We start from the raw sequence: 288,358 nt of genomic DNA on the forward strand, positions 1-288,358 counted from the left end.
ATTGCACTCTTGTCAGGAGATCCTGGGGTAAAATCCTAGCCTGGGCATGAATTAATTCCCTCTGGAGGTTAATCGGTCTCTCTAAATCACCATGAACCTCGTCCAGTGGCCACTGAAAACAGGCACCAGGCCACCTGTAACCGATGCTCTATACACAGTTAAGTGACCAATCATTTTAGACAGTTACGTGTGGGTCAATCATAATAAAAATAAAAAAAAACATGTAATGATTGAAGGGAATATTTTGAAATCACTGTAATAATTTAAAATGCATATATTTTTAGACGCTCCTTTCAGTGGCAAATGAATGCAAGGTAAAACCTTGAAGTTGTTTGGAAGTTTATTTGTCAGGACACGTATATTTGACTAATACCCTGCATATGAAGACTGAAAAACCAACAAAGCTTTCAGAAAGCATGAAGCCATCTGTTTGTACAATTGAAATACAGCGGAGGAAACAACGATAAGTCTTTGCGAAATAAAGTGCAAAAACTAGAATATGGGCTTTCAGAACAGTTTCTTTTTAAAATTCCAACCATGCAAAATTCAATATCAATCAAACAAGCCCGTCTTTGAGTAGACCTATGTATATATTTGAAATAGTGGTATTGAAATAAAACATCAGATTGATCATCTTTGAGTTTTCACATTTGACGAAAAAAATTTTAACACTTAAAAATAGAGTTTCTGTTTTTCGTAAAACGTTTTTCATTCCTGTCTAGTCAATATCAACTTGTATTTGATCATCATTGTATTTAATATTATATACACTGTTATACTTTAAGGGTTGCCAGGCATAAATGTAGCATTCATGTGCAGCCATGGTGACTTCAAAGACATTTCAGAGGAAGACCTGTAGAACCTATGAAACCAAGAAGTGATGATCCTTCCATGTAACGAAATGCTGGCCTACTTAATATAATATTTTTAGCTTTAACGGTAAATGTTCTGTTACATGTGACTGAAACTAGCAAAGATCAGAGCACAAGTACATACCTTAAATCAGCAGTAAATAAGGATGGATATAAGTGCTTTGTGCGCACCAGGCAACAGAGAAAACAGTGCTGAACAGTTGAGCTACGTGTAGCAGATCTGTGTAATATGACCAATAATGGTTTAAATCAGTTTAATCCAACTTTCAACTAAAGAGACTGAGCCTCTTCTTCATGTAGAGAAAGGCGAGATACGTAGCTCCCCCAAGGACCCCGACCAGCAGAGTCGTGCCGACTATAACAGGAGCATTCTTTCTGGCGACTCGGAACGCCACAGGAAGGACAGCAGAGATCAAGATGTTGTTGACGTGGCCCAGCACCCTCCGGAAGGCCGGCCGCTCCACAACACGCTCGTAGTACGTTTCCACGTTGACCCGGCTGCCGTTGCCCCAGTAGCGTCGGGAGAGACCGAGGAACTTCAAGCGGTGCAAGGTGACCGCCAGCGAGACGTCGGCAATGCTGAAGAAATCTCCGCACAGCCACGCCGGTTTGCCTTCCTCTGGGAAGACGGGAGATGAAAGACGCGTTTAAAGAGAAATAAATTTTTAAAAAAACAGCGGTTGTTTTCTGACATACCAGGTGTTTCCTCCGCTCTCCTCTGCAATTCTGTCTCCACCTGGTCCATCACACTTTCCAGTTCATCCAGGAGCTTCTTGAGATACTTCATGTTGTCATGGTCAAACAACTTGGACTACAGGGATTAGAGCAAACTTAGAATGCAGAAAAAAACTAGCTGAGCAACTACTTTTTAGACTCCTGTCCTTCCAACCCAGACAAGGAAGTAGACCAGAGGATACTTACTTATACTTATCTATCAACCCTGAACAGGAGTATCTAGTTTATATACTTTGGATCAACATTATTAGATTATTTTTCTTCTTTTGTTCTTTCCTTCAGTTTGTTATTTTGTTTGTATTTCTTTTTTAACTCATGTAAAGCACTTTGAATTGCCTTGTTGCTGAAAATATGCTATTTAAGTAAAATTACCTTACCTTATTTTACCTTACCTTAGAGACACATTTGATTAGAGATGATTATGGAAACCATGTACCTTTATTCTACATTGCACATCAACACACTGAAAGAAATTAAGGCTGGAAATGATCAGTCTGACTGGCAAACTCTCCAGTAACGCCCTCATATTGAGATTTTTTTAGTTTGTATTATTATTATTATTATTATTATTATTATTATTATTGTTATTGTTATTATTATTAAGGCCAACTAAAGAAGAAATAGTTTCCAAACATTAATGTAAGCTGGTAAGCTGAGAATGATTTTTTTTAGACTTATTCACATCTGGCACATCAAAATCAATTACTAAATGTTCAGAATCTACACTCAATTGAAACTTGAGTGTAGATCAGAATAAACCTCTCCAGCTAATCATAGAAGCACAATTTTGTTTTTGTTACGTCCCAGTTCAGACACAGTCGAAAAGAAGTAGAATAGGAAAAGTGATTAGTCAAGAGGTCTGGTTCTAAATTCCATTTTTTGCACATTTGGCAGTTTGCTAATATTGTTACCCCAACTTACTTTCAAACGCCTCTGTTTTGCTATGTAAGCATCTTTAAGCTCCGGGTTCTGCTCAGCCAGTTTCGCCAGCTCCGTCTGCGTGTTTCCAATCTGTGCTGCCAACAACAAACAGGCACGGGCATCATGAGGCGCACTTTAGATTTCAGTGTGAAATCAGTCATTTTTATGGAAAGATTATGCTGATGGAAGGTTCTGGTGTATACTCACAATGAGTCTTTAATGGTGCCTTTGAAATGTTCCTTTTTAGAGGTAATTAAAAAATACTAGCAAATATTGACCAATCTGACTGCAGTAAAAAATTAGCATGTCAAAGGAGGAGGCAAAGTAAAGCTTTCTGATTAAAGAACACTGTGCTGACTTGTCAGTGATAGCAGTGGAAGCAACATGTTTCAGGTTTGTTTTGCTGCCATTGGCACAGAAGCATTGCACAAGGTTGAACATGTTATTTTGGTGAATGGAATAACCAATGGCATCTATAGGGTCTGCTCTGCAATATCAGGTTGCCTTACTTCGTATCGATGCAGCAGCATATGCAGGGATGTGGGAGTCAGCAGTGATCTCAGGATGAAGGATACAGCCGTGCGTGTATGCGTCCATGGGCAGCGAGTCTAGCAGCTCCCTGTAGTGCTGCACTCTGAGATAGTACCTGCTGCTCTCCTCAGGAACCAGCCTGGGAGTTCCCTCTGAAGACACACAGGCCAAGGAAACAGTAAAAATATGGACATCAAAACAAACTTTAAGAAAAGCTGACATGTTAACAAAACAGATATTCAGTCATGAACAAAAAAAAACAAACTCTTGTGATTGTTAAATTACTGACGGGAAACTAATAAGTACATCATACGAATACAAAGCTGTCCATTGTGGTCCAAATAATCCATATTTATTCAGCTTTACTAATCTGAACTTAAACATCTGATGTGTTCTTATACAGGCTTTTAGAAGAAAAAGCAAAAAAGGCAGTTTAAAAATGCAGTGATGAAATGCTGACCATTGATGATATTTTGAAAAGATTCAATGATTGAATATTTTCAAGTTTCAACTTAAGTAAACTCATACTTGCCTGATTTGTTTTCATTTCATTTGCAGTGCAGAATCTTAAGAGCACGTGGACGAATACAAACCAAGACAAACGTTAAAAGCAAATAAAAATAAACACACATGCAGTTTTGAACAAAACTGAACAGAAAAGAGAAAAGAAGACAAATGAACTAAAAGAAGGCAAATATTCTAACATCAGATGCCTTGCTGCTCTCTTTTTCAAACTTATCAGAAATCCATTCTGAAACTACTAAGTTAGTAAACCTAGCCATAATTTAACCATATGAATGAGGCCTAATGTTAAAAAGTTTAAGTGGTATGACTTTTTATTTTTTTTTTTTTTTTTTGCAAAGTACTGTAGTCTTACCATAGCTAAAGTTATCCTCCAGATAATCCATGATCTGTGTTGGATCACAGATGACTTTATCGTTGTGGACCAGAACCGGCACCTCACCCGCGGGGTTCAGACGCATAAACCACGGTTCATTGTGTTCACTGAGACGAAGGCTCACATCATACTCCTCACAGCGCAAACCTTTCTCTGCTATGGCCAGACGCACCTAAATGACAAATGTAACGGTCAGTAGAGATCTTCTCTTTCCACACCCCTGAAATAATTTAATCAAATACGCAACGGTTTAAATGAATAAATGTCGCGAAAATGTAACTTTGTCCTTTTAGTAATATGTCAAAAAATTATTTAGAGCCACATTGTTCGAGTTTCATTGTTGAAACTGTCAATAAATCTGTATCAGGGAGCTGTCCACTGACATTTGGTGCTGAAACTTGATGACACCGACTCACCTTCTGAGAATTGAAGGACTGGGTCCAGTGATACAGCGTCAGTTTTGAGTCATTGTTACACAACACTGTGCCGCCCTGTCGTTGCGTCTCCTCTTGTGAGCTGGCCTGTATAAGAGCTGCTTTCTCATCTTGGGTTTCAGAGCCGTTTTCCGACGCCATTTTATCTGTTAGCATTACGAGGGGACAGGAGGATGGGAAGGCGCCACGTCAAGGTTCACATTGTTGTTGCACCCCCTGCTGGCCAGGCGTGGAACTTGGAATAAAAAAATAAAATAAAAAAAACACTTTGCTTTACTTTAATTTTATTCCAGTAAGTAAGTAAGCATCAGGTCAAGTCATTGAGCTCCAGGGTACTCTTTAACCCTTTTTCTATTTATTAGTGAACAGTATGCAATTTTACATTGCAAAACTCACATTTCAGCCATATCACGAATTTTAACAGTATCTGATTCATTATTGTTCTTCGATCTTGTCCACCAGTGATTATGTGTAGACAGCCAATGAACAGCCAAAAAAGTCTCCACACAAAGCTTGCTTTTCTTAACTGATCTTTTATAAACAGTTTTTCTTTTTTCTTTTTTTTTTTCCTGTAACTGACATACAACAAAAGGGAGAAATGCATCACAAACTAATACACACATCTTAATGCTACCTTCAAAACGTTTCTGTAATGGAAATATAACAGAAAGAAAAATAAACACTTACAAAGTCTAAAGTTTTTCGAGGCACAAAGTATTCAAAATACATTTAATGTTCATGAGACGTTTACTTTCTTCTGCCTAAATTCTTGTTGGCTAGGTTACCGGAGAAAAATACATCAGAGATAGTTTGCTCCCCACAGCGCTCACTCGGTCATGTTTCTGCGTAAACAACATGACAAAGATCTTTTGCAACAAGTGTCACACTCCAATCAAATTGAATCCACAACATGTATTTTATGGAGGATTTATGTCACAAACTGTGCAGAAGAACACGATGTGTTTATTATTTTAAAACAATAAAAATTTGAACAGTGCGAACTGTATTTTGTATTTCTTCCCAAATATATATTTAAAAAAATAGTTTTTAATAATTTATATGCAATAACAATCATTGTACAGCAGAGGGTGCCCTATTCTTGTTCTTCTATATGACAACCATCTCTTGGGCTTTATCAAGCCTACAAAATACTAAATAATTAAGTTGATGGATCCAGCTAATGAAAGTTGTGAGTATGATTTCCTTTGATTTTACTTTTGAGTCCCGTTGAGATTTTAATGGACTGAAAAATACCACTAAGCCTTTTTTTTTTTAAACAAAAAAACAAAACAAAAAACCAATGCGCTCTGCTTAGTGCTGTCATCATAATTATACACTCCTACTGTTTATTTTAGTCCAAAAAATAAAGCTATAATCTAACCATTGATAATTGCGGTAAACGTGTTTGTTGGGCGTACAGCTACTGTCGACATTTACACCTGTGGCCTGCAAGGCGCGTCTTTCAAATGTGACACAAATATAGAGGTGCCTTATTTTGGTAGGGCTGAGGCGTCAAGGCTCTTCAGCGAGGGGTGGTAGCGCGACAGGCAGAGATGAGAGTGGGAGGTCCTCTGTGGCGTGACGTCGCGATTGGCCCGGTGCCTTTTTCTTCAGCAGGGTCTCCATGCCTCTCTCTCTCCCTCTGTGATCAGTGGGTGAGAGGGGGGAGACGAGCAACACACAGCGGAGAATCCGGGTGTGCGCCTCCGGTAAATGACGCCCACCATTCATACCTTTACTCTTACCATTACGCATGCCATTTGTATTACATATCGGTGTCTGGGTTTCCTCATCCTCTCTGATTTCTCGCTCCTCTCTAGTCATCATCATTATCATCATCCTGCTTGCCATCGTCCTTTCCATCACAGCGCCAGTTCTGGAACAGCCCACTTCGGTCCTGGAGACGCCCGAGTCTGCAGCAGCAGCAGGAGCAGCAGCAGCAGCAGCAGCAGCAGCAGCAGCAGCAGCGCGATCTGCGTTTTTTTCCCCCCCAGCCTTTTATCTGAATGACGGGCGGAAGGTTTGATTTCGACGACGGTGGCACTTACTGCGGGGGGTGGGAGGATGGCAAAGCCCATGGGCACGGCATCTGCACCGGACCCAAGGGCCAGGGCGAATACGCCGGGTCCTGGTCGCACGGCTTCGAGATCGTAGGGGTGTACACCTGGCCAAGCGGGAATACCTACAAGGGCTACTGGTCCCAGGGGAAGCGGCACGGGCTCGGCGTGGAGAATAAAGGCAGGTGGATCTATCGAGGAGAGTGGAGTCACGGCTTTAAGGGTCGCTACGGGGTCCGGCAAAGCCACAACACACCTGCCAGATACGAGGGGACCTGGAGCAACGGGCTGCAGGATGGATATGGGGTCGAAACGTACGGCGATGGCGGTAAGAGCCCACAAGCGTCCTTGTGGCTTTAACACATCATGTGTTATGCAGCTTGTGTGTAGGTTGCTCAAACCAAGGGAAGCTGTACTAGACTACATGTTTGTGTAAATCTTCACCGGATGTGAGCTGAGATTGCGCTCCTATGCCTCCAAAACTGTTTTTAAACTCATGTCTTTTGCGGCCTCCTTTAAAAAATAAAATAAAATAAAAAAAATTAGAAGTGCATCTCATTTGGCGGTTGCTCCTCGCAGGCAGTGGGAGGAGTGAGACTCCTCTTCAGTGGCACCATGCCTGATGGAGAGGGAGATTGGACATCAAAGCAAATCAGCCCACTTAAAGCATAGTCTGAATATAAATGGTCTCCCTGTTATGCTCTTATTGAATATTCTATGTGGAACCATATCCCCAGCCAGGATGTACTTGTGGGGCTCCATATTGACTTTGCTTAGGCTGAACAGGTATAATTTTCAGGGGCTCAGAATGGGTTTCTCCTGTATGAGACAGCTTTTTGAGCCTTTTGTAGATCTCTAAAATATATTTAGAAAATCAGCTGATTTAGCCAATGTATGTATGTAATCTCCTTGGGTGCCACTTTTTACCTGTACAGTTGACCTATATGAAACCTGTTTAAGAAATCAACTGTAGGTCATAAATTATCCACAGTTAATTCTTCTTGAGCCCCATTCATAAGCCAATTTCCTTCCAGTATAGGCCCCATATGGGGATGTTGGTTGGGTATTTGGGAGCATCCTTATCTTATGGGGTCTGTTTGGGCCTGTTTCCAGCCAAATCCACAGATTTGAGAGTTGAGGAAGCCCCCCCCCCCCCCCCCCCAAAAAAAAAAAAAAAAAAACTAACCAACTGCTTAAGATCTCCCAAACTAACAATATGCCCCCTAGAGGTCATAAATCCAGATTATATATTTATTCATTTATTACATGAAACAAGTGCTTTGGAGAAGGATGGTTTAAAGCCCATAAAAAATGAAACCCATGCATATTTAGTTATTTGTAAAATTAAACACACCATGTTTTGAACTCTGTTGAGTGGGTTTTAAACTTCACCTCTCTACGTAAAGCAACCGAGTTGCACTGCACACGTGAAGGCAAGCTAAAACTAGCATACACCGAGGTTATAAAGAGTAGAAAATATGTTAGTTTTCTCAATAAGATGCCAAAGTACCATAGGAATATATGTTGCTTTTTTATGTAAATGAAACTAATCATTAGTATGAGTAATACCATGAATATGAGTAATACCATCTTCTTAGTATTGTTACTTATCATTCTGTTCTCGCTGTGAGACATCCAAGAGACTGGAGGATTTGTTATCTACTCTTAAGTGAGGCCTCATGGTGCAGAATAAATGCCTTACATATGATTGTTGCAGTTTGCTGGGCTCGGTAAATCAGCTGATCCTAGAGGATCTACTCAACATCTGGCTGTCTGACCCTGTTACATCCTGATAACTTGATCTGCAGGGTTACCAAATTGGACTGCAGTTCGGAGCCAGCCTGTTAATCACACTGTTTATCCATCTAAATTCCCGCTCAGGCCAGTGTAGCTTTTCTCTCCCCCTCCTTTTTTTTTGTTAATATGTGACCATAGCAGCTTATTTCATTGTGTTTCAAAATGAGATTGGAGGAACGCATTAATTAGGATCGGGATTGTAATGTGATGCTTTGAAGAAGCTACAGAAGACCTGCACATGCTCAGCAGCACTGAATAGGATTAATAAAGTATTCCTCCTATTATGTGACTCATAGCAATTCCCTGTCGTCACAGGCAAACAGAAGTGAATTTGCGTATCGTCAGTGAGGAGAGTTAGTCGCTGCCTGAAAACATAATCCTACTCAAGTGATTCTTGTTTATACCAAGTGATTCACAGAATCAGATGGTCTTCAATTAAGCCTTTGATTCAGTTTGCTGTGTTTACCATCACTGATCTAAAAAAGAGAAAGCATTTCATTAGCTATATATGTATATTTTACCCCAAAGCATGGATCCTTTAAATTGCTGTATGAGTAAGTGTATTCATTTCTGCACCTTTGTGAAGTCCATTAATTTCTGCCAGAATCCCATACATACTTGCCTTCTGACCGTACTCCAAGTCTTATCCTGAACTGACGGGTAGCATAAAGAGATTCTTGGAAGTAGAGGAGCAGATTTTGTTTGTCCAATTACCACTATTAAATTTCCCGCCTCAGTATGCTAACACATAATGTAAATAAATTACATTAGTTTTCTCAAACAGTTCCCAATCTTGACCACCAAAAATTCGATTTGTGAAAAATGCCAACGTATAAGTCTTATTTCCAACCATTTTCACATAGTAGACATGACAAAAGTGAAATATCTTTAGAGCTTGTAAGCGGAAAGGGATTTTATTGAAGAATGAATGGTGAAACGTTAGGGAACCACAGCAACTCACTGGTTTATGTCTACATGTTTCCCAGGAACCTATCAAGGCCAATGGATGGGTGGGATGCGTCACGGTTATGGCGTCCGTCAGAGTGTTCCCTATGGCATGGCCACCGTTATCCATTCCCCGCTTCGTACGTCCATGGCCTCCCTGCGCTCTGAGCAGAGCAACGGTGCAGTCCTCCACGACCTCTCCTCCCCTGTGGACACGCCGACTGGCACTCGTGGTGGTTTCGTCCTCAACTTCCACTCAGACAGCGAGGTCGTCACCGGCAAGAAGAAGGGCCTGTTCCGCCGGGGTTCCCTTTTCGGCAGCCTTAGGCAGTTGCGCAAGTCTGACTCTCGGACCTCTATCTCCAGCAAACGTAGCTCCGCAAGGAGCGATGCCACCATGAGCCGAATCAGTTCCAGCGACGCCAACTCCACCATATCAATCGGTGATGGCGAGCTGCCAGACGAGGACCTACCTCTGGAGGACCACGTGGACGCGACCACAACTGAGACCTACATGGGGGAGTGGAAGAATGACAAGCGTAACGGATTTGGTGTTTCAGAGAGATCCAACGGGATGAAATATGAAGGAGAGTGGCTTAACAACAAGCGCCATGGCTATGGGTGCACTGTTTTCCCAGACAGCACCAAAGAAGAAGGGAAGTACAAAAATAATGTGCTGGTGCGTGGAATAAGAAAGCAGTTGATTCCTCTTAAGAATCCCAAAACCAAAGAGAAGGTAGATCGTGCTGTGGAGGGGGCACAGCGGGCTGCAGCCATTGCGAGGAGTAAGGTGGAAATAGCCGCTTCCAGGTACTTGTGATGCTTATGTGTATGTGTGTTTTCATTCATCCTCCTGTACATGCATGTGTGTGTGCACTGTTTAAATAGACAACAAAGGCAGGAGAACATCCTGAAGAGGGTTTTCATAAATTGAAGGCTCTGAGTTGTCTAGTGACCTGTTGTCCAAACCTTTATACATCATCAGCAGTCAAGGATTTTGTGTTGCCAGGGCAATAGTCCCTGGAAAAAAGGTTCTGTTTCTATTCTCTGCACAAGTTTTTCATTCCTAGGGGAAGGGGTCGGGCGTCTTTGTTTGCATTGTGTGCGTGTTTCGTGTGTCGGAGAGTTCACGTGTGTGAGCTGTATGACCCATAGCTGTGCCCACGCCAAGTATTGCTCTGATGTGGCATCTGCTCTTTAACAGGTGAATGTGATGTGACCTTTTCATCCAGAGTCCCCCCTACCACCGACCTCCACCACCACGCTGGGGCTCACAGCATTGCTTTGACATCCTCTGCTTTCATTGCATCAGGGAATTGTATGAGTGATGACTTAGGGAGCGAGTACAAGCTGGGAAAAGGGTTTGATGCAATCAGGCATGGCTGATTTTGCTCCTGCTCTCCCAAGGGGGGCACATAAATTTGCATGCATAAACATGTCAACGACAATTTATGAAATCCAGAAGCTCAGACGCGTGAGTGCACTTTAAACACACGGTTAAATCACAGCACAATAACTGATCATTTGTTGTTCATCCTCACGACGACCGTAGCAACATGTGTGAAGCTTACAAGACTTAGATTTTGGCTTGGACTGCTTAAAGTGTTTCAACATTTTATCTGTGAACATTCTGTATCTCCCTTTAAAACTTAAAAAACGGAATTGAGTTTTTCCCTTACAGGTAAAGTTCTTACATATAAACATATTGTCTATGTCTGCAAAGGTTTGTGCCACGTGGCTTAAGTACAGTAGGCTGCTTCATGAAAGAGCTGAACAATTTTGGATATGTTTAATGTCCTGTCATCATCTTCACATATGCAATATAAATGTGAGGCTTTTATTGTTTTATTATTTTGTTTTCAAGGTGAAAACGTCCTTTAGCAAACGAAAGCCATCACTAAGGTCCTAGCATGATTGGCTCTTCTTAGCAGATTTGGTTTATTTACATTGGTTGGTTTCCTGGATACCAAGGGCCAAGTACTTGTTTACTTGGTCATTATATTCTAACTCTGTACAGATAAGAAAAAATCTGTTGTAATTCTTTTTCTTTTTTTTTTACAAGGTGTTTATGATATTATATTATTTCTATTGTAAGAAGAATATTCTTATTTGAGTTTAAAGATGTAAAATAACACAAGGCTGACTTGACATGTTTACTGTAAAATATCTTCATTCCTATTTTGTCAACAACAGAACCTGCATTAGGGTGAGACTTCATGCATGTCAGTGAAGGCCACTGGGCTTGAAATAATCAAACTGGGAATGGAGATAAATGGCGGATGCTTTTAAAGCAAGAGACATCTGATCTCCTCTTTGGTTGTTTACACAGGGAATCGCCAGGAAAAGGATTCAGTTTGCACAAAGTGTTTATATCAGACAGCAAGGTTCCCTCTGCTGAACTTGAGTGATCAAATTACAGTCTGCATCGTGCGCCGAAGTCTTCAAACTCTCTGCCTCCTTTCAAGATATTTTTTAACAGCACATTTATGCTCTGAGCTCCACAGAGCGGCGAGTTGTCAGCACGTTACGTAAGTCCGGTTGTACAGTACAGTGCACTGTGAAAGATGCACTCGTATTGATCTGGTCCTGGTCACGTGACTCTCTGTCTTTGATTGTGCAGCGTTCCCAGAGGACGCAGGGGGAAGCAGGGCGAGCTGAGGGAGATGAGCGCATGCCGGAGAGTAAACGTACGAGTCCTAATAGAGCACGACCGGGGGAGCTGCGTGTTTGCTGAGCTGATGGTTTCTGAAGAGGAGGGCTGAGGTGATGGAGGAACAGGAGGGGGTGCAAAAGGGGCATGGAGAGTAACACTCCCCTGTAGAGAGGAGCTATCTGGGATGGAGCTGATGACCTCATGCTTGTGATGAGCTAATCAATAGAGAGCCAGCGTGATGCAGTGGAGTGAAGTTTTCTGTCTCTCATTCACAGTTACTGTGCCCACCTATCTTTGTAAAATGGACACTTTCACCAAGTCCGCCGCGTGTGTGTGGGCGTGTGTTTGTGTGGCGTGGTTAAATGAGGCCTGGGAACCGAGATAAGTGACCAGGCGGCTGAAAGGCTCACAGAGTCATGAAGCTTCTCCCATGAATCGTTTTTTTGTTACAGTTCAGCAGTTTAGGTATCTTGGTAACTCAGCAGTTTTGCTGTATGTACACACAGAGTGTGCAAGGTACTGTGAAGGCCTTTGTTATCTCAGCTTCCTATATAAACCTCCTCTGAATGTGTGCAAAGAACAGATGTTTAAATGACTATTAAGGTGCATATCAATCAATCAGAATGACGTCAACATCTTAATAATATTTTTTTACACAAAAAGAAATCTATCTAGCTATTGTCAGTAGCTTACAATTAATGAAAACTTCAAATAATCTTTTTTTTAGAAAAACACTTTTTAAGTTTTATGGTCATTTCATGACCAATGCACAAAGAGAGAACACAATTGACGCAACAGTTTCCCTTAAGAAAGAGAAGCTGGTTCCTAAAGAAGCGAGGTGCTGTTTTCAACTTGTGTAGTAATGGCAAGTTGAGTAGAAAATAAAAATGGGGGAGGGAAAATGTGCAGAATCAAATGTCTTGAGAGAAGAAACAATTCACAAAACAAATTAGATGAGCTACAGATGGCTGCTATTTAAGCAACCTGACCTCAACCAAGCCATAGGATAAAAGTCTCCACGTCACATCGCTGCAGTGATTCATGCTAAATAAGCCCCAACAAGGTGTTTAGTTCAGTACATAAAACACTTTTCAGTGGGTTGAAATTTCTGTTTTGTAAATTCTCTTTTTTTGTCTTGCGTTCTTATTGCCTAAAATACCGGATTCCACATTTTCTTTATCTGTAAGCCAGGATATTTAAAATCAACAAAAAAGTCCCTTTAACAGTAATTTGTCCAATATCAAGAGGTGTTGTATTTATTTCTTGAGATTAGAGTTGCAGAATACATCAAATAGAAATGGTCATCTCAGATTCCATGTGTCACAATTGTAAGGGGCTTCTTGAATGCAGATTTAAAGAATTTAATTGAATGTTTTGTCATTCGTACAAATGAAGCGTGCCAACGATTTACTCGGCTTGTTGGATGAATGTTCCCCGTTGGTGGCTGTGATGGATTCACATTTTAAGCGGCTAAGTTGCTAAAGCTCTCAAAGAGTTCAGATTTTAAAGAAAATAAATGAAAAAGCCAGGCATATGTGAGTTAGACATATTGTCATTTCATTTTTATGGAGAAACGTTACTGTTGCATGTTTTCCTATTATAGTACAGCCGGAATTGGGATGTACCTAAAGGTTGCATTGAGCAGAAAGACAATGCATCTATGTAACGCTAGACCATCAAATGTCTGACTGTAAGTTAGAACATGACATGAAATCCAGCTGGACATAGTTGTGAGCCATTTGATGCCACTTTTGTCTCTTCCTGCAAAGATTTGCAGAATCGTTGTTGTTTCCTGTTTGTTTTGTTTTTGGTGTGGAGATTTAGCAGACCACTTACATCCAGGTTTCTGACAGTAAAACGTGAAAAACCAAACCGACTGACCCTGAAGTCAACGTGATGAGGTAGTAACCTGTTCAGGGTGTAACCTGGAAATATGACTTTTTTATAATCCAGGTCAAGCGTTATTCTTTTCAGTTCACTCTGTGATTGCCATTAGGTACTATAACCTATTTTGTTGGAGTGAAAGCCTAACTAGGCATTCAGGGTCAAATCTAGTGAGTGAAATCAAACTAGTCCTGTACTGATCCTTATTTGGACTTTGCAAAATAAACCCAAATTGGGTTGTTTTCTTTTTACTGAGAGATTTAAAGTCCTTTGGGAGATGTTTTAGAATTTGTAGCCCCTGACTAATCACACAAGAAGACAAGAAGGGTTTTTTTTTTTGCTGTCAGATTTCACAATCACATCATTCACTAATCAAAGATTTGAATTAGTTTTGTGGTTTGGAAAAGAATTGTAACAAAATGTTATCAAACTATTAATAAAATGGCCCATTGTAAATCTATGTGAATAGTTTTTTAAATGAAAGGAATTATTTTTAAAATGTCTTATTTTTATTTTTAACATACGTGCCTTACTGTTAAGGATCTTGATGAATAGGTAAACCATGTAAAATTGCTCATGTTGGACCAGTATGCATTTTGGGCTAGCTAGCAATTCTGTTAGTGCCACATTTGAACTTCCTATGCACAATGCATAGATATTTTTTTCTTGTAGCACTTGAAGAACATTCTTATTTATCACATTTTATTTTTCCACCAACTGCCCAAAACCTTCTATGTAAATTTTTAAAAAAAAATTAAAAGGGGTTTTGGTGCTTCTTTAGTAGTTAATTTGTCCAAATAACATCAACTAGCATCAAATAGATAGCAATTAGCAAGAAGAAATATCTTGATTGTTTGTTTGTTTTTTTCATATGATGTTGATGCAACACCCCAAGAATTTAAGTTGAGGGAAAATGTTGGGTCAAAATTCTCAGCGACCAAAGAAATTCTGTAAAACAGCACGTTAATCTCCTTTCCAATACTTCCCTTTAAATAAGAAAGTAGTGGAGTGTTTTAGGTATACATGCACCTCTATCTATATACCTTCACTTATTCAGAGCCCAGCTATTTCCGCTCATGAACCCCTCACATACATATACACTGAGATGCACACAGCCTGCTAAACAAACACATACAGAGTACATGCACTGTGTGTGCCTCTGCTAGTGTATCAGCACTGAGCGCTGCCTAAATAAGGCAAGGCATCAGTTGGCTTATCAGCACCAGCCAGAAATATATACCCATCCCAACACTGATATAGCCCCCCGCCATGTCTGTCACACTACCATCTCTCCTGAAAGTGTGTGCACGTGTGTCAGTGTGTGCGCGAATGTCTAAAAATGTGAGAAAGTGATTCAAAGGGAACGGGCAAAGCTTTCTGAGTGTATAGATGTGAAAATATGTGCAGAATGCGTTTGTGGTGTTTGTGTCCCGGGTGTTTGTTCATCACCTGCTGTGCGAGGTGACCTCAGCCACACACCGCCCGCTCCTTTTTTGGGGAAAGTTATTCAACGACACGTGAGTAGAATAATTCCAGCCCTACGTACAACATCAACTTTCCCACAACAGCAGGGGCTCCTTCTGAAGCAGCTGTAAAGTCGAATATTTGTGAATTAGCTAATGTTCTGTTTGTCACCATGTCTTTTTGATCACACTTAATGTCATGTTTGCAATGAAAGACATTTACAGTAGCAAAAAATATACATAGAGAGCCTACAGGTATGAAGAACCGTCCTGTTATGACAGAGTCTTTTAACATCAGAATCAAACACGCAGATGTACACATATAAAATAACTATCCAAATAGGGTTCGTATATTAATATTTATTACCAGGGTCAGTGCCAGCTACTACATATGACAGAGCTATAAATAAACCTGCTGATGCAACAACACATTTCATCATAATTTAGTTGAGCGGGTTTTAAATGACCCACTGTGTAATCAAATTACACTGTGAAATTTAGTCTTCTGTACCTAACTGCATTACTATTATATGAAGTCATAACTAACAGTCATATGCCAGTGGAAGCAAATCATTTAAGAGCTATGTCATTATTAGTTAGGAGCTTTTACATATACATTTAAAGCGGTCTCCATGTTTATTGGTGCCTCCGTTAAATCCGTTTCAAAAGATGCATTTCCTCATCACTGTCGTTCTATAATCTAAGTTTAATGGGAAGAAAAATATAACATCTACTCTACACAAAGCAGAGCATAATTGAAAAGTGGAAGGAAAGTGATGCACTTTTAGCTCTTTTTTTTTTACCAAGGAAAATCTGAAAAGTGTTCAGTCCCACTTATTCCAATAACCGTTCAAAGAATCCAATCGTCTTCAGATGTCACTTAATCAATTAATATGGAATTCATATGTGTAATGCAATCTCAGTATAAATTCAGATGTTCTGAGAATGCTTTAGAGCAGGGGTCTCCAATCCTAGTCTTTGAGATCTACTGTCCTAAAAGCAGTCTGGCTCTAACACACCAAACTGACTCATTAACAAAGGCCTCCTTGTCAAATCCGAAGGTATGCTGAGGAGGTAACACAAGTATTTCATTCAGGTGTGTTGGGATAAATAATTGGGGGGGAAAAATGAGAGGGATTTAAGAATAGAGGAAAGGAAGAACAAAGAGAGAAAATGCAAGAAAATATATTCGGAATCTGTTTCTACACCTGCGGAATAAGTAAAAAAGAAAAAGAAAAAGAACAGAATCAAGAAATCACAACAAGTACATTTGCCAAAAACATGTATTCAATGGCAACCACAGCCCAAGATGGAGCGTATCTCTCAGTATGTGAATCCATACCTGACTGAACTAGGTGCAATGCTACTTGACACTCTATTGGCTGGCGATTACAAATTTGCCAATCCAGGAGCAGCATTTATTTCCTTGTCTCTGATTGGCTGCACCTCCAACAGTGGGAATAAGGAGATGCTTCTGCTGTTGTACACATTCAGATGTACTTGATGGTTGAACTCTTCAGTAGATAAGCATTAGGGGATCACAGTATTCACAGATTTTAGCTATGTTCCCTGTACCCCACTTATAACTAGGGTCCACTACATGAATTGAGCTCAATTTGACTTTTTTTTGAGAGACATAGTACTTATTCAAGTACTATAGACAAATAAAGACATTTTTCAGAGTGAGAGGATAAAGCTATTTTCTTTTTTTTTTCACTTCCTACTCAGATATATTTCTTCTCCCTGGTGGGAGACGGTAAGAAGGCGAGAAAGAAAGATATATTTTGGCAGAAATCAGCTCCTAGCCTGCAGCAATTTGAGTTTGTATCAGTTCCAGAACACTGCGTAGACTGATGATAGCAAGCAGAAGTAGAAGCAAGTGTACAGTATGTGGAGACCAAGACTAAGAAAATTTTTGGGGTGATTTATAGCCACAGTGTTTGAGCTCTTTGTCCTCAAGTGACTATTTGGGAAATGGTTGAAATGACCCGAGAGAGGACGGAAGGGGAGCGCTGTGCTGTGTCACAACCCAATCCTATCGCCGACAGGACCGGCGATAGGATTGGGTTTCACCCACATTCCAGTGCTGTGTATCTATGGCTTGTAATCTTTCTGGGAATGGCACATATTTCTTCAGCTTCTCCAGAAAGGCTGGGATGAGTCAGCCAAGCGGGAGGACAAGCAGAAAGGGAGAGGACAGGGGTCATGTGGTGTCTCTGCCTGTCATCTTTTTCATCTTTTTGGTGAACCTGCCATTGTTAAAAATGTATATATATATATATATATATATATATATATATATATATATATATATATATATATATATATATATATATATATATACATACATACATACATATATACATATATATATCTATATCTATATATATATATATATATATATATATATATTTATTTATTTATTTCTGGGGTTTTTTAACCTACCTCATAAATTTCTCACCAGTTTTGCTGTCCTTCGTTCAGTTCATGCTCAGTTGCAACTCAGGGGAGTGGATTTCGTGTTGTGTCGGACGCTTTCATATGCAGAAAGAAACAACGCTTCTGTTCATCATGTATATTTGCCGCCACATGTGTGGAAGGGGCCGTGTCATCCTCAGGAGAGTTTCAAGGTAAAATACTGCACAACAGTAGCCTGTTGCGGTGTGGTTGAACATTTCATACAGCCATCGATGCACTACTTTGGAAAATGTTCAATGAGATATGACAGAGAGGGAAATCCAGGGAAATCAAGTGGCTGAATTTCAACGAAACAGTAATTGCATCAGCTAAAGGTACTGCAGCAGCCCAGTGTCTGAAAGAGCATGTAGACTGTAGCAATGCCTATAAATAGAAACATGCCAACGAGACAAAGCGTACGCTTAACCGCGCAATCGAAAGCACTTCCTATTAAGTTTTGATTCTCATTTAAATGATTTCCGTGTTTTGTTGACTGCTTGGAATTTGCCATAGTGTTTTAGAAAGTGTGTGTCCGTGCGTGTTAGCCTATCCCTGTCAACACCAATTAAGGAAATGCGTTTGTGCAAGTAATTTAGAAACTGCTGGTTCCACTGTCTTTTGTGTGTCTAGAACTTTTTTTTTTTTCTTTTTCTTTTTTTCATTTTTAACATTACGGTCTATTTTATGAAGATTTTATGTGACAGACCAACACAAAGTTGTGCTTAACTGTGAAGTAGAAGGTAAATGAAATATTAGCGGCATGGGCGACGGCGGCAGGCATTTGACCTGCAACTGGAGGGCAAGACACTTCACCCTCCTTTCCTGCTGGTGATGGTCAGAGAGCTCAGTGGCGCCAGAGTATGGCAGCCTCTCGTCTGTCAGTTCTGCCCCAGGTCAGCTATGGCTACAGCCAGCATTAGGATGTGAATGAATAATAGTGTGAAGCACTTTGGAGTAAATACAAGTAAAGGCTATGTAGCATGAGTTTCCTTTATTTTTTAAGTCTGTACGGTGTGCAGTTTCATTTATTGCCTTCATTATGATACCCCTAAATAAAACCCAGTGAGTCTAGCTACCTTCAGAAGTCACCTGATTGATATTATCTGTGTGTAATTTAAATTCTGTATAAATCCAGCTCCTATGTGAAGTCCTCTGAGGATTGTGAGTCTTTTTTTGTTTGTTGTTGTTTTTTGTTTTTTTTTCCAAAAAGAAAAATCATTAAAACCGACGAACACGGCAAACAAGTCAAAGACAAAGTTGTGGAGAAGTTTAAAGCTGGCTTAGTTTATGAAACAGTATCCCGAGCTTTGGATATGCTGGGAACACACTGTTCAAACTATCATCCGAAAATGGAAAGAGTTTGCGACTGCAAAGCTGCCGTAAGCATTGCCAACTAAACCACTCTGAAGAAACTGCAGCGTTTACCAGCTCGGGTTGGAGAATCTGTCCCTCAACTATCAGAGTTGAACAGAAGTCAGAAAAGGAAAAATACAAATTATTCATTGAAAAAGGAAAGAAAAACATTCAGAGGTTGTTAAACACTAGAAAGCCAGAGGTACAATCAAATTGTTTAAATCAAAGGGTAGTCATGCTAAAACAGCCTAGTCAAGGTTTAGACAGAAGCTGGTTTAGTGTGCGTGGCAAGACGTGAACATTGTTAGTAGAGACATATCCTAATCAACCTCACAGTTAAATATATGCACAAGACCCATTACAGCTTATCTGTAAAAATATTGAAAACCATGTGTGCTTTTTCCTTCCACTTTATAATAATGCACTACTCTATGTGGTTCTGTCACATGAGATCCCAATAGCATACATTAATGTTTGTGGTTGTAAAGTGACAAAATGTGAAAATGGTCTAGTGCTAAGAGCACCTTTACAGCCGTGTCAATCAATAAAATGTGCATCCCTCAAAGTAGTTTGGCTTACACGACCCCTTATATATGAAGAAGGGTAATTTCACATAAACCCGAATAAGAAAAGTACAAATTTAGTCTTGGATTTAGTCAGCTGGGCCTGTCAACTTGTGGTAAGTGGAGGAACGTTTATCTTTCAGCTAGTCTAGCATTTGCTAACCTGGTCAAGCCAAAGTGTTAGAAGAAATGTCAAGCATGAGCAACTGTGATAAAGACAGAGGTACTTATTATATGAATATAATTATAAACATATTATTATATTTGTACACAGAAAAGTCAGTAGAGCCGTGTGTCTTTCGTCTCTGGATACTGATGCTCCTCTTTTAAATCTCTTCAGCTACTCTGATTGGCTAGCTAGGCTGTTTTCACTCCAGATGTTCACGGATTGGATTATGGAATTATCACGTCTGTTGCTGAATGCGACTTTTGCTTTTCGACTCAGAATCATTTGTCCATGAAGTATATTCAGAAACTGCTGTAATCAAATGTGGAAGTGGTCTAAAAACATGCCTGCTATCGGCACTGGAGACACCATGACCAACTTCTCTATGTTTGTCGTTCATAAATTCATATAATACTTGACTTTTCTTGTGCTTATCACATATTATTTTCTAGGTCTCATCTTGTTAAATAAATAACCATTAAAAAAAAAATAGACGGTGTGAAGACACGTCTTAGTGTTTTTGCTGTGAGCAGATGTAACTTAATGCTAATGCTGCTTTTGGCTTTGCGCTGAAAAGGAAATTGGTGGTTGTGTGTGCATGTATGCATGTGTGTGTGTGTGTGTGTGCGTGCGTGCGTGTGTGTGTGTGTAAGCTCATTTGTGTGAGACAGCGGGGCGAATGGTGGCAGGAGATTGGAGAAGACCATAATTAAAACTATTGCTTGAGCTCAAATCGTTGCCAGGACAATATGACCTTTGCTCACACAGGTTGAGCTTCAGATGCTGAGTCTTGTAGTTGAATAAGATATGCTGTAGAATAATTGCATATGCTTGTTTGAGTCTCTCTCTCTTTTTTACGCTCAAGTGAGACAGTTTCACTGTATCATATTGTGTTTAATGTGTCAACTTCATCAGTGCATCTTTATCCTCCCTCACCAAAAAAGTGGTGAGCCTATGCTGATATAAAATTAATTAATAGAGGCTCAGCTGAAAAGTTGGCTCAAGTGTTAACAGATGGTTACCATGGTTACTGTTTTAAGGACATCACAATGTCTGAAACATCTGTTGGATTTCCTTATGAAGTAGCCAAGTTAAGAGACCCTATCGGTTTATAACTGGGTTGAAATATACTTTAAGAATTTGACACTGTCTCAGTTTCTTGTTGGAAAATGGCAGGATAAAAAAAAACTGATAGTAAACACTGTGATGCAACTCTAAAAGAGGTCTCTGTGCGTTTCTTTGCTCCCAGTTTCCAAGTAGGCACACAATGCAATAAATGTTCCTCAAAGTTGATGTAAATTTTGATTGCATTAAAGTCGTTTGCATGACAGGCAGTTTGTTTTCTAAGGTGCAGGTCCAATGGTTTTGCATGAGTGCGTGGGTGTGTGTGTTTACATTTCTGTTCAGTCATGAAACTCTATGTCCTGATTTGCATAACAAAGCCCCCCCTTTTTTTCCCTCGTTTGTATGTGATGCAGACGCAGTTTCAGTCTTTTTTTGCCTCAGGACTGACAAAAAAAGAGAAAAGAAATTAAACAGTTTGGATACATATAATGGTCTGAGATGGTCAGACGCTGTTTAAAATGGTAAATTGGTGTGTCATACTATTCCTTTGGTTTATCTTTTGTAAATATGATGCGAGAGAAGAGTTCTTCCTCGCTCATGGGCTGTAAACCGTCAATTACCTGTGTAAGATAGGAGGGACAGAACGGACGTCCTTCACAATTTTTCTATTTTGAACTGAGCTTTATCTTTCTACTAACAGGGAAGGGTGGCCCATCTCTCTCAAAGCAGAGTTTTCCAACTTCAGCCCCTGCTTAAGTCCTTGCTCAAAAACACCAGAATCAAATGACTAAATTACTGTAGAGAAAAATTTAATACATGAGGGACACCATCCCTTGAGGACTCCCATTTTAAAGTAAAGCCCAAAAAGCTCAAACTATAAAACAGATAACTTTACCTATTTTTTTTCACATTGTTCATATCTGTTCTAATCTCTGGAGGTTTTATATCAGCCTGTAGATTATGTGCAGCTAAAGTCAGTGTCTAAAATTCAAATAAGAAAAAAAACAAAACTATTTGGAGTCTGAAAAGAAAGCGTCTGGTTATGTTTAGGGTGAAATTATGATCATGTTAAGAACCAGCCCATTCACCTGTAGATTGAGGGTTTGGACACATATTTAAATGTAGTGGAGTACTTAGAAAAGTACATCCATCCAGTTTTTAACACATTTTCAGTTCTGTTCAGCTTCACCTGGGGTCAACTTTGAAAAAAACAAAGACATGTTTTCCGGCAGCATGCCATTTTACCTGTGCTCTTTGTATTTGGTGATGCTGTTTACAAATATCAGCAATTATGATGTGACTTTTGCCAGCTAAATTTGTGTCATTTGAGGTGAAAAGGACTGTCAAACACATCCCTGTAAAAACAAGCAGTGGACACAAATACCAAGTCACTGAAGTACAATAAAAGCTTATCTATGGGTCCGCCAGCTCAAACATAAGTCTGAAGACCCCTGCTGTATCGGTGTGCTGCTGCTGTTAATGGTTTAGCCATTGAGGCTCCCTCCCTCTGCGTGTTTTAGCTGTGTCAGCTGTGGCTATGTTTCACTAGCAGTGCTGACACGAGGGACACAGAGCTGAAGTCTGAATCCCAACCACTGCCCTTTCCCAAAAACCACAGGGGTCATTTTCATGACAGATTCTGTGTCACTCTTTAAACACACACACTCAAGGTTCAACTCATATTATAAAAACCTAACAATGCATAACGAAACAGAATGTATATATATATATATATATATATATATATATATATATATATATATATATATATATATTTTTTTTTTTTTTTTTTTTTTTTTTTTTTTTTTTTTTTGGGATGGAGGCCAACAGAGGTCTTGGTAGAGAGCTCAGTGAGAGAGAGGTCTTGGGAGTAGGGAACACCAGCGGGAGATTAGGTCTGTTTGTAATCCATGGAAATAACAAAGTTTAGGGATTTTTCCAATTTAATCAAAACTGATTCTGCTCATTCTTCTTCCCTGAAATGGGGTTTGTGTAGTCAGATTTCCAATCTGCTTCTACTTGCCCCTGCATAACGAATGGCATGATGCAAAATCAGTGGAAAAATAAAAATATCCTACGTTTTAGACTTATGTCATACTTAAAGTAATGCTACTCACGCCAAATGGATTCAGCTTTACCTGTATTATTTTATATTAAGAAAAGCATTTGCTGAAGTTTTGCTAAGCAAAATGAAAGAGGATCCTAAGACTTGTACAAATGTAAGATGTGAAAAAAAAAATCACTACTCAGATGTACTATTATAGTATGATAAGGATGATGACTCCTTTAGATATAAAGTATAGATAAACCCTTAAGTTTGAAAACATTTAATATTTTTTGACAGACCCACACAAAAAGTAATGCAGAATTGTGAACTGAAAGAAATATGAAGTATGGTTTCAAAAGGGGTTTTTTTATTATTGTTTTGATGCATTCCTTTACTTCTCCTATTAGACGTCTCCTATTAGCAAACTGAACAGAGACCATCAGCATTTAATTTTTTCTCAGAGTAAAACCTAGCTGTTCTGTGGGAGCCTTAGAGGTTTGCATGTGCAGAGAGAGTCCAATCGGCAGTGGAAACATAAACTAGTGTACACTGGTCCGAGTTGTCCTGCACAGCTAGAATAAGGCGGTAAGAGAACATTCATTAACAAAAAGACTCGTGAAGACCAAGAAATACATCAGAGTTAAAGTGGTGAAGTTTAAAGCATTGTTAGGTTAGAAAGTAACATCCCAAGTTTTAAACATTTCACTGAACGCTATTATCTGAAAATGAAAATAGTAACTGCAAACCTATTCAGAGATGGCCATTCACCAAAGCTGACAGGTTAGGCAAAGAAGGCATTGACCAGAGAAGCAGCCGAGTGGCCCAGGGTAATTCCGGAGGAGCTGCAAAGATCCACACTTATGAGTGGGAAAACGTACTGACATTTGAGGTTGTGTTATTACAAATATGGTCTGCAAGGAGGATTGGCAAAAACAGCATGTGACACAAAGCAAATGTGTGGAATAAAGTGTTTGGATTACATTGAAATACAGGACAAAGCTGCAAACCACTGCAAGGGACATGAGTGGAATAAGGTTCACTTCTTTTCAGCTGGATGTCAAGCCTAACCATAGATGATCAAATAATTCTGTGGTTGTGTTGTAATAACCCAGGAATAACTAGACAGGGAATCACTAGACACGCTAAGAAAGGACTGAACCAAAGTCAAACGGAAACATAGCTGATCCAATCAAAGAGAAAGATTTAATTAAAACAGAAAGTAACAAAACTCAAAACCAACTGAAAGAACCCACGATCCTGACAGAGACTGTGTTACTTTCCTTTACTTTCAGTGTCTGTGCTGCATGCTCCTAACTTAACATACTGTTTAACTATATAATAAAGACCGACAGATTAATTGAAGAAGAATGTATGGCTACAATGATCCTCACACTTTCTTTAAGGCCTTGCGCTAACTGCTAACAGGTAAAAGCTAAAGTCTTTCTTAATTCTTAAGATTAAAACAGCAGAGAAGTTCTTTTCACTGAACATTACATCTGTTTAATTTGTTTGGGGGTTTCTTGTTGTCTGTTTTATTTCATCCTTCGGTGTCATAACCCCATGATGTTTCTGTTCATTTAAATGTATGTAACTTTTATTAGCTAACATTGCAGTACCTGGTTCTGTTACATAATACTCCTCTCTAGGTCTGCCTAGCTTACAAAGAAATTAGGGTTTGAGTAAAGGATAGAAAAAGGTAGCCAAACTAAGCAAGTCATAAGACAGAAAATAGTTTAAGTAAGTTTAAGTACTGGGCATGAATACCAGGCCAACATTTCTGTTGCACGGCCCGGCAGCTTTCTCTCCTGCATAAATTTAGCTTATCTCTTAATAACAGCCACTCTGTCTTCTGTTTAAAACCTAATTTGCTGTAGCCTCCACCCTCCAACCTTTACTGCCCCTGGTAATGTGAGCCGATAGTGTAGCCCAGAATTAATTCCTCAATAATTTCGGAGCCGGTTTTCAGCTAACTGCTAATGGTGTTAGACATGCTTGAGTAATCCTGAATTAGCAACATCCAGCAATTCAAATAGTGTGCCTGTGTCAGGACAGCTAAGTGCTAATTTGTGCTGATTGTCTGTCCTGATACCACTGAGGGCCTGGGAATTTTTTTTGTCTTTTTTAATAAAATATAGATCCAGTTTTCAGTTTCTAATAAAGACTAATTTGCTTCTGTGACTGCATTTGTCTGGTAAGACCACAAGCATAATGTGACAAATGAAATAAAATAGGTGCTAAAAAAGAAAGAAATGTTCTTTTATTTGCCTACGTACTGAAAAGATTGGTGCATGTCTTTTGTTTTATTGCGACTGTTTACTGTACCAGTGGCGTATTTAATGGAAAATGTATGTGAGGAAGGGGTGGAACAAGGTTTAGAACTGTGTCAGCATATGTGAAGGAGATTTCTCAAATAGGCCATAGCCTGGGGCTTGATGGACTGAATCCTCTCTCCAAGGAATCTACAGTATGCACACAGATAAAAAACTAAACCCAAACATAAAATACCTGCTTACTGCACTCGGATGGAAGAATGACAACCCTTAAAGTGGGGAGGACAGTGGGGACTGGTGGGGACTAGGGTTTGAAATTGAACCCTTCAGTAAAATTAGAGAGGCTCCGGTGCATACCTCAGCTGTTCTGGATGTCCGAGAGGGTTCAGAGCAGTGATCTGTCTTGGTCTCCTTCCCTTTCTAATTTTGTCATTCTCTTTTATTTCTTTTCTGCTTTTTCTGAGTTCAACCCAACAACCTCCATTTTTTTTTTTTTTTTTTCAGAACATGTTTCGTCTTGACATAGAAACCAATGTTTTGATTCCACATAGAAAAAGTAATTTGTCCTACTCACCCTACATTCATGTCACTATCTCAACACTGTCCAGATTGTATGTATGTGTGACATTTTGCAGGTTCAGATACCTTGATTTGCTTGGACTCAACCCCAGACCTGAGTGCTTGCAGAGTCCAAAGCTAAACGGGAACAGGTGTTGCTTTATATTCAAAGCCACAGGGCCTTGTGAGGCTGCTGGCCTGTTTGACAAGTTATACAGCTTAATACTTTTTTTTCAGAGGTCATAAGTGAGCTTGCACTTTGCTGTAGGTCAGATATATTCTTTGAATTGCTGATCACCGTAATGTTTTTTCGTAATTTGATCTCCAGTAGATTATGTTTGCTTTAGCTCTGCCTTAAACTGGTAAAATGGCGCAAATATTGGCGTTTCCATGATAGATCCAATTTCATAAAGTATAACATGTCATTTCTCAGATTGACACATTAATAACACACCTGTGGTTCTTTGAAAATAAAAAAAAAGTGCACAAAATCCATTAGAGGCATATGTATGACATCTGTGCTCTCAACATCCTCTTGTTGATAAGGAAATGTCTGCATTGTAATTATAACCAGTTTCTTGGTTTGCACTAATTGCTGGAATGGTGACTAGATCAGGACAATGTTTAGTTTGTTTACCTTGACCCTTCAATACCAAGCATCTGAAATTATATGTGACTAAAATGCAGCCTGTGGCTGTGACTTAACTAAGCGAGGAGTGCCTCATGCTAAGGGAGCAATACCTTGGGCTAGCTTTGGCTTTGTGTCTTTGCATGCAAATCCCTTATTAACATAGATCATAGATATGGGCCTAAGAGAATAGGACGTGGAATATGTTTGTTTTCCATGGGACTACGTGTGCTTTTTTAATTTTACCCTATAAATGAGTTTTATAGGATACTGTCACACAAGGAGCTGTTTGGACCCACTTTCCGTTGACTAGGGTTTATTACCTGGGATTTTCTGCTTTGTTTTGGAAGCATGGAAGCTAAATCGAACTCTGGTACAGACGAAGCAAGCGGAGTCTGGCTCACCTGAAAGTGTGTGATTTGCTTGCAGTGGGAAACGCAATTGGACTATCCAGTGAACCAAAGACAGGGAGTGAACCTGCCACATTCATCTTATGAACAAAGCAACATGCCAGATGGCTCACTGCTTTGTCTGCTGCTCATACTGGGCAGCTTCTAGAGAAAATAGCAATTAGAATAGAACATAAAAGAACAACAACAAAAAAACATAGAATAGAACTTTAAAGTAAAAACAGAAACCACAACGCTGCATAATTTTTGCAATTTTGGTTTGCAGGGATGTGGTGAACATTTCTGTGCTATGAGTGTATTTACATAAAACAAAATATGTTAACCTTTACAGTATTTCACCATAAACATCATAAGAGCAAATGGTCAAACTTTCAAGAAGGAATAGTCACTATGACACACCGTCATTATCAGCTATGCAAAGCTACTACCAATTTGCTTCACTGCTTCCATGTCTTTCAGGAGGGAGTGTGAGGAAAAAAAACTGCCTTCAAAATAAAAGCCTACACATTTCAAAAAGTTAAGTCCTAAAAATATTGATGTACAAATTAACGGAACAAATTGCAATAACTGTTGCTCACAGGAACTTGGACAAATTACTATCCTAACAGTATCCAAAATGTATTGCTTTTTTTTAATGTCTCAACCATCTCATTTATAGTGCATGCCAAGAACAAAACCAACCATTCCTTTCATTTCTTCCTTGCACACGCTTGTATTTTCTCACCTTTCGTTTCACCCCCTCTTGTCCCAGTGCTCTATCACACCTCCACTCCCATCATTTTCTGCCTGTCACCTCCCACCAGCAGACATCCTGTCTGGGAACAGTGTGCATCACTTCTTCGGTCTGTCCATGACTTCACTGTGCTCAGATTCTTTGGGCTGTGTCACGGACATTGCTGCATACAGTCATGCCTTTATGCAGCGATGAAAATAGCAGTTGTATTATATAGGTCCCTCTGAATGTCTGCAGCCCGTATCAATATCGTGATCTATGTTTTTGCTGTTAGTCTACAAGATTACGAAGCTGTCCAGTGTCTCAGCAAATAGCCAAACTAATACAATTTTTGCAACTACAGTAACTTGGACGCATGTCCGACTCTGCAGCTGTGTTAAAAATTTATTAAGCTCAAGTTCTTGTCTGCAGCAGCTCCGTGGTTTCCAGACATAACCACACAGCCTCAGTGCGTCTTTTGTCTTCGGGTGATGTCCCGACTTATTTCGGTTCCTCATGCATTTTAATATTTTCACTGTCCAGCTTGTCCTAAACAAGACAGTCCAAAGTCTTTTTGAATTAGAAAAGTCTGTCTAACGGAGAGATGCTGAGGGAGAGGAGCGGCCCGCATGCAGACGGATGAGGGCAGACGTCAGTAGCTAGCTGAAGGATTGAAAAAACAACAACAAAAAACGGGGAGCATTGATTGAAAGAAAGAAGGAGGGAGAGGAAGATGGATGAGCGGGGTTAATCAGGCCAGCTGGCACAGCTGTCGATACTTATAGTGATGCTAGAACTTTGCAGCTGCATCCTGTACTTCCTTGTTGTACATTCTTGGAGTATTATAGCACTCCAGTTTTAAATAAGTGCATAGTGCACATTGAACTCTTGCTGTTCATGTTGTTGTTACTTTTTTTTTTTAATAAACCCACAGGTACATATCTTTACCGAATACATAGTTAATCTAATAAGGTCCTGTATTTATATATTATTGTTGTTGTTATTTGCTTTAAAATCATCTGCTTATTTTTTTTAGATGTTTTGTTGTTTTAAATGGTGCCTAGTTCACTTCTGCACTACTGTCTTGACCAAGAATCCCTTGAAAAACAAAATTATTCCAATGAATATTTGTTTCATTGTACCACTTTAGTACAGTACGTCTCAGCACTGCTTATTGAACCTGAAAATATTCAGCTTTAAATCAAGGTTTTCTGTTGATCTAAGTGTGTGCATACAGAACCATGGCTCTGATATAGATAGTTTCTGGTCTCTTTAACCTTCAGCAAATTCACACCAATATTTTATAACCTTACATTGTGATTTCGGTCTAAGCTCAGTTTTCTACACCACCTGTTTGTTGGGGTTACTTCTTTAGTTCGGTGTGTTGTTGTATTACGTAGATTGATAATCAAGGAGTTTATTTCCATTCATGGTTGTTTTGATCCTTGTTTGGCCTATCAACTCTCATAGAAAATGAGAATAATGTCTCATATGAGACATTTTAACCTCTTCGCAAACCCAAAATATTATTAAGTCAAAGATTGCAATTTTACCATACTTAAACTTGAGTCTTAAGTTGCAAAACTAGTAACCTTAGAAGAACTTAGGAGAAATGGGCTAAAGAGTCAGACCCAAATTTTGGGACATGGATCTTCTTAACAATCTTGCTATCATGTAATCAGAAATGGGAGCGAGCAGGTAAACCATACTTCTGACATCTATGTGCAAATTCTCTTTGCTAGGAACATTTGCAGAGTGTAAGTTATTAATGATTCTTAACTATCTGTTAATGTTTAAGGTGTTTTATAAAAATCACCACATGGATTTCTCTCACAGCTCTGTGTTAATGACGTCGATTCTTTTCACAACTTAATAAATGTATCACTTATTCCCTTGGAGTTAAGCAGGTGTAATTAGATGCAAACGTTCTCAGCTTCCAGCTTTCCAAAAACAAAAGCATTTTGTCCTGGACTAATTAAAAAGTTGGACATTCTCACTGTTTCATGGACTGCATCGTGCCTGAGCCTCCGTTTGATGCCTCACATCATACATTGGCACAGAATAACTGTTAGACTTGACAACAAACATTTCAAATGTAGATTTAGAATATAGTTTTGATGCTGTTTGACTCATTTTGCAGTTCTACATTAACAAATGTTAATGTAGAACTTTGCACAAATGTAGAACAATTTGCACAATTGTTCTTTAAAGAACACATCTTATCAGTTTTTAAACTTATTCACCGGCTTTCATAGAAAGGTCACCAGGATATAAAATTAAATTTTCTGAAGAAGATGCATGCCAATGGGTCAAATTTGGCTTTAGGATTGCCAAATTTGATTGCATGTAGATGTTAATCTCAGAGTCCCTCAACGACTTGAATCTTGATTTAGACCTGGACTTGGAAAAAAATGACTTCTGGACATCTTGAATGACCTGCTGGCATTCACAAAACCACAGTTCCTTGCAGTCGATCAGGCAGGTGGTAGAAAATTGCTTTATTGATTGTCGAAGGTATTAGGAAATATCCTTAAGGTAGGTGGAACTGACACACTGTCAGTCCAGAATGTATCATAGGGGAAAAGTCCTCTTTACAACATGAAAGGTCAGCTAAAAAAACACCCCAAAATCCAGAGGTGCAAAAATAGAAACCAGCAACAAATATAAACTATGGTTTAATATGTAATTTTATGTTTTATGAGACATTCTCAACATATTTAGTTGCTTTTCTGCTTCTTACGTTATTCTATAGTTGTACAATACACTACGAATCTAATCATGCACTCTGTGTGCCTACCTGTGTGTGTTTGTCTGCCCTCTTTGAGACCATTTCTGATAGCCCAGTGCAGTGCTCCAGAGGGCATTAAGCTCTTGCTAGGCTTTGGCTTTGCTCCATTTGGAAAATCAGGATTTGGATTTCAGATGGCAACACAAGTGAAAGTGTTATGTTATCCAAGAGGGATGGGTTGAGTTGTACAGCTTAGTGTGAAGTGAATAGAAAGGGGAAAAAAAAATAGGAGAAAGAAATGATAACAGCAGAAAGCAATTTAATCTGAAAATTGTAGCATGTTTAGTAACTGTCTAAAAGCATTTTTGCTCTAATAGAAAGGGTTCATAAATGTGTTTGACTAGCCATTTCTACTTGAAACTTCAATCAATATTCTGTGCTTGTAATATAGTTCCTGTTTTCTAATGTTGTTGCTCCTTGTGTTGTCTGCAGGACAGCCCACGCCAGGACAAAAAGCGAGGCAGCAGAACAAGCCTCCATCTCTGCCGTGCATGAGTCGGAAATTGCCAGGGCGGTTGCCAGGGAGCTCTCCCCCAACTTTTACCAGCCAGGTAACATTTTAAAACATTCCATACACAGCATGCAGTATGTATCATCTCAGCGCAAACTTTTGCTTCATTCATGCAGGTGTTCTTGCCGTAACTGAGTGTTGGCAGCATGTTCGCGGTGCAGTCAACTCCGCAATGCAAACAGACAACTTAAGAAATGATCCTGTCTTACTTTAACAGGGAGAAATTCGACCACATTGGGATTGGGTCGTCTAGGCATGGATGTGTCTGGTTAAAATCATACAACAGCAGAATTCATAGTTTCATTTGTTATGGCTAGTCGTCCAGATCCTGAGGCAGCAAAGCTTATCCAGACCATCACATGACCACCATCAGTCATCAGTGTGTTTAATGGGCCATTCACTCTTGGGAAGATTCACTCATTTCCATGCTTTCTTCAATCATGGATAATATCTCTCACTGTGGTTCTCTGGAGTCTCAAACCTTAGCGGTGCCTTTGTTAGCCTAACCAGACGTACGTCACTGACCTTGTTTCTCACCTGTTCTTGTACTTCTTTAAATCAAAGCATGATGTGTCGCTTTTGGCCTACTACGTGTTGTCACAAGGTCTATTTATGGGACTTCTTGATTCTGCGGTTCAAGAAAGGATCTGTAGGGGAGAAGGAGGGTCGCTTTTTCACATACGATGAAGTTGGTTTGGAAGACTTTTTCTCTCTCAAGAAAATGACAATTAGAACGCAGGTTTTTCTATTTAATTGTGTTATCTTTGTTTGATACTAAATTCTCTTGAATCATCTGGAGTACTTTCAGTGTAACAAAAGCAAACGCATAATAAATCTTAGGGGGATAAACACAGCACTGTACGCTTACAGCAAAGCAGCAGCTGATAGGGCTTTGAGACACACTCTGTGTTCCTTTGTGGCTTTCCAACTCAAGTTCAAACATTTTTAAACACATGGAGTTACCATGCCCGGCGAGCATTCATAAAAAAAAACACACACACACACACACCAAACAAAGCTGGCAAGATTGATTTCTCTTCCACTCCTTTAAAATTCTTTATTGAAACTGTAGAGGACTAAAGCTATGCTGACAAGGTCCCAGTTGGTTAGCACACTTGGTTATGAAAACCATCTATCCAGAGTCAAGCTGCAGGTGCACTGTGGGGTTAAGGAGGTCAGCGGGTTTTGGTGTAACGCAACACATTTTCTTGTGGCTAAATCCATCCCAGCATTTGCGTGGCCATGCACGTAGAAATGGTTACAGGCAAAGCTTTCAGTCATTGTAGTGTCGAAGCACAGACGTGGTTGTAGGATCTGGTTTCGCAAAGATGCTAATGGTAACTGCAATCTGTAAGCAATCGAATGTAACTCTTACGACCCCTGTTTCTCTAAGCGACACATTTGTCCATGAAGTTCAGATTTTATGAGGCTTGTTAACAAGAGGCAAGTGGGTTTCTGTGCACATTTGAGCATTTCACATTGACTATTTGAGCTTGTTCTTGAGCTTCTGCTCGGAACACAAACAAAAAAGAGATTGGTGTCCCGGCTGTGTGATTAAACAGTCGAGACACTGAAGACAAATTCGAACACTACAATGAAGGCCTGTGTGTTTATACTAAAACAGGCCACTATTTTTTTCTGAATGGCAGCTTTTTTCTACCCTGCTCTCAAAGGCTTGTTGTGATTGAACAAATCGCTAAAGTCAACGCAAAATAAAAGGATGGAAGCATTTTTTGTTTCTTGATTTTCTTTCTGACTGAAGGAGCATAAGGGGTGGTGGAAATGGAACCCTTCAAAAGTTTCCTTCTACTTACCCCATGCAGTTCTCACTTTTCCTCTGCCTGACATTTTAACAGGCATACTGTCTTCAAAGCATAGGGTGTCAACTCAGCCCTATTTAGTCTTTTCACAAGGTAGGCTGAGCTTTACAAAGTAGCAAAAGACATATAATACTATATAAATTATTAAGTTGTGTATTTTCTTTTAAAGTTGTGATGCAACTGAGGTCAGAGGTGGACATAAAGGGGCAGAAGTCATACAAAAGAGCATTTTCGTGGAAAGCATTGTGGTGGATGTTGGATGATATTTGTGTGTCATTTAAAAAGCAAGAAAACCTAGTCTCTTTTTTTGTTTTATCAAGCTTATTCATTAATGTACACTCTGTCAGTACACATTATATGATGATTGCATTAAAAAATGAATCAATAAATACTAACAACAAAACAACTCCCCGTCTTTCAGCATGGTTTACTGCAATAATTAGCTGGAGTGCTAAAAATGTTTCTTGTCCTCTGTTTTCAGGCTAATGAATAAAAGACTGATGAGCTTTCGCTGCCATCTAAATATCAGTAATTTATTTTTCTCCTGTTAGTTTGGAGTTCATGACACAATGACAGGCTTCCATGACAAAACTTGTTGAGTGGAGTAATGTTTTACAGTACAAGCAGACTTCTCTCACTACAGATAGCGCTTTTAAATCCCTAGGTTAGGTGCCGTTCTTTTAGCTCTCCTATTGCTCTCAGACAACATTTATCCTGAATTTGGCCTTCTCATTGGTCAAATATCTACATCGATCATCAACATATGACGTCACAGTGAGATATCGTTATTTCCTTCTGGGCTTGTCGTTGTGTTATACATTGTTGCATGAGATTGGTGTTTCATGTATGACGAATCCCTTTTTGGCAACCAAAAATGAAAGCGAATACAGCTTGTGTTAGTTATGAGCTTTGAACACAATTGAAGAATAAATGCGTAAAGTATTTTTTAAAGCTATACTCATTCTGTGAATTTATCTAAACCACTAGCATTATATGTTTGGTGCTAATCTTTCCCCTATTCTGCCCGAAAAGAGCTAAAATATCCAGAGAAGCAATGCCACGCCTTTTTGTTTATTTTTATTTACTGTGTAAGATCAATGCTATCTTCACCCCCCAGCCCCCTACCATTCGATCGAATATTTTTAGCCCTATGAGCAAGCAACTTTTGGGCCCTTTCCAAAAGCCACTACAAAATAGTAGGTGACATACAGATTGACAATGGGGTCCATTCAAGCATGTCGCTGTCTAAGCCACAGAAATGACCGGCCAAGGCCAGAGACATCCTGTGGTTTGTTTGTGTTGTGGAAAACAGTGGTCATGCCTGGCAGGCTGAGTGTTCTCCATATCCACGTGTGTGCGTGTGTGTGCAAGTGTGTGCAGGGAGAGTGTCCTTGCCTTATAAGTCGGATCATGAATGAGAGAGTGGCCGATGTCATAATAATGTGCAGCGCAGGATGACATATGAGCCGGAACATTTAAACGTTCAGTTACATAAGCTTGTCTGTTAAGTCCTGCTGAAAGCCAAACACGCACCTGCAAATAACCAAACTTATTCAACATATGTTAATTTGTTTTGTTTTTGCAGTATGAAGGAAGTCGGATTAATACAGATTGTCAAGATTTCTGGTTTGTCTCTGTGGCTGGCTTTTCATGTTTGACTGTACACATCCCATATTTGCAGCTTCCTGGGGGGAAAATGTAATGCTACTCTCAAACAAGTTTACTTACAAAGAAATATATATATACACTGCACAAAAAAATAAAGGGAACACTCAAATAACACATTCTAGGTCTGAATGAATGAAATATTCTCATTGAATACTTTGTTCTGTACAAAGTTGAATGTGCTGACAACAAAATCACACAAAAATCATCAATGGAAATCACATTTATTAACCAATGGAGGCCTGGATTTGGAGCCACACACAAAATTAAAGTGAAATGTTCCCTTTATTTTTTTGAGCAGTATATATATATATATATATATATATATATATTCAGAGTGAATTCAATCAGAATAATATGACTTTTCCAGTGTAATATGGCTTCCTTCCTAAATGCACACATCTTCATACTTTGGTTTCTAATAATATAACTACAACTATGGGTCCATATCTCTTGTTGTTTGTAATTAGCATTTCAGACTCATGGCAGATTATCACTAAGATTGGGACTATGCACTTCAAAAGGAAAGAGAGGGTCAAAGCAAATAGGACCCTGACCTTTCCGATTGATTCACACACACAGCACCCTGGAGGGGGAGTAGTGGGGGTTTTCTGGGCGTGGCCTGTGGTGTGACGTTAATTGGGCTATATTTGGTGCTGATGTGTGCTCACAGAGGTCTAATGGAGACATAGTTGAAATCCTTATGCACTGAGAGGACTTTGCTCCTGCGCTCGCACAGCAGCTGTTCCTTCCTTCAGCCGCTCACCAGAGAGACGGGTGGGGGTGGGTTGGTTTGGGAGGGGAGGGCAAGAGAGATCCTGCTCCACCCTTTTTGACCCCGTCAAGGTGTACTTGAACCAGGTGGGGTCATAAAAGCCACTAGCTGTCAGGGCTGCAAGGCAGACACGAGCAGGTGTTGCTGTGTATTCATAGCAGCAGATGGGGTGTAAGTTTTCACTCAGTAGTTTTCCCTTAAGTTAACCTAACACAGAAACTTCTTCTGACTTTCAGGAAAACAGAATGTAAAGTGAATTAATAGTCGCCTATTAAGAATAGCCTACTAGTAATATATATCATATTGCAATTTTGTTTTTGAATCTACTAATTAAACCTGTTGAAGGAAAACCTTAACCTTCGTTGTTGGGCTATTAAGTCATTTCCAGAAACATTCAGGAAATGCACGTTCCCCATTGTTGACCTTTTTTTTTAATTCTCCAATTACTTAAAGATAATTTCTTTCCGTTGCATTGAACAGCAGCCAGTGAGTAACTCTTCACACACCCATGCACAAGAGAGGGGCTCTCATTTAGATACTCTTGTATCTAAATGTCAGGTTTTTGTGACAGAAAAATAGGATTGATCTTTTTCAAGCTACTCCCACGTGAAATAGGAAATTTCATTAGTACAACTAAACTTAAAAAAACCCCACAAAATGAAAAAAAAACTGAAAAATAAAGAAATTAAAAATGGTGAACTCACCCTCTTTTGTTTATTTGGATGCAGGCCTAATAAAAAGTATCTTCATCTTTAGCTTTCTAGCAGCAACCCAATTAACAGGTCAAAACTAACAGGCATTTGGAGTTTTCTAATATTTTTTTATCTGCTTCAACATAAACCCTAGGAAAAACCCATATCATAATGCTGCACCCACTATTGTTTCCTTTGTGGCATTTTTAAATACTGTTCCATGTGTATTTTTGCCTACCCTGTAGGCAGAAATTCAATCTGTGTTTCAGCAGATTCACACATTCTCCCACAAGATTCTAGGTAATTTAAGGCAAGCCTGAATGTTTTCTTTGAAAGCAAAGGCTTCTGTTTTGCAGTCCTACTCCTTTGTCCAAACATATAAAGACAACAGGAGGACTTCTTGGAAACTCCTGCTGCTCCTTCACTGTTGCTGTTGGCCTCTGAGTAGTCTTCCTGTCTACTTTCTGTATTGCAGTCCATTTCAGACATTTCCCATATTTGATCCAATTATTGAGCACGGTCCGTTCTATAAAAACTGCATGTGTTTAAAAGAATGGGGATTTTTGTTGTGTAGCCTTCTCCTGACTGATGCATTTGAATAACATACTTTGGAGCCAGTGTGACCTCCCTCAAATTAGGACTTTAGTTAATGAACAAACAAATAAATAAGTGAATTCAACTTTTAAATCATTTATTATAGTCTTGCTGTTTCACTTAAAAATACATTTGGTAAAAGCACACTCGTGAGATCCACTCTGTCAGGAAGACAGGAAGGATATGCAGTCCTGTCCTCCCATCTGCCAGTTGGAGTCGGAGATTTTAGGAAACATCTAACTGGATAAACAATATTTCATACGAACATATAGAAATTAGTTTGTTAGGTTCTTGATCTGAATGAATTGTGGTGACAGTGAACAGTTTTCTACTCGGATGTGAATAGCTGCTGCAAATAACAAATTCTAGTTTAAACTTTTACTGTTTCTCACAAAAATGACTCAAAGTTTAGTTTACTTTTTGGGTAGGATTATGTTACCTACTTATATGGACCATCAAAGTGTGCCAGTCAGCTATGTCATAGGGTGATCAAAGTCAAGAACTTTGAGATTCTATTTTATGTCTGAAAAGTGGTCAAAATTGCACCATGTTTGTTTTTAAGTTACATAAGTGGAAGATATATCAAATTATTACAAAACAAAATGGCACAAATCTGTGTATTATAACTTTCACTAAAGAGGCGCTGTGAATAAAAGAGAGCATAACTCAATATATGGGGAGAGCATGTGGACTTTAATTCCAAGAAGGTGATATTCTACTTGCCGTACAGTACCGGCAAACCACTTAAATCAACAATTTGCCATGAGGCAGTGGAGGAGAAATATCTTTTTCTGGTTACTGTTGTCTCCTAGCCTGACAAGGCAGCAGGGAAGCCCTATCATTTTTTATAAAGCAGAAACAGGCTTGTGTAGGTGTTTGATTGTCAGCTCTTCAAGAAAAACAGAACTTAAGCTGTAAATACCAGTAACAATAATTTACACAATGTCCTATAATATGAAATTATGAAAAACAGGCTGCCTAGGAATGGCCAGCTGAACTCAGTCTAATGCCCGCTGGCAACAGATGTGAAATGCAGGCAATGTACTTCTTCCTGCTGTGTTTGTGTGCGCGCGCACACATATTTATATATAAATTTTCATGTTTTTTTTTTTTAAAGCTTCTCTCTTTTTAACTGCAGTTCATATCGTATTAAGGTCAGGAGGAGTTACACTGGGTCGTAAAGGGCTGATCTGTTATGTTTTGTACGGTTGTATGATTGCCCACATTTGTGCATGAGGAGGAGAGAGCGCTCGTATGTTGGTAAGAGTGCACTGGAGCAGAAAATGTGCCGTGGATTAACATAAGCAGAACTGGCAAACTGCTGCAGCTTAGACAAAAAGCTTGAATTCTAGTAAGCTTAACGAGGCAACAGTGATCTGAAGAAGAAATATGGAAAATGTACTTTTTGAGATGAATATCTTCTAATATCATTGAAAAGTTTAATCGAGCAATTTCATTTAAAAAGCAAAAACTCACAATATGGATTCTATACATACAGAGTGTTACATTTTAAACACGATGTCGATGTGGTTTCACTACTCTTCCTCGTGACAATACGCTGTAGTTTGACTATGGAGTTTGTATGCTGGCTTATTGAGCAGAGTGACACTTGGGTCATTAAAATTATTATAGGTGCTTTTGGTAGTTCTTGCTTAAAAAATAAATTTGCATCTCGAATAAGGTTGTCGCCAGAGGGAAGTGAAATGCTCTAAAATATTCACAAAGCTCTGGACTCCAGGTGCAGTACATGTCTTGTGAATCTCCTTCAAACTTTAGAATGGGCTTTACTTTATTATTCTCACAAGACTGTGGTGATTCCTATCCAGAGGATGTAAAATCAGCTTTTAAATTTCTTAAAAGCAATAGGGGTTTTTTTTCTGTCTTTTTTCCCTCTGTTCAAGTTTGTACGAATCACATTAGAATAGTTGTCATGAAAGCATTCGACCTGAAGCTGTTTGAGGCTGTAGGGGTTGTGAAACATGTTCTAGATGGTGAAAACCATCTCGAACATGTTAGGAACCCCTACCGCCTCCACAGGAATCTGTCCCCAAACAGAGCGAAATTACTCACTCCCGCCCATGGAGCTGCAACTCTTATTGAGCTATGGTGTGAAATTAAGCTGGGGAGATATGTTAAGTCCCACACATGTTTACATGTCCCTCCTTTCTCTTTGTACTGGGTCTTGGTCGTGGCAGTTCAAAAACAAATTAGGAATGCCACATAGCTGAAAGGTAAATGGAGATTATGAGTACAGGAGGCCCCCAGCACTCCACAATAAGGCTGTTTATGCAGATATAGGACTGGATATACTGACCACTTTGATTTTGATATTTACGTAGAGTCTGTACAAAGTGTATTGTAGTAAGAAATAAGTACATATCTATGTTCCTCTGAAGCTTTTTGAAACCTAATAATTAATTGAGTCAATTCCAGTTGAGCATATCAAAAAAGGCTAATCAGTCTTTGAAACAGTTCATTCCTCTTCGTTTGATTTCATAGCTTTTTTTAAATAAGATGGTATCCCTACAGTTGTAAAAGTTACAGTTGTATTTTTTTGTGTGTGTGACATAATCCCAGTAATCATTCAAAGTGGACTTGAGGCTCCCATAACAATGTGTGTTACTTCTTTTTCCCTTTTCAGGACCAGACTACATAAAACAACAGTCAAAAGAGCCAGTGGAAATTAAAGAGGTCCCTGTTGAAAAGAAGGAAGAATCCCCACATGATTCTCCTCACTTTTACCGCAAAGGCACAACTCCACCCCATTCTCCTGTCGCTAGCCCTGCAGCCACTCCTCCCCCCTCACCTGACACTAAGAAGAAGACTGGCCAGATTGGCAACAGCATCAGCCACAAACCGAGCAAAGAGGAAAAACCATCCCGCAAGATAAGCAAAGAAGAGAAGTCCAGTTATAAGGCCAGCAAGGACGAGCGATCTAGCAGGAAGCTAAGTAAAGAAGAGAGGCTATCCTTCACCGATGGGCCCAAGACTTCTCATGCACACATTGAGGCTCCTCCTAAACCAACTAAAGTTCAGCAACCGGCCCCAGCAACCGCTCCTGCCGTCCAGCCTCCTACTGTTCCAGTCAATGGCCAGCTCCACTCTGAATATCACAGTTACTACGTTAAAGCCACTCCACGGGGCCCTCCACCTCCTGAGCCTGAGGAAGTGGAAGAAGAGCCCAGTGCCCAAGCTCTGGCACGTCTGCCCCCGCAACCTAAGTCTTTCAGCACCCCTACTCCTACTCCTAAGACACCTTCCATTCGGGACAGCAAGAGCGACCCAAAACTCAGGAAGCAAGATTCCCTAAAACCAAAGAGCCTTGCAGACACAAAGAAAGCAAGCATGGAAATTGCAGAAAGCACAGAAGAAACAGTAAGTATGCCGTAGCTCAACCAAAGTTCGTGGTGGCTATTGTTGACCAGATGAAAAAAGTTGACATCACAGTACCTGAAGCTAAATTTGATATACTAACATTCAAATGCCTGAGGCTAAGATGGTATATGTATTTTTAAGTAATTTTCCCAATTGGCTTTTTAAGGTAAAAATGGTCCTGCCTACCATTAAATGTTTTATACCAGCCATTTTAGGGGGGCATTTCATACTTCCATTTACAAACAATGATTAAAATTAATCTTACATGTTTTACTTGTAGTTTAGTGTAGGGACATATCATTACAGTGTCTCACACTTCACAGATTTCTTCTCTGTTTTTGTCAGACTAAAATGTTTCTGAACTTCATAAAAATATAACCAGATTAAGTGCAAAATGGAGTTTTGAAATGATTTTATTTGCTAAGGTATAAAAGCTATCCAAACCAACCTATCCATCCACATATAAATATATTATTGACCCCTTTGGTAAATGTGGAATATACTGTAATTAGTGACCATTTGGTTTAATTTTTCTACCCACATCTATGCCTCATTGCCGTCAGCCCAGTAAAATCAGGAAATTACCTTAATCCAACATGCCTGACATCTATCCACCTACAAATAGCAATAAAGTCATTTTTAGGCTCCAGGAAGTAAGAGAACCACAGTAAGATTCATTGTCCACAAGTGGAAAAAGGAAAGAAAACAGAAAAAAAACATCTAAAGCACTGCAGACCTCAGCAGTTAAGGTCAGCTTTTATGATTCATCAACACGTAAAAGACTGGACAAAACGTGGTGAGATCCAGGCCAAAACCACTGCTGCCAAAAAGAACACAAAAGTCCATCTGAAATTTGCCAACAAGACTTCCTGATGATCCCCAAGACAATTTGGTAAAACATATTTTGTAGACTAATGAGTCAAAAGTAGAACTTTTTGTTTTTGTTGCACCATAAAACTAGCACAGATTCTGTACGGACCTTATTTTCTCCTTCACAACTTGAACAGTGAATTCTGCTCTTAAGCAGAACACCATGAACAAGAATATATGGCCATCAGTTTGTGACCTTAAAATTAAGAGCACTTGGGTTAAACAGTAGGAAAATGATCAAAACACACCAGCAAGTCTGTAAGGTTAATGCTTTGGAGTGGCCTAATCAAAGTGAAGTCTGGATTTAAGTCTAATTGAAATCCTGTAGAATGACCTGTGTCGACAGTGAAGGAAAAGACTGAATCTCAGCTATAACAAAGGTAGCCAATCAGTTGTTAGCTATAGGACAATTACTTTTTCACATAGGGACAGGATGGTTTTGGACAGCTTAATTTGAAAATCTAATTTTGTACAGTCTGTCATATTCTTTGTCATATTAAAATGTGAAATGATCTGAAACATTTGTGTGAGACAAAAATATTTCAAAATTTATTATGGGTGACATTTGTCATTTTTCCACAGGGCAATCTAAGTTTACATCGCTAAAGGACAAATGTTATGTCTGCATCATGAAATGAGGGGATTAGTTACATTACCCAAGATTTAGATTTTACTACTGCTGTTGATAATTTGAATACCTTATGGCAATTTATTAAACAGCAGTACCGCAAGTGGGATTTGAAATGCTAAAACACCTAAGTAATGGTTTTTTTTTACATGAACATAATATAAAGGGTGAAAATGGAATAGAGGTACTGAACAAGGGAAATTTTCAAATATGCCAACTTTGAAAGTTAGCATGTTTGGCCCCTTTTAAAAGCTAATCCCTAGCCCAATAAGCTAACCGCAGGTAGGTAATGTTAGTATTTAGGAAGTATGGTACTTATAACTGATGCTATATTTAATATGGGGGAGAAAATACATATATTTTAACTGATGTGTGAAACTATTTCTTGCAGAAGCCAAGTGACATTTAACTTTTGTATTCTTTTTCTGTGCAATGCTAAGATACTAGTTGCTAGCTAAAGCTTAATTTTAACAAACAGGCAAGACTGCTTTCAATCTTAACAGTTACCTACTGATTAAATGAAATGAATGAAAATTGTTTTTTTCCCATTTTTGGGGATGGGGGTGTTGCTGTTATAGACTAATGTTATTTTTTGTTTTCGCAGGGTCCTAACTCAATCCTTGTTGCTATGGTAATGCTGTTGAATATTGGCCTTGCAATTATATTTGTCCACTTTCTGACATGATGATATTGTTTCTATGGTAAGTTAACTTGTATAAAAGTATTATCTTTAATAGTTCCGCTCTACGGCGGAAAAGTAACCCAGACATGATGCATGCCATACAAAGATGTCCTTTTTTTTATTTGTGTACATATCTGAAATGTGACAAGGGGCCAATTAAATCCAGACTGCTCTACATTGCAGTGAAACCATGGCAACTGGTACAGTTGCATTGCCGGCCTTGAAAAGTGAAAATGGCGCCAGTGAGAAACGGGGGCGGCCGGAGGTGTTTAGGAATCAGCATGACACCGAAGAGAATGAGGAGAGAGGCATCACTACTATCAACCTGTCTTTGGCCCTCTTTAGGGCCAACCCTGTCAATTAGCACTCCTTTGGCTTCTGTATAAGCAGAAGTGAAATGTTATGTCTAGTGAGTTGAAAAAAAAAAAAAAAAACCCGAAGAAAAATTAAAAAAAAAGTGAAAACGCAACCAAACGTACAAAGTATGAAAAAAGAAGTTCTTGAAACCTACATGTGTGCTGACCCAAGCTCAGGTCTCTGTAGCCCACTCTCACTGCCTTGGCAGAGATAGCAGTGGGCTGACGGACCTTGCTGGAGGAGTGCGGAGATGCACTTTTAGTTGACGGGAGCAAACAGCTGCCTTTCTATTTTGCCATCTGACGTTTTGATGGGGAGATGTGAGCCCAGCCCCAGGGCGGCCAAGAGAGCGATAGTGAGAGAGAGACAGGGGGAGGAGAGAGAGGGAGGGGGGGCGGTGATGGTGTTTGTGGATGGGGCTAGGGACTTGGGTGTTTGGAGGGTTTTACTGGGGTTCAAGCCACTCTTGCAAGAGCAAACCGCGCACGACCGTTGCCAGCAGTCAGTGCTTGCACGGTCACTAGCCAGTCTTACTCTGTTAATCCAAACATCCCTGCAGCTTTCTCAAGCTCCGTCCATTGTAATCCAGGATACACTGCTTTTGAAACACTCCCCGTGCATGGTACAGTTTTAAATTTTTTTGTTTGTTGTTGTTATGTAGCTTTTCGTCACTGTTGTCCTCCAACTGTTGGTTTCCTGCATTTTTATGCTTGTAGAAACTTTGTCAGAGAATGAGTAAAATAATTGTTTTGTTTTTTTTCCCGTTTTATTTAAATTTTACTCATTTCTACCAATTGAGCTGTAATTTGACATTACACATCCATGTTTTTGAAAGTGCAATATCTTTTTTTTTTTTTTATTTTGTCAAAGGCTTATAATCTATTTAGCCAGAGATAGTGTTCTGCTATTCTAATAAAAAAAATCAGTTTTTATTTGTCAAACACAGGTGATTTGAATAGCCTGGTTTTTTTTTTGTTTTTGTTTTGTTTTGTTTTGTTTTTTTAATACGGCGTTCACCAATGGCAGGAATTGTGACGACGAACTTGGTTTATTCTTGAAAAGGCAGATAGCTCTGTGAGAGTGAAGTAACAAATGTCTTATATTATTTATGAAATGAGAAGAGAAAAGAATATATTTTATTGTACATGCCTACACCCTTTCCGCTTTAATGAAGTCCATTATTCGCTTTCACCGTTTCACGCCACAACTGAGATGCAAAACCACAGCTTCCCAAAGCTGCTGGAGTATAAAAATAAAAAATAAAAAAAAGCCCAGCCGTGCATGTGTATGAGACTGGATTTTGTGGACAGTGGAACTTTATTCAGGTTTAGACCATGGGGAATGTGGATCCAGGGAGAAGAAAATATGCCTTTAGAAGTCTTTAACAGTGCTACTGTTTACCTCAAAAGAGATGAGGAAGGGAGGGAAGGGAAATAGATGCCATCCTTGTCTTAACTCTATTGTAGGGGGGGAGGGGAGATGTTTTGACTGTTGTCGTCACCTGAACCATGCTTTTGACTTGCTTCATCCTAGCTGCTTGTAGTCTTTGTTGCGGGTATGGCATGAGTTTCTTTGATTTCCAAAGTGGTTATTTATATGGTGGACGTTTTACTGTCACCTCTACCAAGATGGAATATTTATTCATTGTACAACTGATGTGTTTGTTAAAACATTGGTCATCACCAAATAAATAAATAAATAAATAAATAAATAAAAAGGGCTTAAAAAATTATATATATATATATATATATATATATATATATATATATATATATATATATATATATATATATATATATATATATATATATATATATATATATATGTATATTAACAACTGCAAATCTGTTCCGAAGGTTAGATTTAATTGTTGTCAAAAATTTTAATGAGCAACAGAAAACGTTTGAACAATTCTTGAACCAGTTTGGCATTTGGACAAACTACTGGAAAACATACTACTGAAATTTAGTCGTAATATTCTATAGACAATAAAATAAAATAAAAAAGTGAAGATTAGTCTTTTAGAAGGTTTAACAGAACAGCCTGTTGGATATTTTTTTGAAATACAACATTGCATGTTGGAGAAATTTCTATATAGATTATTATATACTGTTTGTAAGGATTTTTACAGAGCACAATCCAGAATCTGGTATGAGTCGGTATTTTTCTAACAATTTGCACATCTGTATTTTGACAATGAAGATTACTTTTGTTTGTAAGTGGTAATGTAATGCACATATGATAATGTTTGAAAGTGGAGAAAACAAACCATAGATATTTTATTTCTAATTGGTCATACTGTATGTACCATTTGGGGATGTGAAGGGCAGATGTATTTGTTTTGAGGATTTTATGAAGAAAAACAAAACCTGTGGGAGAGTTTTGATATGTTAAGGTTCACGATACCCCACTGATTTGTGCAAAGTCTTTGGAGATGAAGTTATGTGTACAAAATAAAGTTATTATGCCTTGTTAAACAAAATGATGCATTTATTGTGTATTTTTATTACCATCACCAGTAGAATCACAGCTGCCCTCCTCACAGAGGAGGGTTTTAAGCTTTTATTCAGCTTTTTTTAAATCACAACATTGTCCTTTATTTATATCCTGCACAGTAAAGACCTATATCAACTTCTTTGGTGAGTATTTCATCTTGTAAGCCATTTTGTCCAAGTGCTTCTCAATGGACAAACATTTTCCACCTTTCTTCTTATAAGAGCCTATAATAAAGTTAGAATATTCTACCATCTTACTTTCACTGTTATTTTCCATCGCTTTTGTGTATTTATTATAATTTTATGTGACTTTAACAGAGGAACACAAGGAAGCGCATACCTGATAAGAAGAAGTAAAATTAGACATGGTTTTCAAAATGTTTACAAATGAAAATCTGATATGTGCCAAGACTTCACAGGGCTTCCAATTCCCATATTTACAACATTATCTTAGTTCTTGACTTCGACTGGGCTGTTCCAACACATTAATGTCATCCTGCTGAAAAGTGAACCTCCTCCCCAGTCTCGAGGCTTTTCCAGCCCGTTACAGGTTTTCTTCCAGAACTGGCCTGTAATCAGCTTGATCAATAATTCTGATCAGCCTCGCAGTCCCTGACGAATGAAACCCATCCCCACGGCATGATGCTCCTGCCACCATGTTCATGTGAGGATGAAGTCTTCAGAGTGATGCGCAGTGTTATTTTTCCTCAACGTGTCACTTCTTCAACGTGTTTCCTGTTTCTTTTTATCTTTCATGCCTTTTGAACAGCCGCCATCTCTCCAACCAGAGTAATAAACTTCTACAGATCCTCCGTTGTTGACATGAGCCTTTGGCTGCTTCTAAAACATATAATTTCTGTGCAGTCGGTCATTTCTTGAAGGTTCTTTGTTCACCAATAATTTCTAAACCTCCGTGACCTTCACAGAATCCTTGAATTTATACTGGACGATGCTATAAGGAATTGGCAGCACGGGGTTTTATTTGGAAGTATCAGAGTAAAGTGGGTTGAAACAAATGAACACCACACTTTTCAGATGTTTATTTTTTTTTAATTAATATTAAAGTATGTATACTTTTTCACCCACTTCCACTAAAACAATAGGTGCAATTGTGTCAATTAAATTTTACCTTTGTTCAAAGATTGCTGATCTGCAATATGAGATAGCATGAAAAACCTAAATTTGCTTTTCATGCCCATCTTGGCTACAACTGTGACTAAAGCACATCTAAGCAATATATCTACAGAAATTGAGCCTAATAGAAGTTATTCAAAACATCACTGGTTTCCAATGAAATATAAAACAAGTATGAATCAGGACATTTCAAGAGTTCCACTTATATGCTTGTACCCAGTCTTGTAATCACTTCTGTGTATCTCCAAGCGAAACATTGGCCTAATTTTGACCTTCTCATAATGAGATCCAGGGGGAAAAGACCAGGCAAGGAATCAAAGAATCTCAGTAGGGGTCTCACATTAGCCGTGCAAGGAAAAGCAGGTGCTGTAGTTTGTCTCAAGTCGGTTCACACCGTTTCCACTGTTGATTGGCCATAGATTAGTGTAGTGTTACACCAGCAGCAGTAGCACCTGCCTGGTATGTGCTATGTTGTGTGTGTTGTTTGGAACACACCGAAAAAAGTAAAAAAGAAAACAAAACAAAAACAGGACGTTTTTCTTTTGACTTATGATCGTTTAGCTAGTTTGGCTTTCATTGGAATAGTCCAGAAAACACATAAGAGACCTATGTTGGGCAGAACTTGTCACTAATAGTATAGAATATCTCTGTTGCTATTCTAATATGGCACAGCAAGCTGGACAAGATTTGGTTGCACCAGCCGTCTTGGACGAATATAAACCAGACCCTTTTAAGTCCTAGCTTCCTGCGGGGTATTTAACAAATTGCAGGGACAGCTACAATTTAGACCCACAGGCTATTCTGCAGTTTATATTAAAGCGGATGAATCATATTGGGAAGAGAAAAGTTGTGAGCTAAGACAAAGCAGTAGGCTCAAATGCTGGACCTTTATTTGAAGGTTTCCTTTTTGATATCTGAGAAATGTGCCTGTCACATCCAGAAAACCTTCAACCTTCAACAAATACAAAAGAAAAAGTTTTGCAAAGTAGAAATGAACTCTGAAGTAGAAGTAAAATAAACAGGAAAGTAATAGCAATAAAATATGTTTTAATCAATTTATAATTTTACACAGAGAAAGTGAAAATAACACAAAAAGAGTGAGGAAAATCTTTCACAAATGCATTTGTTTTTCAAATGAAGACTGCTACATTACCTGCACTGCCAAGAAAAGATGAGGAGCAAAAAAAAAACACAGCTTTTGTGTTTTTCAAACATATTTAGACATGTCTATATCAATATCAAAGTTACTAAGTAATTAAAGTCATATAAATGAACATTAAAAGCTAAGCAAATATGCTCCAAAAATAATCATAAAATGCGATGCAAAATGCAATTTTTGTTCAGGATTAAATTAGGACACACCAGAAATTTTTGCATTTGAATTGGTGAATGTCACACATTTAGTTGTTTGTGCCTCTGAGTTTTTAAGTTAGCCTCAACATCATGACGAGATCCAAAGCGGCGTTTTAGATCTTCAGAAAGACGATTACAGCACCTGAAACAGAACAAAAGAAGAAACCGGAAAAGAATAGGCGAAGACAGAGGAGCAGTGATTAATGTGATGAGAAACTGGTGAGTCTGATCTGATGAATACATTGCATACTTGGTCCACTTCAATATGGTTTAAGAATAAAAAAAATAAGGTTTTTAGTGGCCTAGTCAAAGCCAATACACAAATCTGTTTGCTGCTGTGGTATGACATTAAACAGACTGTTTATATTTGAAACCTTTCCAACATGGCTGAATTAAAATAATTGTCCAAAGAAGAGTGGTCCACCGTTTCTCCACTGAAAGACTCATTTCACAAAATGCATAAGGATTATTAGGTTCAGTGACAATTACTTTCAGATAGGACTATGTTTTCAATCGCTTTCTTCATTTAAAATTAATTCATATTTGGAAAAGTTTTTTCCTTTTTTTACGTATAAATGTTATTTTTGTCACCTTATCAAATGGGTGAAGTGAAAAATAAAAAAAAACAACTTATGTCTAACTTTCTTTTTTTAACTTCTTTAGCATGGAACCTCCACCTTCAGAGGAAAAAATAAAGGACTTCTAGAACTGGTTGAAGATTTGCGAGCAGTGAAGAAATATCAGAGCCCAGCGGTTTTCCAAATTGCTGCTTAGACATCAGTATTGAACAGATCTAATTTCTGTCCCTACCATTGCCATTGCATCATCTGTTATACAAAGAGTAAAAAAAAAAAAAAAAAAAAAAAGACTGTTATAAAACTATAAAACTGTCGCTCTGTCATTTACAGCAAGCCATATGCTGTGTCTCATTATATAAACAAGAAGCAGGGCCTTGTCAGAGCTACGCAGTAATAAACCTGTTCTCACACACTGTTTTAGTGAGTTCTAAAACAGATCAACATAATCCAATATGTGCCTCAAGGTTTGTCTCCCTGTTAATTTAATGGCAAATGAGTTACGTTGTGTTGGCTCACTTCTCACAGGGTTGTTTTTATGGGGTTCTTTACGGTGAGCCATACTAGTTCAAACAAAGTAGTGCACTGGGCCCAAGCTATTAGTTGTCACGTCCACTTGTCTGCTTATTAAAGCTTCCATCAAAAACAGAGAAATGGCTGCACTCAAGTAAAACATAAGTTTAGTTGTGTGTGTGTGTGCGTGCGTGCGTGCGTGCGTGCGTGCGTGTGTGTGTGTGTGTGCGTGTGTGTGTGTTATTATATGTCAGGGTTCCGAGCAAGTTGCAAGCAAATCACTTGGTCTTTGCACAAGTGAAATTCCCCCTGTGTTTCTGGGTTTACAGACAAGAACAGCATCATACCATAATAACAGGTACACTTTGTTGGCTCACTTCTCACAGGGTTGTAATTTTCCAAAACATCTCAACATTAGACATTGAAGTCAGCCCCTATTTCCCTCCAGTACGCTGTGTCTGTTTGATAAACAGCACTGCTATACCCAGTTGTTTGGGTCTCTGAAGAAAAACAGGACAGCGTCTGCACTACTAGAGTGAGTGTATGTGGGACAACGTGGCACATGGAATAACAACAGGTTCAAATAAAATAACAGTTTAATGTACTGTTATTATATCTTTGACACCACATGAGTAAAAATTTGAAAAAAAAAGTGTTAAATATGATTAGTGTTAAGAATAAAGCTATTAAACTAATTTGTAGTTTCATGACTCACACTTGAGTTTTTAGTTTTGGTTTTGTTTTTAGCTTACGTGTTCCGACTGAGCTTCTTTAAATCAGGACTGACATGAGAATTTTAAGGCACTGTGAATGGCTGCAGGCTAAAGGAACAGCACCCCCAAATTCATTGTGACAAGCCTTACCCCCCCACCCCCACCCCAAGGGAAGAAATGCCAGAAACGCCCCCACCTCATTGTTCCACATCATGACTAGAAAATTTGACCTGGTTTTATGTCGTACTTCTTCATTAAAACGCCGGTCAGAAAGATGCAGTGAACTGACATTTGACTGGTATTGAGTTATTAAACTGGTGTTATAAACAAGCTAGGATTAATGTACGCTGCAAAAGTGTTCAGTGTTCAGTGAGGGAATAATTCAAGCTTAAATGGTAAATATTGTGATCGGCAAAGACAAAACGGTGTATAATTACAAAGTGGAGGGAAGAGTACACATGAATTTCATAATTTTCTTTAACCAACTAAATTTGGTGCAAATATTTATCCAATAGAAAATATTGAATAAAAGTCCCTCAAGCTCAGACAGATGACATGGACAGCATCTGTCATGATTTGTTGTGGTAGAGTTGCAGTCTCAAGAATTATAAACTTACAGAGCACACTGGGGAAGTGGGGAGAGATCTAAACTGGTGAGAAACACAAGAGGAGGACAGGCACGGAATCAGACAGGTGCAAAAGGATAACACTGGGTAAGCAAAGGAGGGATCTGGAAAGGAATGGACTGACCACATCAGTATTTGAATGCCGTGGAGGTGATTACGGAGAACAGGAGCAAGTTGATCCAATTGCAGCTGTGATAAGACATGAACCGATGAGCTGACAGAACAGAACATAACACTGGAACGAGTCACACCAAAAGAACCTGAACACTCATCTAAGGCAAAACTAACCTGAAAGTCCAGGGATCATGAAACCTCTACTTCTGGTAATCTGTTAGATTTAGCCATGAACTTTGACTGGGCCATTCAAACACATGGATATGCTTTAATCTAAATGACTTCACAGTAGCTCTGATTCCATGCTGGAGCGTTGACCTCCATCCCAATCTCAAGTCTTGTGCAGCCTCTTACACGTTTTGATCAAGTATTGTCCTATATTTAGCTCCCATCTTCCTGTTAGCTCTGAACCAGCATCCCTGTACCTGCAGAAGAAGCACATCTCCATGGCATCATGCTATGTCCACCACATTTCACCGTGAAAAAGCTGTGTTCAGAGTGATGTGCAGTATATTATAAATTTTCTGCTACACGTATAATTTTATATCTAAGCCAGAAAGTTTAATTTTGGTCTCATTAGAACAGAGTACATTTTGTCTGTATATTTGCTACATGGCTCATTTAAGTAATTAGGGAAAAAAAAAAAAAGAAGCTATTTTTAAAACTTTTTTTAAGCAAAACAATGGGTTACCATTTGTCACTTTCCAGTAAAGGGCACATTTATGCAGTGCACAGCTACTACACTAATAGTCCAGTCAGCAGATTGTTCTCCCTGAGCTGTTGATCTCTGCTGCTTCTCCAGAGTTACCATGCAACTTTTGGCTACTTCTATGAGTCATACTCAATGGGCAGCTTAATATTTGTGCCATAATCTGTGAAATCTTCAGCATGGACAATGTTTTCTGATCTAACTATGCTAATCTGGAATAATCTTCCAGAAAAGTTCAAAACACTGAGTTTCTTTAAACCATACAAACAAGCAGACACTAATTGGATGGCTTCAGAAGGCAGTTTGGTACAGCAGAATATTATTTGTAAAAATAAATGTAAACTTAACTTTTTCTTCATAATGCACTATGCGTTTCTTTACCACATAAAATCCCAAATAAAATACATCAAGATATGATTTTGTGCAGAATTAAAACTCAAGGCACTGTATATAACAGAATGCATGTTTTTTGGTCCATGAAAAATATGTGATATGTCTCATGCTTCACTTATAAAACGGCGGCTGCCTTTTCTTGCTTATTACCTGCACCCTAATGTTTCCTCACCAGCTTTGAGAGGCGTGTGAAACTGTCTTCAGAGTGGTTGAAGGGACTGTCGTTGGGGCTGGGCCAGACAAGAGAATTTGCATGTATTGTCTATGTTTATGTGTTGCGTTTAGGAAGCCCTGTTCTGAAGGCCTGCAGCAGCCTTCCCCCCAAAATAGAGCTGAGAGCAGCTGCAGCAGGGCGGGTCGTATCAGAAAGACATCAAAGCGGCTGCTCTCTCCCGCCCACTTATGATCAAGTACTAATGGTGTAATGGAAGGTCGGTGATTGTTTTTGGTCGTGAGTGAGTTGTGGGTGAGTTGTGTGCGAGAGTTTACAAGAAGCACAGACAGTGGCAGAGGTTGCAAGACCACTCAGGAAGATAAAATGACAGGATAACTAAAGCTCAGACAGAAACTCCAGGTCAGATGTCACCTCTACATGAGTCGCTGCTGACATCTGTTCCACCAATAGGCACACTCGGTTATTAAATACTGGCCAGAGATGTCTAGGGAAAACAAAAATCTGTTGGCCTTTTGAAAACATCCTAAATTAACAAAGTGCTAATCAATACAAAAATTCATCACCCCGGCATATGAGGAGCACTGTGCTCCCTCTGTGAACTCTTCTGGTTCAAACGGCGCAATTTACAGTCACACTCAGTGTTCGAGCTGTCAGTGTCACAGCTCAGATAACTCTGTCCATTTGGAAGCCTCAGATTTCAGCAGTCATCACTTTTCCTCTTGAAAGTACTCCACACTGGGATATGGGCAAAGTCACACTATGAACATAGCTTTGGAGTTTGGAGTTTTAAGGGCTGAATGGGCTGGAATGAACTTAACAGGTTTTTGATTTAAACGACGAGCTGAATTATTTGGTTTAAGAAGGAGGTTCTTTTATTCAACCTTGTAGCAAAGCTCCACTGTAAGTGGTGTACTTTTTACATTTTCTAAAATCAAATGAATAGATAAATAGATAAAACTGGTATGATATGTTTTATTATTAATGATATGTTTCATTTCTATTGGGTGGACCTATGAAAATGTATAAGGGGTACACGGTACACGTCTTCTCTGTTGAATGCAGATTTATGGGCTAGCAAAATGTCTCTGTCATGTCCCACAACCACCTGCTTTAACTCATCAAGGGAGGTGGAGGCAGAGAGGCACAGGCGCCCCCTTTTGGAGAAAGAGCGCAATGACCTGTAAATTCAAAGTCATTTTACCACGTGGTTCTCAGGTTTTTATACTCCAAGTACCACCACCTTGACTTTTATTTTAAAGCATAATCACATCCAAACTTGAACTCTGGCAGCTGTTTGTTTTACATCATTAGAAAAATAAAAATAAAACAAATAAACTTTACAAAACACGTTCCTGTCCACTGAAACTGCTTAATTAGTCTGAATTCCATATGGTAAAATCTGAAGATTATCATCAAGCTAGGCCTCAAATTCCAACATTGCTAAATACGTTAAAGAAAAAAAGAAAAAAAATATATATATATATATATATATATATGCCTCAAAAAAATAAAGGGAACACTCAAATAACACATATTCTCATTGAATCATCAATGGAAATCAAATTTATTAACCAATGGAGGCCTGGATTTGGAGCCACACACAAAATTAAAGTGAAATGTTCCCTTTATTTTTTGAGCAGTATATATATATATATATATATATATATATATATATATATATATGTATATATATATATATATATATATATATATATATATATACCGTATACCGTATATAAGAGGTATACGGTATATACCTCTTATATACCGTATATAAGAGGTATATATATATATATATATATATATATATATATATATATATATATATATATATATATATATATATATATATATATATATATATATACATGTGCAATGATTCTCATTTCATAAAATTGTGCACACGAATTTTATGAAAGGGTGACCATGTTGCTGCAGTGTTTCAAAGAAGAGAATACTTTGCTATTGTACTGTGTTGGTATTACCATCCTATTACGATTCTGTCTGTAAAATAAACATATCTGATATAAATTATTTAAAAAAAAGAAACACACGGGGAATATACTTGTATATGAATACGCTTGATGTAAGTTATTTCTTTAGAAAGTGTATTTCTTTGAGATTGGCCCATATGTTGTTGTATTTCTGTTATTTCTTAGAAATATGGATAATTGAGCATATTTATTTAAATTTGTAATTTTCTATTTTTTTAATTAATAAAAAATATATTTATACATAATGTATGTATTTATTAAATGTAAATATTTATATCACATGGTAGGAAAAAATGTACACGGAACACATTTATCGCGGACCGACCGGGTACCACCAACAAATTAGTTCCGGGTGGCTAACGTTAGCTGAAATTTTATCTCCGTAGCTCAGTTATCCACACGGCGGTAAGAACACCTTTTTTTATCTTGACTAAATGCCCATTATTGTATTATTTCCCGAAATAAATGTCTGCTATGCTGTTTACACAGAGATCAGTTATTGGGAAGATATTTTGTCTATTTTAAAATGAGTTAGCTCCTTTAGCTACCACTGCTAACGCGAACGCGTTTAAAAACATTATCTGAAAACAAACAGGCCGCTGCCGATATGGTTGAAACTTCCTAAAAACATAGCCATGCTTATGTCATAGTTATACATATTTATGTGTACATTAGTCACTGTCTGAAGATTTTCTGGACAATGTTTATCTTGGCTAAATTTAAAGTTCCGCAGTGACTGTCAGAAATCACTTCCAGTAAACCGAATGGGGCTTACATAATTTTTTTTACCGTCAATGATCTAATCATTATTTAGAATTGACCAGTTTCACATTTCAGATGTTTACCCATTTTAACATCTTTCAATTAAATTTTAGGCGAATTAAATTATGTTCTGTGTTTTTCTACTTTGGCTTTTAGGATTAACAGAAATCCCGGAACAAGATGGGTGAGGAGTCACGTCACACATTTATCTCTACCTTTATTAAAAAATTCTGTTGTCAGTCCATAAAATCAATTTGCTGTTTCACAGTTTGTTTTTCGGTAGTTAACTGAAAAAAACGGCTAGAGATTGTTTGCCACTGTGCTATTTAGTCTCAGATTGTCATTTTTATATTATGACTTGACAGATGGTGAGGAGAGAACTTTTGGTGGCTGTGAAGGGCCAGATGCCATGTATGTGAAGCTCATTTCCTCAGACGGCCATGAATTCATTGTGAAAAGAGAACATGCCTTAACATCGGGAACCATCAAAGCCATGTTAAGTGGCCCAGGTGAGGACTAAGCCAAGGCATTTGAGCTCTTCTTTATGATTAAAAAAATGTTTTTGAGCTGTAAAATGCTTTGATCAGCATTTTGTTTATGGTTCTCTTGCCTGGCAAGACTTTTGTGTTGTAGGGATATTTTTGTAAAAGGAGTGGATTCCAAATCAAATGGGTGTATTAATTGTACATTAAATAACATACAACAAAAGTAGACATTTCCTGAAGCTTGAAAACATTGTGAAGAAGCAGTAAAGAGATTAATGATGGGAAATATCTCTAGGTAAGATTAAAGAAAAACCACGGCAATGACACAAGGTGGCTGGTAGGTCTGTTTTTGCCAGCTTGTGGTTCCATTTTGGATACGGTTGCTACAGTTAGCCTGACAGCTGATGACAACAGTTCAAAAAGTTCATGCAGAGGGCATAATGTTTAGGGTTCTGGATATCCTGGATAGAGGATAAATGCCTTTCTATCTACTGCGCAGTCCTCTTGAATATAAAGTGACCACAACAAACAAACTACAAAGCTCCTTCCTTTTCATCTTCTTTAGACCTCTAAACCCTCTTTTTTTTTTTTTTATTGTTAACATGATTTAAAGAATTAAAATTAGGACCAATAATTATGAGTCTTGTCGTCTCACAAAAGAAAAACAAAACTGAAATGCAGACATTGTGGATCCTTTCTCAAATTATGTTTTGATCTTCATTGCCACCTTCTGTGAGAAAAAAAACATGACTTGATGCCACAAAACAACTATTAGTAGTTAGTTGCCATTTTTCTCACGGACACATCCTTTTATGAACACCAACGCTGTAATAGTTTTGTTGTAGTGGTTATTTCAAGTGAAGCATTTTTGTCATTTCCAAAGTAAATTACTTAATTCAGATAAAGCAGGTCAGTGTTATCTAGCTGCTGATTAGGAGCAATGATTGATAGAAAATGAATCATCACTGATTGTTGTGGATGTATAAAGCCGTGTTGTTTAATAATTATAGACAATAGAAGCCATAGTCTTCACGTTTCAGGACTCAAAGTTGCTTGAGGACTCAAATCTGATTGTTCTCTAACTTTTTAACGCTTTGCTTTTTCTTTACAATATGCAATGGCAAAGATTATGTCTAATCTGAACTAATATCCACAATATGTACATTTCAGCTTTGACTCTTTATTGATGAAAAATGTTTTGGTTTTAATCCTTTTCGTCACTTTGTCACATGAAGCTATGTTTTTCCATGTCAGGCATTTTTTAAATTTTTCCTTTGAGAAGTTTTTCAGGGTTTTTCAGTGAAGTCCATGATAGAACCATGCAAGAAAAATGTATTGAGACATTTTGTAAATGACCCGTGTTTCTTAAGATTCCTTAAATATGGTGCAATTGATGTTGAAGTGCCCCGTTCTTTTTCTTTTGGTAATTGCATCACTCTTTGACTCTTCACTTTATGTCCAAAATATTTGAGATTCATAACATATTTGGTGTATTGCTTCGAGTTTTCTGTCTTTGCTGTTTTCCTCTACCTGCATGTTTTCTCTTTTTACAACCTTTTTATTTTGCTTGTACTTGCTCTAAATTTTTAAACAAAACTGACTGAGAACATCGCCATTTTCTGATTCACCTTATTGTAAAGTTTACCTTATTGTAAACTACACTATTTGTGTAGTTTTGCAATAACTCAAACTACACCATCATCAGTCTTTGTAGATTTAAAAAAAATAAATAAAAAAAATCCACACGTACGTTTTTACGTGTTGGCATGCAGCTGTGAACGTGCCGCATCTATAGTCTCTCAAATCTTGCCGTTACCATTTGACTCCACAGATTCTACTCTTTTTAATTTGCTTCTCACAGATAGAACCTTAGCTCCGTTCTGTGTTGCGCCACGGATGCAGTCAGCGTTTACCGGCGTCGTAAGAGGATCCATGCCCTTGCAGCTGCAAGGATGAAAATCCTCAGGGAGTCAAACTAGCCCCTGGTGGTTTTAGAGTTAATCAAACACACTACCGTGTAGGTAATCAGCTCAAGATAGCTCTCTGCGTCCAGGTTTGGCTTACAACATTTAAACACGCTTGATTGACTTAAGCAGAGGTTTACTCAGGTCTGTTCTCCTCACACACACGTTAGGACTCTTGAACTCTTACTGATTGGTGCAGGATTTGCCCATTTGAGGAGTTGAGTGTAAAATCTGAAAACAGTTATGTTTTTAAGGTAATTAAATTGCAGACAAATATGCACCATTAGTCTTGTGCAGATATTAATAGAAAAAATGCATTTCCCCCCCCCCCCACTTTCTTCTCTAATTTTTTTTTTTTTTTTTTTGGGGGGGGGGATTTTTTTAAGTTGTGTCCTACACAACCAGAAGTGGCTTGCCTACGAATCGTCAAATCTGTTTGTCACAAGTTTTCTCATTGGCCTGCTTCACGCTTTTTGCAACCTTGCAGGACAGTTTGCGGAGAACGAAACCAACGAGGTGAACTTCAGGGAGATCCCGTCCCACGTCCTGTCCAAGGTCTGCATGTATTTCACCTACAAGGTCCGTTATACCAACAGCTCCACAGAAATACCAGAGTTCCCCATCGCTCCCGAGATCGCTCTGGAACTGCTCATGGCTGCGAATTTTTTGGATTGTTAAAGTTACAACATGGATGTAAAAACCTGAAACATTTTCTTTTGAGTTTTTTTTTTTTTCAGTATTTAATTGTTTTGCAATTTATTTCACATTATACTTTTTTTTTTTGCTTCTTGTCTGTTGTCATGGTTTCCCTTGTATTACTAAAAAATGTCATTTTAAAATGGAAGCCAGGCGGACATTCCACAGAAATGTCCTCACCTCTACATAGTAAATAAATGCCTGTTCGGTGAGCAGTTTTTCCTCTGGTGTCTGCTTCTCTGCATGAAACGCAAACATAAATGTCATTTTTACAGTAAACGGGATTCAAGTGTTTTGAATGCTTTAGTTCCACAAGTGTGAAATAAAATGCATTAGGCTTTCCGTATTTTTGAACATGGGGCACAAATGTTTGAAAAAGAATTGCTTCAAATGTGCCCTAATTAAAACAGGGTGCCTACAGATTTTCTCTTTTCTTAATTGCATAAAGGTTTTTACACATATTAAAACTTTCATGCAATATTTATTCTGAAATATTTAACTTGTGCCGCTTACTCCAAACATGATCAACTGCTGGAGGAATTTCAGTAAACAATGAGAATACATGTTTCTGAATTATATTGGGTATGACAGCTTACATCTGAAAAATGTGTACTTTTTCAAAATCTGATCTAAGGTAAGAGCTTGCTCAGGCACCCATTACTACATTAGAATATGTCTTAAGAGTTTTGGTGAAACTTGGAAATAAATTAATTGCACTTACATATTAAATATATGTATTTCTGCAATTTTTGATATAGTTTGCATCTTATGAAAACCCAAAACTGAGTTTTCATAAAATTAGATTATAGCAAAATAATCAGTTGTATCCATGCACACTAAGATTATTTTAATGAATCATTACAAAAAGTGAAAATCAAATTGCACAGATTCATTGCACACATAATGTAATTCAAGCATTAATGTTTGTTATGATTATGGCATACAGTTAAAAGGACATTTGATCTAGAAATGCTCCATTATTGTCTGCACATCCATTGATGGTTGTCTCACAAATACACATTCTGCAAAGACAGCAGGCCATAAAAAAATAAAGCTGACTGTTCACAGAGTGCAGATGGAAATGGAAGGTTGAGTGGAAGGAAAAAAGTGTGGTAAGAAAAGGTACACAACCAACAATGACAATGATAACCATAGTTTTATGAAGATTGGGGGAGATTGAACTGTAGATGGAGCTGGATTTTAAGACATTACATATGGACACATCCATGAACTACAACTGTTATTTTTGTTAAACCTCTGGATGGTGTTAATGAATGCCATCTGGACCTCTCTAATCAGTTTTCACTTTGATTGTGTGCTCTAATGAATAACCATGACATCATATCTCGGTATTTAAAAAAAACAAAAAAAAAACTGGTTAATTAAATCAGTTGTAATTTTTTTTCTGCACAAACATCAACATTAATAAAAAAATAGTTAAAATATCTATGTTGAATTTATGCAATTTATGACTTTAAAAATCCAATTAATTAAATAAGCTGTTAAAAGATATTTAAATTTATTAAATATTCTGTTTTAACAGAACAAAGCTGATAAAATTCGTAAGCTGTTGGTAAAAAAAATACACATTGCTAATTCTAACATAAAAATATTGACTGGGGTAGATATTGTGTGCATATCAATGTAATAAATGATCAAATAAATTAGCATTTTCCTTTACTCATGATGTCACACAGGTTTAGCCCTCCTTGCGCAGAGGTCATTGGCTGACGCTTATGTCATGTGAGCTCCGGGTTTTAACCCCGCATACTTCTTTTTTTTTATTTTTATCTTATTAAAATTCCTGTTGAAGCTCTACACCCGCCTCACATTTTGTGAGCGACCTGAAGTGACTGAGCAGTGACCTGGGTGTAGGCGCTGCGTCAGTCAAGCAACGTGAAGCGTTTCTCACTGTCAAAACAACTTCTGTCGTCACGTGACTCCCTGACGCACAGTTCTCCACTCTGCGCTGATGCAGGAGGGGAGGGGGGGTTTCCATCATGGCGTCGATGCAGGTAAGGATACAATTAATAGCGAGCAAATATATGTAATTTACCGGCTCTCCGTTTTGATCTTTCTCGGCTTTTGACTGCCAGTTTATTTGCGTATGTGTATTTATCAAAGAGCGGCACTGACATTTGGGTGGAAGCCGTGAAATGTATCCCTAAACTACTCAGGTTCGGCGCTTGGTTTTTGCTAGCAAGCAGTATTAGCTCTTCATCATCATCGGCAAGCTGAAGAGAACAGGGAAACTAGCTTCCTACGTGTTGATGCGTGCCTGTGGCTTTTCCTCAGAAGGACAAGGGGTGATAATTTAAGGAAATGTGGTACTGACGATTTTGGAAGTCATTTTAATAGTTGGTCGCTGTTTGGTCGACTAGTTCGCTAACGACACGGTGCGCAGTTAAATACAGTTTCAGGCGGACCTGAACAGGTGTATCGCGTCCATACAACAGACGCAAAAAGTCAAAAGAGACCCGACAGACAATACGTAAAGAACGTATTGATTATGGAACGTCAATTGTAGGTTATTGACGAAAATGCATCCATTTATTATTAACTCTTTACTGGGTTTGTTACTTACCGTTAACTCCTGAGTCAGATCGTTTAAACATGTTTTTAATTGTCCGTATCAACACCGGTATATTTGTTGAGATTAACTAAATACATGTGGCATAATGTCATAGAAAAGTGCACATTAAAAACCTGAAAAAACCTGGCGACTTAAAAGTTATATATTTTTTTAAAATAAACAAAGATCTGTATTTATTTAATATTTATCTACCATGTATGTAAACTGATTGATCTAGCTACTATTTGCTTTATTACCAGCTCACAACCAGTCCTGATTAGATATGAGGCAGTACCAAGGCTACTAAAAGTTCCCGTTTCAAAACCAATAAATATTCCTTCCTACGATTTACTTTGATGCAAGAGAAAGAGCTTAATGGAGTGTTTTCACTTTTTTTTTCTTTTTTGCAAAGAGTAATCCCACTCAGCTCTGGTTAGCTATCTAACAAGTTATCACTTCTGGTTAGATGGTTGAAAGAAAACTGCTACCCTTCTATCATTTGTTTATAAAAACACAGACTTGGCTTGAAAATATTTCTGGCTGAAAAAAAAAATAGCATGGAAACTTCAGAAGTCCAAGCTATTCCTCCTATTAAGATCACAATGTTATTTTTTCCCCCCCAGTTTTTTTTTATACCATGACAATGCACTACAACTCATGCATGTTCCTGATTAAACAAGAGCCTGAGAAAGTAAAAAATAAAATAAAATCTACACAGTATTGACAAAGTATATAGTTCTATCGTGAAATAATGCACTCTCGAAGGCTTTTACACAGCCAAATTTATCGCCAAAAGAAACAAGAGGAGATCGCTTGTCTTTGCATGTTTGCTACAACTCTTCGTATCTCTTCAACACCCTTGTAAATTTGTTGCTGCAGGCTGTGCAACTTCAACAAAAACCATAGCTGATTGAACAGCAAAATATTTAAGGATGTAGGGCCTTTATCTAGGTAAACCTGCTTGGCCTGTTGAAATCTACCTTGAAAGAAAATATATTTGAATAAAACTGAGCCCTGTTGGGAAAATATGCTCTGTAACGCGTTGTTGTTGAATATCACAATGAGATCTGTTGCGTTTAATCCACATTTTTCTCACTCTTCTTTTCTATCATGTCCTCCTTACTCTTCAAGCATTAGCATCTCGCCTCCTAAAGCATAGAGTATAGCAAGTGTGTGTAATTTAGGACATTGAGAGCACATCTAACTGACCAAATGCATTTAACAGATGCATGACACTTGAAATATAATAGCCCATCAAATATTGCATCCAAGCTGTTCTCTTAGCAATTGCAATATTGCACACGTTGACACTGAGGTGATGTTGATGTCATTTGTTTTCTAAATTTGACACTTTCTTTTCCTAATTCCATCTTTTAAATAATCTCTCTATATAAATGCATGTATTGTCAGTTTGTATGTATGGTAATTTTTTCATATTTGTTGTTTCACACTTAAAAGTATTCATTATTATTTTCGAGCATAGTCATTATTTAACACATTATCATACTGAAGTTAGTTTTAAGATGTAAATTATGTAATTATTAAAAAAAATGTTTGGGCCATATATAACACTAGATTACATTACGATAATTTCCATTGATGTACAAGTCAAATGTATTTTAATGCTCCTCTGTTTGGCCTTAAGTTGTTTTGTACTGCTTTCCTTTAAGTCATGTTCGAGTGCCGTTTTGTGACATATGCTTTTCGACAGAAACGGCTACAAAAGGAATTATTAGCTCTGCAAAATGATCCACCCCCAGGAATGATGCTCAATGAGAAAAGTGTACAGAACACCATCACACAGTGAGTATCAATTTCCTGCTTATTTTAGCATTGCAAAAATTCCTCAAATGTAGTAATCTGTAAAAAAAAAAAAAAAAAAATCACATCAGAAGTTTTATTATTTCTAATGTTTTTACAAACTGGTTGACTTCCACGAAAGGCCAAATGTTTCGACTGGTGTGGAGAGGAGGTTGCTTGTTCAGTAAATTAGGTTTGGAGGTAAGATGGAGCTCCTGCATAGAAAGAATCGGGGTCATTTTAGCGACTGGTAGTTCTGGCCCCTCAGAAGACTGTCTCTAATGCTCAGTGTCGCTCTCCACTCTAATAAAATATTCAACGGTTGGCATTCATGCGCTGGGGTTAAATAACAGGGAACACAGGCTGCTTGGAGCTAACCTTTTTCCCTGCATTCCTTCCCTGAAAGTCAGCGGATGTTGTTGCGGTTCGGTTTTCCTTTCGATTGTTAATGAAGGTCGGTACTTTTTTGTTGTTGTTGTTGTTGTTAAAAACTGCAACTCTCCCTGTAATACCTTTAAAAGTTGCCGCCTCGTTCCACGATTCTTTATGAGGCGTCACTGTCGTCTACCCGACCACGATATGCTGACGTCACTCCTGCTCAGCGGTGGCGCAAACGACTCAAGACGATATTCATGTGAAGCAAACCTGTTCAAAGTACTTCATTTTAACCACATAATCTGCTGAAATTAAGATGAAACAAACAAAGGAGACTTTTTGACCTCTGTGTCCTTCCACATTTGTGCTTGCTCTTTGGAAAATATTTTTCCAACGAGCAAGCACGCGAGGAGTATTTGTGATCCATGCTTTCTTCCAGGGGATAAGTGGAAGTTTTAGCAAGTTGTTGGCACAGGGAAGATGGTACGTTTTTGTAATTTCTTCATTACATAAGTCACCTGGGCAATGAAGCATATGAATTGTTTTTTTGTTTTGTTTTTCATGACTGACAAGTCTCCCAACCAGTTCAGCTGGCTCCTGTGATCCTTTTGTTTCACAGGTTTCAGGTGGTATGTATGGGTGTGTATATTCTGTTCTCTGGTCTGAGGCTGAAAAGTCTCTGTTAGGGTTGTATCTCAGCTGGAGTGATGAACAGCAGTAGGGAATTACTCTGCTTTAGTTCAGGAAGCATCCCCCCTTAATGGGGGGGGAAAAAAAAAAAAAAAAAAAAAACTTCCCAAGAGACACTTTGACATGATGTGTCTACTGCGATGATGCGTTGTCAGTTTGATAGCTTTTATTTATGGTACACCCTGTCTCTGTTTCTAATTAAATAATGAGGCTTGATGTCATAATTAGAGGCAGGCAGTAAGGAAAATGCCACCTAAAAAAAAAAAAAAAAAAACCTGTTGTGTCTCCTCTGCAGCATATTTATGTAACTTGACCTCTCCCCCCAGCCGTCGTTTGTCCAAATGGTTTAATGTTACATTTATTGACTGTGTCATATTACCAGCTGACTATGGCGAATTGGATGATGTTGAGCGTTTTGTCCTTGGCTCTGCTCTTAGCGGCTCATGTCAGGCATCATTCACCGAGATTTCGGGGACATCACTAGCAGTATGTCCATGAAGTGGCAGAAGCATGATGTACGGAGGAGTTTATGTGCTTTTTTTTTTTTTTTTTCTTTTTAAATTTTTAAGAAACCAACATCCTTTATAAATCTATTGGGTTTCTTATCTGTATTTCCAGTCAGAGATTGTCATGTTCCAGTCACCTTCTGATTTTAGGATCAGAATAGAATTAGCATGTTTGTTCTTTACTTTTTGCTTCTTTTTTTTTTTTATTGTGGTGCTAGATTTTTTTGTTTTTTTTGTAATATTACCATTTACAATATAATTGCAAAAAAAAAAATAAATCAGTTTGTAAAGCAAGTAACATAAATATAGACAGAAGAAAACATTTAATAAATCTAAACATTTTACGATTAGTGTAGCATAAATAACAGTTTTAAAAAAATAAAATAAATTTGTCAGAGATGTCATTTAAAATGCTTTATCTCTTACTTTAAAGCCACAGTAAGCTGAGAAAACCAGTCTGATGATGTTTCTATAACATCACTGAAACCTGAAGTCACTTGAATTAAGTGTGTATGAAAACACCAGCATGACTGAGATTGACGTTCGATGCACATCAGTGTTTATTTTGATGGCGTTCTTTAAAGATTTATTTTTTCCCTAAGTGGTTCAGGTAATAACCGTGCAGCTTAAGGGCAGTCACATCATTTCAGTGGGTGGGCTGATTGTCTTCAGACCAAAACACCAATTTGGATAAAACTATATCCATAATGGACTTTATAATAATTTAGTGTTGATGCATTTCTGTCCATCCACTATCAGAAGCTGTTTCAAATTTTTACTTGATTAAATGTATCATCAGCAAAGTCAGTTTTAGATTTTGATAGATTACATGTCACTTCTGCATCATATAAACTGTTTAGGAGCCAAGAGCTCCATTCCATGTTTGAGTTAAAAGCACAAAAAAAAAATGTCGCTTCCATCAGATACAGATTAAATTACTTCTGGCTCGGTCAGCACAGACTCCTGATGTGAAAATAGATTTTGTCTTCCGAATGAATGGGATATCATGTTATTACCAGACCGCTGTCAAAATCCAGCTAAATATTCATTGTCAGTGGAGACGCATTGAAAGCTTTTGATGGTACAGTTAAAGTAAGATGTTTATTTTTAAAGTTTGATGATGGAGCACACTATCTTCTAGACATGATCCTTCATGGTGGGGTCTTCAAAACCAAACGAAGAATAAAATGTTTTCTAAAAGTATGCTTATTAAAGTGACAGAGGAGATGTCACTTATTAAAAATACCTGTCTGTGGACAGGTATTTTATGTCCACAGACATAAAATACCTGTGTGCAATTAGATTTATGAAAAATAGAATAGAGACAGCCTAGCTTGTAGCTTGTAAATGTGGTTAGCTGGGTTGTTGCCTTTTTAAGCCTTATCTATCTTCTGTCGCAACAAGCCTTGCTGAACTTGTTTAAACCACCTATTGAACAGCATTGCCTTAAGTTTAAATGTGTTCAAGAGAAACACTTTGTGTCTTTTTTTTTTTTTCTTTGTCTGAGCTATTGACCTGGGAATTTCCATCGTTTGGATGTCTTAAAGCGGGTGCAACAGTTTTCATGCATCAGGGAGAAAGTCTGCTTTTCTGTTAACCATTAACAAAAAATACCAGGACAAACTCTGAATTTTTGTCTTCTTAATACACTCTGGCATGGTGTGATGCTGTGATCTCTGTCAAGTTACAGAAATCCACTCAGTTCTTGATTTCACTCCATTTCAGACACAGGATGACAGATTTGCACAGGTTGGTTATTTGTATTCGGTCAGTAATCTTGGAGCCTTTTGCAACTATTTCATTATTAATGCCACATATCATGAGCAAGATTTACATAAGTTACCCACAAATAACCATTGAGCTTTCATAAATTATTTATTACCCTAATAGTTCAATTTACCTGAAGATTATCTATAGTCCATTGGCCCAGAACAGCAACGAACAAAACTCAAAACTTTTATTTCAGATTTGCTGCCACCGGTTTTTTTCTATTCAAACCTGTTTTTCCCCCTTTACCTGTGTTTATTTTTAGTTGAGTTGAGGAATGTCGTAATCAGTCTGTTTGAATGAGATTCCAGTCATATTTTAATACTGTGCCTTTCTGTTTTTTTTTTTTTTTTTTTTTTTACCTTTTTAGGTGGATTGTAGATATGGAAGGTGCGCCTGGCACGTTGTATGAAGGAGAGAAATTTCAGCTGCTTTTCAAATTTAGTGGTCGATATCCTTTTGATTCACCTCAGGTAAGTCAGAAACAACCTTCAGGTGTTTAATTATGTGTTTTTTTTATTATTCATTGACTCTCAAACCACCTGAGCATATCCCCCCTGTCTTTCATTAACTATATTGCCGCCATTTAGACTTTTCTGCTGTTATAGAAAGTAATTAATATGATTGTTAATCTTATACATATTAGATGGAACTTTGAAGCTTGGGTGGGAAGCAAGAGAAAATGGAAACATTATTAAAAATGTGCCTTTTAAACACATGGTGGGGTGAACAAAAAAAAAAAAAGAAAAACTGTTTAAAGTACTGTGAGATACTTACACATGCTCACAGACTCCTGAAGTACGAATAGCAAATTACCATAGCTGCTGAACTACATGATGAAGTTCACTGTCGGTCCTGTGTTCGATCAAGAGGTAGAAAAGATAATAAAGAGAATGCATGCACTGCTTTTTCGACCTATCCTTCTATACTTAAAGCCATTTATGTTCTAAAACAGTACTTGTTGACCTTTAAGACCTTAGTTAATACATTTTCCACTCCAGTGCTTTAGATACTTTAGAGTCCAGTCACAAACATCCACTTCCACTCAATCTTCTTTAATAAATCACCATATTTTTTTGTCTTCTAGAGTTATTTAGGCATTCAGTTTCTTGTTTATAATACAATATAGCTTTTCAGGTCATCACGCTGACTTTTCTTTAACATCGTGATGCTTTTCTTTCTTTTTGCTCCACTAAATGCAATTTGAATATTTTAGATTCACGGTAAGCAAGACTGAGGGGTTTTTAGCCAGCCACAATAAACAAAGAAGGCAAACCCAAGCGCAGCTCCCAGTCGCAGCCCTGATTTCTCTCACGTGGGTATTTATAGACTACATATTTATCATTGTTATGTTGTCTCTAATGGGTCAAACAAGGTAAAGTGACATCTTCAGATATCTGCCATCCAATCCTAACCCGCACAGTGACATAAACCATGATAAAAGTGCTGAGCGAAAGATAACTTGGATAGCATAAAGCAGGACAGATAAACACTCACTGGCCTTCATCAAAGTACAAGTCGACCCTTAACAAGAACTGGCTCTGAAATCAGCTTGTAAAGTTTGAAAAATAGTATTCATAGTTGAAAACCTAAACTAAATAACTTCATACTCAGAACATAAGCTAGTTCACATGATCTATTTTTTTATTTTTATTCTTTTTATTTTTATGGAAAACAACCTTTAAATGTATTAGTCATAATGGGGAAACACTAATTAGCTTATTGATGATTTCATAGCATTCACAATTTCTGTCTGTCTCTTGTTTAAATCTCATCTGTTTTTAGTAAAACCCTTTTGGCAAAATGAAAAATAAACCATTTTAATTTATACATGTCTCTGTTTTAGTTGTTGGAATGAAAAATTATGATTAAATTTGCCCTTCTAGACTTTTTAATTAGTACCACTAGTAGGAAGGTTAGTATTCCTCTGTGGAGGCGCCCTCTACTGTTCATACTGTCACTATAAAGGTGCTCAATACTGATTTTGTTTTATTCACATATCTTTTTATTTGTATCTTGGTGAAAAGAAACTAAGTGTGCACGGTTTTGGAGATTCATCAATTTGCCCACTGATAAACATTGGTGGCCCAAATGGTTTCATTAACAAACTCTTGCTGCTTAAAGTGATTTCTGTAGTTTTTTTTTTTTTTTTTGTGGGGGCAAGGGGGATATTGTCCTAAACATGCAGTAGCAGAGTTATTTAACAGCTCACTTTCAACTAAGTTGTAAAAATAATCAAATAACATGCAGTTCTAATAAAATATCCTCATTCTGTTTAAGCACTTCAGCTGGGAAATGTTGTCATTGTTGTATTTATTACTACGACAGGCAGAAGAAGAGATTAAAAGTGAAATGCATTAAGCTGCAGCTGAGCTGCTTTGCTCGTTTCTCCTGGAACGGCAATTAGATGGCTAATCTCGCTCCCTGCCAAGCTGCAGGCTCCCACACAATAACTAGACGAATGGGATGCAGTAAGAACTTGGCATAAACTAAGTTTTATAGGTTTGGGGATGAACCTTGAGTTTATACTTCGTGTAAACCGAGGGAACACTCAGTTTATCAATCAAGGTTTCCAATAAAAGTCCCTCAGTTGACACCATGTGACATGCAACAACTTAGCTGTACTCATTTCAGTGTAAATAAAAACTTAACATAGTCACTCGTTTAAGCGCGTTTGTTTACAAAACGCGCCATAGTGAAGTAGGAGCAGAAGTGTGGCTGCACCATCGGACTAATACAATTGTTATTGAGAGCTTCATTTGATCTATTTTGTTCTCCAAAGTAGATCTATGAAGCATAAATCAAACGAGCTTTGTTCGGCATTGATAATGAATATGTGCTTTTTATCTGGAGTTTTTCCTGCATATTTGTAACTGGTGTGGTTCTGGAACTGTCCAGTGAGGCCCAGCCTGGTGCCAGATGGCCTGAACTCACTGTTACCCTTCATTACCCTCATTTCCCCCTCTGTCTGCCTTTCTTATCTCTGACTGCTCATTTCTCAGTCTAAAAATATTTGATTGAATTCATGTTTGACTTCTTCTTACCCAACATACTTACTGTTTTTAACTGTTTGTTTGTCCTGATCGACCTTTTGTTTTTTGTGTTGCTTCTTCTCAAGCTGGCCAAACATGGCCTCTGTGATCTATACACAGAACCTCCTGTTGTTGCAAAAAGCCAAGTCATAGATTATCATTAACATTGATTTCTGGGACAGAAATACATTTATACCTATTTTTTTCTGACGGAGTTGGTTATTAAAGTATTCTTTTTTTTCTTCTTTTTTTTTTTTTAGCTATTCACATTTCATCACATTGCAACAAAAAAAGAGAGAAAAAACTGTATTTTAATGAGATTTTATTGACTAGACCAACAGACCAGTTAAAAGTCAGCTTTGTACATTCTGTATATTATCTTAATAACCTCTCATGTATTTGTTTGTTTTTAACTGTGCAGGTAATGTTCACAGGAGAGAATATACCTGTCCACCCACATGTGTATAGCAACGGTCACATCTGTTTATCTATTCTGACGGAAGATTGGTCACCAGCCCTCTCTGTGCAATCAGTTTGTCTTAGTATTATCAGCATGTTGTCCAGCTGCAAAGAAAAGGTACCTCTGCAGGACTGGATAGATTCTGACTACCGCTTCATGCATTGTCTGCATTCGCTAAACTTGAAATTTATCTTTTTTTTTTTTTTTTTTTTCTCCACAGAGACGACCACCTGATAACTCTTTTTATGTAAGAACATGTAACAAAAATCCAAAGAAAACAAAATGGTGGTATCACGGTGAGTACTTTCTACAAACACACACAGTTTGTCCTGTTTAAGTTTGGAGATAGATGGTGTAACCTCTTTTTTTTTTTTTTTTTTCCCCTCCTTCACAGATGATACATGCTAATGTACAAACTTTGTAATAAACGTAGAAGAAAGAAGTCCTACTGACATACATAAAGCACTTTTTAATCATTCAGTCTTTGAACTCTGACCTTTGACTGGAATAACGGACACCATGCGCTGGAGGCTCTTGACTGCATTTTCCAAGCGGGCAGTTGGCTGCATGTTTTAATCGGTTGTAACATAGAAAATGAAAATACGCCGCAATTTAGAAGTACACAGGACGTATTGTTTTAGGCAGACAGGATACTTAGCCAGCGGGTTTCGCAGAGAGATGATTTAAAAAATTCCAGTTTGGGCGATTTATTACTTTATTTGTGCGTTGGGTGCATTTTAAAGGTACTTGTGTTGTGCAATACCGACTGATGGATGCATGTTGGGGCCTGCAAAGAAAAATCCTAACGTAATTGTCTTCTAGAAGGGATCTGACCATTAAGCCCCAAGAAAATGCTTCATCTGTTTGTTTGTTTTTTTTTTGTTTTGTTTGTTTTGTTTTTTCCCCATGATTATTATTTTTATTGTTATGCACTGTGAAAGTTATCTGATTTGAAAAGGAACTATTCATGCGTTATTCGTCACTTGCAGATATACTGTAAGCCGCCATTGTTTGAAACCACTGTATCGAGATTACACAGTTGTTTTTCTTCGGCTTCCGCCTGGTTGCTGTTCTTCCTTCTGTGGTACAAATGAGGATAAAACAGAAAAGGTGATGCATCTGCAGTCATCTGAGGCCCTCTGCACGCATCTCCTCATGAGGTTGGGGGCAGTTGTCACTAGTCCAGCCGTTCAGATGTGCAGCAGCCTCTCTTCCACTTAAAGAATGTCTGTAAGAGAACATTAATTCATTTTTTTTATATGTACGATTATATATATATAAATATATATGCATATATATTTATGTATTTTTTAAATTAACATGCTTTAATTTTCTGTCTTTGAAACATTTGATTTTAAATCTGCTTTTGTACTTTTTTCTGACTAGATGATGCATTGGAATGGGTTTTTTTTTGTTTTTGTTTTTTGAAGGGTCAGTACGGTTCCTCTTGATGTTCCTTTGCTACTTGTCTTTTTATGTAAATCCTCGTTTGATCTCCAGAGCAGCACCGAATGAGGACAAAGGAGTCGCTCAGAAAGCTTTTGTGACGTTCCCCGTCAGAGTTTTGGCTCAGGTACTTTTTCAATAAAGAGATCACATCTAAAAAACAAAAAAAGATACCTATTAAATATTTTGAATTTAACTATATTTTCCACCAAAAGAGACTGTTATGTTGTAAACTAAATGCATTGTCTGCAAATATTGTACATAGGTCTTTAAAAATGTTTTGACGATGCAACAGAACACCGCATAGGATGCATTTAGTGTCTGGGTGAATCGTAAAGGTAGTGCTTTATTTCACTGGAATTTAGTCTGCATCTTTTGCAAATTTCGGTATGTACAGTACAAGTCAGCTTCAGGCTTAAGGTGGTACAAAAACATTTAAAAGTTAGTAGTTTTACAGTGCATGCAATTTTAGATCCTACCCTTTCATATAGACATCAAACACTGCAAGGACTTTTAGTCTTTCCAGCCTGAAGGGAGTGTTTTTTTTGTTTGTTTGTTTTTTGAGGGGGTGGAGGGTGTTTCAGATTAATATCACTAGAGCTCACCGTTAGAGGCGGTGCTCAGTTCAGGATGTAATCACTCCATTCCTAATCGAACTTTTATCCGGTAAGATACTTGAATTTTCCAACTTGAATTCATACGAACCTTTTGGGGGTGGGGGGGGGAGTTTTGGTCTGGAGGAGTTTCTTGAATGAGATTGAGTGAACGTGATAATGCCACAGCTATCTAAAAAAAAAAACACAACTATATAACCAGGACATCTATTGGAGGATATGTTTTCCTATCATAATGGGTGTGTAGATTGCCATTGTGCTTTGAGGACAAAAGGTTGTGAAGAAAATTTGAATGCAGTCAGAACAGCAAGTATGCAGAGATACAGAAAAGGCCTTCATCCAGCAGGTGGGATCAGGAGTTTTTAGAATTTGAGTGAGGATGTTATGATATATTTTTTTGTTTGTTTGTTTTCTCATGGTTATTTCGGTTATCTTTTTTTGTTTTTGATTTTTTTTTTTTTTTTTTTCCGATGTGTTTTGAACTTTTAGTTTGCAGGTTGTTGTGAGTGATGAACACTAATGAGGGTGTGTTATTTATATATTTTATTTTATTTTTCTGGGATGTTCAAGCTCCATGTAAAAGGTGCCTGTTCATTTTCGTAATCAACAATAAAGCAAAAATTCACTTTTAACGTTGGTCTGAGCTCTCAACATGTTTGTATCCGTCTAAAAGGCCCAGGTATGTATATTTTTCAAAACTTTTTCTTCACAGGGTTTGGATTTTATACAGTAAAATGCAAGCTGTTTGTAAAATAGAACCAAAAACACATGGTTCAAAGTAATGGATTAACATCAGTCCAATTTCTGTATATCTTTTAAACCTACCGTTATTAACTTGACTTAAAATTTGTGAGAACACAAGTTGAACTTAAGCCAGAAATAAGAATAAGAATAAAAAAATTGGTAGATATGACAAATTACCAGGCTAAATACCATTTTATTAATTTATTTTTTGACTTAAAATGACATGTGGGAATATTACATCTTTAGCGGATTTATTTTATAAATATCAGTGATTCTTGAGAATAGGGACAAAATGGGTTTTAATTTTCCCATATTTTTTTTTAATTATTTCTCAACCTTATGTATGCAAATATGACAAATAATGTTTAGAAAATATGAAGATGCTAAGGTACAGGCTCCCAGTTGCGAATTTTTTTTTAAAAATTACATTTTTAATCGACCTGACCCAAAACTTTGTCATCACCATCTGACAAAAATAAATCTAAAATGATTTTTAAAATACCCCATTAGTGATATTTTTACTCAATTTACAGACAAATGCTTCTCAAGAAATAAAATAAATATTATTTAAAACAAAAAACAAGAAAAAGTCCATCTGATGGAGTTGACAGTGCATGACGGAGTTGACACAGAACTGAAGGTGGTGACAAACTAGTGAGTAAAATGAAAAACTTGGTACATGTGAAGTAATGCAATTCATGTAAAATACATTAAAATGAATTAGTTGCACAATTAAGTGAGATTTGACAACAATTTCACTGAAAGAGTCAGAAAAACTCTGACGGAGTTGACATCTGACGGAGTTGACGAAATGCCAAACTACCTCAATTTATATGATGTTATTCTGAAGGAGGTCATATTGTAGCTCGTCAGGTCCATGAAATCTTTACATTATACCAAAATTAAGCTTTTATTTCACAAAATTTCATCAAAGTTTTGTAAATTGTCAGTTATGGAGTTGACACATCATGGTTGTGACAAACAACTTAGGAATAAAACAGAAGAAAAAACTAAAGAATAACTTAAGCTAACCGGAGCTAACTAGCCCTCCTAGCAAAGGAAGAGAAAAGACAACGTCATGGGGTCCTCAGAAGTTCTGGTGCCCCCCAATAATGCCTGATTTTTTTACATTCTTTTCATTTCTGACGGTGTTGACAAAAACTAAGGACAAATTTCAACGGAGTTGGAAAATATCTAAAAATTATTTTTAATTCAATTTATCGATACTTTTATAATTATTTATATGTCTACTTATACTTAATTGTCATAATATATAATTTTAGTATTAATTTAATTGTTTTAAACTATAAGAATGTGTTGAGTTCTGCTCCTGGACAAGGGCTTTTACAGGCATCATCCACCGACTACAATGTTTAAAATAAAAAAATATTCAGCAATAAAAAGAAAAATATACATTGTTGTGCTCACATGACCCAGGTTAGTTTAGTTAGATATTTGAAAAAAATATATCTTGTGTATATTTTATTCAAATTTCATGCTTTATCCATAGGACCTGTTTTGTCCCTATTCTCAAGAATCACTGATATACTAAATGTAGACTATTTTCACTATTAATGCATCTACCCGAAGGGCATACTTTTGTATGCGTTTCAAAACGGGTAAAATGCAGTGGTCCTGCGGCGCCCTCTATTGGCTGCTATGGCACGTTACAAATATATCTATTTTGACTTAATCTTGTTGCCTTTACAAAGAAGAAATTGAAAGAAAGAATAATTTGAAAGTGTTCACAGACTTAGAAAGTCATCACTTAATAGCATAACACATGTGGTCAGGTTTTAGACGCAGGTATTGTGACTTCCTGTGGTTTGTGATACGTTTAATCTGATCCGGGTTTTTTTTAATCTCTTTTCTCCAGTAAGCTTCATTCATAATCCTGTTCTTACCGTGTGATAGATACCCATTCTAAATTATTCTTAACAGCGTTTTTGTTCAAGTAATCAGTATTTAAAGATACTGCAGATTCGTAGCATATAAGTGCAATTTTGTAATAAAAATAGACGGCTATTTTGAAACAACTTGTTTGCAGACAGCCTTTTTAGGACCGCTGGACATGGATTTGAATCAAAAGTTAACTTGTAGCTTTGAGGTAGCAAAACCTGGACTGAACCATTTTTCTCATGGCGGGGGGTCGCCGATTCATTCAACACGCAGCTTAACCTCTAGTGCTTGTCGTATCTCGCTTTGCACATTGTGGTTACGCTGAAATGACCAAAACTGCAGTTTCTGCCTAAAATATCCCCTTTCGTGGATTGCTTCCTTCCAACAAGACGTATTTTGTCATGTTTATCCCGGACCAAAAAGATGGTGCGTTCCCTTCTTCCATCCAGTTCTCTTTAGTGTTTGCCAATGTTGGAGGTGTAACTGGGGTCTGGCCCTGGACAAAGGTAAAAGTAAAAAAAAAAAAATATGTTGCCTCTAAATGTTTGTCCCGTCATTGTGAGGTAGTCACGGGAGGGTTTGCCACGTCGTTCTCGGTCCGTGCGTGTTGTTAGATCAGGCTGAATTTTCCACGACTTTTCGTGGAAGATGGGGCGGTGTGGAGATGCTAGCAAAGAGAGAGGGGTGTTCTCGGCCGATCAGCCATGATGAACCTCCACCGGCTAAGCGAGCCTAACCGGAGGTCGTCTGATTATTATTATTATTTTTTTTTGCCGTTTAAGGTAACCCACAGCGACACACTCATGACAGTATGCGCCTTTGGTCAATCTGCAGCTCCGTTTTCAGGGACTGACATTTAGAGAAAACGCTGTTTTCCTCTTGGTATCGTTAGCTTCCTTGCTAAGCTGTGCAGTAGCTGGGATGTATAGGTTGCAGACAGCCAGTCAGGCTCTAACGCTACACCACCTCTTCTCTTTCTTTTTTATGCCTTCAGTTTGCAGTGGCACACAGCGATAAACCCCGATAGCTCGCTGTTTCAGTAATGCGTGAGTTGGTGAGAGTTGGAGCTTAAGACATTGTAACCGGGCCCCCCCTCCCCTTCCAGAGCACCAGGGGCAGACTGGACACACAAGCGGTGTTTGCAGGAAAAATGTAAATACATGAACTTCAATGAGCTGCTGCTGAGTCAAAGATGCATGTGTTCTGCCTCGAAGTGCAGTGTTGTTTACATTATTCCAGCCATGATCTGTATGGACAGGTGACACTTGTTATACATAAACGAAAGAAAACATGCAAGCTGTAGTGCTTAATTCCTCAACCAAGAGATTAACAGGTTTAGACATTGTTTTCCCTCTACTCTTAACTCTGGGAATATATACTTTACCTGTTTTTTTTTTAATTCAAAGAACTGACTGAGCTCTCAATAAATCAGTTTACAAACTGTTTGCTTTGCTGTTTCTCAAATTAAGCATTAAGTACATGATCTTAAACGGTGTGTCCTGCATCGTTACACTGCAGTCCTGTGACAGTGTTTGCCTCCTTAAAGATTTCTTCTTTTTTTTTTTTGTCACACACACGTTGCAGATCATCAAACAAATTTTGATCACAAAGATTTGAATGTCAAACTTATCTTGAGTTTCAAATCAAAATAAGTTTGACACTTTCACAAACAGCCAGTCTTTCACAACTTATCCAAACAAAGCAACAAAATTAATGAAGAACAAAATAAGAAGGGAAACGTATTAAAATGTCATCAGGATTAAAGTAGCATTCATAAAAAAAAAAACTTATCTGGAGAATTGTTTGGAGAATCAAAAAGTCTAGTCTTGGACTAGGCCACTTCAGACCCTACTGTACTCTACAGAGCTGAACTTTTTGGTTTGCTGGATCCCCAAAGGCTTTGCAACAATTTTCTCATTGATTGCTGGTAATTGCTCATCTGCTTTTGAATTTGTTTTGAATGACAGATGAAGTTTTATTTTTATATGTTATAGTCTTAATGTTATAGAGTGCCTGTTTAATGAATTCTTTAATTTAAGTGGAAGTTAAACTCGGCTTTCCAAAGAAAAGGGGGTTAATTTCCTGTTAATTTATGATTTGGCAAGGGGAGGTGGTGGTACCTTGTCATGTTATTTTGGATTATTACATTAAGCTATTGTTTGGAAACAGTTTTTTCTATGTTCTCAGTTCGTCTTTGTCTGATTTTAAGGTTTTCCTGGTGGTCTGAAATATGTAAGTGTGACAAAAAACTGAAACAAAATAAATTTTGAAAGAGGTATATATGGACCACTAGCGCATGATTAAAAACAAAAGAAGTCATTGATGTCTGAAAATATGACCATGCAAGCGGCAACGTTTCAGGGCCGCCCCAACATGTACGAAACCTTAAGTAGAATTATATTTGGGCGCTCGCTTCTAATTAATCCCACTGCGGTCCAAGATTTTACCAAGAAGCTGGGGGAGAGAGGAATATTCAAAACAAGAACAGGAAATAAGCCTGTTGCTCATTAAGCTACCTATAAACAGCTACAATGAGCATGAAATGTGAGCCCGGCTCATTCAAAAGTGCAATCTGTGTTAAATTTTAAACATTATCATTTAAAAGGTCTCCCTTATGCTTACAGTCAGTTGGTTTGTAAACCTGTCCTGATGGACTCGTGCTTCATCCAACGCTGTTTTTTTTTTTTTTTTTTTTTTTTTTTTTTACATAGTAAGAAACTGATCCATTTAGCTGAAAGCAGGTACTGCGGCATCATTTACTCAATCTTCACCGTTGGTTGGTTAAACAGCACACACTACAAAATCATGTCACGTATAGATAACAGGTTGCAGGCAAAGTATTAGCAAAATCTACGTTGGGATTTCCAACTTTATGGCTTTCACTGCCTCGGTGCTCTGTACGGACATACTCCTAGCTGTGTAACTCGGTCTTCTAAAGGAGGAAAACGACGAGATAAAAGTAAAAATCATTAAAATGTGTAAATTAACTTGTTAGGTCTCAGTCTCCCCTCTGCTGTTTTTCCACAGTTCAATAAAGACGAGCGTTGCAGATGTGATCCCGATTATCTCGAGTGTCTACATGGACGCCGTCTGTTTAGGTCTTTGATTTGTTAATGCCAGAAGGCTGCTGGTTTTAGCTGGTTTTGATGCGTTTGGGATCATCGTCCTGTTGGGGCCGATCCGATTTAAAATACCAGCCTTTGAAAAAACGGAACGTGGTTAGCATGCTCAGAAAAACCCTCTTATTACAGAGGCTCTACAAAAAAATAACTGAATACTAATGCCACTTGTCACAGTTTTTGAAAGTTTTCCATTTACTGTGAGTGTTTCAAACAAAATATAAACCCCTTCTCTAAAATTGACACCTTGACGCTCGACTCAATTTTGCATTATAGCTATCGGATAATGCTGCCGCACTGCATTGCCCAAAGTAGACGGGAAATTGAAGGACTACCTTAAAACTCTTCAAATCCACAACAAATTCAGACTTATGCACCAAAATCTTGTCTTTGTTACCAGTTCACCTTAAAAATATCCAATGAAGTAATTGATTGCACGACAATCACGGCCACAAACAATGTAAACTTCTGACTAGAACTTTACGGGACCAACATATTTGCATCTGGCCCACGGTTAAGATCGACCGCTGAAACCTGAATATGATTCTTCGTGCTTTGTTCCTCCTGAAAAACAAATTGTAATTCAATGTCCATTGTCTCGCTCGGGCCGCTTTCACAGGCTGGCTCCCTTTTCGCCGTTGGCAGCAGTAACATGAGTAAAGCTCCTTGGAATAAAGATTCATTGTTTGTGTCTATTAGCTGCCGGTGGATCAGAATGTGAGGGAGGGAGAACGGCTCCGTTAGGAGTCGGTTCTCCAGGCTCCGAGCACAGAAACGTTCTAAAATATCCTACACGGATTTCAGACTTTTGAAAATGTGTGTGTGTGTGTGTGTGTGGAACAATGTCCAGCTTACTTTTCAGGCTGCAAAATGAATGACAATGTTTCGATTCTCTGTGCAATTGTCGTTGTTCTCCTCCAGGAATAGAGCATGGCTCAAGTGAAAGTACAGACCGCAGCGCCCCTGGCTGGTCCTGGCCTCTCCCCTGGAGTTTCTCCGACGGCCATGGCCAGCCCAGGACCCCTGGGTCTGCAGCCCTCTGTCAACGGCACAGGCCCGGCCCCCACACCCGCCTGCCCTGCTCCTGCAGTCGGATATGGGGACGCTCCTGTGTCTGCCACACCACCAGGTATGATGACAGAACAGCACCGCCATCTTCTGTTTATGATCATCAAGTCATTATAGTGACTATGTGGAATCTTCCCAAACAGATTTTTTTTTTTTTTTTAACTCTGGACAAAGATTGTACTGTTGTATTTGTTAATGTTTTGTGTTTATTATGCTTCAATGAAAAGCTGAACCTGCAGTTTGCAACAATAGACGAATCTAAATCAATCCGAATGCAACTGAGACGTTTATCTCAACAATTCACTTCTGGTTGTTTAGAGTGTTAATGGAAAGTTAAGTGGAAGAAAAAAAAAATGTGGTAGAAAAACTGCATGAGACGACTGTGTCACCAAACCCAAAAGTGCCTTCGCGGATTCACGCCCTGATCAAAAGTATTAAAGTGCACATACTGTTCAGCACATGCACATGTAGAATAACATGTTTGCCTGAAAAAAAAAAAAGAAAATGGAAGAAACTGAAAGAAATTACCAAAATGTGTCACCCTGTGTGCAATGAATCCATAAAATATATTAGATCAACTTTTGTGAATTAAAATATCAAATTAAATTCACTTCCTGGTGATTTTCTAAGCAATGAACCGATGACTCTCCGACGTTAAAGAGTTTTCTGCACAAATGAAGCATGATTCGTCTGAACGGTGCAAAAACTGTAGCTCTGTCCTCGGTAAGAGTGTGTTTGGCTGCTGTGTGTTCAAGGCTCGCCCCAGGAGGACATGGCAAACCCTAAAGAGAAAACTCCAATGTGCTTGGTGAATGAGTTAGCCCGTTTCAACAGGATCCAGCCACAGTACAAGCTCCTCAATGAGAGAGGCCCTGCACACGCTAAGGTAAAATATTCATCAGTTTTTTTTTTGCGGAAAAAAAAAAAAAGTTCCCATGTGTTCTAATATTAAAAGGCATCACGAAGGAGCGTGTGTTTCTTGAAAGGCAATTCCAGTTGCTTGGGTGTGTAATGTGCTGGTTTATCCTCTGGGTGTCGCTGTTTCAGATCTTCACGGTGCAGCTGACCCTCGGGGAGCAGGTGTGGGAGGCGGAGGGCACCAGCATTAAGAAGGCCCAGCACTCCACTGCTGCCAAAGCGCTGGCCGAGAGCGTCCTGCCCAGGCCCGCGCCCCGCTCGCCTAAAGTCGACGTCAACAGCAACCCAGGTAGCCCCAAAAAAAAAAAAAAAAAATACCAGTCAGTCTTTGGATTTTATCAACTCATAATAATTAGTCGGCGGACACGTATGTGCACACTTGCACAGTGCTTTGAAAAAAATATTCACAGTTACTCATGCTGCAACCACAAACTTCAGAGTTTCTCATTGGGAGTTTACCTAGAAAGGCAAACATGGGATTTTACACGTCTCTGCCAGCATAGGCATGTTTAAGTGATGGATGTTTTTTTTTTTTTTTTTTTTTTTGCAAAGTCCATATGACTGTAATATTATTCACAGTTTGGCACAAACAATGTTGGGCAACAAACCACAATTTAAATCTCAGTCTTGATGGAAAAACACCAAGTGTGGCTGAAAAGTAACTCTGCACGTCGCCCCGAACACATCACCGCGCAGCATTGCAGCGGACGGTGGTGGCGGATGTGAGATCGGGATGGTTTGACGACGACGACACCAAACACACATTTGAGAATTCGTGGCAAGACCAGAAAATCGCTTTTAAGATAAGAGACATCCAGCCTGACTGAGCTTGAACTAATTTGCAGTGAAGAACGAGGACAAAGTCCATCACTGATGCTGACATTGCAAAAAAAAAAAAAAAAAAAAAAAGACTCGCAAATGTAAGTGCAGGAAATACGTTTCATTTGTAAAAAAAAAAATAAAAAAAAAAAATCCCCAGCATGATTCTCTCTCCACTTAGCAATTATGTTCTACTCTCTATTAGTCTATCATACAAAATCCCACTAAAACGCATTTTAATTTTGTGTTTGTAACTCGAAAATATATCAAGTTAAACAGGTATGGATGCTTTTGCAAGGCACTGAAATAAAAGTTATTGGTTCTTAACTATTAGCTTTCTTAGCTTTATTGGCAATTGTGCGTACTGTCCATCATGCCTCATCTGTCTCCTTCTCTGAAGTGGATTTAGTGGTTTACTCTTATAAACACCACGGTTGACTTTTCTCGTTTTAATCTCCTCTGACCGTCACAGGCAGCATAACGCCCACCGTGGAGCTGAACGGTCTGGCCATGAAGAGAGGGGAGCCAGCTATATACAGGCCCCTGGATCCCAAACCCATCCCCAACTACAGAGCTAATTACAACTTCAGAGGGATGATTAACCAAAGGTGAGCACCTTCAACCCAACTCTTGTGTAAAAGGTGGGACTGTGTACTTTTTACTCTTCCGTTGACCACTCTTCTTCTTCTTCTTCTTCTTCTTCTTCTTCTTCTTCTTCTTCTTCTTATTCTTCTTCTTATTCTTATTATTATTATTATTATTATTATCAGTTTTATTGGAAAGGAAATATTCCGTGAATGCACAAACGTTTCCAGAAATGAAAAGACAATATTTCTGTCTTGACTGTAGATTGAACTAGGATTTGTAGCACCGTCTGAGCTGGGCTTCAAAATCTGATTGTTGTCTGATGTATGAATTGATGGATTAATGGATTAATCCGCAGCGTATAAGATTAGTAAAATCTTCAACAGCTGCAGCCCTGTGTCGGTCGTCGTCGTTTCAGAATCAAAGCCTGTTCTGTGACTGTAACGAAAGCGTCTCAAACCAAACTCTTCTCTACCTTTGGAAAAAAAAAAAAAAAATATATATATATATATATATATATATATAATTTTTATGCTTGAAAAAAGTTTTAAATGGGAATAATAAGTACAGAATGTGCAGGAATAATGAATGAACTCAGAATTGTTTATTTCTCTGTTTCCTTCCTTCTTTCCTTGTTTCTTTTTTTCTTTCTTGTTTCCTGTAAGTGAACCTTTTATTGCAAACAAAGCAGTAAGATTAGCGTGAACTTTAAAAAAAAAAAAAAGGTGTTGTCAAAGACCAAATCAACATTACAGCATCCAACTTAGGTACTCATAACCCCTAAACGTTAATGTGTTTTATTCAGACGTATTTTATTAGGATTGTATGTGATGGACCTCAAGTCAGAGACATCAAGTGGAAGGAAAATGGTTCACCATAAAAAAATTAAATCAGAGAAATGTTTTGAACATTTTACCTTTCACTTCGCCACTATGCTCTCTGCTTTTTGTTAGTCTCTCACTTTATATCTCAATAAAATATGTTAGGGTTCTATTCCCATCGGTATGAAAACCCTTGAGTGAATCAATTGTTAAGCACTTTGCATAAGTTGTAAATTATAGTTTATAAAAATCACATTTCAACCACTGAGAACCTCAGAAACTCCTCTGTGACAACAAAATAACCTCAACCTTGCTTCATGGTTTTTTTTTTTCCTATTTCTATAAAAAAACGATCGTAGATACACGCATGACGGGCGCATGTTGTTTCGTTTATCCTCTTTTATTTTTCCAAAGCTTATTCGTTTGTAATTGACGTCTGTACTCTGTGAGCTCTTGAAACCAAAGTCAGACTCCTTGTTCGTGCTCACAGCCTTGGCCAACAAAGCTGGTTCTGATCTGAAATAAGGTTTGACGGCGAATGATCTCTTGTAACCTTATATTTTAGCATTTTATGACCCTCGAAACAACAGATGGCCCTTAAACGCTCATTCGAATCACTTCGACTCCCTCCAGGTGGCAGTGTTTCATCACTTTACAAATTTCCTGACTCCTTTCCAATTTTGATTGAGCACTAATTTAGCTGCTTTAGAGCAAGATATTTATTTAACACTTTGTGTTTATTCATCTTTTTCTTTCTTTTTAACTTAAGCAGCAGTCTTACTTATTTATCGCTTAATCAAGTCGGTATTTAATACAGAAGCGTTACATACAGAAGTGTTTGTTTTTAGTTCATTCCACCCTCGGCGTCTGACGTTTCTCCTGTGAGATGAGATTTATTGTAAGAAAAGATTATGTTGCCAGATAAAATGAGTGACTCAGTGGCAGTGTTGAGTAACTAAGTGTAGTCAGCAGAGAGCCCAGCATCTGGCTCACATCTTTTTACTATTTGATCCATGCAGGAACTGATTGGTGGGGGGGGGAGATGAATGTCTTTGGGGTAGAGGAGAAAATCTGCTTGCCAACGTCGATCTGTCAGTGTCGCCTGTCACGGCGATACGTTTCCAAGAAGACACCGGCGGTATTTATCTCTCATGGTCTGTTTTCTTTCCTGATTTCACTCACCCGGCGTGGCAAAGAGAAGAGCTTAAAGATGTGCGCCTCTCTCCGACAGCAGAGAGGTACTTCATCCCCAAGGTCACTTATGATTTCACGAGGCCTCTTTTCTTTAAGTGTGAATGAGGGCAGGATTAATGAAGGGGAGACCTTGTTGGACGGGTCTTCTCTTAAACAGATGAGTGACTATGTAGCGGAGTGACAGGCCATATTTGCCATCCGTCAACTAAACGACGCGGCGGGGAAGCGGAGGTTTCCACATATCCATGTCCTTACCTATTATGATGAATAAGAGCGATCCGGAGTCGTGTTGATGGAAAATCGTCCCATTAAAAGGCCAGCCCGGCTCTGATCCATCAGTGCTCTAATGACCGCCGAGACCAGTATTGATTCGTTCAGAAAGTGCCCTGCGGAGGAAATGCTGCGATAATATGAAATGTGCATTCATCTGCGTCTTAATGAATCTTATTTATGGCGAAGGACCCTGAGCATAATTCTTTGCCGCCCAAGTCCGTGTTCAAGCGAGCGATCCGTCTCCGCCGTCGTTCAGAAACGGCCGTCCCGTTGTTCGGGACTGCTGTGAAACGTGCGGCTAACAAAACTGACGGTTGGATTTGGGAAAAACATTTGCTGCAGCTTCGAAGTATTTTTTTTCCTACCTATTCCCAAACCTATCATTTGTAGAGTACGCTTTAATTTTCCTAGTAATACCGCTTTGCCAATTTTCCTCGTCGTGGTCGTGTGATTTCTGGTCTCTATCTTGATGAAGGATGTCCGCTGTTTAATAAATCTTTAAGGCAGAGTCACTAAATAATGATGTATTCCACATGGATTTGGGTGTTTCTGGCACCAGCGAAACCAGAGTCCATCATGAGTTTTTCACTCCGCCTGACTGTTTAGAGTCACATGTCTTATTTGAATAGTTTGGTCTCTCTAATGCTGGATTCAGAGTTGTGTTGAAATCCCCACCTCTACATCTGGGGTATTGAGAAAAATTGGACTCTATCAGACAGAGTAGCAGAGACCCGGCATACTTGTGTTCTCAAGAAATCTTATGACATCAGCCGTTTTCATCGACAATCCCCAACTCCTGTGTTATCACTGGAACACCTGGTTCCACTGAGTCATGCAGGAGCTCCTCCAGTTAATCCGCGGCGTTCCCAGCTTTCGTCCCGCCGGTCCAGTCTCAGTGGGCTCGGTGGGTGCAGGCATTCTGCGGGAGTCAGAATTTGGATTGGACTTCCCCCAGTGAAGCAAAGCTGTGTAATGTCCTCCCAGCCCCTCGTTTGGTTATGACAGTAACATTATGTCAGCTGGAAGAAGAGTGGGTTGAATGACTGCGAGTGCTTTGCTCTGTGACATTTCCTCCTCTGATGATTTTCAGATACAAGGCGGTGGAGGGAAAAAAAGAAAAATCACCTGCGGTTTGACTGAAATTTTGACACAGTTGTAGTCGTTTCTGTACCGTTTCTGTTTTGCCGCCGGGTTTGAAGTTGGTAATTTAATCATTTTTAACCATAAAAAGAAGAATCCCACGTAGTGTTTTACTTTTTGTTTTGTTTTGATCGGTTCTGTTGCCATTTTTTTCCAGAAATATTAGCGACTCGCTAAAAACAAAAACATTACAGCAACATTACATTACAACATTACATTTATTTTAAATTGATTCTCTTTTCTTATCTTACATTAATTACTATCCCTCTAATAATATTACTCTGTACTGTCTTATTGTAAAAAAAAAATAAAATAGAGTTTTGGTTAAAGCCTCCTTTAGCCAAAAAAGTACAAAAAGGCATAATATGCTCACTGGACTTTTTGCAGTGACTTAAGTTCATTGTTAAGACTGGAGCAGACAAAAGTGTAAAACCTTTGACATGAAGAGAAACGTCTTAAAATTTTGTAAAAATTTTGAAAATAAAGAAGCTAAACATTAAGCATTCTCAGACCTCTGAAATGCAGAAAAATGCTCAGTTTTTGTTTTACGAGAACAGACTTCTCCATCGTCATCCGGTGCAGCGTTTCCACCTTGTGGTACGAGCGAGACACTGCAGCCAGGTGCTGACTAGATAGATCGATTCGAGCCGTTGTGAATTATTTCAGTGCCTTTGCCCTTAGTGTTTACTGAGGCAGAGGTTCAGTGTGTGATCAGGCATGTTTGAACTCAAATGAGCATAAATAAAAGTCTTGCTTTAATTGAATGAGCACAAATGTGGCGGCCGTTTATTATACAGACTACATCTGACCAGTTTATGGCATGCGTTGTTGAAAATGTTGGTTCGACCCTTGTTTTTTTATTTAGCATGTGGTCTGGTAAGCTTGCCTCATAGCTGCAAGCTTGGAAATGAGCATGCCTTGCTAGAGCTTGCATAAGGTACAGTGTGTACATGTGTGGACTGTGTGAATGAAAAGAACTATTCCGTGCCTGTAGAATATCAGATGGCACTTCAGACACGAAGCACGCCCAGGAACTCGGGCGTGCTTGGTAACCCGCCTCTCTAATTGGGCCAACCTCACTCATTGAAAAGGCAAATCTGCCCATCAGCGCTTTTCTATATCCAACATTTCCTCTCATCTCTTCCTGCATGAACATATTACATTTCCTCTGAAGTCTTTTTAACACAAGCTGTCATCTTTTCTTTTTTTTTTTTTTTTTAATCCCAGCTCTGTCTCTCTCTCTCTCTCTCTCTCTCTGTCCCTGCCTGGGTTACATTTTATATCGCTCATTGTTCCTTTAGCCTTTACATTTCTTCGGGATGCAATCAGGACGCAGCGTTCTCTCTTTGGTTCGCTCAGGAATTCCTCAGATATGGCTCTTCTTTTCCATCTTATCATCGCAGCTGCCCCGAGATGAAAAAGAAGCGGCCAAATCCAAACAGGCAGGAACTTCAAAAGAAATAGCTTCTTTATTGCAGTAGTTTCTCTATTTCATTTTATGTCAACACACATGTGCGTAGCTCACAAAATCAAATCACTTCACTGTTATAGAATATAAATCCCCATGGGTGACATTCCAGTGGAAAGGATATTATGTCCTAATTGTCGTAAGGCCGTGTTTTATTGAATGAGGGTGTGTGTATGTGTGTGTGTGGAGGGGGGTTCGGGGAGGGGAGGGGTTATGGCTCCAACATAAACAAATGCTCACATGATTTGTGTTCACTAGACTCTATGATACAGAAATCTTTTTTCCCATTCCATCTTGTCTCTTCTGAGTCAAGTTTTAGGACTTTGCATCCCTGTCCTCCTTAAATCAGCCTCCTTGATGATGTGTGTATGAAGTTAGGTCTGAAACAAGATTAGATCAACAAAAGCACTTCAGAGACATTCAGCGCCAATGGCAAGGCAAGCTGGGTACTCGAAACCTCATATACGTCTGTTGATCTCTGAAACCTTCACACGCGTCGTTACCTGTAACCCAATAAGCAGTTAATCAATTGATCGCAATTAAAATGAGCTTGATCATTTCAATTCTGATTAATGATTTTTTTTTTCTCTTTTTTTAGCTCAATTTTGTTTACAGAGACTTAATCATCTATTTCTATTTTATTTTATCCTATTCTTTGTGTGTGGTGTTTATATTCTTTTTGTGTATTGGTGGGTTTATTTTTGACATTAAAAATGTCTTACAGTTCTAATGTGGAGTGTTCTGTTCAAAATTGAAGTGCATCAGTCTTGCATTATTATGCCATCAGCAGCATATTACCTTAAAATTGACTCAAAACAATAATATTATTGTTTATTGCAATAAATTCTGGGACAATTTATTATCCAGTAAAAGTTGTCATAGTTTTTTCTTTCCTTTTTTTTTCTTCTTTTTTTAAAATTCCACTGTATCTTTTTGATTTGCATTGGTTAATTTTCAGTCAATTTTTATTTTATCTATTTTTATTTTTGTCAATTTTATTAGTTAAGTATTATGCTATTGACACATTATTTATGTGTTGCTGTTTTTTTTTGTTTGTTTTGACTTAATAAATGGACTCAAAGGTTGAAAATTGAGTGTAAAATTATGCAGCTGCTGCTACTTTAAGTTAAAGCTCTAAGTATGTATTTTCCCGGGGATGCAAGACACATGGAGAGACAGGTTTATGTTTCTGTTTTGATGATGGTCTTTCTAGTTGCATAGTTTTTTTGATTGTAAACACTGCTGCTTCGTAACATGGGCAACCACTGTTGGTGCCGATCATTATGGGTTAATGGGCATCTCGCACTGAGAGACGCACTGACCTACTTCCCTCTGGTATTGTGCGTCAGCTTCACAGAATAGCAACAGGTTGATCAAAATCATATCCTGTTCCATTGGCCCTTCAGGTAAAATCCAGGCCAAACGTATTAAAGGCTGTTCTGCCTGTTGTATCTTTTGGAAGAAAGGGCTAAACTTGTCCCAATTCTACATCAGCTCTTTTTTCATGCGCGTTTATTTATAGTCCAGAGATACACCTACGTGTTTATGACTTTACCGAGGTTCCCGTAACAGCGGAACAGTTTCTCTCTCCTTTATTTGTTAGCGTCTTTTTGAATTCAGTCCACATCACAATCACCAGTCGCTCTGCCTTGGTCAGATGCGTCACTGGAAGATGTGACGAGAAATAGAGAAATATCACAAATCTCTTTCAAATTTATACTTTGTTTACTTTGGTTCGAATCAAACTCACAGTACACTTCCTGTTGGAATACACACCTGTCTCTTTTAGTATCCTTCATGCGGGATAATAATGAATCTTTACAAGCCACGGTTTGCTTTTTCTCCTCATGGTTCCCAAATCCTTAAGGAGCTCCAGAGTAAACTCTTAATAGATCCTTAGCAATGAGTGCTACTTCATTCCTCAGTTTCTCTATAGTAAAATAGAACAAAAAACTGAGTATTCCTTATTTTACTACGGTAAACATGTTGTGTTCAGAAGAAGTGGTCTGCCATGATTTCAGCATGAACGTTTAGGGGGGAAAAAAAAAAAAAACTCATCTCATTTTAGACCACAACAAACGGTAACAACAGTGAACACTGTCAGTCTGGACAATTTAATCAAACCGAGGCACAAAGAAAATGTTTCTTTCAAGATTAACATCTGTGTCAGTAGAACCTGTAATTTGACTTTGATGATAAAAGACCGCAGTGGTCTTCATGGAAGAGGCAACATCCTATTATGGACTCACAAAGTGTGCTCTGAAATGAAATTGACATTTGTTTAGATGTAATAAAGAAATAACTGCTTAATAGCGACTTAGCACATTTGAGGAACTTCTCAGCTTGTGGTTTATTTTCAGTGTCTGGATTTTATACCTCAGTTATGACTCTACATTAACACATATGATAAGTGTTTTTGTTTTCAATATTCGTGTTTCAGACCCCTTTTCATTTTGGGTTTTAACTGTGGAAAACTGAACAACTACCAACACAGAGTACTGATTTGCTGCTATTTTAGGGTTAGAATTCATTTCATTTACATATTAATTTCCATTTTCATCTGGTCTGTTTTTGCACAAATATACAAAACAACACTTTTTTATAGTTTTGATATCGTCGTGTTGCGCTTCTGAGTTTCGGAGAAACCTGCCATTTAGAATAATTGAGTCGTTTTTCTTATTTTGTATATTTGACACTACACCACCGTCTTTATTTCAATATAACTACCTATTTTCATGTGTACCTGTGTTCACTCCATTTGCTGGCCACTTTGCTGCTGAAGCACTGAGTTTTCCCATCGAAGGATTTATAAAAGATTGCTGTATATCCTTGGATGCTTAACCTTTAATTTGCCATCTGTTGTATAACAATAAAACTATATTTGATCGCTATTAGCCCATCTACATTACAGTACCGTGATTGTGCCCTCCTTAACCCACTCACCATTGACGTTCCAAACGCCACTGTATCGTGTTTTTAGTGAATGCAGCTAATATTTCAACAAAAGTCTTGTGTGAGGGACCTTTGCTAAGAAAACAAGAGTTAAGACATTCATCGCTTTAACCTTTTATTCGCAAAGATATACCTGACTGGACACGTACAGTTAATGAACTCATGTCTTGGTCCAGGGACGATGGTTAGCTGAAGTGCTAGACCAGGATTAGCAATTTGCTCTGAATACATCAAAAAACATTTTATTGACCAAAAGATAAAATATTCCCCTTTTTTGACCTGCTAGAGCCAAAGAATTTCCTGATTGGCCCCATCTTTCTTATTTTTCTTTTTTTATATGTAAAGACATTGGCTTGTATGGGTTTAAGCATTCATCCTAGTAGTCTACTAAATAATCATAACATTTAATCTTGCTTCTCCTCTGTGGTCTGGTAGTTTCAAGCATACACACAGGATCCAAGAACAACCCCCACCCTGCCTCCCATCAATACATTTGATGTTTTGAGCCCTGTGTTTACTTGACTACGTGGGCTGTTTTCTCACCCCGGCATGCATTTTCTACGTGAGCGATCGCGTGAGGCTGAAAGGAAAGTGAGCCGCTCTTGATGGATAAAGGGAACGGAGTATGGAAGTTGGGAGGAAGAGAAAACAAGTAAAGTTCTGGCAGGAGATTGGAGGAAAGTGCAGCTGGTGGAGGAGTGAGGCTATCCAAGTTTTTGTGTATATTATTTTTTTCCTGCAGATCTTGGTCACCCTTTAGTTTTCCCCCAACGCAGTCCCATCCCCTTTACAAGGCTTTCTGTCCCAGCGTGTTGTATTTATTTTTGCAGTGTGTGGCCAGTAGATGTTTTGGTGGCCAAGCCTCAGGGATGCTGGGAAACGAGAAGGCCACTACATCTCTGTATTCGTCTGCTGCTATTTGTCCGTGTGCAATTTACTCTTTTTTTTTCTTCTTCTTCTTCTTACATGTTGTTTTTCACTTTGTTAAATCCCATATGTCAGTGTTATTTGTGCTCTTTTTTAAGTTGAAGAATTTAGGTCAGAGTTAGATTCTCTTACCATGTAATCTCTTTTAACATATTTTACTCCTATTTTTCTCTTGGAAGATGAAAAGCCTGATCAATAAAGTCTTTAGTGTGAAATAAAGGTTTGACGTGTTCAGTTACTTTTCTTTTTCAATCTGGAATATGTCAGAGCTTAGTAAAGCACATACTTGCTTTCCTGAAAAAAAAGTTGCTAGCACTTAATAACATGGTGTATTATAATTGAGGAAATAGACAGCGTGGAAGAAGATAATAACTATAAAGGAATGTGCATGTCCTGGAAAAACTGCTTTTACTCTCTGGCATTCTGATTGATTGGATTCAAGGGGCCCAGGTTTTGCCAGGAAAACATTCCTCACAGCCCGACACCCACGACCACCAACCTGAAGTGTTGAAGCAATGCAGGTGGGGCCTGTTGTTTCAAGGTGTGGATGCCAAATACTACCAACATGTGCAGCTGGAGCAGAAATCTCGATTCAAGCTCTACCGATATCTGTTCAGAAAATAATCTGCAGCGACACTGCACATTCGGTACGGTGACTCGTTTTAATCACCGTACAAAGCCGATGTTGGAGAGGTAATATTTGCATACTGTTGTGGGGAAAAAAAAAAAAAAAGCAAGGGTGTCAGCATCATGAATACTTTAATATATAAAATACAATTAAAATGTGTTTACTCCTCAGCAGTTTTTACTGCTCGATGAACCTTGCGATGCTGTGAGACCTCTGGTGGAGCCAGCTGCACATTGTCCCAGTGTCTACAAATAAGTTTATGGTCAATGGAAATGTAGCTTATGTCATTCTTTTCAAGACAATAAATGTAAGTCCATATAGCTGAAGAACTGTTACACATTTATATTTTACGACTTCATACATCATTCTTAATGCACTTAGGAGAAAGGACTTCAGCCTTGTTGACGTTTGTAAATCCTGCTGCTTGCTGGTCCAAACCGTGACCACTGCTCCCTCGACCGATGAAGCCTATTCGCCGATATACAAATCAGCTGACGAGGTTCCTGTGACTACCTGTTCTTTCACTAAACACGCAGAGCTGGCCAAGCTGGCGTTTTAATCCCGCCTCGAATTGCTTCATGAAAGCTGACTGCGGTCAGGTCAGCAGCAACATGCAGTCAGTCAAAATGTTGGGCTAATTGCTTTGTCTTGTGACAGAATTGTAAATAAATACTTCCAAATATCGCAAAATAATCAAACCGTCAAGAAAAATCAATTACAACTCAGTTGTTTAGTTCAAGAGGAGCTTAACATGTGGCAACAGACAATACATTGTTGGTTTTTTTTTTTCTGCACAGGCATTTAGAGGAGGGAGATTTTTTTTTTTTTTTTCATGCCACTGATGTAAATGGTTCCCAGCTGAAATGTCACTCATAGCACTGATTACAATAACAAAACGTGTATTTCCCAGTAGGAACTGTGTGTGGGCCTTAAAGGCAGCATGATGTTTGAATGCGCCTCCGTGTGTGTGTGTGCGTGTGTGTGTGTGCGTGTGCGTGTGTGTGTGTGTGTTCACACATGGCTCTTGGAGTGATTCAAATGAAACGGTAACCTTCGCTAACTGGGCCCACATGAAAGGCAAGCTGTAGGGAAGGTTGGGGCTTCAAAGAAAAATTCATTACTCACTTTTAAACGCTGATGATTTATCATTTGATTGAGTCCTGGTATCGGTTCTGCTCTTTGACTCAGTCCAAGCACGCGGGCCACTTTGAACCGGCGCACGTCTCCGTTCGCATAATAATTTTCCCCCTCTCCATATTCTTGCAGCAGGTGTCCTGATCTAATTTCATCAACGTTGCAGGGCCGCTAACAAAAATAATAACGATCACGCAGAAAACAGGCTGACGTGGTCACAGAACGCTAATGAGAATTTTTTTTTTTTTTTTTCGGTCTACGTGATTTTGATGCGTGCATGTGTGCTGGCCTGCGCTCTTGGCTTACTTGCTTGTGTGTAAGCCACTACTTTCCCACGTTGTGGAGTCGGGTCTCCCACAGGCCTCCCTCCACCTCCCCTCTCTTTCTCTCGTCTCATTCTTTTCTTCCCTTTTCTCCTTCATGTCCTTCTCTGTCTTTCTTGTACCTCTCTCTTCTCTTCCCCTCTGCACCTGTAGTCAGTGCCGCAGCCCCAGCTGCTCCCATCTCGGCTCAGAGAGCTGTTTGGCCTGAGCCAGTGTTGCACTTGGCATGTCCTCTGAGAACCTGGGGCCACGCTTGACGTGCGAGGCCCAGGCAGGCCCCCACCCCGGGAAGACTCCTGTGGCCATGAGTTAAGAGTAGACGCATGAGAGTAGGGCTGTGGCCAGGAGAAAGACCGGCTGGAATTCTGGGAGTATTATGCTGATTCATTTGTTCAAATTTTAAGAAAAAACATAAGGAGAAACAGAGGACGTGTAGAAAAGTTACACAGATTTCTAGAAATTTGAAGCCGATTCCAGAATGGAACCAGCCGCTTGAATCACATGATAGACATCTCTCCTACTTTTTGTAATGTTTGCAAACCAAGCAAGATATTAATTCTAACATCAATAAGTAACCTATCTTGATATCTGTCAGAGAGGTTCCTTATACAGATGGTAAACAGAGATTTTAGGCAGACTTGCTGCCTGAAATCTCCATATTCAAAATGAGAAATGGTCTTAGTTTGGCAGGAATTTTTTTTTTCTGTCACTTACAGAGAAAATATTCCATACTTTTATTATTCTAAAAGAGGTAAAAGCCTCAGAATAATCTCACAATATTGCTGAATATTTTCAAAAAATATCTTTATCAAAAAAACTTAATCATGTTTATCAGTTTAATTAGTCGTTAACACAAATAGTGAATCAGTCAATCTCACCAATGTATTTAGGCGTCTAGACATTACAGCCAAGCATGGTGGAAAGGGATTCAAATGACATGGATGTAGCATCGACGTTCATGCTGAGCTGGCTGGTCCGTGTCCAAGAAAGAGGAGATATTGAAGACGATAGTTGGGTCAGAAGTGTGTGTGATGAGTTCTGGGTTCTAAAAATGTACATGGAGATGCAAACAAATGCAAACAAGCCTTCCATCGAAACATGAACACCAACATAAAGGGTTCAAAACTTCAGTCAAACAACGTCTAACCCTCCAGCTTTCCACTGGAACATGATCAACTCTGGTGTTTTATCATTCCGAGCTCCAACTTCTCAGTCAAGTCGTGCGCAGAATCACTTGCCTCTAACCCAGCTGGTGCTCCGGTGTAGACCTGAAAATGTTATTGAATTTCTGTAGTCCTCTGTTACGTGCCATGGCATCTGAATGGCTGTAGGTGTTTTTTTTTGTTTGTTTTTTTTCCCCCAACAGTCATGATTCAAGGCATCTTTTCACGTCAATTCAGTTCCACAATACCATAAATATTTATCCAAAGGTCTCGCTAAACATGTTCTTATTGGTCTGAAGATACTTGGAAAAAAATCACAAATGATGGCTTTAAACCTTGGAAACAATGTTTGTGCATGGTTCCCATGAATCTTGCAAACATCTTTCTGCCTTGGAAGGTAAAAGACGTGTGGGTTTACGATAAGTGGCTTACCAGAACCCATCATCATAAAACAGCAACTTTTAATTAAACTGCAACGAGGGTTACCATTGACCTTAAAGAGCCAAGGGCATGTGGAAATCTGAACCATGAGCTATCAGATCCATCTGGTACCAATGCTTTTTATTAGATTGATTGGTGTACTCTTGGTAAGCAATCGGGTCGGTTAATAAAATGTTCCATGAGGGAAGGACTTTCTTAACGGTGTTGATGATGGATCAGAAGGGTTCCCTGTTAAGTTTGGATAGATGCTAGCATTAAATCTCAGTTGTAAAAAAGATTTATGTCCTCTCTAAAAGTGTTTTTGTACGTATCAAAAAGGGATTGTTGGGTTATGATTACCCTAATTTAATTTCTCTTTATCTAATGAGGAGCATATGTGTAATTTGTTACGAAACCAACCGCGTATATTTCTAGGTCTCGCATCATTTAATGCATTTTTTTTTTTTTTTTTTTTTTTTTATTCCTCGTGAATCCATGAACCCTCGTAAAAGTGCAGCTTCACGGCAGACCCCGAGCAGGATGTTGTAGTGGAGATATTTGTACAAATTTAAAAAAAAAAAAAAAAAAAAAAGGACAGCTTTGTTGTGAAATGTGCTCTACCTTAAGAATAGAAGCCCGCTGCCAAACGTGAAAACGCGCAAAACAGTCTGGGAACTAGACACTAATCGAGACATATTTCCATAAATCCCAGCTTGTGTCGACCACATATGGAGCGTCTGTATGTGCTTGTGAAAATAAGTATATCTTTGCAGTGATTAAAGCAGACAGGGAGAGGGATATTAAAATCTTTGGTTTCCTCACTTATTAGTTTTCCCACTATTTTTCTTTCCTTTTCCCCAATTTGGCAGACATTCTCAGCTCTTCTCCTACTGACCCGGTGGGGAGGGGTATCGTGCACGCAGACCTTTAAATCTGCCCGTTGACAGTTCAGCCCCACTTTGTCAAGGCCCAGTGAAAGAGAGGATAATCTATGTTCGGGGCGAGAAGAAAGAGTGGAGGATATATGTCCCTGTGCTTTGTTTTGCATCCATGAGCTGAGATTCAATAGCAAGACATTAGTCAGATAGCTGGCCAACAGACCATTGTGTAGTAATTGACCCTGATGAAGTGGTGGGCCTTTTAAATTGGGAATGGTGTAAAGTCATTGAATTGATAGCTGTGCTGGACCTTCTTTTTTCCCCCTGTTTTACGTTTTACATAGACATCCTGTTAAAATTTAGGACTGAAAACATAATTTTAGGCGTAAACATGCTGGTGCTTTGTGTGCTTTAGGTACCATTATCCTGTCCCTAAGATCTTCTACGTGCAGCTCTCCGTGGGGAGTCGGGAATTCATCGGGGAAGGACGCACCCGCCAAGCGGCGAGGCACAGCGCTGCCATGAAAGCCCTCCAAGCACTTCGCAACGAACCGATCCCTGAACGGCCACCACAGGTAAAAGCGAACTCATAAAAGTCTCGGAAATGACACAGAATAACACCCAACACCTTACTTTAATTGAATTTCTCCACGTCATCCACATTTGGAACGATTTCCACATTTGTGAAGGTGAAAGGAAAGCTGTCAGTTTCTTATCAGCATCTGTTAATCAGTCTGGATCCATGTGGCATTTACTCTTTGCAGCTACTCTCTGCACACCCACCCGTATTCCAAAGGACTGAGTTAGATATAAAAATTTGAAGCTGTTTTTATGTTATTTTCACCTCTTCTACCACGTGTTGGGTAATTGGAAATCTTAAAAAGCACGATATGTGTCCTTTAAACAATAGCTGTGTCAGCCTTATCAAACTTGCCTTCTTATGTTGGTCTTACGTTGCAATCGCATCCATTTGGTGTTTTCGCTGCTTTCACCTCAGAGGTCTATTCCAACCTGAAACTTTAGTTTAATTAAAAGTGAAAAGGTTTTGTGCTCTTGGTTCCTTTTCTCCTCTATCTGAAAAGAATCCAAAGATGTTTTTTGTTGTTGTTTTTGTTCAGTTACCAAGATGACTGTGTATCCACCCTTAATCAGGTTCAAGCCAAATCCGCCTCAGCTCTAATTACTCTAATGTGTCACATAAGCCCCGCAGTCTAGTTTGCACCTGGCAGGGCTGCATTTTCTGTTTCCCTACCCTTTCTGCCTGCCTTCTCCCAATGTCATTGTACCTCTCCGAAGTTTCTTAAAGTCATACTTGTTAACTGTTGTTAGCATCTCCCACCGGAAATCAAATTACCCCCTGTCCCAGTTGCCTGGCATCGTTGACGGTTATTTAAAACGCTTTGGCTCTTCTCACTTGCCTGCATCGCTGTCTTGTGGCGTCGGCCATCATAAACGAGCTCTTTGTTTGCTCCTGCTGAGTCTTGATTTACAAATTGAGCCGCATTGTGTAGGCCGTATAAGCATGTCATTCTGTCTATGCGTGAGTGTGTGTGTGCGTTTGCGTGTGTGTGTGCGTGTGTGTGTTTGTGTGTTCCAGCATGTTTCGGTGTGACGAGGACGTCCGAAAGGCTAAAGGTTTGTCTTACTCTGTTCTTGGTTGTTTAGCTTTTGATGAATGAGTGTCAAGATTTTCCAAGAAGAAGTTTTAGAACTTGTTTTCCTTGAAACAAAAAAATTCTTTGCATTGTTTTTTTTTTTAATTAATGAGTAGAAATAATCATATTTCTGAATATTTTTTTTTATTTTGTCACATAAAACCCACAAATTTTAGTGTAAATTAGTTTGAGGAAAATAATACATGCTTGTCACTTTTAATAAAGATATATTAAGTGAAGTATGCAGTGTTTTTCACTCCCTTGTATTTTAAAACCCATAAATATGGTTTTGCAGTGATCAAGTCAAAGTCAAGACTTGCCTCAACAAACTGTTCATACTCAAAAACCCTAATATTTCTAAGAAAAAAAATCCTTCACCAAGATTTAAAAGACTCAACTTCACAACCATGTGCTATACTTTTGTTGTTTGTTGTTCTTTGCCATCTTGAATCTCTTACTCGTCCCTTTTGATCTAGAATCCATTCACCCGGTGAAAGAAGTTGCTCATAAGCTTGTAGCTCAAGGTTAATAAGTTTTTCTTTTCTGTTCTCTGCCTGCCATCACTTTTCATTTAAACAGTTCCTTCAGGGTGAGTGCGATGCTGCACTGTATGCGTTTCTGCACTCCGACAAGGACTCTCTGACCCGACCATCAATAAGCAGAAGTGGTGCTGAAGTCCAGTCCATTCCAGCCTGCGCTTGTTTTTCCCCCTGCCTTTCAGAAACTTTTCTCCTGGCAGCTTGTTAAGGCGACCTTGAGAGCGGATTCTCTATTCATCACGCATATCAGGACTGATAGCGACAGAGGAAAATGCAGCCTCGCAAGCTGAGTTGAAATTTAACTGAGAGCAAGAAAATTGGACTATGTTGCTTTTGTTGTGTTAAATACCAAAGATAGACAGAAAAAATAAGGTTTTTGTTAAAATAGATTAAAACATGGTGGTAAGTGAAGTGTTGGAAGATCATCAGAAAAAAAAAACTCTAGGCCGGCCTGGCTGTACCGCCTGATTTTGTTTTCTGTTGCATTTCTACAGAAAAAGGGTACTGTGTATGAGAAATGATGATCTAAGCCTCCAAACTGCCCCAAAAGTTTCCACCTTACTGTGTGTGTGTGTGTGTGTGTGTGTGTGCGTGTGCGTTTGTTTGTAATACCTTGTGGGGACGATTTTCCTGACATATACTACGTTGTGGGGACCAGTCGCTTGGGTCAGGGGTCAGAGTTAGGGCTAAGGTATGAATTGAGTTTTGGTTAGGGTTAGGGTTAGGTATGTGATGGTTAGGGTTAGGAAAAGGGTAAAGGTAAGGTTTAGGCTGTAGAAATGAGTAGAAATGAATGGAAGTCAATGGAAAGTCCCCACAAAGATAGCAAAACAAACGTGTGTGTGTGTGTGTGTGTGTGTGTCATAAGAAATGCAGGTAAATCTCCCCTGAATTGAGTTACAGCTCGGCGCAACGTCTGCTTCCTCTGAAATCCAAGAAATCTCATCTCAAAGTACTCGTCACGATCCACGTCGGGTCACACAATGAACCAGAAGAAGCGACGGAACCCTGAGGGGAAGGACTGAGACAAAGAGCTGGACATGGAAAGATAAAGATCGAGACATGACGCTGCATTCCAGCAGGCTACAGGCAGCAGAAAAGCCCCCTGTTGTGGGATATGATCTCACTGGATTGAGCTTAGTTTCATTATCAGCTGAAGTGACTGTAAGCTGGTGATTTCCCGGCAGTTTCTCTTATTGATCTAGTTTTGTGTAAGCGAAAGTCTTGGAAGTTAAAGCTTAAGCTGGAGTCAAATGAGCAAATTCCATTAAAGAAATATTTCTTAATATCTAATTTAAAGTCACTATTCAATACCTAATAAAGAAAACGAGGAAACCCTTGAATGTAAATCATTGTGTGAATGACCTAGTTGTACAAAATGTGGACCTGAACTGAAGTCTTCAATCCCATGTCAATAAAGGGCAGTACGTAAGTGGTTTAAATATAAAAATAAAGAAACAAAATGCTGGACCAAGATAAAATTACTTTTTATGCTGTAAGTATGTTATGTCACAAAAATTCAGCATCCTAACTGGACTGTACAGATGTTTTATACCCGCTGTATGCTTCTAACCTACATCCTCAAATGTCTGAACCTGCTCTGGGTTTAAAATTGTTTTTTCTTTTGGTTGTTTATTTTGATTTGACATTCTGATGTTATACTGTAAAGCTGGCTAGTTTCACATAATCCTAATGTTACTTGCTCATATAAGCAGGTATGTAAATGCAGCCCACATCTACCTTTTTTAAACACTTTGACCATTTCAGATTCATCTGCAAATGTCTACTTTGCCCTCTAATAGGATTTTAAATTGTCAACAATCTGACTCCGTTTTATTTATTTCTTTACTTTTTGATATGTCAATTGTTAACCGAGTTGCTCAGTAAAACACATTTACAATAATTGTTGTTGTTTTTTTTTTGTTTTTGTTTTTTTTCACTTTCATTTCCAGAGTCCAGAAGAGAAAGTGGAGACACAAGAAGGAACTGATGCCAGCAAATCAGAGATTAGCCTCGTCTATGAAATCGCCCTCAAAAGAAACTTATCTGTTAACTTTGAGGTAGGAACAAAAACACAGCCATCAGGCAGTCATTTTAAGTTCATACCATCAAGTTGACAAATTATCAAGAATGTCAGTGTTGTGACTGTGAACTGGATCGGGATGAGAAAAGGGATGATTACAAAAAGAAGGTCTGCAGGATGAAGATTACCTTCATCCTGCAGACAGTTTTTATCTTGTTTTTATCTCTTTGAGCTTTCAGGGTTTCTTGAGGAACGTGTTGGATTTGAAAATGCCTGCACCATTTTGAGAGTTGAAGCGTCAACATAGTGGTCTAGAATGCACCAAGGCTGCTGTTTTAATATCAGCAGGAAATGCAGAAAATAGTTTTATCTATATTAACAGGTCAGTGTTTCTAAAAAGTGGAAGTCAGAAATTGGCAGCAGCACTCGTACTGGTGCATCTCTAGACACGTTCCACCTTCTTCGCACCCAAAAGTTGTCAGCTTTGGCGACATTCCTCAGCCTCAGTGGCTCCACATCAGTCCCCCAAAATAAACTCCCCACCAGTTTTGTTCGGTTTCTTTGCTACACGTGATCCTACCCTTATAGCTGCATCCTCAAAGTCAGAGTAGCTCACTCTGTCCTCATATGACCTGCTCTGTTCTTCTTGGCTTTTACCATATCTTAGCTGACTCATCTAATATTCTCTCCCCAAGCCTCCACCCCCTCATCTTCGTTTGCGCTCGGTAAGGTGCCAAAAACAAGGGAAGCTCAGTTTACACTGTGTGCTCCCTCCCTTCCTCCTTAGACCTCTCCCTTCCATCTCCATCACTCCCAAAAATCACAAATGAGGCAGTTGCATGTGGAGACAAGGGGGGAGATGCAGACGCAGGAAGAGAAGTAACATATTTTCTCTCTGCTGACTTGGCTTGTTAATGAGTTTACCCCTACTTTGGAAAAGTTATCTGGAAAACCGTTCGCCCTCACCTTCCTCTACTCATTTGCCCTTTAAAGCAGGATGTAGTTTCCTTTTTAGGAACGGCTATTAATTATTTTAGCCGGCTAAATCAGGGGTTGAGGTAATTCATTATCTGTCATGTCTTTGTCACTGTCCTTGATTACACTGTCATTTTTAGTCCTGGGAAATTTGGAGAGAGAGGCAGTATTTTTGTTCTTCTGAACCATTTCCTGTTTTCTCTAATTAATGTTTTTTTTTTTTCCCTTCAACTTTTCCTATTTTTAATCACCTTAAATATCTCTATCCAAAATTAATCTTTCCAGTTTTTTTTCCCCCCACTTGTGATTTGTGTAGTTCTTGTTTTGTTTTTTGTTTTTTCCAGTAAGCTTGCTGGAATATTAAATAATTAAAGAGTCCTTGTAATTTTGGAGCTAGCTTAACAGTGAAGCTACAGATTGTCATGAACCATTAACGACCCATAATCCTCACAGCATTACTGGCAAAGAACATCCTTTCCCAGTTAAACACGTGCAACAGCTGCAGTCTGATGCTCACATACTGGCTTCCTTTTACCTTTCATTACATGAAGTAAACACTTTTCCAGGAACTCAAGTCTTAAGCCAGGAGTCCAAGTCAAGTCTCAAGTATAATAGGGTCATTCTTGGTTTGACGTGTAAAGACCAAGGAAGCTCATGAAAGAAGCTGACAAGTGTGCATCAGTCATAAATAATAAAAGAACAGTTAAATTGGAGGAATAAGGTAACAAATGATCAAAGGCGCGGTATGATGATTCACTTTTACTCAGTTTCTATTTCAGTAACAGTAAATTGTCTGGGCACGCTGTACTGAGCAGGAAACAAGATTTAGTAAGATGTAGCACATGATAGCAAACAATAAGGCATGCAAATTCAAAATCCAGCGGCACTAAAAAGCACACGCATACAAAGAAAGCTGTTTATTTTCAACTCGACGTTGCTTTTAAATGAAAAAAATAAATAAATAATGGAAAAGCTATCTTTGTGCTAATGCTCTTATTCAATTTACCTTTGTTTTTATATCTACTGCATCCTTCTTTTGTTTCAATCCTTGCTCCATTTAGTTTAGATATTTCAGTAAATACCAAATACAATTTTAATTTATTTATATCAACGTTTTTAGTTTAGTAAAAAAAAAAATATTTTTTGAATAAGTGTCCCTTTTCTTGTAATGGCACAAGGCATACATTTATGTACATCCAACTATAAAGCAAAATTCAATAAGTTTGATAAATGCTAAATGCATTTATTTTTCCAATAAATGCATTGGAAAAACCAATGCATATATGTAATGCATTGGATGGCAACGTGAAACGTAGAGAACTCAGGGGGGGAAAATCAACTATTGAGTAAATTACCGCGACACTCCATGTGTTCCCATTTAGATGTCAGGAGATCAAAGATCCCTTAGGAAGGGAGCAGCACCTGTCACACGTCTTGACAAGTAGATGAACCGGTTTGTAACCTTGGTAAAGTTGATGTCACACTGGTACCTATCTCACCATAAATACCGGCGTTTTGAAAAAACACAGGTTGCCTTAACGTGGGAAAACAAATTATATTTTGCAGAACATCAAGTTCTGCGATGTCTTTGAAGATTTTGATGCTCTCCTGTTGTGAAAAAAAAAAGTATGTATACTGGATATTACTAAGGTTAAATTCAGAGAGTCTGTGTTATGAGCAAACTTGTTACTTGAAGGGATCAACAGGCCATCTGGGAAGGAGTTTCACTGCTCCACAAAGGCCCCCAAGCGGTCAAATAATTATTAACCAAATTATTCTGGTAGCAACTGATGGCTTAAATTTCACTTTCGGTTTCAGCCGTTGCATGTTCTAAGGTAAGTGAAGCATCTGTTCAGCACGCTGTGAGATGAAGTGATTTAAAGGAGATGTATTTGGCATAGGAGGGCTGCGGGTGTGGGAGACTTTTCTTTGAGATGTCCAAAACATTTCTGGTAGGATAGTTTTTCTGATGACCAAAACGCATATGCTAATTTATGTAATGCATTGGATGGCAACGTGGAAGCATCTTTTTTTTTTTTTTTTCCAATTCCACTGAAATAAAAGGCTGATGTACAATAGTGTAGCGGGGATTAGAGGAATTTCTTTCCATTGCTGTTTCCTGTCTCTTTGCTAACTCCTGTTGTTGTCAGTCGATGGGTGACTGCAGTCTCCACAGCTTTCATTACTGGCACGGATTTTTACTCAAGTACTCACCACAGTACTGATGGTGTAGTTTTGTCCTGCAAAACTATAGCATCAGGATATAGTTTTGCAGGACATCTAGGCTCCAGCATGCCTTGCACAACAAGTTGGATTCAGAGATATTGGTATAATAAAATAAATAAAATAACACCAATCTCCTATGAGGTATGCATTTAGAGCTCCTAGTACCTGACAAACGTCAGCAGAAAATAGTTTTACCCAGATCTAAATAAGTGCTGCCGTCGAGACATTTCAAGTTTGTTTATCATTGAGTTTTTTCAGCCTGAAAAGAGAGAGAGAGAGAGATTGAAAACAAACAAGTCAAAAACATGGATCTCCACATCATCCCTTGTCATTTAATATTTATCTTTCCCCATTATACCCTATAGTGGATTCCCTTTCATTCTCAGTTTGTGTGCCGAGAATACTACAATCCACTACTATGGAGTTCATTGACCATTTGCAAATTAGTCAATGCATTTGACCAATTGCAAATGCATTTCAATTGGTCAATGGTAAATCTAAGATAAAAAAAATAAAAAAGTTTTGATTTCTTTTTTTTTTTGACCAACCTACTCTTTAGCCATAGCTTCATGTTTTCCTGCATTGTTCTGACCTCGTGTTTTGATACAGTCAGAAGAAACTTTTCTCTTTCCTCAAAAACCATAAGCTTAAGAACACACACATATTAATCTTCTGCGCATTCCCTCCAACAATATAACAGATCCCTCTCATGTGAGCGCCTTCGATCTGAGCAATGTTTTCACATCACTCCATCCTTTCCTTTACTGCAGTGTAAGTCAGTGTTCGACTGTCTACTTTCCCATCACTCTGCTATGATGAGGTTCGCCATCACCCCAAGACCCAGTTGGCTCATTTAATCCCCCTGTCAGGCAATATCAAACAGATGTCAGCATCAAAGAGGAACCCATCTATAAATCACAGCTTGTATGTTGTGTTGTGTTGGGGGGGGGGGGTGTGGGGAGGACATAAGAGAAGAACCACCCATCTTACAAGGAGCAGTTTCCCTCAGGGCATGTCCATCCACCGTTCTTCACAAAAGGATCTTTCTTCTCTGTACCAGTCCTCACCATTGTCGTACCCTGATCCCATAGCCTCCTCTTCTACAGTACCTGAGTTCTAGCTTGCACAGATCCTCAGACTGCCTAGGGTATTAATGTCTCCCTGAAAAGCCAAAGTGAAGGCCTCCCACGTTTGAATAAGAAAGGATGAAGAGACGGGCATGGGGGGAGGGAAAAAAATCAACATTGAATTACAGAAGGTTTCCTGTGTACAACTTGATCTCCTTGTCGTCGGGTGGTAGACGGGTGTGTTTGCGTGTTTGTTTGCGTGTCTGTGTGCGGGCTTGGCTTGTAGGTGAATAGGAGCACTGAAATCCCATCGGTAGCGTTGCGGATCCTGTGTCGAATGCCAGGAGACTGACTGCAGCTTGTCTACTGCTATCCTAGACCAAGGGAATGTTGTACCTTTGCAACCTTTTGTCATATATCTTGTCGACTTTAACATGTACCTACATAGGCTACATTTGGTTTCTCTTCCTGACGACCACATCGAGATTTGTAGCCACTGCATACGCAATGCCCCGTTTTCTTTAAATACTTTAAAATAGTACAGTGTCAACCATTCAGCATGTCTTATTTGAAAATACATGAATGTGCAAATACTGAACCGTAAATAGACAGAGGTCCAAACAGTTGCTTATTATTTTAATAAGCAAATGTGACTGTACTCTACTGTTGTTTTGTTTTGGTAGTGCAAAGACACAAATGGAGAATATTTTTAAGCATGCACAGCCATTTTGCCATGTCAGGTACCAAGAACTAGGCAGGGAAAATAAAAACTTATTTTCAAAGAAAAGACCTTCCGAAATGGCGCAGGTCTATGGAACAAGATTACTTTAAAAGGCTACAAGGAAGTCTGTCTCCTATAAAGCAAAGCATAAAGAAGTTAGAGGAACTCATTTGTTTAAACTATTCAAACCCTGAAGAGTGCAATCTACAACTTGCTGCCTACGGGAGTTTATGTGCCAAACTATTTCTTGGCTTGGAGCAGTAACTTCCTGGAGTCTCTGCTCGTTGCCTGACAACTAAACAATGAGATGTAACAAAATCAAACTGGGAATAGCACAATCCTGTTTTCTACATCTCTGAGACAAGGATGCCTAATTCAGTTCAGCAAAGCTTTGAAAAACTGTTTCTCTTCAGATGAACTTGAACTCCATTTTTGTTTTTTGTTTTTTTGTTTTTTTTTGCAAATCCATCCACAAACATGGCCGAGTTTGTGTGTCGGTTTCTGTCCCAGGGATCCTCTCGCTGATTATTTACACATGGCCTTTGCGATGAACAAGGAGACAGAGGGAGACGGAGAGGCAGTCGCAGGACTACGCAGATGAAGAACGCTCCTTACTGCTCGTGTGCACAGTCCGTCACTGGTTCATGTCCGTTTCCTCCAAGTGACATAATGTTAGCTGAGAAATGGCCAAGCAGTGCGAAGTGTCATCGCCGCATGCTACTGGCACAGTAAAAACATTCAGCTGTCCGGTGTTTCCGATCGTGGTAAATGTTAGTATGTACAAGAAGCTGTCATGTTGCATTTCCTTTTTCTGGAGACGAGTAACACCAGAGTCGATCCCCCGTGGGGTTGGAGGGAGTTCAGCTGTTTAGTTGGACAGTGAGCTCTTCAAGGCCTCATCCTTTTACATACCGTTGTCTAATGTCGAAAGTCTTAACTTCCAGTCTTTCAGTTTCTTAATTAAATTGCTAGAGCTTGTGCAGTTAGAGAGGAAGTGCTCATATTCTACTGTTTTTCTCTAATGTCTGGTATCCGTCGGTGTTGATGTGCGAGGCATCTCAGGAATGCCCGAGCCTCCGCTTATCAGCGGAATCGGTTTTTATCGGTCACTGGGTTTAAATTAAGTGTTTCTAGATTGCGGCTGATTGCTACAATTTGTGCTGTCTGCGCCGCTGTTCCAACTTTAGCAAAGAAACTCAGCAGAGCGTGGGAGGAGGAGGAAAGGGGGTGAAAGAGAGATTCCAAGAAAAAAAAACAAAAAAAACAGCATCCACCATAAACCATTAAGGCCTGAGGCGTAGCTTAAACATGGACACATGTCAGGCGACTGCGTGTTATAACTCTGGAATCATACGTGTGTGAAACCTAATTCTTTTCCTACGTAAGGTTAGAGAGAACCCCACCTGCTGCACACACATTGTTCTCAGACTTCATAGGAAGTAGATGTGATTGCAGAAGCATGACCTAACGCCAGCCGGTGTTTGTTTTAGGTCTCCCAGGTGACCAGAGGCTGGAGGAAGGAAACCGAGCCTCCATCACCAGAGACTGTCATTTAGGAACATGTTACTCTTCATGTGTGTGTGTGTGTGTGTGTGTGTGTGTGTCAATTTTTTCCAGCCCAGTGTGCGTTGTATATGATTACCATGCGCATATGGGTGGGTAGAGCAGATGTTTTGGACCACCTGGTTCAGCTCGCTAGCTAGCACAAAACGTACACGACGAAACACTGACACACATCGATTACATTTTTCTCTCTCTTTCTCTCTCTCTGTTTTTGTTGCGAACGTTTACCAAACTTTTCCCAGGTGTTAAAGGAGAGCGGTCCGCCTCACATGAAAAGCTTCCTGACCCGCGTCACCGTCGGAGAGTTCTCTGCCGAGGGCGAGGGGAACAGCAAGAAGCTGTCCAAGAAGCGTGCCGCTCTGTCCATCCTACAGGACCTGAAGAAGCTCCCCTTCATACCGACCGTGGAGAAACCCAAGACGCACTACAAGAAACGCACCAAGACTATCCTCAAGGTGCTGCAGGCCTGGGGTGGATGGGGCCACGGGGGGCGGTGATGGGGCTGCTCAAGGCTTTGGCTGGCATAAGGTTCTCATTTGAGCAACACCACAGTTTTATCAGGTTATCCTTTGAACTTTACTCAAAACTTAAAACTAAAAATAATATAATATGTTAATTATTACAAGTATAGTACGACTATCATAGGACCCCACTGTCCTGTATGATTTAGGTGTTTCCTAGCTCCTGTGCACCTGACCTAAATGAGTAGGTGATTAACCGGCTTCTCCATGATGTCATGCTGAGGAATCATTTAAATCAGTGGTGCTGGAGCAGACACTGTAGTTGGGAACACTGATCAATAACACTTAAGTCATTTTGATTTTGTTTTGTAAACTGAAGCTATAGTTTTCAATAAACCTCACAACTTTTCATTGTGCTTAAGTAACTGTGCTCAGAATATAACCCTCCTTTGTGCCGTTCTTCTCTTACTGGCTATCCTGACTGCGGCCTGCAGTCAGCTGCTATACAAACATGCTGCTTGAGGCTCACTGTAGTTTTGCCTAGCACTGGCTTAAAAAAAACAAAAAAAACAAAAACAGGTAAATGCTCTTATAGCTTTCTCCCCATGAGTGTGTTTATCACAGCAGGAAATATTTCCAGCCAAATTTGTATTGTAGCCATCTTTCAGCCAGCTAATTGAAAGTACAAAGAAACATGTGGGGGAGGGGAAGCATTTGGATATAGCTGGAGATAATTGGTCCTTCCAGAAATTTTTTTAACATCTCAACAATCTCATCAGGAATGACACTGATGCTTTCAGTATCATTCAAAGAGCCAAAAATATAAAGCTCATACTCCCATGTTTGTATAAATGTGCAAAACGTTTTGTTTTAGCAAATGTTTCACACATTTATATGGAAATACGTGACAGGTATTTTGATTATAACATTTTATTTCCTAAAATTATGAACACTTGCAGTGACAAACAAAAAGCATTTTCAATAAAGCTAATTATGTAATTCTCCTTTTCTTTCCAGACGGGACCCGACTACGGTCAGGGCATGAACCCAATCAGCCGATTAGCTCAAATCCAGCAGGCCAAGAAGGAGAAGGAACCGGAGTACCAGCTGCTTTCGGAGAGAGGGATGCCGCGACGCAGGGAGTTCGTCATGCAGGCGAGCAGCTATCTTAACTTCTTTATTTCTTAATCCGCCCTGTTGGAACAGGACAAAGTGAGGATTAAAGATCACGTCAGGATTATTTTCCTTGTATAGAAATGGTCCATATCTGGACAAGTATTGAACTTTTTTGTTTGCTTTCCTGACTCTTTTCTCAAAACAATTTTCTAGATTTCTGGGTGGAGGGGGGAATCCTTTGTCAGATGACCATGACAGAAAACTGAAACGTTGAAACACCCAGGTTCAACGGAAGGCTTTGGAACAAAGCATATTCATGTGATAGAATGGCCCAGTCAAAGTCTTGACCTAAATCAGATTAAGAATCTGTGAAGAACATTTCTAAAACACCTTGTAAATGCATCTAAAAAAAAACAAACAAAACATGGTTTAAAAATCGGAAGATTGTGTACATACATGTATAGGACCTACCGAAGGTTATCCTGGCCTTGTTCATTTTAAACAAGGTCTGTGTCTAGACAGCCTTCTGTGTGTACCGTTTTTTTGACGGTACATCTTATCCAGGGTCACTCCTTGTTCCAGTGTTGATGTCTGCGGGTCAGCTTGACTTTACATTGACAGAAAACTTTTGCCCAGATGAAATAAATGAAGAAAAAAATAAAGAGAAAAAAAAAAAGTTAGACTTCAGTTGCTTTTGCAAGAACTGAGCTGCGGGGCGGGGGAATTATCCTAAAAATAATAATAATAAAAAAATGTTGGGTTTTAATGTTAGAGTTTTTAGTGTGTTGACTTTAGTTTCAACAGAATAAGATGGAGGATGGTGAAAAGATGAGATAATGTACTCTCTGGACAAATGGAGCATAAAATTAATCTGCTGAATTCACGTCTGATTGATTAATCAGAGAGCTGGGTGGGGCGGGGGGGGGGGTGGTTACTGATTTTTGGGATGTGTTGTGCAAAAGGTGAAAAAAAAGAAACAAGATGACCATTCCCTCCGGTCTGCACATGAATCTGTCATTCTAATCACGATTGGCAGTGCACAACGTTTTCAACAATAAAATCTGTCTCCAAGTGCACTCTCATGTGTAACTCTATGAAAATGTGATCATATAAAGCTTAATATACTTAAAATAATTGAAACGCGGTGCATTAGGAAAAACGAGGCACTGGCAGAGCTGAGCGATTTTATGCTAGCTCGTTTTACAGTTTATTAATTTTGTTAAATGACTGAGTTTGTGCGAGCACTGTCCAGTAACAACAGCTGTGTTAGATTGGTAACTTGGCCGTCTAGTTCAGTGAGCCCGAGTCTGATTTTCTGAGTTGGGCTGTAGCCGCTCAGAACCCTCTTGTTCGGAGTGTCGGCTTACGGTTGTGGTCAGCAGTGTTACATCCACTCACATGTCCATGAATTTAGTTAATTTTGAGCTTATGATAAATTGTTACAAGTGTTTTTTTTTCCTTCTTCTTCTTTTTTGTTGAATATAAAATATGCACATGGAGTATTGTTTAATATTCGAACTGTGTGAATAATTCGGAGTAAAATAGCGGCTTATAGTCCGAAAAACATATGCATATGTATATGCATACACAACCAGTAAGCTTTGGTTAAATGTCTTTATGCAATTTGCACCTCTACCACTAGCATTGTGTCTCACCTTTGGAAAAATGTTGTCTCAAAATTTGACCACCATTCTTCATTGAATAGGTGGAGTTCATTTAAACTGGCCTGCTACCAAACCCATCTCTCCTTTTAAATTTGACCATTTTATGAGAGTTTGGGATCATTCTTTGAGAAAACTAGTGTCTAACTGTTGTTGTTTTTTTTTTCTTTTAGTAAAAAAAAAAAAAAAAAAGTTTGAGGTAGTCCTTAACTGCTACTCTTAGCAATGCACCAGCACCACTGATATCAAAACAGACCCACAGCATGACACTGCCATATTGTGGAATGCCAAGTTTACAGAGCATGTTACCATTTTAGTCAATCCCAAAGGTGGCAGTTTTAGAGTAGTCCATTCTTAATGCCAGAATTTAACATACTAATTAATTTTTGTTCAACGTTGGTTGAGGTAATCAAAGCAGGGCTCCTTTGCAAATTGAAAACTTTCTTTTCATCACAGAGTTGATCTGATTGGAGGCATTAAACCTATTTCAGAATGTAACTTTGTAATTATTACACAACAAAACATTTTTTTTTTTTTTTTTAATAAATTGTAATCTTCGCTGTCTCAGTTTTCTGCTTCCTATTCTGGGTAAAATGTTCACTTTGATCATTTTAAATCATTGCCACTTTTCTTGTTACACACACACACACACACACACACACACACACACACACATATATATATATATATATATATATATATTTATTTATTTATTTATTTATTTATTTTTCTTAAGCCAAACTGTGTGTTCTTAGTTTCGTTTCCACTTCTTTTCTGGTGTCGGTTAGATAGGAAAATTATTGTGAGGGCATATTTGAGAGTCACTGACAGTGAAGTATTAAAAGATTCACAGTAAATCCAGGTTTAACCTGGAATAGGTGATCCTACTGAGGCTGTTGGACATCATGTGAGTAAGATATTGAACTTAGCAACACATTGCTGATGAGCATCATTTTACTGAGTAAGGATGCGACTTACTCAGTAAGCAGTACACAGCCGCTTCAAGTTTGCACAACAAAGCTGAAAAGCAGCCAGTGAGCTCCAGCCCTTTCGGCATCTGTACGCTCGACATCCCTCAGCTTGTCGCTTGTTGAAAGATGTTCAGAGTGTCTTCATTTTAAAGCTGCTGCCCCTCTGTTTCTGTCGCCACATAGGACATCCCTCATGAGCCGCATAGGTCTTTATTGTGTCGCTTGAATAAGAAATATAACCAGCACATGGCATAATGTAGTCCATTTTTATCATCTGGATTTTTTTTTTTTTTTTTTTGCACCTATTCATCCTTCTGTCCATCTCAGTCAAACTTGCTCTCCTTGTCTTTCTATCCGTAATCCTCCTCTTTTATATGAAGAACAGAGCTTCTCTCACCATCAGGCAGTAATTCAGCCCCACACCCATTCTCTCTGCCTCTTTGATGCACACATTAGCCCCTGTGTGTGTATGTGTGTGTGTGTGTGTGTGTGTGCTCGCTTGTGAGTGTATGTATGTATGTGTGCGTGCCGTTCTTTTGTGTAGTCCACTCACTCTTCTAAAATTTCCACATTGTTTCCCTCGGTAGGCAGCAGGGCTCAAATGAGCCTCTGTTTTCCCGTCTTTTGTTTAAACAGAAGAAAAAAAAAAAGCCTCCACCTTATATCAAATGGCTTTGAGGTGCTTATCTGTAGTTATTGCTTAATAAAGGAGTGAATCTGGTCGGGAGTTGGCTATTTGCTCCCACTGTGATGTCGTTTGCCGGCTTCATGCGTCCGGAGCAGCACTCGGGCTTGTCAGGCCGCTGTGACTGAGTGCGCCGAGGCCTGGCTTTTTCACAGGCTCCGGCTCCCCACAATGTTATTTGTACAGCGTAATTGTCTGTTTGTATAACACAACGACGTCCGATCTGCTCTTGGAAATTTCTGCTTACATTCTGCGTGGACAGATTTAATGCTTTGGGATTACTGAAAAACAAACACTTCACGTTGCATGGCTGACTTGGCTCAGGAAGCCCGAGTCCTGAGCCTCCATTCAGTTTCGGCTCAGGAGGAAAGCTAAGAAAGTCACCAGTGAAAACAGCATGTTGCCCTAATAATACTCAGTTGTGACTTTTTTTCCCCTCATTGTGTGCCTGTTCATGTGCGCGCCCGTGCAGGTGAAGGTGAATAACGAGGTTGCCACGGGAACGGGACCCAACAAGAAGGTGGCCAAGCGGAACGCCGCTGAGGCAATGCTGCTGCAGCTGGGATACAAGGCCTCCACGGTCTCTCCGAATCCCTCAGAGGTACGAACCCAACCCAACTGCAACTTCTGTATTTCATTTTCGATCTATATACAAACCTCTCCCCCTCTCCCCCCACCTCTGTTGTTATGTGGAACCATTTATTTATTCCAGCGTGGGATTACTGTAAGCAGGCGTCCTTCAAACTTTTAAACTGTCATCAGCTCGCTGAGAAACACGACTAAAGTCTGGGGACTCACGATGACTTTTGATGGATAACGAGAAACGCTCCTACACTGTTTGGGGAAATGTCAGGAAAACTACGGAATTTGTTTTGAGGATTTTCCCCACTTCAACTAGCATTTTGTCCATCCTCTTTTGCAGATAACGTGTTTATCTCTATAGAAATATTATCTGCCAAAAAGTTCTTATGAAAACGTAAAAAAAACAAAAGGTCTGGAAACTCTTGACATTTCAATCTGCAACAGTATAACATCTTCACATTAATAATATGTAGTAACTCTTGTTTAAATTCCATCAAAGACTCAAGTATATACAAAGAGATATCAGATTTATTTCAAACCACATTTGAGCTGTAAACATTTTTATTAGGTCTTATTTCTTCAGTGAAGTGTAGACATACCAACACCGAGTCGACTCCCCTGATTTACCGCTGGTCTCAGTGCTGCTAACCCTATTACATAACACCTTCAGCTCCTCTGAACCAGGTGTTTTGCAAGCGACCATCGATCACCCTCATCTTTATGCGGCTCGTCGGTTTTTAAGCTTGAGAGAGCCGAATCCGATAGGGGACGCGTTGCGTAACCGAGCTTTCTGTTGAATTTTAATTGTCCTCCAGACATCGCCGAAGAAGAACAGCAACGTTGTGATCACCAGCAGGTGTAGGGGGAGGAAGTATTCTCCTGTTTAAAAAAAAAAGCACGGTTGGGTGTATGCTGTTGTTTAAGAGAGAAAATTAACATTCTGTCTGATGTTGATCTGATGGACAAAGAAAATCGTATCTACAATCGCTGTTCCCATTCTCATGTGATTGGAGATACAGCAACAAGGTTCAGGTTGTATGAAACACTAATTTTGGAGGTTTCTGAACAGACAGTGGATCCCAGCTTATTGCAGTAACTCAATCAGGTCACGTTGACCCGATTGATTTCATTTATTCCCAAATCATTGAGAACATGTTAAAAAAATACATGCGCTCCAATTTTTTTAGGAGCTCGGGAAGAAGCACGGGCCCAGAAAAAACACTTTTTTATTTATTGCCCTGATGAGGGAGAATTGCGTCTCTCTGTCGAGTTGTATTTATGCACGAGGGAACAGGAAGTGACAAATTACTTTTTTGATATACTCTGGAGTTTGCAGACTTTCTGATCAACTCACAAAAGTCAAAATCAAATATTTCACATAGATTTATTTTATGGTTAGGCGATTTTTTTTAGGGACAATTACGGTACTATCTGTTTTCTTAAAAGGAGAAAAATGACTGTTCCATGACCTTTTTTTCCTCAAAATTAAGTGCTTAATTTGTAGTTTGTAGTGTAGTTTACAGTCAATTCCATGCTTGTGCTGTACAACCAGACGCATGTTGCACTGCATATCTGGGACTGGGCTGGAATCGGAGCAGGAGGTAAGCATACTGGAATATTGGGACGACTTTTATCAATGTTGATGAACCACAGACTCTTGCTCTTGACGCTTTCCGCTTATCCGCCGACTTGCACCGCTGATGATTGCCGTCTCTTTCAACAAGGAAATGTAATTTGTAATTTCGCAAAATGGTTCAATAATTACTTCAGGAACAACAACAAAAAAAAAGACTCCCAGTCTAAATCCAATCAAGCCTCTGTGTTGCTTCTCAGTTTCAGTTTTTTTTTTTGTTTTTTTTCCTGATGTTATGTCTGATTGGATTTTTTTTTTAACTCGATTTATTACAAAAAGTCAAAAATATGTTGTTTTCTTTGTCTATTCTAAATTAAATAAATAATAGTAAAATAGAATATATTTAATAGCCTCTGGTCTCTCAGACTTCATTCTAGGAATTTGTTGGCTGATCTACTTTCCCTAAGTCTTCAGATGCCCTTGAGGCCTGCAGCTTTTGTAGAAGAGCTCATCTCTGCTGTGATCACCCTCCATCTTGCCTCATCTATTCCCTCCGTCCCCTGAGAGCTTTTTTTTGTTCTCCGCTCCCACTGAGGGACCTGTAGAGGGCTGCTCAGAGGCAGTGGGTTGGATTTGTTTACAGCCATGACATCTCTTCAGCTGTTGCACGCATCAGGAAGAATTTGTTTCTGTTTCAAACACCTACTTGTGGCTGTTTGTGTTTGTGCAGGCAGATAGGCTTACCGCTGCAGTAGAAGGAACCCTTTTTCAAGTTGCTAAATAGTGACACACACACGCACACACACACACACACACACACACACACCCTCTAAATAAGTAGCTGGCTTAGAGAGACAGTAGTCTCCATAGGCACCCCATCTTGTGAGCGTTTGTCTCTTTGTGGACCAAACAGTAGGAAGGAACTTGTCTGACATGCGTGAAGAAGCTGTCTGTTCAAGAATCGACATCTCTCTTACCTCTCCTCCTCTCCCCCCCGGGTCCCCCTTCTCTGCTTCTCTCTCCATCTCCACAGATGGACAACAAAGGCTGGAACGGACAAAAGGCGCCTTTTACCGAAGCAACGAGTAACAGTGAGTATCGGCACGTCTCCCTGTGTCTATTGCCATTTCCTTCTCCTCCTCCTCTCAGGCTTTCCAAAACCCCCTCCGATCTCGCAGGTGGTTTTAGCCACCGAGATGGCCCGGCGTTTAATCTCTGTGACTGGTCAATGGGCCTCTGACTGTCAGCTTAATTGGCCGTGCGTCCTCGTGGGGAGCCTGCGAATTCAGGCTCATTCACACGGGCTTACAGGGCCAACACACGGGGGCCCTCCGGGGAGTCCCTCCACTACCTTCCCGAGCAAAAAACGCAGCCTTTCAGTCAGGATTAACACACAAGCACACAGAGGTGCACAAACACACACACACACACACGTTGTTCATCCCACTAAACAGACACAAAACGAGCATGTTCATATAAAATAAGAGTTCTTATGGACAAAGATAAATCACAGGATGTTATTAATGTATTATGCACCTGAGGCAGAATGTATGAACATTGGTTTACAATGTTTAGGTTTAGGGTTTAAGCGTCTTGAACTCACCTTTGGCATCTTTTATTCCTCTTTCTGTCTGTTTGTGAACATTTTATGCCAAAACTATTTGACATCTGTTGACCTGAATATCACATGGGATGTTCTGTTCAAAGATATTCTGTTTTGTCTAGAATGCTGACCCGTGTTTTGGCTACATTAAAAAAAAAGAAAAAAAAGAAAGAAATAAGGTGCATCCTAAAAAAAAAAAAAGGAATCAGTTTAATTTTTTTTTTCTATTTTAGGTACACTAGATTGTCAAATGTGTTTTGACTGTGTGGCTTTCTCACTCATATAAAACTAGTCTGGCATCGCTTTGCTGCTATGCCGGCGTCAGTTTTGCACGTGTGGTGTCCTCATATGATGCCCGTCTAGAATTCAGTGGCCGACCTATTTGTTTGTAAATGTTTGCACAAGCAGTCTGCTTTTCTAGATGATTAACTGTCTATACCTGTAGCCATAAAACAAAGTCATATACACCAGATTGGGTGAAAATATAGTGTATATAGAATGCTTATTTATCAGTACTAGCCAGTATTTAGATTTAGCTTTTGCAGTAACGCGACCTTCTAACCACACTTTGAACCTTAAAGCTGTGTTTACTTTGTTTTACACATTTTATAAAACAAAAAAAAACAAAAAATCCTGACTGAATTCTGTTAGTCATCATCAGGACCAAAATGCACATTTTTATCCTTCGGGGTATTGAGTCTTACTCTCTGAGAATCAGCTCAACTGTTTCTCATAAAGCACCGCTCAAGCAACAACATACCTGAAGCTCTACATGACATGGGCAGTAAAACCAGACGCAAGAACATTAAAACTTTTATAATCCGTTTATAAATGGTGATAAAAACCTTAATAAGACGGTCGATAGAAGTTAAAAATATACTAAAGAAAATTAAGGCATGTTGAAGTTATAAGCACATATGGTTACTGAGTAAAAAAAAAAAAAAAACAGTAACATTTGATCAATGCTACTGAAGACTGCCTCCAGTTCTGGACCACACGTTTCAGTAAGCCTGCATATTCAAAGCAAATGATTGATTTGGAATTACAGAGGATATTAAAATAGCTACCTTAGGGTGCAGCATTGCCAATAAAGGTTTGATAAGTAGTAAAACGTTAATGTCAGTACTAGATTAAAACATATGGAGGCGTTTTATAATTTATTTTAGAGCTACCTGGTAATACTCTAGCTGCCTTATTTTAGAATAATTGTAAAAATATCTTAACATTAATTGTTTTTTTTCTTCTTCTTCTTCCAAAAAGGGGCATTTTATCTGCCCAGTGAAGCAGAGCAGCTTTGTAAACAAGCAAGACTTTATTTTGGATGAGCTGAGATTTGTGGGAGAGCAACACAACAGCCAGGGGTGATAATAATCTTGTTCTTAAATTAAAAGTCTATGCCCCTGTATGTTTTTTAAAATAATAAGAACAAACCATTCCCATAGACATCCTGATTTAATGTTATGCTTGTAACCTTAGCACCAGATTCACTTCCTCTGATTAGTAGAACGGGGGGCCATCAGCATTAAACAGTAAACATTAAGGCTGTAACGGTATGCAGATATCATTGTTGTCAGTATGTTTTTGATTTGCTTCAATAAGCAACTTACGTTGTGCAATATTTCCAAATCTAGTGAGCTAATATCTTCATAGCTTCAGCTTTTTCACATTAAATTTAGCTAAAATATTAGCTTGCTGTTGATAAATTACCACAGACGCAATATAAGACAAACATTATTGAAATAAATGTATTTAGATTTTTAATTTTTTTTGCACAAAATAATTCAATAATGTTATAATTTACTTAGGTATGTAAAGTCCCAGAGTAAAATTGTATAATTTGAGGGGAGTTGGACTCAAATACTCTTAAAAGGAAATGAAAGAGATGCTGTTTTGTAGAAACGGCTGTTTCCCCCCCTCATCTGTATGTTGTTAAGAAAATATCATTTAAAAACCTATCATTTTATTTCTTGGTTTCCCATTTCGTGTTTTTGTTGTAGTTGTAGTCCAAGCTGGGCATTGTCTAGTGGAGAATGTCAGATTTGTTGAAGGTGAAACACATTATACGAAAATAGTCAGTGTCCTACATCACCCAGTGTGCTAAATTAGCCTGCTATGCACTGAGTCTGATAGGTTGTGACGTCCCCAGCTGATAAAAGGTCCTGACATTTTTACTATGATACCAACAAAGTTAATGCCAGGAGCTTAGAAAGAAGCTGAGAGGCTGAAAACGCGTTGTTCAAATGTAAGCTTTCTGCTGTCCTTTGACATAGTACATCCAATATTACCTTTGAGAATAGAATTTATTTAATCTTACAGACTCTTAAAAACAATTCTGCACATTGATTCTATTTTTTTGTTTTAGATTTGAAATACAGAATTTGGATGAGAACATGAACCTCTCCCCATACCACCCTGATGCCTTAATTTAGTCCAATCTTGTGAAAGATGCATCATCTTCATGTTTACAGATTGATGATTATGCTCTCGGATGAAGTGTTTCAGTGTTTGTGGTTTCTATGGTAACTCAGGATGCAGGAGTTGCCCAATACCTCCAGAGTTGAGCTCCCTGGGGAAATGTCTTCCTTATTTGGAGACCGTTTCTGCTGTTGGCATTGAATGCGCCGCTGGTCCGCTGCCATTCTCGGTTTATCTCGCGCACCGTGCATGAGGCTTAACTATCTGCTAATCAGCTCTTAAAAACGCCCGATCCGCACAACACTCACATGACGCTAATGTCTGGATAATGTTTTTGCATAAACACCATTTACAACTCATTCAAACAAATACAGCTGGTCTCGGTTTTCTGTGTGCGCCTGCAGTTGGTGAATGGAAGATGTTTCTGATTTCGTCCTCTGTGCTGATTGGCTGAACACATTTTGGTTAAAAAGTGTTGTAACAGACTTGGCTGAGAAGGGGACTTTGCAGCTTTTACACCCAAATGCCAAAAATTGGATTAATAGGTGCATTTCTTAACAAATGTAAATACTCTTTATTGATAACAGTGATGTAGCTGTGGCAGAAGCAAAGTGCACATTGTGCAGCCGTGGGAAATAAGTATTTGATACACCATCAATTTCTCAAGTATTCACACTTACAAAGAATGGAGAGGTTTGTAATTTTCATCATAGGTACATCTCAAATATGAGAGACAGAATCTAATATAAAATCCATAAATCCACATTGTATATTTTTAAATAATTTATTTTATTGCATGAAATAAGTATTTGATGATAGCCAACAGAGTTTCAGGTTTGTTTGTTTATCTGGACCCCCATAACAACGGCTACTCTTCCTGGGGTCCACATCATAAAAACGATATATATATATATATATATATATATATATATATATATATATATATATATATATATATATATATATATATATGCTACATAAACAGTTAAACACGCCTAACTAAATGCACTATTATAGCACTTTATGTAATAAAATACTGAAGTTATATTGGAAACAACACATTTTCACTATTATAACACTAAGTACTAAAATATTTTAGCGGGGCATTTGTTACGTTTATAGCAGCTGACAGAAGTGAGTTCCATGTTTTCATTCCTCTAAAAATTAAGCTTACCTCCGAAGACTGAGGTAGTAGGGGACCCCTTGCTGTGCGTTTCGGGTCGTCGTCGTGCTGAGCGACCGCGCCACGACTCGTCTTCAGTGCTCTCGCCGAAGGAAGAAAGTTGCTGCACAAAATTTCATGATGCTCTCCTCAGTACAATGCAGTCGTCCTACACACTGCAGGATTTTAATCAATGGCTATGTAGTGTGTTACTATGGTAACCTGTAGGACTATGGTCTCAGCTCTCTTCAGGTCGTTGAGCAGATCTTCCTGTTTTCACTGCAAACTGTCTTAAAAAAGTGTCTTTACTTGTGGATAATCTTTGCTCGCAGTAAAATGTCGAGCTTCAAATCGTCTAGAAACTTCAGCCATAACTGCTTCTCTTTCTTATCTTCTTGGCACTGTGTTAGCACACTGTTTTGTGCTCCGGCTCAGCAATTTGTTAAAACTGCTGGGCCCTCTACAAGTAGTTACGCTTGGAAATGTGAATCTGGGAGTCGAGTCTGTGCGAATCATTTTCATTTTCACTCTTATTTTCTGACTTAATCATCCCTGACAGCAACAGTTCAGTTGTTAGACTAATTTTTTTCCCCCCTCCGGTCTATTTCTGGTTCATTATTGCAGTGGAAACATGGTGAAATATCTTTGCTGTCGTCATTAATTTGGTTTTCCCAGGCATAAACAATAGTGCCCATTAGAAAATCTTGCAGAACAAACTGGGCTAATAATACAATTTTAGGGCTGATTAACTTTGAAAAAGTGATCACAATGAAACTAGCAAAACACAAACTTGGCAGCAGAAAGGCAATAAACCATTGTAGCGCCGTAGACATTGTAGAGAACCCTCAATAAAACCTCACGTAGTGGGAATTTTACTACCCTGGATTAGCATTGATATAATCTGATTTTCTTTAATCTTATATTTTTTTCAACATTTGCAAAGAAATGCAATAACAGTTAATATATATAGAAATCCTGACTTTTGATAGTCTGTGCTTTTTAATGTAGCAGTTATAAATAAAGGACTTCTGCAAATATACATTGCCTTGAACACCCTATACTTTTCAGATTTTGTCATTGCAACTTATAATTTCAATTTATTGCTTTTCCATTTTCTTTACTATTAAAAAGCCAAAACATGTGGTGTACATTTGTCTTGATTCAGTCATTTGCAGGAGCACCTTTTGTTGCTCTGCTAGGGCTGCAAAACATACCCAGTTCCATCTCGGTATCGGCTTGTTGTCATGGAGGATAAGATAGAAACTCCAGCCGAAACAACAGCATCCCCGCAGCATGATGCTACCACCACAGTGTCTCACCATGAGAGACACCGCAAGATTTATGGAGTACATCCACAACTCCTCTCCTCTAATTTAGTGGGGGGGGGGGGAACAGTGAATGTGTCATGAGCGTGTGTTTGTGTGTGTGTGCGTGCGTGCGTGCGTGTCTGTCCTTTGCCCTCGCGTGATCCGCGGAAGACGCAGCTCCAGCAAACAGGGTGGCTTAAAGACAGGAAGGGAGCGTAAAAAGAAAGCAGAAGAAAACGAAGTAAGAAGAGTGATTTTTCTCCCTTTTATTCCCATGGGTGCTGCAGCAGGGCTTTTCACTTGAGTTGCCACAATTCATTTCCTGCCGCCCGTATGTGTGTTTGTGTGCATGCGTGAACTATGTAAAGGTCTTGCTCCACACTGGTGATTTATAGCGGCGGGCTCCGGCCTTATCTGTTTTCGATCAGTCTCATGCTCGGCTCTGGCTTCCTTCCAGCACTCCCCTGGCCCACCGGACACTGAGTCTGGGTGGGACCCCCTCAGGAACAACACAGCTCTCTCTCTCTCTTGCTCTTTTATCCCCCTCTCCTCTTCTCAGCTTTGGCTTGTTCACCCCCCCATCCCCTCCCGCCAACCCAACTTTCCCTAACTTGCTCTTGCTTCGTGCACAAAATTTCACAACCGCTGTCTCAACATCACGCAAAAATAAACTCCGTCACTCTTGCTTATTCGCTCGCTCTGGCTGTGTTTCTTTGTCTTGCTTCTCACGCTCACCATCTGACATCAGCTTCGAGTACTCAGTCACATGCAGTCGTCCTCACATTGCACACTCCTCCGTCGGTATTCTGATGTCATGCTGGATGACTTCTGTTATTTTATTCCGCCGCGTCCATCGTGCAGCTTTCGCTCGAATTTAAATTCCAGCCATGAACATGACCTGGGAAAGGAGGGAGAAACATCCTCGAAGTTGTGTCACGGTTGGCGATGGGGCAGTTTGTTGTAGCATGAGTAATAAGCCTTGGATTTCGTTTTCTTCTCTCTCTTTTTTTTTTTTTTTTTTTTTCGGAACGAGAGCCAGCCTCTCTTTGTGCTCGGAATGGGAATCGCTGTCAGCGCGTTCCCAGAAACCTTAGACATGAGTTTACTACAAGTGTGCAAATCTCCGCCGTTGTGCGGTGGATGGTAAATGTTAACTGAAACAGGAAGTGGCTTGTCAGTCATGGCGCTCGCTCCAGCACTTTCTCCCAGCTGTTACTCCACACACACACTCACACATACATACACACACACACACACACACACGCACGCACGCACGTGCGCGCACACGCAGAAACAAGCCCTCAGACAGACACGCAGACTCAAAGACAGCTGGTCTTCCTGTCTCTGCTGACCTTGGACGGGCTCCTCGCGGGGTTTTAGCATCCACTCATCCTCACATCCTCTTTTATCGTAACTACCTCACAAGCACATCCTTGCCTGCTGTCTTCTGCCTTTGACATGCCTCACATGTTTGTCTTTCGAGCTCACAGCTTCGGTGGAAGCGTTAAACTCTAGGTTGTGTCCTCCTTCGGTCTTTCATGACTATCCCTTGACAGTGTTATCACTAACCAACGTAAAATAGTTTCCAAACTGGATAAAGAAAACTCCTTTAGTTCGGCGAGTTGTGGCAGAGCTCCTATTTAACGGAAAGCTTTGCAGACAGTAAAGGGCTTCATTTTCCTGCATCTGAATGGCTCTGAATGTTTCTTAAGAAGAATTCATCAAGGTTTTGTTGGGTCTCTGGGATTGACGGAGTGTTGAAAGTGGGACAGCTGATACTGCTGTTTCTCATCAGGGATGAAGTCACTGACGGCCTGTTGATATCGGTGGACGCTCTGTTTCTGTCTCTGTTTGTGTTTGAGAGTGAGAGAGAAAGAGGCTTTAGCAGTCAACCTGATGTAAAAGTCTAAAGATACATTAATGGAGCTTAGACCTGCTGATGTAATACCAGAATGTCAACTGTGATAGAAATGAGGATCTAAAATTTGTGCCCCTTTTACTCTGATTACTCTGAGTTCAACAAATTGACTTTTTAGTGATAAGTCCAAATAATTGTATCTCAAAACGCAGCCGACTTTTTCTGACAACATGGAGTTGTCCATGGACTTTATTTCTAAATCCAGTTTTTTAAGACGTCATTATTCATTTATGTTATGACATTTTCTTTTTGGTTTTGGCAGTAAAATGCAATTTTCGTCCAACCTTTTGTCGAATCTTTTTTAAATTATGCACAATCTAAAATCAAAATAGGGCAATTTTCTGACCTCTAGATTTTTTACTTTTAGATTCTGAGCCTATTGTTCTTATGTTTTTGTTTTTTACTATGGACAAAATAAGCACAGAATATAAAAACATTATATGTTTTGAGCATTTTTTGTTCACAAATTATGACTTGAAAGATCTATATTTAGCTTCCACCCACGTTGTTAGCAGATCTAAGACGTTTTTTTTCTAGATGCAAACGTTTTTCACAGCGCTAGCTGAGTAGCTGTGGGTCTGTTTACGACCGAGCGACTGAGGAATCTGTTTAGACGTGACTTCAACACATTCGCAACGATAAAAGCTACAAGAACCAAGTTTGCCATCTTATTGAGTAGTTCTGCACAACAGCAAGTCAAGGAATATTTAGATTGTCATTATAAAGTCAAACAGAAGCAAAGCAGTGAAGTGTTGCGTTCGCTTTGACTTGTGTTTCGCTGCACACTGAATGTTGGTGTTGATTCTCAGTCATCCACAGCAGGACGATCCTAAGTAGAAGTCCAGTTTCCTTCCGCACTCAGGGTTGCAGGCAGAATAAATGAGTGATGCTCTGAAACAAACAGCCAGCGATCAAAATCTCAGTGATATGCATTTGTTCTGGGAAGAATTGGAAAATCACTGTTAAACACTTGGTTGGTGAAATGAGTCAACTCAATAAGGACGGTAGACACAAAAGTGGGGTTTTATGTACAGAGTAATACGTGGAGTTTCTTAAAATATGACATTTTTATTTTTATTGTTGACACATTTTCTTTGTCTTTCTCCTCCTTTTTTGTATCGTCTTGTCTCAGACGTCCTATGCTGCCTTGAAGCCACCATGTGTTTTTTAATCTCTTCTGCGGTCAAATAAAATATTGACAAACAATTTAATGATGCGAATGAGGAATATCCCATCAGATAGCCTGGTTTTTACAGCTGTTGCTAAAGAATTTTGAAAGAAAAATCAAATTTTTCAAGAAAAAAGTCTAATGTATTTTATCTGTGTGAACAGTACACGTTTTCACGGTATTGTTCCTTCCTTTTTGGTACAGATCTTTTGACCACTGTTGTCAATCCATGCAGTTGTTATATTTAAAATTGTTCTTATTCAATTTCATTCCTCCAGCCCAGAAGGGTCTGCTCCACCTCAGCCCCGACGTCTACCAGGAAATGGAAGCCAGCAGGAAGCAGAGTGGCAGCGCACCAGTCACCGGCAGCAGCGGCGGCGGCGGCGGCGGCGGCGCCACCGGAGGGTCCGTCAATTACGTTGCATCCAAAGACGCGGGGTCCTGCACTGCCCCTCTGCCCCCAGGACATTCTCCGTATTACAGCGGCTCGTCTTCCTCGCCCAGCCCCACTGCTACCATGGCCAGAGAGCTGCTGCTTAACGGCCAGTCACCTCCAGCGGATGGGTCGCTGCCCGTAAAGGGGAAGAACCTGGCCTGCAGTGTTTCTGTGCAGCCGGCACAGCAGCTGGACTACCTGGCTCACATCCAGGGCTTCCAGGTAGGAGTCAGAGATGTGGCGCCAAGGCGTCTTTTAAGTTTCTCCTCTGAATTTCTGGCCCTGAACTTTATGTACGTGTCGCTGCTGCGGTGCTCAGGGAGGATATAAGTATACAAAAGACACAAGTACTTTGCGATACTAGTTAAACTGCGGTAGACTCCGGTTCTTGTTTGAGCGAAGCAGCCATTTTATCCGAGCGCAGACCACAGAGGAGACCGCTAAAATAAAACAAAATGTCTAACTCTGCATGAGAAATGAAACCTGCACGCCATAAATATGAGAGTCATAGTTTGCAAAGTTAAACAAGAATAAAAGCACCCCGTGCTTTCGTTGGCTCAGCTGTTTTTAAAGTAAAATAATATGTTATTTAGAAATGCACCAATGGGCTTTTCATCCGTGATGCAGATTTGTGTTTCTTTGAAGTCAGGACTACCAATTCAGATCTTGACTGATTATAATTTTGTTTTGTTTTTTTTTTAAGACATGTAATCTTGAAAGAGAAGTAAAACGCTGCTGGTTCTTTGATAGAGGTGCTAGAAAATGAAGGTATGACAGCATTATCACCTTTTTATGCATCAAAAGGTCTTCTAGATTCATATCTGCTTTGTTTTTAAGTTAGCGAGCGCAGCAGAGCTGTTGGTTGACGTGTTTATAGATCGCCACTTCTACATGGGAGAGGGAAAGTGAAAGTGAGATGAAACAAACCTGATTACGAGCCATTTAACCTGTCAATCTCTGGCCAGAACCGCTCAAGGTGGCCAATTCCTTTCTGGCGAATTGATTGGTGCATCTCAAACAGTTGCAAAAGTGCATTCTTTGCCATATCCGAGAGTGAGTTTTGGATTGTGCTTACCTTAAAAGAAATAAATAAAAAAAATCTCGACGAAAAAAATAGTTAACCAGATGAATGTAATTCTGTGATTTAGCAGATGTGCAGTAAATAATAAGTTTGCAGTATTTTATGATTGTTTGTTGTTGAAGTGTCGGTGTGTTTAGAACATCATGTAATAGACTGAAAGCACAATCAGTTCTCATTAGCGGACCTGGAGAGAAAGCACCAGCTTCACAGGTGGGTCTGTCGGTACCAAACCAGACACATTCACACACCCTCTTCCAGGTCTGTGTGCGTGTGTGTGTGTGTGTGTGTGTGTGTGTGTGTGTGTGTGTGTGTGTGTGTGTGTTTTCCACTCGGGGGAGAGAGAATCTGTTGTCTGTTTCAATCTGTACATACCTGCGCGCTGATACCAGCCCCTGCTCATTTAAGCCGCAGATGCTTTTTATCAGTTGGAGCTAAAACATTTTATCTTAACCTGCTGAGGGTTCCTTTGAAAGGCCTTTGTTATTGCTCTTAGCCTTCCTGTGTGGATGTAACCTGAGAGAGCTCTGCCGCCTGGCCAATCACACACACACACACACACACACGCATGCACGCACTCAAACAGCAGGTCCTGTTTAGTGGAAACGGATGAGCCGGGCAAAAGCTTGCCTGTAAAGTTGGCGTTCTTGTAGTTTCCTAAACATATTTACTGTAACATATTACATAGTTGTGTGCTTTTTTTTTTTTTTTTGCCTGTAAATGCTTGCAGACATTTCTGGGAGTAAAAACACAAACAAGCATCGGTTTACACGCTGATCCCCTCGTGTTTCTTAAGCAAAGAATTCAGGCTGTAATTGAGACATGCTGACAATGTGTGTTCCTTTGAGAGGATGTTTCATATCTTCTGGGTTTGTAATAAAGACCTCTGCTTGCTTACAGAGCTGTGTTGAGCAAACCCTCTAAGCTTTATACGTCGCTGGTCATCACTGATTTTTAATATTTAACCAAAATCCCATCGCTTGATTCTTTGTGTCCAAGTGATTTTCTATTTGCACGGCCTACTAATCGATTTTTCTTTTTGTTTGAAACTCGATAATGCCGTCATTGTTGGATTAGAAATCTTGTCATGTTATCCAAGTGTGCAGATTACAGTGACTAAATTAAGGAAACCTGGCCAGCACCGAGGGCGTTCTCAGGAGACAAAAGCTCGAGTCTACCTGCTAAGCCTTTTTTTTTATCTAATTGGAAAACAGCCGCAGGGGGGAAACTCGGAGCGGCTAAGCAACAGTGTTTTTCTGGCGGTAGCTCGGAGCGTAGATATTGGCACCTGTTCCAGAGTTTTTGTTTGTCCTAATAATTTGGTTGCTGTGTTGTTGCCACAGTGGACATGTGAGAGCGTGAAAGTAGGACAGAGACAAAAAGGGAAAAGAAAAAAAAAATGCTGAAAGTCAAAGACACTTAGGACAAAAATCTCCTTGTTTTCTGTAGTTCCTCGTCTTTTTTTAGGTTTTGCTTTATGGCCATTTTGTTGCTGTAGATTTACCTGTCGTCAATCATAAATTATCTGTATTCCATTTGTTTTCCCATTGACACTGCATTCTTGAAATGTTTGTTCAGTTTTTCTGCTTGTCGTTCCTCGTCACAGTGACATCTTATTTTTGTGAAAAGAATTACGCTGCCACCCATTTTCTTCCCAGTTGACATGGTAGACTCAAACTTGGATGGTGTTTACAGCCCTTCAAGTTTCCTACATTTTTACTCTGCCGATAATCACCCCAAACAAACACTGTGATTTATCTTTTTTAAAGTTGCTTGTGAAGTGATGGCTTCTTCCTTGCTGAGTGGCCCATTTGTCCTGACAGAACTGGTGTAACTAAACCAGATTTTTAAATTTGGGTCAGAGATGACGTCTCCACAAAATTGACTACAAGTCCTTCTCAAAAAAATTAGCATATTGTGATAAAGTTCATTATTTTCCATAACGTAATGATAAAAACTAAACTGTCATATATTTTAGATTCATTGCACACCAACTGAAATATTTCAGGTCTTTTATTGTTTTAATACTGATGATTTTGGCATACAGCTCATGAAAACCCAAAATTCCTATCTCAAAAAATTAGCATATTTCATCCGACCAATAAAAGAAAAGTGTTTTAATACCAAAAAAAGTTAACCTTCAAATAATTATGTTCAGTTATGCATTCAATACTTGGTCAGGAATCCTTTTTCAGCCTTCAATGCGGCGTGGCATGGAGGCAATCAGCCTGAGGGACTGCTGAGGTGTTATGGAGGCCCAGGATGCTTCGATAGCGGCTTTAAGCTCATCCTGACTGTTGGGTCTTGCGTCTCTCAACTTTCTCTTCACAATATCCCACAGATTCTCTATGCGGTTCAGGTCAGGAGAGCTGGCAGGCCTGTGCTCAATAAACCAGTAAACCATGTACCAGTGGTTTTGGCACTGTGAGCAGGTGCCAGGTCGTGCTGAGAAATGAAATCTTCATCTCCATAAAGCTTTTCAGCAGATTGAAGCACGGAGTGCTCCAAAATCTCCTGATAGCTGCTGCATTGACCCTGCCCTTGCTGCTGCTTTTATAGTAAAACCCTCTTCCTCTCTGAGTGGCCTTCCAGGCTGTGTTACTTCAGCACTCATTTCTCTGGAGACAAATACACACAGCTTCACATTTTTGGGGTGAATAATGCACATTTCACTCTAAAAACACATTCTTTTGTGTCTCGGTTGGACACAGCCATAGAGTTTTTAATGGCATCGTCATGTTTGTGGAAATTATGTTAGGAGTGAGCCACAATTCTCAAGAAGGTCCACAATTCCCTTCCTGCTTTCTTGCCCTGGTTTCTTTGGATTTTACCTATAAACGCCACAGAAGGACACAGTGTGTTTGAGGTGTTGCGTTAAAATACCCACCCAATGAAAACGCTGTCCTTGCCGGGTGGCGGGTGTGCCTCGTTTTAACTCCGACGTTGTGAGTCAGAAGCTGACGTAGCCACGATGTCATCACCTGTGCTTTCCCAAATAATCTAAAGCATACTAAACTTAGCAGGAGAATATAAAATAAAAATTATAGCTCATTATTCTGGCGTTTACCAAGAAAAATTATTTTAGTTGCTCTAACTGTGTTGAAAAAGGAAAAAAAAAAAAAAAAAAGTCGAATATGATTTAAGGTCAGGAAATAAGAAAGAAAAGTTCCTCTTTCTTTCTTTTTATAGAGTAAAAATTTGGTTTCAACAGATGATGTGAATTAAATCTAGTTGCATGTTTTTTCTATACGTTGTAAAATAAACTGGCTCTGTTGCATTTATAACTAAATGAGTGAACAGCATGCGCCCTTTTCCATAAGCCATATTCCCTGGTAACTGGCAGCAACAGCAGATGTGACACCTTTGTAGCCCCATTCTGAGGTTACGCCACTCCTGATGCTGTTCCTGCACTGCCGTGGAAAATATGACAAGAACCGCTTTGTTTATTGTTTCATTTTGACCAGCCTGTCGGGTTTTATTATCGACATTGGGCATTAGATCTTTTACTCTAAAAACTGAGGTAATATTAAAAATTCAGTGGCACAGAATCTTTGAAGACTGAGGGTGGAAACGAAACCCCTCAGTGTTTCTCGAGAGTTTGAGGGAATAGATCAACCTGCTTTATTCGACATTCCAAGTCATGTTTAAAGAGATAAATCCTCTGTTTTATAGCCTCTCTCCGTCCAAAACAACAAATCCGAGATGCTAATCAGCCGAGATTCTTTTAGCGGGGTCGTGGTGAGCTTAACGTTGGAGACGGATTTAGAGGCAAAGCGGGGATGTACTCTTTGCTGCACTGAAATCAGAACGTGATGTTGGAAATCCCATGTTAATGAAAACACTATCCTTGCCGGGTGGCGGGTGTTGATATCCATTCACTCCAGTTCCCAGGATTTCTCACACTTTCACACTGTTTGTTCTTCCCTCTCTCCGCTTCCTCCTTTGGCCGTGTAGAAAAACCACATCAAGCGGCGCCGACTATACCTAGTACACTGCCTGGCAGTTTCTGAGCTTACACAAAACACACCCTTTTTTTTTTTTCCACCTTTTTTTTCCTCCCTCCCTGATCTCCTCTGCTCACTCTCTCTCTCTCTCTTATCGAGATCAAATGCATGATCTGCTGCAAGCGCTCAAAGACCAACAGTTTGTTTCCAATCTCCCTGTCATCATTTCATTCCTCCGCTCTCTGTTTACTCTGGGATTTGCTTTAGAAAATACATTTTGGGGTGGCTAATCCCACCACGCTTTATTTCTGCGGCCCCCGGTGATGGCTTCCAGCTGCAGTCTGCGGCATATTTGTGTGAAGAGCAATCTTCGAAAACAAGTTTTGTCTGTGGTATAAATCAGACTGCTAATGCTCTGCTGGCTCGGCGCACAGTCTCTGCTCACATGGTGGCCCTCCGTGTGCGTGTCGACGCGCATGCCTGCGTCTGCGTGCGTTTAGCAAAACTCGGCAGTGATGTTTTTGCGCCGCAATCAAGCCCATTTGCGAACCTTTAAATCAAATACCCTCAAGTGCCAGCGCTGCATTTTTTTGCTAATTTGAATATGCAGCATAATCGCTTTTCCTCGCCTTTGTTCTCGTGTATTTTGATAGTATTGATCATATTTCATTGAATCCCCGACATTTGGCAGCAGTGGCGGTTGTGTGCCACCGCAGGCTCGGCACGTAGAGACGGAGGGTGTGTTCACCCTGGCACTTTGTTTGGAATCTGAAACAATACTTTTCATTATGTCCTCACGCAAGTTTCTCAGAAAAACTCTAGGCCTGCATTTTTCCTCCAGTTTTAAGTCGTTCTGTACTCAATGAGCTCTTGTCACAAGACAAGTTTCGAAGCGTTCCCATGACTGTTCTGTGAGAGGGGGGGGGGACATAAAAACACAAATTTGTGCTGTTGTCTTTGACTGAATCTTCATGGATGTTTGAGTTTTGCCAGCAGGATCTACCCCAAAACACTATTACTGCCCTACGTCAGGAAGATAGTACAGAAAATGTACAGTTTGTCTTGAAATCACGCAGCAAATACTAACTTAAATATCATTAAATGTTACTCTGCTAACATACTTTATTTACAGGGGGATATTTTACGGGACAGAGCATACCCATCGACGTTCCTGTTGAAAACTGTTTCCCAAAAAGTAATTTGCTAAACCTGCGCAGCTCGCACTCGCAATTAAAACCGAAACAAATCTCCTTTGAAACGAGACGTCATGGGAACGCAGCTGAGTTTATTTCGAACTGAGGATCTCGTTTTCATAAAGACTTTTGGTGGTGAGTGCGTTTCAGGAGGAGCACCTTTGTTTGGCCTCCACATCCTGCTATTCCTGGAAGTCCAGAGAATATCAACAGTCCACTCGAAACCTCTTGACTCCAATGAAGTGGCTTATTTTGGAGCCTAATTGATCTTTGCCGGATTCTCTCAGCAGAGGCTTGACAACTATGAAGTCAATGTTATTTCCTACTAGCTGCACGTTGTTGTGAAATCCTCGTATTTAAGCAAGCAAATAATGCAACAGCCCTCCGGTTCAGTGTTTGTTCTAGAAGATACTCTTACAGCGTTGTGAAACTTCATCTTCAGGATCTGTGTGGGCTTCTCTCGCTGCTCCCCAACATTTCATTTCTGATTTTAAACTAAGGGTGTTGACCTACATAATTGTTTATGTAACATAGATTTTGCCAAGCTTCATAAACAGTGACTGTGGGTTTTTTTTTTTTTTGGTTTGTGCATGTTTACATTTGCTTGAATGAAGAGGGCCATTGGAAGATGAGCCGTCCAGCTTTAGAAGCCAGATGTCAGAGGTCGCTCCACATTAGTGCCACCGATCAATTGCAGGCCTTGCATAACTCTCCTGCTTCTTTGTCTCCAAAGGAAGTGGATTAGAGGTTGTGTTTTTGTGATGGGACCAGGGATGATTAGTCGGGCCTGTTTAGAATGCATCCGCTCACAGATGCACTCAAAACAGGCCGGCTAGCATTTGAGAAAGGGGCTGCTTGTTTTTAAGACGCTCGTTAGTTCGGTTTCCGCCAAATCATTACAAATGAAATGATCCTGTGTAGACGCTGACGGGTCAGTCAACTTTGTTTCCTGCCTTCGTTTAAGAGTCGGTGGTAAATCCTCAAAGTGGTCAGATATATTGACTGTTTTGTCAAAAAATAAAAAAGCCACCAGGATCGTAGAACCCACGGGTGATTTTTGGTGACCTGCCAGTTTTCAGTCATTTCTTGACCTCATCATGTTTAGCGTTCTGTTTTTGATCAGAAATCAAGAGGAAAGAGAATGAAGTGGAGGAAATCAGAAAAAAATCAATAAAATTTACAAAACAAGATTTATTTACATCTAAACTCTAGTATTCAATATTCTTTGCAGTGGAATTCAGAAGATATAGAAAATCATTAAAAGGTAAAAAAATATATTAGTCAATATTTACTAATTGATGTGTGGCTGGGAATGATTGATAAACAACATTTTATCTGTTCTACAAGCATAAAGCTACCCTGCTTCATTTGTTCCCAAGCCTGTGTAGATTGACCAGTGTGCTGGAGATGAGTTTCAATCTTCATTGAAGGGAAAGAGGTGAATTTAAATTCTACATTTTTCTTAAATTGACGAGTACTGTTGATATTAAAACATCTCCGCAACATTATTCTTCCACCACCATTCTTAGCAACGGTGAACCTTTATGAAACTTTACCGGAACATTTTAACAGATATTATTCCTAAGAGCAAAACAAAGAGGAATCTCCTAGAAAGGACACAAATGGAGAATAATAATTAATATGATATTTCAGTTTTATTACCAAGAAATCTAATTTTGTTTTATATTGTTCTATAACAGGGAATTTTTTTTTTGTGAATGAACACCATTTAACTTAAAAGAAATAATGCTTTAGAGAAGGTCAACTTATTTCAGCTGAAGTTTTGACAGTTTGCAGCAGATGATTGGAGCAAAGTGCCCACTGTCCATCATGATTACGTCACGTATCTCAGCCTACTATCCAAAGAAGAATTTGAGGCAGTCACATATAAACAAACACTCCATGCTTTCTCACCTAACTCATTCATGTACAGCATCTCCAAACTTTCCAGCATAAATCTTTTACCAAATTTTGGTATTGTCATCTTTTTCTTTTTCTCCCTCATACATCTTTGCCCCTTTTCTCGTTTTATGTTAAAGTCTGGAGAATCTATTGGAGATTACCCGTCTGGGAAGGCATTTCTTTTTTTTTTTTTCTTTTCCATGGCTGACTTTACTACATTCATCAGTCATACTCATAGCAGATAGCGTTCCACAGTTTATCACTGGGAGCCCGGCTCACCGGCAGGTGTGCACGCACGCACACGCATGCATGCCAGCATGTGCTCTGTGTATGCACCGCATGTAGCATCGCACGGTTGTTCGTGTTTTCATGGAAACATGTTCATATCGCTCCGTGCTTGAGTGTGAATTACGATCAGGCAGCCAGACTTCCATGTGTCTGGCTGCCTGATCGTAACTCATCCGGAGAGAAAAGACGCGCGGACGCACACACCCCACTCTGGAAGCTTTCAGTCACAGATCATATACAGCCGCTGTGTGTGCGCACTTGTGCGTGCACACGAGCTCAGCCTGTACAGCCATCAAATAATGACCTTGATAAGATAAAACTTTGATGCGGTGAGGAGATTTAGGGCACTCAAAGAAAAATAAGCACACGTCTGCATGCAGAGGCTTGTTTTATGACTTTCTGTGATTAAAAGACTTGAAAAACGCTTCTGCCAACATAAATATGCAGATTGGGAGCCAGGACGTTCATTACGCTTGAATTCAAAAGCCGATATCCGTTTTTCCACAAGCTTGTTGTTTCATTGGATCCTTTTAAAGTATGTGAAATATGATTTTGCGTCATCGTTTTGTGCAAAATCATATTTTCCCAGTGAGGTCGAAGTTTCCTGTGCACCGTAGAAAGTCCAGAGTACAGAGCCTTGCGAGAGCAACCCCTCTTTTTCACATTTCATCACATTATGACCACAAACTTTCATTGTGTTTTATTGGGATCTTTAAGTAACAGATCAACACAAATGACCACATAATAAGTAGAAATAATGAATATATTGGTGAGACTATGAATTTTTTTTTTCTTTTTTAACTTTGAGAGTATGGTCACAATTTTACCTGAATAAACATGTTAAGATTACAAAAAAACAGTAATTTTAGTTATAAACAAACTTAGTTATCAGGATCCGACATAGCCAGCTTATTTCATGTAGATCTTTTTCAAATAATCTTTTTAAAGTCCTGCTACTGGTAAGAATTTGATGCTGATGTGAAAGTATAACTTTCTCAAAATTCCTCCTTTTTTGGAGTCCTCATAAAATGTATTATTTATCCTCTTAATATTATGACTTTATTCTTGTGATCTTATACAGTTTTTCCAGGGCAATCCTGGAAGAAAATCCGCTAGAAGACGAGGGACTAAACCAATACAGGAATGGCATAGATTAGTGCATATGCATGTGTTAAAATGGCCCAGTCAAAGTTCAGGCCTAAATTTAATTAAGAGCTTTTGTTTGATAATTACATATGCTCTGCATCCAATCTCCGCTGTTTGGCAAAGAAGACCGTGCAAAACATTTCGAGTCGCTGGATGTCAAATCTGGTAGCGAATAACCCCCAGAGTTGTTGATGATGTTGCGCACCATCCTTTTGAAAACCTTTTCCTTCCACTAATTAATTGACTACTTTGTGTTTCTCTGTCATTTAACTTTTAACAAAATCAGTCCAAGTCTGTACATTAACACAAACGTAACACAAACTTTTAACAGAAAACCCCTCTGTCCTTCAGCGCGTCCGTCTCTTGGTATTAGTTCTTTCAATTCTCATAGTTATGTGTTCTATTTATTAAGATGCCTGCAGCTGTCCTGGGCAGAAGTAGGCCAGGCAAACACATATAAACTCATGCAAGTCCACAGGCGAGCCCTGGGACGGAGCCAGTGAGAAGTAGGGCAGGCTAAGCAGCCACTGTTAACTAAAAGCTCTTCCATCTCAGGAGCAGCCTGTCCCAGAGGAGCAGCATGTCATAACAGTCCTGATTGCACAGCATTTAGGAATGCTTGCGGAGTTGACCTCTCGATTCAGAGGGGTCGCTCACGACGCGATCTCTACCTCGGATGCCCCCTCTCAATCACACACAGATGCACTTTCACTTGTTCTTCATCTGTTGCCGTTCCTGTGTGTTGCTGGGTAATTGAGCGTAAAACTGTTGAGAATTGCAGAGCCTTTTACAATGACAAATCTCAGTGCTTATTCAATTCGAAACATTTTTCTTTAGCCATCCCATCATGAAGTTGTGCTCTGTTGTGAAGCGAAAGAAAGCCGACAGCTAAAATCAGAAAAAGTGTTTGTGGTGCATTTGATATTTGATGTAGTAGCATTAGAGTAATACATAGGCCTGTCATGGTAGCAGGTTTTGTTGGACCATGAATTGGTCCCAGTGGTTATTGCAATAAACAATGATATTGTTATTTTGAGACCATTTTTCAAGTAATGTACTGCTAATGGCATAATAATGCGAGTTCACCCTCTCAGAGACCAATACAATTTAATTTTGCAAAGAATACTTAACTCTACAATTGAAAGATGTTTTAAAAATTCAAAATAAACCCCAGCTAAAATAAAAAATAAAAATAAAATGGAAATAAATACATTAAAAAAACACAATGGATACAATGGATTATGATTTCTCAAATGTGGAAACGAAATTACCCTTAAAAAAATGTAGAATCAAAATGAAAATTATTTAGCTCTTTATAATTTGACATTCAGTTAATTGACTTAGTAATATAAATCACAGGCTTTGTAATAGAAACACAATTTGGTGAAGATTTTCGCCAATATTTGCAAACCATCTTTAAAAGCATTTCCATTTTCCCATTCATGTTCTATACTGTGTTGGTCTACGATACCAACACAGTAATTCCCTCTCCTCCTTTCTGAGGGAATTATCGTGTTTTTATTTCTCTACTCGCTGCTGAATTCGTTTGTTACTTTTTTTTCAGGTGCAGTACAGCGACGCGCAGAGTGGGAAGGATTTCGTGACCTATCTGACCCTGTCCCCAGTGCAAATGACTTTCCACGGCACCGGGAGCACCCTACAAGCCAGCCATGACCAGGTATGTGAGCAAAACAAACATACGAGCTGACAGTTGGGGCCCCTTGCGTGTTTAATGCAACCACATGAATTATTGGGAGTGGATAGAAAAAATAAATAAAAAACGAAAGAAATGCTTTTCTCCATTCAGTTCGTATGAACAGAGAAAGAGAGTTTACCTAGCAAATGCAGTTTTTTTTTTTTTTTTTTTAAATAACAGTTTTTGTAAATAACTGAGGATATATAATATCAGGCTCTTATTGTTTCTTTTTTTGTGGCTTTAACATAGTTTTGGGGTGAAAAGAAAGAAAAAGGACAAATACAGCAGTTATCGGACTGTTTTCCTCATTGTATTCCAGAGATATGACATTCATTTTTTATCACTTTTATTATCTTTAATGTAAAAAAAAAAAAGTGTGGCCGCAAAAAGGAGCAACATTTTAATATACAATATTAACTTGGAATTGCTACACATCTAGCTAAAGACGCTTTGTAATTCATTTACAAAAGGCCATTGTAGTTTATAAATATAAGCCATTAGTCAATATAAAACAGTACAAAATGTTTACTTTTTGTTTGGTTTATATGTAGCTGATTGCATAGTAAATTTGTACTTCAGACATTTTACACTTCAGTTTTGATTTTCCAGCTTAACACACCATAATAATGTTTACTCTTTGGGTTCTGGGACTTTAACCGTTACTCTCAAAGCGTCTTGGCCAGCTGCAAAGTTTTTCCATGCCATCAAAGAAACCCTCACGCAGAAATCTGTTATTTCTTCCCAAGTTTAGGGCAAATTCCTCCTTTTTTTTTTCTTTTTTTTTTTTCTACTCCTTCCTCCCTCTCCAGTTTTCTCACTCATTCTCGCTTGCGTACTCCGCTGTATTCAGAAGGAGGCTCTTTGTCTTGCGTTGCCCAAGCAGAAAACCAGTTGCTTACATTCTATCATCTAAACATAGGACGCCCCTTTGTTCAGCGGCCATCAAAGCTTTAATAAAGGGCCGGCCCGGCCCCGAATGGGACAGCTGACAGGGGGCTGGTGTCGCCAACGCTAATGGAGAGCCGAGCCAATATAGGGCAGGCAGGTCTGCGTCCTTGGGACCTGTTGTTGCCAGGAGCACTGGGGCATGACCGACTGTTAGAGAAGGCCTTTCTTTCCCTTCGCTCAGTACAGTGGCGAGTTCGACCACAAAGGGAGCATCTAACAATAAGGGGTCAACGTCAGCAGCCCTTGAAATCCTGCCATACGAACAGACCTCAAGGCGTCGCTCGTTTTGCCGGGTCCACCGTTGAGCGCTGCCGCGATATTGGAAATACGGTATGTTGCAAAAAAAGAAAAAAAAAAAATAAGGATTGAGCTTTTCTACATTTTCTCACACGTCACAAATTTGTTTTAATGGGTGCAGATGAACACAAAGCGGTGCGGGAAGAACAAAGGACCGGGGGTATTTGACACTTTAAATAATAAAATAAACATTTGAAAAGTGTTGAGAATTTCTGTCGACGCTACACTCGGGGAACTCACTGTAGTCGTCAGTAGAGCTTTCCTGGTTCAGTTCCCAGACTTGGATCAGTTGCCGCACGAATTCCCCCTTCTTTCAGATTACTGAGTGATAAAGTCTACTAGTGCCAAAGAAATCTAAGAAAAAAAACAACAACATATACTGTGGTCTGTGTGGGCGTGATTCCCAATATTTCATGTGGTGATGGCAGCATCATGCTGTGTTGTATTGCTTCTGTGGGGGAAGGGAAGCTGGTTGGATGTGAAGATGGATGAAACCAGATACAGAGCACTCCTGGAAGAAATAGCTGTTAAGTGCTGCAAAACACCTGGGACTTAACTGGACTTGCATTTAGAGCTCCGATTAAATGTTTTAGATCAATTCCTATTGAGCATCTATCTATGTGTTAAAGTAGTCCAAAGTCCAGAGGTAAATGTACTTTTTTATTTATTTACTGACCATCTCTGTTAAGTCTGACTGAACTTGGGTTATTTTGCAAAGAATAATCAAAAATTAAATTAAAATATTTCAATTAGATTTCTCAGGCTGGTAGACAAGGATTGTTTTTCTATACTGACTTCATACAAATATATCACACACTTCCAAGATTTTTATTTGGACACAGATGTGGAAACAATCTGTGTACTTAGTGCTGGTCTGCCACATAAACTCCCAATAAAATAGATTATGGTTTTAATAACTTAAGCAACTTGAAAGTACATCTAAAAAAAATTTTTATGTTATGAAGAAGTGTTGTGTAATGTAATATAATATTTTTTGGAGGACTTAAGAAAAATAATATATAATACTTTATTTATTTCAAACAAACCTTACATTTAGATGTATAGATATATAGATCACTGCACACAGTGACAAATTACAAGCCTTTCATTTCCTGTTTTTGATATTCGTGGCCTACGCATTATGAAGCGTTTTGTTTATGTGACACTTAAAATCCACAATTTATCAGATGTCCACGCGCTTTCCGGGACACGTGCGACCCTCGTCACCCACTCGCTCGGCCACGCTCGCTTTGCAAATGGATCTCTGCAGGTAGATGCTGTAAATTTGATGAGATAGGCCAGGGGATCGCTTCACTAACAACTGATCAAACACCTTTCCTGGAGCCTGTGGGAGCTGCACACACGCTAACCTGCGACAGCTCAGTCGGAGTCAACCTGGACGTGTCCGGAGGGCGGGGGTGTTCCTGCAGCTTATCTGCGCTTCCGTGGAGATTTACGTCACGTTGATGGGAGTAACTGATAGAGATCTCTTGCCAAAGGAAATCCTCTGTTCATCTCTCTCTGTAAAAATATGCACGTATGAATGAGTTTGCAAACACGTAAAAAAAAAAAAACCAAAAAACCACATTAGTCATTTGTCTGTTTCAGAAAGTAGAATCCGAATCATTGTTTCTTCATGAATCATATTAATTATATTCAGTTTCTCTGTGTTCCTGTTGTTTTTTTGCTTTAATTTAGACAATATGCGATGATTATCTTTTTATTAAAGACACATTAGATGTGCTGTCCTTTCTGAGCAAGGAAGCCTGAATTGTAATATTTTAACACGTTATTGATAAATAGTTTTAAAGGGTAATTTACTTACTCAGATTTTCTTTAGTAATTTCTCCTTCAGTAATTTTACCCAACAAAGGAAACAAGTGGTAGACAGAAAAGTAAAAATCAAGAAACAGACGAATCATGGTTGAGATATATTTTTTTAAAACTCCACCTGAGAAATGCTCCAGCCTTCAGTGGATCATGTAGTGTGTGTGAAGTTTTCAACTAATAGCTCTTGTGTGTCATCTGGATAATCGCCGTCTTTTTATCAAAGTTGTCGTAGAATTGAGGGGGATGAAGTCTATTTCCTTGGCTGCCCGATTGATTCATAGGTCAAACTTAAGTTCCCTAGAAATAATGAAACAGGCAATTAGGAGGAGCTGCACTGAAATTGACCTAAAACTTTTTGTGCGTTTTTTTTTTGTTAGTTTTTTTTTTTTTTTGCTCTATCAGAGATATGACACAAGATGTGATGCAATGTAGGATGATATACTGTAGGATGTATTCTAAGAAATATGTACTCACACCCATTGTTCCTTGTGTGTTGCTTCATTTTATACCTATGAAATTTGTCACACACAAAAAACACACAAAGAAAATCCTGGATTTGTTCAGCTGTGTTAGCTGTGACAATTTAAGGCAGATTTTTCTATTTTTTATTTTATTTTTTTCGGTCTGTGAAGCTCTCTGCCCACGCATGAGGTCCTCCAAAACTGCAATTACCAATGAAAACTGACAAAGGAAGGAAGAACAAACAGGTAAAGGAGGGAGTCTGAAAAAAATTATTGATTTTAGGGTCGAAATAAGGAAGATAACGGAGAGACGAAGTAAGTAAAAAAAAAAAAAGGTCTGAAAGAAGGGAGGTAAGTCAGACCTAAGGCTTGGAAGACACTTAAAGGAAATCTTCAAATAACTAGCAGACTGAATCACAGATTTACCGATCTTTGATTCAGTTAAAGATTGAATCAACAGAGACTTGAGGTTAAGTCTTTATTAGAGACTTAACCTTAATGACAAACATTGTCTGCATTTTATCCAAATGAAACCTCCGCAGACTGAATCCCTTACCGGCAGCAGACAGCGCAGCCCTCAGATCCCATAATGCTTGGCCTCGTGCGGACATTCTTGGAGGGTCTGTGAGAGACGTATACAGCTGAATAACATCCGCGCCATTTACTCCGTGCCATCTGCCGAACACATGTGAGCCTACGGGCTTCGGAAAGTAGCCTGAAGCTCAAAAAGTTCCCTCAAACTTCCCCCCCGTCTGATAGGAACCAAAATAAAGAGACGTTTAATAGATTTAATAGATAATCCACATGAGTGAGAAGATAAACAGGCTTCCTGTTGCTGTTCCTCACTTCCTATATTAAGATGCAGGTTTGTTCTCAGATGGCCTCGTGTTAGAAGGTGCAGTTCATCGTAAACCTGCAAGTTGCTCCGCATCATTTTGGCTCTGCTCCTTTTTATTACACCCGCTCTGACTAGGTAAAAACCCCAATCACATTTGTGTATTATAGACTGCAGACAATGACGTTTGGCATCACCGCGAGCCTTTTTGACAGACTGATTTCTGTGTTTGCTCTTTTGAGCTGAAATAACTCTCTGGCAGTCTCCACATGGCGGCAGGGGGACGCTAGGGGGGCCGAGGCCCTCTCTGCTTTGTGCGAGGTGTTGCTGGCCCAACATGTACGACCCGCAATCGAAGATGACAGGGTGACTGTTGTCTGCCACCAGATCCTGTGTGTATCTGTGTGTATTTGGGGGTGTTTATGGCTGCTTTGCGTGCAGATTCGTCCTCAGCTGGGTCCCCCCCCCCCCCCCATCGCCCAGATCATCAGCTGTGGCCGCTTGGATCTCCTGCGGCAGGAGCACTTTTTGACTGATTTGATATGATATTTTAGCCATCCTGCGTCAGGATTAAAACGTGTTGCTGACATGCTTTTAGGTTGGTTGTTTTTGTTTTTGTTTTTTTTGTTGTTTTTTTTTGCAGTAAATTTACAGATCTTCATAACTATTAAAAAGATTTCATTTACAGAAGTAGTTTTATTGTAGTGAAAGCGCTCTTACAGAGCCAAACCTGCTTGTACCAAAACACAGTTCTGGTCACATGCCTGCACCTTTGACTCTTTCTTTACACCACTGTAAACACACAGATAATCCCTCAAGTCCTCTGCCAATACAAAACCTCCCTAAAGTTGGAGAAACGTTGCCTCGGCAGAGAGCCTAAGGAACTTGTTGGTAAAAAACTGTGTTTGATTACAAGATGCTGACATTCCATAATGGTCTTTTTGGCTGTAATCATGCAGAAGGTGGGTATGATGTTTGCAGTGAGGGGAAATTAGGCGGCCACATTGTTGCTTTTATTGCAGTTCCCACCCCTGACTTTTACAACCACATGCAAAAATACTCTCTGCCCTAATGTACCTACTTACTTCCTTGAACCGTAATTTATTTTATTGGGGTTTTATGTGATAGAACGACATGAAACTCCTCGCTAACCATAATTGTTATTTTGGGAGGCAAATAAGTCATGTTTTTTTTTTTTTTTTTTTTTGTTTTTTATTATTATGGTTGTTGTTTTTAAGTCTTGACTAATAAAAATCTGAAAACTGTGAAGTGTATTTATATGCTGCCTCATCTGCGCCATTATACCTAATTACAATCCACTGCATTTGTTTGCCATTATTCTCGCCATACACATAACCGCTCTGTGAAGACTTGAGGGTTGCTGGAGAACATTAGATGACAAACAAGATTATGGAGACCAAGGAACACAGCTGACACTTAAAGGATAAATTGTAGAGACCTTTTACGGCAGGATGCAGTTCTAAAACAATATCCTAAACGATGAGCAACTAACTCGAGTTCGGTTCAGTCCATCACCAGGAAATTGAGAGAGTATGACACAACTGCAAACCTCTGGAGGGGATCCAGAAATCCACAGCACTACTTTCAGAGTCTGTGCCAAAAACATAAACAGGGAAGCGGCTCAGGTTTGACAGGAAGAATGACGGAGCTAAATACGGGGTGAAGCTGTTTCTGCTCCCGACGTGAAAAGGTTCTTACTGTCACACCTTAAGAGACTTGTGATATTGCGGGGACAGTAGAGTTTAGATTGGACCTAAAGAAATCCAACCCGATCCTGAACTAGCCTGATCCGACCCGACTGATCAACTGTAATTATAGGCCCGAAGTAAACCCAACATATAGACCACCATTAAAGTAAGCAGTGTTACTTCCCCCGCTTTTAGCTTTTGCTTAACGTCTCCCAACTCAGTCTTGTTGCTTGTTTTCACCACAGGGTGAGTCAAGTGCAAATCATCTGGGACGTGTGATTGAAAGAGTCTTATCTCTGCCGCTCCTCCAGCGTTTGTCTGGTTAACTTCTTCACCCTACTTACAATACGTCCTCAACTCGCTATAATAAGTAGATTAATGTGGTATTGCAGTCTTGTCAAACACACTTCAGAAGACCCACCAGGACCCGATGAAGACCCACCAGGACCCGATCATCACGCAAATAATTCTTGCAAAGTCCGGCCCAAATTTCAGGTCATGTTTGGCTCGGGCTACAAATCTAAGCTTTAAGGAACGGACGGTTCTACAGAACCTCGACTCTGGGAACCGAGTAGAAATACTCTTTAAATGTTTCATTTTTGATTCGTTGAGAATTGTAAAAACAGAGAAGCACGTCTTTTACTCCTGTCTTTTCGGTGACGCAGGTCCATTCGGACAAATTCGTTGAGGAGCACGACCTTATTATTTACCCATTTGTAAGTGAAACCACACCGTAGCTTGAACTTCTTTTAGAATGCCAGCAGTGATACCTACTCTCTCTTCGCAAAGTCTAGCAGAGACCAGTAGAAAAGGCAACTGCTGGCCAGGTCTTCAGAGGTCCCCCATGGAGCCGAGCAGAACAGAGGGAGAGGGAGCTGTGGAGGGCCAGAGGTTGAACAAGCCTTGCGTTTGAAGTCTTCCTCCCCGACTGCCCCGCAGACGTTACTCCGGGCCGGGCTCTTCACGGGGGGTCCCGCCTGAGTGTTACCCAACCAGGCCAGCAGCTGTCGGATGGCTTCTCCTCCCTGCTTATCTGTCTTGCCTGTCTCGTCTTTATGTACCAGTGTTGTGTAACCAAGCTCAGCACCTGGAGGTGTCCTAAATCATTAAAATGCCCAAAATATCCACATCCAACGGTTTAAATGTGAAAGATGTTTTTTTTTTTCTTTTTCAGTAGGCGACCAATCTTTTTGGAGTTAACCCTTTAATTTTTGCTATTGTAGTTTTAAACCCAAACGTAAAGTCTGGATATTAACGAGGTTGTGCAACTGTCGGTGCGTATAATTCATGGAGATATTGACAGCTGCGTGACTGTAGTGGAAAAATCGGGACAAATAGGTGTTTTCATCTCTGGATTCTGTTGAACATCCTTCCAGTTCAAAAGCACGATTAAAGACAAGCCAAAAAAAAAAAAAAGTTTGGAGATAAAACTAAACATTTGCCAGACATCAAACCGCAGCTGAGCGAAGGGATCCAAGCATTTGGCTCGCGGGAGCGTTCATCTGTTGCTGCTACGCGCTGAGCCAGTCTGCAAACTCCTTTAGGCCCCGATTCAAAACATTACTGAGAATAGTCACTGCGGAGCGGCACTTAAAGCTGCAGCTGGAAGACCCGACTTTCCATAAATGCTTAACAAGGCCTGGACTTTATCGTCCCATCACCACCCTGTTCCCGCCTCGGAGTGAGGACAAAGTGAAGCGTCCACCGAGTGATCCATCACTCCCACCTGTCTTCCCGCGTGCCCTCCTCAGGAAACACCTTTCAGACCGAGAGATTAGAGGGTGATTGGAGAGGAGAGGAGTAGTGAAAGAATGATGGAGGAGGAAGAAGAACGGGTAAACGACTGGAGAGGGATGACGGGAAAGGGAGAGACTGGACAGAAACTGATTAAGTGGGCACCCCGAAGATTGATGAGCAGAAGAAATGAGAAAATAGAGGATAGGCATGATGGGTTTTTCTTTTTTCTTCTTCTTCTTCTTCCTTTTTTTTGCACACTACAGGAAGAGATGACCTATGGGGAGAGAATAAACATGAACTTGGCCATTAAAGGATGTGATGATAGCTTTAAGTGGCCCTTTGGAACGTCAGTTTGTCTATAAAGTGTGGATACGCTGTGGAGCAAAACATGCACAGTATAGAATGTCTTTTTTTTTTTTACTTCTGTACAATATATATGATAAATGACACAATAAAGTGGCAAATATTTAATATATTTAGCCTGAATTTTTAAAATATGAACTTTTTCTCATATATTGCTTTGTGTTCAGTATGTTGCGCCAGTTTGTCCATTTCCTTCAGTATGGTAATGCTTCTAAATAAAAATATTTGAAGTGTGGCTTGCAATGCCTTTCAGTCCCATTTTTATCCTTGTACTTATCAGATCCAGAAGTCGCCTGATTAGGAAGAAGACTCAGCCTTTTGTTTGAATTTAATCTCAGTATAAGACCAGCCGAGGTTTGTTGGTGAACTTTGGAGAACAAAAAGTATCATGAAAACCAAGAGACACTGCAGATGGATCAGTATTACAAACTTTGGATTCAATCTTCATCCAGAAATGGAAAGAACCGTGATAACTGCAACGATTTACAGCGTATGTAAAAGAATCTGTCGACGGGGCAACTATCAGTTCTGCACAAAACAAATTTGGTAGATTTGATGTATTGCACAAAATTCCTGGAATGCATTGAAGTTTGTCACCGTATGTAAAAAGTTCAGAGTATGAATACTTCTGCAAAAGTTTTGAATTATTCCTTTTTGTAAAAAAAAAAAAAAAAAAAAAAAAAAAAAGCTTGGGCTTGAGGCTTTGTGTTTGGACATATTTTTTATTATTATTATTTTGTTTTGTTTTTAACATAGAATTATCAGACTCCTCTGTTCCTGACTGTATATAGCAAATCCGTCAGCTGCTTCAATTCAATGTAATGTTGCGTATCTAAAAACTGGATTCTAGAAATTATATCACAAAAAACAACGCATAATTAGTAAAAAAATAAAAAAAAGCCACTTTGATTAACAATTATAAAACTATATTTTAACTATAATTTCACTGTGAATTTTAGATGTGTATTTAATGTGTGCCACTCTTTCCCATGTTGTTTATAAACCTGCCGGTCCTGTGTGATTCCTCAAGGCAACCTAAGGTGCTAGATTCATTATCACATTCCTGTTTAGAGGAACAAGATGTTTGGCAGTGGCCTTGCTGTCCTCAGTGCCATCAGGCTCCACGTGTGATTTCCCACACGTGCAAATTTGGTGTGGCTAAAGGTCTGTAAAGCAATCACACCTTTCTTAACTCATCACCTCCGTGGGAGGCATCAGTCAGCCGGGCTGCTACCAACCGCTCTTTGTAGTGTCTCTGGCTCATTACCTTAATGTCATTTGATCCTGAGTGATAGTCCGCTTTGCTGAAAAGGTCCCCCAGATAAGGACCACATATTAATATGTTTTTCTTTTTTTTTCTTTTTTTTTCCAAACCCTCTGCTTTATCTTTCCCACCAAGCGCCCAAGCGTGTGAGATCTGTCACCTGTAGGGAGATCACCTTTTCTCCTGCAAACTCGCCTCGGTTTTCACTCCTCGAAGGTTTATAATCCGGCTTTGTTTCTCAATCGGCATTATGCGACTCTCGTTTCATTGTAACTCACCTCACGTCGCAAAAAAAAAAAAAAAAAAAGTCGCAGGTTTATCTTCAAAGCCTTTGCGATCACCGACCTTTGCAACCCCGAGTATTCCTTTGAGTTCTTTAAATGTAATCCATTTTAATGCGACCCTGTCAGTCTGATGCCAAACTGTTGTGCCAAATCATGACACCAATTTGTATAAATCTGTCAGATATCTTGTTCCACCCCTAAATTCCAATAAAATGCAAAAATTGGATTTCAATAAAGCAACATCCAGTGCTGTCAGTCCTATTTGAAACTGTGCAAGACGATCTTCTTTATTAAAAGAAAGAAAATCGCTTGATATGGGATACACATCTTGTGGTTAAAAACTTAATAGTCGTTCATCACAGACAGATTACTGTATGACAGTAATTGCGAGGTAACATGTTTAGGCTCAGAGGCATACAAACAGCGGATATATTAAGTGCAAACGCGCTAAGTTGCTAAACAATGACCACTATTGTTGGTTGTTAATACGCTTCTGGGTTGATTTGCTGACTTCATAAAATGAGATTACAAGGACGGGTTTTGTGCTCTCTCAAGTTCCTCCTGAACCCATATCAGCAGCTATCCGTACAGAAAACCAACGTGTTTAGGGGCAGTTAACTGGTCATTTATTGCCCCATGTCCGTACCCCCCTGCCCGTGTCTGGATTTATGGAGATGAGGTTTGCGACTGGGGAATGTTTTCCCATCCGTCTCTGCCCCGCAACCGCCTCCCTCTCATCTGGACTTCAACTCATTCTCGGGCCTTCGACATCAGACATTCTGAAGGCCCGAAAGCATCGGTCCCATCGGGGGTAGACACAAGTTACGACTCGGGTGTCATGTGTTAACACCCCATTGTGTCTGCGTGCCTCGAACTGTATCGTCATTATCCCATAAAAGCTCTGCTGCAAACAAAGTCACAAGTGACAACTTGCACTCTGATTTGCATGCAAATTCATCCCAGCCACTTAGCATTTAGGGGTAACAAGGGAAGATTAAGTAAACTGCATAAATGTGAGAGGGAGGAAGCACAGGAAGAGGCGAAAAGGTCAGTGCAGCTGAGTCACTGTGAGGCAAGTATCTTTTCCTGATTATGATCTGGTGATGCAGCAAGTTTAATGCATGATATTTTTTCTGGAGTTTGTAGGTTTAGGTTCATCTGTCACACGAACAGCCAATAGTCATGACAATAAGAGTAACACAGTAAGCTGCTGACTTACTGATTGCATCACTTTCCCTCTTAACTATTCACAAACCAAATGACAAAAAGTAGAGTATATTTCATTATTTATTTATGTGTCAAGCAGCAAATAAAAATGGTCTACTCAGGACTCCGTCTGCCGTTGTTATTATTTATTGTCTCTGTCTTTTTATGATCTTTTGGAGCACTTTTTTTTATTTAACTGTTTTTTTTATCTTTTTCAGTTTTTTGTGTGACATTCATTCAGGAAAAGAAAATGCCTTCAGCTTCTTTCCATCAAATGATTTTTTGTAATTCTGTGCATAATTTTTCTGACTTTACTGGAAAGCTAAATTTTCCATTGCCTTAGTAATAAAATTTTCCTCATATTTCCATCTCTTCGTGTTTAATTGTTCTACCCCACGTCTACAGAAGGTAATATACAACAAAATATCATCAGGTAGCATTGTGTTTTGGTACTTTCGCTTCCCAAGCTGCATTTTCTTTTGAATATTCTAGATAGGCTCTATAAAACATGTCCACAAATAATTATCACTTTCAATAGAAAGTGATCATAAAGGTGTCCGCCTGTTTGCGAATATTGAATCAAAATAGCTAGGGGTTCATTGTTAATTTAAACACTTTAAGCCGGACATTTAAGGGTTTATTATGCCAATTCGAATTTAATAATTAGGAAAATGTTAACAGTTATGAGTGAATTTGTTTTACCATGTACGAACACCTTTTAAACAGGGTTTGTTTCGTGCCATTCTTGAACTTTTGAATGTAATATTTCTAATAGAGAAAACATTAAACTCCGGCCTTGTTGTTTTATGTATTGCTCTGTAAAAACTCTATATTAAGGAATATTTAAAAAAAATAAATAAATAAAGGTGTTGAAGAGTGCATTGCAGACTACAAAGCCACAATCCATTGCCTTCCCTCTACATCACAGTAAAGAAAAGAACCACATATGTAGTTCAAAGGAAAGTAATTAATGTCCAGTGAATTTCCAACAGTGAGGTAATGACTTTATCAGGATGGTTTTATTTGTAACAAATCCAACATAGTTACTGAATAAACATTTATTTTGGAGACCTGCTTTTCCCCGATAGACGACATCTCATCATGCCTTCGCTTTTCAATGAACTCCGGGGTCATTAGTTATTTTCTCTTTCTTTTCTGAGCTCTTTGATTCTTGCCGTCATTCCCACATTTGCTTTTTTCCTCCTGTCTAATGAGTAAACACGGGACTCCGTGAGCCCCCACGAGGGCCGTGAAACACGACATGGCTCGAATATCGGACGACTCCGACGGTGTGAATGAAGTCCTTTTGATTTACAAGAGAACAGGGGACTGGTGGTGGTTGCAGTGTTTGTCGGAGGGTGGGATCTACAGGCATACAAGGCCACAAGGTCCTCCATTAGTACCTTGACCTCTGTCTAATGGAAATAACCACGACGTAGGTGCGGCGAGACGAGATGAAGGGTTAGTCTGCTTTTTTTTTTTTTTTACCTTTCAGTGTCTGTTTTTTGCATTTTCGCCGCAGAAATGAGAAACCCAAAGACGATCATTTGTCAGCTGCATGCTGTGTCCGGGACTTAATGGATCCCACACTCAGTCCTGTCTCCGCTCCTGCTTTTACAATTCCTCCTCACTGTTTTACTGACTGTTATCTAATTACCTCTGTCTTAATCGCATGTTGAAGCGCAGCGCCGTCTCGGTGTTTACTATCTTGTTTGCCATGCTGTAAAAATGTGTGAGGTGGCTCGTAACGACCTGTCTGTTCGCTCCGGTTTGCTGGATAAAAATCGCAGTGTGACTGGTAAGTAATGAATTTCAGCTAACGCGCTCCGCGTTCGCGTGACAGCTCTCGAGTGCACGCAGACGTGTCGAGCGTGGAAGAGACTCCTGCCTCCCATAAGCAGTTTAACTAGCTCATTCAAAGCTCCTATCTTTTTAATCAAATTATGTGCAATTTTCTGAGACTTAGTTCACTTCCCATGCCAGCCAGAAGGAGATCATGTCATGCTGCTTTTATTCTCTACGCAAGGCCCACCCAGTCACTGTCGATCTGTGATTCCTTAACATGTCAGCGACTCCGTCTGGCCTTGGATTTTTTGTTTTGTTTTTTTTACCCCCTACAGATCTGTCCCTGTTGTTTATGAACACTTTGTGACAACCTTTGCCTACTTTAATATAACTAAGCGATGGCAGGCTTACAGCATGTCCTCATTACTATCCATCTTTAGGCCTAGCTGACCTGATCATGAGAAAATAACTCGACTCAAGACGTTCTAGCCACCAAAGCTTTCCTCTTGATATAAGCATGCTGGAATTTATTGTTTTTAGTAAACATGCTTTAAGCATAATTTGTATCTGCACTTCACGCTATCAGTTACCAAAGAAACACGCTGGAGTTTTCATAACACTTCAGGGGCCTTGACACGGTGGGTCTCAGTCTCTCCCATCAAATTCCTATAGAAGATGAAATGTCTCTGCACGTCTTATGAGCCTGGAGAGCATGCTGGGTAATGAAAACCACTCATAGGTTCTGGGAGGATTCATTGCAAATTACAACACAGCACGTTTTACAGGCGCGTCCCTTGTGCATGCTAAGTGATCAAAACACACACACACACAAAAAGAAAGGAGCTAAGGGAGCCACAAGGGAGAGAAACGAGAAGCACGGGATGTAAAACGCTGTCTGACTGTGTGTCCTCTCTTCTTACCAGATACCTTTGTCCACTAGACACCCAGTCTAGGGCACAGTGATGTGTCTAACTCAAAAAAATGTATATAAAGGTCATGATGGAGAGTTGCAGGTTATTGCTTGCAGCTGGTAGCCGTCACTGTAAGCTTAGCCCGACTTTGATGGCACTAGCCTATCAAATACGACCTTCCTGAGTTTCTCTTTATTTTTCCGTAGCAAACATCTGAGGATATGAAGTACGGCTTTCTACATAATTTTATACCTACTTTGTACCCTCTTTCAGAACAGAAATGTTTGATTAATTTTCCAATATCGGCTCATAGTCTGTTTTATTGAACTGTGGTTATGTGATTCCAATAAGCAATATCTACCACCAAGAGGGCTTTTAGACTGTTCTTGGTTTGGACAAATATAATAGTCATTTTTCACAAGTTAAAGTTAAATGGTGCAAAATAACACGTGAATACAAAATGGCGGCACAATTTGATAAAGGTGATATTTGTGACCTTGAGAAATGTGGTGTGCGAAGAGTTTATCCCAGCTGGACAATTCATCCTTTTTCTTTCTCTTTCATTTCACTTATTGCCATCCTTTGAACAATTGTGAAAGTTGTATGTCCGGAGTGGTTCGCTGTTAAGCAACTGAACTAAACATTATTTAAACTTATTGCTAAAGCATTGGGTACCATAGATATTTGACCACCAGAATGATACCATTTGAGAGCTGCTGCCGTATTTCATATCTGTACAAACTGGGCTTTTAGACATTGATTTTCCCTAAAGTATATGCTGCAGAAAAAAAAATCATATTTACCTTGGCTGTGAAATAATATCCCCATCTGTCTTATTTAGATCCCCACAAACTACTACACGTCCAATGCCACGGCACACTGACCCGCAGCCAGACAGTGGAGCTTGCCCTTTTTAATTCAATATGAGGAAAAATGATCAGTAAATGAGTGATTATATGACACACGCCATTTTATCTCTGCCACAACAAGGAAAAACAGAATAGGGGCCCAGAAACTGGCAAGCAGAGAAGAGAAATGGAGCACCCCCTGGGGCCGATCAATATCTCTGGGTTGATAAGAGGACGAGTGTCTGAAGGCTGGCCTTTCTTCCTGAAGCTTTCTGTACCTCCCGCAGGGCAATCTGAGTCCAATTGTTCAGGATTATTGAAGCTTCTCCCTCTGGCATTGAAAAGTGGATCTCTTCAGGTGGGTATGGTGTGCTGTAACATTGCCTCAGAAGCACTGGGAGACTCTGGCTGGCGCAAGTCCCAACCTCGAAAACCTTTTTATAACTTTCCTCGACCCCTCAACGTCTCCTGATATTGAACTCTTTCGATGACTCACAGGCAGGGTAATCTTCTTGACGCCATGTGATTTTCTGCTCATCATCAGTACAAGATTTGCAGGTTAATAATGAAATTGCTTCGGGTCATTTGAGTCATATTAGGAGAGTCCGCCCAGACACTCGCATTGCGTATAGTGGGAGGTTTCACGTGAAGATCCAAGAGGTCATTTTTTGGGAAATATTTCAGCTTAGTCAGTGGATGCATGCTGGTGATTCACTGACCTGTGTGTTTTTCTCCTCATTCTGCATATCATCTTAGGCATTTTTCCTCCATCGCTAATGCCTTTCTCATTCCCCTTATCTTTTCCACCAAGAGATGTTTGGATGCTTATTCATCAGCGAAACTAAAAATAGATGAACAGGCAGACAGTTGCTCCCCAGAACTTCCTCTGTTGAGCTCTCTTCTCAAGTACAATGTGTCATCTTCTCTTTAAGGGAAAGTGTAAGTGACCAACTTTCTCTGTTTCATCAGAGAGTCTGTCATCCAAAGTGTTTTTCATCATTGCAGTCCTAAGCTGCTTAATGTTTTAAGGTCGAAGTTCAGATTGAAATGCCAAATGATAAAACTCAGACAATCTAGTTTTTCTTAAAGTGCATACGTTTTAGCAAGACTAATGAAATACTGACCAGTAGAGTTTCTTTATTTTTTCAAGTTTTTATTTCTTCCTCTGAAATGCAAATATATTAATATAGGCTGGACTTGTGAACCTATAATGTTTTTATTAACTCATTCACAGAGGGTTTTTTTTTAAAGTTGTTTTTTTTCCCTCCATCTTATCTAAATATGAATATCTTCAGTCATTTAAATTCAATCGTGAAACTGATATGTGGATTAATTAATTACACACATATAATCTTTTAATTTATCATATATTTGATGTTTATGGCTTACAGCTGATGAAAACCCAAAAGTCAGTTTCTCATAAACTGTAAAGAAATTCAAAAATCTTTTCCAGATCAATACAAAAGGTTTATGACAAAGCTTTCATGGGCATATTTTTGACTTAACAATTGGGTAGCAGATCGATACACGCTCTAATAGGAGAGTAAGCCCCAGAGGAGGGGTAACCAACTTACCAAAATAAGTTGGTTGTTTAATGCTGTATAAAAGTTTATTAAAAATAAAGCTAAGCAGAAGGAATGAATTCTAGAAGAAAGACGGTTAATCACGCTAAAAGAAAATGGTGAGACTAAGCCAATTGAAGTATTTAAAGGAAATTCACAAGGTGTAGGCTGTGGCTGTTAAAACGACCAAATCTACAGAAGTACAAAATGGCAAAATGACCAACACCTGCCGAAATATATCTCTCTTCTCACGAATAGCTCCTTAAACAGTTTTTGATATCTTGACATCAATCTGAAACACCACAGCGATCCTGAAAATAACAAGCTTCACCCACTGCTACACAGTAATACTGTCCAATAACAGCCTAAAGTAACACTTCATTATTTATACCTATTAGTACTTACCCAGTATAATTGCTAACAGGTTTTAGCAGTTAAGCTTGCTTCATGTTTGATTTTTAGTTTTTTTTTATATCATTTGATAGGTATGCGATGCTATCACTTGAAAGTTGAGTTCTTAGTTTCCCTGACAAACTTATATTGTGACAAAGTACTGTACTGGTGTTATCATAGAGGCCGCTTGTGTCTGCTTATTCTCTGGGCTTCGGTGCTGACAAGGTAGCAGTGCAGTACGCTGAGGTGCTCCTGCCCCTCGCTCTCTGCCCATGTGTTTTGTATTACACCCTAGGAGGTGCCATGCTCAGCAGCTCAGTGGTGGGAGGGGGATAAAGCACTCCTCACTGGCCCAAATGACGCATGACATGGCATTACGCCCCGGGCCCTTATTTATGGCTTCCCATGTCAGCAAAGACTTGCTCCCCTGGGGGGCCCCGCAACCCTTACCCCCCTAGCCTAACTCAAGCCGCCTTTAGTGCTCACATTATGCCTGGGAGATACACAAAAGAAAACATTACACTCTTAGGAGTTACGATCACCACAATGTGTAGTTGGGCCCAGCTTAACTAAGAGGTGCACAGGAATCAAGCTGAATTCCTTTTAGTTTATTTAGCAACTGAAGCTTTTGGACTTGCTGCTCTGTTGCACAAGAAATGTCCCGCCAAAGATCAAGTGCTACTTCAGAGGAATTAACGTCATGTCAAGCTGCAGCTCGGCTACCGCCGAGCGCACACTGCCTCTTTATCCGTGCCTCTGATGTGGAAGAGGATGTGAAATCTGGAGAGAGAGTGAGGAAGAGATTTGAAGAGAGGATCCGAATACATTTTCTCTGTAGTTACTCAAGAATCCATGTACACATCACACCGTATTAACAAATGGACCTGTACACTGCCGGCACTCATGCGCACGCAGGTGTTCTCCGTGAGCTGTCCGGGAATGTTCCAGTGATCCTTGTCCAGGGTTTTGATGTGGGCAGAGGGAGAAGAAAAGAATTTCGAGCACATGAAAGCCAAGTGGTGGAAAAAAGTTAAGGTGACTGGAAAAGCTAAAGTCCCTGAACTGGAGATGGTTACAACTGAGAAGGTTGGGGGGGGGACTCTTCTATCAGCTCTAGGAAACAAACCACAGAGAAAGATATGATGTGGATGCCATGGAAATATCAGGGTTAGCACTGGACAAAAAGATAGCTGGGGTTTTCTCCTCCCTTGTATGCTCATGTTACTTTGGAGCTTTGAGGCGTAAGCGCTAAAGAGAGGGTACTGTCAAGGGTTTATGTGGCCTTTTGAAAACAAGACAAGCCCTTTCCAGAATAATATATCCAGCCTCAGAACTTTTGCAACAACAGAGTGCTCATTTTTCCGTCCTCCCAGGTCCAGCCTGTAAAACGCCCTGTTTGAAATCCACTCTGGTCATTGTTTAGTCTAGTGAATGTCCTTAGATCATCCTCATAAGCAGCTGCACAGCATCCCCTTCATGTTCCTGCTTCACAGCAGTTCAAAAGCAGCCACCCAGTGTCAGTCAAACTCCTTTTCATATTATTAAGATCTTACATGGCATGTTTCTAGCTGAGCTGATTGCTTTGTTTGAGTAATAGTCCATTTCCTGCTTTAGTAGAGGTGTTTTGTCTCTAAAACATGTGGTTCCTACTTTATAGCCATAGTAGAGAGAAATGGTCCCGAATTAAAGCCTTTGAACTATTTACAAGGTGCACTTTATCAGGTGTTCAGCTGTGTATTAACAAAAATAGCACAAAATGGCATGGCAGCAACTTGTTTAGGGATCTGGACATAATGAAGACGAGTTGCTCAAGTTCATATGAATGGAGGAGAAACAGATTAAAGCATAGTTGTTTGTGCAACCGAGACTGAGTATTTCAGAAACTGCTGAAATCTACTTATATTTTTATGTTGAGCAACGGAAGAAATGAATAAGCAAACTAGTTCCAGTTACCACTCTTTGCAACCATCTCTGAATACCCAACATGATGAGCTTTGAAGAACTTTCATCTGGTATTCAACCTAACCAGGTTTCTTGTGTCAGGCTGAAAAAAGTGTCGCAACTTTTGACATAATTAGAACCGTTTCAACTATTTACTAAGTTATGATGTGCTGGTGATCTTATTGGCTGCTCTCTGGTGGTGGTCATAGCTACAAAAGGCCAGATAATTATTTACTGTTTATCAAAGGTCTTTTGGTCAGACTCTTGTCCCACAAAGGCTTCTACTAAACTACTTCCAGTCTTACCTTATTGTTCAAGTCTCTTCATTAGTTCCATGGAACACAGTTCTCTAACAGTGAGAGCTGATACTGGGGTCCGATTTGTCAGGGTCAACGTGATCCAATGATCCATCATGTCTGTCAAGCTGATGCTGCAGACTCCTGAGGGACCAGGCCTTTGTTTAGCTTAGCCGCTGATGGAAGTCAAGCCTTTGTCAAGGAAACCATTAGGAACGCAGCAGGCTCAGAAAAATGAGCCGACCTTGTCACTCCACATCAGGAGACTGGCCATGGTCACAGATCATTCTCAAACCTGACACATTTGACCACGGTTTGTCCAATCCTTTGAACTAGGAACTTTAAAATAGATGGAAAAGCTCACAGATGTGAGTAAATGTGAGGTTCTTTGAGTTGTCTCAGGTTAATGATGGGTGTTGAATTGTTATCCAAAGTAGGCACAAAGGAATGAGGTAGTCAATAAGGCAACAATTAGCACTGTGCTAGTGGGAGATTGTTGTGTGTGCTACCAAAATGAAAAGGTAATAATGACATCGACTGTACATTCTTTATATTAGCTATAATATGTATTAGTAGTATCTAAAATAGCATGTGTCTTAAAGTGATCTTTCAAATCAGGTTAGTCTGAAGACTTTTTTTTTTTTTTTTTTGAAAAATCCAGAAAAAATTCACACCTTCATTTCTTTTGGTTCGCCTTCTAAACTGAGACCATTCTGGCAAGACGGTTGCCTTGGTGCTCATTTTTGGGATCTATGACAAGAACTTGCCCAGTATTAGCAGCACACAAGTCAGTGATTTGCCTTTTACACATTAGATAAACTCAACATTACCAAAAATCACAGTGGAAAGTGGCATCATAATCTGCTAATGTGGATACATAAATGGAGAGCAAGGAATTAGATGTTTTCAAGCCACATAAAAGTTTGCATAATATATGTCTTCTGTTTGGATCGCTTGACTTTTTTGGTTTCCCAAGTGGTCTGTTTACATTCCCACTGTAGGTGAAACAGACCAGAGTCCCACAGAACCGAAAACCACCTACTTCTTATACTTGGTAGCAATGCGCTGCTACCACTACCACCAGGTGGCAGTAATGCACAAAGTCATTTTAAAGCGGCGCCTCTCAAGCAAGGACAGTTTTCTCCGCATAAAACTTGCTCCTAAAAGAGCTGTTGGGCAAGGTATTGATATTATTGATATTTAAGCTGATATTATTGCAGTTTTTCTGATAGCTATGAATGAGCTTTTACTACCGCATTTCTTTTCTTGCTTGCTGTTTTACACTCTAATTCAATAGCTAGGAATAATGTGCTTATCTGGGATGTGCATTTCTAGAATAAAATACTTCTCACTAATAAGTATTCAAGTTCACTTTTGGATATTCATAACTTATTACCATTGGCTCACTTACCAACTTTATCACACTTAGTCTGCACACAAACAAAAATGTACGACGCACATATGTACGCCTTGCGCTTGAATTACACAATGCTAATTATTTTCGCTCACTTTGACAGCAAAATGTTTATTTAAATAGCTGGATAAAGATGTATAGCAGTCTACTTTGTGTCGCTCATTCCAAAGAATGAGCGACACAAAGTCGAATGACTGACCAAGCAAAGAAAAATCGGAATTAAGGATGAAGACATGCTGTGAATGTAGCCTTAGTGGCCAACAGACCTATGTTTTTCTATTTTGTGCAACATATTCAAAGCCATTCCACTTCTTTTCCAATTTGTGCACCTCTCAGCACAGAGCATCCTCTAATCTTACCTCCCTTTTTTCTGACAGAGACGGAATACCTCCACCTTGCTCATCATGGTCTCAGACTAAACACAACCTATAGTGTTGATGCGTCAATGAAGTGGCGTCCTCTAACGATGGCCAACCCTTCACATTAGAAAAATAATGATTTTTTTCCATTGGCTGTCTTTCCTTACAGATAGGCCCAGGTATTTGTCTTGGGCTGCGCGTCCTTCGCTGAGCTGCCGGGCCCTTATGCCTGCCTGTCGTATATCAGCAGCACTGCCACTGTCAGACCCCTGATTTATGGCTGTTTATCTCCGGCCCCGAACCCACCCTACCTCTCTCCCCCCCTTACTTCAACAGATGGTCCCTGGCTGTTTACTCAGGGCCAAAACGCTTTCAAACTGATTGAATAAATACGACAAACAAGAAGTTTATGAGGAAGGTGTTTGTGATCACAGTGTACTGGTTACGGGAGAAAACTTTCTTTGTTTGTAAGACGGAATACCGATCACGAGTCCCAATTTAAACTTCTTTCTTTGGGGGGGGGTTTTCCATTAAATATACATGTGCAGCCATTTGACCCCACATGGTTTGGCATACTTTTTAATTCCCTAACATACTTTTTTTTTTTTTTTGCTTTGATTTATGGTTATTAACAATTTAACTGTAAAAGCATTCGTTCATCTGTCATGTTCCATGTGGTTGTCGCTTTAAATCTCTTCCAAGTATATTCGGCTTCTAAATCTCGCTGGGTGTCAAAGCTTTGCAGAAAAAAAACACACGTTGTGCCATAAATTGTCTGTTAAGAGTCTTGGTGGGGCTTCAGTCGATCTCTGGGTCTCAGGGGGTAAAAGCCTTAAGTAACCCTGACAGTATCAATTTTTCAAATCAGTCCAGCTATTATTGTTCTACATTATTTAGTACCTCAAAGTATCAAGTTTTTTTTTTTTTTTTAATTGATTGATACAACGCAGATTTTGACCCTTGCACCTGCCAGTCATATTTTACCATTCCTGGTTTATGTTCTGTCTTGTGCAAAGAAAAAAAAAAAAAAGACTTTGAAAATCATTTCTGACGCAAGCCAAGAGATAATGGTTAGCTGCATCCTCCCGTTCGTATTGCATTCTGTAGAGACGTTGATTTGGCATGCAATTATATGTTTCCACTTGACTGAAGCCCTAAAGATTACTTACTCCTTTAGTGCAGATGCCTTAAATACAAACTGGTGTTCATGGAGATGTTTCTGGTATTCCTGTTGGGTGAATGAGTACGCAGAGAATTGCAACCGATAAGATTTAGTTTACAAATGAATGTGGGCTGGTTTTATAATGAGATATACTTACTCAATCGTCACCTCTCACTTATCTACTGAGCACCACCACTTGTGGTCCATCTAATTAACAGTAACTGAATGTAATGTAATGGATGTAAGTTGTTACTGGGCTCTGGTATAGGAAAACACATGCAGCCATCAGATTTCAGCAAATTGATGCCATACACACACGCGCGCAAACACACATATATAGATTATAACTATAGATAGACTGATATGCTGAGATCGATGCTCGGTCTTTCAGACTGAATGAACCACTGAGACGTGGAGACATTAAATATTTTCCTGTTGAATAGTTTCTGAGACATCTTTGCTTCCTCTGGCTTCATCTTCAAACCTCTCAACTGATACTGAAAATAACTCACTTTGGGGCGACTTTCTGCCGCAGCACCAGCGCATTCACGCTGATTTGTGTTGTTTTCCGACCCATCGGTTCGGAAAACAATGGGTCTGGTCCAGTCAAGCTGAAAATTCCAGTTACCATCTGAGGTTTCCAACCAGTTTGGACCTGAAAATCCAATATGGCTTCCCCACCTCCCCCGTTAATATAAAACTGCATTTGATGCTGAAATAAAACACCAACGTAGACTTTTATATTTCAGTTTGTATTGCACGACTCCTTCAGTACGACTTCTTTGCATGGCAGCTGAAATGAACGAACAACTCCTGCCGGTTGTCTTGAGTCACAACTGAAGCACCGATACGCTGGACGTGATGTCATCCCCAGACCCAAATTCCAACTTACAAGGCAAAATAAAACAGAACATATATCCCCCCGTTACACAATCTGCCCACACGTTTCTGACTGCGGTTCCAGAACACATCTGGAACGAATCTTCAGGTTGAAGGAGAGATCTGGTTAAGATTGAACAAAACTGATTGACAACTGAAGTTTTTGGTAGATGAAAGTGAGAAGAGTAGGTACGATCCTGGAGAGTTTTGTTCTCTCGATAAAAATGTTAACATTTCAGAGCAACACATCACTTTCTTGTATTAGTCACCATCCTCTAACTGCCTTAAAATCTGACTTTTTGTGCACCACTTCGTGCAATGAATCCGTCTCACGTCACTAACAGTCCAGCTATCTGAAACAGGCTGTCAGAGGAAGGAAATTACTTCACTTTGTTTAAGATCCAAGCTTAGAAACATAGACACCTTGTCGTTTGCGGGGGTTTTTTGTTATTCTGCGGCAGTGGATTGCTGGTAGTGATTATCTTTCAAATGCTTACACGTCACACATTTTAATCTAAACATCATCTCCAACATGTGAGGCTCAGACATGCAGTTTTCACACTAAAAGTTCCCCCTTCTCCGCCACAAATTGACCATAATTACATCATTACACAATTAACAGCACTAACATTGTGCGCGCACGACGTGTTTATCCTCCCCGTCTGTTTGGCACAGTTGTGAGAATTTGCGGTTTTGATTTATAGGTGTTTAAGACCTGCCGCTTCTGGTTCCGCTGCGGCCACCGCAAATGCAGATGTCACTCAGATTGACTTAGGAAAATGGGGAGCAGCCAAAACACAAAGTGGAAATGTTCGCCCAATAATGCTGGATAAACAGTCAGGGGAGTGAAGCCAAAGACAACAGAGAGCGAAGGGAAAGTGTCCTGCTGGCATCAGGTTTCCCAGAGTTAAGTGTTATTTGAAAAGCAGCTGAAGGCTGACACTCACTCTCTTCCCACCCAGTCTTGGACTCCCCCACCCTTCCTACCTTCCCTACCTCCCAACTCACACGACCATCTGTTGTCCCCCCCCCACCCCCTTCTCTTCTCAGGCTGCTCTAAGTGCCTTGAAACAGCTGTCGGAGCAGGGACTGGACCCAGTGGACGGCCCCATCAAGGTACGGTAGGACCAGAACCACAAGGTTGGGTAAGGGAGGGTAAGTGCTTGTCCAAAGATCAGAATGTGCGTCAGCTTAGTGACGTGCAAATCCTCAGGCGCTTCAGGTTGGCCTATCAGGAGCTCCCTTTCCACCCCCACAAACACACACACACCTATCAGTTCCGCTCAACATTTTTCTTCAGTTGGAAAGCAGCAGTAGGCGTATGTATTTTACATACACGCTTCTGTCAGAGGTTCATATTTTGCATGATGGCTATCTCCACTATGTCTCAATTATTTTGGACACAAGGGGCTTTTCTCCATGAGCCTCTCCTGTATCTACTTCACGACAAGGAAATGAGGAAAGGAAGTAGGAGGGATGACTGCAGGAAAGTGCGAATGCTGCAGTCAGGTTTTTTGGGAAATTAGGAAGGAAGCCACTGTCAAGTGTTTCTGGAGTATTTTCATTGTAGGTGTGGCCCAGGAGAGCTGAGGCAAAAAAAAAAAAAAAAAGTGAGAAGAAACTGCAGGACTATTGTGGCAGCCAAGCAGAGATGAGAGGGCAAATATGGCAACAATTCCCCGCAAGCACTACTTTTTTTTTTTTTTTTTTTTCAAAAGTGACTTGCATTTGTATTCAACCCTATTTTCTCTAATATCCCTAAATAAATCCAGGGACACCCAATGTCAGTAAACATCCAGCTGTCTTTTGAAGGCCTCAAAGGTTTTCTAGATAACAGTTAGGCTCAAATTTTCTCAGACGAGAACAGATATGTTGAGTAGAAACATAAGGCAACAGGGAATAAGTTACAAAACAAGGCAATTCCAGAGAAAATAACAGTCATCTCAATGCATTTATCTTGTGTAGAAGTTCACCTTTGGGCAGCACAATGTACGATGCAATGAATGGCGAGATCAGGGGTCTCCAACCATAATCTTTGTGATCTCCTGTAATGCAAGTTTTAATTGTAGCCATACTCCAACATACCTGAATTACCTGACTATAGCCAAACTTGATGGCATGGTGAAGAAGAGCTAGTTCAATCATTTGGTTCAGGTGTGTTGGGAGCTGGAACTTATCTAAAACAGGGCAGTCGATCTCAACAGCTGGAGTTGGTTTAGACCGAAGCATACTCATGTGTCGCAATGGCTCAGTCAAATTCCCGGCCTAAATCCAAGGGAGAATCTTTGGGAGGACTTGAAATTGGATGTTATCAGAAGCTCTCCATTCTCCATTTTGCAAAAGAAATAAAAAAAATAAAAAAAAAAGATTGGGCATAATTGTCCACCTCCAGATGTGGACTGTTGGTAGAAACATAACCCTAAAGACTTGCAGCCAACTATACCACAATGTTATTTTACAAAGGATTGAGCGAGAGACTACAAATGCATACCAAATTTTCTAATTTTTATTTGGAAAAAAAAGTGAAAACCACTGAATATTTTTCCTTCCGCCTCACAGTTATGCAGTGTGGATCTGTCGCATAAAACCCAAATTAAAAACATAGAAGGTTCTAGTTAAAACATGACAAAGTTAATGAGGTGTGAATACCTTTGCAAGACATTGTGTTATTTCCACTCGACTGTTCTTGAAAGTACAATAACCGATGCATATAAAAGGACAATAAAGTAGAAGGAAACAATTTTTTCTTTTTTTTCAACCAGACCCTCTTCTCAGCCTTTTTCCGACTAGTAAACAGAGCACCTGGCAGACTTTATCAGCTAGTGTGAAACAGTTCAAGGACCCGTTAAGTGGCCTGAGTCACAGTCGCAACACTTTTCGTGTCTCTTGAAGTTTTTCCGTTAAGAGAATTGCTCGGTTTTTAATGAATAACTCACCAAAGACTGAGTGAATCCCTCTACTTTCCCAGGAAGCGCTGATAGAATTAGCCACAGAGGGAGGGATTATTACCAACATTTCTAGAGTAATCAGACAAATGCCCTTCCCACTCCCTAATGCGGCCTTCGTTTGTCTTTTCAGACCACCGAACCATGCGGGAGGGAGGATGGACATTAAACAGACTAACTCAGGCACCACCACTCAGGTCTGCAAGGATTCAAAGGCCGTCATCAAGGAGCTGACAACCCCAACACCCCTTCCTCCTCCTCCTCATCCAACAACACCCACCTTACACCCAGAATATTCTCCCACTCAATTCCCCCCACCACCAACACGATCGCCACTGTATCCTGCAAAACCTGTAGACATGCAATAGGGTGGATGTGCACCGAGAAATGACCGACTAAAGCACCATTACCCGAGTCTATGTGAAGACAACACTATCCTAACCCGTTTATCGATGATTTCAGTCAGAGTTTAGATGACAACGTCTGAGCATAAAATACAGAATAATGAGATAATTGCATGGTACTGTGTGAAATCAAGGGAAGTCCAAAGCGATACACTGCATAGACAATTTGTTCCCTTTGGAATAGATGTTGGTATGGTTAAAAACAAATATGTACATCATGCCATTGATTTACAAAAGAAACATTTTAGAACAGAAACCAACTTGCGTACAGTAGCTTTTTTTTTCTGAGGTATTATGTTACCCTTTTTATTTTTGTTATTTTTGTTATTTTAATATTCTAACAATGCTTGAGTACTGTATTTAAAATTAACCAATGCCAGTGCTGTGAAAGTTGTAGTTGTTGTCTTCATATATAGTCACCCAGCTTACCTTGTACGCTGACAAAAAAAAAAGAAACTGTTCATCTATCTATATGGATGTGTATGACTTTGCAAGAGTATCATATTCCAAAAAAAGAAAAAAGAAAAAGAATGCCACAAAAAAATTTCATGTGGACAAAAAGGACAAAACTGGTGTTAGAAGTTTATTATTATTATTATTATTATTAGAGGTGTTTTAACACGACCCCGCACTGGCACGGCGCCACTGGAGCAAAGAAGGAACAAATGCAGAGGCAATGGGAGGGGAGGGGGCACTGTTTTACTTTTTAACTTGAAGAAAAGCCGCTTATGATTAACATTCTTGCATTTAATGCAGATGTCGCGCTCCAGAGAAGAGCTTCGTTGGGACTGCAGGTTCTCCAGCGAGGGAGAAGTTATCCCCAGTGGTTCTTTGTCAGTGAATCGTCCCTTCCTCTCCTCTCCCTCCCTCAAGAGTTTTTGTCAATCACATCTACACCCATTGTGTGTGTTGTATTGACTTACCGAGGCATCGACTGGGTGATTTTAACGCCTGCTACTTCTGAAGTGCAGCAGTTGAGGGGAGAGGGAGCCTGTGTCTGAACTGCAGGCTCCCCTCCAATCCCACGAAACGACACTTTGGGTCACTTTGTCCACTGACGTTGAAGATGTGTGTTCTTCTTCGCTGTGTGTGCAATGTGTCATAAGGCTGTTTTTGAAATGCAGTAAAAACACCTCAGTTTATGTGGAAAATGGTCTGTTTGTTTGACTCGTTTTTGCTAAATATATTTCAGACACTGATTTTTTTTGTTTTTTTAATTCAACATCTTCACCTCTTTTACTTTGCTTAATAAGACATTTTAAAATAAATGCTGAATAGAGTAGGTTGTAAAATTTCCAGATACACAAAAATGGCCCATCTTTTGTTGAAAAAATAAAATTTGCCTAATATCTGTAGTTATCCTTGCTGACTTAAAAAAAGGAAACGGACATTTTGGATTTATTGTTGGACAATGAGGAAAATTTTCTTTATGGTGTGTTTGTATGCATCTGATTTCAGCACTTGTATCGCACTTTATCAAGTTCAGAGGACCGCAAACTCCTACCGTCGTTGCCACCATCACCCCATTCAGTCTCTAGTCTACGCCTATCAGCAGTCTTGAATCTTATTGACATAAAACGAAGCATAGCTAGATTCATATAACTTCTCTACTTTGCTGTATTTTGCGAAGGCCACAGGAGCACAGAGGCGTCAAAAGATCAGAAAGATTTCATAGTAGGATCACAACTGGCCAGAGAGACTGACAGCAACAGGAGGAGCTGCAGACACTTCTAAAACAGACAGCTTATCTTCTGCACATGGCAAGACTCTCTGGATAATGAACGACTGAGAGTAATAATAATAATGTTACCACAAAATCTGAGGCAAAGAGTTGAAATGAATGCTATATTTAAGTTTGTGTTCAAAAGCCAGACTTTCCATTAAATACGGAGGAGGAAAAGAAGCATAACACTGACAAACCGGTTTGTAATCTGGCAATAAGAAATTGTTCACATATACAGTCCACCAAACAGTAACTCACTAGTATGCAATTTCATGCAAAGCTTCAAATGCTCTGTGCTGATACTGATTCATGCACCTGTATGAAAAGTAAAACTGTTGGGTTGTGCTTTTTTTTTGGGATTAAATCAGCTTTGGGGGGACTTACAGAGCATTAAACATTTATTCCCAGTCTCTTGATCCTTAAGAGTAATGAAAAATAAATAAAAGAGGACTGTGACATCAGGGCAAAGCTAACATAACCCATTCTGACACACTTGAACACTGAATTCTACTCCTTTCATCTTAATACAAAACACTATTCAGCCTGGAAGGCCATCAAAAGCAACATGCATACTGAAAAGGCATGAAAGGACTTGATAGGCAACGTCTGCATCATTTCCTCGTGTCTCAAGATGTTTGACACGTTTTTCAGTATGCTAACGTCTGTGGTAGAACAAACTGTGCGCCAGGAAATTTAGCATTTTGAAATGTTATTTTTTAGGGACTTCAACAAAAGAAGTCCCTTCAGGGTCCTGTTTTTTGTAGTATTAGTGGGCTTTATTCTCAGTTAAACAAGAGATGGCTACAGAACTCCGCATAGCTTTGTCAAAAATTACTGTCTGTAAAAGGATGACTGCTCCACTCACAACACCCTATTGCAGAGTTCTTTATCACCTCAAACAGAAATTTATATTCTCTAAGAATGTAGGTAGCATTTTATATCTTTATATTTGAGCAAATTTAACAATACACAGATAAACACAAGGGCTCAAAGAGAATACATTTTAAGAGAACCCATGCTGCAACTTTTCCTAAAAAGGCCCTTTTCCTAAAACACTCAGATTATCTTTGGGCCTCGTGCTTTGAGTAGATGCCATCTACACTGACAAAGATCCAATTTATAAATTAAGATTGTAAAATGCGAACAAAAACCTGCAATGAGCCAAAATAGACAAGCTGAGCCACAAAACCCTCTGAGCTGGTCTAATGGTACAAAGGAGAAAACCAGTTCTTGTCTGCAAGGTAACAAAGCATAAATGTTAAAAAGAGAAAATAAGTAAAACGTTTTCTCTTAACATCTGATTTTCTTCAGCTTGTGATTTTTGAGAATGAGCTTTTGTGCAGAACAAAAATCTGTTTGGCTGGTGAAAACAAGCTATGTTTAATGTCTAACTTGAGTCTCCCCTTATCATTCTTTCCTCCTGCCACTCCGTCCTCCTTTACATGGTTCCCACATAACTCCTCCACATGTTCTGTCCACCGGTGCGCTAACCGCCTGTGCACCACCAAAGCCGCTCTGCTTCCTCCCTACCATTAGTGAGATGGATGAGTGAATGGGACAGCGGCGGTCCAATTCAACCGCACTGACTAATGGACTCTGTTGGCAGCTACATCTGCTTGCCATTGAGAAGTGCCAAAGCTGATCTCTATTCCAGAACCTCGTTCAGGTTGTGGACGACCAGCTTGAGCCTGCGTTCGACACAAGACAAATCGCCCGTCTTGGGCCAGCCGGTGTGAAATGTGACCCGCGGTGCCGAAAGTACACAAAAATCAATGTAACGCTGGAGTTTGTCTGTGGCACAAAAAAGCCAATGCCAGTGTCATTGATTTTTCCGCGTGAATGATGTTCCATTGACCAACCTTCAGGTCCTCTTAATTACAACCAAATTAAATGGGGGATAAAGAGCTGTAGAGGGATTCTGCAGATTCAGATAAATATCCATGATAATGCTCAAACAAAAACTCTCGAATTTTGTTTCTGCAGTTACTTCTGAGAAATTTCATAAAGCAACTTCCTAGCTGAGGCCTGAGAGCTTCAGTGTACAAAAGAGTTCAAATTTTCCCACGTTTTAAAATGAGTTTGTCTCCAAGTAACTTTACCCGGCTCTGATTAGACCCACAAAAAGATTTTTGTCACCCTCAGACGAGGGTCAAAGCTGGCAATTAGTCATTTTTGTTCTGCACAGATATATGAGATAAGTTCTTAAAATTAATTTACGAAGAGAATTGCTATTCCTGGACGATTTTTAACAGAGTAAGTGTTCCCAGAAGTCACTTGTATTAATTCATTTAGAAATGTTTGTAGCTTTGCCAGGTCTCCAAGAAAAAAGAGGGAACACCACGTTTCAGAAAACCACTCTGTGTAGCCATAACAGAGAAGGACAATACATGAATCTAAATACACCCATTTCTGCATACCGTTGTGGTTCGTTTCAAATCAATACTAGGGGAAATTTTATGTGCAGGAACAACAGTCACATGCAGCAGAATGGAGTCAGAAAAATTCGAAAACTTCCGTGTGTCACTGTGATTTAGAAAAAAGTTCAAACCTTTGGACTAGGACACACAATTCTGTTGTTCCTAAAAATATTTGTAAATTAATCCATATAATCATAGCTGTTTTCTAAACTTTTTCCAAAACTGTGGGGGATGGGGGGGGGAAACAAGCACATAAGCTTCAAATACAAATACAAAACATATTTCTCAAAAATGAAAATTTGATCTGACATGCTTTAGCAACTTTGACATTTATTCCCTCTTTTTCTTAGGCAAACAAGTTCAAAATAAAAATAAATAAATAAAAATCAGCCTAGAAGAAATTAAGGGATAATTCAATATTTAGGTACGGTTTTGGTATAGCCTTATATTATTCACTTACCGTACTTTGACTGTAAACACTTAATCTAGTTTCTTTTGCTGCTTTGGATTTATACTAACTGGAGCAGATAGGAAGATTAAATCCTGACAGGTTATTCACTACTTAATTCACTCTTTAATGAAACCTTACTAAAAAAAATAAAGATACAAATTGTTTATGTTCAACACTCAATCTCAAATCACCAGTATTTCTTCTTTTGCTACTTAAGAAAGATGGCATTTTACTTTTATAATGCATTTTTCCAAACTGAACAAACATGTATATCTTTAAGTTGTTCAAAAAATACTTCTCATAGCTAATATGTGACCTGAAAAGCAACTCCAGGGCTGTACAAACAACTCAGCAGTTTGAGCATGTGAGCTAAAAACTAGCTCATGACATCTTTGCTGACACCAATTAGGGAATTATTCTTTCTTCTTGTTTTTCTCTGGGGAAGTAAAAGGTCAGCTACATAACAGCTGCAATAGAAATAGTTGGAATTTCATTGTTCTGCTCCCAGATGGCTCATCAGGCTGACCGACAGGTTTTTACAGAGGTAATGGCATGGATTGGTGTTTTTGTTTGCTGTTAGGCAGCCGAGGACATTCATTCATGTTCTCTATTCTACATTAATAACTGTGACCCTTTGCCAGCCTTTCTGAAGGTCACAGCGTTTTGCATCTTACTTTTTTAACAGTTGTACCGCATACCTTTACATTAGTTTGTTGGGGTTTTTTACAATACTTTTAATAGGGACAAAATGGGTTTTAATTTTCCCATATTTTTTCTTTTTATTATTTCTCAACCTTATGTATACAAATGTGACAAATAATGTTTTGGAAATGTAAAGATGCTAAGGTGCAGGTTCCCAGTGGCAACATTTTTTTAAAAATTACATTTTTAATCGACCTGACCCAGAACTTTGTCATCACCATCTGCCAAAATAAATATAAAATGAATTTTTAAATACCCTATTAGTGATATTTTTACTCATTTTACAGACAAATGCTTCTCAAGAGACAAAAAAATTATTTAAAACAAAAAAACAACAAAAAGTCCATCTGACGGATTTGACAGTGCATGACGGAGTTGACACAGAACTGAAGGTGGTGACAAACTATTGAGTAAAATGAAAAACTTGACACATGTGAAGTAATGCAATTTATGTAAATTGCACATTTAAGTGAGATTTGACAACAATTTCACTGAAAGAGTCAGAAAAACTCTGTTGACATCTGACGGAGTTGACGAAAAGCCAAACTACCTCAATTTATATGACGTTATTCTGAAGGAGGCCATATTGTAGCTCGTCAGGTCCATGAAATCTTTACAATATACTAAAATTAAGCTTTTATTTCACAAAATTTCATCAAAGTTTTGTAAATTGTCAGTTATGGTGTTGACACATCATGGTTGTGACAAGCAATTTAGGAATAAAACAGAAGAAAAATTAAAGAATAACATAAGCTAACCAGAGCTAACTAGCTTAGCAAAGGAAGAGAAAGGAAGAGGTCATGGGGTCCTCAGAAGTTCTGGTGCCCCCCAATAATGCCTGATTTTTTTTACATTCTTTTCATGTCTGACGGTGTTGACAAAAACTAGGGACACATTTCAATGGAGTTGGAAAATATATAAAAATTATTTTTAATTCAATTTATTGATACTTTTATAATTATTTATATGACTACTTATACTTAATTGTCATAATATATAATTTTAGTATTGCTTTAATTGTTTTAAACTATTATAATGTATTGAGTTCTGCTCCTGGACAAGGGATTTTACAGGTATCATCCACCGACTACAATGTTTAAAATAAAAAAATATTCAGCAAACGCCAGGAAAATATACATTGTTGTGCTCACATGACCCAGGTTAGTTTAGTCAGATATTTGAAAAAATATATTTTGTGTATATTTTATTCAAATTTTGTGCTTTATCCATAGAACCTGTTTTGTCCCTATTCTCAAGAATCACTGGTATACAGACAGATAGATTTCACACATTTCACAGTTCTTATACATGCAAAAATAAGTGCGTTTATAATTTTTACTTACTTTCACTGTAGGATGTTCAAAATCTGGATATAATAAAAGATAATATAACAGCTTTTAGGACTAAATTTCAGTTTTCGAAAAGTATAACAAAACAAAAAGTGCTCTCTTTGCGTTATTTGTAGGTAAAAAGAGTTGTACTACAGTTTACTTTCTTATAAGGGACAATATTAAGTTGTTATTTATTATTGTAAGAAGTTGAGTGATTCGATCAGATACATAAATATATCAAATAATCATCAGCATATGTGAGCATCTCCATATTAACACCTTCTCTAGAAGATGAGAGTTCAGGTGGTTAATGAAACAATGCTAACTCTAAAAGACAGCAGTAGTAACAAGTTGTTTTTACCTAAGATCGTGTGTAGTAGGGTTTCCAAACTATATGGAGATCATTGTTTAAGAGAGTTGATTTTTTTTTTTTCAGTAGTAGTAGTATCTCCAAGTTATACCTAATAGGCTTGCCAACCAAAATTAGACAACAGATTGGAAAATGTATTGATTTCAGCTGGTAGCATCTGAGTTAAATCGATAGCGTCAATCCATCGGGCCTTGCATTCACGGTTCAACCCGCTAGTGGTGTAATGATATGTATATGTGATGATTTCTAAGGGGTGCAAAATTATCTTTTGGACCACTTAGAAGGTGTTGAGCCTTGTGTAAATAACAGCCTAACTGAGAATTATGGCTGCCCATGTCCATTCATGATCACACAGTAACTGCGATGGCTGTTTCAAGTAGGAAAGCTGCTAAACGTAAAGGCTTAGACTAAAAACTGGGTGTATTTAATTTTGACAATGGCTGCATGTATAGCCTTCTTAAGCCAACACCCATATATCAATGCTGTCTGACTCAGTGGGTGGTACAATGTGGGAGAACAGTGACACCGATATCAGTCAAAAGAGTAGTTGCAGGGAGAAGAAAAGGACTGGGAGGGTGTCATCCTGACAATGAGAACTGCTCCAAAGCAGTTTCAGTTGTTTGGAAGATCCCTTTTCTTGTCACTCTCCTCTGCAAATCGCGGGATACAGCTAACTGTGGCGTCACAGACACCTTATCTGCTGAGTAACAGTTTCGTTTCAACACCGTGATGACTCATCGCACCAGAAGGCAAGAACGAAAAATCTGACTAAAAGCTGCCGTTTCCGTGAGATGTCTTCACAAGCAACACAAAAACACTGATAATAATCTAAATCACTTTATTAATTTAAGTTAGGTAGAGACACTAAACATTGGAACCACATTTGCTCGACAATGGAGCATTTTTTTTTTTTTTAGAATATTACAAAAAAGAGGCTTATGTTATACTGTCAAACAAAATAAAAAGGCAAAAATTAAGAGGTAGAGAATTTAGGCTCATCACTGTGACTGAGGGAATGATGCCTGTTGGAATGTATTGTATTTAACATTCAAAAGAAAAAAAATATATATAAAGTATATAAAATAGTCATACATCAAATGTGGTGGGAACACTCATTTGGGCGAAGGTTAACAACATTTAAACATACATTTCACTTTAAATGGTCAGAAGAATGTCAGAGACAATTTTACATTTTTTTTCTTGTTTGGTGGATGTGGAGGAATTAAAAAAAAAAAAATTATTACAGTTCCCTCTACCACTCAGTGTCAGCACAGTAACTTCAACGGGAGTTAGTTTTTAGCAATATTGTTCAAAAACATAAACTTACAATATGAACAACACCTTAAAATGGACACAAATGGGAAAAAATATATATATGTAAAGGCCTGTTCTCTCGAGTTCTCTTTAAACAATACATTCTGCTATCAGTCACATGCTAATTCAACCCAGGACAGTGATTGTTTTTGTTTTGTTTTGTTTTACTCACATTCCATTTAAGAGATTTATCAGAACAGCAATGACTGAGACTCATGAAACAGAAAAGTCCAAAAAAGGTTATCAATAACTTGGCCACTGAGTCCCATTTGGAATTCATTTAAAAAGTCAAACTATGCTACATGTCTCTAAAAATTACATATTTAGGCAAAAAAAAAAAAAAAAAAAAAAAAGAAGGAAAGATGGTACATGGCAAAAAAAAAATTTAAATAAAATGCACACCAGCGTGAATCAATGCTGTGTAAACTGGACTAAAAAAAAACGCCTCTGAATAAGAAAATGTTGGCTAGCTTGAAGCATTGTGTTAAATCTACACAAAGATCACTGGCAGTGTGGGGAAAAGCAAATCTGAATTTACATCATAAAAATTAGAACTTACAGTGCATGTCTACAAAAAATAAAATAAGTGAAAAAAAAAAGATTACTGTTTGTACAGTAACATACTGTATATTTCCACAATGACACTAGATAAGGCTGGTGACTACATTATGTAAAGAGTTAATTACTGGATACCTTTTTTTTGTATGATTTCAAAACTAGTGATGGTATATAGATGTTGATTTCTATGAAAACAAAAACACTCAAATGATTCCTTTGTGTAGTACGCAGCTTTTTTGTTCCAGAGGAACAATATGGTAAATCTTTGCATTTGCTCAATGCAAGTGCACCAGTCTAGATTCAGTCTTTTTTCACCCTCCCCCATCTTTCTTCTTCAGTGGTTGTTTCCATATGCTTGCAGGTACAGCGGTGTGAAAAAGTGTCCGCCCCCTTCCTGATTTCCTATTTGTTTGACACTTAAATGTTTCAGAACTTTAGTCCAGTTTAAATGTTAAAGATAACACAAGTAAACACAAAATGCAGTTTTTAAATGAAGGCATTCATTATTAAAAGAAAAACAAACAAAAAAATCCAAACTTGCATATCCCTTGAGGAAAAAGTGATTGCAGGCCTCACTTGCGTCAGTTAAGGTCAAAGGTTATGCCTAAGAGACTTGGTAAAAATGGCTTGCTTGGCAGAGGAAAGTTTGCCTCGATTTTTCCAGAGCACATCTTGATGATCCCTAAAACTTTTGGAAAAATATTCCGTGGACTGACAGGACAAAAAGTTTAACTCTTTGGACGGTGTGTGTCCCATTACATCTGGCATAAAAGTAACTGCTTATCAGATCAACAGTGAAACATGGTGCTCAAAAACCCTTCAATCTGGTTGAATTACAACAATTCTGCGAAGATGAGGAGGCCAAAAATTCCTTGTAAGATTCATGTTATCACAAACATTTGATTTTAGTTGTTGCTGGTAAGGTTGGCCCAACCAGTTATTAGGTTTAGCAGGATATCACCTTACTTTGACTAATATTTGAAGTAGTTTGGTGTTCTGAAACACTGACATGTGAGAAAATACACCAAAAAAATAGGAAATCAGGAAGGTGGCAAACCATTTGTCACACCACTGCATGAATGCCCGGGTTGTAAACACTTCTCCTTAGATCCCGTTCTTCGCTTCATTGTTGTTCATCGCCTCCTTCCTCTGAGCTAGGAAAGGGTACATGCATTTGTCGGCACCAAGGAACCGGTACATGCACACGATGGCCTCAAAGGGCAGGATGCTGTGGAAACGGGATGGAGTTAGGATTAAAACTCAAGGATCCCTGTTTCATTTCACTTAGAGGTAATGGAGCATTCAGAGGGTTTCTTACCTTTTCATAAAGTTAACCATGTAGATGATGCGAGGCGTGCAGACCATTGGCTGATCTGTGAGGATGGCTCTCATGGCTTGCTTCACACAGAAGTCCGGCGACAGGGGAGGCAGAAAAGGCTCGATCTCCTTCCTGGTTCGAGTAAGGAGTAGTTATTGTTAACCACGTTGTTCAATCAAATTTTGACTTAAATCGTGTGTGAACAGCCATTTTGTGGCTTGGGTCTTAACTTTGGAAGACCCACTTTGGGAGTGGGTCTTCCCACAGCCCAATTACTTTTCTTCAATAATAGCTTTCTTATTGGGGCTTAAAAGTAATGGGGGCGGAATCAAAAATCCATTAAGTATAATTTTCCTTCCAATTCAAAATAATGTGCTACTTTAGGTTGCTCTATAACTTCAAATCCCAAACGAAGTCAGATGGTAATCTGTCTTCACTAACTCTGAGCATGATTGTTATTATTAATGCAATGACACTGATTAGGCCTAAATAGTTGTGGGGTTGGTGGGTTAGCTGACAGTAGAGCCACCTGCAGACAATAACCATCAGACAAAGTGAAGACCGTAACAGCAGCAGTTATCGTAGGGGGATGGAGCGGGTGGGGGACAGAGACCAGGTGCACCTGGTCTTGAGGTTTTTACCCTGGGAGACAAAAAAAAGCACCCCTCCTTGTTTACACAAAGTGTTGACTTATGAAACAGAAATCACTGTGCCGTAATTCTCCCAACAAACCCTCAACGCCTGCTTTGATGTTCGAATGTTGTTCCGAACACACTTTTTCAGAAAATAAAAACTCAACCCAGGTGCGAGAAGGAAAAAAAAAAAAAAGAAAAAAAAGAAAAGAAGTGCACAGAAGCGGATACGCTCGCCGTTTCGTGTTGTGGCTCACCTTATCCTGCAACCTTTGAACATTCCCGTGTTGACCAGGTAAGGGCACACCAGGGTCATGTTGATCCCGTCCTTCTCTGAGGCTTTAATCTCGTGGCTCAGGGACTCGTGAAACCCGATGGCACCGAACTTGCTGGCGCAGTAGTCCTGAGCAGAACAGAAAGAAAACAGATTCGACCCGTTAACAAAAAAAAAAAAAAAAAAGCACCTAGGGACTAGAAAACATTGTCAAACATGCCCCAGTGGGCTCATGGGTTTCTCCTAGATGGTAATGATACAGCCACAAAGAAAACCTGAGGGAGCCTAACCGCTTTTCTATGGTTTCATTAGCATTCTTCTCGAGCACATTAGTATGCTGCTCTGCTGGGCAGGAAGGTTTTGATGTGGTACACTGTGGAAATAATCTTTAAAAAAAAAGAGAAAAAACAGACTAAATAAATAAAGGACGGTAAATATATGCGTGACAATAAACACAGGAAGCTCACAGTACAGTCATAGACTCCCAAAAAATAATAATGTGCACATCTGAGGTCACATTTAAGAAATTAACATCATTTCTAACAGCAAACTAAAAGTGCAACACACTTTAGTGTTAATCTAAGACATTGTTATTATATTTTTAAAAATGCATCCTTAAATGAAGAGAGAATTCAAAGTAGCCGTCCTTACAGAGTTTTTTGCTGCAGGAATAAATAAGAAAACTATCATTTAAAAAAAAATTAATAAAAATTTGAGGAGGATACTGTTTTGCTCTCTCGGGTTATGGAGATAAACAACCCCCCTTGAAATATTTTAGAATGAATTAGAATAATAATAATAATTAAAAAAAACATAGTAAGAAAAACCATATCAATCGGAAAAGGTTGTGAGCTGAATACTGAATGAGGAGCAAGTGGTCCACAAAGCGGTGATGAAGATGTCTCTGTCCCACGGGGAGCTGTCAGCTCATTCTGGCCCCGGGGCCAGTGCCCACTGGGGGACCCCCGACGCCCCCGCTGCTGCAGATAGAGGAATCTATACGAGACTCCCGAATGCTCATCTGTGTTGCTTAATTTAACGGGTGGGGGAACAACTAGAGAGATGGGGCCTAACCTCCTCGCTCTCAGCGTGCTAGCTGGCACGCCGGCGGCCGAGGAGAAAAGCCCGCTCGCAGACGGTGGGAACGACGGGGATGTGTATGTGTTTCTGTGTATGATACTAACCTCAACTCCAGCTGTGCTGAATAAACCGAGGGAGCTGGCAACAGTCACAATATGACCGTGATTCAGCTCCAGCATCTTGGGGAGAAACGCCTTGGTGGTCTGGAGGAAGGACAGAGGAGACAGAAGGGCAAGGAGGAAAAAAACAGAGGTTAGTTCACTTGTGCAGTTTGTCTGTGCCAACACTCTTTGATCCTCTCTGCCTTCCCCCCACTCAGTTTCTCTTGCTTCTCCATGGTGATGCAGAAAGAAGCATCAGAATGAGAATTCATAACAGAGAGAGGTGGGGAGGGGGGCAGGGAGGTACAACATTTAACGATTTTTAAAACTTTTATCCTTATGAAGCTCATGTAAAAGAGAAGAAGGATGCCAAAGAGAGTGATGGGAGTGCTGCAGCAAAGTCTCTTCTTTTCCCACACAGATCTGGTGCCTTTCGTTGAGCCTTTCTCTAAAGACTTGGTGACAACACCAGTCGCAGGCCTCCGCTCACTCAGCACCTGTATCAGCTCAGTTCAGCCTCTCTTCTACCTACACCCGCCCCACCACCATCACCATCACCACCCGAGCGACACTCAGCGGAACAGCTCCTCAGATGAGCGAGTCCAGCTCAGGGATGACAGAGTTTAAAAACCGCAACGTCCCGTGAAAGGCGAACTAGTTCCACCGGCTGGTCCGATGATGGTTAGAGGTCTACGGCTGGCTCTGCCCGTCTGCTGCCGGGTTTGGAGCGCCTCTGCACACAGCATGAGCCAATCGGCAGGTGTGACACATAATGACGATGACGGGAACTGACCAGTCACTTTCCCACTTGGAGGTCTGCAAAAACCTTTTGTTGGTAACTGAGCAAATGATATAGGTGAGATACGTGCTAGCACAGTGAAGAACACATGTAGCCTGCAGTGCTTAAAGAGTGCGATGGAGGTGAGATGTAAACAGAAATGTCCGTCTCCCTACACCTGTGAAACAGACATTTACCGCCTACACTGTGACATTACAGAAACAAGTTCTTGCACAATTTATATGTCAAAATTCAACATTCTCCAGACAGACCTTCAATATTCTGAGTTTATTTTTTGTATCCTTTTTAGCAGAAGAATACAAGGTTTACTTTGGTTTCACTGTTGTTCACTGTTTGTCACAGAGGTCAGGCTGATGTGAGGAAGTAGAAGTAAGGACTAAAGGAAAGAATGATTATGGGATGAAGGTAAGTCAAGAATATAAAGACAAGCAAGTGAAAGGTCAAAGGACTAAATGGCAAAAAGGATTGAGGAAAGGAAGCTAAGAAAGAATGTGGATGAAAGGAAGTAAGGAAGGAAGGAACGAAGGACAGGATAGATTATGGATAGATTATGGAAAGGCTCTTACAAATTTTCCAGAAAAATATAATGTTTGGAAAATTGTACTACACCTAAATTGCTTGTATTCCAATAATTTAATTTGTGATGAAATAAATGAAAAGCAACAGTTTTATGATCTGAACCTCTTGCCAGAGAAATGATCCATGCTTCTTAATAAACATTTACAGAAGGGGAGCACGGAGCCAGTGAGAGCCTGGTACCAGGTAGTACAGCCCTGGATCCACCAGTGCAGGGAGGAAAACGCCTCATTAAAACTGCACCCAGAGATTAACTGTATTGGACCTACTGACGTTTAACGTAATCCTTAGTGAGACTTCTGTGTTGCAGATGCCTTTCTGCTTGTTTAGTGAGATGAAACCTACACAGAGAGGCCGTTGTAAGAAATAAAAATGACTTCATTGTTTGAGTTAATTTTTTTAGTCAGGTATAACTGATCTGAAACGGATCCAGACATCTGCAGTTTTCCAGGACATAAATTTTAAGGTCGGTGCAATATTCAACTCATCAAATGATGGGGCCCAAAGAGAGGTAACTCAGAGAATGCGAGACCCGGGCAAACGCTGAGAAAGGACTCTACGAGCCAGAATGGCAGCAGAGGGAGAGAGTTGCGTGCAAATGAAGAATTACCTCGAGATATGCCCATACCTGAGTTGAGCCAAAAGTTACCACTCCCAAAGCAACTTTTTGACAGCAGGGAATGACTTGACCTGGCACTATGCTACACAGTTCAAGCCAGTTTTGCAGATTTCAGCTGGACAGATTTGCTGAGTGGTCTTTTTACCTGGAACTGGTGGAGGAAAAGATTGCTCCCCCAAGCTGAGGACGGGCCTGAGCGTGACCAACCATCCCATCTCTCTCCCACCCTGCCGGGATGTCCTGCTTCTCATGGCAGCTCTGGCATGTGGGTATGACCCCCACTGACCTCTCTGACACAAAATGTGTGAAGGCAACCAGAGTCTCGTGTCTTACATCAGAGCCGCCGTAATTGGGTCTCAACGCTCTCTTGTTCCGCTAAATTACCCGCCGACACAGCCGGGCCTCCTTGGCCCAAGTGGGGTGCCCTGCCCGCTGCACCCCCTCCTAATTGGTGGGTGCCCCCTGGAGCATTTAAGCCACACAAAGCTTCTTGCAGCTGGGGTGTCAGGCTGCATTAGTGCTAGCGCCTGACCAACAGGAATATGAACAAAATATTGGCCTTTGCATTGGACCAGATGGCCATTTAATTGGGTTGACTTCTCCCTGGATGAGAGAATGAATGGGAGGGAGTACAAATCTTTCTGAGCACCAGAGCTTGACTGATACCACTACAGAACGAGGAAATGGAATGGGTTGGGTTGATTTTAGTGACCATATGGGAAGATTGATGAATTGGAGGGACCAGGCTAAATAGTCAGCATCTGCTGACTGTTACTTAAATCTTAACCCAAGTGGTTGTACAACAGGAACCAATTTATTCACCAATTTATTCACATGGAAAGAACATTGACGGGTTGCAATTGGTGTTATTAAGTACTCTGTGTCTCCAGAACATACCTACATAGTAATGTAGGTTGAAGCAGAAGACTTGCTAAATTGATTTTTTTTTTCCAATTTACTCACCAAATTTACTCACCTTTCAGGGAGATTTTTTATTTTATTTTATTTTTTTTACAAAAATAGACTTAACAAAGGTTTCAGTCATAAAGACACATTGCTGTGAAGGGCATCAACAACAAAACAAAAGCAGAAAGCTTTGTTTTCACTGTCTTTTAGCTTTAATCAAATATCTTGCACACAACGGTTTGTCTAAGCAAAACATTGGATGGTTTCCAAATTACATTACAGGTAGAACCTAAATGATTAAGATTGACGGTTCTACTGCAGAATTTTTGCAAGTCTATAAACGGGTCCCAAAAAGTTCAAATCTTTGATTTTTATGCTGACTTTTTCATGTACTGTATATTATTCAGTTGTGCTGTAATTTACTTCTCTGCACCTTCTTCTTAAAAATTGTTTGAGTATATTCAACATGTACACAAGAACAGCTCTGTAATCTATAACTTGTGTTAAATGGAGAGAAAACAAAACTTTGGCACTGGCAGAGAAAGTTTTTGAGAAAAGATAGTTACCAAATGGTGTTAACTTTCCAATGTTTAACATTTTGACTTGATGACTCGTCATTTAGGGAGTACGTTCGTTTTCTTGTGAAAAAATTGAAGCTCTTCTTAGGATTATTAGGTTAAAACTTAAGTTAGGTCTTGTGTTTCACTGTTTTTGTTTGGTTTACTAATCTATATTTACTGCATTGCTGCTATCTTTGACTGGTGTCCCAAGCAAAAGAGAACCTTCGATTTTAATGGGACAAAGTTGAGCAGTATAAAGGAAACAATAATGTTGATTAACATTTCTAGGAGTTTAGTTTTAGGACTTTAATTTCAAATGGAACTCAATCTTAAATTCCATTTGAATTTCAAGATTGTGTATTTTAAAGAAAGGGCGTCACTGTGCTTTCAAATCAAGTCTTTAATGAGACACCCCTCACTATCTTATAAATAAAATACCATTTAAAAATACAAAATAGTCTGTATTTTTATAATATCTTTAATTTGTTTTAACTTGACTCAACTATTTCCCAATCACTGAGATGTTTAACTAAGTAAAAAAGTAAGGCAAAACCTCTTGGCTCTTTCTCGGACAACTTTTTGGCCTGTGGGGCATCTCCCGGTATCATATCAGACATTTAATTAAAAGGAAAGATTGATGGGTGAAGGAGTCATTAGTTTTAGAGGCAGGAACAGGTACATGGAAAAGGGAGGAGTGATAAGTAGCCTCGTGAAGACATACAGGTGCACTAGGCCGGAGGAGGGGCCCTTATAAAACTAGTCAAGTAGGACCCTTCTGCCTGGCTGCCTCCTTTCTCTGCCTACAGAAGGAATGCTGCCTGCGGAACTTGGCTCCTGTCGCCTGGCATCTTGTCAAGCTGATCCACAGACAAGAAACCAATTGTCAGATAAAGTGGGTCAGCAGCAGCTTACCATTACCCTCTCGCCTAGCCCATGCATGGGATGGCACCAGGTTCTTTTCCCGCCATGTCACGGCGTTGCACAAGACAAGTGGGATCTCCACGAGCGGGAAGGGGGGAGCGAGTGTTTGTCATTCACAAGACCACCTGTTGGATAACTAGCTCAAGATGCTGATGCTAATTTCCTGTCGTGTCATTCCACTAGATAAGTGCAAAGCTTCAAACATGAACAACTCTGGTGTCTCTCTTGCAAAATGACTGTGTGTCCCATGTGCCATCGTGACTCAGAAGTAAGTGGTCAACATCACAAGTGGTCAGCTGGACTAATAAAAGCATCAGAGAAACGCATGCCTCATAAAAACAGAGAAATCTTAAGAGAAGAAAGGGACTGAATCATTGTGTGTGTGGCAAAGCCGGAAGAGCGGCGCTGGCCTCTGTGACTCCCTTCCAGCTGCACCCAATGCCTTGAAATCAGCTTGGGAGGAGTCAGAGAGGCCCCTGGAAGGAGGAGAGATGGAATATGGAGTACGGGGTCTGGGTTCGGCTGCTTTGGCAGACAGACAACCGCACTACGATTACCATCCGTTTCCTGCTCCAATCTCAGTCATTGCCTCATTCCTGATGCAGTGTCCAACAAATGAGAACTTGAGCAGATCAGAAACTGTTCCTGCAGGAGTTCTCTAGACTTCTCTCTCATACAGTTATGCTAATCAAGTGCGAGGAAAGCTTTGTTTGTTTGACAAGTTTGAGCTGTTACTGAAGAGCAACAGTGCTTTTTTCTTAGCAACAAGAGACTTTCCCAAAATATTACGATGACTTGAGTTACAACATTTTGATTTTTTTCTTTGAGATTCTGTCTGATTTGGACCAAGTCTGATCACTTCCTTAATTATAATGAAATTATTTCTTTGTAAACAGTTAGCATGGGACATCTTTGTTTGTGTGAAGAGGTGTTCCACAAAAATTGTTCTGGGACTGCTGTTATTTACTAATAAATCAATAGTCTTAATGACTTTTAAATGCTTGTTTCCATTTATTTGCTGATGATAGTGTGATTTACTCAGGTGGATTTCTATCTGTAACAATTTTTTTTTGGTATTTTTTGTTTTGAATATTAAAAATAAAAAATAAAAAAAACCTTAACAGCTCTTCACTGACTCTTTTAATTTTCCATCTCTGCTCTTCATGAATTGGATTACAAGTAATATTTTTAAGAGTCTTTATTAAGTATTCCTTAAAACTTGGTATCTTCTTCTGAGCTATGTCTCATCTTTCTTTTAAGGGACACAAAACTGCTTCTGTCACGTTTGTGCCTTGTTGTTGGGATGTAACCCATATGCATCTGAGTGAGGTTAAACTTTTAAAATATTGCTAATGCTCAAACACCTGGATGTAAGTGTTTAGATGGATGATTTAATTGAGGATTGGACTTTGCTTATAGTATCATCATTTCATTGTTTACATTTCTAATGAACTTTGATGTTTTCTTATGTATTTGTTGTTTGCAATGCTGTTTTGAGCTACTGTCAGTTTAGTGCAGTCTTCTTAAATTGCATTTTGAATATCTACAGTACTTCCCTGCATATAAATGAAAATAATAGTAGCCTTAAGCTAAAGTTTGCCTGCTGAGTCATAAAAGGAGAAGTTACCCCGTCTAACAACACATCACCAGAAGAAAAAAAAGAAATCTAAAACATGGAACAAAAAGATACCACCTGCATGTAGTGAGAAACAGTGCTTGTGAGAGGATAGTGGTCAGGTCTCTGTTAGTCTAAGCTCTATTCATCCAGCTTGTGTCGTTAATGAACCACATCCTCCATTCTGGCTGTCGCCATTCATTAAATCCTTCTTTCATCTGCCCCGTCTCCTCCTCCCTCCGCCCTCCCTCGTCTCCACCCCACCTCTGAAGAACGCACGCTCTCCATAGAATACTGGAGATACACAAACACAGCTCGCTATTAGGAATCCCCAAATCTGCCACCCAACCACTGGATCCCGACTCCAAATCCTGGATGTAAAAGAACACGAGGAGAGCCAGCAGAGAGGAGCATGAATAGAGAAACCACTAGGGAGGAAATACACAACCTGTTTGACAACACAAGAGATTTTCATGCTCAGTTAGCGAACTTCAAACTGTTGTGCTGTCATTGCGTCCCTCAGAAATCGTCTCGATATAAAAACGACCTGCAGCCGCAAAAAAAAAAAAAAAGTGCAAACCCTGCCTCTCCTATGTAAAGTGAGAAGTGCTATGACAACTCTACCTCTGGGTGAGAGAGACATTACTGTGGAGTGAAACTGGGGGGAAAAAAAAGATTAAATAAAAAGACAACTAATTATGCACAGGCACAACAGCTGCCAAGCAGAGCTGGCTGCTGCAGCTAAGTGATAAAATTCATTTTCATTACGGAGCCCCATCCATCTAATTTTTTTTTTTTTTCCAGAAAGGCTTCCCCTCACATGAATTTTCTAATCACAGGGGGAGGCTGTATCCTGTGGAGGCTCAAATATGTCGCTGTTTAACAAACGCACAATTATTTTTAGAATTTAAGTGGAAATGAATCTATAAAATAAATAAATGAATAAATAAATTTATAGTTTGTTTAATTTAATCTATATTAAATAATTAAATGTAAACAGTAAGATTAAAAAAAATCTGTTAATCATAAACTTCTGACATAATTTTTTTTTTTTTTTTTTTTTGCATTTATTTACTATCTCAGTTCATTTGCCATAAAATATTCCACAGCTTCGCATTGACTCATCAACCAGACTCTACCATCTGATTGGTGAAACTGAACTGTAAGTAATTGTGAAACCAATCGTCTTTAGCCCTGCCGCTCTATTAAGAGATGGGGTCATTTGGACCCCATGAGTTTTTTACTCTGTGCGCGGTCCTGTCCGGTTCGGTCTCACTGCGTGCGCTTTTACAAAGGTTTTTTTTGCGTGATTTCAGAAACTGACGGTCTGACAGGAAAATCTCGCCACTTCCTGGCTGCTTGGCCATGATATTTGCCCCCTCCTGAGCATCTCGCTAAGACCACCGGAGGGTTCACTATGTGTTTGCCCCACCCAACGACAGACCCTCAAATTGTTTGAAAGTGCCCATAATTCAATAAATACAATAAATCATTAGATTATGACATAAATCTATCCGTAGTAAACATTGCAGCTAAATTTCTGTGAATAAAAAGTATTCATATGTTTTAATTCTGACATTAAGAAATAATGACTTAGTTAGAACACACTGTGGCACTTTTGACCTTCCCTATCCCCCGTTCCTTTTCCGTTCTATGCTGCAGCTCATGTTTATTTGAAGTGAAACACATTTAAGTGAACAAAATGTTTTGCTGGAGATAAAACGGCAGAGGAAGGCCCCCGGGAGGGGAGCCAAAAGAAAATCTGATACAGATCCCCATCAAATCACCACCTGCCAACAAAATGTGCTGAACTGATACAAGGCTTATGCAGATTCCTCCTTCCATCACACAAGGATAAAGGAAGACCTTCCATACCAGAGGAATCTGCACCAAATACCAGGGAATTTTCATCAAAGAGAAACCTTGTGACTTTCCTGTGGCAGAACTTTAGCTAAAAAGTGAAACGAAAGATGGCTATTTATGGTCAGATACTTTCACTTTCTCACTCAACGAGGGAGTTAGACACTATCTTTGATACCAAGAGGTGGGATAAGAGATTCTGAAGGAAGCATGGGAGCTGGCGTGAGGAAAAACTCCTGGCGTCACGTTGCTCGTGACACTGTTTTATATGGTTCATCACAGCGCAAGGCCCCAAACAAACAAAAACAAACCAGGACGACACGATCAGGAGAAGCTCACCCAGAAGTGCGCGTGACAGTTGACCACCATGGTGCGCTCGATCAGCTCGTCCGGGCACTCCAGCAGGTGGTGGCCTGAGACCACGCCGGCGTTGTTGATCAGTATGTCCACCTCTCCCACCTCTCGCCGCACCTTCTCCGCCGTGGAATACACACTCTCGCGCTTGCCCACATCACACACGTACGTGTAGACCTGAGGCTGGAAGGCAGGGACCTCCTCCACTCCTCCAACAGGTCCTGCAGAATGGAGAATGGAGAAATGATGAATGGAGGTTTAAGTATGGCGCAGAAGGTAAATGATGTGACTGTAGGAGAATGAATATGTTGTCCACATGCAAACTATTTTATTAAAATACTCACAGTAAGTCATGCTTTAGTCAGAGATGTACTGATTTGGGGGTTTTTTTCACCTCTGAATGATACAATTTTTTTTCTTTTTCTCTAAGGACTATAACACATTAAAAAGGAAATGAGTGCTGCAGTTGTTTTGATAGTAGAAGTACTAGTGGCATTTTGAATCCAACAGAAAAATTAGAGAATACCAAAGATGATCACCATCCACGTTTTTAAGTATGTGTCCCTGAACATTGTCAGATTTTCATTAGACTAAAGTAAAGTGTTTCCTTTTTTTGTACAAGTTAAATAAAATTTAAGATTTTACGCATTTCACCTGTTGAAAACTGATTAGTCGATCATAAAAAAAAAATCCTGATTCCATCTCTGTCTGACTGGTAGGTGTATCTCTCCTTTCCTAAAGTTGCTCAAATAGAACCTGAAACTCGAAAATATGGTGCAAAAAATAGATGTTTCTGTTCAGATTTTCTAGTATTTGACTCTGCTGCTCAATGTCCGAGCGCAATCGAGGAAAAAATCGGTTGATTCCGATCTCCAGTTGATTGATTGGTCAATCTCCTGGTTACGCTGACACTCAGTTAAGACTTGGTTATAAATCTGAGATAGAGTAAAAAAATCCGTTAACCTCTGTAGCAAAAAAAAAAAAAGGAAGCAGTGGTATTTTTTTTAACATCCTTCAAAAGTCCTTCATTGGTTTGACTTACCATCTTTTGCGATGGGAGTCTCCGTTTCGTGGTATATCTGTCGTACCATCTCTGCCGTTTCCTCATTGCTCTGGCTGTTTATGTCCCACAGGACCAGCACCGCTCGTCGCCGGGCGAACTCCTTGGCGAACAGCCGTCCGAGGCCGCTCCCAGCCCCGGTGATCACGCACACCTGTCCCGCCACGCTCTTCTCCTTGGGTCGCACGACCCATCTGGCCCCGGCTGTCACAAACGCCCAGAGCACCTTCAAGATAACCACGAAGAACTCCGCGATGATCATCATCATCTTGGCCGTGCTTTCTATGAATTTCAGATAAGCGATATTAAGACGCGCAAAAAAAAAAAAAAAAGATTTAATTGTTCCAACCTGTTAGCAGCAGAGGGATAGGGTTTCACCGACAAAACTTGGATCAGAGCGCTGACAGAGGAAAGTGGTGTAGGAGCGCACGCAAGAGCTCAGATTATAAGAAGTAAAAAAAAAAAAAGGGAGAGAGTTCAGTTAAGAATCCGGTTGCCTGTTGAGCGCTGATCTGCGGTGACTAACGAGCAGCTACTATGGCTTGTCTCCTACCCTCTCAGCTGCTGCTGCTCCACATCTCATGTCATTCTGATCCGCATCTTACTCGCTATTTATTCAGTCCACCCATCCAACGCCAGACCCAATAGGAGTGGGAGCCTGACAAACTGAAGTGCCAGCTATCTACACTACACTCAGCATGATGCAAGGCAAATAATTGGACAAAAATATGTGTGAATCCCCCACCACTTAAAAATAAATTACCGATCTCGAGGTACCTAATTAGTATTTCTTTTCTGTTTAGTTAGAGAAATTACAGAATTTTGGAGACTATATTGCAAGTAAATTTGTTAGTTAAAATACTAAGCAATTGTTGAAGTATTTGCTACCCGTTTCCAAAAGGAATGAGAGTTAATAATAGCAATAAATCTATCCCTACAAGGTTGTGAGTAAACCTTTTCCCTGCAACTACGGCTACACTAACAAACAGAATTTTGGAGGGTTGGTCTTAAATATATATATATTTTTGAATAAAATTGAAATGAGCACATTTGTTTGTCAACGTTCACTCGTGGCTATGTTTGACAACATCAGCAACTAAATGATTTGACCAATATTAAAGTGAAAATAATTGGTTCTGTCACAGGTTATCTTTGCTTTTTCACTGTATGTGGGGTCCAATAAAACAGTAATGACATGTTTATACTGGTTGTACTGAATATATCCACTTGAAAACTGTTTAAAATTGTCATAAGACTGTCATAGTTTCTGTGGTGGAAACACAGCTTACTAGCTAGCTGATAGCTAGCTTACTAGCTAACTATCACCTAGCTAGTAAGACACTTGTACTGAATTTGGTGTTTGGGGTTGGTCAGAAACTTCTGTCTTTCTGAGGACTCTAACATTTAAAGCTCCATAAAGACTTGAAATAGGTAAAAAATAAAAAAATAATAAAAAATGTCTGTGTTTGTGACACAATGCAGCATAGGAAAAACAATTATAGTTCCTGCTTGGCCTTTATATTGCTCTCAGGATGTAAAACATCTAATATCAATCTTTACCAATCACATACACACACTGGCTAGTTATGGTGAAAATGGTGAGAAGTGTGCCTTACTTAAAAACAGCTACAAACACACTGAAAACCTTTGAAGCTCAGATAATGGAACTAAATATATTATGTCTCAGATGGGGGTGGGGTGGAATGAGGGAGTAATTAAGGTACATTTCCTCATGTAACAAGGACACAAGGGACACCTCTTTTTCTTGCTTACATCATTTCAGTGTTGTGCAACCTCTATCGACCTATCAGATGTCCAGTCTCCCTGTAGGGAACTAACTGACAGCCAACAATTGAAAATGAAATTCCTTCATCAATCATCTATAGAAGAGTACAATGCAAAACAAAACAGAAACCGGAATGCTTACTGATTAATCAACCACTGATATTACAATATTATGGCAGAAGTTACACTTCTAAGGTTTTTCATATCCCTGTAATAGTCTAGATTTGAATTTGAATTAAACAATTTCTATGTGACTTTACAGAAGCAAGGGGAAATGAAATCTAACCCTATATAATGTACATGAAATGCCTGATTAAATTATGGTTAAACTTTAAAAGAGCAATTATTTTGACAAATGATTTGATATGTGCTTCATTTTATGGACACTCACCCTAATAGTAGAATGTTCCAAATCCCTTGCAAAGTCTATAATAATAGACTTATTATTATTATTATTATTATTATTATTATTATTATTATTATTATTATTATTATTATTATTATTACTCGTCTTGTTGAAAATCTGAAGACGTGTATTCATCTTTTGTAAATTAGATGTTGGTGCCCTCTGCTGGTCCAACTAGGGGCTTACTGCAGAGTTGCGTCAAAAGTGTGTTTCTTTTCACTGATAAACTTTTAAAAGAGTTGCATACGAGTAAACTTTGGTTTCGCAATGCTGTACTAACTTTACTAGATCAACATTAATAAAATAATTTGACCTGAGCCAATACATGAGCGTAATTTGTTTATAACATGTAATACATAAGATGGTATTGTTTAAAAAAACATAACAAACTGATTATAGATATCATCAAATGTCATCAAATAATATTTCATTTATTCAGGTAAAAATCTGCCCCCAAAAATATAATTCATAGCAAACAGTAAATATCTTATAAAATAACTTTTCAGAAGATCAGAGTAATAACTATAAACAACTATAAAACCAGACTTAAGTAAAACTACTCCAGACATAAAACAATAGTAATAAAAACGTAATTTAAACTTGTTTTAGTCAGGCACCCAAGTAGGCACCCTGACAATCCTTTATCCGGCACATGCGCAGATGAGGATTTCTCTTTCTCGGTGATCGCAATGGCGGACGCAGAGTGAGTGGTTCCTCTGTTTTAAAATCTAAGCACATCCAGTCATCATATGGTTGTAACTCCATATTTAATTGCTTATTTGAGCAATTTAGGGGTTGTACAATTAAACTATTGAAGTATTGCTGGAGAATCTGACTTTTAACTTTTGTTTTTATGGCTACTTTATGCAGATAGTGTTGGCAGAGTAGTGTTCAACATGGCTGCTATTTCGTCTCTGAACACTCAAGAAATGTTCTTTTCTTTTTTAATAATGAGGGAAATTTGGAAATTTAGTACATATATGTAGCAACACGTCTTTTCTAGTCATTTGTTGTCAGTATATGGATTTTGATGAAAGCCGGTAAAGAACTATGCTAACTAGCTAGCACTTCAGCATTGTAAATGATGTACTTTCGTTTAACGTTCTAGCTGCTGCTATGTTGGACAATCTGAACATGGTGCCCCTTTATCGAAAATAATTTTAATAATATGTCCCGACAGAAAAAAGGTTCCGTCGGTCCCTGAGAGCCTTTTAAAAAGGCGAAAGGCCTACGCCGCCATGAAGGCCATGCGTGTCAAGAAGCTGCTGGCGGAGAAGAAGGTAAATTTGATCTACTGCTTCACGTAGTCTATGCTTTCTAAAGGCTGAAAGTAGCTTTGTGGACAGTTTTAAGCATATCACCATTCATTTCAGGCCCGGAAGGTGACCAGGAAACTGATCTACAAGAGGGCTGAAAAGTACCACAAGGAGTACAGGCAGATGTACAGGCGTGAGATCCGCATGTCTCGTATGGCTCGCAAAGTGGGGAACTACTATGTGCCACCTGAGCCCAAACTGGCCTTTGTTATCAGGATCAGAGGGTAAGTTGCTCCTATGGTTATGATGTTCTGACTTTAACATGGAATGCTGGAGTTGTAATAATTGTTCTCCCTGTGTTTGTTTTGGTTCATGGTCAGTTCTTGCTCAAAGCCAGTCGAGTATCTATGTATTGAAGACTTGCCACTGTGTGGTCTGCCTGCTTTCATTTTTATACTCTGTACTGTATCAGTTTAAACTTAGTTGTGCAAGTTTAGGGATGAGATTAGGACTGATGTATAGGATATATTTTTCTGGTCTGGATAAGTATGGGAATACAAAAAAAGGAAATAATTGGCATTAAAAAAAATATTCTCCATCCCAGGAACTATCATATTTAGGTTTTCACAAATATTTCTAAAAGTAACTTTAAAGGTAACCTAATTGGGCGCTTTTCTTGTTTTCATGTAAAAAAAAAAATCTACATCTGCTCCCTCCATCCATTGATCAGTTGAGCCATCCAGTAATATAACCATTAATTAGTTGAGCCATCGGTAGAAGCTTTATACAAGTCCTATGAACTTTTGTTTCTTCCTGCACTGTAACTTTTTCTTAATATCTTAGTTAAGTGTATAAAGTGATGTATTTGTCAGTCTGTCCCATCATTAGATTATTTAGCTTTCTACCAGTCCACTTTTTCATTTCTCTCTTCCTGTGTCTGGTTTTGTGAGTTCAATATTCACCTCTTTAGCTAAAGCACTTATAAACTGATAGTGAACTTTTGTACTTTAAATGTGGGCTGAAAAATGCATATCTGGTCATCTGGAAGTCAAAAAGGGGGAATATGATGCATTTCCTTGTATTATGTCTAGGGCCGGGCAGTCAGAGCAATATAGTGATTATTAATAACCTCGGGTGATTTGTTCATCTCAAATGTTATTTCTTTAGGTTTAGAGTCGTGTTCCAATGGCAATTTCAGAGCTGTTAACCTCCCTGAAAATCAAACTAAAAAAAAAAATAATAATCTCTACAATTGCTCTGTAATAATTTAAAAACTTTTGTACATAGTCTCCCAATCATGCCATGATCAGATACATTTTATTGGTAGAATTATTAAATGTTTAGGGAAAGAATTTATTTCATGAGCCTTAAGGAACCTTGACTAGCAAGCTAAGATGGTTAAATGTATTGAGCAGCACCAAATTTCTTGTGTTTAAAGAAGCAATCCATGTAAAACTAAGTGGTTAATGATGAACATTCTTTCCCCGACTTATCGACAATGGTGAAAGATTAGTTTCATTAGCCAATATCCTTCTGAAACCACTATCACTACTGCTATTTGACAGTTAAATGTTGGCATGGGCCAAAGACTAATTATTATTGTTGTGTTTTTAGTATCAATGGTGTCCCACCGAAGGTCCGCAAGGTTCTGCAGCTGCTCCGTCTGCGCCAGATCTTCAACGGTGTGTTTGTCAAGCTGAACAAGGCTTCTATCAACATGCTTAGGATTGCAGAGCCTTATATTGCTTGGGGGTAAGACTATTAAAGTGTTCAAATATAGATTTTTTTTTTTATAGGCAAAAAATATTTTGGAATGTGGTTAATGATGCTGAACTTTTTTCCCCATCTTATCGACCATGGTGAATACTTGCTGAAACTAAGCCAGTTTTGTCTGAAACCACATTCCAAGCCATTCTGATTGCCTTAACTCCCAGTTACTGGTTTGGTTTTTTGTTAGCATTATGAAGCATTTTGGCCAAGGTTTGGACTTTAAAAGTCCATAAAGTGATCTAAAGGAAATGTGTGTGTGTATATATATATATATATATATATATATATATATATATATATATATATATATATATATATATATATATATATATATATATATATATACACTGCTCAAAAAATAAAGGGAACACTCAAATAACACATCCTAGATCTGAATGAATTAAATATTCTCATTGAATACTTTGTTCTGTACAAAGTTGAATGTGCTGACAACAAAATCACACAAAAATCATCAATGGAAATCAAATTTATTAACCAATGGAGGCCTGGATTTGGAGCCACACACAAAATTAAAGTGAAATGTTCCCTTTATTTTTTTTGAGCAGTATACCATAGTACTTTTAACTAGATTTAGAGTCGTTTAGTTAGGTGATCTGCAGCCCTTAATTCTCTTGGCCCACTGTCTTGAATTTTTTAGTAATGTTCTGCGTCAGCCTCGTCTCAAATGAACGGGTCATAGCAGACTGCTGTAAACCTGTTGAAACTTTAAATCATCTGAAACATGTAGGGAATTGGAGCTGGAGGACCCGGGTTGGGAACTGTTTATTGTATTAGAAAAGCATCTTCTTTAAATACTTCTAAGAACTTGTGTTCTTGGAAGGCAACTGGGCTCTTGTTAAAAGGTTTAAGCTTAAGTTAAACATCAGCCACATATTTAAATAGTTATGAGTGTGTAAAATTTTCAGTGCCGTTTGAAATTATGTTCATGACTTTTACAACTGTTTTCTGATCATACTCAGATACCCCAACCTGAAGTCTGTGCGTGAGCTCATCTACAAACGTGGCCATGGCAAAGTGAAGAAGATGCGTATTGCCCTCACAGACAACGCTCTGATAGAAAGGCCTCTTGGTAAGAATCTCTTCCCTCACACAACTTGACATTTTTTTGCCATTTGTTCTTTTCCATCTATCCTATGTATCTTCACAATTTCATTTCTGATTTTCATGTTATCCTGGCGCATAATGTGGTTAATGATGTACACTTTTTTCCCCGTCTTATCGACTTTGGTGAAAAAACTCCAACAAATTTAGCCAGTTGTATCTGAAACCACTTGCCAGTCTTATTTATTTAGGAAGCTTCTTATGGTTTTATTCCACAACTCTATAATCCATCTACATATTTGTGTCTTTGGTCTTATTTTGATGCAAAAGTCCCATATCTGAGATCTTGAAACACTGGTTCAAATTTTCCTGAGAAAAACTTGATTTTGTTTCATACAACAGAAAAAAAAAGTTGAAGAATCTGTTGCTTTTCAATATATTAAACTGAAAAAGACCCACAGTTTGTATTTAAAATTGCTGTATTTTCAGTGAAATGAGTAGCTGTGAAAAATCTCTTTTATCCTACAGGCAAATATGGCATCATCTGCATTGAGGACCTTATTCATGAGATCTACACAGTTGGCAAGAACTTCAAGATGGCCAACAACTTCCTGTGGCCTTTCAAGCTGTCATCGCCACGTGGTGGTATGAACAAGAAGACCACACACTTTGTGGAGGGAGGTGACGCTGGAAACAGGGAGGACCAGATCAACAGGCTGATCCGAAGGATGAACTAAGTTTATGGTAAGTTTTAGGATTGCCATGACAGATCTTTAAAAACAGCTGTGGTCAATGATGCATAATCTTTTTTCCCCGTCTTATCGACTATGGTGAAAATCAGTTGTTAATAAGCCAACCATGTCTGAAACCACATCTTTGCAATTACTGCTTATGTTCATTACCTGGAGTTTGCTCTCTAATGCTGTTTTTTCTCTTCTTTTCAGGTTTTCTAAGGACTCAAAATATACAATAAAAACATGTTTAAAAAAATTGTCTTGTTCACATCTGTGTCATTGCCTTGCTTTGCTGTATGGTGACATACCATTTTTGGGAGTTCTTTTCAAGGACATTACCTGTCTTCCAAAGCTTGTCATGGGTTAGTTTTTAAGGAATATAGATTTCCATTAACCAAATGTACTTTGAGGTTCCATATTTAAGTTCCCAAAAATCAAAATTTGAACAAATTTGATTTATAACTGCTGATGGATTTAATCTAATTTAAATAAAATAGAGCTGGGACATCGATTTCACAGGATAAAATTGATTGGCTCACAGCAATTGTAGTTTTTAACTCAAATTTGCAGTTGGCCATTGCAACCTATAAAAAGGGTCTGGGATGCATTTTGGACATTTCAATAAACTGGCTAAAAATTGCAGGAAGCTGTACTGCCATTCTTTAAAAAAATAATATCCAGTATTAAATGGTCCAAAAATCCATAATTTAACAAATCTTAGAATTGCTGATAGATTTTAATATTAAAAATATAGGTGACTTCAAATACAGCTTTACATATATTTTAAACTATATTGGAAATAAATGTTAATGGAAAAATCAAACATCCCCGAAATTAATAAATTGACTTGGAACTGAAGTAGTTATGCTTGTAAAAAAAAAAAGGTTTTTTAAATTATGTAATCCAAAACATCCCAGTTTTTTTCCAACCTCACTTAGGAATACAGATACAAATTACTTCGTTGTTTAAAAAAAATACCCAGATTTAATCATTTTTGTAAGATTAAGTCCGTGCTATAAATATCATCCCGTCCACCTCGTGTGTGTGAAATAAAGCCTCTGCGGAGCGATTGATGTGTGTTTCTATAGTGACGCAGTGAGCTTTTACTACAGCGGTCTGCAGCTTAGCATCTGCTCAGGGATAGCTGGAATCAACGAACCTTTTATTATGTAGAGATATAATTATTAACCATAAGGTAATACCCGCGGTAGGGTCCAACATGATGACCTACCAAATGCCTACCGCCAAAGTTTTCATATCAGAAGAAGGTTTGAGGTATGGCCGCCCTGCTCCTGGATACCCAACGTACAGTACCTTCGGGATTGGAGGACGTACCGCGTTAAGGCCAAGTCAGATAAGGAAGTTCCCTTTAGTGCTGCCTCTAAACAGTGAGTCATCGTGTTCAACAAAATGTACCAAATATAGGCTAAGCGAGCTTTCCTGAGCATTTTTTCTTTTTTTTAGGTAACCACAACGAGAACACGTTAGTGAGCAGCTTGATAAGTAAAGGGTAAGATGTCATATTTTCGTCAAGTGCAATTAAATACAAGCATAATCAGCAATTGTGTGTCTCGGAAACTGATAAGATAAATCCTTACGGCGTATGATTTGTCAAAAAAAAAAAAATTGACTAGCATGTTTGTTTACACCGTGATGTCACGGTTGGTCCCCCTGTACAGCATTACGTATTGCTAGCTGCTTCTGCATGTCGGTGGTAGAAGGAAGTATTGACTGATTTTGTCTTATGACAAAGAACTGAAAAATCCCACATATTCATGGTAGCTTAATTCTATTGAGACTCCTAAGAATGAACAGAAAACACATTTCATAAAAGTCAAATCTATTTGCACATATTTACTCCCTAAAGCGAGGTGGAAAACCCTTGGACTTGTAAAACGTTTCCTTATATGGTGTATAAATGTGATATTTGAAATAATATGAAAGCTATATGCCAGCATGGTCGGAAAGGCTACTCAGAAATGAAGAAGTCATAAATAGAAACAATATATAAAGCCAGACTAGGGACAAGAACCTTTATTTCTTTACTTTTAACGAGACATTAAATTGTTTGATTAGAAACACGAATTATTATTTAAAAGCAGGGTTTTGTCATTAGTCTTAGGCCCCACTAATCCCATGTTACTTGGAGAATTAAAAAAATGCACACTAAACAAAAGCTTGGGTGTCAGGAGGTTAAGACCTAAATGTATGTCGTAATTCTTAATAATGTCAATGCTTTTGTAAACTGATATTTGAATTTCTTCCATCTATATAGGAAACTAAACTTAAATAAAGAGGACAAAGTGATTTCAGAGGATGTTGACCAAGGGCATGATATCTTTGGGAAACACTTCCTGTCTGAGAAAACATGTGAGTACTGAAAGTAAGGAATAATTTTTCCACTATTCTGCTTTGTAGGAGATGAGCAGGTTCCATTGCTGTTGTAAAAATTGAAGCTTGTAGTTGCAATACAAACTCATTGCCAGTAGGTGAAGCTATTATCACACCAATAATATTCCGGTCAATTTTGATAGGTCATTGATTGTTTCTTGGTTTGTTGTATTTTTTTATTTTTTTTTCCAACTATAATAAACTGAACTGTCATCTTTTCATACCCCGATTAGGTACAAAGGTAGAAAGGACCAGTACTACGGTTCCTCCACTGCGAAAAGACAACAATGAGTATCGACATGTTAAACTTCACCCCTTGAGCCTCTCCGCTGAGTTTCCCAGCATCCGTTCAGGGAGACTTTTCACCCTGGGGTAACCAGTCCAGGAGGCTTGTTGTCTACTGGCTTCACCAAAAATATTTAAAATCTTAGTAGCACAGATTGCAATAATTATAGTTCTTGTCTATTATGGGATGCTTCAAGTGATAAGACAACTGCAAAAGCTCTACCTAGTTCATTTTTATTATTTAAAGACATGTAACATATCTGTATAATTTATTGAAGTTAGTTTTTTTAGGTTTTATTATACAGTTAGTCTTTTGCACAACACTCATTTATACTAGACGATAGATATTGCTATAGAAGGCAGTATTTGTAGAATAGTCTGCCTTAACTCATACATATATATCCTTTTGACTATTTTATATGTAATAATAATGAATTACCATTACAATTTAATACATGTTTGCATTTATCTTGTCACAGCAAATAAAACTTTAGAACTGAAAATTTTCAGATTTTGTGAAAAGACAACTTAATTAAAATAAATAAATAAATATCTATAATGGGAAATTTGTGGACATTAAAAAACAAAACATGTTTCTGTTTTTAGATTTTAAAACAAAGAAACCAAACAGTAAACTGTTTTTTCAGTAGAATGTTGATGTTTGTGGAAAATTATTCAAGCAAAAAAATGAAAATTTTAGTTTCTAATATAGTGACGAGATAATAAATCACTGTTTGTGTCATTCTGTTGTGGAAATTTAATGCAGAATTTATAAAGTGCAAAACAATATAATATAACATAAAGCAAATGAAATATATTCTATATTATATGTATGCTTTTTTTTTTTTTTTAATGCGTTTTTTCTTCGCTGTTTTAGCCAAAATTTTAAGAGCCATTATGGAGGGTCCAAAGAGCCATTTGCGGCTCCGGAGAAACAGGTTGCAGACCCTAGAATCTCTGAGGTGAACTTCAGTTCACCTTCCACTTTATTCTTAAATGGCAAAAACAATTTTTCAGTGGAAAGCTGCAAGCTTAGCAGGTATCGTTTTGCTTTCTAAACTAAGTCTGATCTCAGCTTTCTAAGATTGTGTTAGATATTTCCCAGCCCAGTGTCACCTCCACTGTCCTTATGTTCTGTTCTGCAGGCCCAAAGTACATTATCCAACCTACACTCCCCCGGTGACTGTTAAAAACGATCAGAAAAGTAAGTTTGGATGAGACACCAATACAGAGGTGGTCCTACGCGAGCCATGTTTTCAGCAAACCCCCACAAAGTTTTTTGGGGGGCTGTATGATGTAGCAGTTGAAGATCAAAAGTTATCTTCATTTTCATGTCCAAGGTTGACAAAAAGCTTCTTGTATATAATATCCATAAAAAAACAGTAACAGAAAGAAAACAAACACAAGGCGAGAAAGCAGCTAAAAGTCAATTTCAGTTTTATTTGTATAGCACTTTACATACATACAAAACATATAGACATCTAGGCATAAAACAAAGCAACAGGAAGTCCGAGCAGAGACCTAACTTATCGGCACCCAACTCTGGGATTTAAAAGTTCCCTGTGGAGAACCCCATCCGTCTGTGGGAATGTCCACTTGAGATAAAAAGTAGAATGAAAAAAGAACTAAGAATAGTGAAGAATGCCCACTTTGTTTCTGACCTTTATTGCTACTCTGATGGGCATAAAGCGTCTGCCAGCAGTCCTGTTTCTTCCAGCAACGAGAATATTTTACTTCAGTGAGCTGTGGATAGAAGCAGTTGAAATTCCAATTTCTGTTCATGTAATCGTTCCATGTTTTACTCTTAATATTTTGAGTATGTTGAAATCAGCCAATTGAAATTACATTTTGTGGATGCTGGTTGTCATGGCATTCAAACTCTGTAAATCCATCCAACTATGAGTTTTCTAAAAACATTTGATAATAAGTTACTCCAAGCAAATTATTATATGTAGTTAGAAGAAAGGTTAAGCTATTTTCTTTTTATTTGGCTCTGACGCTAAATAATTTACCACTGCTCTTGTTCATGGGTAATATTAAAGGTGGAACATTTTTGAAATTGTAATTTTTTATTTTTTTTTTTACCTAAGCAAGGTTTTCTGTCTCTGAAATGTGATGTTTGCTTTTTATGTTAGCATGCTAACCACTGTAGCATAAATTGCTTGTAATTTCACCTCTTATTTTCATTTGTGTTTCTCTCCAACCCAAAACCTTCTCTAGGTGGTCTTCATGTAGCCCAGACTTATTCAGACCCAATCGTCGGAGCCCCTCGCTCTTTCATCCACCGGATTTCTGAACTCTCCTCTTTGGAGGGCGAGACGGTGAGATATGAGAAGATGAAGAAAATCAGGAAATCTAAAAAATCTACGTCCTGACAATCACCCCCTTCTGAGTCGCGACGGCCCAGGATTAGGACGTTTGAGTCTGTGCCAACAACTGAACAAAATAAAACACCTAGGGCACCATATTCATTTCACTGGCTTGTTCTGATGGCGTGTTTGTCCTCAGTGATACTGTTTGGCTGCTTAACGTGGCTGCTTCTTACTTTTTGGGATTCCTGACTCTTGACTTAAGTGATGAAATGTAGTTTCAAATCAGTATTCCCAATGGCAACGATGACGACTTTTACAAAAGAAATGTGTAGACTCTCATTTGCCAGTAGTTTTTTCCTTCCACACCTGCATGGAAACATATTTATTTTTGTAATGGCTTTAGTGGCCATGAAGCAGTGATGCCATGTTTCTGTGTATGTGCTGTGGATGTTGTTTAGCTAGTGTCTAAAAATACAACAGTGTTACAGAGAGTTTCAAATACATTTCTGCTTTGATTACTAAGTCAAATTTATGTGGATAAATGGCATAGCTTAGCTGAACTCTTGTGCCTTGTTAAATGTCTTCCTGAAATGAAATAAATTTATTTTTGTTATTCCAAAGAGGTTATATTTTTCTTTATAATCTCTATTATATTCTAGCAAAAGGAAAGGCTGGCCATTGCAATAGTGAGAGTGTGCTAAATTCTGCACTGAAGCATAATTTGTGGTCCATAGCTTCATAACAGCAGAAATGGCATACCCACAGAAGCCAGAATGTGGTGTTTTCCCACATAAGGCTTTGTTTTACTGCTGCATGAACTGCAGCTTGTGTCTCTGAATAATGTTGTTCATTGTATTTGTCAAAAATGGAAGCCAACAGCAACCGTCCTTTTGTGTGGAGGAAAATAAAAGCTTTCATTTTATTTAAAGAAATTTTTGCTTAGGTCATAAATTTGATATGAAGATGACTAATAGTTTTTTATTTAAAGTCTAAAACAACAACAAATACATGTGACTTATATGAATTCATATTTGTTCTTTTATCAGTAATTTGTCACATCAAAATGTAAAGTTTTGAGTTTTACTGACACAATCCACAGATCAATGCATATTTAATCTAAACTTTAAAACGTTCAAAAACCAATAAAGGAACATTTTGCTGTTGCAAAAAAAAAAAAAAATTGAGCTTTTTCATTCTAGATGAAAAGCACAGAGTACAAAAACTAAAACTGTATCGCTACACTGTCTGCAGTGAAACATGATAGTGGCAGCATCATGCTTTGGGGATGCTTTTCGTCTGCAGGGATCGGAACCATGGTTAACTGTGATGATGGAGCTAATTTCAGGGTCTGGTGATATTGATACAACTGGGTGATATCTGTATATATGTCATGTATATTTTCTAACATGACATGATGAAGAGGCGTGTCAGAAGGTAGAAGTGATAATGTTTCTGACTCTGTGGAAAGGAAACTCATCTTCCTCTCATTCAAAAACAAGCCAGATGGAATTAGAAAAGTGATTGTTTAAAAAAAAAAAGTTACAGAAACATTTTTGGTAATATGTTTTTAAATCTCATAACAATAAATGTAAAGCATAATACAAATTGTAGCCCAGTGGTAAACTCAGGTTACTGCAATGATTGTATGTTAAGGTTAATAGAAATTTTATATAGTTGAAGACAAACATATTAAAAGTAAACCTTTATTTGCTATTGCATAACATTGGTCATAGCTATGGATTTCATATTAATGTTTCTGAAAGAAATACACTGGTATTTTCTTTTACTTTAATACTTAAATAATATAAAGGCAGTGGTGGCGAAAAATGTACTTAAGTACAGTAACGAAGTTCGTTACTGTACTTAAGTACATTTTTCGTGTATCTGTACTTTACTTAAGTAGATTTAATTATGGATACTTTCTACTTTTACTCCACTACATTTTACAGTAAGTATCTGTACTTTCTACTTCACTACATTTCTACAAAGCTGTCCCGTTACTCGTTACATCCAAGTCGCGTTGCGCTTTTTGTCCGTTAAAATGTGAAGTTCAGGAACTTAAGATGGCGCCGTAAAATCCAAGCAATAACTTACGTGTCTGTTGTCACCCATCGCCTCCCCCTTTACTCGCACACGGAGCTCCAAGAAATGTGCAGTGGTTTTCTCTGAGCGGGAGAAGATGTCTGTCTAATCGTCAGAAATATAACAGCGCTGCAAAAAGTCATGAGATGGCGACATGTAAAATCAGCAGCGCTTCGCTTTCACAGACGGTGGGGATTTAGTCCAACTTTTAGCGTCACTTGGAAGGAAAGCTTAAAGAAAGGTAAGCTCCGTGGAGTGATGCTAGCAAAGCTAGCTGTACAGAGACACAAGTTGCATCTGTGATGAAAAAAAGTTGTCACTCGTGCTGAATTATTGTGCGGAGGTATTGACTGAGGTGTCGCATATATGGGACAACGCTGTGACCAAAGTCGGTCGGCTATACAGGTGCTGGTCATAAAATTAGAATATTGTGATAAAGTTCATTATTTTCCATAATGTCATGATAAAAATTAAATTGTCATATATTTTAGATTCATTGCACACCAACTGAAATATTTCAGGTCTTTTATTGTTTTAATTTTGATGATTTTGGCAAACAGCTCATGAAAACCCAAAATCCCTGTCTCAAAAAATTAGAATATTATGAAAAGGTTCTCTGAACGAGCAATAAAAATAATCATCTGAATCAACAAAGTAACTCTAAACACCTGAAAAAGATTCCTGAGGCCTTTAAAAACTCCCAGCCTGGTTCATTACACAAAACCGCAATCATGGGTCAGACTGCTGACCTGACTGCTGTCCAGAAGGCCATCACTGACATCCTCAAGCAAGAGGGTGAGAAACAGAAAGAAATTTCTGAACGAATCGGCTGTTTGCAGAGTGTTATATCAAGGCACCTCAGTGGGAAGTCAGTAGGAAGGAAAAAGTGTGGCAGAAAACGCTACACAACGAGAAGAGGTGACCGTACCCTGAGGAAGATTGTGGAGAAGGGCCGATTACAGACCTTTGGGGGAAGCAGTGGACTGAGTCTGGAGTAGAAACATCCAGAGCCACTGTGCACAGGCGTGTGCAGGAAATGGGCTACAGGTGCCGCATTCCCCAGGTCAAAGGTCAAGCCACTTTTGAACCAGAAACAGCGGCAGAAGCGCCTGACCTGGGCTACAGAGAAGCAGCACTTTGGACCACTGTTGCTCAGTGGTCCAAAGTACTTTTTTCGGATGAAAGCAGACTTTGCATGTCATTCGGAAATCAAAGTGCCAGACTCTGGAGGAAGACTGGGGAGAAGGAAATGCCAAAATGCCAGAAGTCCAGTGTCAAGTACCCACAGTCAGTGATGGTCTGGGTGCCATGTCAGCTGCTGGTGTTGGTCCACTGGGTTTTATCAAGGGCAGGATCAATGCAGCAGTTATCAGAAGATTTTGGAGCACTTCATGCTTCCATCTGCTGAAAAGTTTTATGGAGATGAAAATTTAATTTGGTCTGGAATCGGCCCTTCTCCACAATCTTCCTCAGGGTCCGGTCACCTCTTCTCGTTGTGCAGCGTTTTCTGCCACACTTTTTCCTTCCTACTGACTTCCCACTGAGGTGCCTTGATATAACACTCTGCAAACAGCCGATTCGTTCAGAAATTTCTTTCTGTTTCTCACCCTCTTGCTTGAGGATGTCAGTGATGGCCTTCTGGACAGCAGTCAGGTCAGCAGTCTGACCCATGATTGCGGTTTTGAGTAACGAACCAGGCTGGGAGTTTTTAAAGGCCTCAGAAATCTTTTTCAGGTGTTTAGAGTTACTTTGTTGATTCAGATGATTATTTTTATTGCTCGTTCAGAGAACCTTTTCATAATATTCTAATTTTTTGAGACAGGGATTTTGGGTTTTCATGAGCTGTTTGCCAAAATCATCAAAATTAAAACAATAAAAGACCTGAAATATTTCAGTTGGTGTGCAATGAATCTAAAATATATGACAATTTAATTTTTATCATGACATTATGGAAAATAATGAACTTTATCACAATATTCTAATTTTATGACCAGCACCTGTATAGTGATATGACATTCAGGAACGATTCGATTCTTCTGGACGGATCTTTACTAAGGTTGATAGGACTGAAGCCTCACTGAGAGCCGTTCTGTGTTGTTGTAATGCTGTGCGTGCGTACACTGCAGTAGCTATTATTATTTAAAATTATTACTAATTTTAAATAATAAAATTTAAAATTAGTAATGAGAAGGCTATATAATCCCCTTCTCACCCTCTGCGGGTCGTCTCTTTAATCCTCTGAGCTCGGGTCCTCAACCAGAGGCCTGGGAGCTTGAGGGTTCCTCCAGTATCTTGGCTATACCTAAAACTGCACATTTCTGGACTGAGATGTCTGATGTTCCTGGGATCTGTTTTAGCCACTGCTCCAGTTTGGGGGTGACTGCCCCGAGGGCCCCGATGACCACAGGCACCTCGTTTTGAAGGTTTCATATAGACAGGATGTGAGGAAGAAGAGGGAAATATCTAGAGAGACGAATTCACTGCAGCACGGATGAATCTCGCGTCAGATTTTGGACTCAAACTCAGCTGCTGAATCACTCTGAGGCTACAACTTGTCGACTGGAAAACAGACTACAGATAATATATATTAGGCTGTACATGTTTATATTTATATGTATATGTAAACATGTATTTATATAAATATGTATTGATATTACTAAATAATTTTTTTAATTAATTATGAACGGCTGTGTAAAATGCTCATCATACATCAATATCAGAATATTCTTTTCCTATTATATTGTTTTCCCCACTATGCATATTTAAATTTGCTGAACGTATCAATACAATTAAAAAATACTTCGAAAATCCAATTGTTTATAAATATAGCTTTGATAGACGTTTGAATATGGTCTCAAGTAACAAAAAGGCGTGTTATAATCAATTAAATGTGCTTATATGTCATTGTGCCTGCCAGACATATAACGCTGAGTGGAGCGGTTGACCCTTCCAAGATGGCTGCCCTAAATCTCGAGAGCGGTCCATGAGGCGTCTATTCTTATATTATGTCTATGGTCAGGGACAGATTTTGAAATTCAGTGCACACTTAAGGTGCACTGGATTATAAGGCGCACTGCTGATTTTTGAGAAAATTTAAGGCTTTTAGGTGCGCCTAATAGTCCAGAAAATATGGTAATTGTCATGATATATTATTTTAGTATTTTTTGAATTGTTTTAAACTATTAGAATGTATTGAGTTCTGCTTCAGGACAAGGGATTTTAAAGACACCATCCACCTACTACAAAGTTTAAAATAAAAAATATTCAGCAAACACCAGGAAAACATACATTTTTGTGCTCACATGACCCAGGTTAGTTTAGTCAGTTATTTGAAAAAATTATATTTTGTGTATATTTTATTCAAATTTTGTGCTTTTTCCATAGGAGCTGTTTTGTCCCTCTTCTCAAGAATCAAGCCTTATTTTACGCTTGTATCTCAACAGCTGATATCATGTAATATAAGACAAAAATAACTAAGTCAGTCATGTTGTCTAAAGCTGCTGTAAAAGAAAATAACTTACCAAACAATCTGAGAGAGCAAAAACGCAGGAACTCCCGTGCGCAGCTTCGTGCGCTTCTATCAGAAAAGCTCCGTGTGCCCCAGAGAAGCCTCTAAAAAAAGCCTCTTCCAAAGCCTCTAAATCATTGTTTCTTCTGCTGTGCCATCACAAATAATAGATTTTCCCAAAAATAAATCACCAATGAACTGACCTGAAGGAAGACGGATGAAACTCTAGCAGTAGCGAGCCATAAACAGGAAACAGTCCCTGCTGCCAGTGGGCACGTGCACAGCGCACGGCAGGGTGTCAAATTACGCAGTTAAAATTCTGACCCGGGAGTGAATTTACAAAGGCGATCACCTGATGTCTTGAAAGGTCAGTCTCTCCCATGTCACGTGATACCGGACATGTCTGGTCAGCAACTAATTTTGTTGTTTGCGAAGTGTGTTTTATAAAACTACGACATGTCCTATAGACCTTCAAATCTCGTCAACTGTTTTTAAATAGCTATAAAACCATAACATTTAGTGCAAAACTTGTATACGGGCTTGTTTTTGAAGGATTAAAGACTCCTTTTGCGGACAAGTAAAAAACAAAAAAGTCACGTGTATAGGTTGTTTACCTGTACAGCCGCAAAACACGTGATTAGTGATGTGATGAGTGATTCCATGGGTAGGATCGTCAGGTGCCTAACAGTCATGCTTTTGGACTTTGGGAGGAAGCTGGAGTACCCGGAGAGAATCCACGCATGCATAGGGAGAACATCCAAACTCCATGCAGTTTCTATGAAGCCCTGGAAGTCGGGCAGGAGACCGACAGGACACGCTATGAAAGCCCTGGAGAAGTGTATTGCATATTGCATTTTCAAAAGTGTAGTGGAGAAGTCTCCGACCACACGTCTGAATACAGGTGGCTGCTTCTGTGGCTGTGGCTGGTCTGAAACAGCCGCAAAACACATGAATAGTGGTGTGATTAGTGATTCCATGGGTAGGATCGTCAAGTGCCTAACAGTCATGCTTTTGGACTTTGGGAGGAAGCCGGAGTACCCGGAGAGAACCCACGCATGCATGGGGAGAACATGCAAACTCCATGCAGTTACTATGAAGCCCTGGAGGTTGTGCAGGAGACCGACAGGACTCGCTACCAAGCCCTGGAGGTCAGCCCGGAGACCCACAGGACTCACTACAAAGCCCTGGAGATCAGCCCAGAGACCCACAGGACTCGCTATGAAGCCCTGGAGTTCAGCCCAGAGACCCACAGGACTCGCTACTAAGCTCTGGAGGTAGGCCGGGAGGCCAACAGGACTTGCTACAAAGCCCTGGAGGCAGGCCGAGAGGCCAACAGGACTGGCTACCAAGCCCTGCAGGTCATCCCGGAGACCGACGAGACTTGCTACGAGACTCTGGAGGTCGGGCATGAGACCAGTAGGACTCGCTACCAAGCCCTGGAGGTCAGCCTGGAGACCCACAGGACTCGCTACGAAGCCCTGGAGGCAGGCCAAGAGGCCAACTTGACTTGCTACCAAGCCCTGGAGGTCGGACAGGAGACCCACAGGACTCGCTACAAGCCCTGGATGTCAGCCCAGAGACTAACAAGACTTACTACGAAGCCCTGGAAATCAGCCCGGAGACCCACAGGACTCGCTACGAAGCCCTGGAGTTCAGCCCGGAGACCCACAGGACTCGCTACGAAGCCCTGGAGTTCAGCCGAGAAACCCACAGGACTCGCTACGAAGCCGGAGTTCAGCCCAGAGACCCACAGGACTCGCTACGAAGCCCTGGAGGCAGGTCGGGAGGCCAACAGGACTGGCTACCAAGCCCTGCAGGTAAGCCCGGAGACCGACGAGACTTGCTATGAGGCTCTGGAGGTCGGGCATGAGACCAGTAGGACTCGCTACAAAGCCCTGGAGGTCAGCCCGGGGACCCACAGGACTCGGTACAAAGCTCTGGAGGCATGCCGAGAGACCAACAGGACTCGCTATGAAGCCCTGGAGAAGTGTATTCCATATTGCATTTTCAAAAGTGTAGTGGAGAAGTCTCCGACCACACGTCTGAATACAGGTGGCTGCTTCTGCGGTTGTGGCTAGTCTGAAACCGACTGGCTGTCTTCGTGATGGCTAGACAAGACTTACTACTACTGGCTGCTATTTCTGCTGCTTCTCTGTGTCCCTCAGCCTTTTCTTCAACTGTTCCACTTCAAGCTGCAAGTTTTTGTATATACGCTCAAAGATAGTGCCTTTCTTCGCCAAGGTTATGTGCTCCTGCTCCAAGGCGGTGTTTATTTCCTCCAAGTAAGTGCTTTTCTGCTCCAAAGTGATGCTTCTTTCCTTCAGGGCAGTGTTTTCCTGCTCCAGGGAAGTGTTTTCCTTCTCCAGGGCAGTGTTTATCTGCTCCAAGACGGTGGCTTTCTCCTCCAAGGTGGCTCTTTTCTGCTCCAAGGCAGTGTTTTCCTGCTCCAGGGTGATGTTTTCCTTCTCCAGGGCAGTGTTGTCCTGCTCCAGGGTGGTGATTTTCTGCTCCAAGGTGGCTCTTTTCTTCTCCAAGACAGTGCTTTTCTGCTCCAGATTGATCTTTTCCTGCTCCAGGGCAGTGTTTATCTGCTCCAAAATGGTGCTTTTCTGCTCCAAAGAGGTCTTTTTTTTCTCTAAGGCATTGTTGTTCTGCCTCAGGGCGGTGTTTTCCCGCTTCAGTGTATTTTTTTCCTTCTTCAGGCTGGTGTTTTTCTGACTCAGGGTGGTGTTTAAATGCTTAAAGACAGTGCCGTTCTGCTCCAGGGTGGTGTTTTCCAGCTCCAAGGAAGTGTTCATTTGCTTCAAGACAGTGCTTTTCTGCTCCAGAGTGATGCTTTTTACCTTCAGGGCAGTGTTTTCCTGCTCCAGGGCAGTGTTTTTCTGCTCCAGGGCATTGTTTATCTGTTCGAAGATGTTGCTTTTCTGCTCCAAGGTGGCTCTTTTCTGCTCCAGAGTGGTCTTTTCCTTCTCCAGTGTGGTGTTGTTCTGCTCCAAGGTGGTGATTTTCTGCTCCAAGACGGTGCTCTTCCGCTCCAGAGCGGTCTTCTCCTTCTCCAGTGTGGCGTTACCCTCCATTAAAGTTTTGATTTTGTTGGACAATTTTTTTAATTCCTCATCTTTCTCCAGAAGTAGCTTGTCTTTTTCAAGTGCAGGCATCTCTATATTCCTAATTTGAATCATCTTCTCATTTTCTTTAGTCGGAGTCTGTCTGTTAGTGGACAACATGCTGACATTTTTCAAGATGCCAAAGAGTTTCTGTGCCTGTCTAGCTAAGGGTTGTCTAGCTGAGCTAATTTTCTCATTTTCTGAATCAGAAAACGATGCCTTACTGTGCTGACTCATTTTTTATCCTTTTTGTGTAGTGAAATCCAAAACCTGTTCAATGTTTTCCTTAATTTGTTTGCAAGGATTTGCCTTTTTATTTTGAAAAGGTTTTGCACGCAATCACTTGTTAGGAGACAATCCTTCTGCTTGCTCTGCGATTTCTGCGATTGGTAGTGATATCAATTTGTGATGTCACAAATTGATATCACTACCTCAACAGAACAACTAGAAAATTGCTTAAGTTTGAATAAAAACAAACTTTATGGCTGAATGCAGCTCGGCTTAGCAGATGGCCATTGCAGACAGTTCAGCTGGTAATATATCGCCAAGGCTGAAATCCGCACTTGGGAGTCAGTGGCTCTTGGGGATAATGGACTGGCACAGCAGGGTGCGAGGACCAACTCTCTTAAAAAAGATATGCTAAAAAATAACACAAAAATGTGTTACCTTTAATGCACATTTTGTGTTCATTTTAACACACAATGTGTTAAAATATACATAACAAAATATTTCAACACATTGTGTAAATCTGTGTTGGTCAGGCACAGATTTTCTGACAGCAGATTATATAATTCTTCTCAATGACAGTTTCAAGTATTTTTTTTTCTAAAATAGTTTTCAAATTTTTTTTTTTGTATTTATAAAATGTTTACTTCATCTAAAAAATGCAATTACTATTACTGTATTGTGGAAAGTGTAACAGTGTCTAGGTTGTAGAATACCGCTTGCTTTATGTATCAGTGCAATGGGGAAATAGCGCCCCCCTCTCTGTGTGGCTGGTTATATGCTGCTGGCTCATGTACTCGGTGCCAGTCTGTGAAAGCTGCGCGAGAGGTGAGTGGCATTCTTCAGCACACCGAGTAGAAAAATGTTAGCAACAGATAAAACATAATTTTTATTAACTTAGATAAATAGTGTGTAATTAATATTTACTAGATACGTGCCTGGCACCAATTTTTGTACTTTCAATTTTATTTTAAAACACTTCACGTGCTAAGTTAAAAAGCTAACATAACGCTCACTCTGTTGTCGTGTGCTGATTGAAGCTGGGCCGTTGCACTGATTCGAACCCGATATGCTCTCATTCAGGAAATAAACTGCAGATCACCCAGAAACTCCTTGTCTTCTTTAAAAAAAAAAAAAAAAAAAACTACACAACGGCCCAAGAGTCGAGGGGTTACTTGGGCCGCCTGGTACAGTGGAGTGAAGCAGCACCCGGTTACACAAGATTTAAAGAGACAGAGGCCAATTTCAAGGCATCAGATACAATTATATATATATATATATAAATATATATATATATTTAAATGTTATAAAATATATTGCATTTTTATAACAACTTAATGTAACTATTGTGCTATAAAATGAAACCATGTGCCTGGAAAAAACATTAATAACTCCCCTTTAAGTGAAGAACGTTACTGTATAAAGGTAAGTATTGAGTAATTAGTTTACCTGGTAATGAAAACGGTATTGTTGTAAATCAATTAAGAGCATTATTTTATGTAAATATTCCAATTGAAAGAGGCGTTAGTGTGATGTAAGCTGCACTGTATTTTATTTGGCTTTGCCATTTAATTGGTCACTGAGACAGTCCATCCAGAGCGTGACTTGTGATTGGTCGAGAAAAAAGAGGAGGGAGGAAGAAGGACAGGAGAACCGTGATGGTGGAGAACGGAAGGTGAGACGAGCAGACAAAAAGTGAAGAAATATAGACTCAAGGGAAAGAAAACTGGACAAAAGCACGGGAGAGGACGAAATTCGGGAGAAGTTGGAGGAGCTTGGTCCACATGAGAGGGACGGGACGAGAGGAGACAGATGCGAACAGTCATGATGGAGGTCGTGAGTAACAAATTGACTGGGTTAAATTTTTTTAGGACTGTATATTACTATATAAATGGATATTTCTTACACCCTACATTTTAGTTTTCACGCATAAAGTGGTTAAAGGTGCTACACAAATAATAATGTTTACATTTAAAACACGCAGAGAAACTGTGACTTCTCTGCATGAGCTGCTGCTAGCTTGTGCGTGCATTCAAAAATTTACACGCGAGGATTGGAGTATTGCATGTAAAGTAATATCTCAACATTTAATTATGACCTAATTCTATGTTAATGTCTACCATTCCACAAACATCTAATTTAAAGCTGCCTTCATATAACCCTAACCCTACCCTCAGGATTCGAAGATGGTATTGATTTCTTTTTAACCCTCAGCAGCCAGAAGTGAGAGTTAAAGATGGTCCCTCTCTCTCTCAACATGGGTGTCTGTCTACTTAGGAAACCAGAAAAGAGGATTGTTCCCAAAGAGAGAGATACTTAGATGTATGTCTCTCTGATCACTGTGCCTTTCAGAAATTTAACCGTCAGCTGAGCTTAATTTCAGGGAGTGTGTCCCGAAGCTCCTCAACTACAAATGCGACGTTGTCAAACGTCAGGCTCTGCTTGCATCCCTTCCTCCTTCCCTCCCTCTGGGTAGTGAGGTGTGCATTTCAGGGACACATAGTGACCTAGAAACACAGAGCCGCCCCCCCCTGATTAATGCTAAGTGAACGGGTTGCATTCAGGCTCAAACAGAGGCAGGGCTTCCCTGCTCTCGCAGGGATTTTTACCGTCCCTTTTAAGGGTAGTGAAACAAAATGACCTGGAACAAACAGCCGACAATAAGGGCTTTAAGAGGAACTGTTCTGGGGTCAGCCCACAAGTGGTTTATCGTTTCACTGTAGTTCCATAGAAGCCTTTGAATGCCCTAACTCGAAGGAACCTTTTCATATAAATCATCATTAAGGCAGTAATGCGAGAAAAGCCGATCGATATTCAGAAATTACTGTAATATTAAACCATCCTTTATGGGTCCTGTGTCCAGCCAGTTCAACCTACTGGTGTTCTGGTTAAAAAAAAGACAGTTTTTGTTACTGTTTTACCAGCTGATATTATTCCAGCAGACTCTCACAGCAAGGATCAAAGAATGTTGCCCAAGTGCCAAATTTTAGCTTTGCTGGCGCTTTAAATCAAACATGCCCCAAATATGCTTGGGTCAGTATGAGAGGAAAAGTGCCAGCATGGGTCTTGAGTTGAGACAGAGATCAGTGAATCTGCTATTTAAAAAAAATAAAATAAAATAAAAAAGGCATGATAGATGTGTTGATTGAATAACTTGGGATGGATTGTTATTATAGATCTGTGAGGCCCCCAGACTCCCAAAGTGATGTGAATCTGCCCAGTCCCCCTCCTAGAACACCTAATTATCTTGATGGATTTCTTTTGTTGTTGCTAAGCCTAACAAACCCTGGTAGGTACAGCTAGTAAAGCCTTTGAGCAGTTGACAGGAAACGAGAAGAAATTTAAGATATCAACTCCATAATTTCAGGTAGCGTAAACAAATATAATTAAAAGTCTTGAATTTATAAATATGATGATAGAGATGCATTTGCATTCAGCCCCCGTGAGTATTATAAAGATGAATTTATTCATGAAAATGTTTTGCATCTTTTCAAGGTAGATTTTTCTCAAACACAAGAGATTAATTCAGATTTCAGACTCATAAGCCAGTCAGCAAAGGGACCTTTTTATTTTTCAATGCTAAAGGCCACTGAAACTGCAAACTAGTTATCTCTTGTCCCAACAAGCTACTGCCATGGGCCCCATTGAGCTTCCTCACACTCTTCAAATTATTTAAATTAACAAATAAGTAAATAAAGTTAAAAAACAAACAAACCTGGTTACCAAAAAGCAACAGGTGACAATAATAAAATAGCAGGGCTTTTATTGGATCTCACACCCACAGTTTACAGTGTGATGAAGGAATTGCTTCAGAAGAAAACAATGGATCTCAGCTGGAAAGTGTAAGACCGGGGAATAGAAACAAATTATCAGAGAAGTGCTTGAATTACTAGGAGGACAAACTTGACTGAACAAGATGGAAGACTGAGTTCTTTCCTCATCAAAAAGAAAAGCACAAATTCTTTTTACCCTCCTAGAAAGATATTTGCAATCCTCCCTCTCCGTTTTACATAAAAGTTTGGAAGTATGTTTTGAAGTTTGGCGACTACATGCATGAAATTTGTCCTTTCATAGCAGGTTGGCAATCTGTGATATTTATTCACCCCGCTCTTGGCACAGCAATAGACACGTGTTCACACAACTTTCTAGGGACCTAACCTTTCTGACTGCTCTTTGTCATTTCAGGAGGAGATTTATGAAACCAGTTGTGATAGATGCACCCCATCTCCTGCAGTCATCACCATTACCTGCATTTTTAAAAAATCTCTCCGAGAGGCGGGGGTCAGCTGGGCTCCACGCCCACACACTGCGCCTCATCTACCTGCCCGCATTGATTTGCATACATATGGAATTGTATGCCAAGGGAGGTGACTGATGATTGGATGATTATCAGTGACGATGTCGGGTTCGGGCGAGGAGGAAACTTTAATCAAAATTGCTGTCTTGCTTGTCGCCACAGTGGCACTGATTGAAGGTCAAGCATGTCGGGACAGAAGCAACTGGGAGGTAATCGGTCCCCTCTGCTGCTTGGATGCTGGACAAGCATGTTATTATCCATAACGGATAATGTCCTGTAAGAAGTGGAAGTTCATTATGTGGCTATAAAACATAATAGACGCAGCTGTAAGTTGGGCGCAACGACTAAGACTCCCTGAATGTCACGTCGTAAGTGTGTTTGTTCAGTGTAATGCATTTTAAACAGTATTCTCTCTGCATCACTAAGTCTTTGATGTGTCAAGCCAAGTCAAACAACCAACTTTACAACTCCGTGAAGAGTGACTCATGCACCTGTGACACGTCTGGTCCCATCATTCTCAAAAGCGTGTCAGAAAGACAAACCCACTTACAATAACAAGCTTTGCAAATCACTAAAGTGCACGTAAAATCAGCCAGGTACACAAGTAAAGAAGACGCTGAAGTATAGTTCTCAAAAACAAACAGCACTGTTAAAAAGCCAGGGTTTAATGAAGAAAAATATCAAAAATATTATATAATATCTCACCCTCAAACCAGCGGACCTGCACGATTCTAAGACCAAGCTGGAGGACCAGCTTGTATTTTAAATCGTCCATGTAGCTAATGTATTGTGATGCCCTGGAAAGTAGGGCCCGCTGGAATTGAGGGTGAGAGATCCTGCACGTGACCAATGCACTACTGACTGTGCACCACCTGTATGGCAGTTGTATGTGGATGTGTCGGGAGTCCACATACAACTGCACAAAGTTTAACTTCCCACCAGCACCAAGCACTGACCTTGGAGGATTTCCTCCAAGGTCAGTGGCAGACGGTCCATATCGCTCTGGTAGTTGGTGGCCTCATGAATCCCCAAGATGGAATATAGGGATCCACAACGGCCTACCAAATCCTGGAGTGCATATCTGGAGAAGAGCAGGTGGATGCCTGGGTCCCAGGCCGATACTTTACATGCTACGTGGACAGACATACTGGCGACACCCAAAGGATCCACAAAGTCTGTCAAGTCCAAACTGTCCTCGTTCTTCTGGCCAAACATCATCAAATATAGTCCTGGCTTCTGTAGATGGCTCTCACCAGTATTGGACATGGCCTTATCAAGAAGTTAGAGAATATAAAAGAGGTCTTGCTTGAGAACGTGATATCGACTGGTGTTTGTCGATATCTGTTTCAGCAAGGTTGGCCTCCTTTTATTCTTTCCCTTCGCCACCTTGAGCTCCTTCTGAAATTCGAATACGTTATCCAACATCTCACATGCGTATATTCGAAAAAGGGACTTCTTCGACAGACGTGTGTCTGGGTCAGACAGTGAACAGGTGTAAAGATGATTGACAGGTGGTATCCATCATCCACATACCCACTGGTGTACCCACAGCTGTTGCGTAGAGCACTCAAACCAGCTGGGGTACACAGTGTGAGGTCCACACGCTTCTTGAGGAAGATGTAACTATCTTAAAGCATATGAACCTGAACACATGGCAGCAGAAGGTAGTGTAGGGGAGCTAAAAGCGCCGTTGCTCGTTGTAGCTCCACCACCAGTCCGTCGGTGTCGAACCTGAACGTGATGTCACGTTCAGATTCGCTGATGTAGGTAAAGTGGAAGCACATGTTTATTTCGGCTGCCAGAAATTCGGACACACAATTGTGTTATTGTGGTCCAGCATGGCTAAACGTCTGACAATTCAGTGAGCCAACTTCGCAAACGTCAGAATGAATTCCTGCCATTATGTGCACAACTCGGAAGTTTCAACTTCATCAGCTATACTGATGAAGTTGAAGTTCATCAGTATAGCTTTACAACAGGTCAAGAAAGAAAAGATGACCTCTGTAGTTTCTCAACAAGTGTTTTGAAACCATAGCAACCTAAGAGTTACAGTTTGCATTCCCCACGTAGGTGTGATGAAGCAAAGGTTCACCTCTGTCTTTTCTGGAATATGCTGCCCAGTAAGTGAGAGCAAATCCATTCCCGACTAAAACCCAATACATTTCTTTCTTTGTCTTCTTTCTTTTTTGGCTCAGATGTGTGCTTCCTTTTACATTACAGTACATTACAGTTTAACATTTTGAGACTCATTAATACGGTCCTCCCCACTGAGACGCACAAAGAAGCTGTCAAGCAGGGGTGTGTTATAATGGTTAGGCTGATCATCTCTGACAAATGCACTCCAGGGGCAAGAAGGTCCAGGCTTGGGAGTCTGTCAGATCTAAAACACATGCTTTGATGTTGCACTTCCACCGTGCTGAAGGCACAGTAAACTTTTGCAGCTTTCTCTCAGATCAATGGAGAGATCGAATTAGAAACAGCACTATGACTGAACAAAGCTGTACGCAGGCAAGTGTGTGTAAAGGGATTTTACATTAAAGCCAGGTACCTGTGTTTCACAGTGTCCAAATAAGATGCATGGGATTCTTAACATTGATCATTTCAGGTTGACTTCACTAGTTCAGATGCTGTATATTGCAAACGATGATTATAATGAAGATAAAACCTTTCACTGTTATTCAAGGATCCAGATTATAGGACCCACAGAGGGTCTTTGTTTGTAAATGTAATAAGTATCCAGATTAATGTTATTAGTTCTGACTGAAAAAGATAACCCTAATAAGAGAAATTAGTAGTTTTCAAATGATTTTATTTGTGAAAGCAAAACAAACCTATTTATCAACCCCTTGCAAAATGACTGACAATGAGCAAACACTTTTTTAAGAGCTGCCATCTAAGGACTGACTACTTCCAGCCCCAGGGAATAAATAAATGGCTTGAAAATAACTTGTCTGATAACATGACACTGGCTCAAAGATCTCATCCAGAGAAAGAGAAAAAATAAGATGGTAACTTCAGGACAAAGGTGATCTGTAGTCTGTTTCAGTTTATCTATCCCTATACATGCAATAAATATGGGCACATGATAAAAGATAAAGATATTTGACAATGCTGTTTAGTAAAATGTCTTAGAATTCTTGTAACAAACTTATATTGATGCTTTGCTAGAAATACAAAGAAGCTATGCAAAGTCACTGGGCTTAAGATGAAGGCAGATAAGGTTTTAATAACCCTTTTATTAAAATGTACAGCTTTACTAAACCCTGCAACAAACAATAAATCAGACGGAAACAAACTAAATTCTGCTTCATCTGCTTTTGTCACACAACCCTGAAACGGAGTGAGGCAAAAAGGCAGAAAGGTAAGAACTAAAGAGCGACTTGAGTGTCCCCTGAGGACCCTGTAGCACAATTATTTGGAAACTTGCCAAATGCTCACATTCCTGCCTTTCTTGTGGGACTCAGAGATCAGGAGTGGCACCGCTGGCAAAATGGTATCTGGATTACAGCTCTTCTGAAGGGAAGGGATGAGATAGACGTATTGATAAAAAATATGGCAGGTTAAAAAAAAAAAGTAAAAGAACAGAGGCAGGAGGGAAAGCACACAAACCCAAACCCAGCAGGTCACCCCTCCCCTTATTGTTGAGGGAGGTACTCAGCTGGCGAACCTGGAGTGAGACACCAGCTCTGAGAAGAAGCTTAAGCAAATACAGCATGAGGAATGAAAGTGTGGCTGTGGTGGGAGCTTTGGGATGCTTTGAACTGTAGGCTGAATTTTGCAGAGCTCAAAGCCTGGACATAGCAGAGAGAAAAGCAGCAACTCCAGATTACAAGGGATCCTGTGGTAGAGCTCAGTCTCGTCAGTTGCATACAGGAAGAAAAGCTGGATTAGACATGTTTTAAGGAAAACACCCTTCTATACCAGGAGCCAACCAAGAGGTTGGAATATTACTTCAAAACTGGACTTTCGGCTCTCGACTTGCTCGATTCGTGATGGTTTCCTTTGTGGAGGTCGTTTACTGGGTGACGGTGTTGTGTTGTCTTGGACAGAAGCATCTGGTGACCGGTGGTTGTTCAGGGAAGTGTTGCCGGGGCAGAAACATGGGCTGTTCTACCACAGACTGGAGGATGGACCGGGCATTTGCAAAATGCTACTGCGACGAGGACTGTGTCAAAACCAAGGACTGCTGCTTTGACTATTTCACAGAGTGTCCAGGTGAGTGATGAAGGGAGGGGACCAGTCTTAGGGTAAATTAATCACAGAGGAGTCTGTTGGATTCATTCACAGCTGAACTTTACAGCACCCCTACGAGATAATCAGAAGATAAATTATCTTCGGAAGCTGTCAGACAAGGGCCAAAAAAGTCGGAAAGGAGTTGTTAGCCTTATCTAATCGTTACTGATGCAGCTCTTGTGGCAGAGCTGACTCATTCTGAATACTATCTGTAATTTTTCTCATTTATCTTGTGTGTCTACCAAATACCTCGGCCAGCTTTGTGCCAAGCCTCATTTCAGTGGACTGGCCAACACAATGGCATTAGGGCAAATATTTGAAGAATGTGATTCTTGTCAATCAGTTGCAGCAATTACAGTTCCAGGCAAACAAGCTGAGCGTACTTAATATGTGTTATAGCCCAGTAACCACAAAATTGGCACACTTACAACATCAAAGCCTGATTATTAAACACAAAGAAGTGAACTTGTGTTCACTTGGCAGACTAAGCATGTTTGCAGCAGAGACAAAAAAAACAAAAAAACACTAGTTCTACAAATTGCAATCAAGTCTCCGTACATTGCAACACAGTCCAATAATATTTCTTTTGAATCGAGATGATAATTGGAGTTGTGTGAAAGTTGTAAGCAGATCTTTATTCTGTCCTGTGGGGGGGCCATTTTTTTTAATTTTTTTTTTGTAGCTCAAGACTGTGCTGTGAGTGCTTGGAGCTTTTGGAGTGGCTGTGCCAAGCCATGCCAGCCTTCAGTCAGAGTCCGTGTCCGTCACGTAGAGCAGCAGCCTGGTAACAGCGGTGATCCCTGTCCCAGGCTGGAGGAGAGAGCTGGTTGCAGGGAGTATAGAGACCACCGAGGCAGCCAATGTGGACACAATTCAGGTATAAGAAACATAATATAGTATCTGCTGCTATTTTTGTTAGAATGTAGATAGTTCCACTTAGAGGTTTACATCCACGTCTGACTGAAAGATAGTAAATTTGGATTCCTTTATGTCTTTGAACCATCCTTTTTCCAGAATGACTGACAATACAGTCTTGAATGATTTGAAAAACAATAATTACATTTGAATTTATTCTAGATCTTCCTCACTATTTTTTTTAATGTAATATCCCTTAGAAAGTTGAAAGGAAGCAATTATAGAAACAAGGAAATGGTCCAAAACATAGACCCCAAATTGCATAGATCCCAAAGCTACTCTGGATATTTGTTTTGGATCATTTTCATGTTGGAGTCTCCAATAATACCCTGAAGTATCAAACTTCTAAACATTCCAATGAAAGGAGATTGGTTAGGAAAATCAGGAGCAACCCTGGAACCACAAAGACCTGAACCTGGCACAAACTGCAAATTTTTGGTACACCAGTGTCACTGTCCTTAGCAAACAGAGAGAATGCTCACACACACACACACACACACACACACACACACACACACACACACACACACACACACACACACACACACACACACACACACACATATATATATATATATATATATATATATATATATATATATATATATATATATATATATATATATATATATTGTTTTTGATTACTTGAGGACACTTTTCTGCATACACAGCCATCCAAGTACTTTAAAATGTACTGGTGGATAAGGGATGGTAATGTTACTTTGTTCCCTTCTGTTGATAGCTTGCATACTGAAAAGTATGAAATATATGTGTTGGTTTATTTTTTGTGTTAACTAACACAAAAAATATCTAATTACATACTGTAATTTTGTTTGCTTTTGCCATTCAGTTTAAATGTGACATTTACATTTTCAAGAGTCTGTGTTTACTTTTCCTTGTTTTCAAAGGCATTTCTTACATTATAATGTAAGAAATGCCTTTGAAAATTGCTGTGCTCCGACTAAGATTGAGCTACTAAGCCATAACGACAAGACGTATGTTTGGAGGAGTTAATGTGAGGCTTTCATCTAAGGCATAGTAGCGGTACCATCATAGTAAGGGTGTGTTTTGCTAAATAAAATGGCACAAATAAATGGTCAGAATAATACTGAGTAAAGTGAACTTATTCACCTTAAATCAACATCTTGGTAGCAAACATGGACACAATTGGCTATTCCAACAGGACAATAACCCCAGAAAATTTTCCAAGGAACATTTAACCAAACGTTTGAGGAGGTGTGTGTACTGTATGTTGTTTGTTTGAGCATGTGTGATTTAGCCAGTCAAAATTAGTACTTGATTAAATCAGTAAAATCCTAGCATTGTTACATTAAGGACTGATGTAATTGTAAGTTGCTTCAGTTGTTGACTGTGCCTTCTATGACTTCGTATTTTTATGATGTAAAGCACCTTGAACTGCCTAGCTGCTGAAATGTGCTATACAAATAATCTTGAACTTGAGCTTAAGTTCTGACAGGATCTCCATAGTTTTCCATCAATGGGTAAAATATTTTAAAAACTTGAACCGTTTTCTCTTATGAGGCCCAGCATTCATCACCAGCCTGGAATTTGGTAAAGGAAGACCCAAGCATGACAGCTATGGAAACCCCCTGGACCCAGGGTAAGTTTCACATTATCTCAAACTGTTCATGACTGAAAACAAGACACATGATGTAAAGAAAAATTAAAAAAAGACAAAAGAAATGCTTTCATGCAGGTAAAATTTTACCCTATAATATATAAGTCTAAGCCTGCTTTGTTGCATCTAAGTGCGTTACCTTTGTTTGCCCACCTGGCTGTCTGTAAACATGATTATACAGCAGTGCTCAGAGACAGCCCACAATCCTTTGAAATGAAATCCTCGCAAATGTCACAGAAAGGTCCACACACACTAAGAGGGCTTTCTAAGTGAAAAGGGGAGTACAGAAATCACAACTGTACATTGGCAAAGTGTCATACACACTTTCCAAGAATGAAACCCGCAGCTTTCTTTTTTTGTCCTGTCAACATATTGAGATTATTTTTCATGTGACTTTCATGATGACTTTTCTGTTCTCCCCCCCGGCCCCCCTATCAGGTTCTGTATGGAATTTAAAATGGAGTCCCGGACAGCACACTGCACGGTGGAGAACCGGCCTCACACCCTCTGGATGCGCTACATAACTGAAGGATTCAAAGTGTGTGTAGCGTGCGATCCTCCTGCCCTGCGAAACAGTAGCTGTCAGGGTGACGGCCAAGAATCGGACAAGTAGGAAGTTATCAGTTGTGGCACTTAAATAATGCATTTGAACTATTCAAGAGTATACTCAAAAACTGTGATTTGACTTTATTGCATGTTTTCTAATCCACAAAAGGTCAAGTAGAATACAAACATATATTGTCCATTCCCCTCTCTAGAAGGCTTTTAGCTCATCCAGGTGGACAAATTTCAGTCACGCCCAAAGACATCAATTTGGGAGTCTCAGCTCATGTTGATGTAAGGCTAACTTGCTTAGAAGACGCCATGAAAGCCGACAACTGTTTTAGACTTATGCCGATAAATTCACATACATTTCTGACAAAAAAAAAAAATAGTAGATGGAAAGAAACATGACTCAAATCTTCTACTGCAATGTTGCTGTGTTTCAGAGAAGCTGTGCTTCAGTGGCAGGCAGCGGGGAACCCACACTGCAGAGGGACATGGAAGAAGGTCCAGAAAACTCCCCAGTGCACCTGTCCAACACAACATATCTTCATCTTCACCTGACCTCCAGTCTGCCGAAATAAAGCTTGCAGAACGCCACTGGATGTCCTCTGAGAGCTGCATAGTAACTTAAAAGCTTACAAGGATCACCGCAAACTCAAAATGCACTTATGGTAGAAATTAAACATCAGTACAGTTTTTAAAAAAAAAAAACAATTATTTATTATTTCAAAACATGTCTGCAAAAAACAACATCAAATGATTTTTTAAAAAAAGCAACTATATACTTTCAAATTTAATTTGTAAAACTAACTTAAATAAAAATATTTTAGGTTATTACATGACAGCCTGTAGATAATATTTTTGTCTCTGGCGCCCTCTTGTGATATAAATTGAAATTGGAGAAGCGGTACAGCCACATAGCTTTACAATTTTACAAATTTACAACACTAATGTGGAACAAAAACACGCAAACAAAATATAATTTTTCTTACATAAATTAAAAAAAAAATTTTTTTTCATCAGTGGGTAATTTTTTATACAAAGTGCTCCATTAGCCCAGCTGAAACAAGAGATTGGAGGCTGCCTTTTCTTCAGCTGACTTTGTGCGCCCTTAGCAAAACTCTCCAGCGGTCTTTCAGCATGGTGCCAGTGCGTCCCTCAAAGTCATAATCCAGTAAGATTCGAGACCAGTTCCCCTGTCCGTGACGTTTGACCCCGTCTTGAAGGTACTTGTCCAGCTGGGCAGTCCATTTCTAAACGACATAACACATACTCAGCACTGTTTTTTCTTTTCTTTTCCTAAAAATGAATTTAACTTAAATAAGCAAACAATTTCAATTTGGAATAAATTAATCTGAAACATATAATCTGTTTTGCAATTCAACTTGCCTTCCGTGTTTTCTTTTCCGTGCACTTTTCACTATTTTGCTGCGGGGAGGTTTCTAAACTCTTCCTCGCCGTCAGGTGACACACCTCTGATGGTGGGAGGTTAAAAAGTCTTTAGCTTTATAATCAAGCTCATAACAGGTCTGGAAACATTTTACACAATCGTCATTATCGTTAGTCAGATAAAAACAGAAGTAGGATGCGTCTTACCACTTCTGGAGAGACGCCGGAGAGAAACACAGGGCTTCTTCGTGGTATCAGGTGACCATGCCTCGGTAAGTTTAGTAGAGAGCAGTTTGCGTTTTGTTCTGTTAAAGTGTTACAGATTATTTTTTAACTTGGAAGGACTGAAATGCCCCCTTTTTGTTGTGGGAAAAAATTAAAAAACGAAAACAGCATAATGTCCTAACGATGAAAATTTATCTAAAAACTGTAATCAAAACAACTACAGTTTAAAATGGTTCATGTCCCTTGCAGATTTAAAGTTACTGTTGTTCAACCAACACAAGTAACAGAAACAGAAACCAACTTCTGCGAGTTTGTTTCTGATAGGAAATCAGAAGACTGACATCTCTCAAAAGATAATATGGCAAGTCCAAAGGGGACAATTTTAGCAAAAAGTGGCACATCAGAAATGATTCATACCTTTTTTCCTGTAAGATGACAAGCTTTGGTGTTACAGCAATCAAAAGCTTTGTGTTGCTAAAAAGAAGTTTTTTTTGTGCTTTGTATTTTTTTTAAACTCCATCCATGAGTCTGAGCCTGAAAGGTCTCTGTGCCATTATCCCAAACTTTAGCTCCCTCTAATGTCTTAATTCGGAATAACTTGGAGCTCAAGTGTATGTGAGAAATCATTTTTCATACTTTTTGTTCTTCTGTGTCGTTTCACTTTGCTTTTCCGAGACAGTGCTGTCTTGTGACTCCACAGACTCCGAGTCCATAACGTTTTGGGAAGATTGGACAAAACCTGTAGCTGTCTGAATGAGAAACATAAATGTTCTTTAAGATGCATGCAGTCATTGACACTTGTGGGCAAAATCATTCCGTATCCAAATGTCATTAGTGACTTTCTAGAAATCTGCCCATCTGCTCCAATATTATTGCAAAAAGATTCTAAGTAAAAGTCACTAATGCACAAATGTATTATTCACTTAAATTCTAAAATCTGTAATACATTTATAAAATAAAAACTATGAAAAATGTAAAATCTTTAAAATATAGGAATAACTTTAAATAATAAAAAAACATTTTTAGCATTAAGAACTATTCCACAAGTTTTGATGTTAGTCTACTATTTTCTTTATACAGGGAACAAAAAATTGCCGCTGCATTCAAAGGTTGGACCCTATTATCACAGTTAAATTGTGTTTTTTTTAATGATTCTGCATTAAATAAAAGTTTTTTGATGGGAATCACAAACATTAGGGGAAAAAAATGGGCCATTAATATTACTGTTTATATATAGTGGGAAAACCTAATAACAATAATAAATAAGAAAAATAACGACAAAACAAAAACCGACAGCTGAAATGGTTTTCTTGTGTAGGATCTGTTTACCAATTACATTTTGAAATCAAAACCACCCATGAAAAAAACGACATGCTTTTCGGGTTCATCGACACATCCTCGTCTGTTCAAATTAATTTTACACATGCATCGCTGCAAAAAATAAAATAAAATACTTCCCTGCTATTAGAATAAAGTACGTGCTCTGCTTTTCTGAAATATTGCTTCCTTCACTCCAGTGAACTAGAACTGATTAAAATAAAATCTAAATCTTGATAAAGCTGCCTGTATGCTCCAGAGTTGCAACACCCTAATATCCTAGCTCAGATCATTTTCATCCTCTGAACAAGTTTATTATTTATACGTTTCTTTTTCAGGCCAATTTCCCCACATAAACATCAGAATTATTGAACATTTAAAAGTTGCCGTGCATACATGTACTTCACACTGGAAGATTTAGCTGCTGGAAGGACGAAGAAGGGAAATTGGCAGCAAATAAGACATATAATGACATCTAACCTTGATGAGGAAATCACATGGATTCTTTTTCAAATAGTTGTCCAAGAAGGAGTTGATGGTCTCCAGGAGGCGCTTGAAGCTGAAGCTCATGAGGACCGGGTGGTAAGTATCAGTTTTTGTGACGATAGTCGAGAGCTTAATTCCCAAGTTCTGGTTCAGAAAAAGTTGTTAAGAATAATAATAATAAAAAAAGCCAACAGTTATCAAAAGTGACAAAGAAAAGCAACTGGACATACAGACCCGAGGGTATGTGTGACTTTTTTCAAACCACTTGAGAACCGAGGAGGCAGAAGATCTCTGGCCTTTCTCCAGGCAGACGGCCACAGCCTAGAAACAAGGAAAAAGGGTGTCCTTTATGCCTGAACCCCGCCAGAAAATCAATTGTTGTCCTCAAATATTATGAGTTTAACAGGAAGCAACCCTTGAAAAGACAGAGGAATTACCTGGACAAACAGGAGACCGGTGATCTCTTTGAATAAGCCTTCATCTTCCACTGCGTTTTCCAGGCTCGACCAAACAACGGCAGCAGACATCAGAGGCATTACACGTTCATCTTTTTCAAACAGGACATCTGGGGAAAGTGGGGAACATTCATAAGAGGAGAAAAAGAAGCTTAATTTTGAAACCATAGTCTTGCTTTCTTATTTAACAAACATTTCTTAACTGAAACTGTGTCTTCATCTACAAAATATTTCTCACGCGTAAGTGACAATCCTAATATTTGCAGGGTGCTTCTGCTTTACAGCAGCAATGCAGTAGTTAAACATAAGTTTGGAGCAACTCACCCAGCTGCTTTCCGTGCATTACTCTTGCTAGAAAGGCACATATCAAGGATTTTTCATCATGGCCAGCTGCTGTAAGATATTTACTCTGAAAAAGAGCTAAGAAAAAACAAAAACATATACATTCACTCTACAGTTAGCTGACTCATAGAACCTGTTTTTTTCTTTTTAGATCTTCCAACATTATAGCACAAAAAACACCTTTTACACAGCTATACACAATAAAGCACACAAACAATTTCAACAAAAAAAGCAGTTTAATGCATAACGCTTCCCTCAAATAAACTCATAGATAACTTTTTATTCTGCAAATATTACTATCAAATTCATCCTCAATAGATATGGACTTTTAAAAAAAAACTATGTTGGATCACATCAGAGTTTGAAAATGAGAAAAGGTGCAAGGTGTAAGAGTCTGTTGGCACTAAAAAAAGCAAAGTGGTAGACAGAAAATATTTACAATCATGGGATTGATGACGGAGTCTATATAAGAATGCAATTCTTAAACAAAAATGTTGTGTATATAAACATATATTGATAACCAAGTATTTGTATAATTACTAACGGTTACTTTCTACAACTGTTTTAGGAACAAATTGCTGAAGATTGTTGCACCTAACCGAGCCAGTTTGAGTGTAGCACAATTTTATATCGACGTTACATCTACAAAAAAAAAAAAAAAAAACGAACAAAAAACTACATCGAAAAAGATTTTTTCTTTTCTTTTTTTAATATATATACAAATAATAGTAAATCTTATTCCGGTTACTTCACGCAGCGGAAAAATAGTACTCCCTAGAGTGAAGTCGTCTCAAAAAGTCAGAAATCGCTTCAAAAGTAACGTAGAAATCTAGGAAGCTGTCCTAAAATCTTCCGACTAGGTGCAAGCAGAGCGCTGTCACGTAGGTAACTACTTTCCATTGGATTATTGGTCACTTTGTTGGATTACTCACCTTCAAAAACTGACAGAGTTTCGTTAAACGCATCAAAGTTTCCTTCTTTGAAGCTTCGACATAAACTCACAAACATGAAGTCCAACATCCATCCTGAGGCGACGGCGGTAACATCAGGAAAGCTGACACTATTATCTGTACTGGATGACTCTGAGGCGAGATCCTGTTTAAGTTCACACTCCATTGTTGTTGTTTTTTTTCTTCACTTTCGTAGAAGAGTTTCCGCGCGCGCTCATTTATGAGTCAAAACAACTGAACTAAAAGGACTACAGCGACCACTGGCGTTTGGGATGAGAAACAGCACTATGCCACATATCCGTTTCTTATAAAGTCATGACATCTCAGCTTTCTCAAATTGTTTTAGCCTAAATACACTAATTGTTGTGTGTGTGTAAACTTGAAGAAAGCAACAAAAAAATGCTGTCCAAAAACAACTGTGGTAATCCAGCTGACCTAAAACAAGAACATTTAGTTTCATTTAATTAAAGATAGTAAGGAAAAAGGTCATGCATATTTTTATACAGTGTATGTAAATATCTGGTATCAGTATAATGATGCAACAATCCCTAATATGCAGATGCATCTTAGATACAGAAAATCAGACACAAAACACATAAGATATATACACATTTATTTGTTATTCTGCATAATGCTAGTAGATGTAATGGGGAACAATGCTCTACAGAAATGTTGACAAACATGTGTAACAAACTGTTCTATGGTCACACAATTGCTTGGACTACAACATGCATACAAAGATGTTACTTTGTACAGAAACAGTCTGTAGCTCAGAATATGTCTAATGATAATGTCATCTCAAAGCTGAACGGAGAAAAACAAATAAAAAAAAATAATGTAAGAGGCATAATATACACATACATAAGAACAAAACAATGTTGCTTTATGCATTTTTGGGGAGAACGACTTGGTAAGCACAAGTGATCGACACAGACAATAAACATTCTCTCAGAGAAAATAAAGACATCATTTCCACTCTGTACGGCATCACTAATCAATGTGCTGTTATGAGACACTAAGACAGAGAATGGTCTTTTCGCTGTCAGCCTGCAGAATTCCTTTCCACAGAAATCTTATTCCACTAGAATCGATCAATCCAACTCCATTTGTTTCTCTACTATGTTATAATGAAGGATTATTCAGGGCTAACACAGACACATGATTACCACGAACAAGAGATGAAGGGGGGGGGGAAGCATAGGTACAGAATTAAGGAGCTTCAACATGAGGGTTATCATCAAACCTTCATTCATAAAAGAAAACAACAAAAACAACCAACACTGAGCCTGGATTTGACATCGGAGGGAACCAGAAACATCTAAGTCTCCAATGATGCATCATTCATTTCACAAAGATGGCTCCATGAGGTCTTGCAAATCTCTGAATACTGAGTCAGATTATGCTACGTTGGGCATACAGGTTAAAAAAAAAAAAGCATATGCAAAAAAAGTAATCACCGATTGAAAACGGTTTTCAAAAAACATTTAACTGGACACTTTTGCTTCCTCTACACGGCTTTTCTTTAACCCGATGATTGCCTTTGCTGAGTCACACCAGGTGGCCAAAGTCTGTAAAGCTGTAGAGAATGGAGCAGTAGACAACGTACAGTGCACTGCAAAAGTACTCACACTCCTTGAATCTTTTCACATTGGAGCACATTACAACCACAAACTGCAATATGTTTTAGGTGAATTTTATGTAGCAACACAAAGTGTTGCATGAAGGTAAAGCGGAAGGAAAGTGACTCTCAGTTCACAAAAATAATGAAAATGGATCTCTGCAGTTCCTCCAGATTTACCATGGGACCCTTGGATCCTTCTCTGATTAATGGTCTCTTTGCCTAACTGTGTCTTGCTCTTTCTGTTTTACGATAATGGGTTGAAAAGTGAGCCATGAAATTTTCAAAGCTCGCAAAGCTTTTGAATATTGCTTTTATGAAACCAACTTTGCTTTAAGCTTCTCATCCTGACCAATATGCTTTGTTCCTTGGTCTTCATGAGGCAGTTTGTTTGCTAGTGTTAACTTAATAAACCTTTGTGGCCTTCATAGAATTGTTGGACTTATACCGAGACTGAATCACACACAGGTGGACAGCATTTAATCATTGGATATTATAGATACATATATTGAAGTTTGTGGCTGTAATCTTAAAATTTTTTTTTGAAAAAATTCAAAAGATATATGCACTTTTGCAAGGCACTGCAATCTGATGGATGGCTGTAGACACTCGTTGTCACTCCTTTGCTCATCACCGAAGGCTAATGGAGATGAATATTGAATGTGCTGCACAGAATTATCCATGACGAGGGATACATATTGTGGCTCCGTTATATAGCAGCCAGGACACTGACATTAATTTAACAACGGCTTTGAAAAAGTACAGAAATAGAGAGTTTGACACTAGTTGTTAAAAAGAAAAAGAAAAGAACACAAACAACAAATCATTTATCCAATGAGAACATCAGAGATTTATAGAAAACCTGAGAACTCAATAACATTACTTGTATCTGTTACATAAAGACCTGATTTCTCCTATAAAATTAGAATTTTCTGTACAGTGCTATATGAACAAAGCAAATGACTTGCTGCCTTCTCATAAACAGAGGTCTTATGAAAAGGTGGGCATCATTTCAACCACCATATGGCAGGAAATTGTGGTCATGCTCCGTTGTTTTTTGGTTTAGAAAAAATAGAATCATTCTTAATTCACAAAAAACACAAAATACTGCTTGTGGCGACTAAAATTAGATCAGGTTATTATCATTTGAACAGCTATATAAAAGGCCCTGGTGGTCAATTTGGATCCATCTACCCACAAACATTCAAATTTGAGGTGCGTTGGTACCTGGCATTAAGGTGCTTGTGACAGCAATTTATGTGTATAATATAAAATCAAAACGTTAATTCCCATTTGCATTGTTTTGATAGATTCTGGTAGCTGCAGCAGTGTTTCACCACCATATTAAAGATAAAACATTTGAAAAACACAGGTCATTTCTGCCTGTACACTTACAAATTCCCATTGACAGAAAATAAAGTGCCACAATTCTTGGCCTGCATAGATTGCAGTATGCGGTATTGCACATTCCACAACTTTCTGTGAAAAAACCCAAAACAAAAACAAAGAAATGGTGATCATAAATAGGAAAGAAAAAAAAAATAAAAATAAAACTAACATCTCACCCATGTCCTTCCTCTCACTGCAATTCAGATTTGTGCGGCTCAAACTCACTCATACAGACACATCGAGACAATGTATACGTTACTAGCAAAAAAAAAAAGCAACCAAAGGCAACATCAACAGATATTTTCAGTCAGTGTAAAACAATCGTGCAGACAAGAGACAAAAAGAGAGAAAGAAGAACTCCATTGGGTTTAAGTTTGACTGAAAAATATAATAAATTACAGTCTAAAACACCACAAATAAATAATGAGGAGAAAAAAAATGGCATAAACCGATCAGCTAGATCGGGTAAAGTTGCAGGAGACATTAGGATGGAGGGGAGGTAAGACAATGTGCTCAATGCAGATAAACGAACCATAAGCAACAAATACAACTCTAGTTAGATGTTTTTAATAGATGATATGATGCAGCTGAGATAGATAAAAGCATGTAAGTGTGCTTAATTTGGTCCATTTGTATTAGGAAGAATACTGTTGCTTTATGTTATAGTCAATATCCTACAAAATTGGCATAAATGCAAATATTTAGTGATGCAATCCTCGGAAATATGTTGCCAACTTCCAAACTCTGGTTTTTGACCTGTCCATACACCAATTTTAGCTGATTCTGATTTCTCTATAAGATCTAGATTATAAGATGATATAAGAACAGCAGTTAAAATATACTTTTCTAGCTTTCCTTCTGTCAGTCATTGTTTTTTTTTATTTTTATTTTATTTTTGAAGCGGGGGCAACAGCACACTGCTATGTGAGAGAGCAGTCACAACAAAGCAGGGTTTTACAATTATTTTAAAGCAAAGCCAAACGGATTGTGGAAATGACATTTTAAGTTGTCTTTAGATTAGCGACAAATGCAGTTAGCATTTATAAAACCCCATATTCTGTGTGTATTCCCTGGGTAATGAAGATTTTTTGTTGTGAAAAACTGCCAACTTTTCTAAATCAATTGTTTCATGACAGACAGGCTGAAAGATTAACCACTAAAACAGAGCACCCCATGTACTCTGCTCAATCTTTCTGTTATCTGCTGAAGTTTAACTCTCTCTCACTCCCTTGCAGCAGCCTAAATGAATTGTCGCCATCTCTGGACAAATCACAGAGAATACCGTTTTTTTTTGTTTTTTTTAAAGAGCTTCCTTCATCTATTTGCTTTCTTTGACTTCACTCTCAAGTAACAGTATTTTACAATTACAGCTTTAACACCAAATAGTGTTCTTTTCCTTGATCATTTGGTATGAGGTATTCGCTACTCAAAAGAGATTTAAAAGTTAAAAATAATGGGGTTTCAGTCAACAGCCAACAGCCAATTTTATAATGTATTATTGAATTTTTTTCTGAAATATTCTCATATGAACTTTTTTTTATTTTGTGACATCTAATCCTACAAAATTTATATTCTATTGTTTCTTAAGTCTACTTAAAGATGTATATAATCTGTTGTTAGAGAGTGAATACAATTCTTAGAAGTGATTAGGACAGAATCTAAAGCTGGTCCCCTACTGATGATCCTGCATTAAAAATATTTTCTGTGTTTCCAGTTTTACTGGTTATATACATTATTTGGCATCTGCAGTATAGGTAGGTGTTATGTGCTTTAAGTGAAAAGAGGTGTTTTGAATGTAAAGACTGGATATCTGGATGATTACAAAACTAAAAGTTGAAAAGGTGCTATGAAAACCCAAAGCAATAATGTCAGTATTACAGGTTGAAACATCATTTGCACTAAGGGAAAAGAAAAAAGAAAAACATTACAGGGTTCATCATGGGAACACTTTGCATTTCCACATCAGGTAATGATATGTTTTTTTTTTGTTTGTTTTGTTTTTTTTAAATATAGATCGCTACAATGCCAACACCCACTCTCATGGCTGTTGATTCAATTCACCCCATCCTTTTTCACATTACAAATTGTTTGTACCTTCTGTCCTTTGCTGTCCTGTGCATTGTCATTGCCTTGCATGTTGTTGTATTTACAGTGGAGTGCTTTCAGCAAACTAAGCACCATAAAATATCCGTCTTTGTTTAAATGCATGCTTTGTACAGATAAGTCTGTCTGTGCATTTTCCTTGCAAAAAAAAGAGGATTTTTTTTTTTACATTGGGAGAACTTGTATCTGCATTAGACGACAAATTCCCCGTACCTCCAGAGCCTCTTTTATGTCTCTTTGAGCTCACTGTTTACTCCAGCGTCACTCTCAAAACTGCACCAAGAACTGCAGTTTCTGATTCAGCAATACACAATAACACAAGTAAAAGAGAACTTGTCATGCCATGCAAAAGTATCTTTCTGTCAGACTGCACCAAGCCTTTTTCTGCTGCTCTCCCACATGCCAGGGCTGAGGTTGTTTTAGGTCTAGCTTTCCCTGCTGCTCACATGCTTGTTTCACAGGTTGGAGAGAGGCTGCCATCTCCAGGTATAAGGTGGATGTCAGATGATGTAAATATGTGATTCTCTACTTTGTGTCCACCTGGATTGTTGCCTTGGGAGCAATTTTGTGCTGCTGTTTTGGGGGACAAGGGTGCAACTGCAGCGCCAGCCTCCTCCATGAGTTGCTTCTCCTCGTGGATGTCTGTGGACTGATCTTCATCACCAGGTGGGGTGTCTACCAATAGTTTCTTAGGGGAGAAGCTGCAGGGGCCCTCTAATGTGACTGGGATAAGCTCTTCCGAACTGGGAATAAGTGGTGATGTCTCTCCCGTTGGGGACTCGTCTCCCAGGACACTTGAGCTAATGTCCCCAGGAGAGGTGGTGCTAGGCGGAGTAATAGGACCATCATGGGAGGATTTGTTGACATTACTCTTCAACCCTTTTATTTTTGGAGGATTATTCTCAGACGGAGAGCTTTGGGTTATCTCCACAGCACTGTTGAAGCGTTTTCCTTCTTCTGTATGTAAATCTGATCCGTCGCATGGGTTGTGAGATTCATAGAAGTCATTACCAGTACACCTCAAGTGGCTAAAATTCAAAAGCGGTGGAATTGTGGGGTGTCTGATTTCATATAACCCATCATCATCACCAGCCTGGTTGAAACCCTGGTTTATGCACTCTGCTGGACAGCTGGCTACATTGTCTTTCAAAGAATCCCTGACTTCCCTCATTTCAAGTAGCACCTCTTCCTTTAACATAGAGTCAGGGCTGAGAGATTTCTTTGGAGATCCAGGGACAGTCATAGTTGTGCTCAGAGTGCTCATAGAACTTGTGGTGTTCAGATTCGTGAAGGATTGAGACTTGGTCATCTGGTTGTACATTTCCTCCAGTTTCTGAACGCTCAGGTGCTGTGGGGTCCTGCTTATCCGATGCTGACTTCCAGTGGTGATGATGGTTATACCATGGGGTGAGCTTTGAGATCCTAACTCTGGGTTTCGTTTGTCTGGAGATCGGAGACTGCTCTCGGAAGTAGCGTGCCTGGTGGAGCTACCCAAACGGTTTGGTGTAAGGTGATTGTCCAGGGAAGTTTTGTCCTCACCTTTCTCTACCACCACATCCAATATTTCCATACTACGAGCAAAGGCATCTTTTAGGTTCATTGATACGATGCTGCCGTTCCTCTTGGCTCTCTCCAATGCCTCCCTCCTCTTGATGGCTTTCTCTTGTCTCTTCTGCTCCTTATAAAATTCTGAGAAGTTGTTGACAATTATAGGGATTGGTAGGGCAATGACTAGCACCCCTGCAATACAGCAGAGTCCACCGACGATCTTTCCAAGTAAAGTCTGTGGGTAAATATCCCCGTAGCCCACGGTAGTCATTGTAATGGTGGCCCACCAGAACGAGGCAGGAATACTTGTGAATTTGGTGGCATCTTCATCTTTCTCAGCAAAGAACACCAAACTGGAAAATATCATGATGCCCATGGCAAGAAATAATATGAGCAAGCCCAGCTCATTATAGCTCCTTCTCAAAGTGAACCCTAGAGACTGGAGCCCCGTAGAGTGTCTGGCCAACTTCAAGATTCTCAATATTCTCATGATTCTGAATATTTGTACTACACGGCGCACATTTTGGAACTGTAGCACACTCTTGTTGGATTCTGTTAGGAAGATGGTGACATAGTAGGGCAGGATGGCTAGCAGATCAATGACATTCAGTGGGCCTTTAAAAAACTTCCACTTGTTCGGAGAGGACAGGAAGCGTAGGAGGTACTCCATGGTGAACCACGCGATGCAAACAGCCTCCACATGGGCCAGCTGAGGGTTGTCATTGGCTTGACCATACTCATCCGCGACCTGGAGCTCTGGTAAGGTGTTGAGAGACAAGGCGATGGTGGACAGGACGATAAAGAGGATTGATATTATGGCGAGAATCTGAAATGAGAGAGGAAAACAAGATGAAATGTAAATAAGTCCAATCGCCAAATTCTTACAAAAAGAGGATACATTAAAGAAGATTAAAGCAATAAACACATCAAACTCAGTTAATCGGTTAATCAGTCAAAATAGCTCTGCAGTGTTTGACTTTATCTCTCACAGTCAACACTTTATGACTCAGTTGGCAGATCACAATAGCATTCATAATCAGATGAATCTGCTTTGCATTAATAGACGGGGGGGGGAAAGCTGCATAAAGAAAGCTTGAACGTCTTAAGAGTGAATGATTTGAATGTAATGGAGCGTGTCTTTGCTTGAAAGACACCTTGGAGGCGTTCCAGAATACAGATGAAAAACCCATTATACATACAAAAATCTCACCCTATCGCCCTAAAAGTTTTAATTGTATCTGATAAGTCTGTGTTAGTCTATTTTGATTTATTTATTTTGGTTCTGATTCACCTGTGTGCCCACTGCTGATTATAAAATGTGACAAATTATGACTCATGATTAAATGAAAATGCCTTCCTGCACATAAGCACAATTCCTTACAGGAGACTGTAAGATAAATATTAAAAGACACTTTGAAATGGTCAAATAATGAATAAAATGTCATCCTGTTGAGTGCAAACTGCTGCATAGTCAGTGCATGGCCAAGAAATAGACAGTACAAGTTCATATCCACTGATGCATCTTTCCAGTCACCCTACTTTGACAGTGGGCAATGTTATCATTTCTACGTCTATCCAAAGAAATTCTGTTTGAGACGGTAGAATAAACCAACAATAATCTTTTAAACTCCTGCCGGTCACAGCAATGTTTCTTGTTTCAATTTTAAAAAAGAAACTGAACACTTCACATCTGAAATCACTTATCAGACAACCATTTGTCATTGTGGCCTCAGTTGTAAGAGCTCAGAACATCAGGCCTAGAGGTCGGCATGGGGCGAGATTAAGTGGCAGCACTTATCTATACCGGGATTTATTGACAGCGATTGATTAAAGCTGGCCTCAGATGTCTTGTCTAGTGCTTGAGATATATAAAATGAGCAATCAAGCAATGGGAGGAGGATTGCTTTTGAATGTCACATCATATGAGACGAGCTGAATTTTTCATCCAGAGCTCTGCTTTATACCCGACTACTTGCCAAACCACAGGGTTTAGTTGACGTCCGTTTTTCTCTTAACTCATCTCTGCCTGTCCCTCCGTCCCGACCCCCAAAGGTGAATAGTTTCCATCCGACAGTAAGGGAAGTGCTGCAGTATAACTTCTACTAAAATCCACCACATGGAAAAATTTGCATGCTTTTGTGCAAAGTCCTCTGTGACCTGTGCAATATAAAACCTATTAAAGTCTAATGGAGAGAGATTGAAGAGCCTCAGTCATGTCACCCTGAATACAAATCACAAACCACATTTAGCTGCAGAACACACAGATGATCCTACATAAATTTATGCTCAGAACTCTTGAGACAATCACATAATCTCCTTTGAGAATTCATTAAATTAGCTACTATTAAATTGTAGTATAAGTGGAAGCTTAAGGATTTTAGGACGTTTCAGAACCAGACATTTCTAAGGCCTATCAATTATCCAGTGAAATGAACCAAGAATGGTAAATTTCTTCTCTCCAACGAAGTAAAGAATAAAAAATTAATCTCTGCCTGTCATATACTCATATACCTTAATCTTTTTAGACATGTTCCCGCATGACAACCGCAGTCTTCAGCTTTATTACACTGGAGTATTTATGTGATCGATCAAAACCATAGGAGCCCCCTAAGTGTGAAAATTATATTAAAAAAATGGCATACAGATTTACAAAGTTTAAAAACCATAAATTAACTTCAGTATGTATATTCAACCACCTTGATTTGGGTGCCACTAAATATCATTCAGCAATAGAAATGTAAAAGCATTCCACGGCCAAATAAATCTGTCTAAATATTAAGTGTTTAACTCTATTATTTTGCATAGATAGTTGCCAGGATTTTGAGAGAAATGTTCTGCCTCTTTTTGCAGATTCAGAAAACATCACAAGATTTCTGGCTGCATTAAGTTCAGGCGTACGAATAGCTTTCGCAAGGCACTGTGTAGAAAAGCCAGGATGATGGCTCAGCAGAGGAAGTGTTATCACTAAACGCTGGTCCTGATTAGGTTAAACCAATTAGCAGCTAAGAGAGACAAACCAGGGAGCGCTGGCACAGAGCTGAAGAAAAAAAAAAATTGTGGAGTCATGGTAAGGACACGGATCACGTCCACATCCCCCTGAAACTTTTTGGCAAGCTCGTTATGAGCTCACGTCTGGTTGCCAAGTTACTCAGATGGCCTTCACGAGTGTTTCTAAATACGTAGGGAAAAAAACAACACAAGCAGGAAACATTCTGGGTAAAATCATACATGCTCACAATGCAGATTTTTTCACATAATGTACAACACGATTTGCAGTATATTAAAGCGCTCATTTCCAAGAGACCAGCTTGCCTTTATGATCTCTACTAATAAAAGCTTCACAGGGGACACTTAAAAGCGCAGTATGACCAGGTGTGGGCCGCCTATAGGGACTCATCTGTCACAGACATGCACCCCTTTTTCCTCGCCGATATGCCAATTGCCGCTGGAGCGTGGGGATGAACAGTCCTGAGGTGACTTGCATTAACCTGTGCTGTAACTGAGTGGGAGTCGTTAAGAGGATCAATTACTCAGTCTCCTTCCCACCCCTCCACCCCTTGATTTGCATGTGCTGCAGCGTTAAGAATAGCAACAAATGGCGTGCGTGGTGGATTAAAAAAAAAAAAAAAAAAAAACGAGACCAGCAAAGTCACTTGGCCTGAGGGTGACCTGCAGGATGAGGGCTGAACTAGAGAGGAGATGGAGGAAGATATTAGATATTTGATTGAACTTCATAATCTGTGGCGTTATTCTCTTGCCAGGAGTTCAAAGAGTAAAACAACTTTTTGATCTCTATGCAGCTCCGTTGTGTTTCCAACTAACTGCTTAATCTAGAACCAAGGGATCACCCTAAATTAATTCATCATGCTTACTTTTCTCCAATAAAGACGTAACTCAGAGATTAAAGTCTCTTTCCCACTCCGTCTCTGAAATGCTCCTCTCACGGTGAGAGGGAAAAGTCACAGTCAGGTCGGGGACAGGCTGGTCATGAGACCTGATTGGCTTAGATGGAATGGAAATGTTCTCAGATGATTAGGTTGTGTGCGCCGTGCCTTAATTGTCCATGACCACTTTAGCCGCTGCACTTCCTCTCCACCTACTGCACCGCAGCAGAGACTGCTTTGCACGGAGAGCTGGGTTACGTTGAGATTTAAAATATGAGGCAGAAGACAGATGGACACAGAGAGGGAGATTGTTTTTTTGTTTTTTTTTTAAGTCACGTGGCTTAGTTTTACACAACAATCTGATGACTTCCCTTAATACTTTACTCTTTTACTCTTGAGCGTTTTGTAAAACACAGATATCTCAAACAGCGGAGAGGCGGCTCAGACATTCTGTTTGAAAAAGTCCCTTGCAAAATTGTGAATTTTGTCATGTTGCAACCACAAATTGTAATGTAATCATATTAGGAGACAATTGTGACATGGAAGGAAAATGGTTCCCAAAATGATTTTTTAAAGTAAAACCTAAAAGACATTGTATGCATCTGTACTGTGACTACAAAATTATACCAAATACATATCCTCTGATATAAGCTCTGTAGTTTAGATTAGAACAGCTAAGGAGAACGCCAGGACTGTCCTTGCAGAAGAAAAGCACAAAACTGTTTATTTACACCCTAAAATTCATCCCACTTTCATTTCAGAGTGTCAGAATTAAAGAATTAAGAATAACACGAGAATTAAACATTTCCACATGCACTGGATAAGGAGGAGATCTGATTTAGCCACCATCACCATACGCCGTCTTCATGATGCTGTTAGTACTACTATCCCTCAGCTTCTTAAAAAGTGTTAAGAGGAAGTGTAGTGATCTGGAAGGGAAAAACACGCAGGAGTCGCCGTGTTAAGAGCCCTCTCAAGTGTCTCTTCACAACCTTTTCAACCACCTGTCATCTCTAGTCACGAATCTTCAAATGGCAGGGTGTCATTCCTCTCCTTCCTCTTCAAAGACGAGCTCGACAGCAGCACTAATTCCTCTATAAGCGTCCTGTCATTAGTGGCAGCGCAGTGGTCGCCTTTACAATTCACTTCTCGCATCGTCTTCCCTGCCTCCTCCTCTGCCAGCATGAGGGAAAAGTCGTGAGAAAGAAAATAAACTGCATCACACCGATGGTCCATCTGCCACCTCTGGGAATGTAATCGATTGTGTACTCATCAGATTCTGGAAGCTGAGCAAAGAGCCCCTATAGATGCTGTACCCGTTGTCAGACCTTTTGCAGACCATGATCCACCTCTGAAGGTGCAAACTCTCCCCTCTGGACACTTGCGTCTTCAGTTTGTACTGGACAAATCGACTCATTCTTCGGGTATGATAATTGTTTTGGCTGGAGAATCAATCCGAGTGATTATGACTATGCTAATGAAGATTGATCCCAGGACCTCTGTGGTATTTCATTACTTCTGAGACTATCTTTTCCAGTGTGATGGCATCGCCAAACCATGCACAGCTGTGGGTCTGCACAAATAGTAATTTTATGCTCACTAAACAAAATTAATTATTTTCTCTTGATGTACAACTTGGACTTGAAGCCTAAAATCTCCATTCATACACTGGATACATGCTGTCTGTTTATCGTCCAGAAAGCTGAAGGTTAACTTTCCAAATTGTTAAGTCAAAGTTAAAACTTGAGCTTTTAACATCTTTATAGTAGATTCGAATGCTTTTCTTTGAAAGCTGAATTGTACACATGTTCCAAGGTACACAGTAAATTATAAATACTGAGCAAAGCACAACATCTCTGGCTAATGAGAAAGAATTTTGAATTTCTGAATAAAAATAACCAAAAGTGTTTTTATTTTGACAAATTTTTTTATTATTATCATTGTTATGAACCAGCTTGTTTTGTTTGAAATTGTCCAAAGCCACTGAATACCGAGTTCAGTCTGAGACTCATCTGTGTGGTCATTCTTTGGAAGCGACAATAAACATGAACAGATCATCAGCTAGCTACAGCCCACTGTCTCTGCGAAGATCTTGATAGTAGTGCACCAATAAATCAGCAAATAATCCAACTCATCAACACAAACATGTTATTAGAGGCAGTAATAATAAATGGGGATAATCAACTACCTTTTTTAAAGAACCTGCACATTTCATTCTGACAAAGTCAATGTTTGCCAAGTTTTCTTGTTTTATTAGCACGCTAGGTTTACACAAATATATGACATAATTTCTGTTGGTTATTTGGCAACATTGTATGGAATAACAGATTGAATTGATTTGAATTGTGGGAATAAAAGTCTGTCTCCATCGAAGTGGGTAAGCAATCCTAAAAAAAACAGACCAAGCTATCAGGAGATGTCCAAAATACTTGATATGTACTTTCTTATTACTTCAGCTTTATTTATTTTAATTTTTTTATTAGAAGTTTTGACCCAGGGCAGCTGTAGCTTCAATGTACAAGTACAGGCCATTTACAATAACATGTTCATTTATAGAGTTTGTGATGTTCCACCAATCTATTACAATCAGCAGGTCAGGCTTCAGAGAAAAACAGAAGATGTCATTGGCCTTAAAAAGTCTAAACAGTGCATCTTCATTGGCTCAACAGTGTGGAAAAAGTTTCAAAGCATCCAAAAATAGCAAGGTATGAATCCCATGTCTAATCTAAGCCAATTACTGATAGCACTGAGCAAATACGTCATTTTTTTTCAGGAACCCGACTCATCCTTAAAGCAAGGCTTACAAAGCATGGATAGTTTGAGTATGACTTGCATGTATCCCTTAAAGTGAGCCGATATTAATCACTGACAAAGAGGGGAAGAGCTCCCTGTCTTTCTGTCCCACCATGTCAAGATTCTGCTGGCCAAGGGGCTTTACTGTGGCTTCTTTCCAAATACTTTACACACATAGTAAGAAAGCGAGGGAAACAGAACTGCGTGGTTGTATCAAGTTGCCATCAACTATTTTATTTAGCAGATTCTCTGAGCTTCACAGAGGTTTGGAGGGATGCCACAACCATTGCAATTTAGTTCTCAATTCTAAAGCTGATATTCAATGGATAAAATAATTGGCTTCATAAAGAACTGGACAAAATTGGCTAAAAATTACGTAAAACTGGAACAATATTAATGTTAGCTTGTCCCAGAGAGTTTGAAATGAAAAACTCAAATCAAATGAAGCCATTGCAGGATCCATCTGCCGAACTATCTTTGGAAACTCCAGGGGGAGTAAGGTGCAAGACAATTAATTCTTATCTCAAGTAAATTATTGAGCCAATTTTGTACGTTTAACAGCAGCACTGTCAGTAATTGCTGAGGATGTAACCCATCTGTCGCAGCATAACACAGATTCACAATACTCTGTCACTTGCCATTTATTTTGCCATCCGTCAAATAGATTATATTATGCACTTGGGAATCGTAGTTAGCAGCATTGTCATGATGTGATAGAAGTTTGGGGGTCTGTCTCCATGGTGTCTCCATGGCGAAGCAACCAGTTTGACATGGTTTGTTGACCAAAGCACAAATCCTTTCTGGTGCTTCAGTGTTATATTTGCTAAATGCTAACAGAAACCAGACGGATTTGACTAATGTTTTTAGACCGAGTGTGAGAATCATTCAGCAGCTCAGATTAAAAAGGTCGAGTGGGTCGACAGCATATGAGGAGCCCTGATCAATAAGCACTTCTCATCTGCTTACAGGATACATGCACCTTCAGTTACCACAGAGCAGAGGCAGTTTGTTTTAGCAGCAACATGGCACATGTAAGCAGAGAATAATAATAAAAAACTAGAAAATTCCGCAGAAATTTTGAGGGGCATGCCAAACTGTGCCCGTCGCTTTTTAATCAAGCCTTCTGATGCAAAAAATTAGCATTAATGCTAAAGAAAGCTGCAATGTAGTCAATAACCTGTGGTGAGTCAGAAACATGTTGACTAAACTGCACCTGTACCATTCAGTATGTTGAAATTAATGCATAAGCCAAAATGCTAATATTAGCGTGAAGACTAATATTCATGTAGGATGTGTGGCATCACTAGCATGTTTTCTGTCATTGATTTACTCCATTCAGTATACTGAACATCGCTAATAAGTAAGAAAATTATCTAATAGCTACCTTTAGGGAAAAGGCTAATGCTAATGGGGGCAGTAAAATGCTAAACTTGTGCTAATGTTAATGAACTGCCTTGCGCAGCAAGGCAGTTCACTATCCTGAGGAAAAGAAATTTGAAAAAAGCTGAATATTATTGCAACGCCTATGGCGTTGCACTAGCATGAGAGGAATATGCAGACTTTTATTTTGAAACTTTCAGTAGGCTTCATTTTAACCACCACACCAATTCAATGTGTAACAGTAGTTTGTTTAAACATTTCACATAAAGCCCAAAGCTGATGTGAAAAATATCAAGGCTTTTATTTTGAAATTTTCATTTTAATTGACCACAGCAATAAAACGTGTAACAGTGGTTGGGTTAATCCAACTATATAATGCCCAAAACAGCAAGTAGTTCTAAATGCCAGTTCAGCCCTAATCTGTGGTATCTGAGAGTTCCGCCATGTTGTAGTTCTGACCTTCAGTCATTGTAGTTCTAAAGAGCAGCTCAACTATCATGTTAGTGAGACACACAGGGAGAGACAGAATTCTAACTGTTTGAAGCAGTTAGTTTTTTCTGATCAAAGCGGCTTACTGTTCAGCATCCATAAGAGCAATCCGAAAACTTTTTGAAGCATATAAGATGGCAGCGATTTAAATCTGTAGTTCTCTCTGCACTAACCTGAGAGAAAAACATAATAAAGGCCTGAGAGGAATATTCAGGCTTTTATTTTGAAATTTTCAGTAAGCTTCATTTTAAATGGCCACACTAATCCCATGTCTAACAGTGGTTGGGTTAAACCAGTTCATATATAATGCCCAGAACATTCTGCCCTGTCTGTAGTTATAACATTCTGCTCACCTTCTTTCTGTAATAAGTCAGAGTTCCACCATTATTTACTTCTTAACTGCCAGCTCAGCCCTCCTTTGTAATGATTGAGGGTTCCACCATGTTGACCTTCCGACCTTCTGCTCAGGCCTCTGTAGTAAAGTGTTCCATCGTGTTTAGAACTACAAAGATGGTGTTTTTGTAGTCCTAAGGAGCAGCTCTGCTTTTCTGTGTTCTGTTGCTATAGTGATCAAGCCTCCCCCTGTGTTTCTCCAGACAGGGGGAGAAACAATTCTATCTGTTTGAGCCAGCCAGTTTCACTCCCAAAAGCTGTCCGAACAACTCCTTTCCATTCGGGAACCGTGATACGTATTCGAAAAGCGTTTGAAGCATATGAGAGGGCTATTTGTCGTCTCATTTAGTACCGCGATTCATATCTGTAGCTCATTCACAGTAATTGCAATGATGAGAGAAAAATGGTGTGCGCAGAGCTCAGAACTTTTTGCAGAAATGTATCTAAAAAGAGCAATTACATGATGTAAAAATTGTCAAGGCTTTTATTTTGAAAATTTTCAATAAGCTTCATTTGAAATTGCCACACTAATTTCATGTGTAATAGTGATCAGGTTAAATCAGTTATATAATGTTCAAAGCACAAGTAGTTTATAATACCAGCCAACTCCTCCTCTGTAATAATTGAGTGTTCCGCCATGTTGTAGTTCTGACATGCTGCTCAGGCCTCTGTTTTAACTGAGTCTTGGCCATAGATAGAACTACAGTTATGGCAGTTATGGCTGCTGGTTTGTAGTCCAAACCAGCAGATCTGCCTTTCTCTGGATTCTGTTGCTATAGCGATTGGCCCTCAGCCAACTGCTGTGTGTGTGAGACAGAAAGCTGGGGAAGGATTTCAATCTTAGAGACCCATGACATGCTAATGTTAATGAACTGCCTTGCTGCGCAAGGCAGTTCACTATCCTGAGAAAACAAACACAAAAAAAGATTTATATTATTGCACTGCCTATGGCAGTGCACTTTCGTGAGTGGAATTTGCAGAGTCTTATTTTGAAACTTTCAGTAAACGTCATTTTCATAACCAATGTGTAACAGTGGTTTGGTTAATCTACCTGTCTAATGCCAAAAACAGGAGGTAGTTCTAACTGCCAGCTCAGCCCTCCTCTGTTCCACCATGTTGTAGTTCTGACCTTCTGCTCTGCCCTCTGTATTAAAGTGTTCCACCTTATTTAGAACTACAGAGTCTTTGTAGTCCAAACCAGCAGCTGTGCCTTCCACTGTATTCTGTTGCTATAGTGATGAAACTGCCCTGCGTGTGTGTCAGACTTATCTATCTTTATGAGACACCCAGTCAGTTTTAATGAAAAAAGCAGTCCGAACAACTGCTTCCCGTTCAGGATCCGTAAGGCCGATCCAAAAACCGTTTGAAGCATATGAGAGGGCTATTTGTCGTCTCATTTAGTACCGCGATTCATATCTGTAGCTCATTCACAGTAATTGCAGTGATGAGAGAAAAATGGTGTGTGCTGAGCTCAAAACTTTTTCAGAAATGTATGTAAAACCCTGGGGAGGAGCGTCAGTTAGTCCTGTCCCAAAACTTTGCTCCGAAGCACCTGGACCGAAAACCGTAAGCCCTAGGGAAATTTTGAAAACATTTTACCGGAGCAGGCATACGTATCAATGTCATGACCGACTTTAATACCGATAGAGCAATTTTTGCACCCATGAGAGCGATTTCAAAATGATTTTGGGGTCAAAATTCCACTCTTTTTCTCACTCTAAAAAAGCGGCAGTTGGTGTCAGTTACACTCTGCGTTTCGGCAGTTGGAAATTTCGCTCGTTTTTCACTTTTTATGTCGCCGTCGTAACTCCGATCCCCAATAAAAATAATAGCTCCCTTCTCGGCATCAAGCCGCACGATTTGATACCACTTTTGTGGGGGTACACGCAGCGGTACGAGCCGCATTAAAGGTGATGGAAGAAAAATAAATAATCTACTAGAAAATTCCGCAGAAATTTTAAGGGGCATGCCAAAGTGTGCCCGTCGGTTTTTAATCAAGCGTTCTGATGCAAAAAATTAGCATTAATGCTAAAGAAAGCTTCAATGTAGTCAATAACCTGTGGTGAGTCAGAAACATGTTGACTAAACTGCACCTGTACCATTCAGTATGTTGAAATTAATGCATAAGCCAAAATGCTAATATTAGCGTGAAGACTAATATTCATGTAGGATGTTAGGATGTTAGGATGTTAGGATGTGCACTGCCTTGCTGCGCAAGGCAGTGCACTAGTGGGGGCAGTAAAATGCTAAAGTTTGTGCTAATGTTGTGCACAATCTTGTGCTAATGTTAATGAACTGCCTTGCTGCGCAAGGCAGTTCACTATCCTGAGGAAAAAAAATGCGAAAAAAGCTTAATATTATTGCAACGCCTAGGGCGTTGCACTAGCATGAGAGGAGTGCAGCAACTCTTTGAAGCAGTTAGTTTTTCTGATCAAAGCGGCTTACTGTTCAGCATCCATAAGAGCAATCCGAAAACTTTTTGAAGCATATAAGAGGGCAATTTCTTGTCTCCGATGGAACCGCGATTTAAATCTGTAGTTCTCTCTGCACTAACCTGAGAGAAAAACATAATAAAGGCCTGAGAGGAATAGTCAGGCTTTTATTTTGAAATTTTCAGTAAGCTTCATTTTAAATGGCCACACTAATCCCATGTCTAACAGTGGTTGGGTTAAACCAGTTCATATATAATGCCCAGAACATTCTGCCCTGTCTGTAGTTATAACATTCTGCTCACCTTCTTTCTGTAATAAGTCAGAGTTCCACCATTATGTACTTCTTAACTGCCAGCTCAGCCCTCCTTTGTAATGATTGAGGGTTCCACCATGTTGACCTTCCGACCTTCTGCTCAGGCCTCTGTAGTAAAGTGTTCCATCGTGTTTAGAACTACAAAGATGGTGTTTTTGTAGTCCTAAGGAGCAGTTTGGCTTTTGTCTGTGTTCTGTTGCTATAGTGATCAAGCCTCCCCCTGTGTTTCTCCAGACAGGGGGAGAAACAATTCTATGTGTTTGAGCCAGCCAGTTTCACTCCAAAAAGCTGTCCGAACAACTCCTTTCCATTCGGGAACCGTGATACGTATTCGAAAACCGTTTGAAGCGTATGAGAGGGCTATTTGTCGTCTCATTTAGTACCGCGATTCATATCTGTAGCTCATTCACAGTAATTGCAGTGATGAGAGAAAAATGGTGTGCGCTGAGCTCAGAACTTTTTGCAGAAATGTATGTAAAAAGAGCAATTACATGATGTAAAAATTGTCAAGGCTTTTATTTTGAAAATTTTCAATAAGCTTCATTTGAAATTGCCACACTAATTTCATGTGTAATAGTGATCAGGTTAAATCAGTTATATAATGCTCAAAGCACAAGTTGTTTATAATACCAGCCAACTCCTCCTCTGTAATAACTGAGTGTTCCGCCATGTTGTAGTTCTGACATGCTGCTCAGGCCTCTGTTTTAACTGAGTCTTGGCCATAGATAGAACTACAGTTATGGCAGTTATGGCTGCTGGTTTGTAGTCCAAACCAGCAGATTTGCCTTTCTCTGGATTCTGTTGCTATAGCGATTGGCCCTCAGCCAACTGCTGTGTGTGTGAGACAGAAAGCTGGGGAAGGATTTCAATCTTTGAGACAACCATGAAATGCTAATGTTAATGAACTGCCTTGCTGCGCAAGGCAGTTCACTATCCTGAGAAAAAAAACATAAAAAAAAGATTTTCATTTTTGCATCGCCTACGGCGATGCACTTTTGTCAGTGCAATTTTCAGAGTTTTATTTTGAAACTTTCAGTAAACTTAATTTTCATAACCACACTAATCCAATGTGTAACAGTGGTTTGGTTAATCCACCTGTATAATGCCCAAAACAGGAAGTAGTTCTAACTGCCAGCTCAGCCCTCCTCTGTAATCATTGAGTGTTCCGCCATGTTGTAGTTCTGACCTTCTGCTCTGCCCTCAGTATTAAAGTGTTCCGCCATATTTAGAACTACAGAGTCTTTGTAGTCCAAACCCCAGCAGTTCTCCCTCTCTGCATTCTGTTGCTATAGTGATGAAAGTGCCCTGTGTGTGTCAGACTTATCTATCTTTATGAGACACCCAGTCAGTTTTAATGGAAAAAGCAGTCCGAACGACTGCTTCCCGTTCGGGTTCCGTAAGTCCGATCTAAAAACCGTTTGAAGCATATGAGAGGGCTATTTCTCATCTCATCTATTACCGCGATTCATATCTGTAGCTCAATCACAGTAATTGCAGTGATGAGAGAAAAATGGTGTGCGCTGAGCTCAGAGATTTTTCAGAAATGTATGTAAAACACTGGGGAGGAACGTCAGTTATCCTGTCCCAAAACTTTGCTCTGAAGCACCTGGACAGAAAACCGTAAGCCCTAGGGAAATTTTGAAAACATTTTACCAGAGCAGGCATTCGTATCAATGTCATGACCGACTTTCATACCAATAGAGCAATTTTTGCACCCATGAGAGCAATTTCAAAATTATTTTGGGGTCAAAATTCCACTCTTTTTCTCACTCTAAAAAGCGGCAGTTGGTTTCAGTTACACTCTAAGGTTTCGGCAGTTGGAAATTTCGCTCGTTTTTCGCTTTTTACGTCGCCGTCGTAACTCCGATCCCCAATAAAAGTAATAGCTCCAATGCCGGGATCGAGACACACGTTTTGATACCACTTTTGTGGGTGGGCACGCAGCGGTACGAGCCGCATTAACGGTAATGGAAGAAGTTGTTATAATAATAATAATATCCAGGCGTTCTATTGGGTGTAGAACAATAGGTGCCTGCCATGCAATGCATGGAGGCAGTGACTGACCTGCTTCGCAGGTCAGTCACTGCTCTCCTTATGCATTGCTAATGGCATGCCCCAATAAGATGCATTTGTGATGTTAAAAAATACAACATGCAAAATCCTCTTTAAAATCCTTCCATGACTCTCAAGGAAGTTTTTATATAATAAAAATAAATACTATATATATATATATATATATATATATATATATATATATATATATTTCTTTCTTTCATCTTTCAAAAAAATCGTAAATGACTAAAATAGTTCAAAACCTTACAAACAGTGGATATCTGAAATCAGCTTCAAATCTCCAATCTGTGTATTCTCTACCTATTACAAATCTCTTTTGGTTAGAGGCATGAAAGAAAGTGGGCTGCATGCAATATTTTTAGATTCTGCATCCATTAATCTGTCGGCGTTCACACAAACAAGCCTCCACACAAGTACGAACAGTTAGACTGCGTTAGCGTGGGGTGCTCCATTACAATCTAGAGTAGCTTTTGTCCCAGATGACAAGTCTGTGATTAGCAGGTAGAAACATCACATGCAGAAAATCCCATCTTAGTTGACAAGACGTGCTGGAAATAACCTGCCATCGTGTGAGTTTTATGTGACACATCACCTAAATCTTTCTAATGTCAGCTCCAATTAAATCTAATGGTAACCCTGAAAGCAAAGCAGAATGATTTTTTTAAGTGTTGGAAGGAGCAGACAGAGGAAAATGAATCCTCTCAGCTGCTGGCGTCACTGCCTTCTAATCATAAAAGCAACTTCGACTATAAGATTTTTATTTTGTGGAAATAATTTCAGTCCTTTCTGTCTGGTAAAGCTGACTGCAGTTGGCAGCTGTGTTAACATCAATAAAACCAAACAGAGATGATTTTTATTTTTTTTTTCAGGGCATTGATTTTGTCTATGCCAAATTTATTATGCGTAATTATTATGAGAAATAAGTTACGGGTGCTTAAAATTCATCTCGAGCAGCATCAGTCTCAGTTAGACTTAATTCTTTTTTATTACTAAGTTGTGATCCAGATCCCCAGCGATGCAGAAACTCAGAACTCGCACATCCGAGCCACAGAGCACTCCATCAAGACAATTTCAGGGAGACGCTGTGGCCGTTGCTGCCAAGTCAGAGAAGGTAGTGAATATAACCCCCGAGGCAAACATTTTCTTGGCTGCAGCGAGGGTAGATTACAGAAAGCATTTTCTCGGCTAAAAACAAAGCTAGAGACGGATCATGGTTATGTCCTTAATTCTTACACCAAGCACGCGGGAGTGCAGGAAACCTCCCTCCTGAGTCTAGCATGTACGCCACACATTGACAATGTGAAGAGACGTTTATCGAGTTCATCGCATGTCAAATGTTCAAATTAGGAGAAACAAGAGAACATTGTGTTCATCTGTAAGTGTAACTTCTAAAATCTCTGAATCCAGATTTGCTGTAGAGTCAAATTATTTTTTTCTGCACTTATTAAATGTACAAATATTGTATCTTAATAAGTAGGTTTTCATGACAAATAAAAAAAACAAAACAAAACAGTTACAGCACCACCCCAAGAATAACAGTAAAATGTAGATAGATACTGCTGGACTCCACTCCAAATCCAGAATTTCCTAAATAATCATGCCTTTCCTTCTGTTATCGAATTTTCTCAGTCAGTAAACCTATAAGAACAGATCTGATTACAGGTCAACAACAATCCATTAATAGTATGCATAAAATAATGTGCTGGTGCCATTTCTTTCTCATTCTTAGCAAATGTGTGAATTAATTAGAGAGCTTGTTCCTATTCAAATTGGAGCAGAATGTTCCCACACATAATATGCAACTAACTTTATGTTAAAGAATAAACAAAATTTAAAGTTAGCATTGTGATTAATTCTTGTAAGATTGACTTTTTTAAGCTGCACTTCTGGCAAAAGGTAAAATAGTAACTTGATTGTGGTACAAAGTAGCACAATGTGCCTAAAAATATATATAACACTCTTTCATACTGTTATTCTACAAAAACATGCAATGTTTATGTACAGTTTTCTTTATCGTCTATTATTATGCACAGTACATAAAAGTGTAATAAAATCCCAATGGCCAAACAGTATAGAAGACAAGAATATAATACAATTGAAAAGAACAGAATAGCAAAGAAATATCCTTTATTGTCTCACTGTGGGTAAATTCAGGTGTCACATCCGCAAGTTAAGGCAAGCTGGAACATTCATATTCACACAAAGTTGACAAATGTAAAAAAAAAAAATAAGAGCAAGATACTGTAAAGTTTATTGTGACTCAGTGAATAAATTCAAGGTTTCTTTCTGTTCTCTTGCCACCATCTGCAGTGGAACTGCTTTGCCAATAACTTAGCCTTGCAATAAATCTTTCTCATGATACAGTAGTTATACTTCATCTATAAATATTCCCAAGATGACATCAATTTAAACTATGTCCTTTCACTGCCGGGAGTTTGAGCAAAAAAACAAAACAAAAAAAAACATCCAGTGAATGTGTATATGTATGCATTTCTAGGGAGAACAAGCCTCCAGCCCTCATGCCGTGAAGCTTTATTAACCTATTTGAGCCTCAGAAATGCTTCTGAGAAGAGGGAACTGAAAGTAGACTGTAGCTACAACTTTCCCTGCTATACAGATAGTCATTTGTACATGCACATACACATGTAACTATATGGCCACAGCAAAAAAAAAAAAAAAACAACAAAAAACTGACAGGTGATGCAATTGGCAATAGTCATGTGGTTTCAAAGCCGTGTTCTTCTTGGAAACCTTGTGTGCTGCCCTTCATGTGGATCTTACTTTGACACACCTACCGCAGCAGGAAGCCCAACAATAAGTGTATTTATAGATGCGTATTCTACATCTATGTGCAAGCCTCTTCGGAATGCATGAAAGATCATCAAACAAACACTCAGAAGAAAACAACTTAATTACAATGATAATTTTCTTATGTTTTGAGTAGTTTTCATCCGCTTTTCCTGCAGAGAAGTGTGGGTGTTCCTATGTGTGACGGAAGAGGGTGGGGGGAAATGAGAGCAGTCAGCAGGGTTATGTATAATTACATCTTAGCGTGCTCCCTCCTGCGCCGGAGATGCCATAACCGACACTTTCTCAGTCCCAAGGAAGGACGAACTAACCCACATCGCATATGTCTCAATATTTATGATGCTCTGAGCGCCGCAAATATCTTACGGGGGAGTTCCAGAGCGTTCCTGTACGTATGCAGATAACGACACGAGGAAGATTTCTTACAAGCTCTTCGTGGTCTTACCCCTGAGTCTACAGATAACATCATCCATCTAAGCTGGGAGGCCGTGGGAGGATGGGGAAGGTGGGGTAGTCGTGGTAAATACTCATAAGTGCCTGTTTTGTTTTTTTTTGTTGTTATTTTTTTCTTTTTTCCTTGTGAGGGGTGTCTTCCAGAAATTTACTCAAATAAGAGTCACATCTCCGGGGTGCTTTTCCTTCATAGATAAAAAACTGGGAAAACCTCAGAGGAGAAGCTTGCTCTTCCCTGCACCTCCCACACACATATGCACAGAGAAGAGCGCACACATGCACACAAAACACAGTGAGACGTACTTTACAGATTCTCCTGCAATGTCTTTAATAGCTTGTACACTTTGTATGTTTTCTCTCTAACCTGAACATCATCATCCGATTCAACAGATTTAAAAAAAAAAAAAAATAGAAGAGTGCCCCTTCTTCTAATTCTTCTGTTATATTCTATAACTATGTGTCACCTTACTGTCTGATTCAAGCTGTGTAACCATGGAGATATTTCCCAGCCCTGCTAACGCAAGTCCAGTGGAAAAGAAGCTCTGAGATTTAAATGTTGGGTTTCCTGGTTTGCTAAGAGTTTTACTGACTGGTGCATGGAGGAGCAGGATGATGGCACAATGTGTAAGCAGAAACATCATCCTCTAACACCTTATTAGACATGCAAAAGATATAATTACTTTTAAGAGCGTTTGGAAATGAACCAGTCACTCCTCAAATGCCCCATGAGTCGAGCTTCTGTCCACTAGAGGGAGCTGTTCCTCCCTCTCCATATGTGTCTCAAAGAAGGTTGGTTGAAGGTGGGGATGAAGGGAGGGTTTCCTGCTGGGTTTTTGACACAAAAGGAGTGATAATCCCATGGTTACACCCTCTATCCTTCTCACAGAAAATGAAATATACACTTCCCTCTATCTCTCTCCCTCTCGCCCTTCCCCCCAGCCCTTCGTTTCGAGACTGCTGGGAAGTAGCGGTCACCGAGGAGTCGGCTAATCCAAATCAAGAATAAACAAGAAAGATGAAAGAAAGAAAGAATGCACAACCCCGAACTCTTTTCAGTGGCGGCATCCCTTGCGTTCCTCACAGCATCCGTCTCAAATCTGTCTTTGTAGAACTTGTTCTCTTCGGTATTTCGTCATAATAAAATCCTTCTTCAAGGGATAGTTTGCATTTTTTTTTGACAAGAGATTTAATGAAAATATTATCAGTCAGGTAATCATTTGGAGTTGACAGTATTCAGAGGACAAATGGGCAGCAGCATAAAATGCAACTTTCTCCTTGTCTCTAATGCCTAATTCACACATCAAATCCCATATGGTGCCAAATTTTGTAACCTGAGTCTTGTTACATGTGGAAACCAATACCACAATATTTAAGCAGCTCCAATAAAAATATTAAGGTTAAACACTTTTGTACCAAAGCCAGTTATCTACTACAAGAAAGATGCTAATGTTGATAACCTCTCAAAAGTGAATCAATAACTCTCTCTCATGAGATTTACCCATCATAATAAATTTTTCAGTGCTTTATCAGCACAAATATGCTACAGCAATCCAAAATCATAAACAAAAAGCACAGTTCGGAGCATGCATCCAGGCAAAAATAAATACATTAATTTAACAAATCAGGCAACTGCGACTCTCATTTCAAGAGGATCAGATACATTTATTACGACACAAGAAAATGTCAGATGACACAATATAAAGGATTCCACCCCAGAGCAATGCAAGGGTGGCTGGTAACGATGACACACAGAACTGACATAAAGTGTCAGGCTCCCAATAATAAACGCATGACATCCAAACATATACCAGGTAAGCGATGAGCGTTTTTAATGGTCCATTTTCACATCGAGAGTAGTTAGAGACTTCTGTGTAGCCTTTCATTTTCATGTGGTTGAATTAAACATCATTGCTTATTTTTATTTTGAGCTATTTTCATGAAAATGTAAGCTACCGTTTGGAGAGTCGCACTTAAGGGCAACTTAAAGAGACGGATGAAGCTAACAGACGTGTGTGGACTGTGGGAGGAAATACCTGGAAGAGAGCTCACAACACCTACTCCTTACAACGTTCTTACGACATGTGCAACAACTAAGATGTAGTTATTCTTTTTGTTGATGTACCAAAACATGATCCCAAAGCAAAGGACTTCTGCGGACCAAATACACTAATGATACGGTTTCCTTTCTAATGATATTCACTCACACAATGTTTTCATGAATATATTCATGAGTGAGGCTGATGCGGGAGGGAAGACGAGACAAGCACCCGAGCCGCCCGGTGATTGAATAACTAAATAAACCCTCAAAGAACAGACAGCTACGACAACAAACACTAAGGCGAAGAAAAGAAAAACAAAACAAAACAAAAACAAATGAGAAAATACAAAGAAGAGCCACCGTTTATGAGACCACTCAGTCTTGTTGTTACTTTTTAATTCCCGAGCACTTTGAGCTCCGCGCCGGCTTGTATCTCATTTAGGTTATGTTTTATCACCTATACACAACTTTCTCCATGGAAGGTGAAAGAAGGTTGCTTAGTGAAACATGGTGTCAGAGACATATTGACGCTTGTTGCCGTAACCATAGAAACTTGTGAATGAAATCGCTGGTTCTCGTGTCTGGGAGCCAGCTGTCACCACACGGAGTAGTTATTTCTTTTTTGCCAGCGAGAGCTGACATTGCTTCTGAAAATAATTTTTGCACGAACGCTTGCAAAATTATACACCTTTAAGCAATTTCAGCAATCATCTCAGCCGGGGCAACCCCTTCTGGCTCAGAGCAACAACGCCTGTAGTTTTCTCCTTCACAATGTGCGCTGATGTTTACTTTAGTAATGACTCATGCTGGATCATACTCTGTGGTTGTCAGTAACAAAAGAACAGCCAACACACAATAGAAATGTGACAATGAAAAGAAAAAAAAAGGTGGTATAAACGGCTGAGCAATTGAGCTCAATGCTGTTTCGTGGTCAAGGCAAGCAGGGGGAGCTGATAAGGAAACTGTAATAATGGAGAGTTTCACTGCTTTTGTTCCACAGCAGAGCACAGCGATCATCAGCGGGCTGGGGTGACTGTTTCCAAGACATTAGTTTGAGACATGCCTCTGTGTGTGTGTGTGAGAGCTGTATTTATATGTGTGTGTATACGTCTGAGTGGGAGGTGTTGTGGCGGAGTCTGGGGGATATTGATAGCCTGTCTGTCCTTGGAAGAGCGCGATAGTTACGCCCCCCAAACTCTTCACGGGAGATTTGGTTTAATTAATCCAAATGAGGACGCTTTTGCGGTTCACGCACCCAAAACACGGACGGATGTCTGTGAGCTGTGACACTGCAGCGGTGAAGAGGGCAATGACACAGTCTCAAAATGAGGGGTGTTTTTCTGAGTTTGGTGTCTTTAGAAAAAGTATTCGTTCACCAAACGATAGCAAAAACATAGCGTCTACACTTACGTAATGCTCAGTTGTTCAGATCCGGTAGGAGGCAGAAAGCACCGCCACACCAACTGATGTTGAGCTACATCCAGCAAACGCTTTTGCTAGCAAGTGGGAAACACTAACTGTGCATAGTTGCGGCACATGAATAAGGTCTGACGTCATAAAAATAAATCTGTAAAAGACAGACCATTTGTTGTGTGGCAACAAAGTCAATAAAAATGTAAAATAAAGACTGTTGGAGTTTTCTTGAAATTAATTTTAAAATCTTGCACCGTCTTGTTCTCAGGAATTCAACTTTGTGTTTCACTCCGTCTTGTACGCAGCAGACAAGACGCCTCATGTGTCATCGCTACATCCCTAATATTTGTTGATATAGCTGCAAGTGGTTTTAGAAGAAGTACTGCAACTTTATTTATTTGGAGTTAACAGAAAAACTCTTAAATTATGTATGAAACAAAATCCACAATGTTTAACGTGAGGAAAGGCATTATTGTAGTGAGCCAACCTTTATAAAGGGCAGATGGTTAATCCTATAAATGACAGGAAGCCTTCTTCATGCTGATAAAACCAAAGTATGATTTAAGACTTTTTATTCACTCAGAACAAAATATTTTTTTCATTTTTAATATCCTCCTTTCACTTTCACCAATAAAATCACAAACATCTCTATAAACGTATGAGCTTGTGAGATTTAAAGACGATCATGATCAATGAGGGAGTGTCAACAGCTGCATTACTTTTTTTTTTTTTTTTTACTACAAAGTCCTTGTAATAAAAGTCTAATTTCCCAGTAGCAGTTTTAACAGCCAACCAGTGTTCATCTGTCTCCTGATGCTAAATATAAACATGCCAGCATGTTCTGGATGTTTCAGGACAACAGGCGTCCAGGCTTTAGCATCATTAATAAAACTCTGTTCCTCTGTACCCGACAGGAGCAATACTGTCTGTTTCGAAACTCTTCTCTTGTAATGACTCGTGCTTTGTGTGTGTGTGTGTGTCCGCATCTTGCAAACACATTAGTATATTGTGAGTCATTGTGACCGTGTGGCTTATTGTCAAGTGAAATCAGGTAATCAGCACGGCAGCATTTGAGCGGGTGCAAGATTATTGAATCTCCCCGTGTGCAAGACGATAAGCCCCCCCGCAACATTTCCGCAAACAAGGAGAGCGTTTCCACACAGGTGGAAGGGAAGGCTAAAATAAGTCAGGTGCATATCAGATTATTTATTAACTCTAACGTGAGGGAAAGAGTGACGGACTGCTAAACATAGACTTCAAATCCTATTACAGTTATCCACATTCATCCTCACAATGAATGGTACGAATACTCATGAATATGCAATGTCCAAAACGGCAGCGACGCGCGAGCAGAGGAGGAGCTGCACTCTCAGCAATTCAGCAATTTGCTTTCGCAATGCACGAGTGTAGCGCACCGCTCCGCACTTAATGCAGCCCAGTGTGTGGGATGATGGTGGGAGATGAGAGAATTAGAGGGTTGGAAACACATGAGCAGTCCCAGCAAGAGACCAAATTACACCAGTCAAACATTTCATGATGATAACATTGTTTACGGCCTCCGGGGCTGATTTGCCTGCAGATGCAGGAATCTGAATACACACGAAATATCCTCATGAGGCGACGCGAAGTAGTTAAGTCAGGGGAGAGCCATCTTTCAAAGAAGGAGGCGGATTTTTATGCAGTTGTACCAAATCCCAGCAAACTGCCATCATACAGTCTCTTGTGAAAGTTGATCATTTTATTTTTACCGTGAGGCAAACAACAAATAGGACAAAATAGCATGAAGCTTCAGCAATAACAGCTGCGAGTCACTTTGGATAAGTTTCTATGAGTTTGCCACATCTTGACACTATTTATATATTACACGCAGTATATATAAAAGATGGCTGAGACACAAAACATTTTCAATCTGACATTTATTCGCACAAAAACTGCCAAGAGGGCAGTTTCACAAGGCGCTGTAGCCCCCACTTCACACAATCCAAGGCTTTATTATGGGGAATGTGTTGCTTATTAACATAAAATAATTAACCAGCTGTCCTGCAATGAAAGTCTGAAAAGGTATGTAATTCTTTGAAAGTGGGATGTGAAGTGGCTTTTTGGAAATGACAAAACGCATCAACCAAAAACATTAAAATAAAGGCTTTACTTATGATTTTTTATCTATACTGAAAGGTTATTTATATTCTGGACACTGGATCAACATAAAATCTTTTTTTTTTTTAAATATAAAAATGGAACTATATATATGCTGTTAGATTTCACTACCTTCTGTTCAGTAAAATGAAAGCAGCTCCAGGTCAATTTAGCTCTTTGTCCCTTCCTCCTTCCATCTCAAACCTCTCTAAAACAATTTCCGTAAATATATATGTTGCAGTTTATCTCCCTTGTTTATTCTGTATTATAAGGGAACTGTTGCAAGAGTTTTTTTAACAGATATATCTAAAGAAATTCAAATATTGTTGAAAAATCCAAGTGTACCTCACAGACTTTCTATTGATTCTCTAGTAGAATCAGTTTAGTTAGCAAACTTCTCTCTATGCAAAGATCCTTAATAGCAGCAAGATGAAAATTACTGAAGATTTCATACTGATATGAGCTTTGACAGAACGTTCTAAAAATACATGAAAAATGTTTGAAGATAAGGAAATAAGGTATTTTTTTAAATGTAATATTAATTCTAATTGGAAATTGTTAAATTACTGACAATTAGATTTTGAGGACTTTGACAAATTATTATTTGGTTTAGTCCTAAAACTTATTTGGTTGCTTTTCTATTATTGATTTAGTATTTTTTTACCCATGTAGGTGAAAGAATGTGACACATTTGTAAAGCAGAGAAGAATGACAGAAAAATCCAACTGAATAATAATAAAAAGAGGTTAATAGGGCCTTAATGTTTGTTTTTAAGCTGAATACACTTTATATCACGCTTTTGCTTCATTATTACACTGCCAAAATGTTCTAACTAGACATCAGCATTCAGAACAGGCCCGTATCCCTACTTTGTGTTGATTATACCCAAGTTCCCTGTGTAAAGAGACTTGCTGGTGTCTTTTATGGTCAGAGGTGTGTGATATCATTAATCTGAAATCTATCAATGCTCTAAGTGCCTATTAATCAGTGTAATTAAAACTGTAAAGAAATGAAAAAGCAAACACGGTCACCTTGACGGAACCCTTTACATTTTTAAAATTTTACATTTTATACATTTTTAAAAGCCTAATAATCCTTATGTGCCATAAGCAGAAAGCAAAGAAAACCTGGCTAATGTGAAACTTGTTGATTTTCAGCCAAGAACATTTATTCTGTGTCTCCCCGGTACAATTTCCACAAAAAAACTTTTAATCTGAACTTAGTTCATTATTTTTTAATGAGAAAAACCAGAGCACTCTGAAACCGGGGTTAGTCATTGTTTTAAAGACAGAAATCTTTCAAAAAAGAAAAGAAAAAATGCCTGAATGTATAATTTATAACCAGGGCTTTAGTTTTTGCCAAGCATGTGAAAAAGTTTTCAAGCTTGCTGTAATTGGCCTGCTTTCTGAGCTTCTACTTCCCACTTATTGACCTCGGCTGAAAGGGAAAACAGTTGTACAACACAACATCACAAAACTGTGATGCTGCTTCAGCCACTTTAGCTGTAGAAATAGTCAAGGTCAAAATAATTGGCTGTTTCGCTTAAGGTGTCGCTGTGTTTTTTCGCACTACGCTGCCTCGGATGCGTCACAGCAGGTCAACGATTTATTACAGTTTTACCCTGAACAGCAGGGGAGCTCCTTGCAGGTCATAACTCAAACCAGGATGGAGCAACATAAGTCTCCTCCGTCACACCTGGCTAGTGATGCACTTCGAGCTAACACCTTGCAAATTGATTCTTCGCTTAGCAAACAAACCTAACGACTCTGCATAACACTTAGTCCAACCTGACTGGTATGGTCGATGGTATGGCATGGCTCCATGTCTCTAAAAAAAGCACAAAAAAATTACAGCAAACCTCTGCATATGTTACAAAAGTTTGTAGCAGATGAGATGTGGATGATAAAAATATCCTTTATTTTTCCTTCTGTCATGTCACAGCTACAAACTGGGATATGTTTTAGCTCTGTTGGTGATCAGTGAGTCCTCCTTCGCATTTAGCACCTTGGACTTTGAAAAGATGTTCAGGTCAGATGAGAACAAAATTTTACTTTTGTGCTTATATGTAAAATTTTATGGGGGGCAGAGATCTGACACTGCACATCATGGTGAACACACCATTTCTACTGTGGTACATGGTGATGGTAGCATCATGCTGTGGGAATTCTATCTTTCCACAATGACCATGAAGCTGGTCAGAGATGATGGGAAGATCGATGGCGCTAAATTCTGTTAGAGGCAGGAACCCAAAGCATACAGCCAAACTAAGTATAAACTGGTCAGGGTCACAGCATGTCCAAGCATAAAAATGGCCCAGTCAAAGTCCAGATCTAAATGCAATTAGGACTGCAAAATAATAGCAAACTTTTCAAGATTTGTATTTGTAAAATCATTTGTAAAACATTGAATCGGTTTTCCTTCACTTAAAAATTACACATTATTTTGGGTTGATCTATCACATCTCTATGTGACAGAGATGTGTACAACACAACATCACAAAACTGTGATGCTGCTTCAGCCACTTTAGCTGTAGAAATAGTCAAGGTCAAAATAATTGGCCGTTTCGCTTAAGGTGTCACTGTGTTCAATAGTTTGTGAAACTATTGGTATAGTTTCACAAACTATATCAATAATATAGTTTGTGAAAAAGTGGAAAACCTCAAGGGATAGGAGTACTTTTGCAAGGTGCTGTAAATTCGAACATGAAACACTTACTTGCTACTAACCTCATGGTAAGAGCAGTGTCTGCATGTGTGCTATTATTTTGACATTTGGACATAAATGGTAGAGAAGCTGCAGTAAATCATGCACCTCTTTGCAAACCACAGCAATTGTAAAACATTAGAAGGCTATTGTGTTGGCCTGTTCTAATTGTTTCTTGTCAAGCTACACTATTTATTGCCGTCATAGCAAACCACAGTGGGGGAAAACAAAAAAACATACTCTTAGAAGATCCCGTAAGGGCTGTCAAATATTGATTCTTAATTTTTTTTCATTAGATTTAGCTCCAATTCCTCAAAGTGGAGTGTTTCACTTAAAAAACCTGGTTCAAAATTCTCACTGAAAATTAGCAGGAAATTGTTTTTAACTGTTACATGAAGTAGACGTAAATGTAATTATTTCATCAAGGTCTCACTCAATTGCTGCTTAAATGAGTCAAAGCTCAAGCTCTTTTTTTTCTTCCTTTCATCATTAAGATTCGTTAGTGCCCAATATTCTCGTTCTACCAGAAACGAATACAATTCATTTGGAAGATATAACGATGACACTCGTGCAGGTTTCCTGCTGGGTCCCAGGTGTTTTGGGTTTAAAAGCTTTCCTGTGCATCTGAACGGTGATGTCACTGCTGGCATCGGTGGTCGCAGTTTGACAAACGGGAACAGAGGTATCCCACAGCAGCCACCCTTTGTGGCTAAATTAGGCCTGGGATGGCGGTCAACACCCTGATGTCACTGGAAGTCTGAGAACAGTTGCCACATGAACAACACAAGCTTTGACCTTGGCACAGAGACTGCAGTGCGTTCCATCGCGACAATCCCCTCAGAAAGATCCCCCTGTTTACACTGTCTCCATTTGCTTCATGAGAAACCTCTATTGGACCTTTGTTCTCTCCCCATGTCAGTCTCACATTCAACCCCATGTAACTGAGGAGGCTAATTACAGAAATACAACTTAGAAGTCTTAATCTTTAAGACTGGAAAGAAGAATGTGACGCAAATGTATAAGAGGGAAAAAAAAAAACAGATCGGTATCTCTAGTATCCCACCGATGGGATTTTACATCCATCCATGAGATTGCTTTGAAAATTTATGATTTGGCTTGGATTATTAAGGAAATATAATCTGTGTAACAATTTTAAATGTGAATGAGATGGTGGATAGATGGCTTGCAATTAGATTAAGGCGATGATGGAGATAAACATGAGGCTTTTAGGCGACGCTGGACATCATTTTTCATTATGTTTACAAGAATAAAATTTGATTCAAACTCCTCTACAACAGAAAAGCCTCAATTTAGCTTTTTCAGAAGCTAAACAGATTTTAAAATTTCAGACAAAAGGTATTGGTGAATGGTCAACTTGAGGAAAAATATAAAAAAAGGAAAACTGCATATCGTAGCAAACTATTATATTTAAAACAACTACTCAAGCTGAAATCATTTAAAAAACGGTAACATCGTTTTTTTAAGGCTATAACAGTCAAATCTGTGATTACTGTATCAAACACATCTTCACCCATTTGTTTGATATAAATCACAAAGAGCGAGAGGATGCAGTCGAGTGTGCTGACAGGCAGTTTGAGTCTTTCACAGTTCAATATTCACGGATTCTGCTGTGGAACGTGACTCCAAATTATTCATGGAAAACCCACCTATTTGCATATTTTTCATAAAGCATATCTGAAATATTCAATCGAAAATGCAGCTTGGGAAGCTGAAACACAGGGGCGGAACGTTACTTTGCATGTTACTGGGTGGCATTTGCAAAGCAGCCAATCCAGGAGCACCATTTATTTTCCTTGGTACTGATTGGTTGTGCCACAAAAGTAGAGCTAAGTTTCATTTGTGGATTTCTGTAAGGCCTGTGTTTGACAGTGGCTCTTTCAGGAGATGGAAATATCATGTGTCAATGTTTCATTTAATGTCTAAACCTTTGATTGCTCTAGACAAGTCACGATTCTCCTCAACTATGAATAAGCATTTTTAACAGTGCGTATATGAAGTCGTATTTGGTGTTTGGTCTATTAAAATAGGCTTTTTCAGAGGGGATCTTAAGTATTTGCAAATTGCAGCTATTTAGCTAGGTTATACCAGCTAGGTATCTTCAAAGTGAACGGAGGTGTTTCAAAGGCTTCTGGGCCACATTTTAAAAATGCATAATTCATACAACAAGGCGAATAAAAGCTGGGGCTTTCAGGTAAAACCCTGAATAATTGTACCAAACAGTGCAGCAGCTTAACTCTTTTAAACAGCTTGCTTTTATGGCTCGTATTTCACTTTTCTGTTTATTAAATGCTTACACCCTTCTGCTGCACAGCTTCGCCCAAATAAAAATAATCTTCAAGTCAACCCTTGGTAAAGAAGCAAACAAAACAAAAGCAAGCGACATCAGAAAGCACAGAACGAGAACCATTCAACCCCACACACCATGATTTACACTGCTGACTGTCAACACCAGCTGGCGTCATCTGGAACAGACTTGATCCAACGTGGTACGATAAGATGCAATGCCCAAAGCAGAAGGATGATGAGCTTATTACAGCTATGCTTTCAGTGTCACGTAATTCGTGCCCCTCCTCTAATACGGACGCTGCCTCTCCTTCCACCTGTTCTCTCCGTGCAACCTATTTCAGACCGAATCTGAAGCAAACACACCGACACACAATGACATATCTTTTGTTTTTAGTTTTTCTTTTTTCCCTTACGTCTCCACCCGGGGGGCCAATAAAAAGAAAAAAAAAAGGGTGCAGAAGCCATCTTTGGGAGGACTCTTGGCAATCATGCCAAACTCAAGAGCCCTGCACTCAAGCTGAAGAGTGCAAACAAGGCAGATACTGATGATAGCCAGCTTGACAAACAAGCAGTTTTCTCCCCCTCCTGTGTGAGAGTGACGATGCGTGGGGCCACAGCGGGAAATGGACTAATGGCGTTTGCTTGCAAGCGCAAGACATGCCCATGACAGAATTTTTAATTTCTTAAATCCTATTTTTGTTTCGTGGAAAGATGCTGACTATCGATGACCAGTGAACAATTAAAACAGAATACCACATGTCACAAGCTGGACTTTAAAAATCAATCTCCCTTAATCGTTATGTTGCACTGAAGAAACAAATGCATTGAGATAGTTCCCCCCCCCCCCCCGAGTGTGCCATTACTTTGATTCTAGTGAATGCAGAGATTTAATGCTAAACCTCCTGCACGGAAAGATCACATATAGATTTCACTTTATCTTTATTTGGAGATGCGTGGGATAAGTTTGGTTATGTGCTTGGAAGTAAATGTTCACAGACTTTTGTTGATCCCAAAGGAAAAAGATGGACGGACCACTGGTTGTTACTTGAAATGAGTTAAAAACCTGTTCATATGGTGAATGACTGCAAGTGACACTGCACTGGTTTATGAATGTACTGCGATTCTCAGAAAGAGTAAATAATTTGTGACGTCTGAATGTGTCTGCAACATGGATGAAATGAGACCACTAATAATAGAAAGGCAACAACAGGGAAATAAACGAGGAGACTATCAAATCACTGAATGGAGGAAAGAACCGAGGCAAAGACGACACGTGGATGTTTGTCTGAGGACATGAGTAAAAATATCCTATGCTGCTGCACTCCCTTCTTTCACTTCTACTTCTAAAGCACACACACATGCACACACAAGCTGTGGAAAACAGACCCAAATGTTTTCTTTATCCTCTTAGAATCATTTTTAATTTCCATAAAATCTAATACCACAACTAAAAAGCTGCCATCACGATCGGTAGTGGGCGTAAAAGGTTGCACACTGTGTGTCTGTTGAGTCGCTTAGGAGCAACGGGGAGTTGCACATTGCCACAAAATGCTGTGGACGGGAGTTAGCGTGGGAGGGCCACGGAATCTCCCCAAGAGTCTGTGCCGCATCCGCACCATATTTGGTGCTTCTGAGTATCGCTGTCAGTCAAGTCAAACTTCAAGTACAGTATGTTCACCCAGTCGACCTTGGCTAAGAAGCCCCTTAAAATATGTCTCATTTATCTTACCTTGCGAGAACAACCCAGATTAGTATTTACATTGCTTTAGAAAAGTATTCATTCTCCTGGATAGTTTGATATTTTTAACATGCTACATGTCAGTCATGTTTCCCTGAGATTAATTCAAAAAGAAATGTTTAAGAATAATATATATATTTTGAATAGACTTCATTTCTTCCTCTCTCAATAAAACACAAGATCTTGACTATATTTAATGTGAACTTTTATTTTAAATCTCCTTTGCATGTACTTTTGGCTACTGATTTGCCAACAATTTTTCAAATATTTTTTTAAGTATTCAGATATTCACACTTGTTCAACACTTTTATTTACCATTATCCAGAACAGCAATTAGGCACAGTATACTTAAGTATGGAGGGCTCTCACTTTGGAATATTCTACCTCAAGCTCTTCAATTTACTAATGACATTCATTATTTAAGAAAAAAAAATATTTAAAACTAATGTTAATTTCAAATGGTACATGATTTCGGCTCTTGAAAATTTGTGTTATATTTGACTATTTTATTCTGGCTTGCTATTTATTTTATAATGTCACAGGTTTTTGTATTATGGTTTTATATCGATTGCATCGCTCAAAACAAACAATCCTGCTACAACTGAAAACTACAATGAATTTTACTACGTTTTTAGTTAAACAAATACAAAATCATACATAACAGTGAAGCGGTAGCACAGTGATGTTTGGTTTCATTTTTAAATCTATCTCACTCTCTTTTTCTTTGTTCCTTTCCTTCTCTCAATAATGACTTTCTCTTTGCCTCCCCAAAGATTTGTGGAGTTTGCAAGTACCCGCTGTAGAGTCGACATATTCTTCCATTGGAGCAGCTCCTTTACAGAGACCATGGGCCTCTTGGCTGCATCTATGATTATCGCTCTACTTGGCCAGTCTGTCAGTTTTGGCCTTGTGGATGATGGATTGAGCCATGAGATATTATTATTGTTTTGGAACCCATTGCTAAAAATGTCTGCACAATTTTATCTCCGTTATCCTCTTTGGTTCTTATGATGCCTCTCCTTCACTGATCTTCTCCAACAAACCTCTCAGACCTACACAGAACAGATCAATTAACATTATATTACACATGGTTGGACAGTTTTTTTTTTCTTTTTAAATAAGTGACGTCTGAAGGAGGTTATGTGCTAAGGGCTGCTAAATACAAATACATATCATACTTGAGTGTTTTTTTTTTTAAACAAGTAAAATGTTTTAAAAAAATGCATTATTTTCCACTTTCTATCTATTGTGTTGGTCTGTCGCATAAATAACCAATACATAAAAAAATGGCGTCTGTGATTGTAACATGACAACAGGTGAAAAGTTCAAGAGTTGTGAACACTTTTGCAAGGCACTATGGGCTGTCAACACTATCCAGCTGGACCAGAAGTAATTGCTCACTGAAAAGCGTGACAAACTAACTTTGAAATATTTTCCAGCGACTCCCTCAACATCGTCCAGCTCAGTGCTGGGGGGGGGGGGAGGTGTGCCTATGAGGTTTCCAACTCATTTGGCACCTAAACTACAACAAAACTCAGCTCAAGCAAAGCATAACAGCCCTTTTGTGACATTTTGCCACCCTCTGCAGTAAATAAGAGGCCAGTCCAAGCATGCTAGCAGCCTTTGAAAGAACTATACTATCTACCCAGACGCTAAACTCCTCCAGGCATCTCATAGCCTGCCTTATGATCCCTGACAGGAAACAAGCTTGCTACCTACTTTATTATCTACACTCCACATACACTTATCTCCAGGTCTCTCGCTTTTCTTTCTCTCTCTTCAGAGGCCCAGCTCAAGCTCCTCCTGCCTGCTGCTCCCTCCACTGATCTGCAGCAGCGTTGGCGGTGCCGCCCACACACCTTCCTCATCATCAGTTGCATCCTGACTCCTCCAAAGTAGTAAAGTCCTATGAGTGAGTCCATTACCCATTGCCAACATTTTGCCACCATGAGCTCTCACAGTGGATGTTTGGAGTGTTCAGAGTAACTTGACATCAGGGGAGCGGTTCCATTTTTAGACACTTGCATAGTCACAGGCTCTCACATTCCTGGCTCTCAGAATGTATCATTTCACCTGGGGATACACCTATGCAGACTGGGACTGAAGTCTGTAGCAGAAAATGCAGACTGTTCTCAGACATCAGCAATGAGTAGCCTCCACTGTGGGCAACATGAGCCTGCAAGACGGGAGACAGAAAATAAAAAGAACAAATAAAGGCAGAGGAACCCTTTCTGGCAGAGACATATTGCCTTTTTAGTGATGCATGAAGCATCAAGGCTTAGGGACCCTCCTCTCTCCTCAACCCTAAATGAAGACAAAAAGAACTCCCTCCCGATAATATTGCCTCTGCTCCATCTCAGCATCCAGCCCTCCTTCCCCATTGTTCAAAGAGACCACCTTCAATCCAACAACAAGACGAGAATCCTTTGTAGTCCGCCCTCTTCCGCCACACCTTACGCTATTTGTGCATACAAAAAAGCCTCGGTGATGGGAAGATTGCCGCCTTTCATTTGTCTAGCCCACTGCATGGCTCCGCTGCAAAGCTGTAATTAGTGTCAAGAACAAATTTGTTAGTGCTAATAAGGTTCCAAGCTGTGTTGCTAGCAACAAGATGGCAACTCACAGAGCAGAGGGACCAGATGTGGCCAGAAGAGAAGAAACACAATTTCTAAGAAAGTATACCATAACGTAAAGGCATTCTTCCAATGACACCAAAGGAAAGGTAGCATTGGTCTGCAAATATGATGGTTGGCAAATCACCTCTGATCAGTTGCTAAACATCAAAAATGTCTAAAACTTATTATTGTTTTGGAACCCAATGCTAACAATGTCTTCACATCCAGTATCTCTTTTAAACTGTGGCACACCTGTATGTTCAAAATGGTAACTAATTCAAAATATGGAACACTGACTGGGTTTCCCATCAATGAAATAAGCATTTCCTGTTTTATGTTTCAAATGTGTGATGATTTTGCAGTTTAGGGAAAACTTGGAATCCCTGTACTAAATACACAAGCGTGTATGGAAATTATGATACCTATTTTTTTTTCCTTTTGCAAATGGATATTTATTTCTGTTTCTTATCTTATTTTGGATTTATGTTGATTTCAATACTTAGCCTGTATACCTCACTAAGAGCCAGTTTAGATTGATATGGATTTGGACTGAAGTAACACTTGAAACGTAACTTAAGGAAGAATGAGAGTCATTTTCAAACTGTGGCTTACCTGCATCTTTAAATCAATTTGCATTGACTTAAAATATGAAGCAAAAGTGTGCTCTTCATCAGTTTTGTGTCATGTTTAATATCTGCAACAATAACTTTCTTCAGGGAGAGTTGACCACCCTATGTTATATGCATCAATTCTACATATAAAATTTGACACAAGGGGAATTATTACCATTTTTTGCAAATACAGTATAATTCTCTCTCACACATAATGTGCATTTCTAGAACATTAAGAATCATTGGTTCCCTTTGTTTTAGCACCTTGTTGTAGTAAAACAGACGAGTGTAATATCTATGTAAAAGAAATTATGATTAAAAATACATAAGAAACCTTGAAATCTTCCAATGCCCTAAATAACTTGAAGAAATAATATATCACAGTCCTGTGTAGGACTGATATAATCTGAGCTAAGTAAGAAATAGAGCATACTGCCCAAAGCTAGTAGAAACGACATAAAAAGTATTGCATTAAAGATTTACACGTTTTTTTTTTTTTTTTTTTTTTTTTTTTTTAAGAAGAATGGGTTTACAGTTCTTAGTTTTTCTGTGATTTCATGGAGTATGATGTAACACAGATCAGATGAATCAACATTTTGATCTTTTTGCTCCCAGCACAAATGACCCAAAATATCATGAGGAAAGCGGGTTTTATTTATTTATAGCACTACTTTCAAATTACTAGCATTCATCTAGTGTCATTAAACATCTAGTAAAACTAAAATTTAACCTTTGTAATAGAATCAGTACTTGTTTCCTATGACAATTCATCAGCCATTTAAGACCTAAGGAGACCGTATTGGTCTTTCCATGTTTGGATGATATCTCAGTTCTTGAATGGTATAGCCTTTAGAAAACACAGTGCATATACAAAATGTCTTACTGGAACAATCATGTGGCATTAATACACCCACAACTAAACTAGTTACAACAAATGAGCCTTTGATTTTGCTGCAGCAACTTATTAGAATGTTAGAAAATCTGACTCTCAAGCATGAAATAATGGCTATTTCATTGAAAACGATTCCAAGAATTAAAATGAGAATGACTTCTGATAATAAACTTCTGCATACATGTATGTTATAGTTAGGAAAGGCTTAATGACAATATTTATTCATATGGATTGTTTTGTTTTTTTTTTTTCATTTTTAATTTAGAACCTTTCATGACCTCAACACAAAGCTGACTGAAACCAGACGATATAAATGAAAACCACAAATGGGGATTTTTTTTTTTCTCCACACCGGAGCAGAAAACAGTTTTATTTCCTACTAGATTTAATAGCCACATTATTCATCTCCACTTGCAATAAGGCAAAACAAGCCAGATGAATCTATCACTTTTAAAAACTACCAGCTCTTTCCTCTAATGAAACCCTTTAATGGCACTAAATATAGTTTGCTCACTGAGAAAATAGACCTAAGAGTATTTCAGATTAACTATGCCAAAGTCACATGTTAGCCGTCTAACACATTACATTATCACAAAAGGGTGTAACGGCAACATATTGAGACAGATATATTTCATTCTTGTAAACTGCAGATATATGACATTGGGAACTCCATTTCATATATCCACCACATTTTATAGCAGAGCTAAAATCCTAAACGGTGTATGTTTTATGACTATATACCATCCAAAGTGTTAAAAGATTTAAAACATTCTCTAAGAGTGTTCCTGATTGGTCAATAAACATTTGCTAAATTGGTCACAAAGTAGAACTAGCCATTAGTTTTAAGCATACGACATGCCAAGTGAGTGAATCTTCATCAATGCAGATAACAGAGTGTGTAATTTAATAATTTCAGTTCATTAGGTCCTTGCTGCAGTTTTTTAGCTGCAGGTGTGTGTGTATATATATATATATATATATATATATATATATATATATATATATATATATATATATATATATATATATATATATATATATATATATATATATATATATATATATATATATTTTTTTTTTTTTTTAAATCAAATTGAGAAATACATTGTCAAATATTTTTTGGTGTGATAACAGGTTTTTTTTGTTTTCCATGTGTTCCTTTGCTATTGAAATCGAAGGCAAATCCAATAATATAATATAACCTAACATGGATATTAACAAAGTGTGGTCTATAGTCTAGTTCTGATGTCTAATCTGTACTTTAAGCTAAGAAAAAGTAAGATGACAAAATTTCTAAACCTGCCTTAATCCATCAGATTTCAGCACCAGGAGCAGAATTACAGAACTGATACGAGTCATTTCTGGGTCAGACTTCATTATTTACTCTTACTGAACCAACTGCATCTTTCCTCATGTGGCTACCATCTCTCTCTGATGGTGGGGTAGTTGGTTTTTTTGGCTCCTAGTTATTCTGTCTACCTGTAGGTTGTCCTGAGAACCTTGTTGGGCTTTTTATAATGTCACCTATGTGAGAAGATCTATTGTGCAGCAAGGACATTTTGAAAGGACCTGGAGAAAAGCAATTCCTGAAAGGTCAAATCTGAGGAGTTCATGTGAACGACACTGTTATTTTTGGAGATAAACATAATTCATGAATCCAGATGCCTGGAAGTAAAACATGAAAACTACTTTTTTTTTTTTTTTTTAATAAAGCTTAACATGGTAGAAACACTTGAAATGCAGCAATTTATAAATCCCATAAACTTAAATAACAAATTATTGTATTTTTTTTTTCAGAATGTATAAAGCTTCATCCTCTTTGGATTTCTTGTCATCTCACCCACGTCCTCTTCCTGTCCTCCCCCCCATATCTGATGTCCCTGTCAGCATTGTCCACATCTAATAAAGATAGCTTGTTTATCAGATACTGGACAGCATGTCGGTGCTGATTAAAGCTGTGCTGAGCAATCTCTGTTTCTCAGGAACACAAATTCAGCCACAGCTTAGCTTTGATAAAGAAAGGATCCCTGAAATATTAAGGTATTCGTATAGTTGGAAATTACATCTTATGTTTAATGGAGTTACACAGTACTGAAGGTTGTTTTCAATGGTGCGCAGCTGGTAGAAGTGGGAATTAGTTGGTAAAGTTAGGAGGGCAGAATTACTCAGCTTACCATCAGTCATGTAATGTTTAATCAGTGCTACCAGCTTCCACTCATTCATATGTCCACAAATTGGCCTTTAGTGCTATTGACAGGGTTGCTCTAGCCATACAAAACCAGATGCTCTGTGCAAATCGAAACAAAAATAAACAGGGAAATAGATTTAGACAAGGTGGCCAGAAGGGCAGAAAAGATTACGTAGATGCCCGTTGACAGCTCGGGGCAGCTCTTACTTCTTTTTATTACTGCGGTCTATTTGTTTCTCTGACCTGTGCCCTGACGCAGTTCCTCTAACATCTGCCCACAGGGGAGATAAGCAGATTAATTGAAAGATTTGGATTTTTTTCTCATTTAGCTTGTCTGGCTCCAAGATATTCCCCTCCATTCTCAAGCTCCTCTGACTGTCCACCTTTTTGCCTTTCACACTACACACATTGTGGAAGTACCGGAAAATACAGTCAAACGATTGTTTATTGCAACAAGCCACTATGGATTACGAATTCTCCACCTGTTTGCTCCAAGAGTCAAAAAGTATGTTTGCAGCCCTCGGAGGATAGTTGGAAGGCGTGAATATAGGTCTGACTGTGTAAAATGAGCAATGAATGCACTTTGATAAAATGCTGATTTGGACGGTTAGAACATATTCATTAGTACAGATAAATGGCTGATCAGCTAAAGTGATGTCAAAGGCTTTCAAATTAAAAACAACAGAAAAAAAATGTGGAGGAAAACAGAAAACTACCACTTCAAGAGTTCAAAAAACATTTTATAAAGACTTGGGCAGCGCTAAATATTAGTCTTATGATTCAAAGGAAATATAAAACCTCAAGCATTTTTCACTCTGAGTGTGTATAGAAACAAATCTGAAGCAAACTACCAGATTAAAATTTTCTTATAGTTACTTCCTCATTTTCCGTAGGGAGAGAAATTTGCTTCATTCTTTTGCTATTATTTTGAACAAAGCTGCATAAAACTGGAAGATAAAATACTTTGTAGTCACTGGTACTTTAACACCATCACACAGAAATAAAGGGTACAAACATTTACTGGAGTGGACAAGGAAGGATGTATTGCAAGATGCCCACCACTAACTCCAAGGGCTTATACTTGCACCGTTTCTACTCAAACCTACGCTGGGAAATCACAATTCACACTCACAAATGGAAGAACGGGTATACTTGCACACATCTCTGCACAAGCACTCATACAGCAGGAATATTTCTCCTGTAACTTTAATGAAAAGGTCAAGCTGTCGCTTCTGTATCCAGGTCAGTTCATCCAAAACTAACACTGAAAATTCAAAATGGTCTCAAGTGCAATTTATACAAAATGTCAGACATAATTTAGCTGTTAAAAACTTTACTTTTAAATCTTCTTTCACAGAGAACTAGTGAACTAAAGTGTCTTAAAGTATCAAGTGAAAGAAATCCAGCTGTGCTACCTTTAACCGACATCATTTGATATATTACTCCTATGCAACAGCAAGAAATGACAGGTTTACATTTAAAAAAAAATCTTTACAGTTGTGGTCGGGAGTCAGGACGTCTCAGATTAAAGTCAATCATAAACTGGAATCTGTTGAATCTCTAGTGTCTTTGTCCACATTCAAATAAGTTTACAATCAATACTCCAAACATAAGATATTCAAGCGCTACTGAAATGTGTCAAGTAGCTTCTGGAGAGAAACGTTTAGGGCTGGGCAAAACGACGTATGGGTTTTTTTTGGTCACAAACCAAATACACTGTTCAACCGTCCCCATGCTCTGGGATAGCATTGTGCTCTGGGGTGGTTTTGCTAGAAAAGGTAGTGATGCACTCATTGAACATTGAAGGAGGAACGATGACAACCTCCATAAATCAACAGCTAGACACTTTAAACCTGGACACAACTTGTGCTTTCAACATGGTGATGATAAAGGAGGCTAAAATAAAGCTACTGGAATGGCACCGACCTCAACCTTATTGAAAATTTATGAACTATGCTTAAAAGCCATGTCCATGGCTGAAAGCCAACCCATTTAAAAGAGCTCTACCAATTCTGAACGGGAGGGTGGTCAAATATCCAGTGAGAATTACAGAGGAACAGATATCTCTAAAAATTGTTTTTGTGCAATCACTGTAACTTAAAAAAAAAAAAAAAAGTAAGAATGGTTGAAAGGCGTCATTAAAATCCTATAATAACGTAAAACTCATGGTGACGTTTACTCTACGGTAACTTCTGGCTGCAGCTACATATTTATGAATGTGAATGAATGCACATCCAAATGTATTGCAGGAGAAAATAAAGTAAAACATTCATAAAGTAGTAGGACACTTGTGCACACACTCACAAAAACATGCATATTCCCGTTAGAGCTGTAATGAGGCTGTATCGATCTATGATCGCAGCCTGCCAAGGGTCCCTGGAAAACATGACATCATATAAAAATGGCAACAGCGGAGCTCTACGCAGGGGCAAATTACGCTATCACATTTGCTGTGGCATAGGTTATCTTGATGTTGTTATTCACATTACTGGTGTATTTCCGGTGCATTTCTCAGTGGATGCAACATCTCTTTGCAAATGCAAATTACAGCATAAAACAATCCTAATTCGTTGTGTGTTCCACATTATTAAATAGCCAGTGGGAAGTATATAATTTTACTCAAAGCTCAAAAATAAAACAAGGAAAGTAATTTAAAAAAAAAATATATATATATATATGTATATATATAAGCTTTCTTAATAAAGGCTACGTGAAAATTTTTTTTAACAAATACCTCAGGGTCAAATCACCCTTCAAACTCAAAAACATCATTAGAAAAAAAATAGTGTCCTTTCTTTCTATTACTAGCTTTAATTTGATTTAAAGCCTTAATTTCATGCAAATAACTACTGTGTCTGCACATGATTTAAAGGTTCAACTTCATCCCTGCTTTTTTTTTACAGTTCTGCAGAGACCTGCATGAACAGCTTGTACATAATAACGCAACAGCTTTGTGCTGCAAACAGCATAAAGTAGAATAATCGGCCTCCAGCTGCAGCAGCATTTGTTTTGCCACGCTGTGCTTTCGTACTTCCAAATGACCATTTGGCTCATTCATAATTACATACAGTACAGTCTATGAATTAATCACTGCTGAAAAAATGATGTTTGTTCCACACCCGCTCTGTGAGCAACATTATGTTAAAAGTTGTTTGTACTTTTTCAGCTGGACCATTTCATTCATGTTGATGCAGTGTGTGCAACAGAGAACAATGTAAACTGTTCACAGAGAGGCCATAAACATGCATCGAAAAAAAAAAAAAATGCTGTTTACCATTTTTGTTGTTGGGGGTAAAGTCGTAGTTTCTTAATCACGATCAAGGATTCATGCTTTGGTTCGAGGCCCTAAAAGTATGTTGATGAAATGACTTGCTTGATTGTTTCATTTCTCATTAAAATGTATGTGAGCGGTATAACAGGGGGGACTTCAGAGTATCCAACATGCATAATTTACAGCTGAAAACACTGCATATACTAGGCTAGATGAATGTCCTTCTTATTCGCTATAGCTGAAAATTTTACCAGCTTTAAAAAAAAAATAAATAAAAATTTTACTCTGATAATTTCACTGTAAGCTACACGTCGTGTAAAGATGAAACAGGAAGCTACCAACGGAGATCCAAGTACAGTTCAATATTCTCTTTGGTGCATCTTTTTGTTTAGGACTGTATATGGCGCACCCTATTTAAGTTTTTCTCTCTTTTGTCAAACATTTGCTACACAAAGGCCCCAAAAGCTGCTAATCTCAACAAAAGAAAAACGCAGGTTAGGGAAAGTTAATTTTATACATGGGCACTTTTATTAAATCAGACATTTTAAAATATTCCTCCTTTGTTTTGAGATGGTCAGTTTTTGCTCTTAGTAAAGAGGAATTTAACAATTCCACGTCATGCTTAGTGTTTAACAGAACTTTTTTTGTTTTGCATATCTTACTGTAACTGCACTGAAAATGTACCAGACTTTGACATCTTCCTAAATTCTGAGCTTTGTTGACTCTTACGGCCCCACGTTGTCACATAACCAACAAAGCTGCTCTCTCATTTTTCAGCCTTTAACAAACAACCCAGTTGCGTTTTAAGATGACGCCACCGATTTTATAACCGCAAACATGGTGACAAATGTTCTGTGATATTCTGTTAGTCACCCTTTTCAACCTGTGTTGTCAACTTCATTTGTTCTCAGATGAATTTTCTGAATAAATCACAAACTTTCCGTTGTGTTTTAGATTTTGTCACTTTCTTTTGTCGTGAAACTGAAGTCAGAAAAGTGAACAACTAGATCTGGGCTCCTTACTGGTATCGGTGTTTATCTATCTCCAGCGAATGAGAGGTGAAGTACACCATTCACGGTTTGCCAGTCTATTATAGAGCATTTGTCTAGTCATTATAAAGATTTTTTTTTTTTCCTCAGGAAGAAATTGACTAATTTTTACTGAAATAGGAACACAAGCTACTGGCTGATGTATCAATACAAATGTGTTGTGATGTGTTTAGACTCGTAGTAGGTCAAGCAGAAACATCAGATGGCAAGATATTTATCGAGAGCGTCCTGTGTCTGAACCTCACCATTATTATTTTTATTTATTTTGCCAAACTAAAGTTGCATCAGTTTCAACAAATATTTTCTATAAAGCAGTAGGTTAAAAAGAGCTGACATGGGCTCTAATTTATGTGTGGATACTTGTTCTTTTTAAACTGATTTTCTCATTTTAAAAGCCAATACCTAACGCTCCCTCCTAGCCAGGAAATATCTTATTACTTAGGGATATTGTTTGACAGTCTGAGTTGTTCTCCCCATTCTTTTTATAGTACAGACATTGAGCATCAACAGTGGCTGCTTTAAGAAGCATTATTTAGCAATTTTAAGGCTCGCTGGCTGGAAAAAAAAGTCAGGGGAAAAAAAAAGAAAGAAAAGAAGTTACATGAATATCTTGCAAGTATAGCAATAAAAATGTGAAATTATTAAAACATATAATCCATTCAGAAGACAAAAATAGTGTAGTCTAAGATCAAGTTAGTATTTTGTTGAAAACTCTACTTGAATCTTTACTTCTTTAATTTGAATTCTGCTTGTTAACGGTTTTCAGATTATGATTAACCCTTATTCTTTTTATTAAATAATCTAAACATAAAGTTGCTGCCACATAGTTTCCTTACTTGCCATGTGCATTGACTTATGTGCAAACCTGGCTTTTGTGGGTGTAAATGTGGCAAAAATTAAGATTCTGTGGAACAAAGTCCTTGTCACTTTTTATTTTCTCCCTTTATGAATAATGCATGCACACTGAAATCAGGAGTGTGTGTGTGTGTGTGTGTGTGTGTGTGTTTTTTTTTTCCTTTTCTATTTCTAGGGATGAACTGAACATCTGGAAAACAAATTTGGAAGCTGTAAGAGTTCCCCCAAGTTGGCAGATAATTATTAGCTGAATTAATCAGAAATCAAGCCATGCTATTAGTTAGCAAGGCGGTGATCAAATTGTATATAGTACATTATAAAATGTGGTGTATTTTCCTATAGGATTGAAAGGTAAAGTAGATTCTCAAAGGATCAAACCTCCAAATAGTAGTATTATATTTTTATATCAATGGCTTTTGACCTCTCTCTCTGTACCAGTCTAGCTAAAAAAGTCCTACTAGAGGAAAACAGCGAACAAAGATATTGACTTACGGTTGTAAAAAATGCACTTACAATGCACGTCTGTGCTTTAATCTCTACACAATGCTGAAAAGACCCAAATTACAGAATAGCTATCCATTTGTGAGATTAAAACCACTGAAGTGCCCGAGGGGCCGGAGTCTTCTAACTGGTCGCTCTGAAAGACTTAAAGGCTGAGGGATGATATATATATATATATATTTTTTTTTTAGGGGAAGACTGTTTGAGTGCTCTGTTCTCTGGCAAAAGACAAGCACTTGTTGCCAAAAGCCAAAGAATACCAAGATCAATATTCCCCCTGCTATTCCAGGAACAGCAACAAAGTGGGCGTATTGAGTTTTTCTGCATTTTTGAGCCAGAGGAGATAAAACTAATGGGAGAAAAACCCAAAGTGTTTCCCAAGACTGCTTTTCCAAGGCTTTCTCCATACGCATGATCAAAATAGCCTTGCTAAATTAAGACCCGATAGCCTTTTGCATGCTTGCCATTAACGGCATCAATAACTGTTGTAAAAGTCCTCAGTTACTGGCATAAACCTTCATGACCCTCTGTGACATCACCACTTTCGACACTTCAACAACGTACTTAAAAATAGTACATTTAATATCACCACAGTCTTTTATGACCTCTTAAGAGTGCTATTTGACTGTGTGGGTGTATATGTGTGTGAGGGTGTGTGCTATTTTTGAATCAATATTAGGCTATGATTTTCCTTTTTCCCTGTATTCTCATCTCATTTAATGTGGTGAACCATGGTGGAAGTTTTCTGCTGCCACCGTTCCGAAAGGATGGATACGGTGTTCAGAGCAGAACACCACAATATATCTTACCGTATGGACCTGTGGCAAGAGTTGGAAATTACAGCCTGTAAGGATGTACTGGTATTAGGAATATGGGCTATGGCCGTCATATTTCTTTATATAGTGAACTTCCCATTGCTTTCTTCCTACATCACGCTGCTGGCAAGGCATGAGGTGATCTACTTTATTAGGCAGTGAGGTTAGGTGCATTCTCTACACATATCCTTTCTTTGTTTCATAGCTCAGGGAGTAAAAGTCCCCATTTAGCTTAGCTCATTGAGCTTTATCTCTTACATATATCAAGCCTTGCCTTAATCTTTCAGGGAGGATCCCATCCTTTTGTGTGCAGTTCAATTCTGCCTGGATGTGCAAGGATAGGCACATCCAGGCAGGATAGGATAGGCAAGCATCGAATCAAATATGTATCATGTTTATATGGGAGCACAGAAACCAGGAGGTGAAGCCTGTAACAATGAAGCTGAATGAACTCCTTGGGGGAACAGCATGGGACTACATACGAGGAAGTAATTTCAGCAGAGTGTGCCCTGGAATCTGTTAAGATCCCAAACTTCAGCAAAACACCTGTATGCTTTTCTGTTACTGTGCTTTCCAATCAATGTATTACAAAACACATAAGAAAATGCAAGCTTGGGAAAGGAAGAGGTTGTTACTCAGCTGTACTGTAATGTAGACCTCATGCAAAATCATTTCTAATGAAAAATTGTCCAAATGATCTTTTTTTTATATTGAAATAAATCAATCAAATTCTTGCCCCATGAATGGTAAACAATTCTTCCTAAATTTGTAGTGCACCTGTAATCCTAGCTGTCCATTTTAATTTTGGCCATTTTAAATGGTAATAATTTTTTGTGTGTGTGTGCGTGTGTGTGTGTGCACGTGTGCGTGTGTGTGTGTGAAAAACAACTTAAAAAAAGTACTTGACGCTGGTCCTTCAAATATGCATAAAAAATCTCTCACTTCAGTATCAAGACATAACTTACTATGTGCAATGTGCTGCACACTGCTTGGCAGCTGGTTAATAGAAAGTTTGGGACACAAAGACAAATTTTCCTGACAATGCAGGCTTCACTAAGCTGCACACACCTGCACTTAGAGCACTGAGCTTCATTTGCAATACTGATGTTTTGTTTCGCTCTTGGTCATCGTACTGTGGAAATCTCTAAATACATTGCTTCAACGTCTGAAGAAAGACTGGCAGTGTCTGTTAAGGTGCTACAAATTTTAAATGTGGTCTTTATTTTAAGCATGCATTGAAGGTCTAACAAAAATTGACATTTGATTGCATCATAAGAAACATAGGAGTCAGAGCTGTTAAAAATTAAGACCACAGACTGAGTTTGAAGCTCTTGTATTTCTGCATATCTTTTGAAAATCAATTTTTGTTTGATTCTTAACCCCCTTTTTTTTTAAATCCAACAGTGCTCGTTAAGCTGAAAATAAATACAACAATTTCTAAGGCAGAAGCATGAACTCATGTGGCCACATTAATGCCATACGTAAAGTGATGCACTGCAACATGAACTGAGTTTATATTTCAGTTTTATTAGACGGCAGATCATCCAGTCTTGAAGAACATATTAAAAAGACATTTAATCAACAAGATTGCTTAGTAGAAATCTCTCAAGCTTGGGTCAAAGCTGCTGAGTAATTAATGCCATAAAGTCTACGTGAACACTCCATGAGCTAAGCATTCAACCAAATTATGTAGGTTTCTGCCTGAGGAAAGTCTGCACCGAGTTTTATGAGGAGCAGTATTGATGTGCTTGGTAGATTTTAACAGGGAATCATTTGACCCACTCTTGATTAAGTAGAATAACTTCATGTGGGTTTATTGTTGAAACTTATGTCTCCTTTAAGTTCTGCCACTTTGCCTCAAAAAGGCACCCAAGTCTTTAAACTACAGCCCTGTCAAAGAAACAGTTGTAAATTATGCTGCAGCCGCTCCCCTCTTCATACTTGCATCATGCGGGTACCGAGAGCTCACAGGTCAAACCAAAGCACCCAGTGATCTTGTTTATGCCAAGAAGATTTTATGCTTTACATAACATTGTATCTCCCCTTTTGCCAACTGTGCTGTTTTGCTTTGAATTCAAAGTGATACAGAATGAATAAAACAGACCCTTCCAGCTCAGATAGGCTCGAAACTGCCACGACTCCTTTCTGCCAGCCTGATTTGCATAAAATGCTGTTTTAAACTGTCTTGTTAAATGATGATATGCTTGTCAGAATCAGCTGGAAACATGAGCGAGGGAAAACATTAGCAGTGACAGAGAAAAACACAGTTCCAGTTAGAAATATGACTTCCAGGCTGGCTGCATAAAATCAGGAGAGGCATGTGTTTTATTTTAGTTTATTTTTTTTTTTTTTTCAGAGTGATTACAAAGAAAGGGATTGCTTTTGGCTTCAGCTCCCTAATGCCACAATCTCAGAGAGAGGAGTGTGTGTGGTCTATTACTGTTTACTCACAAGCATAAACTCAAGACAGTCGCCACTGTGTGTGGAAACCCAGTGAGGAGGGACACTGCAGGAAAGTGGAAAGTTGAAGCATTCCAGAGCTAAAATCAACCCTCAAGGCACAAGGCACATGAGACGTTGGGAGGTCAAAGTACGTCAAGCTGTCAGGATATAAAGCAGTGATTAAGGAGAGTCAGTCAGCAGCACAGAATTAGTTTCAAGAGAGGAATGAATTCAGTTATGGTGTTTGGATCTTTGGGTGACAGTGTGACGGTGGAAAGAATGAGAGACAGTTCAGAAAGTACACTTTAAGGAAAAAGGATGCTCTCCCTTACGTACCTATTTTGTATTTTGTTTGAAACTAAATGTTTCAGATGATTAATCATATGTTGATATAAGACACATTTTCAAAGATTTCCTTTATTAAAGTAAAGGTTTATTAAAAGTATTTACTTGGCTCTTGAATGATCTTTTATGAATCTTTAAGAAATTCCCGTCACAAAATTGAGTTTAAAAGTCGGCAGATGCAATTCTCCAATATTTTTCATGCACAATGAAACACTGGTTCATTGATGGGAAAGTCACACTGTCAGCAGGCGCGTACATATTACACATTGGAATTAACAAGGCAACAATACCAGCTCAGGCCTCAGTTAGGATAAATCCATGTATAGATGAAGCAAAGCTGGAGAAATTCGATCTGCTGTCCCAACCTTTGCTGCCAAGGCTAACACAGGCTTCACTTTCTTGCCCATTTAATTTGTGATCAATGCTCATCACACACGGGAGAGTTCAGCCAACACGGCCTCCATCAAGAGAGGGAGAGCAGCCGAGCGGAAAAGTACCAAATCTGAATCTGTTCAAACCAGCTAAATAAGGCTCACACCCAGAAACACCTATCTAATGGCATTATAGTTTCGAATGGATGGATTGGCAATGAAACAAAGCAAACAAGAAAAGGGGAAGAGAGAGAAGGAAAATAGAAAAACTGACTTTTATTTTAGATAGAATGGCAACTTGTCCGGGGTGTTCCCACCACCTCTAGCAATGACTGCTGCAGATAAGTGCAACTAAACAATGGATATACGGTTGGATGGATGACTTTAATTTTGAAAAGCTGAACTTTAAGGGTACTTAAGAGTCAAAGAGTGACCTACTATGTACTTTTGAACCTTTCACATTTTTTCATGTTACAATCCCAAACTCCAATTTGGATTTTATGCGCTAGACCGACACAAAAGCGGCCTAGAAGAAGACCGCTGGAAAGTAGAGGAAAAATAATAAAACCCTGAAAAGTCTGATGTGTATTTTAATCACTTCCATTTGCCCTAAACAGATAAAGAAAATCCACACAGCCGGAAGTTTTTCAGTGACTTCTTTAAGAAGTGCATGAACATCATGCACCACGTGAAAATTTTGGTAATTTTAATAATCCTACTCCTCAATTATGCACTAATATTTTAATTGACAGACAGAAATCATACTCAACGTCTCTGACAATGAAAATCTAAACCAGCAAATCTAAAATAAAAAAATAGGGGCAAGGTTACTTCAGAATGACAAATAAGAGTAAGGAGGATTCACACGGATTGTGCTATTTTCCAGAGATTAGTGGTAGAACCCTACATTCAGTAGGGTTACAGTAGCTACATTTATCCACAGGAATAGGAAAGCCATTGAGACAGCCGTGTACATAGGGGATAAATAAAAGCAAAGGGATGTAATTTAAACACAGCCTTGACATTTAAGACCATAAGAAGCTTAAGGTATTGTTGAAATGTTTACGTGAGAAAGCTTTCTTTTCTGGGAAGTCTTCCACAAACATCTGCCCACACCAGGCCAAGAGGAACAACTAAGCCGCTGCATGTGTGCGTCTGTGTGTGGAAGGGGTGTGTGTGTGTGCTCATAGATGAGTCCGCAACACAAGTGCAGGTAAAGGTTTGTGCCACACTGCTTGCACAATCCACTACCATGGCATTAAATTGTGTTTCTTCTTTTATTTCTTTTGTTTATTTATTTATTTTTTTTTTACCTTGCCTTATATATTTATTTTTCAATCTTATCTAATGTTTTTCACCTCACAAAGCACCCTCTGTATGGACTCTCTGACAGTACAATCATTCCTGCTAAACAACGAGCATTTCATGGTTCCAGGTGTCTACTTTGGAAACAAACTGTTGTATCTACTGCTCTTTAGAAATCAATGATCCCTTAGGTTCATTTCAACACTTTCTTTTTACTGCCAACCACCAGAAAAAAAAAAAAAAAAAAAAAAAAAAAAAAAGGCCGATGCCACCATGCGTATCTATGGATGTGTATGCATGGTAACTGTTGCCTGGAACTACCAAAGCTAAGAATAACTTGATTTTGGAGCAAGGGTTGCAGCAAAAAAAAAAAAAAAATAATAATAATAAAAATAAACAAGAAACCTTTGCTGTTCAAGTTAATGGGTCTCAGCTTTTGTGCTCACAGTTAATTTTAATGTGATGCAGTCCTTCCCATTTACATAATGGCTGTGTTGCAACAAAATTAATAATGATTGTGGTGAGAATCAATCATTCCTGATTAGGATATCAGAAAGTCATTTGACCATTTGTTTTTATGTAAATATTGCTATTAATCTGAGGGGTGTTGACAGTTTAGGGCACTGGGTAATAAGGGCAAATGAAAGTGTCTTTATAGCCATAGATCACGTGGCTTGCCAAATATCTTCTTTTTCCATTGTTTTACACCATGAACTTCAGTGTATTTTTCTTTGGAAATTTATTTGTGAAAGACTAACTGAATAGCCTGTCACGTATAAAACACCGAGTTATAAAGATGGAGGAAAATCACGAGGTTTTAAAATCTTTTACCAAAAACAAAAATCGAAAAAATGTGATTGCATTTAATTTCAGCAGAGCCATTGTTAAATGAAAACCATGTCAGAAGTTTGGTTTGCAGTTTCCATAGGCAATGGGGAAAAGTGGAAAAGGTGCTCTGGTACGATGAGACCAAAATATAACATTTTGAGATTCTGGCCAGCACAATATGTCTGATGATAAATTAACATTACACATCGACCTTGCCAACACCATCCCAACAGCAGAAAATAGCGATAGCAGTGCGGGTGGTTTTCTTAAGCAGAAAGTAAGAAGGTGAAGCTGAAAAAAAGTGCAAATCTTAAAGAAAACCTGCTAATCTGCCCAAAACTGTGGCAGCGTTTCAACTTCCAACATGATAAAGTCCCTGAACACACCACAGGGTCAAGGAGTATTCATGTTTGGGAACAGAGAATAAATCAAAAATAATCAAATTTCAGACATAAATCTAATTGAGAATTTCAATTGGATTTATGAAGAAAAAAAATTGTCAAGGCACTTTCTATCTAATTTTATTTAGTTTTAGCTTTTTGGCAAAGAGGAAGAGGAATTGGTAAAAAATACTGCAGAAGACTAAACCATAACCACATGCAAAGGTGGCTCTACAAAGATTTTACTCCTTTAGGCTAAATAAATACAAGTTCACACCACATGTTTAGATGCATATTTGGCAAACAGAAGAAAGAAAATGAATGTATCGACTTCCTTCCCCTTCACATTTACGCACCGCTTTGTGTTGGTCCGTCACATATAAACACACAGAATTATTTGTGAAAGCTTTTAAGTGGTATGAATACTTTTGCCAGCCTCTAAACATCTCAAACTGTTTTGTTAGCCTTTCACTATAAAGCACACAGGCTTGTCTGGGAGTCACTGTGGCCTGCAGTCAGAAAATATCGTACACAGCCGTGGCAGCCGTTAAATGCCACAGCAGAAGTGGAGAATATTTTACCCACCGGGACCTGATATATTCAAGCTAAAGTCAAAAAAATATTCCAATGAAAAGCCTCACGATGATGGGAGCTAACACACTGAAGTCCTTACTTCAAATACTTTAGAAAAGTATTTCCTATTAGTAAACATTCAAGACAAGCTGGGTTGCAATCCTTCACATTGCATACTGATGCGTTATCATAAATTAAATCCCTCTAAGTATTGACGTCTGTGGTGACCTTTTACCATCTGTCAATTTCTTTGACCTTGATTTCCCACCATAATTGCTTCCCCTCTCAGTTCTGTGAGTCTATAGTTGCATTGACCCAGACTTGTTTCCGTCCCCCACAGGACTTTGCGCGGACACTGCGGTTTACCTGCCTCTCCTTGTGCATCCGTGGGGCTATCATTATCCTACGTCACCATGGCAGACCGTCTAACCTCCCTCTCTCTTCTTCCCTATCACAAACTCCCCCTCCTGGGAGCACCAATTAGGGAGGCATTAGGATAGTGAGCCAAACCACCTCCCACTCTGACCTCCCCCAAAGGGAAAAGAATGGAGAGGGGGGCTGAAAAAGTGCCAGCATACAGCTGCAATCCTTTCTGAAAGGGTGTGACCTCTAAAAAAAAATTCCCCTGATGAACATGCTGAGGAGTTGGCTGAAGAAAGAGGGAGACATGTGTAAAACTGCAGTGTCCCGGAGTCCGATCCATAGCTGAAAGTGAATCTGGAAGTAAAGAGGTGAAACAAGTTCCTATGGCTGTCTGAGAGGTGACTGGCTCAAACAAAGCTGGCCAAATCTTACTGGTATTTCTTATGGCTTTTCCTTTGATTTCAGCCGTTTAGGTTCATCCAAAGCCAGAAAAAATACAAACACAAAAAGAAAACTTTTTGGTAGTTCAGTTATCTGAGATTTTATATTATGTATTTTTACTCTTAATAATCAAAATCTGCAAGAAGGCAATTTGTTAAATTGAACCCTTACAAGGAAGACTTCAACAAAAGTGTGCTGCAATCTCTGCATAAAAATGGCTTTGGAAGAAAGGAAACTGAAGAGAGACCTGAAAGGACGGTTTTCTATATCATAAAGGACTTTAAGGTGAGAGGTTCATCTGCCGTTAAAAAGAGTTTCCAGCAACTCTCAGGATTATCTTCTCCAGAGGTTAGCGGTGCAGAATCAAGTTGTCGTCAGTGCAGAGCTTGATCAAAATTGGCAATGCATTAAAGTGGGTGCATCTGCATCACACTGAGGCAAAAAATGACAGCAGCCTCTGACAAGAGCATAAAAGAAATGACCTCTGCTCAAGGACTCTGAAGAAAACTTGTTCATTATGTGCAACTAATTCTCAAAAGTGGACAAAAACAAGCCAAAACCCCTTTCAACTGCAACTACTTCACATACGCCAGATTTTCTAACTTTCTAACAAACACTAAAACGTTTTAATATTTTTGTTTATGCAATCAAACCATTATTATGATTTGGAAAATACAATAAAACCACAAAAAGGAGCATCTGTGTTACTGCCAAAATGTTAGGCCGTAACTGTTGTGAACTTGTAGCCCAGTTGTTTTCCAAAAATCACAGAATAAATCAGAAAAAAATGAAACACTACTTTTGTCAAATCCGACAGTTTCTAGGACTAACTACATAATTTACCTTTGAATTAACTATCATTACTGATATACCCGAACCTTTTTTTTTGCTGCACCATGTAGTTTTGATAAGATATTAAACTATATTAAAGCAAATAAACAATACAGAAGGAGCTGGCATAAGTGACTGGGGAGAGGGAAATCTAGGGTTCTCTTAGGTTGCTGCGTCCATGATCTCATCCTGGATTTAGTGGATGACGGATGGATGGAAAATCAGCTCAAAATCAAATTTAGAAACCAAACATCAAAGGGCATTTTAAATAGATTATGTTATTCCCAATGAAAAAATGTAATCCCACATTTAGAGAAGCAAGCAGATTCGCTATGCTCCTCAGATTAAGATGTTTTTCATCGATCAAAAAGTTTTACACATCGTTGGAGGATTATAATCTGTTGTTCCATATTTGAAACTACTACCAAACACAAATTATTCAATATTTAATTCCTGAAGTTAACCTAATACCAAGCAAAATCAAAAACACACGACACCGAAACACCGTTCAGCACCTCCCACAGCACAGCAGCCACTCCACAGCTGCATGCACACAGTTTGGTTGATGTTTCACTCCAGATTCCCTTCCTGATGTAACTCTGCTGATTGTTCTGCAGTGTTTGAACCAGGAAAATCCAGGTCTGCAGCCAACTTGCTCTACCATCCGAGCCACTGCCATCAAACCTCTCCAAACAAGAGGTTGCATTGGCTATGGCAACGTCAACGTCTACTTTATTTCAATAGGACTTCTCGGATCTAGGCGCAAGAGGTTTGGCAATTAGATTTTCAAAGACCCAAGTGGAACAACCACTATATGCCAAGCAAAGCTCATCAACCAGAAGAGATGCGAATCATGGGTTTTACCAAAGAAATGAATGTAGAATTCCACTGAATCACTAAAAATGTAGTAGATGTAAAAATGCAAGTTATTCTATCTGGAGCAGGTGAAAAAGTTACTATTCTACAACTGAGTGTAGCCCTGAGGCTTATTTCCATCTCTACGTAGCTCGGCTTTCTGTTATTTGGACAAATTTTGAGTAGAGACCAAAGGTAATTACAGAGAACAGGTTTGTCGTGACTGCTGAATTTTTGTTTTTCCTTTTGTACGGTTTCTTCACAAACATGCAGGACTTTTCCTGTGACTAGTTTCAAATCATTTTATTACAATTGACTTTTCACATATAATCAACCCAGAACCTCATAAAAAGCATGCATTCATACATGTGATTCAACACCCCCTTAATTCTTCTGAACTACTCGCTACATGCAGGCACATATATAAACATGAACACTTGGCCACAGCCGTGTGCTCACATGCTGCCACAGGATTCTAATCCAGTTATAATTTGACTATTTTCTTGGGCTGCTCAGGAGTTTCAGAACAGGTAATAAAAGTGTAAACCAGCACAGAATTGAAAGTAAAGGCATAAAGAGTCAGATAAACAGGAAAATAAAGAACAAAGTAAAAGAGGAATGGGAAAAATAGGACAGGTGGAAACAAGTGTAAAAATGACTGGAGAGCGGAGAGAAGCGAGTCGAAGAGTGGGTACGGCAAAACCTCTCGTGTTGCTGGCATGCTGCCAGCTTGTGGACAGGGATGCAGCTCACCGCTCTCCGCCTACTGACCGCCTCCTCATCTGAACGTTGACTCTGCATTAAGGGCCCCAATCAAATATTCATTCTCCAAAACCTGCACTTATATAACCAATACAAGTGTGTCTGCACGCTGACCCGGCTGACAAGAACAACGTTTTACACCAAACGCAGAGCAAACAATCATCCATACCGCAAGCAAACGGGTCGGCGCTGCTGGCCCACACACATCACATGATATTCTCACACAGACGCAAACAGGCCTCGTCGATACAGTTCTCAGGTGGAGGTAATTAATGAAGAGACGTTGCATATTCGATTTTATAATTAGAACATAACGCATACTGTACGATATGTTTGGGCACACAGGCAAAATAATATATTTTTTTCAATTGCACTATTGTGAAGAAAAAGAAACATGTATTTTATGGAGAAACAAATAATAAAAACTGATTTATTACAGTCTTAATGCAGACCACAGTTTTAAAGGAACTACTTGTATGCATGTCATACTTGTAGCATGGTTTAAACTTTTTAAGATGCCAGAGGCGTTGCAAGGGTTTCGGTGTTTTTTATAGAGGAACATGTCCCCATGTATTGCTGAAAGCTGCCAGTCAGCAGTGTTTAATGATGAAATGGTAAAAAAAAAAAAAAGTTAGGTCTTTTAGAGCTACCACTGTAGATACTTTTACTTAAGTTCTGTGGAGATGATAATATGTCTTTTCTAGGTCTACCATCTTACATATAAGCTTCGTGGCTCTTATTTTCACTTAATAATTTAACTGGCTTTTACATGATTTCTAAGATGTATAGTAAAACAAAACATAAACTGCATGGAGGACACTGAGAAAGTAATGTGTCACATTTCTAAATGCCCGAGCAGCTTGGGGATTTTTTTTACTGATTACCAAAGATGAGGAATATAACAGATTTTCCTCACTTAATATTTAAAAAAATAAACACATAAAACAGTACATATATATATATACACACACACACTGATGTTGATATTTTGATATTTCTTTCACTGATCAGAAAGAGCGAATTTCTAATATCTGAAGCGCTGACTTCAGTTTTCTTGTGGGAAAACAGAAGTTTACAATGGTAGATCGCCAAAACAGTTTTAAAGGCTTTCCAGTTTGGAGGCACTTCTTGTTTGAAATCGTCATAAAAAATATGATCCTCTGTGTGCTTTAAGGAAAAAGCAACATGACCACGTTGTTTCGTCCCATTTGTGTGCATTTACAGGGACAGCGCTGGCTTAACGGCTCTCAATGCGCCTGACTAGAGAAGGACTCGAGGTGTGCGTGCTCTGCGGGACATTAATGGAAGCCTTAGGGAGCACAGAGAGGATTTTACAACTTTTAACGACGACACTGGGGCTAATTTAATCTTATCAACGTTTCAACAACTACGGCGAGGGCAGGACTCATCAAGGATTTAATAATTTACAACTCAGGGCCCATTACTTTTTGTTACCATGGTAACTAGCCTTATCAGCAGAGACCACTGAACTCTTTGCTTTTATGTCAACTGCCATCAATTTTCTTTTTACAACAATATGACCCCTGTAGCAATGTCATCCCAGCAGAAAATAACAATGCGGGTCCAGCTGAACAAAGCAGCTTGTAAACTATCAAATTTATACAACAGAGGAATTTTTCTTTGCTTCTAAATAACTTGGTGGGACAGCATAAGAATGAGCTCAGAAGCCAAGTCCTAATATTTACCCCTATATTGTCAAAGTTAATTCTTCATTCTTGTGGTTTCCCCCCCCCATCAGTTCTTAAGTAGTACCAATTCAGGATTGATATCAGAAAGTTAAAGAACATTTGCCGTCGTTGTCTGATTATTGTGCCTTTGAAAAAACTGATACAGCCCAAATGATGAGGTTATGGCTCATCATTTGAAGATGAGTCACAACATCCGAGTTGAAACCCATACATACATGCAAGAACAGAGAAATGCGTTCTGTCTCCCGGGGCTACTATTACAAGAATAAAGTCTTTGGTCAGAACATTTCATACTTAATAAGAACTGAAGGGCAGAACTCCCAGGAAGTCGTCTCTTTCCTTCTGCAGCTCACCCACTTCCTTTTTATCAGTGACCACGGAAGAAAGACGTTCTGCCGAAAATGTGTGTCAGGAACAAGTTACAAGAGGCAAAGCGGTCCCCAAATCTGGTTCAGTTACATCAGCTCTGTCAGGAGGAATGGGCCAAACTTTTAACAAACTATTCTAAAAACCTTGTGCACTTTGAAATGCAACTCCACTAAATACTGACATGGATTTAAACTTCCTTCAGTCCCACATTAGAAAAGTGCAGAGAAGAATGTGAGCATCATTTAACCATGCAAAAGTAAAAATCTAATTGACTGCAAACCAAATAGAATATGATGTTGATTGTTGTGTCGATTGCCTCTGGAATCTCGAAGGTATCAGTACGAGCAGACACATTCATATCATAATATCGCAACCAAAACCACCTCTTCAACTTTATTTAACTTATGAGTAATTATGTTAGAGAGTCAATTAAAGTTCAATTTTTTCCCATGTAATATTTACAGCACTCATTATCTTTATGCTACATTAGAGAGTCCCAGTAGCAGCAGTCTGCCTTGAAGAGCATGTCTTTATTTTCTGTTTCAAATCCATGCCAGGAAGTGGAAGAAACTGAGTGCCTCGTGTCAAGACTTTCATAACCTGGATGTTGGGATAAAGCCAAAACCTCAACTGTTAAGTGGTCAGTAATGGCAAAGTAATTCAATCCAACTAGGTTTTTCTCTTTCCACTCAAAACTTCCGGTACAATCTCTCTTCTGATATGTGGGTAGGAAGCTTTCCGGAAAACCTTTGTATAGTGGCTCTGCCAACAAGCTAATGATGCAAAGGCAATTAGACAACAATTATGGCTGCCATTGTTCTTTAATTTAATTGGATTAGTGGTTTAGGAGGAAGCAAGAATGAAACATCTGGGACCTAACCTTAAATTGTAGACTTAAAGTATGTGAAAGCAATTTTTGTTTTTAAATCTCGTATTTTGTCTGAGACAATTAGGTCCATGTGTGATAAGCTTTGAGGCATTAGAGGAAAAGGAAAAAAAGAAAAACAGCAACATTGGTATTAAGAAAAGGATCACAGATTAGGAGACAATATTGGGATTTTTTGGTTGTTGTTTCAAACACCAGTAATAGGATTGTTGTCAAACCAAACATCGTAAAATCAGCCCTCCATATTTATTAGCAGTGCTGAAAAGGATAAGTATAAAAAAAGCTTTGAAATAAATTTATATTTGTTTAGCTGAAGCACAATCTCACTGAAAAACTGATGGATGGAAACTGTAACAACTAGGATTATTCTTTGCACTTTAAGTAAAAATGTCACATCAAATTTGTCTATTTTCCCATTATTAGCAAACAAATATAACAATTTTAGACCTCTGGTCTGTTAAAGTTCAAGCTTTTACGGGAGGCCACTAAGGATTTGGGGGGCAACAGCTCACTTTTGCCCTAGGCCAAATTTCTTGTCAGATTTTCTCCCTCATGCATAAATGTATTGAAATTAAAGGTCGACTCTAGCAAATAACAAAAAAAATTATGCTACTGCAGCAGAAAATGAGTTTGGTTTGAGGCTTTTTGCACATCTTTGCACAATTGCTAACAAACGTGTATCAAAATGTGCCGAATCTGTCAGTAAATGTAAAGTGTGTTCCATAAAATCTGGGTGTTGTGTCAGAATTTTGCTCTATTCCAAATAATTTTAGAAGCTGCTCTCTCACTTGCACAACTAATCAGTCAGTGTTAACTAATTTATTTTTAACTCTGCCTCTGGTTTGTACCTGGCCATTAAATAAACTGTTTCAAAATTTGAAATATTTTGTATTTTTCATATCCTGAGACTGTAGATCGGCATTCCCAAACTAGATGTAACATCTCCCCCGGGATAAATCTGCAACAATTTGTTGCAAAGTGTAAGAACTTTGTTGTTTTTTATTTGTTGTTCTTAAAGAAACACAGTCCTAAAACGTTAGTCATATTTAAAATTTTTCTTCCCTTGAATTCAGTTTTGACAAAGTCAGGTGTTGTGTTTGAAACAGTAGCACAGTGGAGGATCATCTTTGCTTGAGAAAGTTCACAGTTCATCTCCACTTGTCATAAAAGAAGCTTTATTAGGTGTCAGAATGTCACAGCAGTCATGACCTTAGCAGCTAATCAAACTAAAGCATTCTGTAAATCTGCAAGAGGTGGTAGGATATCAAAGTCAGTGCCAGGAAAATACTTTTCTGCGTGACAACACTACCAGAGACACAGGTTGAAGGGACAAAACAAGCCCTCCTTCCCTCTGCTTTCTATAATTGCAGTCCTCTTTTGAGACACAGGAAAAATACAGACGTTTTATAATTGATCACACAACCTTCCAGGAATCACGGCTTCTTTTATTGTGTGAAAAAATGGTGCAAGGGTATCCAGTCACGCACTTCAAAGCTTTCTTGTTTCTGTATTAAATGAACTCTGACGCAAACACACAAGCTGTTCTGTAAGCATAAGGGTTTCTTCAGAAGCTTTGTCTTTTCCATTTCAAACTCAAGTCCATTTTTTTCAGAATTACAACTTTTGCTTCATACATAAACACGTCCAAGTTGAATGTCTTATCGCTTCTCAAATAAATGATTACATTTCTACAAGTCCTTTAATATTTATTCTGACTTTTTCATAAAATACAGATAAAACAAAGTTTCCCTTAGCAGTGCAAGTAGAATTAGTAGTGGACTTCGCAGAGCAATTAAATAACATTTTTTACTGGAATTGTTTGTTTTTTAGTTGAACTGTTCAGTAGACAGCATATCTCACATTGTTGGTGAAATGATTCATCCCAGTCTGATGGGCTTACATAAAAAAAAACTAAAAAAAAAACTGGCATTTTCACAGAAGACTATAGACTTTTGAGCTCCATCGTATGCATATAGATATTAACTGGTCAGTCAATTAGGAGAATAGGTTTTAAATGACCTTTGTATGCCATCTTTGGATTCTATACCCCCCAAACGACAATCAACAAAAGGCTTAAGCGTCGTTGCTGATGTAGTTGCAGCAAACAATAAGGCAACCTGTGTCTAACTAAATAATCAAGATTCCCAATCGTTTGGTGTTTGTGTGTCCTCGCTGTGTTTCTTTCTTTTTCACTCAGTATTTTTGACAGAAGTATATGATGTGCAGTCCTCTTGACGAAGGAGGAGATGGATCTGTGGTGAGGAAGCTTTCCTTGGTAATGGGACTGATCTCTAAGAGCTTTTATCATATCTATTTCCCAGAACAGACTACAAGAAAAGCTTTTGTGTCAAACAATTAACAGTTTCTCCAGCATTATCACAGTTCTTCAATAATGTCTCCAAAAACATTTCAGGCCAGTCAGTGCACAATATGTAGACAAGACTAATGGCCAATTTGATATATTGAATGTTTTTTTTTCTTTTCTCATTTATTCCCATTGCACAATTTGGTCAATAACTAGATTCTTTAAAAGGTTTCCTACAAAAATCTTCATATGGTTTGTTGAATCAGCTGAATTGCTCTATGAAACACATTAATAAAATAAATGTGAAGTCCTGCTATAAAACGGAATCGATGCATTTTCAGAGCAAGATTTATGGACGCAGGCAGTTGCGGGGAGTGTACCTGACTCCATGCAAGCTGTATGAGTTTTTTGGGAGAAAAAAAAAAGAGTTATGAATCATTTCCATGTGGAAAAAGCCATGAATAAAACAGAGTTGGCTTCCACTGAGTCATATGGCTGTTCTGGTCAGCAGACTGGATCTGCAATTTGCTGCCAAGATGGACAACGGTGCCATGTTACGATGATTGCCTGCTCCTCTAATGTTCTGAAATGCGTCCCATCATAAGTCTCTATTTCAGCTAACAGATTCTTTCATGCAGTATCACACCTGCTGTGTCACGTGTTGAATGGTCTGTTGCACCTTATATGTCACACCTCAGAAACACACACACACACACACACACACACACACACACACACACACACACACACGCATGCATGCATTCAACAGACACCTTGAATCTGGAAGTGCAGAAAGTCATCAAGTCCTTGGCACTCGCAAAAATAATTTCCCCCATAAAACTTCACACATTCATGCTCACTGACTATCCAATCGCGATAAGAATCGTCGGGGATAATGGCCTTGTTAATGAAGTGAGACCTGGTTGTGACCATCAGCTGAAGCAGCTGATGACTATCAGTGGGAGGATCCGTCGGTGGTGCAGTAATAATGTCACACGGAGGTTTGTTGCTGTGTACTCAACCATGCTTCCCCCAGCACCCCCTGTTTTTTCCGCTTACGAGGATCCAAGACTATTCATTCTCTTTAAACATTTCAGATTTGTCACACCACAGCCAGGAATGCCAACATATTTTAATTGGATTTGATGTAGTTATGTAAAGACCAACACATATTAATGCAAAACAGTATTTTTTCTAATAAAAATCTGAAAAGTCTGGTGTGCTTTGTATTTTGCCTCTTTTCCCCCAAACGCACTAAATGAAATCTACTGACCTAAACTGCCTTCAGAAATCCCTCCACTGGTCTAGACAGTCTAGCTGTCAAAAAGTTCATTTTTGTATGAATACCCATGATTTTTAAGATCTCGCAGGTTTGTTAGGAAACATAAGCAGACATGAATATCTAGGAACATAACTGACAGGAAAATAAATAAATTAAAGTTTGAAGAAAGATTAAGTTATAAAGCAATATCCAAAGTTATGAACATGAGGCAAAGCTCTGTTTAATCTATTGTGTCAAAATGGAGTTGGGCACACCTACAAACCTACTCATCCATGGATATTACCCTAAGCTGACAAAGAGAACGTTAATCCTTACAAATATGTATAACATTGAGTTGCCTTTTACATAAAATCCCGATAAAACACATGAAGGTTTGTGGTATTTGTACTGCGTTTGTAAAATTTGAAAAACACGATTATGTGTGACAAAGACGTAATGGACGCGTTGCTGTGTGAACTGTGGATCTAATCTGTGACTGGATGCAGCAGATCTCCAAACCTCTTCCTGTAATCAGCAACAAAGCATCATTCAGCGGCTTGCGTTAATGACGGCTTTTATGTGGAGCACAACAAATTACAACATTCAGCTGTACTAGAAGAGCCCGGCAAGGGCTCCTGACCATTAGCAAGCTTGTCAAAGTCACATAAAAAGTATTTAACCCTAATCATTAGGAAACAACCGCAGAGAGGAAGTTACGTCTCTTAAAAGCCAGCAATTTGATGGCAAGTGAGTGCGCACATCGGTCTATGATGTGTTGATTATTTCAAAAACAATAACTGGAGTTCATTACGTCTCTTTAACCTTCAGCATGCTTACAGAACTCCTTTCAGCGCTGGACATCAGGAACTGTTAAGGGAGAATTTGTCGTGAAAAAAAGTCAATCGGTGCATTCATTAAAGCTAGGCTTTGGGCAGATCTTTTATCCAGCCATAAAAAGCCTTCAGCTGCGTCATGGTGTCATATAATCAGTTTGCATTAAATTAGGCCAAGGCTAATGTCACCCCAGCTGCAACATGGTGGCTAATTACTGTCATCCTTTCATCCCACGGAGATGGGAGGACACGCAGGGGGTCAGCAGAAACAGTTATTACTTTTCAAGGAAACCGTTCATCCGTCTGTCCATCCACCCGTCCATCCGTTTTTCTTGCTCTGATAAGGCATGTGTTTGCACCTACTCCTTACTCCCATCTATCACAAATGCTTCAAGCATTATGTCCATTACGTGTCATCCAAAAACAGGCACGGACACATCATTCGCCAAATGTTCTGCAGTTCCCGTCTGACAGAGCAAGCGTAGGAAATTAGAAGAGGAGATATTGCAACAAGGAGGGGGGAAGGAGATTATTGAAATAAAGACAGAAATGGAAGAGTAAAGAGGAAGAGATATGCATATCCTCATGAAGTCCACATTAATCAAAGGGCTGTCTCGCACGTCCCATGTGACAAATGAAAGAGAATAATGGGTTCTTGGCAGAGGAAGATGTGGCGTAGTGTGGTCATCATCATACTGTAACAGTTCCTCCACCTTTTCAGTCACACTCAAATGTAGCCAATATCAAATTAATATTGGCTAAAGAAGCCTACTCCAAGTCTGTGTGGTCCTTCTCCAGGCCTAAATAACATCACTGGGTGTACAACAGGACTGACAGTTGTGTGAGTTTATTTGCCAGCCTTCACTGCAATGGGTGTCTAACAAAGTGTAGCTGAATAATGAAAACAAAGCAACATTTTTTTTTATTTATTTCACCTAATTCTCAGGAAGCATGCAATAAAAGGTCTCAAGAATTCTGAATGAAAAAAGCTGCTTTGAAATAATCAAGGTTTGTAAATAAAATGATTTGGACAAGATTGGAGGTGAAAAGTTTAAATAAAAATGCATTTATGATATTTATCTAAAACTAGTTTTCCCAGTTTATAATGCTCATGATTTTTCACTCCTGATACTTTTACTATGTAATAGTTTGTTCTTCACGTCCTAACGGATCATAAGTTACAATATAACTATTTTTTTTATTAATAAACAGAAAGCAATGTTTTTTGAATAACATCCATGATAGTGAAAACCGGCACAGTACTACAAATAAGTACTTAAAACGTTACGCATCTAAGCTGTTTTTGTTTTTCTGTCACACACTTAAATATGTAAGATCAGACAGAGACGTCATGAAAAAAAATGTGTAGGTTTCAGAAAATAATTCAATTTACAAGAGATTTTAAACACCTCAGGCAGGACTTGAAACCAAAACCTGCATTTTATTTTTTGGAGTTGTTCAGAGGTTGGACTTGCTAGTGTTATTTGGATACTTTTAATTAGGAAATTCTAACAGTCTTAGAAATGACTTTGTAACTGTTTCCAGACTGATAGATGTCATTGACTTTGTTTCTCATCTGCTGTATAATTTATTTGGTCTCAGACGATATGCTGCTCTTTGAGATCTTTTAGTTTCCCTTGTGCTATCAGACATGATCTATTCTTGATTCTACAGGTTTGGCAATGATGAATTTGATAGGAAAGTAAAATTGAACTCTGCTTTTCAGAGAAAAAAAATGATTAATTCCTGAATTTAAAAAGAGGTTTGGATAGAATTTAGTTCCATTAGTAAATAACATTTTCATTTGAAAATATTGACTTACATTTAATCTGATTGTTTTTCTTATTAAGATTTGTTCAATGATCTAAGTTAGAAATAACAGCAATACCAGAAGAAATCTGAAATTATTTTCACAGCACTCCAAGTCATTAGAATCCACTGAGGAGAAAAGAGTTGGAAATTAGGGCCTACCAATAACACTGGATGTATAATAACAGATAAAAGCCATTCAGAGTCTTCGTAACCATCATAAGTGGATGCGGATGTCAATTTCATGTCTGCTAATTTGCTAATATTAACAGCAAAGTTCAATCAGTTTGTGTAAAAAATACATAAGCTATTAAGTTTTTAAAGTTTAAATAATCATATGCTATGTCTGTCAGCTTACAAGGCGAGTAATAAAAATTAGATATTGGTTTAATACGTCTCACTGACTAAAACACAAACACCATAGCAATTTTTTTTTTTCTTTTGTCATCTAGACATGCTCTTTCAGACAGGACAAGCAGCACATTGTTTTTCCTGGTCTTGAATTTAATTGTAAACAGAAACATTTCACACAAATATTCATTTTCTACAACCAGCACTGTTGGCTGGAACCCAACTCGGCTTGCACGTAAGGAGCTGGCGGTCGATCTCAGGGGTAACACGGAGATAACCATGCTGCTCATGCTCACACCTGAGAGCAAATTGGAGTTAGTAATAAAATTACCATGCATATTTTTTGCCAATTAGAGGAAGCCAGGCAGTCTGGAGGCAAAGGAACAAAATGCATCTCCACACAGAACAATTCAAATAACAAATAACGTAAACAAACTGTGTCTAAGGTCTTTACCAAATACCCAGAGGGGTATTTCAATATAGATAATTTAGTTGGGCATATTTCTAAGTTTACCATAAAATTCGATTTATTACATTTTCAGACATTTCCTCAAACTGCAGCAAATCCTACCGATGATACTGGACTTAGTATTATCTCTGAAGTCAAACAACTTCACAGGAGTCCAGTCAAAAACAGTTCTTTGCTGTTTCAGTCTATATTTCAAGCTAATGGATAGAGATTCAAAAAGAAGTGAGACAGATGCAGGAAAAAAAGCAAAACAATAAAAAAGGCCCCATCGTAGTGCATATGGTGTAAAATGTCATTGAATGTTTTTTTTCTAAAGGGGATCTTAGCTTTTCAGTAGAGAATGCAGCACATTTTCTGTCCAACTATTCTATCTAAGGTCAAGCATTTTGCTGTATTGTTTCTAGTTTCTCCTTGGAGATTTTAAGGAAATTGCATGAGTGGAAAAAAAAACAAAAAAACAAAAAACTGCCAAAGCTAATAACATCGAAACAAGACGAAAAGTACCTGAAAGTCAAATTCTTTTAAAATGAAGAGAAAAATCCAGCAGACGTATGACACAAGACCAGAGAGTAGAAGTACTTTTCAGTTGATCATTTATGGCAGCTTTTGAGTAAATCCTTCAAGTAAGTGAACAGAAAGAAAATGATGCCGCTGGCGTGTCCTAAAATGCATCTCAAATCGCATTCTTTGCTAAGTTTTCACTGCGGGCAGCCTACACACCTCTTCATCTCTTGGGTCTGGAGACTTTTTATGTCTGAATAATGAAAAGGTCAGTGCAAACCAGCAGAGCAAAAAAGTACAAATTTCTTCTTACCAAGTATGGTATTAGCCTAACAATTACCCTTTAATGTCCCCCGCCCAAAAAAAAAACCCTTGAAACACCACAAAAGAACATGTTCAAGGAACTCTGGACTTTACAATCATACTGTACATTTTACAAGTTTGCATGAAATAGAAGCCTTTTGGGGAGTTACAATTAATTTTGTTAAAATAATATTTTCACAAGATAATGTTTATAATATGTTAGTATTGACTGGAAGTTTTTGCATGACAAAAATGTACCGAAAGCTATTGTTTAGCTAGCTGCTAATCTTTAAATTGTTGCTTACATTGCGTGGCAACCTTTAGCACCGATTTGTACACGAAACAAATTCACAATACTTGTATGTAAGCTAAGAGCAAAAAAATAAGAAAGATATGGAGTAATTTGTCAAGAGTAAGTGAATAAATTTGCTACAAGGAAATCTGCAGACAAGGGAAATTAATATTTCATTTGTTCCTCTTTACCTCCATGTGCTAAAGCAATTATAATACAGCAAACACATAGAACTGCAAGCTGTCCTCCCCATACAACTCATCCACATTTATTCATGATTGATGGTGTCAATCAATTGGGAAGTTGAGGAGAATGCAGACATAGTGTGGTGTAGTAAATGAGCTTGGAGTTCATGAAACAACAAAGGGATGGAGGGGGAAGAATGCTTTTTGTGAGATGAGGAAAAAGAGAGATTTAACTTTTGCCACATGATGAGTTCACAGCTTTAGGTTGTACCGTTTGGGCGTCTTTAGTTGAAATGTCAGGATTGTATGAGTTTTGGCAAAATAAGATAAGTGTTTGTCTGTCACGTAGAATGAGATCATGAAAAAGATGAAATATATATTTTAACATTTCATACAGTGGTCACAAATTCAATACAAACATTAATATTCTGTGTGTAAAATATTGTCGGAGCTTTCACATGTTTCTGCATGAAGATGTGGGTGTACACATATCAGATACCAGAGTGTTTGCCAAGGCTACGTAACATAGTTATTGTTCTCTGTGATGTAAATACAAGAGATGGGAATAATAAGAAAAACAGCCTCTTAAGCTGCCCGGACCAATTTACCGAAAAACATATTAATACTCAGAGTCTGAAAAACAATAAAAGAAAACAAATCCGTTCTTTCCTTTTTCTTTTTTTTAAACCCTGATCCTTAGTGGTTGCTGCCTTACGATTTACAAAAAGAGAGAGAAGAAAAATAATAATTTAATAGGCCACAGTGATGGTGCAAATGCCTCAAAGTAAATAGTGATGCACATCCCCATAGCTTACCTCTGAGTGCTTCCTCAGTCCCACAGAAGTCCATTAGCTTGTCATTCGCTTTCTTTACAGTCATTCAGCTTTTGCACATGGCCCATGGCAGTATGCAGCAGCTTGCTCCACATGAATAACAATATCTGATTATTCAGACCGAAGCCAAGTGACTCAGCTGTCTCTACTGTATTCATCACCTCATCTCTTCTCCTGTTTTCCTTCTTCTTTCCCTTGCAATTCAGTGAAACCACTTTTCTTTTCCTTCTTCCTCATATTTTTTTTCCCTTTTATTAATCTCACAGGTTATGGTTCACATCTTTCATTTCTCAGGCATTTCTCTGGCATTTGTTTCTCTAGTTCGCTGTTTGTCTATGCATGTGTGCGTACGTGCGTGTGTTTGTTCTCCTATGAAGCGGAAAGGCTAACTTTGCCAACGGCCATACGGGTTGCTGCTGTGTGGGAGGGACCCCAGAAGGATGAGGGGGAGTCTGACACATTCACAGGACAGGTAGAGCACAGTCAAGTCAACCCTGCTGTCAAGATGGAAAAAAAATAAAGCCGAAAGAGAGACCCGGTGGGGATAGCTCAAACAGTTTCTATCTTAAGATACAATTTCCCACCAGTTGGACATATTTAGATCAAACAGGGTAGATCTAAGAAGCAACTATTTTGTTTTCCTTAGTAGTAAAACTCAATAAGGAAGAGGCAACAGATAGAACTTTAAAATAAAAAAAGCACCTTGGAATGTATTTAAAAAATATTTTAAAATATTAATATGAATATGAAAAATATATATATATCAATAAGGTCCTTTCATGTCCAAGTACATGTGTTTGTTGTGAATAGTGCATTTTATCGGGATGAAGACTGTGAAAGAGTGTTCAGGGGAACGCCAGTTTTGCAATGATGTCACAACCTTGTTTAATTTGTTTCGAAAACTGCAATTTTTTTATATTCGAGGTACAACTGACCACATGAGATTTTTTTTTTTCAATATGCAATCGTGCTCCTGAATGATCAGATGATTATTGACAAAATTAATTAGAAATCAGGCCAAGCCACCAGTTTCCAGCATGCTTTCTTCATCAGCATAGTGTAGTGTGAGGTGTTATTGGGTCACTACAGTGTCACTCAAGTTCAAGGTTCCTGTAAGTTGCCTCTCTCAAAATTCATTTTTTTATGTGAATATGGAAATTTGAAATTAATT

General features: G+C 39.0%; 12 protein-coding genes and 4 non-coding genes across 18 annotated transcripts; 11 read left to right on the forward strand and 5 right to left on the reverse strand.

Moving 5' to 3' along the window:
• Positions 1-322: 322 nt before the first annotated feature.
• Positions 323-5,286, reverse strand: gdap1 (ganglioside induced differentiation associated protein 1). The gene is made up of 7 exons (XM_088001456.1): positions 5,079-5,286; positions 4,374-4,966; positions 3,937-4,129; positions 3,038-3,211; positions 2,529-2,623; positions 1,569-1,683; positions 323-1,491 (listed from the first exon to the last, which is right to left on the reverse strand). Exons 2-7 carry the CDS (start codon positions 4,545-4,547, stop codon positions 1,139-1,141), a joined length of 1,104 nt encoding a protein of 367 aa, XP_087857582.1. The 5' UTR covers positions 4,548-4,966; positions 5,079-5,286; the 3' UTR covers positions 323-1,138.
• A 610-nt stretch (positions 5,287-5,896) lies between these two features.
• Positions 5,897-44,658, forward strand: jph1a (junctophilin 1a). The gene is made up of 7 exons (XM_088001222.1): positions 5,897-6,100; positions 6,212-6,776; positions 9,232-10,000; positions 30,640-30,758; positions 38,906-39,639; positions 41,742-41,838; positions 42,003-44,658. The coding sequence occupies exons 2-6, from the start codon at positions 6,398-6,400 to the stop codon at positions 41,820-41,822; spliced, it is 2,082 nt and encodes a 693-aa protein (XP_087857348.1). The 5' UTR covers positions 5,897-6,100; positions 6,212-6,397; the 3' UTR covers positions 41,823-41,838; positions 42,003-44,658.
• Positions 44,659-53,284: 8,626 nt separating this feature from the next.
• Positions 53,285-57,092, forward strand: eloca (elongin C paralog a). The gene is made up of 4 exons (XM_088001332.1): positions 53,285-53,375; positions 53,889-53,916; positions 54,098-54,241; positions 56,669-57,092. The coding sequence occupies exons 2-4, from the start codon at positions 53,913-53,915 to the stop codon at positions 56,857-56,859; spliced, it is 339 nt and encodes a 112-aa protein (XP_087857458.1). The 5' UTR covers positions 53,285-53,375; positions 53,889-53,912; the 3' UTR covers positions 56,860-57,092.
• A 1,618-nt stretch (positions 57,093-58,710) lies between these two features.
• ube2wb (ubiquitin conjugating enzyme E2 Wb) lies at positions 58,711-70,771 on the forward strand. 2 transcript variants are annotated; one of them, XM_015010266.2, is made up of 6 exons: positions 58,711-58,892; positions 61,161-61,252; positions 64,958-65,060; positions 68,041-68,196; positions 68,300-68,375; positions 68,474-70,771. In XM_015010266.2, the coding sequence occupies exons 1-6, from the start codon at positions 58,878-58,880 to the stop codon at positions 68,485-68,487; spliced, it is 456 nt and encodes a 151-aa protein (XP_014865752.2). In that variant the 5' UTR covers positions 58,711-58,877; the 3' UTR covers positions 68,488-70,771. The 2 variants fall into 2 exon arrangements, with proteins under 2 accessions (XP_014865752.2, XP_087857457.1); XM_088001331.1 differs by lacking the exon at positions 58,711-58,892 and having other exon boundaries at positions 58,935-61,252.
• A 2,253-nt stretch (positions 70,772-73,024) lies between these two features.
• Positions 73,025-158,670, forward strand: stau2 (staufen double-stranded RNA binding protein 2). Its single transcript, XM_015010265.2, has 15 exons — positions 73,025-73,288; positions 76,823-77,030; positions 77,725-77,855; positions 78,017-78,176; positions 79,179-79,314; positions 93,028-93,187; positions 96,759-96,866; positions 103,624-103,836; positions 104,860-104,997; positions 108,748-108,876; positions 111,464-111,521; positions 120,282-120,661; positions 131,555-131,668; positions 155,221-155,286; positions 157,249-158,670. The coding sequence occupies exons 2-15, from the start codon at positions 76,832-76,834 to the stop codon at positions 157,282-157,284; spliced, it is 2,028 nt and encodes a 675-aa protein (XP_014865751.2). The 5' UTR covers positions 73,025-73,288; positions 76,823-76,831; the 3' UTR covers positions 157,285-158,670.
• A 6,664-nt stretch (positions 158,671-165,334) lies between these two features.
• Positions 165,335-180,745, reverse strand: rdh10a (retinol dehydrogenase 10a). Of its 2 annotated transcripts, XM_015010267.2 has the most exons (7): positions 179,410-180,745; positions 179,043-179,342; positions 177,986-178,221; positions 169,794-169,892; positions 168,593-168,738; positions 167,704-167,835; positions 165,335-167,613 (listed from the first exon to the last, which is right to left on the reverse strand). In XM_015010267.2, the coding sequence occupies exons 2-7, from the start codon at positions 179,326-179,328 to the stop codon at positions 167,490-167,492; spliced, it is 1,023 nt and encodes a 340-aa protein (XP_014865753.1). In that variant the 5' UTR covers positions 179,329-179,342; positions 179,410-180,745; the 3' UTR covers positions 165,335-167,489. The 2 variants fall into 2 exon arrangements, with proteins under 2 accessions (XP_014865753.1, XP_087857352.1); XM_088001226.1 differs by having other exon boundaries at positions 179,043-180,744.
• A 1,146-nt stretch (positions 180,746-181,891) lies between these two features.
• On the forward strand, positions 181,892-186,315 carry rpl7 (ribosomal protein L7). Its single transcript, XM_015010269.2, has 7 exons — positions 181,892-181,954; positions 182,432-182,531; positions 182,625-182,791; positions 184,122-184,259; positions 185,258-185,367; positions 185,868-186,083; positions 186,284-186,315. The coding sequence occupies exons 1-6, from the start codon at positions 181,941-181,943 to the stop codon at positions 186,074-186,076; spliced, it is 738 nt and encodes a 245-aa protein (XP_014865755.1). The 5' UTR covers positions 181,892-181,940; the 3' UTR covers positions 186,077-186,083; positions 186,284-186,315.
• LOC148153379 (small nucleolar SNORD12/SNORD106) lies at positions 183,964-184,053 on the forward strand. Its single transcript, XR_015761741.1, has one exon. It is a non-coding gene; the product is annotated as a small nucleolar SNORD12/SNORD106 (small nucleolar RNA).
• LOC148153380 (small nucleolar SNORD12/SNORD106) lies at positions 184,320-184,411 on the forward strand. Its single transcript, XR_015761743.1, has one exon. It is a non-coding gene; the product is annotated as a small nucleolar SNORD12/SNORD106 (small nucleolar RNA).
• On the forward strand, positions 185,480-185,572 carry LOC148153381 (small nucleolar SNORD12/SNORD106). Its single transcript, XR_015761740.1, has one exon. It is a non-coding gene; the product is annotated as a small nucleolar SNORD12/SNORD106 (small nucleolar RNA).
• LOC148153382 (small nucleolar SNORD12/SNORD106) lies at positions 186,122-186,214 on the forward strand. The gene has a single exon (XR_015761739.1). It is a non-coding gene; the product is annotated as a small nucleolar SNORD12/SNORD106 (small nucleolar RNA).
• Positions 186,316-187,219: 904 nt separating the features above from the next.
• Positions 187,220-191,927, forward strand: cunh8orf89 (chromosome unknown C8orf89 homolog). The gene is made up of 7 exons (XM_015010268.2): positions 187,220-187,461; positions 187,538-187,583; positions 188,349-188,443; positions 188,698-188,836; positions 189,627-189,788; positions 189,895-189,953; positions 190,970-191,927. Exons 1-7 carry the CDS (start codon positions 187,293-187,295, stop codon positions 191,122-191,124), a joined length of 825 nt encoding a protein of 274 aa, XP_014865754.2. The 5' UTR covers positions 187,220-187,292; the 3' UTR covers positions 191,125-191,927.
• A 5,580-nt stretch (positions 191,928-197,507) lies between these two features.
• On the reverse strand, positions 197,508-200,059 carry LOC148153383 (uncharacterized). The gene is made up of 7 exons (XM_088001641.1): positions 199,495-200,059; positions 199,189-199,452; positions 198,889-199,134; positions 198,492-198,630; positions 198,254-198,370; positions 197,653-198,212; positions 197,508-197,579 (listed from the first exon to the last, which is right to left on the reverse strand). The coding sequence occupies exons 1-7, from the start codon at positions 199,993-199,995 to the stop codon at positions 197,508-197,510; spliced, it is 1,899 nt and encodes a 632-aa protein (XP_087857767.1). The 5' UTR covers positions 199,996-200,059.
• Positions 200,060-206,506: 6,447 nt separating this feature from the next.
• sbspon (somatomedin B and thrombospondin type 1 domain containing) lies at positions 206,507-212,193 on the forward strand. Its single transcript, XM_088001393.1, has 5 exons — positions 206,507-208,495; positions 209,196-209,390; positions 210,971-211,049; positions 211,506-211,676; positions 212,057-212,193. The coding sequence occupies exons 1-5, from the start codon at positions 208,273-208,275 to the stop codon at positions 212,172-212,174; spliced, it is 786 nt and encodes a 261-aa protein (XP_087857519.1). The 5' UTR covers positions 206,507-208,272; the 3' UTR covers positions 212,175-212,193.
• Positions 211,740-216,998, reverse strand: terf1 (telomeric repeat binding factor (NIMA-interacting) 1). Its single transcript, XM_088001392.1, has 9 exons — positions 216,760-216,998; positions 215,810-215,905; positions 215,468-215,595; positions 215,265-215,351; positions 215,025-215,174; positions 213,864-213,976; positions 213,210-213,307; positions 213,003-213,088; positions 211,740-212,866 (listed from the first exon to the last, which is right to left on the reverse strand). Exons 1-9 carry the CDS (start codon positions 216,941-216,943, stop codon positions 212,705-212,707), a joined length of 1,104 nt encoding a protein of 367 aa, XP_087857518.1. The 5' UTR covers positions 216,944-216,998; the 3' UTR covers positions 211,740-212,704.
• A 375-nt stretch (positions 216,999-217,373) lies between these two features.
• LOC148153384 (potassium voltage-gated channel subfamily B member 2-like) lies at positions 217,374-228,736 on the reverse strand. The gene is made up of 2 exons (XM_088001643.1): positions 228,545-228,736; positions 217,374-224,261 (listed from the first exon to the last, which is right to left on the reverse strand). The coding sequence occupies exons 1-2, from the start codon at positions 228,734-228,736 to the stop codon at positions 222,330-222,332; spliced, it is 2,124 nt and encodes a 707-aa protein (XP_087857769.1). The 3' UTR covers positions 217,374-222,329.
• Between the last annotated feature and the right edge of the window lie 59,622 nt (positions 228,737-288,358).

This window comes from Poecilia mexicana, unplaced genomic scaffold (assembly GCF_051168715.1).
Source record: "Poecilia mexicana isolate PSO_F unplaced genomic scaffold, ASM5116871v1 scaffold_20, whole genome shotgun sequence".
Taxonomy (NCBI): domain Eukaryota; kingdom Metazoa; phylum Chordata; class Actinopteri; order Cyprinodontiformes; family Poeciliidae; genus Poecilia; species Poecilia mexicana.

Coding starts and splice junctions, on each gene's coding strand:
- gdap1 (XM_088001456.1), bottom strand. CDS start 4,547: ATGCTAACAGATAAAATGGCGTCGGAAAACGGCTCTGAAACCCAAGAT. Junction 2,624..3,037: donor TGCTGCTGCATCGATACGAA/GTAAGGCAACCT, acceptor TGTTGTTGGCAG/CACAGATTGGAAACACGCAG. Junction 1,684..2,528: donor CAAAACAGAGGCGTTTGAAA/GTAAGTTGGGGT, acceptor TAATCCCTGTAG/TCCAAGTTGTTTGACCATGA.
- jph1a (XM_088001222.1), top strand. CDS start 6,398: ATGACGGGCGGAAGGTTTGATTTCGACGACGGTGGCACTTACTGCGGG. Junction 10,001..30,639: donor GTGGAAATAGCCGCTTCCAG/GTACTTGTGATG, acceptor TGTTGTCTGCAG/GACAGCCCACGCCAGGACAA. Junction 39,640..41,741: donor CAGAAAGCACAGAAGAAACA/GTAAGTATGCCG, acceptor TTGTTTTCGCAG/GGTCCTAACTCAATCCTTGT.
- eloca (XM_088001332.1), top strand. Junction 54,242..56,668: donor AGCCATGTTAAGTGGCCCAG/GTGAGGACTAAG, acceptor GCAACCTTGCAG/GACAGTTTGCGGAGAACGAA.
- ube2wb (XM_088001331.1), top strand. CDS start 61,122: ATGTTCGAGTGCCGTTTTGTGACATATGCTTTTCGACAGAAACGGCTA. Junction 61,253..64,957: donor GTACAGAACACCATCACACA/GTGAGTATCAAT, acceptor TTACCTTTTTAG/GTGGATTGTAGATATGGAAG. Junction 68,197..68,299: donor TGTCCAGCTGCAAAGAAAAG/GTACCTCTGCAG, acceptor TTTTCTCCACAG/AGACGACCACCTGATAACTC.
- stau2 (XM_015010265.2), top strand. CDS start 76,832: ATGGCTCAAGTGAAAGTACAGACCGCAGCGCCCCTGGCTGGTCCTGGC. Junction 93,188..96,758: donor TCCCTGAACGGCCACCACAG/GTAAAAGCGAAC, acceptor TTTCATTTCCAG/AGTCCAGAAGAGAAAGTGGA. Junction 103,837..104,859: donor GCACCAAGACTATCCTCAAG/GTGCTGCAGGCC, acceptor TTTTCTTTCCAG/ACGGGACCCGACTACGGTCA.
- rdh10a (XM_015010267.2), bottom strand. CDS start 179,328: ATGATGATGATCATCGCGGAGTTCTTCGTGGTTATCTTGAAGGTGCTC. Junction 178,222..179,042: donor GACTCCCATCGCAAAAGATG/GTAAGTCAAACC, acceptor TCCATTCTGCAG/GACCTGTTGGAGGAGTGGAG. Junction 167,836..168,592: donor TTCAAAGGTTGCAGGATAAG/GTGAGCCACAAC, acceptor TACTCGAACCAG/GAAGGAGATCGAGCCTTTTC.
- rpl7 (XM_015010269.2), top strand. Junction 182,792..184,121: donor TTTGTTATCAGGATCAGAGG/GTAAGTTGCTCC, acceptor TTGTGTTTTTAG/TATCAATGGTGTCCCACCGA. Junction 185,368..185,867: donor TCTGATAGAAAGGCCTCTTG/GTAAGAATCTCT, acceptor TTTATCCTACAG/GCAAATATGGCATCATCTGC.
- cunh8orf89 (XM_015010268.2), top strand. CDS start 187,293: ATGATGACCTACCAAATGCCTACCGCCAAAGTTTTCATATCAGAAGAA. Junction 187,584..188,348: donor AGCAGCTTGATAAGTAAAGG/GTAAGATGTCAT, acceptor CCATCTATATAG/GAAACTAAACTTAAATAAAG. Junction 188,837..189,626: donor GGGAGACTTTTCACCCTGGG/GTAACCAGTCCA, acceptor TCGCTGTTTTAG/CCAAAATTTTAAGAGCCATT.
- LOC148153383 (XM_088001641.1), bottom strand. CDS start 199,995: ATGAGTCAGCACAGTAAGGCATCGTTTTCTGATTCAGAAAATGAGAAA. Junction 199,453..199,494: donor AGGAAAACACTGCCCTGAAG/GTAAAAAGCATC, acceptor ACTGTCTTGAAG/CAAATGAACACTTCCTTGGA. Junction 198,371..198,491: donor CCTCCAGAGCCTCATAGCAA/GTCTCGTCGGTC, acceptor CCGGCTTCGTAG/CGAGTCCTGTGGGTTTCTCG.
- sbspon (XM_088001393.1), top strand. CDS start 208,273: ATGGTTTCCTTTGTGGAGGTCGTTTACTGGGTGACGGTGTTGTGTTGT. Junction 209,391..210,970: donor CCAATGTGGACACAATTCAG/GTATAAGAAACA, acceptor TTCTCTTATGAG/GCCCAGCATTCATCACCAGC. Junction 211,050..211,505: donor GGAAACCCCCTGGACCCAGG/GTAAGTTTCACA, acceptor CCCCCCTATCAG/GTTCTGTATGGAATTTAAAA.
- terf1 (XM_088001392.1), bottom strand. CDS start 216,943: ATGGAGTGTGAACTTAAACAGGATCTCGCCTCAGAGTCATCCAGTACA. Junction 213,089..213,209: donor CCGGCGTCTCTCCAGAAGTG/GTAAGACGCATC, acceptor TCCCACCATCAG/AGGTGTGTCACCTGACGGCG. Junction 212,867..213,002: donor CGGAAAAGAAAACACGGAAG/GCAAGTTGAATT, acceptor TATGTCGTTTAG/AAATGGACTGCCCAGCTGGA.
- LOC148153384 (XM_088001643.1), bottom strand. CDS start 228,736: ATGAGTCGATTTGTCCAGTACAAACTGAAGACGCAAGTGTCCAGAGGG. Junction 224,262..228,544: donor AGGTGGCAGATGGACCATCG/GTGTGATGCAGT, acceptor CTCTCATTTCAG/ATTCTCGCCATAATATCAAT.